The sequence below is a fragment of the Microtus oregoni genome, unplaced genomic scaffold (assembly GCF_018167655.1).
Source record: "Microtus oregoni isolate MIOR12 unplaced genomic scaffold, Mior012 000000F_ref0000247, whole genome shotgun sequence".
Classification (NCBI taxonomy): Eukaryota; Metazoa; Chordata; class Mammalia; order Rodentia; family Cricetidae; genus Microtus; species Microtus oregoni.
In genome coordinates, this window is record NW_024543059.1 from 87,307,263 (window position 1) to 87,595,620 (window position 288,358).

The following is a 288,358-nucleotide window of genomic DNA, read 5'->3' on the forward strand; positions in this document are numbered from 1 at the left end:
TCTCCCTTTAAAAAAGCGGCCACTTCCCTCTCCTCTCTCTCTTCACTTCCTGCTCCGCCTGGCGACTAGACTCCTTTCCTGGTTGCGTAGAGGGCTGTTGCCTGGGTCAGTGATCTGTAAGTTTTTTCCCCTTTAAATAAATACCACCCTAATAATCATAACCCCAAATTGGTGTGGCATTGTTTGTGACTTACGCCTTCAGAAGAAGAGAGAAAAATATTTTTAGCAACCAGGACCTCATCTTGAATTGACTCTCTCAGTTAAGGAGTAGCATTGTTTAATACACCTGGTAAAGACCTGGGAATTTGGCTTTGTTGTTGTTGTTATTTCTTGTGCTTACAAAAACCTGCATCTCATTCAGGTGGACTCATAGATTTTGACAACTGAGGGACTTGGTGTCAGTCAGTTTATAAATTATATTCTGTAAGAGTGAACCCATCTCAACACAGCCTGCTGTGAAGGGCCCGAAAGGGGAAATCATCACTCTCTCTCCTTGCGTGGATTTCAACTCACCGAGGCTTTCCCAAGGGTTCCATTTTGTGGTCTGGCCACTTGACTGTCTCTAAGTGGTGGGTAAAATGAGATTGTACAACTTCTACGGTTCTGAGATTCAAGTAGTACAAAAAAAGAACTCACCTCATAATGTCAACATGCATTGAAGGCTTGATATATCTTAGGAATTTAGGAAGTCAATAAGGAAACACAGTATTTAGGATAGACGATAACCTGCAGGACTTCACTTCTTCTATAAAGCCATGGCACTTCCGTGGCATTTAGGGAAAACAGCCCTGAAATGGAATAGGACTGTGGGCAAATGGCCCAATACATCTCACTTAATCAGACTCAGTGCCAACGTTGTTTACAGCACTGAAGACTTGATGCACTTTCTCGCCAACTCTCCTCTCTTACTTTACATCATTTCGTCTCTCCTGCAAGGCATTTGTTTTATTTTCCTGGCTGAAGCATTGGGGGTTGACGCTGCTTTGCAGACTGCCTGGGGGATGCTTTAAAGGGGAGTTACTTATTACCGCAACAGATGTGGATGATTTTTAGGGAAATGCTGACTCTATATTGTGAATCTTTATCTCTCTCAGGGAAAAATAAGGAATTTCCCATTGCCTGCTAGCCATCAGAACAGAAGGGCTAAACAGCCTGGCGATAAAAGTAGAGCACTAAAATCCTGACAAGGGGGACAAAAGAAATGGCAGGAAATATTCGTGTTAGTTCTGATTAGAGAGGAGACAAATTTGTCTCTCAGTGGTTTATTCTCCTGTTATGGCTCCACAGACACAATTATGGGAAGGGAAGAAAAGTTCAGCCAGAATTTTGAAAACACTAATCTCTGCTATCGGAGTGAAGGAAATAATTATGATGACAACAGACGTGAAAGAAGACATTATGTGCTTTCCTCCCGTCATTAGCTTAGTTTTGCTGCTATTGCTATCAATAATAGCCAAGTGGTGGCGGTATTTGTGGGAAGCCTTACAATAAGCATAATGTCCCATTGTTATCCTTTCCCAGCAAAAAGACCTCAGCAATTTCACATGTGTCATTGGAGACGTAAGATTTGTCATTTATTTTACTATGCTATAGGACCACCTGTTTCAAGAAATATTCAAGCCTATTATGGACATAAACCTAGACTAGCCAAAGCCATATCAAATTTAAAAAAGAAAATAAACATTGGGCATTAAGTTCTCACTTTAAAATAATCATTAGCAGTGGGTTACCTCATACTTTTATCCCACAGATATTTGGCAAGGAAAAACACAACATTGTCTACACCTAAAATTGTAAGACAGCTGTGATCTATGTTAGGATGGTGTGTTCTGTGTTATTATTTGGCAGTATGAAAACTACCCAAATAATCAGGTTTAATGGTGTGGAACTTAGTCTCACTGACAAATCTAGTTGAATGGCTTTTGTCAAAGTGACCAGTAAAGGAAAAAAGAAAAAAAAAAGAAAGAAAGAAAGAAAGAAAGCCTGAATATTAGAAAGTAAGGAATGAGAAACAGAAGTTTCTCACAATTGGGCAGTGGCTACATCCTGTTCTACCAAAATTCACAACAGACTTAGTCACTTTCCAGCAATTGCAAAACTCAAAAGAGTTTCTTTGCCCCTCATTTTTCATAATAAACTAAAAGCTCAGATATTGGGTAATTATTGACATTTCCTGATTACACCTAAAAATATATTCTAATCAAAGGACTAGATTCTCTCAGCTAGCCACTGACTGTATGTAAACCTGGATTTTGTATTTTTAAATCCTTATTTGAAAGCTTTACTTTATAATTCTAGTTTTTTTTTAACTTCCTATTTAATCATTCTAATCTAGCATATTTTGCAAATCCCCCATGTTTTGGTGACACTGGGTTATTAAGGTTTCAGGATATTTTCACTGGGTGTATTTCAAAATCAGGCTCAAGAAAGTTGCAGAAAAGTTAGAAGCTCCAAGCAGAAATGTTAGCCTCAACTTATTGATATGGCAACAAAAACTCAGATTCCATTTGGGGATTCTGTAAAGGAGAGTTGCTTGTTGTTTCTTAAAACCCAAGGAAACTGTATTGTTCTTTCAGATCAACATATCCAGTATGAACCGCTATCCTGAAATATCAGTTCAAACATACAGCTTGTGTCATAAGATTTTATAGCATCATTAGACACCTCTGGCAGACTTTGGTCTAACAAAACAGCTCACGGAAATGTGGAGAGATAATAATTTGAACCATGCAGGGAAGGGGCAATGATTTTGTGTCTGTTTTATCATCTTGTGAGCGGGTCCTTTCCCTCAGTCATTTCACCAAAATCACTAAAGACTCCTGCAGAGAGAAAACCCATTATATCCTTGTACGTTTGTCTGACTCTGCTGTTGCTTACTTTTGAATGGTGATCTTTTGTGTAAAATATGGTTCGTCTGATCAAGGGCGCAACATAGAGAATCTTTAATTTACCAGGGAAAATATGCTAATGTGGGCGTTACTTTTGACAACAGGAAACTCAGTGTAGGGTGGGAGAGAGATAAGTAAACCAATGTTATTGTAACAATGCTATGGAAAAACCAAGTTACAAGGTGATGTGACAGCACCATTGCAAAGAGGGAGCAAACTGCATAGCTAAGGGGACAGTAAGGAAAGGTGCCTAAAAAGAGCAAAACCAAAGCATCCCTTTAGGGCACAAGCACAGGGTGGCAAAATATATAAATATATTATATATAGTATAATGTATATATAAATTATACATGTGTTTGATTATATAATTATATATGATCTTTTGTATGTATTATATTATATGTATATTATAATTATATTATATTTATAATTATAATTATATTATATGTATGTATTATGTATGTATTATATATTATATAAAATATAATATATTTTATATTATATTATAAAATATAATATATGTTTTAAAAATATATATGCCACAGGCAAAAAGTATCATTGCGGGACAATGAAACCTGATTGTATATGTGCTGAGGATGTTGGAGAGCTGCATAAACTCCCAAGATATTAGAGTTTCATCCCCTAGTGAATCTGTTAGAAAAGACATGAATTCATCTATAGGTGTGGTTCCTTGAATTCACCTGAGCATTTGTATAAGGCATCACTTAGGTAGATAGTAGCTCTAAAGCTGGTTATGTAATCTGATTTCTTCGACATTCAATATGATAAGAGAAACTGAGTTCATAAATGCAATGTTGGGTAGAAATTATTACTTGTTTTATTGTAGGTTAATTGATGTCTTGTGAATATGTGTAACATGTGTGTGCCTGGTGCTAATGGAGATCAGAGCTGTTTGATCCCCTGAACTAGAATTAGAGCCATGTGTTAACAATCTTGCGGGTGCTGGGAATCAAACCTTGGTGCTCTGGGAGAGTATCAGGTATTCTTAACCATGGAGCCTCAAAAGGAACCTTAAGTTTCTGAAGAAGAAGCACAGGTAGATTTTAGGTAAATAGTACAATAATTTGAAATGTTGGCCCTTGTTTTAACATAATACAGGTTACTCTTAAGCAATTGATTGGAAACTTTTGGAAACTGTGTAAGCGAACTTGTCTTTCATTTCTCTCTTCTCTCTGGTGTTTTCCCTTCAGGCTGAGCTACACAAGCATCTGAATCCCTGTTCATGCACAGCCTTTATTGATCTTTTAGAAATGCACAACACTTGAAAGTCAGAGCTGAAAGAAACCTTGGGGACCACATATTTAAGTGGTTTCCATACTTTGTTTTAAACAACAAAGTGCTTCTTGGGAATAATAGCGTAAAATAAAAACTGTTTAAAAGTATTTAAGAGTAACGTTGCTTTCCTTAGAGGTAGAAAGAGTGTTTGTGATTTGTTATCTCTGTCAAATGAAGTTCACCTGTGCTTTCATGCTGGATTCCCCAGGAATCACTTACAAACTCAAGCTTGAAAGACTACTGGTAACATTGAAAACTTGTATTTACAAAAACTAGAAATGCTATCAAAGGCATGCCAATTGGCATAATTTTTGAATAAGTCTTCTAATTTATGCAGTGCTTTCTTGTACTTTATAAAGGGATGTCCTGTCCTTCACTGATGCCACTTACAAGGTATTGGCAAATGCTGCATTTTAGAATGATTGACTGACTTGTGACCACTGGGTTTCTTAAGCAGCAGCCTTTGGAATGATAGCTAAGAAGCAGGCCATAAAATGTGACTCGCCAATGTGGCTTCTTCACCTCTTTTGACCGAGTAGTACAAGCCCTTTGTTAAGGTTCTGTCTGTTCTGCTGAAAACAGTGTGTTTGTTTTTTTTCTTTTTTATTATACTATTGTCTGTTTTATTTATTTGTTTGCTTCCTAAAAAGAGATAGAGAAAAAGGGCATGGAGTCGGGTTGGTGGGGAAGTAGGGAGGAGCTGAGAGGAGCTGAGAAAAAAATATCAGAATAAATGGTATGAAAAAACTAATAAGAATGGGTATTAATGTGACTCCCTTTAAACTCCTCCCCCTGTTTTTTGGATCCTGGAATGAAATTCACCATACCAGAACAGAGTTAACTAACTTCAAAAAGGAAATTAATCCCTGTTGACACAAACCAATCCTATGGATCGTGGAGATTTAGTTTTCTTCAGTGGTGTGACCCAGAGTCAGTTTTCCATGCTTCTTGGATGGAACCCTACACTCATGTGCATAGTGGTAGCTCTAATCTGTTTCAGTGGATTATAATAAAGGCAGAAAAAAAGCTAAGAAGTTGGGAGGGGTATGGCATGGGTGTCAGAGAGGAATTGGTTAGAGGGATTTCAAATATCAGTACTATAGGAACAAGAAATGACCTTTGTACATCTCTCAGAAATACTACAACAGTTTGAATGGGTGCTAAAATACGAACAGGAGCTGAGTCAGACGATAAAAGGTCAATCTTGATCATTATTTATGCAGAGACGCGTGTGCCCGATTCTTTCATATGGTTTGGCAGATAATGGCTTGTTTGGTCTGGCAACAATCCATAAAATCATTGTAGATGAAACTGATTTTTAGCCAAACAGATGTGTACAGCTGATAATAGAGGGAAAGAATAAAGGTCAACAGACAAAAGACATATTCCTCAAAGGGCATGACTGTGTGTAGATACATAGACCTAAGGTAGTAGACTCAGTGAGATTTCGAGGTAGTAGATAAACAAACAAACAAACAAAAATCTGGAAGGCAATCATTCAGAATAAATATCTAGGGCCAGCACTGATTGACACAATTACATTTTATCTTTTTTTATAAAAATTTCAATTTCAATATGAAATTCATATCGTAATAATAGCTTCTAAGAGAGTTAGTGGATATAAGAATCTCATTTTTCTGTAGTACTCAGAGGTATAAGACACCTTGAGTTATTTGGTGGAACCCTATCTCCAAAGTTAAAAAAAGCAAAAGTAAAGAAAGAAAAGAAATACTTATATTTTATTTATACTGGAATAAAAGCTAATGGATATATGTTCTCAAGTCCTTTGAGAGAGAAAACACAGAGCAAATATAACAAGCTTCAGTGATCTGCTTTGTTTGTATTGTAGTCTTACTTTTAATTTCTTTATTTTATTTTTTAATTTTTATTCAAATGCAGTGTTCATCACGCATGTTATTACTTTTTGAAGTTTTCTGAAAATTCTCTGTCAAAAAAAAGTGACATCTTGAATTTGCAGGGAAATGGATGGATCTAGAAAACATTTTGAATGAGGTAACCCAGACACAGAAAGGCAATTATCACATGTACTCACTCAAAGGTGGTTTTTAAACACAAAGCAAAGAAAACCACCCTACAAACCACAATCCCAGAGAACTTAGACAACAATGAGGACACTAAGACAAACTTATATATTTCTAATCTACAAGGGTAGTACAAAAACACAAGATCTCCCGATTAAATTGGGAGCATGGGGACCTTGGGAAAATAGTTTCTAATCCAAGGTGAAAGTTTTTTTTTTTTTTTTTTTTTTTTTTTATTGAGAAAAGGAGAAAAAAAAAACAAAACAAGTTTCCTCCTCCTCCCAGCCTCCCATTTCCCTCCCCCTCCTCCCACCCTTCTCCCTCTCCTCCCACCGTTCTCCCCCTCCCCCCCCACTCCTCTCCCCCTCCCTCTCCAGTCCAAAGAGCAGTCAGGGTTCCCAGCCCTGTGGTAAGTCCTAGGTCCTCTCCCCTCCGTCCATTTCTAGGAAAGTGAACATCCAAACTGGCTAGGCTCCCACAAAGCCAGCACATTATGTAGGTTCAAAACCCCGTGCCATTGTCCTTGGCTTCTCATCAGCCCTCATTGTTTGCCATGCTCAGAGTCCAGTTTTATCCCATGCTTTTTCAGTCACAGTCCAACTGGCCTTGGTGAGCTCCCAATAGATCAGCTCCACTGTCTCAGTGGGTGGGTGCACCCCTCGTGGTCCCGACTTCTTTGCTCATGTTCTCCCTCCTTCTGCTCCTCATTGGGACCTTGGGAGCTCAGTCCAGTACTCCCGTGTGGGTCTCTGTCTCTATCTCCATCCATCACCAGATGAAGGTTCTATGATGATATGCAAGATATTCGTCAGTATTGCTCTAGGATAGGGTCATTTCAGGTTCCCTATCCTCAGCTGCCCAAGGAACTAACTGGGGACCTCGGCTTGGGCATCTGGTGGCCACTCTAGGTTCAATTCTCTTGCCAACCCTAAGGTGGCTCCCTTAACTAAGAATTATGCTTCCATGCTCCCCTATCCAACCTTCCTTTATCCCAATCCTCCTTTTTCCCCAAGTTCCCCCTATTCTCCCCTTCTCCCTTTTCTCTCCCCATCTCCCCTTACCCCCATCCCACCCCACCCCCAAGATCTCAATTTTCTCCCCGGCAATTTGTCTACTTCCCATAGCCAAGAGGACAACTATATGTTTTTCCTTTGGTTCACCTTCTTACTTAATTTCTTTGGGATCACCAATTGTAGACTCCGTGACCCTTGTTTATGGCTAGAAACCAATTATGAGTGAGTACATCCCATATTCATCTTTTTGGGTCTGGGTTACCTCACTCAGGATAGTGTTTTCTATTTCCATCCATTTGCATGCAAAATTTGAGAAGTCATTGTTTTTTACCGCAGAGTAGTACTCTAATGTGTAGATATTCCACACTTTCTTCATCCATTCTTCCACTGAAGGGCATCTAGGTTGTTTCCAGGTTCTGGCTATTACAAATAATACTGCTATGAACATAGTTGAACAAATGCTCTTGTCATATGATAGGGCATCTCTTGGGTATATTCCCAGGAGTGGTATTGCTAGGTCCAGGGGTAGGTTGATCCCGAATTTCCTGAGAAACCGAAACACCGATTTCCAAAGTGGTTGCACAAGATTGCATTCCCACCAGCAATGGATGAGGGTACCCCTTCCTCCACAGCCTCTCCAGCAAAGGCTAACATTAGAGTTTTTTATTTTAGCCATTCTGACAACGTGAATGTTTAAATCTTTCCTTTTGCTGTTTCTATTGCTTCAGTAGCTAACTGAGAAAAAGACTTTATATCTGTTTCAAGGCCAGTCAGAGTTGAACCCAGCTGCCGAAAGAATGTATAGGAATTATAATATATATGGTCAAATCAATGTAGGACAGGCTTAATCATACAAATTCTTGGTTCAACAAATTTGGCAAGAATCTGTCCCAAAGACTGGATTACAGAAACATAGTTGGATTTAACTTAAATCTAACAAAATTGCTGTCTAGTTTTATATTGAGTTTTTAAGGAAAAAAAACTCAATGACAATATCACAATGTTGCTTTGTTTTTAAGAGAGCGATGATTAAAATTTTTACAGGCTGAAAGAATGATCACAGCTTAGTGATGAGCATTTAGTCAGTGGTTAATATACAGATACTTGATGAATTTGGGACGGAAGCAGATTGGACTAACACAGGAGTAACCTTTCTGACCAAGATTTCCCTTGAGAATCTGATGAAAATTCAATCCTACCAGAAGGACTCTGCAACCACAAAAGAAACTTAAGTTTGGTACATATTTGTCAGGGGATCCTGTGATCTCTGATGTTACATCTTTAACTCCAAATTGGAAACATCCAAACTAGAAGTATTGTAAATATTGTTTGGTAGAGCTTTAGAGACAGAAAGGCAGAAGTCATGTATTCGTCCATATCTCATGGTGACTCCATTCTTTGAATGACTTTACAATGGGAAGTATATATCTCTAAACATTTATTGCAGTCTTTCACTAGAAGACTCCAACCCATCTCTATCATCAAGATTTGATATATTTTCACTGTAGTTGACTCAATGAAAACATAGCTTTCTTATTTTTATTGCATGTTATTCCTACCAGAATTTAAACACATGAAGACCTATATCTCTGTTGATGACAGCCATGAGCCTTGGTTCCAGAGTATCTATTATTAGATTCTAGATATTTCATTTAGTAATTTTAATGCATGTCAACTACTCATTTCATATGTATGATACATTATGGATTTAGAGTTCTTGTAGAAAATTCAGGATTGTGTAACAAAAAATGTGAATGGCTATGCATTAGTACATTATAGAGGACTTCTATAACAATCTAAAATGGCTAGCATTTCATTTCGTTTTTTTCCCAAACTTTATGAATTTATTATGTATTTTCTGGAAAGTTCTGAAACCACTCAGTATTTATAGATCAGAATTATAATAGAGAATGATATATTGTGATATTGTCTTAGTTATTTTAAAAATAGATGTCAGCTCTTCTTGGTATGTTTGGCCACTAGGAAGAATGATATTTAATGTTGAACGGCATATGTATGCTTGGATTAACAGTGAACTATTTATAGTACTGAGATACCCTTGACAACTCTTCCATACGAAATGTGTTGCTTCTTTGTCTTTAATTGAGAACAGTGTTAGAAGCTGGCTATCACGCATGATATGCATTCTTGGTGAAGTACAATGCTATGTTTTTACATCATTTTAAGACAATGTTTAATAACTATATATATACATATATATATATACACATATATATGTGATACTTACCTAGAATAATGAGCCGATATCCAAAAATTACAAGGTTTATGTAACCTATTTGATCATTTTGAAGGCAGGGCTGAATCTAAATTGGATGAAAATGTCTCTAAGTTTGATACCCAGATCAAATCAAACTATGTAGCATAAATCCGGCATGTGTGATAGGTAAATCACCTGGGTAAGTTAAGTTTGGAAGAGAATTTTTTAGTTGGCTAAATTGCATAACCAGTAATATTCTATTCGTTATTTAAGAGATTTTCATGAATGAAATTTACAATTCCTTAGAAAAATAATGTAAAGGTTGTAATGAAGTAACTTTTTCTTCTAGAAACTGATTTGAAAAGTGGATGTGTATGTCTGTGTGTGGGTATGTGCATGAGGGCAGGTACCCATGGAGGCTAAAGGTAATAGATTCCTTAAAGACTGAGTTCTAGAATATTGTGAACTAGTAAACTTCAGCCCTTGTGAACAGAACTAGGTATTACAGAAATGAAGTAAGTGCTCTCAACTATGGAGCTGCTTTCCGGCCTCTAGACATTTATATTTTCATTCTACTTTTCTAGTATAACCATTAAAAGGTCAGATTTTATTTAATCCCAAATAGTCTCTTCAGACCATGTTAAGGAAAAATTATTAATGTTTATGATACATTAAGTTAATTTTAGAAAATGGAAACATTCTAGGATCTTGATTTTAGTAATGACCCAGTTTATTGAACTGTAGGACGTTGGATGAAATTGGGTGTTTTAGAACTTACCATTTCTGGCTGTAAGAGGTCAGTAATAGAAATTTCATAGCATCTTTGCTGAACCAAGTGACTCACTTATCATACTAGGTAGACTGCTTTGTTATATAGCCTTCTCTTATGGTCCATGTATGAGGTGATGGCGAAGTTGACCTTCACATTGAATGTTGTTTGATAATGTCACAGAAAATTTGTATGTGTAATAAAGAATTTGCGATTATACTTAAGTCAGCAAGATGCAATTTTTGATTGTTTTCTTTAAACTAACCTTTTTCTGTAAGGTGTGGCCTTTTGAAACTCTACAATGGCTACATTTTTGGTAACTGAACTAACTTGAAGGTATACTTTTTATTTTTCTCCCAAATGTATTCTTATATAACATTTCCAAAACAAACAGTCTGTGATCTGAAGGTTAAGAGGTAATGCTGCTTTTAATTCAGATGTTTTTCTTTTAGGAGATTCAAACTTCAGAACTAGTAGTTTTAATACTCTTCTTACTAGGGGAAATTTTTATTGTTTTGATGTTAAGACATTCACAGATTTGTAGGATCATATTTCAGGAATTATCACTCTGATTGTAAAAGTTCTACTCAGAAATTTGGCTGTGGCTTTCAAACTCGAAGACATGATTCTGTTTGTTTTTTCTTTAATTAAAAGTAAACATCAATAAGAAGTTAATATTTTCTAAAGTTTTCATCACCAAGAGTGCTTTCCATTATAAAGAAATGAGAGAACAATAGTGATAACAGCTGGAGCTACTGGATTTGTGATAAAGCATGACTAATTACTTATTTTCTCTGCATAGATTGCATCTGTTTTTTCTTTCTCTTTTATTCCTACACATTGTTAACACAACGGAAGTTCACCGTTATCCAAACTCCTAGATAAATTCAGATGCAAGTAAAGAGTCTTGTGATTCAAGGTCCACAAATACAAATAACACACCACCACAACCTGACCACAGATATATTATTTGAATGACACGGAGTACTTTAATGATAAGATTAATTTAGAAAATACCACTTACATAGTTCACTTTCAGACATAGAATTTCTGGGTTTAGATACCCATTATTTTCCTCATAAAATTACTTTATTTGCTGAAGATTAAAAAGGAAACAGTGATTAAGTTCTTATTTATTTCAGGCACAAAACTGAACATAATTTATTAAGGAAATGCTCATAAACTGCAAATGTTTAATGCAAGTCATATTTTAAGCGCATGTTACCTCACTTCTAGTGACAATAAAATCTTAGCTTGCTCTAGCAGCACATACACTAAGTATTGGATAGGTAATGAAACCATACATAGAAAACAAGGGGGCTCTGTACAAGTTGCACACTTCACAAATAAGCCATGATCATCCATATTTTAAATGTATGTGATACCACATAACATAATAAGAATGGTTCCTATTAGAGATTGTCTGCCTAAAAATTGATTCATTTCTAAAACTGACATGAAGTTTTATCTTATACAAATTGCTATATGAAGTAGGAACTGCTTACATTATGATATGTGTAGCATGACAAATGAATCTTCTATATTTCCCGACTCTTATTTGTGGATGGGGACTTTGGTAGATGTTTGTGAAGAGAAGTCACCATTATTAACAAACACAGAGTGCCCATGAGATCATGCTAATGCTTCATGAACAAAAATTAGCTACTCCTTCAATCTTGAATTTCAAGATTAAGTAATTATATTCTCCAATTTTGATGGGATATTTGAGAACAACTCTGCAATTGCAGATTTAAAACGAATTACTCTGAACATCATCATCTGTTTATGGAGTGCTTTGTCTGAATTACCATATGCTTTTTTTAAAAATGTGATATTCTATAGGTCAAAAATTTTACATTAGGTTATATGATATTTATTTTAGTATATATTTTTAAAAAATTAAAATACACCCTTATTAGTTCACATAAAAGTGCCTTAGAGGAATTCTTTGGAACATAGGGAAAGAACTTCTAAATTGATTGGCATGTTCAATATTTATTGATTTTATGTTCTGTGGAATTAGTAACATAAATGTTAAAAAGTTTTGCTTTTTAGATTCTTTAATTTTGAGCATAGTGAGAGGCAAGGTATTTAGGGATTGCATTTTAAATTTTCTGACTTGGTTATACATGTGAAACCAAAGAAAACTCCCAATTCTTTTTATCATTTTTTTTTGTACAAGCTTGCCATTAACTCTCCATGGTTTATAATTTTAATATAGAAAAAAATATTCAAATTTTCTTTCCTTAATAATCTTCATGTGCTTAATATTATATAAGAAATGGAATTATTGAAAGTTGTATGCAAAATATGTTAAAATACTAATATATATATGTACTATAACAACACTAATATGATAAATGAATAGAATCAAATGCAGTCTTTATAACACAGCTGCATACTTTTCAAACAATTATGTGGGATACTTCCTGGAAAAAGAGTATCACTACATTGGATTGGTGTTCACATTGAGAGCCAATAGCAGAATAAACTTGGTACTAAACAAAGAGTCTGTATAGGATACCTGGTTTAATTTTTTTTTAAAGTTTATAATACTTATGTGAAGGGGTAAGCCAAGATGATCTTTCTTGACCACACTTGGAAACTGACTTGAATAATTACTGAGACTAAATTTTAGTGCACTTAATAAAAAAAATGTTACTTTCATAGAAGTGAAGAAATACAATTGTACGATGGTGGTAACACTGATAGAAATACATACTGCCAAAAAATGTCAGCAAGGGATTCAGAAATGATTACACAGCACCGCATCAGAGAATGTGGTAACAGCAACATGATTGAAAGTATTTTCCATATAAATAAACTCTTCAAATCTTTTTTGTAGAAATAAATGCGGGGAAAGTGCTTTTCTTTTACCTTAATTCCTATGAAAATATTTCTGAATGTAGATAGAGCAAGAGACAGTACAAAAATTACAGTTCAGAAAAGAAGACATTCATGCATTTAAGCCACCATTAGTCTGATTCTAATACAAGGCAGACCATTAATCTTTTGCAAAACTATGACTCTAGCCACTTAAACTCTTTTTAGTGCTTTGCATGACAAGGGCATGATAGGCCCTGTAAGTTTAGGAGTTAAGATGTGTTTCTAACACATTGACTTAGACAAACACTTTTTGAAACTCCAAATATACAATAAAATACTTTGCTTTGGAGAAATGATGACAAGTCATTCAAGGAAAAAAATATAAACACAGAAAGATTCCTATAGAGTTTATCATGAATGACAGTGTAGATAGATAAAAATAAATGACATTTGCCTATGTGTCATCTTCAGTCTTAATGATGTGGAACAGAGTAACATTGAACAGGACCTGGTGGCCATTGTTCCAGGCATAAAGAGCTCTATCTCTAGCATTGTAGTCAAGCATGGATATGTGAAAGTATTGGTTGTGGAAGGGGATGTCTGTGTACTCATATGTGGAAGTTTTTGTGGAATAGGAATAATACACTTTGGCTCCAGTTAAGTGAGAATTTGTGACATACAGAGTTCCACAGATCATGAAGGATTCCCCTGCACTTCTCTTAGGATAGCCGGTGCTCCAGCTCTTCATCACCTCCAAGGTGTCTTGATTAAGCTGGCTGATGACAATATTGCCTGCATTTTGGTTAGTTGCATACACAGCCCACAGCCCAATTTCATCAGCCATGAGGTCAATGTCTGAGAATCCACCCCACGTGTAGGGGTATACATTGTGAAAGCCAGCATACTCCAGGCTTCTCTGGGCTAACACTCTCCCTAAATCAAAGCTGTATTTGATGATGATATTACTCTGATACTTGTTAAAATAGAGTGAGCCGTTGTAGACAACATGGTTAGTTCCTGCCCACTTGAAAGGAAGGTTGTATGTCCTTGATTCAGCTCCGCTGACAAAGTCTGCAATGGACTTGTATTCACGGACTATTTTATTGTTAGTGTAACTGTCCATATACCAGACCTGAAAATAAGGGGGAAAAAAAAAACAAGAGAATCAAATGGAGTGATTAAATTCTGGATTTTCACAAAAAATTTTAAAATAAAGATAGTTACAAAGTTTCAAATTTTGGATGCCAAATGCTCTTACTTATAACCCATTCAAATGTGATAACATTACAAGACCTTGTAAAGATATTGTAAGGAGGGTCAGCAAAACAACTCAGGAGGTAAAGATGCTGTCAAGACTAACAAGCTGAAAAAAAAAAAAAAGACTAACAAGCTGAATTCCATCCCCCGATCCAGATAGTAGAAATCAAGAATCACGGTGTTCCTCTGACTTCTCTATATATGTGACATGTAAACACACATAGATATATTAATTTTTAAGAAAAGAATATTTGTATAAAAACAGCTGATTTTGCTGCCATCAAATTAACTTGTTTTCTCTTTATTTTATTTCTGGCTAGCAAGTGCCTATTGCTGGCCAAACCCATCACATGTTATTACAAAGAATATCTCCTGATGTAACAACTGTAAGGCTTTATCTTTGTCCTGCACATGCTCTAAAAACATATCTCTTTTATTTTACATGCCAAACCTATGTGGTTACCTTGTGGTTACCACAGAATCTTCTAGTGACCATTATTTATTGGATTTTCTTGGAGATTTTAGTGAGACCATTGCATTAATTTAATAAAAACCCTCCTTTAAATATGACTATTAAGAACCTTAATTCATAATTAATTCATTACTTAGTAGGACTATAGTAAGTTATTACTATATTTAATTGCATAATACAGATATTGTAAACCTATAAAAACACCCTCACTTGTTTCCGTTGTATTTCTTTTACAATTATCTCCAGTAATATAATGATTTACATAATAAATTGGTTCATTACTCAGTGCTCAGGGTTTTTTAATATAAAGATCATATTTCTTATGGAATATTAAGGAAATTGTATATGAACATGATTCATACATTTCAAGCATAAGCAAAGACTAAATTCAATAACAACTAGCCTACAGTACACTGAAGAATTGTAAAAACAAATCACTAAAATAGGTTTGTTCCACAAGTTAGATGTATCAACTGTTTTAAGTGAAAAATACCAAGAAATCAAGCTCTTTACATCATAACCTATATCATGAACAAAAGGAATAGCCTGGGAGGAATAGTATAGGAGAAACATATAAGCAAAAGCACTGATAGAAGCAACATACTCTGTTATGTTTTTCAGATGCTAAGGGGTCTGTCATCCAAGCACCAAATCGTGTTCCAGATGTCTTGACTGTGATGGGGCCTGTGATTTTCATCAGTTTGCCACATGCTGAAATTAGAGGAACATAAACATGTTGGTTGAAAGCGGTCAATGAGTCCAATACACAAACTCAGAAGAAAGCAAAGGGAGGGATATAAGGCCTAGTAAGTCCATGAAATGAATGTCACATGTTCTGAATGAATGAGCATCATGCTGACTATAATGTATTTAACTGCTCAAAGGAGCCATGATGTGTTATTTCAATGCTCTTTATGTAAAGTATAATACTATAGGAAAAATGGTTCATATGACCTGAGAAGAACTAAAGAAGAAAAGTCATTATCATTATAGCAATTAGTCCTTATTTATTCTAAGTAAAATTGTTGTAAGCGTTGGTTACTTTGTTTTTGTTTTTCATTTTAAGACTTAATTTTCATTGAAAGACACTCCTTTTTAATTGGAAATTGGTTCTTCTCTCACACACTACATCGCGATCACAATTCCCGCCCTCCACCCTTCCCAGTTCCCTCCAGCTCCCGTCTTCCCCAGATCCATTCTCTCTCCACTTTCAGAAAACTAGGCCTCCAAGCTGAACAGGAAAAAGACAAGACACAATAAGACAAACTGAAAGTCCTCTTTGGGAGGTTGGTCAAGGTAACCTAATAGGAGGAAAGGAGTCCCAAGTGTAGGCAAAAGCTTCAAACACATGCTTGCTCCTACTGGTACCAGTCATGTTTGTTTGATTATCAGCAACCTACATCTCTCACCTTTTCTTATGTTTTATGGTCATTGAAAGCATATAAACTTAGATAGAACACTGAAGACAATTTTAATGTATAATGAACAATATTAATTTCATGAAAATATATGTATATATTTAATACCTATACTAATATTTATATTTATATATGTAGTCATGTTGGCTGTGCATATGTCTTAAGCAGCTGAGGTTTTATAAATGCCAGAACCAGAAGAAGAACCAAAGGGCAAATATTTTTATGGATTTTTAAATGGAAGAATTTAGAAGTAATTTAGCATACACATTTATTTTTCCATTAAAATGTTGTATTTTATCACACAAGAGTGTGAATTCAATCATAGACTCCCTGAAAGTTGTAGAATTTTGACGGGTCCAATATACAGATAAAAGGGCTTGATAGAGCATGCATGGACATGCAAAGACCAAAATCTGATTATCTCAGGTTTTCAGACTTCCAGAGAAACTATAATGAAAGTGTCAGGAACCCAAAGTACAGTGAACAATATTAATTTCATGAAAAATATATGTATATATATACATATTAAATATCCATACTAATATTTATATATGTAGTCATGTTGGCTGTGGATATGTCTTAAGGAGCTGAGGTTTCATAAATGCCAGAACCAAAGGGCAAACATTTTTTATGAATTTTTAAATAGAATTTAGAAATAATTTATCATACACATTTTCAAAAACAATTTGCCTATAAATATTTAACTTTGGTCAAACAAAGAAATAGCCTTCCTATCTGTTTATTAAATGTTTTTTTTCTATTTTTTGTCATCTTATTGCATATTTTTCTATCATCATCTGGCTAATGTAAAAGTTGATAAATGTCTAGTTCATTGCCGTTTGCACCTATGTCTTTGGATGAAAAGAAGAAATGCTCAAGGCAAATCATGGTCAAAAGCAATCTAGCTTGGAGCTTATTTTGACTCTCTGTATGTGCCTCATAAGAATAATTTGTAATTGGCAGGGTAACAAGATGCCTAGTTGGGAAGATGAAGCATATGAACGTGTTTTGTTTTGTTATTGCTTCAGTAAGTACACATTCTATAATCTCTAACATTTTAGGATACCTGAATTGCAATCCTGTCCTACTTTCTTTGAAAGGAATTATATGTGCTATCACCTCTGTTAAGTTTATCATTTTTAAGATTTCTAAGGCTCAGTTTATCAAGACAGTACTAGTGATTCATGAGATAGATATCCCTATCTATCTATATCTATCTATCTATCTATCTATCTATCTATCTATCTATCTATCTATCACACAGTGTGAGCTATTGGTCAGGGGTGTCCAAGAGCCTCTCCACACAATGCAGCATATTGCTATTTTACATGGTGCCTCTTAGAGGTAGAAGATAAGTTCCTGTTGCTGAAGATACCATGTAGTTTGATTATAGGATTAGAAATATATTGACTAAATGCGACCTGAAAGCCTCTTCCCTCAGGACTACTTTTCATAGAATCAGAAGTGCTATGCAAAGTGCCAATGGAGAGAAGCAGTCAATTGTCCTACCTAGCTGATACCCAGGAATCACAGCAATGACCAGCATGGTAAGATGTTCCTGAATGTTCATATCTTCTTGGTAACGAACAGCTCTATAATTTTTTCAAGGCCTCAACAGGAAGGAAATCATGCCTGATCCTAGAAACCTAGTCAGTCTCTGGGGGTAATGAGGTTATAGATTTTAGAGTAGAACTTACTACTACCAATTTACAAGACCGGCTTAATTACTAGTTGCTTTCAAAACACTTTTCCATATACCGGTAGATAAATGCCCCTATCACCTCTCATCAAAGCAGCATCATGTGCCAACATAAAAAGACAATCGAGGAAAACTACAAATGATTAAAATGCAAAGAACAACAGATTGTACAGTCCCCAGTCCCAATATATCTATATATCTATAAAAACATTCCTATACTTAGGGTTCCGAGAACATCATGAGACTGATATGGAAAGATTATAAGAGCCAGAGGACCAGGAGTTTTTCTGTAATATTGTGTTTCCTAGAAAGAGTAAAGATAAGGAAACTACACCCATGTTAACATCATCAATAGGATTGCATAAGCAAGACCAAAACTAGAAAAACACTAACAAACATGGAAGGGGAAATCTCATCAGACTCCATAAATAACTACAGATAACTAATGGCTGCTGAAAGAGGGAGAATTAGTCTTCCCCAAGATGAGTGCCTAATTGGATATGCATTGTCAAATGATCTGTCCTGAAATCACACACATACAAACAACACTAAATGGACTCAACTGGTTATATATATATATATATATATATATATATATATATATACATACATATATATATGTATATATATATGTATATATATGTATATATATGTCAGTATAGTAAGCAAGGCTAACATGAGAGGGACAGGTGGAATGAGACGTTAGAAGGTTTAGAGGGAGGAAAGAGAAAGGTAGCAAGGATCTAGTCATATTGTAATTAACATTTTAAAATCATAAAGAAGATAAGTTGATTAGAGTTATATTTCTAATGAGTTATCACACTGTATTCCTGCACATGGCCTTTTAGAAATGTATTTCTCATGAGTTCTCATTCTATTCCTGACCATATCTTTTAAGAGATATAATAATGTCTGTTTGATCACTTCTTAGCCTTTAGCTAAAAGCAAGTGTATAATCTGCTCTTATTATTTTAACAAATTGTCTGAAGAAAATTCATTCGCCATTACATAGGAAAATCAAGTTAATTTTGAAAATTTTTAAAATATTAGTTTTCTTAGACATTTTAGTTATATGAAAATTATTTTCAATATGTATAGGTGATAGTGTGTGAGCTGTGCCTTCAAAGAAAGATCTATTCTTTGACCATGGAAGATCCCATGAACACTGATGAAGCTTGTCCTTTGCCTTCCAGTTCCTCTCTGGGTTATGGTTTTTCCATCATCGACTTGCATGTTCAGCATCTACTCACTGTTTCCTGTCTTTCCAATGACACACAATGGACAATATTTGGCTCTGTCTTCCTTTGTTTGACCTCAATCCACCAGAATTTCTCATCTGGGGACATGTATCTTGAGTAAACTAATTTTGTATTATTAATCTATGAGGCACACTTGAAATAAGGTATAGCTGAATTTTTACATGCCTTTAAGTCTGCTAATCTCAAATAAGTGCATGTATTCAAAAATTCAGACTCCACCTAGGTAGAGAGGAAAGACTTCTAGCTTAAAATCTGAGATGTAATTGACAAGGAATCACCTTTTGGCTCATGTTTTGATGTGAAGATTACTTAAGGTTTTAGTTTAGTTAGCACATTAGCCATTTAGTGGTTTAAAGATGTGAAAGGCCAGCTTGGGAAATGTAGGATTTTAAAATGGTGTGTAACAAGCTGTAGGTTAAGGATACCATCTGGATTTTGATTTTGATTATATCCTTACTCTTTTAGGGCCCTGAGAAATTTCTTAACCTCTTGTTGTCTCATAGGTAACAGTAGTAATCAAATATCTTTCACAGCTCAGTTGAAAAGATTAAATAAGAAACACATGCAAAGTATTTAGAAAAGTATTCAGTACACAGATACATTAGACATATTAACTGTTTCATGTGTTCCTGCCATGGATCTAAGACTGATAGAAGAACAGCCAATATCATTAAAGTTGTAAAAACCAATGTGAACATTTTATTTTATTTTTGTAGTTATGATATAAAATCACAGAAGTTTAAAAGGGAACATTTGGAATTCAAAACAGATGTGAACTACAATTTTTAAAGAAAAATCTTTTTTATGGAAAATAGATTACAGAAGGATTGAAGAGAAGGGAGAAGCATTCCCTACAAGCTATCACATTGAGTGAGGAATATAAAGCAGGGGTAGAGACAGGAAATTGGTTCTATTTGGGTGTCTGATTTTAAAGGTGAAGTTGATTGGAACAGACTTTGGTTTAGATGGGAAGATGGAAAATAAAAATAAATGAAGAATGATCTAATGCAGCATGGAAATTTATGGCTTTCTCACTTGGGCAGTCTTTAGGGCCATCTACGCAGATAAAGAGTCAAGGCAGGAAGAGGAAGAAGAGGGTAAGAGCGTCAGGATTTAGGCAAAGGTGATTTTAAGCTGTGCGTGGTCTGACGTAGTATCTGGGGAGAAAGCACATCCATGAAGAGAGCAGATCCCCCAGTGAGAAACAGTTTTGACTTTTGTGAGTATGGTGATAATAGTGAACATCCTAGGATGTATTAGCATCGTGATGGGCACACACAAAGAAAGGCCTGCTCAACAGAACTCTACAAATAAGCATCTAGAGGACCATGCAGTGGAGTTCTAGAAGGAGCTATCAGTATTGTGGGAAAATATATAATATTATGAACTCCCAGTTGTGGGAGTAGTTTTTTTTGACTGTAATAAACAAGGTTTAATCAGCATAATACAAACATGTTTGGAACTCATCTTCATCCCCATTACAACAAGGTAGAGAGAAGTTTTATCTCTTCTGTGGGGTAAGCTTTTAAAGGCATAACTACAAAGAGAATCTTTGAAGATGCTTTGGCACGGGTACAAGGACTTTTGCTCCCTTCCATTTTGTTAAGTTAGCGTTTTCCTTGTTTTTAGAGCAAGGCCACTGTTCTTGAGTTAAGCCATTTTTATCAGCCTGTACCAGGGGGCTGACTGGGCTGAGCTAAGTGACCTTGTGCTTGGAATATCCTGGGTGGGAGAGGGGAAGGCCACTATCTTCCTGGGAAAACATTATGCTAGGAAATTTCTTCTTGCCCCTTTGAGAATAAGGGGTGAGGGTCCCACATTCCCCACTCCTCTTGGTCCTAAGAATCAGCTCAATCATGAGCTGGTTTTGCTAACTTTGGCCAAATTGTCTCTTAAAATTTACTCTTTTTATGTTTCTTTTGGCTTAGCATTTTAACCAGTGATTATTGGACGATGTATTCTTTTAACTGCTTTATATGGGAGTTAGTTTTTTCTGAAAATAATTCTTGCCTTCAGAAGCTGAACTTTGGTCCAGTCATGTATTTGAGTTACTAATATGCCTTGAGACCTTTAAAACTTGTCCTCAATCTGTTTTCCTAGTATGTTTGGCCTACTTAAAGACTCTTTAATAAATCCATGTAAAGAAGCTAAGATAAATATATAGTTTCAGTCTTATATTGTATATTCCTATACTCCTCCATGCCCCTGGCCCAGAATTTTGTGTGTGTGCGAGTGTGTGTGTGTGTGTGTTTTGTGCTATTTGTTTGTTAAAAGTATCCTTGAGATTGAAAGGAACCTAGAAAAGAATTACCAACTATAAATGTTGAAAAAAAAAAAACATGTGACAATGATTTGGTAACACCTACTTGCATTTTTGAGTGTTTTATTTTAAGGTCAGTAAAGATTTTCCCTATATACTACTTTAAAAATATAAACAAGAGATTTCTCATTCCATTCTTATATAATACTTTTTCTGCTGTCGATTCAATATAGGGCAAAGCCCCTTGTTAGGGACAGAAGGAAGAGAAATGGAAATAAGATGAGAATTGGGTTCACAGTTGGTCTAAATTATTCCAAGAGAATGTGTTGTTTTCTTTAGCAAGGCACCGCTAGACCAAGCAAAGAGTTCTTCAGAATACTGGTCCTGTCCTATGGAGAATACCATCTTTATGGCTAACAGGACATTTTCAAAGACGTATCTATAGTATTTAGTGGAAAGAAATCATTAATGATCACAAAGCTTATGTAGAAAGTGATGAACCATAATTTGGATCGGAGTTAATTTGAAAATCACTATTAAACCAAATGACAGCAACAGATGTTCCTTTTAAGGAAAAGGAGGGAGGAAAGGAGAGACAGGGAAACATGAGGTCACAAGAATTATATTTCTGCTGTCATTTAGTAAAGTCAGGTGTATATATAGGGACCATCTGGTAGACAGGGAGTAATGAATGTTATAAAACATGATTATGAAATAAATGGAGTCCACAAGTAGATAATAATCATTCGTTTAGTCTCTATGAGTAATCATGCTTTCATTTACCCTTTTGTGAATATGTGCATTAATTAAAAGCAAATAAAGAAACAAAGACTCTCCCTATATACTTAGAACAGAAAAGCAGACATTATCAAGTCTTGTCTTTCATACAGGTCACATGCTTAAATCATTGTATAATGACAGATAATGCACTTGCTTGCTGAAGAGGACTTTCTTTGTTTATAAAATCCAAGTTCTAATGTCTAACTGTTATATTCTAGGGTCAGGCGGCTTTGAATTTATTAGAGATCAAAAATCTTTGATATTGATGAGGAGAAAGTGGTATCTGTGGTCATGGTCCATCCAACAAACAAAAAATAAATAAAATACAAGTCACCCCTGTGCCCATGTGATGGTTATTACCATGCTGTTAGCATCGGATAGACATCCCCAGCAGGCAAACAGCAATGAAAGACCTCTTGGTGTTGATTACTTTCTAGGAGAAATTTCCTTTAAATTGGTCATTGATTTCCCAAGCTAAAGTTTATCTTGTGAAATGAAATCAGTGGAATTTAATCGGCACATATTTATGAAATTGGCTGCTTTCCCAGTTACAATTTCGTGGGCTTTGGTGTCAAGAAAACACAGGCATCTCCACATTCTAAAGAAACGGAAGCACTGAGAAAACAAACAAACAGTAACACTCATTTTTGTTTCATGCCTTCCCCGAACTAGATTTTGTCGAAGTGAATCATCGTCTTTCTCATTTTACTCTCACTTTCTAGAGGACAAAGGAAGTAATTCAGGAAAAATAATTTCCCCAAATGCCTGTGAGACAAATATCCCCACAAAGGTGCATGGCAACAAAAGGGGGTGGAGTCTTGCATCATTGATGTTGCCTGCTACTCTCCTCTGCTTTCAGACCCATGCAAGTATCAGCATTGATAACATCTGCATATTCAGAAAATATACTGAGTAGGTTATTGAGGAAAGTGGCCATTTTATTTCTCTGATGACATTTACTCATTTCTTTCTGACCGACAGTTACCACCCATCATTATCAACCACTAGTTGATAGAATTTAGGATGCAGCTTGAGGAAGTTGTTTGGATTATTGACACATAAAACATATCTGTCCTTTTATTTCCTTAGCATATGAAAGTGCTTTATTATACCTTATTTTAATAGCTTCTGGCTTTGGATCCTTGGCTCAAACCCATTTATATAATTTAGATAGAGCAGGAAATATATCTATGGACATACAATTATGTCTGTCTTAAGGCCAATAGAGAACTCATGTAATAAGAAACACGTATGATTTGATTGTACAATCTATTAAAACTCCTATAAAAAGTTTATCTCCCCCAAACTTTGGGATCCCTGTAAAGTCAACTTAAATTATTTAAATTTTATCTTTCTATCAAGCCTTATCATTTATACTGCTCTGGACAGGATTAGGATAGTAACACTGTGCTTCTGGTGCAATAACAGCAATTACATGTGTATCTAAGAAATCATCTTTTTTACAAAACACAATTTTACTTTCTTCACCATTAGAGAAATTACTTTGATTCTTCTTTTGTGTTTCCTAATAAAAATTTGACGTTTTTTATTTTAGCCATTCTGACAGGTGTAAGATGGTATCTTAAAGTTGTCTTGATTTGCATTTCCCTGATCGCTAAGGAAGTTGAGCATGACCTTAAGTGTCTTTTGGCCATTTGAAGTTCTTCTGTTGAGAATTCTCTGTTCAGCTCAATGCCCCATTTTATAATTGGGTTGATTAGCCTTTTACGGTCTAGTTTCTTGAGATCTTTATATATTTTGGAAATCAAACCTTTGTCATTTGCGGGGTTGGTGAAGATCTTCTCCCAGTCAGTGGGTTGCCTTTATGTCCTAGCGACAGTGTCCTTTGCTTTACAGAAGCTTCTCAGTCTCAGGAGGTCCCATTTATTCAATGAAGTCCTTAATGTCTGTACTGCTGGGGTTATACGTAGGAAGTGGTCTCCCATGCCCATGTGTTGTAGAGTACTTCCCACTTTCTCTTCTATCAGGTTCAGTGTGTTCGGACTGATATTGAGGTCTTTAATCCATTTGGACTTGAGTTTTGTGCCTGGTGATAGATATGGATCTATCTTCATTCTTCTACAGGTTGACATCCAGTTTTGCCAGCACAATTTGTTGAAGATGCTCTCTTTTTTCCATTGTATACTTTTAGCTCCTTTATCGAAAATCAGGCGTTCATAGGTTTGTGGGTTAGGAGTATATCTTAAAGGAGAAGCCAGTTTAAACTTAAAACTAAATGAACACTAATGTAATAAAATCCCAGATAACTTAGAAATTTGTACTGTCGTCTGGGAATATAGTTGTGTCCTTAAGAGATTTAAATTTAGTTACAATTTAAGAGCATATAAGTATACGGAAGATTAATGATAATGGTTTATGTTTCAATCTTCAGATTTACGTGCTGTGCTCTATGACATTTTACTTAAAACTAACTCCACTGGGGAAGAAAATTGAGGGAAATGCATTCACAATTGTTGAAATTTGATTCTCAGTCCCCAGTTCATTTCTAGCCTCTGCTAATCAGCTGTGTGTTGAGAGACTTCTGTGAAGAATGAAGAACGCTAATGATGAATGAGCCTTCTTGCTCATTTACTATATTTATAGTGAAGTAGTAAAGGTGATTAATTACTGAAAACCATGGCCAAAAAAATGCAGTCTAAAATTATAGAAGAAATAGCCTCAAGTGTATGGGGTGGAAATCAGAGACATTTTATGATACAACTTAAAACTTTGGGTGTGCGTGTGTGACATAGTCTAGCAAATGACTTTAAGTAACCTATTAGGGATTGTTTCCATTTAATCTGGAGATATATCCTCCAAAATTGTCCATGGATTTCTGATTAAATCTCACTTTTCCACACCAGGGAGCCAGAGTTGAACTTTTCTTTAATTATCACAGCTTCTGAGATGTTTGGTGTCTATAGAGTAAACTATTCCATATTTTCCAATGAAGTATTGAAATTGCTATTGTGGAAAGAACAAAAGTCAATAACAACACAATACAAAAACCCATGCTGTATTTTGTAATCTTCTTTTCCTCAAACGTTTTCTGAAAAATACATGTATACCATACACATCCACACACAAACCAGACACATGTACATACGTACACAACACATACACTCAAGTACACACACTACACACATACATGACATGTATACTCACGTACACACACTACACACAAATGACACATACACTCATATACACCCAATACACACACACTCACAAATGCACTCACCATATTTTTTATATGAGTTAAAAGAAAATTATTTTAAAAATAAAATCCTTCAAGCATTTGTAGAAATTGGCTTTCCATACTGTGTTTGAGATTTTTCATGCATGTCTCCAAGTCTTAAAAAAGCAAGGCAAGGGCAGTCCTTTCAGTGCAGGAACAACACCCTTATAATGTACAAACACACACATACACCACGAAAGCAATGCATTTTCCATGTAAAATGGAGGAATAAGCTTAGTGTTGTAGGAAGTGAAGAAAAAGTTGGTGGAACAATCCCAAAAGAATGCAAATCCTTGCAGGGCCAATCAGGTACGGCTGCTCAAGAGAGATGGTGTCTTGTGTGCACAGTGAAAAGTGTTAGGGTTTCAGCAGTTAAGTAAGAAGAGTGCTTCAGGGAAAAGTAAAGAAATGAAATGTCATAGAGGGTTGAAATAGGCAAAATGGGAAGTGAAAGATAGAATGGTCAGACATTGGGGCAGAAGGTGGTGCTTGCTGAGGACTATGAAGGAGAGGGAAATAATGTAGTACACATATCACCAGCTTACATTGTGCAGAAGTGTTTGGATTAGTTTTAAAGGTAGATGCTTGAAACACAACTGTAAGATGCCCCAACTGGTGCTTGGGAAAGATTAGAATGAATACTTAAAGCCACAGAGAAGGTCTGTGTTCAGTTAAAACTGAACAGGTAGTAAGGGGCGGGGGGTACCCATTGCAGATTCCCACTGAAACACGGTGAATAATGCTCTGGATTAGGCTGGTGGAAATGAGGATGCAGAAAGAGGCAGTTTGGAGAAATGTGTAAAGAAGGAGTAAGAAAATGTGGTGTTCATGTGGAGAAGTGAGGTTCAGAGGATAAGTCTCTCATGCTTCTTTCTGGGACACAACAATTGATGGATGAATGGATGGATGGATGCATGGTAGTTTTAATCAATAAATTATATTTCCTGAGCTACCTAAACAATCTGCTATTAAAAATAGTTTTGCAAAAGTAATAAATATAAATAAATGCCTCCCTTGGGCATATATTTAAATACATGCACATAGTTGATAAATTTATACTCTCAACGAAGGTTTCATTACATGGTATGTGGAAAATGCCATTGACTCCTTCAGTGTTTTTTCTTCTGTAATTTGTTTATGCTTAACATAAATGGTAAAGTTGTTTTGGGGTAAAGAAGATATCATGTATAGGAAAGAAATCTGATTTTAATTTAAGAACGACGTGGGCTTAAAGTTGTTATAACCTTTAAAATCTATGGAAGTTTAATAATTGTTGTGTGTTTCTTAAATCGCCAGTAATAATGCCAAGCACAGAGTTCTTTGAGGGATTAAAACAAATATGTGAACCAGCTGGTATACTGCGTTTCAAGCAGTAGGCACCCAGTTTTGCTGCAATTACCTATTTATGTGCTTGCGAGTCTTCCTTAAAGATGGGCTTGTTTTCCTCAGAGAGATGTTCTTTTGCACTTCTTGTCTCTTCAAATACCCAACAAAGGGCCAGCACATATCACAGAGTCAAAAATATTTGTTTGGTATTCATATTTGTCTACTGACACATAGAAAGTTTGATTTCCATTGTAAGAAAGAAATTCACCATAACATATAGTTAGACAGATCTCATCACCTTGACCTCAAATGGTTGATTTAGTAAAAAATATGCATCCCTTGTTTCACTAGAGGGCACCAAATCATTGCCCTAAAATAGCAAGAGGGAATGGGGTGGGGTAGGGATAGGGAAGGGGGCAAGCCTGGTTATAATCTCTATCAAATATCTGTTGGTGATCTCAGGGGGTGTGTAAGAGTTTTAGACACGCTTTATCAGGCAAATTTTCACAAGCATATAATTATATTCTGCATGTCGTGAAATCTGATATGATTTAATTAGGCGCAGGGGACTTTATTCTATTCAGTCTCGCAGAGGAGAAAGTGAAATACTTTGGAAAAAACATCATTGTATTTCAGTCAGGCCACAAGGGTGCATTGCTGTGGAAGCTTTGTCTAGTTTCTACTCTCTGCAAACCTTTAATTCTTCCATAGAAATAAACTGAATATTGCCTTTATAGTCTGCAGGACTTGTGATTCCCTTGTTTACTGTTTGGGAAGGTCCTCGAAGGCAGGGAAGCTGGTTTAATTTTCAATCTTCAGATTTATGTGCTGTGCCCTGTGACATTTTACTTAAAACTAACTCCACTGGGGAAGAAAATTGAGGGAAATGCATTCACAATTGTTGAAATTTGATTCTCAGTCCCCAGGTCATTTCTAGCCTCTGCTAATCAGCTGTGTGTTGAGAGGCTTTTGTGAAGACTGAAGATGCTAGTGATGAATGAGCCTTCTTGCTCCTTATACTAGATTGAAATCCTCTCTGTCTCTCTCTCTGTGTTTCTTTCTCTTTCTCTTTCTCTTTCTCTGTCTCTGTCTCTCTGTGTGTGTGTGTGTGTGTGTGTGTGTGTCTTTCTGAAAGTTATAGCAAGTTGATATTAGATTCTTTGGAATATTGAACTCATGAAGTGTCCCCCTCTATCCTTTGTGCTAATGGTCCTGTTGTTAATTAATTCTGTTTTTCATCCATCCCAAGAGTTTATGGTTTGACACTTTAATATTCTGGTTTGGAAGATAATGATGATTATGAAATTAAATGATTCTCAGAGATGAATTCAACCAACTTATACCAATACCAAGAAATGTAGATATTAAAGTCAAACTTATTTTAATCAAACCCTAACACAGTGATATTATTTACTTTAGTTCCTGTTTCTCTGTACATACACACACGTGATATGATATCTATTTATCTATCATCTACCATCTACACATGTATGCTTCTACCATATATCTATATCTCTTTTTCTCTGCCTGCCTGCCTTATCTATCTATCTATCTATCTATCTATCTATCTATCTTTCTATCTATCTATCTATCTATCTATCTATCTTCTATCTTCTATCTATCACATATCTATACATTTATCATCTATTGTGTATCTCTCTATCTTCTATCTACAATTTAGATTCTTTGTTTAAAACTTCTCTGTTCGGTGATGCTAAATGGTTAATTGTTCTAAATAGTGGGAAGAACAAAAATTCCATTACTTCTGAGACAAACCCCATCAGTTTGGACACTGGTCGTTATGCTAGTGACTAGGAGACAATGACTCCAGACAACTGGAAAGAATTCATGAAATAGTAGAACTACAGCCTGCTCTTTATTTTCACGGGTTTCATATTTTCAAGTTCAACCAACCAGGAATAAAAACATTTGGAAAATAATATGATCTGCAATAAACAGTGCAGACAAATTTTCTTGCCATTTTCACCCAAATCCTATCTACATTGCATTTGGACTGCATTGGGTTTTATAAAGAATAAAGGAGTTACATGAAATATATGTGATAGAATTTATAAACTATAGTTAAGTACCATATTGCTTTATACAAAGGGATTTAACAATTGTAAACTTGGTATTTGTGAGGGACGACTCTGAACCAGTTCCTCACAGCTACTAAGGCACTGCTGTGCTTTTTGTGTTTTATAGATACATCTCAGTTAAGTCAAATATCTTATTAAGTAAGAGAGATAAATACAGATGGTACTGTATGATTCTTTTAGTCTATATGGACTGTCAGCGTACACGTATCAGAGGAGTTAAATTCAACACATAAATTGTTCTGGGTTTGATTTCCAAGGCTGAAAAGTAAATAAATGAACACAAAGAAAAGAAAAGAAACATTTGTAGCTAACACAGTTGCTTATTTTCAGCAGACTAGTTATCTGAAATCCAGAACCTTGACATCACAGAAACTTAAACAACAGTTCTTAGCCATGCTTAAATGACTACGGGACACTTGATCCTGTAACTCCGGCCTGACCCCCTATTACTAGGCCCTTCACTATAAATTCCTTCAATTTTATGACAAAGTCTTTAAGGAAACTGAAGCTCATGACTTGAGCAACTGAACAAACTCTACTCACTTAGCTTTTTCATGCAGTCACGCAGCCTGGTTTCCAAGCTGAGGACCCGTTGGTGGAGTTCTTCATAGTCATAGGCACCGATTTCCTCCTGAATCCCGGTGAGGACAGAGGACAGATTCCGAATTTCCTCTTTAAACTGTGTGATGAGCTTTGCGTCTGTTTTGTACTGTTCCAACACAGGGATCAGAGGCAGTAGCTCATCCATTTTCTCTTTCAGTTCCTGTGGAAAGCAGCAGAATGTTTTCAAGAGTCATTTATAAAAGAAAAAAACATCTGTGTTTGTTGCATATGACATGTAATTGAGCTCATTGAAAGACCTTCAGAGTTCTTCATTGATTATTTTTTGGTTGATGTCAGGTAGGTTTTGATAATGTAAGCGGCCATGTGAAATAAATTGATTCTTATCATAGTTAGAAAAACCTTCTTATCATAGCAACCACGGTCTTTGTATTGTCTTACTTTCTGTTAGTTTTTATAAAGTAACCAATGTATCATCTAGTTAGGAAACAGAGACATGATTCTTTTCTCCAATGATGTATTGAATGGTGGTAATGGAAAGAGAACAAACATCCTATGAGAAGACAGTGAAAATGATTTATCCAACTATTGACTATCCATACAATAGAAGTACATAAAGGAAAAATTTACATTCTAGATCAGCTTTCTCCTTGAACTTACGACCGTTTCTGGCCATGGACTTGTACTCCTTTGTCTTTTATTTGTGCTCAGGTGTTCTGTATCCTTTGAAATATCCATCTTAAGACAACTTCATTAGACAGCACGCTCAGCCATATGATAAATCATATAAAACTTCAGAACGATTGAGGAGATATATGCTGCTGTTTCCATTTTGAATCATTAGCCACACTCTGTCTCTATTTGTCTTATAGCATAGTTAATTTAGGAGACATTGCAGAAGGCAGAATTGCTTACCCACCCATCTAGTGAATTAACTCCTTAAGGGAACAAGGTGCATATCTTGGAGCAGCTACCCAGAACTGTTCAATATTTATACACTGATTTTTGTCATGCAAACAAGCAGTATATGTTATCAGTCAATGTCCTCCATTCCTAGTCGTCACAGGACTGGACCACAACTGCAGCATCACCGGCGACTTCTGCCCTTGTCCCCCATACTTCTGTCCCTTTACTTGGGAGTTGTGGACAACAAAAGTATTGCCGGAGTTTGATTCAACTGTGAATTTACTGCAGATGATATAATCTACTGAAGGAGCTCCAAATTTAGGACCATTTGAGAATAACCCCTAGGTGCTGTCAGAAGCCATAATTTGTAATTATTTAAGGAGCTAAGAATCACATTTTAAAATTACATTTAGAAAATGTTATTACTGTGAATACATTCGAGTAGCAGAAACTCCTGTTGTTGCCCTAATTAATGCGTTAATGTTTCTTGTAGAGGGATTTTTATATTCTCTATAAATCTAGAAATCTTTGACTCTGTCTACATATACACATTGAACGGGAAGATAAAGAATTTTAGTAATGAGAAAGATTCATAACTATTGCAGTCAAAAGGCAGAACTGCAGATTGTTGCTCATTTCAGGGCTCATCTTGAAAGAAGCCTATTAGTTTAAGCATCTTTCAGTATCCCTACAGGGAGACACAATTGTTTCATTAGAATTTTAATGATAACCGTTTTGCTCATACCATTTGCTGCAAATTATAATAACAGCCACAATGAAAGGTTTTCATTCTATCAGTGGGTGTATTCAGAAGAACAATCTGATGTCAAAGTTTTGAAAGTTTCTTCTCTTTGACGAAGTACAAAGTTTTTTTTTTTAACCTTTTCAAAATTACTAGACTTTTTACAATCAGTTTTGAAACTTTGGACTTTTATTAGAAGGCTCTGACAAATATATAAAAATATACCAATCATCACATTCTAGTTTACTTTCTAGTATGTAGATCTGGTAAGAACCAGAATATCTTGCCAAAAGAAATTCACCTCACTATGATGGTTAACATAGCTTCCCTCCTGAAAGACCATATAAGGAAAAAATGACAGTGTTTATCATCAGATGAAAAATTTACAGCAAAAGAGAGTTTTTTTATAGAGTAATTTTCAACTTAAACTTGGTTTTAGAATGTTTAACTTCTAGTATATGTTTTCTCAGTACCTAGAGGAAAATGTGATGTATGATGTCACTCCATAAAGAAATGACTTCCACAAGCATGTGCTGAAACTCTTAATTATTGCTCTGATTTGGGTGCAGAGAGGGTGAGCTCATGAGGTTGGGGCTGTGGGTATGTGTATTGGTGTGCATATTGGCATATTGTATGTTTCCATGTGTATGTGTGTGTAAGTATGTGGACATGTGAGGGTGTACATGTTTGTGACTCTGTGTGTGTGTGTGTGTGTGTGTGTGTGTGTGTATACATATCTTTGTGAGGGCCAGACATTGATGTCAAACGTCTTCCTCAACCATCCTATGCTTATGTTTTTATTTCCTAAAATAGAATCTCTCTATGGATCCGGGAGCTCACCTACTATGTTAAACCAGCAAACAAGCTTCAAGAGATGTCTGCTGTTGCTTCCCAATGCTGGGGAAACAGGTGCGCATCCCCCAACCCTTTTCATGTATGCCGGGGATCTGAAATCAAGTCCTTATTCTCATACTGTAAGTAATTAACTAACTACTCCAACTCTGCAGTCCCTTTACTCTAATTTTAATTTGGAGAATTAGTTCATCAGTTCAAAAAACTAAAGTTTATTGATCTAAAGCTTCAATGAGATGCTAGAAAATCTGCTCATAGTTTGTGTATCAATTCATTTGCTAGGGATTAAAAACATCAAAACAATGCTTGTCTCACAGGATTGGTGTGATGATTGAATCAATAAATATATTAAAGTGCTTCAAACTTTGCTGTGGATATGTATGTTCAGAAAAAATGATTATTGTTATGATTACTGGTATTTAGATTTTGGCATTTCCAACATATTCTTTGATTATGTGAACTGTGACAAATCAAAATCACAATCAGGTGATTGACATTATGGATTTTGTTAAGCAAAAAAAAATCTTTACACTAGGACATTTTTTTTTTTTTTTTTGGTTCGGGGCTTGTTCTCTTAAATTTATTTCTTTGTTTTCTGCATCTTCATCCCCAGTTCTGCTAACCAAGGGAAGTTTTTATGGTTCCTTGGTTCACCATGTCTTCAGTTCTTTGTATCCTGACATGCAGCATGTCCTCTTGTTGCTATCCTTTCTGGAATGATTTCTCTCTTCCACTTAGCATTTACAGCCTTGTTCTTCGATAACAACACAACTTGAGGTTCACATTGTTGCTCAACCTTCTACCCTCCAATCCTGAGCATTGAAAATGGACACTGGAACTCTGTGAATTTTAGATCCTTTCTGCAATTTAATATCTGAGAGAGGAAGTCATAGCAGCATGTTTTTTTAAACACTGTAGTGGCATTTCATTTGTATTTTAATAAACATAGCTTGCCTGAGGATCAGAAAAGTAATAGAGCCGGTCACAGGCTCTTACCTCTACCTCAGTCTGAAATGCCGATCCTGGCTCTAAGAATGAGACTGAGAGCTGTCTCCTCCTGTTTTATAATGCTCTTTTATAGTTTTATAGTTCAGGGATTAAGGGCATGCACCACTACTGCCTGGTTTCTATGGCAAACTACTTTGACTAGTGGAAGTAAAGGTGTCTGTCATTGTGTTACAAGGATTAAAGGTGTTTGTCATTGCTGCTTGGTCTGTAAGGCTGGCCAGTGTGGCTGTTTTACTTTTCTGATCTTCAGGCAAGCTTTATTTGTTAAAATACAAATGAAGTACCACTATAGAACACTGTAAAGTTTCCTAATTCTTCAGCAGATCTTTGTGGACAAATGAATAGCTCTTCTCTCTGTCCTCTTAAATGGTGCTGATGCCTTGTTTGAGTACAGTCTGTTTCCTCTTACTTTTTTTTTTTTTTTTTTTTTTTTTTTTTTTTTTTTTTTTGCATGGGAACAACTGGAGTTTCATTCCTCTAAGGGCCTGGCCCTGCCTCACAGAGTATATGTGCTCAATGAATTCTGGTTGACATGGATTTTTTACTCTCAATCCCTTTCTTTCTTTCTCTCTGTTTATCATTTCCCCATAGTTTTCTGTTCATCCAACTCAACGTTTTATTTCCTATAATATTCAATTGCATTGTGTCTCCAGGGACTCGCTCTAACTTGTTTTTCCTACTTCTGGCTTTAAGTCTCTCTTCAGTTCAAATTCCATAAATCAATCACATTAACTTTTGCTCTCGTAAATTTTGTCAACTTTTGAATCCTTGTTTTCTTCTTCTGAAACTGATTATGTATTGTTGTCTGTCACCTGTACCTCCGTTCTTAGGTTCCAGAGGCTACAGAGAATGTTCCAAAGCATGATGATTTCTATCACATTAAAATGTACCAGGTAAGGATGCTGTTTGTCTCTGACTAATTCTCTGTGTCTCCAAAATGCTCAAAACCCTTGACCGCAAGCTTAAATTCGAGTCGTTCCTTTTTTACTAGGATTGAACTTTAATGTCTAGTTGACAGCAGGGAAAAAGATGCTACATATAAAGAACCTTAATGGTTTTTTAAGACAGAAAAATTATTTCAATAGCAGCTCAAGTGTCATTATCAGACCAAGAAACTTTTGAAATAAGTGACTTTTAGTGTATCTTTAATAAAGACTTCACAGCATGCTCAGCACATTTTTTCCATTTCTAGTTCCTAGGCAATTGGCATTAAACCACTTGCAATCTTGAAAAAGGAACTTGTTTATATAAATTTTAAAACTATTCTTTTAAAAATCCCTTTATCAGGGGCTCAAGAGATGGCTCAGAGATTAAGAACGCTAGCTGCTCTTCTCGAGGTCCTGAGTTCAATTTCCAGCAACCACATGATGGCTCACACCATCTGTAATGAGATCTGGTGTCCTCTTCTACCTAGGTGCAGGCAAAACACTGTATACATAATAAATTAAATAAATAAATATTTTTTTTTTAAAAAAATTTATCGGGCTGGAGATACACCTCAGAGGTTAAAAGCACTGGCTGCTCTTCTAGAGGTCCTGAGTTCAATTCCTAGCAACCACATGGTGGCTCACAAACATGTATAATGAGATCTGGTGCCCTCTTTTGGTGTGTAGGCAGAATACTTTATACATAACAAATAAATGGTTTTTTTTAAAAGATCCTTTTATTATTGCTTCCTTTAATAATTTACACCCTTCACGGTTTTCATTTCAACAGAGCATAGACTCATTTGAAAGAACTTTGGTGATTTAATTATTGATTTTCCTGGAGATATCCCTTTGTCCTAGATTGTAAAGCACATGTAAATATACCCAGAAACTCCACATACCTCAGAGTGGGGGCACCTTTTTAAAAAAAATAGCAGTTTTCTATTTGTTTCTGGCTGCTAATGGCCATTTTTTACTGACAAGACAGTTCACTCCCCAGTGACACCTTAACACATGGGCCAAGGCATAGTTATTTTCTGCTGAATGGCATGCCAGCTGCACCACGCACTGAACTGACAAGGTTCCAGGACTCACACCTACCTGAAAATGCTTGGTCATTAGTGTCTTGCGATCATCTTCAATTTGCCGAAACTTGGCCTTCAGCCCTTTCATTTGGGTTTCCATTTTTAAGACATACTGAAAATCTCTCTGAGTTCTCAAGTTTAAGACTTCTATAGATTGGGACATATTCTGCACCTGTCAAACAAAGCCATTGGTTGTATATTAGTCTCTGTCTACGGATACATGAAATCTCTACTAACATATCAAAAATGTTATTAGCATGAAGAACAGAAGTGCCAAATCTATAAATGCATGTCTGCCTGTCACGAGATTACTTACATTCAAATTATTCAGCCAAAGAAAATTACTTATACATTTTATTAGAAATGGACATGTATCATTAGAAATGACCAAAAATGCAAGAAGATAGTAGATTTAGAAAAAAAATAAAAATTGGTTTTATTCCAAGGCTTCAGAAGGTTATAATATCCCAAGGTGATGCATGTTAAGATAAAATGTGTCTGAAAATGCTGTTTCTTACCTCTGAAATGTCAGGAGTAGTTAGCAACAGTGTATGGTAGTGATGGGTTCAACAAAGTTAGAGTTCAATCATTGTTAGGCAAAAGAACAAGGTAGAGAGTGAAAAGGAGACTTCATAAAAAAAATGAACAAAGTTTATAGAAGAAACCACTTGGCAGAGAGAAAGACTGGGTGTGCTCATTCTCCACCTCTGAATTCCACCATCCCAGCAGGTGCAGAACGTCCTCAAACTGTCTAAAGCAGGTCTATTGTTTGTGATAATACTAGCACACATCCCAGGATGGAGCTTTAAAATGCTAAGGACACACACACTATGCATGAACTATTTTGCAGAGCTAAGCATCACAGAATATGTGTAAGAAATCCTATACAAGTGCAAATGAGCCCAAAATCCAAATGCCTCCAAAAAGCCCAGGGTGTGTAGCATAAAAGCCTGTATCCTTTGTTCGGTAAGACACATAGCTACTGAATTCCCACTCTTCATGCTAACCCAACTCACTTCCTTTCTTGAAAATATTTCTCTTCCTAACAAACTATCTCCGTGTCTCTTCTCAGTTCTTTATTCCAAAACACGGGAGTCTCGATTCCCTCCAGATGAGCTCATTGAGCCTGATATCAACTCATGCTGATTTCACTGCAGTACCATTGTGATGATTGTTTTAAAGTACTCTGAGTTGACCAGGACAAGTGCTGGCGGTGTTGGAACACCTTCTAAGTTGCATAGCTTATGTTTGAGGGACTTGGGAAATGGCAACAGCACAAAGTGCCTTACAGATAGGCAGAAACACATGTTAAGCTGGTGGCACTGGCCCAGGTTCATTGAGCCCCAGGCAGTTTAGAAGTAGAAAAAAGGTGACCTAGAAAGAGTGCAGAAATGAAAGAATAACTGCTTTAGTTTTTGTCTTAACAAAAACCTGAAAACTAAAGGAAGCCTCTAAGAGAGGGAAGCATTTGAATGAAGAATAGTCTAATTATAACTTATTCTAAAGATTAAGATGGATCTCTATCCGTCTGGTACTTCAGAACTGTCTTCAGAGCACAGCTTTGTCTTCACGCAGGAGCTTGTCAGAAATCAGTACTCCAGAACTACCCGGAAGACTCTTAATTAGTATGAGTATTTATCAAGATTCCCAAGTGATTTCTACAGCTGACTTTAAATCATGAGCATGCACTGGTCATCGAGGGTTTTCCTAAGAGATAAACGCAATATGGGTACAGAATTCAATCTTTATCATAAATCAAATACAGTCACACATGCAAAAGATAATAAAATATATTAAGAAAAAAATCACAAAGAAATGTAATGGAAAAATTAGGTGTTCACATTAAATTTCTGAAAGAGGAAAGACATCCAGGCAAACATGAATGTATATGGTATATCAATAAATCTATTTTGATTAAATGGTATTTTTGTTTTCATAAGTCATTGCCCCGAAGAATGAGCACAAAAAAGGTGATAGAGTTGCAATTATTGCTTTGTTTTAACATTTGAATGTCTTTTCCTTTATTTTTAAGTAAATATGTATCAGTTGGAAATTAGCAAAAAGCTAGTTTCATTGAAAAAATAGTGAACTACAATGGATGATTGTTCAGAGGTAGAGTTTTCCATCAGGTAAAGTTACAAAGCCTATTGCACACACCAGTTAGCTGCAAAGAGACCCTAACTGATGCATACCTCACAACTGTCATCCTAAAAATGCCAGTGGGCTCTGCTGCCCTGACTTGCCTCAGGTCTTACCTCTTTTCAGACAAGTCAATTTTCTTTCCTCCTTCTCCTCTTTTGTCTTGATCCTTAGTTCTCCCCATGTCCATCCTGTCTGTTTTAGGCATGTCACAGTCTGGCTTACATTAAAAATCATTTTGCAATGTGTGCTTGGACAATGTCAGCAAAGGGCCCTTGGTCTGTGATCCTCATCAGAGGCTCTCTTACGTCTTTTACTTTCAAGATGTTACACAGAACCAGATACAGAAGAAGTGCCCAATAAACATTTCCTGAATAAAATCATCTTGGGTTTCTAATAGTATAATGGTAATTAGGATCTTACTACTTCAGGAAGAGTTTTTCTCTCCCTATAACTGCCAGACACAGCAGTATACGGCTACAAATATTTCTTAATTTAAAATTATTATCATATTCAGAAAGCTTCATTTAAAAATTTTTAGTGCAGTACAAAATTAGAGATGACACTGAACTCATGGAAACTTCATCATGGATAAAAGCATTGCTTTCAAAGTAATTTTCTAACCTCATTTAGAGTTCAACATGAATAAAGAAAAGCATTTGCATTAAAGAAACTGGCTACCTATTGAAATATGTAACAGTCTGTGAAGGTACCCGTCATTAGCATGGCTGATATTCTCCTATGGGTTTGCTACACCTGACCATATTCCACACGGTTAGAAGATTATGTGCAAGAGGAAATATTCTGAATAGAATTAGAATAGTGCCCCTTATTTTACATTTTACTCAAACTTCACATTTAAATTTTTAACTTAATTTGTGTTATGGGAAAATGAAATGAGAAAATTTCTGTTGAAACTTGGTTGGCATCATCTATATTCTACAACCTTGAATAATTGCAGGACTATATCTGGTGTATGGTGTAGCATTACAGGTGTCTAAATGGACAGGATTTGATTCTGTGTTGCCTTTAGCATTTCCTAGGAAGAACTTCCTCGTATTGATGGAGCATCATTTCAGCAAGCCTCCTGATGAAACAGACATGGACTCTCCATTGAGTGACTCATAGGAAGCAGACCTGTCAACTGTACATCTTTTTATACTCTGCTTCTCTGAGAAGCCATTCTGCAGTTCAACATTTTATATTTGCTTGGAATTCAGTTATGTTTTGAACACCAGATGGCACCTACAGGGTTTGGTTTTTAGATGACAGCATTATTTTGATATAGTCTGGAAACATAAGAGGTAGGGCCTAGCTGGAGGAAGTTAAGTTTCTAGATGTATATCATCAAGAGCTGTCTCATGTCTATATTGTTTCAATGTCCCCTCTCCCTGCTTTCTGTCTGTTAATTCACTCAACTGCATTGTTCTGTTCATGACGTTTTGCCTTATAATAGCCAGGGAAAAAGAGACCTAAGTAACAGTGAAACAAACCCTTTAAAACCGTGAGTCAAAATAAATTCTTCCTCTTATAAGTTGTTTTTTTTTTTCTAGATATTTGCAACAACTATGAATTTCTACCTAACAGACTTTTATAGTTTTCGGCAAAGTCATTCTCTCCCATCTCGGAAAATCCTTTTTAAAACTATTTGTACAGATTGTTTTTGTGAATAAAATGTATGAGATCAATATGAATGAACATAACTAAATGAATTTTACTCCCAGTTACTCAGATGGCTTTGTAAGCAAACAAACAAATCCTCATGACTCAATATGCTTGTCTAGCTTTGGTTTAATGAAAAGAACAGGAGTTTATTCACTGTGGGACTTTACAGGAAGTATGGTGTTACACTGCTTCTGAAATCTTCAAGGTGAAGTACTATGTATAGTGTCCTTGAATTGATTTAATTGGTGAAAATGTTGTCCATATCCCAGTATGAAACCATATGCTAGAAGATACTGACCTAGAAATGTAGAACACCTGTAGTAATACCCCAAAACTATGCAGCTAACAGTAAGATTTTAGGCCAACATATTTGTTTCTGGTCCATTCAGACCTAGGCTATTAAATCTGTTGTATTTTTCAAATATTCAGTAACATTTATTTATTTGTGTATCAGACAGTGATAGCATCTCTTAATAAATATTGAGACCACTAGTGATGTGCTGGATGACATGAAAACCATGTGGAAGCAACCTGATACATTTCTACAGGTTATTGGGTAAGGCACATTGAAAGACCCAGAGAGGAAAAGATTATTTTTATATTAGTTTAGAAAATGAACCATGTCTTGTGTAAGGATTGAATGGACATAAAGAACTTAAACAACTATACATGTAAACAAAAGCCCCCCCCCCAAAAAAAAACAAATAATCCAATTTAAAATGGGATAAATATTTGAACAGAGAATTCTAAACAGAATAATCCCAAATGACCAAGATACACTTAAAGAAATGTTCAACTTTCTTAGCCATCAGGGAACTGCAAGTCAAAACAACTCTGAGATTCCATCGTACACCTATCAGAATAGCTAAGATCAAAAACACAAATGATAGCCTATGCTATAAAGAACGTGGAGTAAAAGGAGCCCTCCCCTACTGCTAGGTAGAGTGAAGCTTATATAGCCACTCTGAAAATCAATCTGGTTGTTTCACAGAAAATTGGGAATTGACTTACCTCAAGACCCAGCTATACCACAGTTGAGCATGTACCCAAATGGTGCTCAATCATTTCACAAGGACACTTGCTCAACTATGTTCACAGAAGCATTATTCATAATAGCCAGAACCTGGAAACAGCCTAAATGCCACTCAAATGAAGAATGGATAAAGAAAATGCGGTACATTTGAACAATAGATTATTATTCAGCTATTAAAAATGACATCATGACATTTGCAGGTAGATGGATAAAACTAGAAAAAAAATGATCCCGATTGAGATAATACAGACCCTGAAAGAGAAGCATGGTATTTACTCATATATATAAGTGGATATTAGCTGTTAAGTAAGGGATTACCATGCTATAATCCTCAGACCCAGAGAGGCTAAGAACAAGGAAGGCACAAAGTGGATCTCTTGGAGATAGAGAAATAATACAGATTTCATGGGTGGACTGGGATAATGTGGAAATGAAAACTTGTGGGGTTGTGTTGGGGGTGGATGATGGAGGACCTACTGAAAGAGATGACTGGAAAGGGGGGTCATTTGGGATTCCGGTGAAAATGTGGTGCAAAGGTGCTGTAGAAAGTCCTCCAGCCAGTAGTTACCCACCCACTGGGGCGTGGCCTCTTATGCTATTTATGCCGATGTAGAGCATGCACCAGCTCTCTTTTCTGGCTGCAGGTTTCGGTTTCTGATCTCCATTCCAGCAGAGGATTCTGATTTGTGAGTCTACCCCTAAAGAAATAACTGTCTATTTCTCAGTTCTGGGCTAGTGTGGGATTTCTTTTAAGCGTCCTTCTTCACAAAGGAAACTCCCCGGTAGCTACAAGAATCACCACAGCTAAGACTTCTAACAGTGGTGGGTGCTTATTCTGAAATGACCATTTCCTCTGACCTGCCTGGACTTTCAGTAGAGGAATTGGGAGGCTGAACCAGCCACACAACCTTTGACCTACAGTTTGTCCTGCCTGTGGGTGTACCAGAGTGTAAGGTTGGCATGGAGATTGTGGGAGTGGTCAAAGACTAGTCCAACCTCAGACTCATACCATCTCAGATAAGCCCACCCTGGACACTGCTTGGAGGGGTAGGAACCAGAGGCTGGGTGTCCCAGAGACCTAGGATAGAGCCAAATGCTATTGGAGAAAGAATGTCAACATGTTGATGTCTAATGATATTCTGTTATACTCACAGAATGTCCAAAAACCTAATTGTCATGAAAGAACCCTCTGACGGAAACGGATGCAGAGATCCACAGCTCAGCATTGGCTTAGCTTGGGTAATATGGCTGAAGGGAGGGAGGGAGGATTGGACAACGCTGTGGGTCAAGGACATTACACGGGAACACATAGAAACAACCAATAGGAGCTTAGAGAGACCAAATTCACAGCCAGGGAGCCTGAGTGGGAATGACTTAACCCCCCAACATATGTGTGACAGTTGTGTAGCCTGGTTTACTTGTGGGACTCCCAGTAGTGGGAGTTAGGGGCTATCCCTAAAGCTTTGGCTGGCTTTTGGGACCCTTTTCCTCATACTGGGTTGCCTTTTCCTGCCTTAATAAAAGGGGAGGAGCTTATCCCTTAGGCAACTTGATTTGGAATGCTTTGTTGACACCAATGGGAGGCCTGCCCCTTTCTGAATACAAACAAAGGAGGAGTGGGTGGGGGATAGGTTAGGCAAGGGAATGGGGGGGGGAGGGGGAGGGGAAACTCCTGTTGGAATGTAAAATAAATGGGTACATTAATTAATAAAAATAATCCTAAAGCAAAAACAGTAAAAATGGAAACAATAATTTCATTCTATCTCTTACAGGCATTTGTGTTCCAACATATAGAATGATCTACTTCCCAACAGTCACATTTTATTGAATTTTTAAGTGGCTCTTGAAGCAAATAATGTGTGTGGTTTTGTTGTACTGATTGATACTAACACAATATGAAGTTATACTATCTAACGAAATCTTGTGCATTTTATGTGGAAGTAAAATGGCTGGGCAGAATGTCGGTAATCTGAGTAGAAATACAATTTTATAGAAGAGGAAAAAAAATATATTTAAAAGGTTAAACCATCTTCTACCAAAATTAATTTCCCTGGTAACTAAGCAGTATATTTGAATTCTTAAAAAAGATAATCAAGACTAGAAATCAATACCACTAAAATAATCATAATATGCTTATAATAATTTTTTTCTTTTTTTTTTTTTTTTGGTTTTTCTAGACTGGGTTTCTCTGTGGTTTTGGAGCCTGTCCTTGAACTAGCTCTTGTAGACCAAGCTGGTCTCGAACTCACAGAGATCCGCCTGCCTCTGCCTCCCGAGTGCTGGGATTAAAGGCGTGCGCCATCACCGCCCGGCTTGCTTATAATAATTTCTAACAGTCAGAGATTTTAATGAAAATGGCACCTACTCTTGTTGGGGGCAGGGAGAATGGAATCTCACCATAAAAGGAGGCTTGACCAAAGAGACATGATAATGATAGCTCCAAGAAGAGGGAAAAGAGAAACAGACTAAGTTTTATATAAAAGCAGGAAAGCCAGCTTTTTAAAATCTTGTTTATCAAAGAATTTCTAAATGAAGCTCACAGAGGAAACTTTATGACAGATAAAAGAAAGTTGGGGTAGCTTGGCTTGAGATCGTGAATGTTTGTTTATATTATGAAGCTAAGTGCTTACATTTTCCCCAGCTATCTCAATCTCATGTGAAAACTTCCAATTTAGTGTCTGGGGTGTGCGTGTAATCATGAAAATGATACGACACAGAGTGAAGTGGAGAACAAGGTGTCCTCTATAACACACACTTTTTAATTCATCTCTTTCTTTCCGTGATACTTAACATTCAAACATGTTGTCATCCTTGCCTCGCTCTGACCACCCCAGCTGTCCTCCTGTATTCAAGAACCCTGCACAGCGCAAGTCTGAATGGGGATGGTTGAATGAACCATTCATTGGCTTTCCCCCTCCTACGTACACATAAACAACCTTTTATGAGCTGACTCTCATCTGTAAAAGGGAACAAATCAAGGGCATTCTGCATTTGATTGTTATGGATCCAGTTTAAGTAAATTATGGAGAGAATCCCATTGAACGGAACTGAAGAGCTTAATGTTCAAAGGAATGGTTTAGAAAATGAAGATAAACACTTGGAATTATTCATTATCTGTCCTGATAGCTTGCATTTTTCATGCCATTATTTTAACTTCCTAGCAAGATGGTTAATAACAGTCTAATGTATGAGCTCAAAGAGATTTGTGTGAGTCTTAGAGCCAAGGCTGAATTCTGAGCGTCGGAAGAACACTCCCTGCTTCCTGAGCCCTGGAAGAGAGAAACTGACTGGATATTAAGATGTCTTGTAGAGAGAAAAAAAAAAAAACGATTATGAAAGGTAAGGAAACCACAGATATGGGATGATTCAGCCAGAAACTTGAGACTCCCCTTTGAAAGGTTCATGTTAAAAGATAGCTAAAACCAGTACAAATACATGATATTCATCAACCAGAGTTGCTTCCTAAGAAAGAAAGATTTTAACGAAAAGGGGACACAAGTCACGTACCTTCTCCAGCAGCTGGCGGAGCTGCCTGCTTTTGGCATCTCGGGAACAGAGATTTTGTTCTGGAGCCACCACTGTGCAAATGCATCGCCCATCAGGGTCCTGCGCTGAGCTGTACACTTGCCACCCTTCTTTGGGGCTAATCTGAGTCTAGGGAAGACCAATAGCAAACACAAAACAGACTTTCACTATAGGTAAAGAGAAGGCAGATTTGAAGTATCATAAGGAAAACTTTTATTATTATTTTTAAGAGGTTTTCTATTTTTCTGGTTCAATTTTGTTGTTGTTGTTGCTGCTGTTTTGTGAGTGTATGTGTATGTTTATATGTAGTTCTAACAGCCTCTGGCCTCCTCAGGATCTCTACACCTTGTGTTTGAGACAGGTTCTCTCACTGGTCTGGAATGCCTCAAAGCTGGCTGGCCAGCCCACCTCAGTGATCTGTTAATCTCTGCTTCTCTGATAGTTGTTTTCTATGTTAGTGCTGAAGATCAAATTCTGGTCATCATGACTGTATAGCAATCGGTGTACCTGCTCAGGTACTTCCCTAGCCTTTGTTTCTTTGAAGTTGGAAGAGAAAAGAAGATAAGCAATTTGTATTGGTAGCAACTTCATTCTGTTTCACCTTCTTACAGGCATCACTAACGAGTTTTGTGGTCTCGGATTCTTCACTATTTACTGTCTGTAGATCTCATGTTACATTTCATGCCTTGTGCAGTTTGTGATTTGAACTCCCATGTTTAGGCACTGCTACCTTCCACTTCCTCACACCTGACTGGTCTTTCTACATTAGACATGCTACTTTTTCTTCACAGGAGGAATGTAATTGACAGTAATACTTTCCTGATCATTATCCATGTCTGATATTCTGAAATAAAGCCCCCGATTATCTTCTGAAAAACCTACATTTTACACTCTTAATCCCTGGACTCCTGGCTTAAAAAGTAGCAACTCATTTCTGTTACAATCTGCTTCCTGTTTACACTGGCAGTTTTACCTCTTGGACTCTCCAAACTATAGCAAAGTTGGTTTCTGTGTGCCTGATATATTCATCTATTCATCAGACATTGAACTGCTCATATAGTACTGCCATTCATACTACAATTGGCTTATTCTGTATAAAAATGTGAAATTTCCCTATCTTTCATACACACACACACACACACACACACAAACACACATAATCAAGGGCAAAGATTGCCGTCCTTCGATTTTCCTCACTATTGTCTTCTTTTTCAAGACAAACCTCTGTTGATTTTCAAATAATATACACAGAAGACACATTTCTTCATTCTATGCTAGTGGAAGACTCTTTCCATGACTAGACTTGAAGCTGCATAACCTGGAGATGTCTCTGTTAACAATATTGGGTGTTTCAATTTTCTACCGTAATTCTTACTCTATTGTAGAAGAGAAGTTTTGAGAATGGCTCGGTGCACCTTCCAGGCATTCACTGTCCTGTTGCTCAGAGCATTTATGTTTCTTTTCTCATTGAGCTTTTCTTTGAGTATTTCCTTATCTGAAGAACGATGATGCCTTCATGGATTCCAGCAGTTTGCCTCCACTGACTTAATGACACAACCATTAAACGAATCAACAAAGGGGCAGGAAGTGCTACCACTGTTATTGTTTTTCAAAGAATGGGGTTTAGATGCCACGTCTAATGCCCTAACAATTCCTGCCATAGACCATGTCATCTCATACAAAAAGCCAATCCACAGGGTGCCTTGTTAACCTATATTGGGAGAAGCGTAAACTATAAACTTAGAAAGCCCATAATGATATCATGAGCCTTGTCTTCACTTTTTAATGAAAAGAATATGCCAACAGACCTGTCTTTTAGTCTCTTCATAGTTAACTGATTTTTTAAAGATAATTCCTACACTATTTTTTATTCCTGAGTAGATTGACTTCTTAATACAACCTCTCTTTTATATCTTACTAATCTTTTCTAGCTCTTGTTCCTGAAATCCAGTTAAAGAAAAAAAAGATGCTCTTAGAAAAATATATTGCTAAAATTAAGTAATATGTTGACTAGAAGTAGGTTATCGGTTTTAGTTATAAAAGAAACATTCAAAGATGGTCCATAGGATGAAAATAGAAATGACCTAGTGAAGTAGTTTTATCATTTAACTGAAGGCTTAAGCTGAGCAATGGCTTGGGGTTAATTTCTCTGGACAAAGGCCCTTTGGGCTTCTTGTAACATTGATCACAAATCTGAAATAAGCAAGAAAATTAAAGCATGGCACCAGAATAAACTCAGCTTTTAGACAAAGGAGCAGGACCATCCAATTATCATATTAAAATATTTTAACAGCAGTGCAAAAAGTGATTATTAAGGCTGTCAGCATTTATATCGATGTCATTGGCCGGGTCTCTGCCTACAGTGCAGCTTGTCACACAGGGTCATGTGGTGGTCATTCTCTGTTATTGACATAAATGGGAAGGGTGAGCAGAGTTTGGTTCTCATTTAGTGTTTCTTGGAACCTCCTGCTTAACAGCAGTAAAGACACAAGTCATATTAATACCTTGTCTTCTTCTAAGAATCACTGAAGAGCCGTGCCCTTCTGGACTGCAGTACTTTGAATGATCTGAAGTATAAAAATTTCACCTTTGTGTTAAGAAAACCAAAGTGCCTAGGACTTCTATAGATTTTGATGCAAACCCCTGTATTTGGGACAGTGACAAACAGAGACACTTTGTAAGTATTTCTAGCCCTCTCTTTTAGGGTTCCCAACAAGCATTGAATAGACAACCAAAATAAAACCAACTGTGATCTCAGGGGGAAGGACATATTTAGGTATTTTTGGATACCCAGGACAAAAGGCCTGCTCCAATTCTGACTTATAATAACAATTATTCAAATGTCAGTAAAACTCGTGAACCAGGAAAATCAAGCATTTGTGGATCTCTTGCTGCTCTGGGAGAATTATGTAACTTATTGTCCCTTAATATCTTGATATTTTTGAGGTCTCGCTGATACCATTCTGAGCAACCTCAGAATAAATAGGAGTTTTCCCATAGACACACTGGAAATAATCAATAAAATTAGGGCATGAGCATGCACAGTCTGATCATGGAACATGAAGCTTAAGCACCGTCTTGAACTCTCAATTATTTCAGTTTCCCTTAATACAAGATGCTGCTACCCCAAAGCAGCATCTGTCTGTACTATGGTGGAGCACAGTGGTTGGACCTGGAAAGTGAATACAGTTGATCATGAATGGCCCACAGCACCCACACAGAGCAACCTTTACTGATGTAGCTCTCTTTGAACTCATTGTGCTAATTAGAAGAACTAAATGAACTATTTAGCAGTTTTTAATATTACAACACTCATGAATATTTAAGGATGCACTAAATAAGAGAATTAAAACAATCATTTAACAGTTGGATGTGGTCTGAGTTCTTTGATTGTAGTTTAATTGCAGATCTATGCTTTAGAAACATAAAGAAACCACCTGAGAATTCTCCTGAACCATGGAGATTTGTGTCAGGAAAGATGTATCCTGAGAAGCAGGAAAAGAAGATCAAAATACATTGCATTTCAGTAAGGTTTCTTTATAGAATCCCTTCTCTTGTAATTACATTCATTTCTTTGAAACTAATTGCCCATAGAGCAGTGTTTTAGTTTACAAGGAAGCCACAAAGTAAAGAACATAGAGCATTTTTTTCCAAGTCACCATTTACTACGAAAGTGTATGTTTTTGGCAACTTCCAACCCAGAGTTCTCTACGTTCATACTCTACAAAGAGACCATCTATTTTCCTGTACTGACAGTCCAATGCAGGACTGTAGAGGAAACATATCCCCCAGCAGCTAATTCTCAGCAGGCAAGGGCATTACCTTTTGTCTAAATGTGACCACCGTGACCCCAGAGAAGCAGCAAGGTAAGAGCAAATACACTACTCCCACAAAAGGGACTGCAGTCATTCCCAGGGCCCAGGCAACATAGAAGACCAATAAAAGAATCCTACACCTTTGAATAAAAGTAAGTTGGCTGGTTGAATATTGATAGATTTTGCTTCTCATGCTCAGTTTGTAGGTGTTTCACACAAAAAAAAGACCAAGGAAGAAAGAAATGAGGGATCAAAATACAAAAAGTGGGGTCTGACATGGGAGATGTGTGGGAGCCCATGTGTGACTCAGTTTCCATCTGGAGTAATTTCTGATTTAAAGAAGTCACTTGAGTACAATCATGCCTGCTCTGCTTTTTCCTTTAACCTTGAGGGTTATGAGAGACTTCTGATTTAGCCAGTGAGAAAAGAACACTGTATATAGCAGACAGTATACTTCTTACGACAAACCTTAGGAACATCAGGGCAGAAAGGAAGGGTGCTTCCGGGCAGCAAGTACATGTTGGAAAGGAGGCTGCTCAGTCAAGGACAGGAATGTTCTTGGGGTTAGATACTGACTGATCGTCTGTGCTGTACTTTGTTCTGCTTTTGTATAAGAAAACTCTAAAGTAAACTCGGGGCTGATTGGCTGCTTCAGCATGACCAGACAGACCTCCTGATTCTATCCTGTCTTCTGTTTCTTCTGACTTTTCTTTGACCTCGAAAATCCCCTGTCCAGGAACCCTAGCTGACCTAGTAGGCATGAACTCCTATAGAGATGTAAAGTAGAAAAACATCCCTCCATCAAAACCTAGATTTCAAAATGATGCTATCTGAATGATGAAAACTCCCACAAAAGTCCTATCTAAGGATGCGTCTGGTTCCAGATAGTAAAGTGAGGAGGAGCATATTAATCGTTTTGGTTGAAAAGAAAGGGAAAATGTGAGGGCAAGAATTAAAAAGAGGTTGAGAGATCACGCTGGAAGCTACGCTGTGGAAAATGTGTTAATAAAAATGTCACTCAGTGGCAGATTTCTTGCTATTATAAGAATCTTGGGGACTGAAATAAGTAAGTATTCTTCATTCAAGGAAACCTCCAGGCTTTAAGGTGGGAAACAAAACCTTTATCCATGAAAATAAAACCAACAATAGAAACAGCAAAAACATCAGTTTTAGGGTGGTCGACTCTGTCTATGTTGCTTGTAAATCCCGATGAGTTGAGAGTTGGGAAGGTCCATAGAAGTTTTATTTCATTACTTCCTTTCTATCCAGTGAAATGTCCTCTGCATGATAAGAACTCAAGTTTTTGAAGTGCAGCCCTCCCACTGTGGGAAACTGGAGCTTAGGACTTGAAATTTTCTCTCTTTGGAAATGTTCCCATTTGTCTCTACTTGCTTCAGACAGTCAAATAAGAATAACTCTACTCCCATTCTTTGGATGATGCTTCTATGGAAGACAATGACCATATTTTCTGTTACTCTCATGATCTGCTGTTTTGAGCTTTCAATCATCTTTCATTAATTTGTTTTATTTGTCCCATCACGTAACAGATGTTAGGTTTTGGAAGCTTGAAAAGTCAGATAAAAAATAAAAAAGGTAGTGTGACGAATAGTAGCATGTACATGGCTCTGGGCTCCTACCTTACCAACCCAAAATGAACAGACCCCAAACACCCCCTTATCAACAATAGTTGATAAAACTACACATTATCATTCTAAATATAAAACCACATTTGTTATTTTAGGGTAAGCTCCTTGGAGGATTACCGGCGCTGTGTTTCATAGTATTCTAGAACTTTAAGCTGACAATGTATCAGAGTAGTTGCCTATGAAGAGAAGCCAGATAGATGTATGTCTGAAACTGTAGCATAACAAACAAACGGCTTATGCCCATAGGTCCCTTCAAGGCCCCTTCCTCCCACAGCAGTAGGGCTGGCTGTTTGAGAACAGTATCTGCTGAACACTCTCTGCTTTTTTAATTGCTCTTTCCCAGGTTATTCTTGGTAAAGTTTCCACAAGGAGAGGGATTCTTTATTCAGAAGCTCAGCATCCAGGGGAAGTGACTTTTCATCAGAGAGACGTGCCAGAGGGGGCCTGAGCCTTCACAGACCTGAGGCAGACTCGCCCAGCTTCTCCAAAGGCCATGGATCCACTCCAGTGTGAAGAAAAATATCTCAAGCAAAAAAATTAAGAATGGTATCACTATTGAAAGAAAAACAAGAGGGACTTCATGACTTAAAGAGCTGTATTTAATTGGTTATATTTAATTAGTTCCTGGTAGGCAAAATCCTCTGAACTGGAAACCTCCCTGAACTCTTGAAACAATCACACACTTCCGAATCTGTAGGAACCTGCTCAAGCCCACTTAATTGGCTCCTAACATTTCAAACTCATACTTTCTTGCTTCATTTTCAGGTCATTTGAAACCATTGTCTTTTTTTTTTTAAGAGAAACTGTGATAATATTTACAAAGCTCTGCACTTTGTTTTGTTTCTCCTGTTACAATGACGTGCAATCATGAACCACAGTTGAGACTTATGTATGTGTGGGTGTGTGCAGGTGTATGTGTGTGATTTCTACAAAGTTGCAGGTTAATCTCATTCATGTTGATTAACATAGAGATAGAACACAAAAGGGTAAGACTGATAAGACAGCTGACCCATAACATTTAGCTGTGAGTACTGTACCGAAGAAGTGTATCTCCTTCATCTAATGAATCATCTTGAGAGAAAGCTATGTGAAAACAGAAGTAGTTATCTCTTCTGGAGTTATTTGAAAGTGATAGGGGGGAACCTCCTGGTCAGAAAATCCCTTTACTTCTCCCTCGATGTCTATAATGCCATTTAGGAGTTTCTTTTCTTCTTTATTGCAATAACTTTAAGAATGGTAGATATAAAATTGTTCTACTTAGCCTTTTTTCTTACTCTGTGAGGTCAAGGAAATGAGTAAACATATTTTAAATTGTGAGGATGTAGGTGTGCAGGAAGGAGATAAACAGAGAAAAGTCCAGGAATATGAGAAACAGTTTGAGCAAGGCAGTGTGAACTCTATAGACACTTGAAGCCATGGAGGCTAAGGACTAGCAGGTGAGATCCCGGAGACACGTTACGCTGGGCAGAAGTGTGGTCTTATGGTTTGGTTCTATATAGTTACTATAGAAATCCCATTGGGTTTGTGCATACTTTGAGTCAGCTGTCCCATTGTAGAATGTGGATGGTTGATTATCTCATTCAGAACTCAGATTAAATTCCAGAGCTCTAGGTTTCTGTACAGTGTCTTCACTGGGGCAAGGGTTTGATTGTGTGGGAAGCAAGCAGATGGTAGAAGCCCAGCAAGTGTTTTCTCCTGCCAGAGATTTGAACTATAACCTCTTTCACACATCGCATTTCCTTTCCAGTTTTAATTGAAAAAATATTCTGCACATATTGTCTAAGAATTGATTTACAGTGTAAAGAAGTGAGTGAATAAATAAATAAACAATATTGTGAACACAGCCAGGCCAGGCAGGTACAAAGTTCTGATATAACCTCCCCGCATCAACATTTTTTATTTCTCTAAAGATGTACTGATTCCCTCCATTCTCTATCATGGAGATTCTAAGGTACGAACAATCAGTTTGAATAATTAAGCAATAGACATTAGCTCTCACTAAAGAATCAAATAAGATGAAATAGGTTTATAATCTAATATTTCTTCATTTCAGAAAATATTAGAATACCATTTACTGATGTGTAAAGATGAGCCATATGAGACATTTAGAATTCTATACACTTTTCTGTTTGCTTTTGTTTGCCATGGAGGAACAGACAAGAACTGATATACTTGGATGTACCCACATTTACAACAATAATTCATATTTGATAGACAAATTCTCAACCAGTCATCATTCACTTTAAACTTAAGAGCATGTTTAAAATTCTTAAAGAGAAAAGTATGACTCTTGGAAATTTGGTTCTCTTCATTTAATAACAGTAGAAAACATATAAGTTGGTGCCTATACATGCAAAAGAGTCTATACCCCATAGTTAATATGTCAAATTTGATATATAACTCACTATTTGTTAGCAATCATCTTTCTAAGAGTGCTAATTAGACAACTGTGCTTTTTTTAAAATAGAAAACCTTGAACTTTGGAAACATTTGGCTCAGTAATTATTAAATAACTAAAAATTTTGTTGTATAAATGTGCATTAATTACATATTCTGTCTGTATGGCTGTACATCTTGACAACTCTGCTGCTAGGCCTTGCTAGGCAGGTTATGGAGAGACTCCACCCAAAAGGAGCTAAAGTGCCATGAAGGACTCTCGAGAAGTAAGATGGGGAAGGTAGGTCATTTCTGAATCTCATGGACTTTGCTGGTGTTTGCCATACTGGGATAAACTGGCAAATTATGTAATTCAGTCAGAGTATACAGTTAATTGTTCATTGATTGATAAGTTATTATTAGAAGCTACAAACAATACTTATAATGGAGGGCTTCTCTCTTTGGCATGTTCCACTACAATGATGTACAAGATAGAAACTTCAAATATTACATTTTTCTGAATACTTTATTTGATAGCAGGACAATTTTTAGAATATGTCTTTTATTTGAAAATTTACATTTTCATCTGTAAAACTACTAATTTATATTTTTCTTAAAATATTTAAGACTATGGTTAAACACACCTAATTTCAAAATACTAGAGAAAGCTTTACTAAAATATGTTAAGGATTAAGACTTATTAATTTTATATAGGTGAAGACTATATAAGATGGATTTATGCCAGGAAATTTCTGTATGGAATACTAAATAATACAGAAAGAAGAAGTTTTTTATTGGGTTTGTTTTCTGTGGTTCACGGTCTTTAGTTGTTTAAAATATCTTTTTGGCCAGCGTTAATTTGCTGAGGTCGTTTTATAATTCATTTATGCTTAAAAGGTGTTGCCTTCTCTGCCTGAATTAATTAGAAATTGTCATAGGCATTGCATTCCAAAAGAAGAGCCTGTTGTGGTAAAAACATATTAAGAAGAATATTCTCTATAGTTTATTCTGTAGGAAAAATTACAAAGGTTTCAGACAGCACACGAAATAAAATAGTGAGAACCAAAGCATAGTAAGGAATCCTTCCAGATCTCGTTAATTTGGTTAAAACATAAAATTCCTAAGAATTTAATAAGACCAGCCTTCTTTTTATATATATATATATATATAGCTAATTCCGTAGCAATCCCCTCTCCCTCGTTTCTTGGTGTAACTTTAAAGTCTTCATAAATATCCATAGTGTAGAGTTATCACACAGATATTCTACCTTTGAAGTCCACCAATGAAGAGAGCAGCAGACTCCCAGTCTTTGAAATTCACAACGCCCACTATTTTAATACACCCCACGTCCCAAGACGGCCAAACCCAAGAGAGTGACTTACTAAGGTATCTGGAGCCGATAGCCTTGTGGTGTTCAGTCCTACCAGGGATGGGAGGGTTTGGGACATCCAGTTTGAGATCATTGCCATGGTGCTGAGCACAGCGCCAAGCTTCAGCAGTGGAGCACTCATTGCTGTGGAGCTAATGAGTTTTCATAGTGACTGATTAGGAGCCCGGAGCCCGGCTGGCAGCGGGAGGCGTGACTGCAGCCAGCCACATCTACAGCATGAAAGGAGATCAACAGCCCAACTCTAATCACCAGGCTGATCTGGAAACCTCCTTCCCCCACCCTCATGGCAAGTGCCTTGCCTTCCTTTTCCACCTTTCTAGGACACTTTGCCAGACAAACAAAATATTCTTGCTAGGGTTTGGTTCCTCCTAATGCTCAGAGCAGAGAGAGGTTGGAGGACAGGAGAAAGCGAGCTTTTCCAGCCCCACTGCACTGATTCTGTGAACAAAGTCGTCTCCTCTGGGTTTTGTGTATAATCAGTTTTTCTTTATCATTCATAGCAAAGTTGAAAGCCTCTAAATGGGGTTCTGCCAAAGTGCACATTTCAAACGCCAAACTTAATTTATACAGATTTCTCTGGGCAAGACCAGAGTGCCTTCAGAGGGGCATGAAAAAAGTCTGAGTAATTTCCAAGATGATCATGCAGAGCGAACAGGAGATCACTTGTTCAAACAGCAGCCCAAAATGAATGTCCTCACTTTAAAACCACAGGCAAAGATTAGCAGCTACTGAGGGTGTGAATGTCGCCCCTAGGCACCTTACACCCTCACACCCCAACAGACAGAAGAGCCAGCCTTCAAGGGTAACTTGTGTTGCTGGCATTCTTTATTTCTAGTTTAGCCATTGAGAGCCCACGCTTTCCACTCTCCTTTGGAGCTTCTCAGTCCTACTTCAGACCTCATTAGCTTTATTTTCACTTTGTGAAGTCGCACAGAACAGTACTGAAAACCGTGACCCGCAAGAATGTGTGATCTATTAAAAATGGGTGCAGGAATTGTGAGAATCTGTTTGTTGTTCCCTACTTGTCAGCAGCGAGTCAGACTGGTGACATAAACTTCTTTAGTTTTAGTGTTTCCTATAAAATGCATCCTTTCAGGCTGAGTCCCTCTCCAGCTCTGAAATTCAAATATTATGTGGAGTTTTGTGATATTCTTTCTGTAGATATGATAAACAGGTTACATCTCAATCTCAGGTTCTGGGTGGGACAAATTAGAGACCACTGCATTCTTTTGATCCGTTTATGCATTTTAAAATAAAAATGAAAAAGTACATTAGAGGAAATAGGGAGGAATTAAGATAAAATGGAAAGAGTTGAGTCAGAGAAAAGAAAAACATCATTGTTATTCCTTAGGCTAATTCTCTTTGTTGTATGTAATATTTTTAGCTAAATGTGTGTGTGTGTGTGTGTGTGTGTGTGTGTGTGTGTGTGTGTGTGTACGTATTTCAACAGTATTATCAGGACAAACACAATGTTTAATAAAGTTGAAATAGATGCTTATTTAAAGCCTGTGTCTGCTTTACCCCCAAGAAACTTTAAAGTGGGGTAGATGCTAAGAGTCTTGAAATGTTCCTTGAATCTATTAGCTTGGAGTCTAGTTAATATTCCTTTCTCTTTAAAATTTATCCAAATGATTTCCTTTTGTCTTTATGTTTTAAAAATCACACCCAGAAAACCAAGCACTATTTCTTTTTGTCCTTCAAAAACCGTGCCATCTGAGAGATCAATAAGGATTAAGCAATCTGTCTATGTACAAAGTAGCAAGAAATAGCAGTCAAGGGAAGCAGTGTGACATTTTACATTAGTGCTACTGTCTTACAATGTAAGACTACAAAGTAGCTCTAGAAATCTAAATGTTTTGAAAATACACCTGGAACTCAACCAGCTTTAATAAAGGAGAGGGTAATTTTAGCAAAGCTTAATATCCACAATTGAAAATTAATACACATGCAATTATGGGATAATTTAAGAAGCAATGTGGCAGATGGTAATTGTACTCATTAATGAACTATCAGTCAACAAAATAATAACATCTTTAGAAGAATATAGGATTGAATATCACAGAAGAATGGGCTCTTATTTGCACATTACAAAGAAAGGGGAAAATAACAAAAGGAACACAAATGGAATGCTACTTTCTATTTCCCAGAGATGCAAATAAGTGAACCTGCATACTGAGAAACAACAATAGTCCAAGTGTATGATTCAGTCATGTTTATGAACAGCATAAAAGCTGAAATATGTTGTTATTACAAGAGGTTTAATTGCCCACAGTGAAGTAGAAAAGCTCAAATTATAATGATTATTAATTGTAAGAAATTAAAATAACTTCAATTTACAAAGACCTAAATAGTTTGTAGTACTCTCATTACCTATTAAAGTTATTTCCATTTTAAAAGTTAGTTCTAGTTTTTAAATGAAGGCTAGTTTTTTTTTTTTCTGTGTAGAAGTTAGCAACTTGTGTTTAAGAGAAGAAACCCCCTGGTTTTAGAATTTCCACAGGACAGTGTGAGTGATAATGAATATATAGGCAGAACTGCATCAAGAAACAGGAACTGTAGTCAGATCCAAGACTTCAGGACCACCCAAATATATTTAAATTTTATCTTGTATGCAATGCTATGGTTTAAGGCAAAGCCGTGATGCCATTACTTCCATGTGGTGAAATACAACTGGCATGTTTAGGATTCAGGGTAGATATGCAGAAGCTGCACAGAGAACAATCAGAATGGGAGACAAGGAAAAGTCACTTAGAGTGATAGTCCCATTGCTTAGGAGAGAGATGGTGAGATACCAGAAGAAGAAACTCTCAGTGGCATTGATAAGGATTTTACTGGATTTGTGGCAGCCCTTAGTTGATGCAACAGATGAGAGATGTGAAGGAAAATTGTCCACCAGCAATCCTAGGTTTGAATGGGAAGATGGGCATGGTTCATCAGGATGAGAAATAGAGACAGGATCAAGGCTTTTGGAACAAGACTGAATTTCTTGTCCCACACCCAATGTGAGTCACCTGTGTTACAGAGAATTACAGGACGGCGATGAGTCCACATCTGAATTTCAGGAAAGAGTTAATTATTAAGGTCGCACAACCTGTATATTGTGTGAAGATTGCAGACTTAAAAAAATGTAATAGTTAGTGAATCACAGTCTTAAAACTACTTGGGGTTTTATTTTGACTTTAATTAAAGATAACCATTAAATTTATTACTTATGCATGTCATTAAAAGTTAACAAACACAATGTTCTCTAGTTCATATAAATAGGAAGTATAATTTCCAGCGCAACCATCTCACAGAAAATACAACCTAACTACAGATTTATTTTCTTTTTATCATCTCATAACAAATCAATAAGTATAAAATCTAGAACCAAAAATTATGGTGCATGGAATGCTGAAATCTATTGACTAATATGTTTATTCATTAGTTTTTCAAATGGTAGCCTGTCTTATTATTTCAGAGAGTGTTTAATGAAAGAACTATATAATAAATAATTAATAAGTAAATCTATTTTAAGGGAAAGACTTATAGCCAATCTCATATAACACTGGCATGCTTTATCACTGGAAGTTTTTCCTTTGATTTGTAGTGTAAACATTTAGTATTGCTTTAATTCTCAAAATATGTTTCCTAATTTGGGGACCATTGGGTGCTATTGTGTGTGTGTGTGTGTGTAAGCATGTGCATGCATGCATACATGCTTGCATGAGTCTATGTGTGTGTTTCTGGGAACTATAGCCTAAGCAGATACTAAAAGTACATGTTGATTGGCTAAAAAATAAGAACCAAACTAGAATGGACTTAATAAATGACAAGGGATAAGCAAGTTAAATTGGAATATGAAAAGCATCAAATAGAAGACTTAAGATGCAAAGGGCTATGGCATCAGGCCTAGAAGCAGCCCTTTCTTTACTGCAGTACTAAAAGGCACTTTTAGTGCTAGTGAGATGACATTAATGCTCTGAATCTACATATTATACTCTGTAAAATGGAGAAGGGCTGTGTGGAATGGGAATTCAAAGGACTGAAATAAAGAAGACATTTGCCAGTGTTTGTAACATGTCACGCATTCAATACATATGCCTGTGGTTTGTATGGAATGATTACATTGGGACTGGCTGAAAAGAGCAGTTGAATGGACAATGCTGTTTAAAGAATCACGGTAATATAACTTCACAGACTGAGTTGAGCTTTTCAGACACACAGTCATATATTTCAGTCACCGTTGTTGAAGAAAACAAAGGGCTGGAGAGATGGCTCAGCCGTTAAAGGCTGGGCTCACAACCATAAATATAAAGAACAATACAACTTTACCGAGCGCCATCAAGTTCCTAATATCTGAGCACCATGTAGAAGAGAAGGACTGAATGTGATTCATCAAATGCTGAAAATACCAGTTACAAAATAATTCTGTGGAGTTGCATGAGCATCTCCTGTGTCAAAGATACATTCCTGTGCTCCTACATTAAACTGACCTTCCCAATTTCATGAAGTCATTCAATACCTTTCAGTTTACGGTCATAATCTCTCAGCCACTTGCTAAGGTCCAGATTCCTAGGTACCAACAGCAGGTTCTGACTTAGCTGTAGCAAGAGCAAATTAATTTTTATTTCTCACAAGTTCCTGGACAGTGTTGATAGTCCAGTCTTGGACCAGTGTTTGGACCAAGATCTTAAAGGAAACTATTTTAATTCCTCTTTTTCCAAAATCAGTACTTTTTTTGTTCTTAATGGCTCATTCCTAGATAAAGACAAGAATTATTTTACATCTCTTAATTTATATATGAACTTCTTCAGTGAAGGGTAAGCAAATCGACAGCCTATTCAAACTAGACAAGTGCTCTATCACTGAGCTTCTTCATGAACATTTAAAAAAAAAATCTAGAGCCTAGTTTTTCTCCGGTAATTTCTTTCTCTCTTATCTTTACTAGTGTATCTTCTGAAGATAACTAATTCCATTCATCATCTTCAATTTCTGTCTTCCTAATCAGATATATTGTTAACATTTTTCTCTTGTTGCATTAACACAATATAGCATGAATTCGACCCATTTCAAGGCTCTGATCCCACATTGCTAATTCTAGCCGTCAATTTTCAGACTTCAACTTCCTTGACTTTCATCAATATTACTTTTCTCTCCTTGAAATGATTTCTTCACTTGACTTACAGAATACAGCTCACCTAGTTTTCCTCCAACTTCCTGACCTCTCTTTTTATTGCCTTTGTTGATTCTTCCTCATCTATATGCTAATGACTCCCAAATTCATTTCTTCCTCAAAGACCTCTCCTATCAATTCAGACTTGCATTTCCAATTATCTACTTGACATCTCCACTTTCAGTGTTTAATAGGCATCTTTAATTGAGCATGTTATAAACAAGCCCTTCATATGGCTCCCCAAACCTGAGCAAACAAAACTAAAGGAACAACAATAACAACAAAAACACTTTCCCAAATAAACAACAATGCTATGCTTATGCATCCATTTCTGTAACCTTTACCATTTTAGTTAGCTGGCATGTCTGTGAACTCATTGTTCACAGTTGTGTAACCAGTGATGAACTACTCATCTTTCAATAGATAGTTCCCCACTCTCGCTCCTGCACACAGCCCTGGTTAAACCTAGTGAGTCTCAAAGCAACAACACATGAAAAGGAAAATGAGGACATGATGGGGGAGGAAAGGTGGTTGGTGAATGTGGAATGATGAAAATAGAGGCTGAGGAAAGGAGAATGACCAGAATATGTTAGAAATATGCATGAGATTGCAGAAGACATCAATTAAATATTCCATTTTCAACTGTAACTATTTCTCCATATATTTCTTGACAGTTTTATTGACAACCTAGTTTCTACCTTCCAAGCATACCTAGAACTGGACCTTTTACACAGCTACCATTCTCCTTAAAATCACATGGTCTCTCATTGGGGTTATTACAAGATCAACTTTGATCTAAAGCTACTCCATTCACTTATTATAATTTATTAATCAAAATAATCCTGTTAAGTTATAATTTGGATGGTATTATTCTGCTAAAACCCAATTGGATTTCTGTTGGAGTTACAGTAAATAGTTTGAACTGGAAAGTTTTATATAAAATATTCTCTTACATCTATTAATTGACATTTTGTTTCTTGCAAGGTCATCTTCTATCTCGTGGTCTTTTCCTTTCTTTTCCTCTGCTGAGATGCATTCTTCCTATTACTGCCTCACCTGCTTTTTGTTTTCTGTACAAAAATTAGCTCTTTATGGCCATACTATCCTCTTATTCCTCCTGATTGCTTGCTTGCTTCACTCTCTTCCTATTTTCTCTCTCTCTGTAGACGCTAGTTAAGTACTATGTATTTCTTCTGATTAATTATTTTCTGTTTTCTCCTCTGTAAACCAGTCTCCTTGAGGGCAGAGACACCATCACATTTCTCACATTTTTGGGGAATTCTCAGTGTACAGGAAAGTGTCAGGCATATAGTTTATTCTGAATAAAATATTACTAAATGTGAAAATAGGTTAGTACCTTAGCATTTTGTTTTAAAATGAGATCATTTTAGAATTAATTGACAGTAAAGTCTATCATTACAAAACCAAACCAATATAAAATATTTAAGTATTGTACTTTGCATGTGTTTTGTAATGAATAATGTGTGTTTTGTGTGTTTATGTTGGTTAAAGAATCAAACATTAGTTGCAAGTGCTATTTTTTCTTCTTCCAGTTTACAGATTAAGAAAGCAAGCAATTTTGTTTCAATTTAAAAAGTACTAGTCCCAACTCTTGTTCTATTTTCTGTTGATAAGCCTCAAGTTTTTCAAATTTTGGAGGCAGCCTATGTGTTTGTCTTTGGATTCGCCTTATTTAGCTTCTCTAGGAACATGAATTATAAGCTCAATGTCCTTTATTTATGGCTAGAAACCAAATATGAGTGAGTACATCCCATGTTCCTCTTTTTGGGTCTGGCTTACCTCACTCAGGATAGTGTTTTCTATTTCCATCCATTTGTATGCAAAATTCAAGAAGTCCTTGTTTTTTACTGCTGAGTAATACTCTAATATGTATATATTCCATACTTTCTTCATCCATTCTTCCGTTGAAGGGCATCTAGGTTGTTTCCAGGTTCTGGCTATTACAAACAATGCTGCCATGAACATAGTTGAGCATATCAGGTGTGAGTCTTTTCCACCTTGACTAAAGGTCAGAGAGTTTGAACTTATTTTCAATCATTCAAAGTTGTTGGCAATAGTTGAGGCTACAAACAAGAAATCTTGACTTAAGACCATAGAGGTGGTTCCACTCCAACCTGACCAAAGGTCAGAACATTCAAGCCTATTCCTGCTCCTTCATTTTAAAATAGGAGGTTTGACATAGGAAGTGGCTGCTTACAGGATACTCAGTTGGGGTATATTTGCTGCATATCCTGACCAAAATATCAAAATACTTTACTCAGGAAATAATGGCTTGATGTCTCTAGTAACTGTTCTGGTTGTTCTTTGTGTCATGTTAAAACAGGTTTTTTTTCTTTTGCCTTCTTCCACCCCTTTTATATTGGCATATAAAAGTGTATGAAAAATAAATGTGGGTAGATTCAATATTCAGTTTTCACTGAGTTTCTTTCTGTACTAACTTATGTTTCTTTATTTCTTTTGTAACTCTGTGTATTCTGTTGAACATTTCTCCCATCCAAGTGCTAACCAGGCCTGACCCTGCTTTGCTTCTGAGATCAGATGAGATGGGGTGCGTTCAGGGTGGTATGGCGGTAGATTGTTGAACATTTCAAATCCTCATGTCCCTACCCTAGAACTTATGAACTTGTCGAGGATGGACTCTGAAACCAAAGCCATAACTAAGTGTAAGGACAATTTACTCTAAGGCCTTTGACCTTTCAAGTTTCCTCTACCATAGTGAAAATGGAAAAAACTGTGGGTTATTGAAATGGTCAATTATTTAAAAACAAGCAAGCAAGCAAATAAAATAAATTTATCATCTATATATCTTCCACAATATCATGTATATCTTAAATATGCAAGCTATAATAGTGAAGAGAAATAGAAAAATGAATTGAAAATAGAACTGTGTTTAATCATCTCAGTCTAATTCATATTTGCCATTGAAAACCAGAGGCCACGCTTTGTTACTAAAAGCCATCCTTAACAACCAACCAGAGGCCACACTTTGCTCCCAGAAAGCCATACCCTGATACCAGTCAAAGGAAATATTTTGCAGCTAGAAGGTCACCCATTGCTCTTCCTTCCTTAAAATTTCAATATTGTTTCAATACCACTTTGTAAGGAAAGAATGAATTTAGATGGAAACCATTAGTGTGGATCTTTAGGGAAGGGAATTTCTGTCTTTGCCTCTTTGCCTTCATCTGTGGAACTGACTGCCGCTCTATAAGCCCAGGGGATCCTCCTCTGGCAGCTGCGGTTGCTACTTCAAAGAAGAACATGGGTGTGTGAGGGAGAAACATATTCTGGTGCTTAAAAATATTATTATGACTTTGTATACAGAATTGAAAAGTGAGGAAAATATAAATCCAAATTAAGGTAGAAGGAAATGGAAGGCAGAATGATGTAACAGAGAGACCCTTGGTTGCCACTTTCTTGCTCTGGGTCTTAGGTTCTTCATTTGGGAGATGAGGACATTTATGTGAATTAAGTCCTTTCCCTAACAGAGTGGCACACTCAAATCTATTTCCAATCTGTGTTCCTATTGTTAAACCTCTCCAGGCACAGTTTCCTCATGTGTAGCTTGAGCTGTCAGGGAGCCTCCAACCCTTTGGAACTTGTGAGAGTAAAATATTCTGTTGAATTAACACACTTACCACAGGATGATAAGCTATAAATCAAGTTTTTTTCATAGGCATGCCAAGGAAAACTTTAAGCTGTTTTTTTTAGTACAACTTGGAGAAAGAAAGGACATAGGTATCTTTTTTATTTTATTTTTTTATGTGAGATAAAGTATCAAGGGCCATAACATTTATAGAAAATTGTCTATATAAAGATTTATCGTCTAGGTGGGCAGTGCTGGCACATGTCTTTGATCCGAGCACTTGGTAGAAAAAGGCAGGCAAATCTCTGTGAGTTGGAGCCCAGCATGGTCTACAAGAGTTAGTTATAGGACAGGCTCCAAAGCTAAAGAGTACCCGTGTCTTGAAGAAACAAACAAACAAACAAACAAACAAAAAAACCACAACCAAAAAAAAACCAAACAAACAAACAAAAAGATTTATCTTCTTAAAGTGTTTGAAATTTTAACTTTGGACATGCATGCAAAATATTCATCTTTTTTAGGATGCTCTGTATCTAAGGATATTATTCCAGAAGCTACAGGGAACAAACTCATTGCAAAAGGTTTCCCTTAGAGCCTTCCAATTTAATCCTGCTGGTCATTGTTCTATGTAATCTGCACATGCAACCCCTGTGGAATGTGACTACTAAGGTAACTAAATTATCAATAAGAAACAGAGCACCAAGGGACAGTCAGTCACCTTAACTTCACAAAGCGAAGAAATGAAAGGCCAGGATTAGAATGTGTAATTGCAATCTCGGTAGAGAATGTGCTCAGAGAAGTGTATCTTCTTGACAGGACCGAAGTTGAAACAACAATAGGATAACTCATGCGAGATTTAAAATTTTTTGTTTTGAAAATAATTAAAATTATTCGGGAAAAGCACTGTGGTTCAGCTATCCCCATTCTCTCAGGTGAGCCCAGAAGATATTAAAAGCAGCAACTCTTCTCTTAGTGGATTTATCTTTGAATAACAGGACAGAGCAAAGCTCTCACCAGGGAGACCCTGGCTCTCAGGTAAGGATTTAATCTCTGCCTCATTTTCATTGGATTCTAATTTCAAATTTTTCTAATTCACCTAACTCACCAGGGCAGACTCCAGTGTTAAACTATTGCCAAAAGCATATCTGAAAAAAAAAATTGCTTGGGAAGAGAAATCTCAAAGAGCGTGAGAAATTGCCTGGTGATCAGAAAGGGGACTGTTTCAGGGCAAGCGTGAAAGAACAAAATTGAATCTTCGAGTGTGCAGTTTTCTGAAAAGTTGTTACAAGTTGTTCCATAAAGCTTATCTCCCTCATGGAGATTTGAAATGCGTGTTTAATAGGAACCAAAAGTGGATGGTCATAAACAATCCCAAACATCAAAATGAAAAAAGGAATTACATTTGTAACTGCATTTATCAAATTCGCATAAATAGCAGGAGCTCTGCTGAGCTGGTTTTGTGTATTGGCTCCAGTTGTAGTGCCTGTCATTATTGGCCCTTTATCAATATGTGTAGTCAAGGTGGCTTTGTGATTTGAAAGCTCTGGGTAGGTAAACACAGTTAAATAAGAATTTCTACAAATCTGAGCTTGGAGTGAGTCAGACATGTCGTCTTTGGAAGTATAATGAGACTTGTATAGTTTTGCAAAAGTTCATCAAACTTGTTAAGACCAGGCAGCTACCACAATGCCATACAGATGCAACTGGGTGAGCTTACATTGGAGTGTCTCTTTGGATTTCCAAGTAACCTGACTCAAAAACAAGTCCCTTTTGTGAATACTCATCTCACAGCATGATGGTGACATAGAGAAGTTAATTGACCAATAACTAATAAGGGGTAACCTTTTTGACAATGGTTGCCTATCTTTATAAAAGTTGTTTTAATTTTTTAATGTCTTATTCTTACTACTTTGTAATCTTCAAGTTTTACAGCTTAACTGTGCATTGCTTCCTATTGCCAGAAAACCATTTGTAGAACTATGTTTCAGTTTCTGTTAAGGGCACCAATGAATTAAACATGTTAAGCCTTATTTTGGGTCATCAACTTACTATGAGGAAAATTATAATATTAACAATATTTATTTTTGTTTTTTCTTTGTGTGTATGTGTGAGCATATGTGAAGGCATGTACTAAAGCACTAGTGAATGGATCAGAAAACAAGTTCAGTTATCTATCTTCCCCTGACACCTTGTTGAGACAATGCATCTTGTTTGTCAACACCTACAACTAGAGTTAGCTAGCTTATGATCTTCCAGGATTCTCCTTTTCTTTTTCTGTTACTGCAGCAATGCTGCACTTGCCGAGATACACTGTTACTTCTGCCACCCTTTAGATAGATTGCGGTGATGCAAACTCTATAGGTTTGCATCCTGGAAGAGGACCCTGTGAGGACCTGGTCCATCCTGTCTCTTTGATGCTTCCTCAATCATCATGAGAAAGAATCTGTTCCATCAAGACCTTCCTGCCATTGTTGTCTTGTACCATTACTAGAGGTCTAAGGCTGGGCACTCATTGTTGTTGGGCTGGATTCTCTGAAACTATGAATTGTAATTGCCTTGTATATATCACTACAACACAAAACCAACTAATTCAAGGAATGATACCTGATAGATTTGCTAGACAAAGATCACTTAGAAGCAACAAAGTAAATATAGATGGATAATCAAAGCGGGAGAACGACAGTCGAACAGTTGGGCAGCGGTGTCAGTGCTTGGATAGGAATTAAGAAAAAAACAGATGAGCTGTAAGACATGATCTAAGTGGAGTGTTATGAACTTCTTACATCAGACATTACAGCACTGCAGAGGTACCAGAAAGTCTGCTCCCAACTAAAGAAGAAACGAAGCTGAAAACATGGCTGTGGGGAAAATGTGTCTTGACAGTGTTTAAAACAGACTCTTGATAGTGCTCACAATGAGCAATGCTCTATGCGAAGCATTTAACGTCAGGTCTGAGTTGCAAAGTGGACGCTGGTTTCTGTTTCCTTGGCAACTACAAAGTTAAGATAAATGTTGAATATTGTGTCTGAAACACCCTTATCTGAAGCTTTGCACCTGGGTTGAAAATTGAGGCTGCTTCTTGGTGTCAAAGTGACTCAAATCCTCCAGGCAAAAGTGGGCTATTCCATTTTTACTGATCCGGTTTCAAAAGGCAAAGTTTCTAATAGTCTGTGATTTTAGAGAACAAAGTACCTTGGTTCTCCATCCTCTGATAAAGCGACAATAGCAGTTATGTAGAGGTTAACCTCATAGGCTGCTTGTACAAATGAGGTGGGGTGAGGCATACGATGTGCTGGGCGCTATACCTATCTCACAGGCAAGCGTTGTTATCGTTCTTATTATCTAGCTGTCCTTTCACTTAAATAAAAGCCCATGAGAAAATTGTTTTATAAGGGGGCACTGCTGAGTCATTGCATAGTTCAAAGCACAATTTCTAATACCTAACCAGCTAGTAAAGGGTTGGACCTTAGGAATCCCATGCTTTGCACGGTGGTTTAGCTAAAGCTCAACCACTTCTGCTTTTGGTAATAAAGATTCCCTGACCACATTTCACCAGGAATATTATCGAGTTAGTAGGCTTGGAGTGCAACCTATAATTGTGCCTTTTATGAGCTCCTGGTTTTCACCTGCAACTGAATTTAAGGACACTCCCATACCCAAAGGGGCATGTAGAAACATTATAGGACCCAGCTGCTGTTCCCAAAAGATGAGGAGAAATTTCTATCAGATTGGGGCTTAAAGGCTGGCTGTCCAGTAAAGATTTTATGTTATACTGAATGCTCTTTGTGACATCTCTGATACTTTAATTTTCAACTTGAATCCTTTTCATGTTAACAAAGCTCAATACTATGCAATTTAATGCTTGGCTATTGGACATTTCCACTCATAAGCATGCCCTTATTGCATTCATCTGCCACTCTTTGCCCCAACCATTCTTCCTGGTGGACCACCCAGGAGTTATATTTCTCTCTCCCCTGTAATCACCCTTTAGGTGTCAAGATATTTAAATGTATCTGTTTCTGTGAAGGAATTCATGATTTTGACTATTTTTCTGAAGAGATACTTTAAAGTTTTACACATCCTGGTTATTCTCGTCATACCCATTACCATTAGACATGATTGCAATTCTCAGAACACACACCTGAGATTCATCTGACCAATCTGATTCTGGTAAGTATACAAGTTCATTAAGATGGCGATGCGCATTCACTTCTGTAGGGTTAATAGCCATCACTACGATTCCAATACATCACTCTCACCTAGGTAATTACAGTTCTAATTGACACCGAGGAAACATGCCTCTTCTTTCGGGACAAAGGCTGTCTGTGAGTGAAAAGTCCAGCTGCTTTCCGTTATGATAACATATATTTCTTTTTTTTTATTGAGAAAAGGAGAAAAAAAAAACAAGTTTCCACCTCCTCCCAGCCTCCCATTTCCCTCCCCCTCCTCCCACTCTACGCCCCCTCCTCCCACCCTTCTCCCCCTCCCCCCACTCCTTTCCCCCTCCCTCTCCAGGCCGAAGAGCAGTCAGGGTTTTCTGCCCTATGGTAAGACCTAGGATCTCCCCCCTCCGTCCATATCTAGGAAGGTGAACATCCAAACTGGCTAGGCTCCCACAAAGCCATCACATTACGTAGGATCAAACCCCCGTGCCATTGTCCTTTGCGTCTCATCAGCCCTCATTGTTCGCCATGTTCAGAGAGTCCAGTTTTATCCCATGCTTTTTCAGTGGGTTGGCAAGAGACCTGACCCTAGAGGGGCTCCCAGGTGCCCAAGCCGAGGTCCCCAGTTAGTTCCTTGAGAAGTTGAGGATAGGGAACCTGAAATGACCCTATCCTAGAGCAATACTGACGAATATCTTGCATATCATCATAGAACCTTCATCTGGTGATGGATGGAGATAGAGACAGAGACCCACACTGGAGCACTGGACTGAGCTCCCAAGGTCCCAATGAGGAGCAGAAGGAGGGAGAACATGAGCAAGGAAGTCAGGACCGCGAGAAGTGCACCCACCCACTGAGACAGTGGGGCTGATCTATTGAGAGCTCACCAAGACCAGCTGGACTGTGAATGATAACATATATTTCATGCTTTAGTTGATTAAAATAGTCTTGTCGCCATGCACAATGACTGAAGATTCTTGATAGTTTTACATCTCATTAAATATTCACTCCACCAGGATTCCCCAAGCAGCAGTTGATGCTCGCAAAGGTCAATGTCTCAGAGAACGGATGTCTGAGCAACTGTTTTAGAAGTGATTGAGACTCTGAAAAGCACAGTTAAGAGATCACCAGCATTGTGTCTGTTATGCTCTCGGGCTGTGGACTCAGTTTCAGATTCAGCATTCTCTTTTTTTTTATGCCTGCTCTGCTGACAGTGTCAAGTGTGCTCAGCCGGTTCATATACAATTGACTGACTGGAAAGTGATGCTTGTGTACATAAGTTTATGTTGTTCAATGCATAGTTTCCAAATCATTAAAATTTTACACCTATGTCAACATAAGCAGAGTGTACTATGAGAGCTTATTGTAACCAGCCTAGTTCTTGCACAGGGTTAATGCATCTGACCTTATTTTGGGCTCAATGTACTCATGCACATGGCTGGTTTGTTTATGTAATACAGTCCCCTCACTTCCTCCACTCTTGTTTCTAAAGCCCAACTATCTCCATATGAGATTCTACCTAGTAAGCCTCAACCTTTCTTCATATTTAGAATTATATACTAAAATTCTTTACTTGTGATCCGTGAGTGATTTAATTGTAGCATCACATCGTATTGATTAGATTATATCCTTGAGTGGATATAGTTATTATAATTAGATTATATCCACACCTCATATTCCTATGGTTTTTCTTGACTGTGATGCTTGGTTTACGAAAGCACAAGGTTCTCTTATGGATATGCATTTGCTATAGTAGAGAGAGTTTAGTGAAGATGAGGTCCTCTTAACCTTCTAACTTTACTTCAAGATTTGTGGCCATCTTTGTTAGAGATGTCAATATTCCTGATTAAAGATGACAATTTAGTGACTGACAAGATGGCATCCTTGTCTCACATTCCTGGGTCTTTAAAGCCGACAAACTTCAGAAGGTGAATAATAAAAATAATTCCCCCTATGCCCTTCATTTCTGTTCCCAGATATCTGAGCTCTAACGCATCCCATTTGGTATTATCCCATGAGTTTGCTTTATCTGAACTGTAGGTTTCTGACTTTTTGTCTATGAGTGGGCTAGTCCAAGGATAGTGAGCAGGAATGATGCAACCTGGGATTATTATTTTTTTTAAATATTTATTTATTTACTTATTATGTATACAATATTCTGTCTGCGTGTATTCCTACAGGCCAGAAGAGGGCACCAGACCTCATTACAGATGGTTGTGAGCCACTATGTGGTTGCTGGGAATTGAACTCAGGACCTTTGGAAGAGCAGGCAATGTTCTTTACTGCTGAGCCATCTCTCCAGCCCCCGCAACCTGAGATTAGACACTATTTATCTGTATTTGATTTAATTTAAAAGGAAAAGAAAGAGATTTTCATTAATACATTTAAGATGAATGTAACACTTCAATTTGATCAAATGCTTAATTTCTCAAAGAACTTAGTCTAATAGATTTGGTAAGACAGTCATTGCAATAAAGCTGCTTGCCTTCCAAAACACAGGGAGTGAAAACCTTGTGTTTCACTGATGGAGAGATTTTATCAGCATGCTCAGTTCCAAGGACCATTCATTTTGTATTTTAAAAATACAGATGAAATTAAATGTCTTTGATATCTAGAAAGTTGTTTCTTCAACTAAAAGTATTTGTGAAAACATGATTTTTGGTTAATATAAGATACATTGTACCTATTTATAACTCCAAAATGTTATAGATTTCCTGTAATTAAATCATTAAATTTGAAAAAAAATCTTTTTTGTATTTTTGACACCATATACCTATATATGCCATGTGCTTGTCTTGTGCATATGGAGAAATGGGAGGGCACTGGCATTGGGTGCCCTAGAACTGGAGTTATGAACAGTCATGAGCTTTCATGAGGTTACTGGGAACCAAACCCAGGTCTTCTTCCAAAGCATCAGGTGCTCTTAGCTGCTATGCCAACTCTTCAGCACCAAGATCATGGCTCCATCTCAGCCAACAGAATCATTTTAGAATAAATACAACTTTATGATGTTTTGGAATTGAATGAAATTTCTCTAAATGTATCCATTCTGTATTTTAAGAAAATAAGTTATTCCCAATAATATTGTTTAAATACTATAATTATGTTGAATAAATAGGTACTAAAAAGTGTAAAATACATTATGCACACAGTTTATAGTTACTAATATCTTAATTTAAAACTTGCTTTCATAAAATGATAGTTTGTTAATTTGTAGAGCATATTGAGAATGTAATTTGCAATGTAAGATCTGACTAGTGCTAATTAAAAGTAGTTATAAATGAAGATGGAAAATTAAAGGATATTTAATAGTACTTAATAAATTTATCTAAATATGCAAATAAACATACATATTTTCATATTGTTTTAATTCAAGCATTTGGGATAATTTCTGCAAGATATATGATAATTGAAATGCAACATGTAATGATCACTCAATTATCCATATAAATAAAATTATTTTTTCTTTTATTATTGCCAAGGCTTGCTAAAGAAATTTGGCTTAATTAACTTCAAGCTTTTTGCATGTGCTTGAAAATATATGTATTTGAGTTTTTATTAAACATTGTGTCAGCAGAAAATTAAGGCGAAATAACATACATAATATATTAAATTTATCTAATATAATTTTCTATAAAATACAAATAATAGATAAATAATAAAATGAATGTTGATATGAATTTTTAGCTCATTGCAGACATAGACAATGCAGAGCTGGTAGTCTGTACTACTATCATCAGGCGGAGACAACATTAAGATGGAACACTTAGACAAAATTTCATTTCGTATGCTGTTATGAGTTTTGCATTGCAGTATAACAAACAGACTTTTATGATCAATTCATATCATGAAACTTATCTTAATGATGAATAACTAGCACTGATTAAATTTAAGAAAATATGGACCACAGTCGTACAAAATATAAAAATGTTGACTCTCTGATTTATTTAATAGAGAGGTTTTTTTCTAACTAATCATATTAAATTAGAACTGAAGGCTTTACAATATTAAAATCTTATGACTAATCTAAATTCGACAGCTACTTGAACATTCCAAGGGTGCCATTCTCTTACTGCCACAGTTATTCTCCTAGGGAGAACATTCCTGAAGGATTGTTACCTTCCTTAACAGACACTGCATGTCGCTAGAGTAAATCCACACTAGAACATGATTCCTAACTGTGATGCTTTCATGCTCTGTTGACAGAAACACATGAGGGCCATGGTTATGGATTCCTAAATGACACTGTGATTCATGGCTGAAGAGTTTGCAAATATCTCAACTACTTTATGTTTCCTGGAGGAATGAAGAACATGCCTCATAGTTACTCTGTGAGTTACTAAGGGGTAACAGGCCAGATGAAATAAATGTTTAGTGCAATGTCTGAAATAGATTAACATTTAAAACCATGACCTGATATTTAACATTCCCATCTCATTTGGGGAGTAAATATTCTGAATAAGTAGAGTGTAGTTCAATAATAATTATGGAAATATTTTTTGTTAATTATAAAACAATTGCCTCACCGTGTAGATATTATTTCGTTGCACCTGGAAATTTGCGAAGCCTTAGAGATACCAGTAGCCCCAAGGATGTTGTTTATTACCTGTACAATGTTCTATATTTCATCAACATCATATTCATGCTTGTCTCTTATGATTATCCCCAAGCAAGTTTGCAGTTAGAATGCTAGGCAGTGATTGCTGGTGTCATGTTCTCCTGTTGGCATCATCGAGAGTGTATGTGGAAAATTACCCAGTTTCAGATTAGCTACCCAAAACATATTTGCCTCATGATGCCAGGATGAGAACTTTCCGGTAAATCACTGAACTCTTTGCCTGGCGCTCAGCTTCTTATTCATTTCTTTCTATCTCAAATTAACTCAAACCGGATCATATACATCTGATGTCTATGCCCTTAAAAATTACTTGTTTCTCACAAATATTAGTAGACTGCTTCTGCAAGAAAATTCAGCTATGGATTTCTACAACTTTTAGCCTTTTTCCTAATAAGGGAAGAATAAGAGAGTTTTTTTCCTTTCTTTTATTTGAGTTCATTTGGAGATTTAAGTAAAAATGATCATATTCATTCAAAGTAGTTTGAGCCACATGTGCTGAGTCAAAATATTTACAATACAAAAATTTTCCAGGTTACTTTAATGGCACACCCAGTATTTCTTTTTTTTCTGATCCTATAAAGAAATACTGATCTTGATCTATTATTTCTTATATCTACCTGGTTAATGTAAGTCACATTACTTTGTAATTATTTTTGTGTTTGTCAACTGTTATATATCCTTTTAATTTGTGTCCTTTTAATTAAAATAAAATTACAGTACCAAACACCTGATGGAAATCAGTGTTTTTAAATGGATTCACAAATGAATGAATATGCTTTATGAATGAATGAATCATGTTCCTTAATTTATTGCAACTTATCTATAAACCTCAGATAGAAAAATAAAATGCATGCACTATTTTGCCATTGTTGTTAAGTCAGAAGAAACAACCATAAAAAATAAAATTCAAATATTTTGCTTCATAACAAAGCTCCTGATTATCAGTCACTTTCACTGTGTATGGAAATATATACAAAATAAAAGATAATAAGGTTGTTTTTCTTGTGTTCTCACAGTAACATGTGTTTAAAATGTGCGGGTTTGGTTGACATCTTCTGAAGAAGGATTTGCCATCATCCTAAGAGTTGACAACCGATCAGTTGACAAAAACACTAAAATAGACACAGATCCTAAAATAGTTAAACATCCCCATAGATATGTCACTCAAGAACAATAGAGCATAACAAAACACATAAAACCTGTATCATACTAAGGAAATTGCATCTAAATGGCAACTTATTTTTAAAGATCACTGGTTTAAGCTTGGCATATAGCTGACACCTCTAGTTCCCACACTCAGGATTTAAAGACACAAAGTTTACAGTGAACTTTGAGCATCTTCAGCTAAATAGCAAATTTTTGGCCATGTTGAAGTGCAGAATCTGACTTTCCCTCAAAAATCCTCAAAAAGGGGCAGGAAGATGGCTTTGGAGAAAAAGGAGTTTGCTGCCAACAGGAAAAGAGTACAAATCTCCAGAAGCTGTGTGGTAGAAGGAAAGAATAGACTCCTTCAAGTTGTCTTGCTATATCCATAACTGCAACATGGCATAAGTATCCCACCAAAGCCTAGAGAAACATTGAAGACAATGCATATAAAGCATAGGTGCACATGCATTGCTAAATACTAAGCATATGTAAAAAACATAATCTACATTACAATCATTTTATAGCTGTAGTTAGAGCTCAGTAGAGCATGCTGTGATTCTTAGCAGCAATGAAAAAAAAAAAAAAAAGAAAAAAGAAAAAAGAAAAGAAAACCCAGAATATTTCTGCCAGTTTTGAGAAGAGCTTGAGCAGCACACTGAACACTGGAATTCTTCATGGACAAAATAGTAAGGAAAGTTTTATGCTTAGAAGAAGAAATTCTTCTTCAGGATTCTCAAAAGGAAGAACTTGCTTTATGCAGAGTAGTTTTAAAATGTATAAGAGAAATGAAATTTCACCTCTCATTTTTGATATCTGAAAATGATGGGATGGTTCTAGAGATGGAAACATCAGCTTCAAGAGCACAGAGACAGAAAGTGAGAAACTCAATGTTCTCAGAGTGTTCGTAAATGAGATTTTCAGATTCATTGGAAGGAAGGTAGAGATTTGAAATGATATGTAAAGAATCTTGAGTATATGCAAATTGAAGTGACTGACATTAAGTGTGCCTCAAAGATTTTTATGATAGTGGCATAATCCTCTTCATTCCTTTGTTTATTCAGTAGTTGAGTTGAGAGTGGATATGTAATCAGTAATATGTACATGACAATAAGTGAGCAGAAGTATTTTCAAAAGCTAGAAAATTATTGTAAAGGACGTGAAGAAATCAATAGCCAAGTGTAACTGTTTCCTCTGAGAAATGTGGGCTAGAGACTTGAAAGGGTGGTGGAGTGGGAGGTAGAGATTTAAACACTATCACTCATGAGAATGTGCACACACACCTAAGAACTAAAGAAGGAAAATGGGAGTTGCCACAGATAGAACTTGAGAGATGGTGTGAATTTGAGCTCATAGGAGCAGAAGCACACAAAGGTACAGATAGAGGAGGCTAGAAGAGGATCCCTAGTTTTAGGGATTTAGTAGCTCATGAATGCATCCTCAGGTGATGGCATTGTTAAATTCCATTTCTGCAAGAGACCCCGGTCAAACTCATATGAATTCAACTATATATGAGACAGGCTCTGGTCAATTTTGTCTGTCTCTGGGTTATTTTCACTGTTAGAAGTTTTCCAACAAATTTCACTATTTTGCTGATGTACGTCAGCTTAAGTAAGTATGTCTGCCAGAAGTTAGGTGTTAAGCACTTTTTCTTAGAGGAAATTTGTTGGCAATAACAGTTTACTTTTCACTTTTGAAAAATACTGTCTGTAGCACGTACTTGTTTATCTCTCCTCAAGATCTCAACTGTTCTCATTTCTTGGGAGGTGAGATTTTTCCAAGCTAATGATGAATAATTACTTTGTTAAGAAACTTTAACTTGGTATCAACAAACCAGACAAAATAAGATGAGTATGATTTTTTTTATCATATTACTATATCTTAATGCTTAAAATGAACATTCTGATATTAATACAAATTAATACAAAGAAAATCCTTTCTCTATCATTTTTACTAGAGTAGTTACTCTATTATTTTTCAGTAGGATAATAAATTGATGCAAAACAAATCCTAGGAAAACATGAAGGAAAAAAGTATTGATTTTCAGAATCTTTTATAAAGAGAAACTTTATTTACCACAAGGTGATGGGTGCTTTTGGGAGACATGTTGCTTAAACACTTTGAGATTAAGAGGTGTATCGCCATAAAATACAACCACTTTAGTATAAATGAATGCAGCACAGTTCTAAATGGCATTCATTTATACTAAAGTGGTTGTACTTTATGGCGATACATTGAACAGATATAATACAATTTTAGCAGTTCCATTTGTGAAATTCTGAACTGTATCATCTAAATACTCTAAACACTCAATCACCTGACAAGATTGGGAGCATGGGAATGGAGGGAAAAAGGAGGGAAAAAGGGGGAAGAGGGAGGGAATAGGGTAGTCGAGATGGAAAAAGGACAGAGATGAAAGCAAGGAAAGAGATATTTTGATCGAGGAAGCCATTATGAGGCTAGAAGACACTTGGTACTATAGAAATTCTCAGAAATCCACAAAGATGAACCCAGCAAAGACTCTAAGCAATAAAGGAGAGGATGACTGAACTGGCCTTGCCATGTAGTCAGATTGATGAATATCTTAATTGTCACCATAGAACCTCATCCAGCAACTGTTGGAAACAGAGACAGAGACACACAGTGGAGCACTGGGCTGAAATCCCAAAGTCCAGTAAGAGGAACAATGTTGATGATTTTGAGATATGCTACATAAAAATAATTTGACCAAACTGGCTAGGCTCCCACAAAGCCAGAACATGAAGTAGGGTCAAAACCCCGTGCCAATGTCCTTGGCTTCTCATCAGCCCTCATTGTTCGCCATGTTCAGAGAGTCCGGTTTTATCCCATGCTTTTTCAGTCACAGTCCAGCTGGTCTTGGTGAGCTCCCACTAGATCAGCCACACTGTCTCAGTGGGTGGGTGCACCCCTCGTGGTCCTGACTTCCTTGCTCATCTTCTCCCTCCTTCTGCTCCTCATTGGGACCTTGGGAGCTCAGACCAGTGCTCAAGTGTGGGTCTCTGTCTCTATCTCCATCCATCACCAGATGAAGGTTCATAGCCAAGAGGATAACTATATGTTTTTCCTTGGGTTCACCACCTTATTTAGTTTCTTTAGGTTCACCAATTGTAGACTCCATGACCCTTATTTATGGCTAGAAACCAATTATGAGTGAGTACATCCCATGTTCATCTTTTTGGGCCTGGGATACCTCATTCAGGATAGTGTTTTCTATTTCCATCCATTTGCATGCAAAATTCAAGAAGTTTTTGTTTTTTACGGCAGCGTAGTACTCTAATGTGTATATATTTCACACTTTCTTCATCCATTCTCCCATTGAAGGACATCTAGGTTGTTTCCAGGTTCTGGCTATTACAAATAGTACTGCTATGAACATAGTTGAACAAATGCTTTTGTCATATGATAGGACATCTCTTGGGTATATTCCCAAGAGTGGTATTGCTGGGTCCAGGGGTAGGTTGATCCCGAATTTCCTGAGAAACCGAAACACTGATTTCCAAAGTGGTTGCACAAGATTGAATTCCCACCAGCAATGGATGAGTGTACCCCTTCCTCCACAGCCTCTCCAGCAAAGGCTATCCTTGGTGTTTTTGACTTTAGCCATTCTGACAGGTGTAAGATAATATCTCAAAGTTGTTTTGATTTTCATTTCCCTGATTGCTAAGGAAGTTGAGCATAACCTTAAGTGTCTTTTGGCCATTTGAACTTCTTCTGTTGAGAATTCTCTGTTCAGTTCAGTGCTCCATTTTTTAATTGGGTTAATTAGCATTTTAAAGTCTAGTTTCTTGAGTTCTCTATATATTTTGGAGATCAAACCTTTGTCAGTTGCGGGGTTGGTGAAGATCTTCTCCCAGTCAGTAGGTTGCCTTCGTGTCTTAGTGACCATGTCCTTTGCTTTACAGAAGCTTCTCAGTTTTTGTAGGTCCCATTTATTCAATGTTACCCTTAATGTCTGTGCTTCTGGGGTTATACATAGGAAGCGATCTCCTGTGCCCATCTCTTGTAGGGTATTTCCCACTTTCTCTTCTATCTGGTTCAGTGTGTTCGGGCTGATATTGAGGTCTTTAATCCATTTGGACTTGAGTTTTGTGCATGGTGATAGATATGGGTCTATTTTCATTCTTCTACAGGTTGACATCCAGTTGTGCCAGCACCATTTGTTGAAGGTGCTTTCTTTCTTCCATTGTATACTTTTAGCTCCTTTATCGAAAATGAGGTGTTCATAGGTTTGTGGGTTAAAATCCAGGTCTCTATATGATTCCATTGGTCGACTTCTCTGTTTTTATGCCAGTACCACACTGTTTTCATTACTGTAGCTCTGTAATAGAGTTTGAAGTCAGGGATGGTAATGCCTCCAGAAGATCCTTTATTGTATAGGATTGTTTTGGCTATCCTGGGTTTTTTGTTTTTCCATATAAAGTTGATTATTGTCCTCTCCAGATCAGTGAAGAATTTTGATGGGATCTTGATGGGGATTGCATTGAATCTATAAATTGCCTTTGGTAGAATTGCCATTTTTACTGTTGATCCTCCCAATTCAAGAGCAAGGGAGGTCCATCCATTTTTTGGTATCCTCTTCAATTTCTTTCTTCAATGCCTTAAAGTTCTTGTCAAATAGATCTTTCACTTTCTTGGTTAGATTTACCCCAAGATATTTTATGCTGTTTGTGACTATGGTGAATGGTGAAGCTTCTCTGATTTCCCTCTCTGCTTCCATATCCTTTGTGTATAAGAGGGCGACTGATTTTTTGGAGTTGATCTTGTATCCTGCCACATTACTAAAGCTGTTTATCAGCTGTAAAAGTTTTTCGGTGGAGTTTTGGGGGGTCGCTTATGTACACTATCATATCCTAGACATGGACGGAGGGGGGCAGACCTTGGACTTTCCACAGGGCAGGGATCCCTGACTGCTCTATGGACTGGAGAGGGAGGGGGAGACGAGTTTCGGGGAGGAGGAGAAGGTTGGGAGGAGGGGGAGGGAAATGGGAGGCTGGGAGGAAGCAGATACTTTTTTTTTCCTTTTCTCAATAAAAAAAAATTTCCAATGTTTAAGTGAAAAAAAAATAATTTGACCATTGTGGAATTTAAATGAGACAAATAATTCTTTAATATGTTCAAATGGGAAGTTCAGTCACATGAACTACCTCATCCAGGATACCACAGTATGTGCTACAAATATAAGTATTCTTCCATGTTTTGACAGCATGTGAGGTTGAATGGAAAGGGGAACAGTCTAACATCAATAAATAGGAATGCAGATCTTATGTTTCCTTCCTATGTAGCTACCAATTGATGTGGGATTCAGCTCTGTATTCTGTGACTACAATTGGTGAATAAAGAAACCACCTTGGCCTGTTAATATGGCAGAACTTAGGTAGGTGGGGAAAACTAAACGGCATGCTGGGAGAAAGGAGGCAGAGTCAGGGAGAAGCCATGTAGCCCCTCCAGAGTCAGATACCAGAGGGAACATTACCCAGTAAGCCAAAGTCATGTGGAGATACACAGATTAATAGAAATGGGTTAAATTAGATATAAAGGTTAGCCAATAAGAAGCTAGAAATAATTATTTAAATAATATAGTTTCTGTGTGATTATTTGCAGAGTCTGTACAGCCAGGAAACGAACAAGCAGCCTCCTTACTACAGCCAATTGTCCTGTTTGAAACTTTCCATAGTGACTTAAATAAAGATAAACATTATACTCACAGTCATTATAGAACTGTCAATTCCAGTTCCTCTTATTTAGAAAATAGACCCTCTGAGTTAGGGACACCTCCATGACTAACAATTTCATTTAGCTCAATTATTTCTGACCCTGTAGTTCTGAGTAAAATTCATTTAAAGAAGTTAGTTTATGAAATTCATTAAATTCACAGTAAATGAAGAAAAATGGGATGCCTCTGTGTATACCACAATTTTTAAGCAATCTCTCCTAGCCTAGCAGGCAGGGGACTTAGATGATTATAAATTATCTGAAAAAGCAATTAAATGCATCTCTATTAAGTCTCTCAAACTATTCTCTATTTTGCTGTAATGGTGTTTATACACATTATATTTTATTCAGACTGGATGGAATACACCACACTGAACTACATTGTCAACTGTAGGTTTTAGTTAATGCTACATCAGTATTTGTTCATTAATTGCAAAAAGTGTACCACATCAATATATAATTTCATCAAGAATAGTAGGACAAATACATGTAAACCAGAAGGAGAAAATGAGAACAGTCACATTTCAGAGTGCTGAATGCTACTCTTACCATGATTTTTTTTAATTAAGAAAACATATTTAAGACATACAATGGGTTAAATGAATGGATATAAAGTGTATGGAAGAGGTAACATTCCATATTATTAACAAATTATTTTAAATAGTTTTGGTTTGTCACCAGAGTACTCTCCCCATGTGAAAGCCAGAGAAAAAGCTCCGTAAATGTATGTAAACAAACAAAACTGAAAATGTCATAGTTTTTCATGCTTATGTCTCAGGCATCTACTTAGAATGGCTGTGGGAAATATGAAACAATTTCCAGGAAAGATTTCAATACCTTCATGAAAATCAGTAATCAAAAACTAGGTTTCAGTTAAATAATAACACAATTTAGCTTTGTTAGAAGGAGATATGGTAAAAGGTGGGCGAGCTGCTTTCATAGCTGACTGGTTTGTTCCGCTAAGAGAGAATTGATTAGAATTCTTTGGCAGATTCAGGTTTGCTCTCTTAATTTATTTACCTTATTTCAGATGAAAAGGATTTGAGAAGTAACACAGCACAATAGTAAATAGTTAAGAGATGATGCCTCAGATCAGTAATTCCTAAGGTTCGCTCTTTCATATTTAATTTCCTCTTGTACTTAAAATGAAGATTGGGACCATTCATAAATATTTATTTCATGAATATTTTTCTGCAACTGTCTCCTTACAATGGAAACCACATGCTCGGGGCCACTTTGGGCGCCTAGGGAAGTGGAGGGAGTTGGCAAATGGTAGAAGACAGTGATGCCAAGTGATAGCTGCCTTTTCAAGTTCCCTCTTCCATAATGTAAATTTCAAAGCATCAGGCAAAGAGTGCTCTCTTGGAAATGATGACTTCTGGCCACTCCACAGCCCTCACCCTCCCATCTGGCCACTCCACAGCCCTCACCCTCCCAAATACTTTTTTTTTTTTTGGTTTTTCAAGACAGGGTTTCTCTGTGGCTTTGGAGCCTGTCCTGGAACTAGCTCTGAAGACCAGAGATCCGCCTGCCTCTGCCTCCCGAGTGCTGGGATTAAAGGCGTGCGCCACCATCGCCCGGCCCCCAAATACTTTTAAAGTTGTCATTATCTCTAAGTCTGAAGAAAGACTCATTTCATAATTGTTATACACAGACGTTTTCTGTGTCTGTTAAACAGATTTCGCTCTGTTCTCAACCCAGTACATCTTTGTTTTTAGACAGAAGTGAGTTTTACACTTGACTAAAGTTAGAAGTAATTTTTTGCAATTGAACTTTAAGTTAGATTATCATTCACTTAGCATGCTGTACTTTTTCATATTTCCTGTGCTCAGATTATCTTGTCACCTTACTTGAAATTTGTAGGGCTAAAATTGTAGAGAACCATGGTGTAGAAGGTTCTTTTGTTTATGTGTTGCTTTCATTGGTTAATGAATAAAGAAACTGCCTTGGACTTTTGACAGGGCAGGACTTGGGTAGGTGGAAAGACAGAACTGAATGCTGGGAGGAAGAAAGGCAGAGTAGGAGAGACACCATGGATCCTCTGCCTTAGACAAATGATGGTTAGAATTTTTCCCAGTAAGCCACTGCATGTGGCGATATACAGATTAATAGAAATGGGTTGAATCAAGATGTGAGAGTTAGCCAATAAGAGCCTAGAGTAAAAGGGCCAAGCAGTGATTTAATTAATACAATTTTGGTGTGATTATTTCGGGTGTAAGTTAGTGTGGGTGGCCAAGAACAAACAAGCAGCCACTTACAACAAAACCATTTATCCTGGATTTTAGTTTCAGCTGTAAGGAATACTGAATCATGTGCCTGCCTTCGTATTGTATTGTAGTAGTGTTGGTTTTTTGTGAGATGAATGCCAGATGTATAATTTTCTAGATTCTTATAGAAGTCCACCCGTTTCTTAGATGTGTTAACTTGTGTAAAATTTTAAGATTATCAACTAAAAAAAGACAACACAACCTTCTTATGCAATATTTGTAATATACTTGTTGGTGAGTGAATCCTTCATAGAATTAATCTGAGTGAAAAGAAAGTTTACATAAGGAAATTTTGTGAAGAAAGCAGTAACATACATAAAATTAATTATTCCTTGTGTAGGTGGTTACAAAATTGAAAGTAATATTACAACACCTTGATATTTTGTATTTGTTGATGATCTGAAACCTACTGGAGCTGGACCAAAACATTATAGTCTCTAGCTTGTCATTAATTTTAAATAGTTGTCGAATACTATCACCATCAGTGTTTTGTGCTGTGTAGAAAACCAGATGTCTCTCCATCTACTTTCTTCCCACTCCCAAAGATCACCTGAATCTGGTTAGAATTCATTCATCTTTTGTTGTTGCTATCTTTTTTGAGACAGGGTTTCTCTGTGTAGCTTTGTCTGTCCTGGAACTAGCTCTGAAGCCCATGCTAGCCTCAAACTCATAGAAATCTACCTGCCTCTGCCTCCTGAGTGCTGAAATTGAAAGTGTGTGCTATCTTGGCCAAGTTTAACCCATTCAACTTTAATTTCCAAGTCTGAGACCAAAAGATGAAAGTACAGAAGATACATTTTGTTCTGATCAAATATTATCTGGTTTTATTTGAATTATGTATCAAAAAATAATTTTTCAAGGAATTGTATATCAAAACATTATATAGGACACAGTAGCAGCATAATGATGACCTTTGTATATTTTAATGAGTGTGAGAAAATGATTTCTAAATATTTTTAATATTCAGAATGAATAGTCAAAATCTGTTTTATTCAAAATATACTATTTTTATTAAGTGATAATGATAACTTTTATATATACAGGCTTACTAGCATGTCATTTTGTTTAGCATTTGAATGTAAATTAGTTGATTACATGACATTTAGCACTGAACTTTAGTGAAATACTTTTTAGATTTTATTTATACATTTTTCTTTAAGCTAAGTTGATGTTTAATATCATTGCAATAAAAATTTTGTTTTGTTTTCAGAATCCCTCAGAGTGTACTGGATAAGGATTTGCAATTTGATAACGGTGGCATAAAATATTCATAGAAGGTAGTCTTGATTTTGATATAGTGCTATCCAAATAGAGCACAGAGGACTTCATGGGCATAGTGGGATTGAATTAAGTGCTCTCCCTCATGCAAGCCTTAGATTAACTCAAGTGGGACACCATGGTTTTCATTCTAGTGCAGTTTACAGAAAATGGGGAGAAATGTAGGAGTCTTTGGGAAGACTCAAACTTAGATTTTATGCCTTAGAAGAGGCACCATGAGAGAAATTTTTGTAATGTTTCTGAAAAAAAAAGGTATTGTAGAGGATTTCATATACCACGTTATTATGTTAATAGGCATGGGCTACATTTTGCAGAATTAGGTGTTACGCATTGATGCTATGGTTGGTACACTTGCGTTACCTTTAGCAGGGTATTGTCTATGGAGTTTCTTCAGTGCCATAGGAAGACAATGCTAATTTTTCATTCTGGGCACAAAAGTACATGGATATTTATGTATGTTCAGTCAAAATACTAAACCACCTCATCAATGTGAAACTGTATCCCAATAGCTCCTAAACGTGCATCCTACATTTACTTCAACAATGAGCAATAGTGTCACATGAGATGCTTCTTCCAGATCAGTGACTTTTGGCATTATGAGGGTTGATATAAGGAAGACAAGAACTCACCTGTACAGGTGCTGGTGGCCATTGTTTGTAAGCTTGCCTTAGAGCAGCAATGCATCCTCTGGGTCAATGTTTTGGTAAAAATGTCGCAATGTACCTTTAGAACACAAAACAATCCCTGTCCTGAAAAGGCGATGCAGAATTTGCTTAAGTATGATTCCGTATGCTTTAGGATGATCAGCTGTAGTTCAATTAATATATCTCAGTTATAGAAATAATTTTTGGGTATGTCTTCTCCAACTTTAATCAGTAACTGTTGCCTCTCAGAGGAGCCAAATAAAATGAAAAATATGTGTCTGAAATATCTGGGTTGAAATATTGATCATCAATGGTTATTAGTGTAATAAAGAATCTACCAATAAGATCAAACTGGATATGGGATAGCATTGTATAAAATATATATATTTAGCATTGAGATTCTAATGAAGTCACAGAGAACTGTGACATTTCTCCAGAGAGTAGCATCAAATCCCATTGGATTCTTTTGTCAAAGACTAATGAGAAACTTGTTTTGTGTAAAAGCCAGAAAAAAATGTGACTTGGAGCTTATGAATTAATCACGTTAGCTTCCTGTCAGCAGCAGTTTTGTGGTGTATCCTGGGCATGCTCCTGACTCACAGCATAGTTTGATTGATGGATTTCCTATTTAATCCACAGTTCTTCCTGTCTTTGATCACATCTGCCCTTCACACAAATGGGGACCTATTCTTTAAATTCACAATATTTCAGTTCCAGATTTTAGCTGCTTTGATGTATGCTAAATTATACAATGCTATGCTCTTACTATTTTATCTTTTCTTCTGAAATGCTATGACTTTTGATATGAAGCTATTTTATAAGTCCAACTTGTATTTAATGAGTTATTTTGCCTTTTGATATAGTATATTGAGTCTTGGTTCCAAATCTTTTTCATTTATCTTTTATCATGTCTGCAGCATTGCTAACTTACATAACAAAAGTGTATTTGTATAAAATCTGGATTTAAGTATGGGCTGATAGAAATTTCTTTCAATAGAAAGCCTTCTGAATAGCCATGTTTTATAGTGTATTTGGGAAACTTTTCAGAAAGCTGAGAAAAGATTACTTGGTAAATGTATTTGATAAGTTTCCTAAATATTTCCAGACTAAGAAGGCACTTCATGCATCTGTAACGAGCCTTTAAAAGCCCTAAAACCAAAGTTTCCAATACATTGTTTTTTATCTAAAAGAAATATATGTTATTGTAGCCTTTTTCTGAAAATCTGACAAAATTCTTTCTGCCATCTTTTAAAATATGGCACTTTACAAAGAGCAGCTGATACAATAAGCCCTCAGACCATCCATTGTCAAAAATCTCCTCTGTGTTTATGAATTTCATCTAAAGGTTATATTCACATTCTCTTGCTTATGTGGAAAGCCTACTAAATGGGTCTCACTGATTGCAAGTTTCCTTAAATATCAGGAAAATTCACACTAGACAAAACAATTTCATTAGTTTCATATGCTAAGCATGAAAGATAGTTAAGTGATATGTGACATATGAATATATATAATATGTGAATCATACATGTATATATGTGAGAACATTAACTATTTATGCCCATGTATACAAAAATGTTAGTAGAAATTGCAATATTAAGATAAATGCTTTTAGGGAGGCCACTGTAATATATATATTAACATATATATATATATATTTGTTGTTAATCTAATTTTCAGAAATATCGTATCTAAATTATGCTTGTTAGTATCAGCAAAATAGCATTATATTGTTTTAAACCTTATTGTTGTTACAATAAACATATATGTTGTTACATATGCATATATATGTATACATATGTACATATTATAGCTATAAATACTTTGTTTACACATATATACATATATAAAATCTATTTTATACTGAAATGACTGAAGATGCCATGAAAAAAGTTGTATGTCTGTGCAAATGCAATCAGTACAGTGGCTTTATCCTGGAGCTGTGTCTGTCTAAGGGATAGCATTGCTTGCCTCTGTGAGACCCCATGAAAACTAGAAGGCTACCCTATCTGCATTGTCACCAGTTGCATACAGCTGGCAGGGCTTGTAGAAACACAGTGAGAGGGCTGGCTATGTGTTTGACATGTACTTCATGTTTTCAGCAGAAGATAGCATCCAAACCCCTAGAACAGGGCTGGATGACACTGACCACAGTTGCCAGGAGACAGCACTATTAATGGCTGACAAGGGCAGCAAAGCAGGGATCTCTGCCAGGGATGGTGCAGCTGTGAAGTGCCTCTGATGATTCACTGCTTCTGCATAAACTAGAGTGAGCAACAGCTCTTCACAAACGAAACTGAAGGCCATATATCTTTCTGTTAATGTTTTAACAGTGCTCACATCTGTCCTGGTCCTTTAAGAAATAAGAAATAGAATGTAAAGGGGGGAAATGGGCACTGGTTTTAGACTAACACAACAGTCTTCATAAAATATTAATTATCTGGAGCATGTTTCTATAGAAACTATCACAGGGCCAAAATTACCTGCTAATCATTTATAAGTTGTGGAGGAACTTAAAATTCACCTAATAGATGGTTCCTTTGTTGTAGTTGTTTTTTGTTTTCTTCTTCTAAGATGACAAGATACAGTATAAAACATAGACACTAGTTACTCAGGACAAAGGAGAAAGGTGAAGGAACCCACCACCACAGATAGTATTTCCCTGACACTAACCTACGCCTTGCACTTTATGTGACACACTAACCATCACTGATGGTTCAGAATCTTAAATTGTGTTTGCAGACGGGAAAATGAAGCTTCTGTTGTCAAATTTCTCCATTTTGATATTATGTTTTTAATGCAGATCTCTTCCAAAGAAAATGTCTAGAACTTTCTGGATAGGCTTCTTGTGTCTGGAATTTAGTAATTGTTTCTTTATCTAGGGTCTTGAAGGAAGTTACCAAAGACAGAAGCAGTGAGGGCCAAATGAGCCTGCGGTTCTTTGCTGTTGCATGTTCTCCTCCACAGCGAGCCTTGGGGGCTGTAATCAGTGTACTAGGATAGAGAATGCATGAAATCTTTGCAATTAAACAATAAAGCTGTGGTTATTGTTTGCGCCTTGATTACAGAGAACCTATCTGGAATGAACACTGAATGTTGACAACATTTACTAGCTTTATTTATTGCAAAGGTAAGAGTAGATTTTTTTGTTTTGACTTTTAATAAAAACTACAATAATGTAGTCACAAAAATAAGTTGAGGCATTCAGCACTGTGCTATGAGCTACCTGACTTCTATGTGGTCAGAAGAGTATACTCTATCATGTATTCAGTAACCCATCTTCTTTAACAAGTGTCAGATAAACGCTTCTAATAATCTTAACAATGCTCAATTACAAATTTTGGGATGTTGACTTACAAAGACATGCATATTTCCATCTCTGTTAAGTGAAACGTTATTTTAACTGTCTGTTATCACTTTATATTGGCTAGAGCAGCAAATTAATAAGAAGAGAAATGTAATTATATAATTACATTTTTGCATCTCAAGTATCTGTAGAGTTAGTTATAGGTTGCATGCAGAAAGAGCAACAATATTCATACATTTATTACATTCAGTATATATGTTTTATTTATTTATCCATATGTCATAAATATCTTTCTCATATATATGTAGACAGAAGTTTCTGTTTCATCCAGTCCCATAGCAGTTCAGTCCCAAAGAAATACACAGAGGCTTATATTAATCATAAACTGGCCTACTGTTCAGACTTATTACTAACTACCTCTTAAACTTAAATTAACCCATAATTCTTATCTAGGATTAGCCACATGACTTGGTATCTTTTGCTCAGTAGGGCATTCTCATTTTGCTTCCTCTGTGTATGGCTGTTGATGGACTGTCTTTCATCTTCCCATAATTCTCTTAGTAAGGTTGCCCCACCTATACTTCTTGCCTCGCTACTGGCCAATCAAAATTTTAATAAACTATATGAGTGGCAAATCTTTGCAGTGTACAAAAGTATTATTCCACAGCATATGTATATGGCAAGGGACTAGCAAAAAGGGAAAGGACATTTAACCTTCCAAAGGGTGGTAAAAAAGCCTATTATTTTTCTTCTTTTCTCTTCATTATATTGTCTGTTTTGATTGTTGGGATATCTAATTATCACCAGAATTACTAAACAAGTAGGTAGCCTACATTTATTGATACTTTTTTTTACAGTATAAGTGATTGTCTAGAAGACTATTTTTCTTGACTTCTTAGATATCTTTCCTATATCTATCCAAGCTTTTCCTGGAGCCTAAAATTTTCCATGTTTTAATTTTTTTTTGCCTTCTTCCTTTTACAATTTTTTTATTTTCTTTTTTATTTTATTTATTTATTTTTTTACAATTTTCTTTTTTATGTTCACAGTTTCCATATTTCAGTACTCGTACCTTAATAACATAGCTTCTGATTTTTGGTTCTAGAGTAATTAGAATGATCACAGCATTTCCCCTCTATTTATATACAGATACCAAAGACAAAAGCAAAGGCTATTTAAAAACTAGAGTCTTGCAAAAAGTAATCATCAAAGCACTTCAGTTGATAACATTTGAGCTGAAGCTAAACTTGAGAAATGAGCAAATGATTCCTCAATTGTACTAAGTGGGACATGCTAGTTTTCCTTCAAAAGTGTATTCAAAATAAGAAGAATTCTTTCTAGGCTGACGTTTGGAACTGAACTTAAAGAGAGGTGATGGAGAGGAAAGACAAAAAGCCTGTGACAGAAATATGAAAGTGAAGCGGAAAAACTTAAGGACTTGAGTTTTCAGTTTTAAGTTGCTTGTTCTATACGACCAAAGCACTTTTTAGCTTAAATATGTGATGATCATAGAAGTCTTGGAAAGACAGGAAGCTGGCATGAAGGTAGGTAGTGAAGATGGTCCATATATCAAATAAAGACTTGACATTTCACACCTGGCTGAATCCCAGAACTAGAAATAAATTCAACTAAATTGGAAACAGAAGTGAGCACAAGAACACAGACGTTTGGCTTGTGGAAACCAGTTGCTGAGGCTTGCAAGTACTCCAGCTAGGAGTCAGATGCTTAAGGAAGTCATATAGGTTGATCCCAGGTACCCTCTGAGTGTAACTAATTAAACTTTGTGCATATACCTTCACATAAAACCCGATAACACGGCCGGGCCGTGGTGGCGCACGCCTTTAATCCCAGCACTCGGGAGGCAGAGGCAGGCGGATCTCTGTGAGTTCGAGACCAGCCTGGTCTACAAGAGCTAGTTCCAGGACAGGCTCCAAAACCACAGAGAAACCCTGTCTCGAAAAACCAAAAAAAAAAAAAAAAAACCGATAACACTTAGACCTATGAGATAAAATAAATTTATGAAAGCACAAAATTTAGGTGTGGCTTGTTTGTTATAATGCAATAAAAAAGACTCAGGGCAAATATCTTTACTAGTTAATAAAGGGACTGCATTTTTTAATCAGTTTCAATTGATTCAGCAAAACTGTATTAAATGTCACAGCAGCCTCTAAGTATCATAAGATAAATATCATATGTATATTTTCTCTTTGGTAAATCTCTTGATTGTAGAATTTTACTCTCAATTGCAAAATTTCTTGCAGAGGAGTATGGATTAAAAATTTTATGATTTATTCTTAGCAAAGTTAATGTAGTGAAATAGATTAATTTACATCTATTGTAAACTGCCTGCAGAAAATCTTGAGTTATATAAAATAAATTATAATGCTTTAGATTGAATATTTTTATGACCTACTAGGTGATGTAATAAGATAAAAAAAACATGGAGTGGCCGGGCGGTGATGACGCACGCCTTTAATCCCAGCACACGGGAGGCAGAGTCAGGAGGATCTCTGTGAGTTCGAGACCAGCCTGGTCTACAAGAGCTAGTTCCAGGACAGGCTCCAAAGCCAAGAGAAACCCTGTCTCGAAAAACCAAAAAAAAAAAAAAAAAAAAAAACATGGAGTGAAAAAGTAGTAATTTAAGTCCCATTAAAACTTACTATGACAACAAAATGCAATCAATAGAGGAAATTTACAAACAATACATTGGGGAAACGAAATTGGGCCCATCTTTGACAAAAAAATATTTTAAGTTCTTCATATTTAAAAATTTTAGATTTTTATATTAATATCTTGAATAATCTAATGGAATAATAAATAAGAAATATGGATATTTAATGTCTATACCCACTAGTGTAAACCCTCTCAATGAAAGTAAATTTGAAACGCTTTCATATATTTATCTTGAGAGTCACAGGTTAGACAAAAGAAAATGGTTTTGTCTATCTGTATCTAGTATTTAAATAACTAGATTTGTAATCTCAAATAGCTTGTCTTTTTACATGATTTGAAGGTTTAACTCCATGATTCAGAAATCATATTATGATAGTTTGGAAAGCTGACATGTAGAGTAAACATGAAAACCCATGACACACCATAACTAAATCAGACATATAAATATTAAAGAAAATTTTCCAGGCAAGTTACTATTGCAGTCTTAAGGATTATGTATGTGGATACTAAAAAAAAAAAAAATAATGAAAAGAAGTAGGGAGGTAATCAAGAAAGGCAAGAGTAGTCACTGCTTCCTTCCAATAAGGCTTAAGATTCAGTCAGCTTCCAATAAGGCTTAAGGCTCAGTCAGCCATGTAGAGCTAAGCTCTTATACACATTCTCACACTCGTACATACATGGAAGGAAGCATTTTGCAGGAAGTATCAAGATCAAATTTTGCTAGTGTTGAGTTTTTTTAAATAAACTTTTCTATAGCTTCCGCCTTTTAAAATATTAATATTCATTTTATTTATGTATCTTCTATAGAATATATGAAAATCCAAAGAAAATACCATAATACAGTATTTTGGGCTCATTCTTTAGGAATCTTACCTATTTCACACATTTATCCTATGAGCCTATTTAATTGAATTTAAACAACTTAATATTCCACCAGTATTGTTTTGTTTGTGACAAAGTACAGAAACTCTTGAATTATGGAAAATAAAAAAAAAACTCTTTGATTCGCTCTGTAAGTTGTTGTAAAAGCACTGTTCAAAAAGTTGGAGATCCTGATTTTCTTTACTCAAGAAAATAAAGGCTGGTTAAACAAACAAGATAACACTACAGATCAACACAGGTAGAACCAATTAAAAACAAAAATTTCCACTTTCTACTTGGTAGCTTTAATCTTTCCATCTTTATATAAAGTAAAATAATTTTAGGCTTACTACATATTTGAATAATCTGTGAATCAGATTTAATAAGAATGACCTTTGTTCAAGTAAACTATTCCTTACATATTATTTTCAGAGTAATTTAACTAATTTATCTTCATAATTCCTCTGGCTGAGCTAATGTCAGCACCCTGCACAGTTCTCAGTATGAAAGAGCATTTTTTTTCAGCTCTCCTTCAGGGGTTAGGGGGATTTCTCTAGAGACTTTAAATGTGTATTAGTTAATCCACTTCATGAATAATTAATTTAGCATGCAAAATTTACAGTGTCTACTTGGTTGTGTTAAAAAAAAGCAATTTAAATCCTTTGCAGAGATTCAAAGGGGAATTTTCAAAGTGGTCAATAATTTTATAAGAAATAATAATGTATTTTACCAATTGTTCCTGCAAACAGAAAAAGATAATATATAAATAACATAATAGTTATTTCTTTTTTTTAATTTTTTTTTGGTTTTTTCGATACAGGGTTTCTCTGTGGTTTTGGAGCCTGTCCTGGAACTAGCTCTTGTAGACCAGGCTGGTCTCGAACTCACAGAGATCCGCCTGCCTCTGCCTCCCGAGTGCTGGGATTAAAGGCGTGCGCCACCACCGCCCGGCTAATAGTTATTTCTTGATGAATAATAACTTAAAAAAAAGAACACAAATATTCATGAACTACTAACTATTGTTTCTTATAACAAGTGTATATTTTAAAGACATATTTATAATAAATACATATTTTAGGTGAATTTGTATTTTCTCCACCTAGATTCACAAATCCACTCCATGATTTTATGATGTGATAAATAATAGAAACCAATATTCATATACATCAGATAATCTATATTAGTGTCAGTTGTTTTTAACAGAACAAGGATGATGTTTATTTGTGGGATGTATATGTTCTTACATGTTTATATGTGTGATACACATACATGTGACTGTGTGCAAATATTTATACATATGCCTTCAAAGGGCAGAAATCAACCTTGGGCACTATCACTTAGGTCTATACATTTTGGTTTTGCAATGGAGTCCCTCTCGGAGTTGGCGATCAACAAATAGGCTTGGTTCCTGCTCAACAAATTCTAGAGATGTTCTAGTCTCCAGCTTCACAGTACCAACTTCCCTAGAGCAGGCCATCATAACCACCTTTATGCATGGATTCTGCACCTTGAACTCAGGTCCTCACAGGTGTACAACAAGCTCGTTACTTATTTTTGGCTATAACCCAGCCAAAAATAATTCTTTACTACAAATGGTGGTGAATGACTCTGAAGAGGATATGCAGAACTACCTAATTTAATATTCCTTACCAGTATTTAAAATTTTATATGTATTAGGAAAATTAATTCCTTAAAAGTTATAACATGCAGTTTTATTTTACTGTGTTCAGACTAAATGAAATTATCTACATTTAAAGATATAAATGCTGAATATGACCAAATTGGTATGAATACATATTTCTCCCTGAATCTCAAATTTGCCTTTATTTATACTATGGAGTGTAAAATTAAGTGTGGATTTTTAAATTTGAAATAATGGTTTAATCAATACAATAAAGCATTTTAATATTATTTAGACTTTCAATTTCACTAACATTCATGTTTCATATTTTCTATGACTCTGCTGAGGAAGAATGGGACCTTCTCTACAATGAGTCTCTACTATTCTGTGGCTACTGTTTGTATATGCATGTGTGAGCTACCCCTCATGGAGACCATGTGGCAGAGAGCTTTGAGTCGTGTGTGAGCATGGGTTCCCAAGTGTGGGTGCTGGAAACTGAACTCAGCTCTTTCGCGAGAGCAGTGAGGACTTAAAATTTATTAGCAAAAAATAAAACAAAAGAGGATATGACATTGTGAATGACATGTGTTTGAGGGGTCATGGGGGAGGGTTAGAAGGTGGGTGGTGTGGATATATGAAGGCATACTATAGCAACACAGTTAGTCAAAGAAATGGTCTATTTTTTAAAAACCTAAAATACTTGTTGTAATATTGTTGCTTTGATTGATTATTACTTTTGTATAGAAATAAACCCGTGCCAGTATTGGCAATACAATATTATAGTTTAGCAACAAGCTCTGTGAAGTACGGAATACTAAAATTGTGCCAATGATTCCTTTTACAATGATAGTACACACTTCCAAACACAAAGATTTTGTATCTACCTAACTATAATTTGATCACTTTATATATTTGTTAATTAAAATTCCATACTAATAATATTGGGCATAGCCAATATATCTAAATGTGTCCTTACCATACTTGAAAAAAAATTTGTTTTAAATGTAGATGAAAAATTACATATAATGTACAAACACCCAAAATGGGCCTTTGGTTCAAAAATGAGGATATAGAAAGCAAAACTACACCCAACTGTCCCTCTTCCAAAAAGAGAACAGCCAAGCATGGAAGTGATTGGAGAGTGAACAGTTCTTTCTTGTTTTTTTTTGGGGGGGGGCATTAATACTGAAGATCAGAGAAACAGAACAGTAAGCCACTGGAGAAACCTTTTACCTCTACCAATGCTCATACCGAAGTAGTGATCCTCAGCCTGTCTTGTATCTCTATCAAACCTCAGACTGGACACTCTCCAGTGAGTTTCTGTCTCTTCCCTTTTCTATTCATCTCTCTGTCCAGTGGTAATTGCTCCTATATCCACCTCCCTAGTGCTGGGATTAAAGGTGTGCCTCAGCTCAGCTCGGGCAAAAGTGATTAAAGGAGACAAATGTACTCGAATTCATTTGGGTCCTTTTCTGAGAATTATCATATGCCTGTACGAGTTATAGAGCAGTTATTTATATCCTCAATTAATGGAGTTATTACTTGTTCCATTTTATCCCTGTACTTAAATAAATTTCTCTATCTGAGTTAGGAATCTATTGTCATGTTCCTTCTGAATTCTACTAGAAACCTGAACTTTGATTTTAGTTGCTGAGACATTTTGCATAGCAACCCACTCTGATGAAATTTCTATTTAAATTATATATGCATTTTTTACCATAAGCTAATGTATTATTCCATGTTGACTTCCATTAAAATAAGCTTTTCATTCACATTTTAAAGGATTATATGTAAATCTAATACATTAACAATAGCTTTAAAATGATTTTACATTTTATTGTAAACTATCTCCATCAGAACTGAGTTAGATTTTTGATTATTGTCAAGACACTTCCCAGGGTAGTGCCAGAGCTGTGCTTTACAAATTCTGTCAGTTCACAACTGTGAGGTTATGAAATGAATTTAATAGGCTGTGAGAAGCTGCAGGTACTACAGTGGAATAGAATACAAAATAATATATAAGATAATAAATATATAGCATATATATATACACACATGTACATGTATATTATACATGTATATGCAAGTATATACATGTACACACACACACACACACATATATACATTCACCGCTAACATTTGTCTATAAGTAATAATGTCCTTAGATTAAAAAGGCTAGTGATGTTAGCCAGGAGGTGGTGAATCACACCTTGATCTCAGCACTCGGGAAGCAGACACAGGGGGATTTCTGAGAGTTTGAGGCCAGGCTGATCTACGGAGCTAGTTCCAGGACAGACTCCAAAGCTACAGAGAAACACTGTCTCAAAAAAAAAAAATGGATTAGAGATGGAGATGTTAGCTCATACTTTCAGTTTTAGACTTTTTTTTCTTAAACAGCAAATATAGGAAACAAGCATTATATATAACAACGAATTCAATGTGTTGTCCCACTTCCTTCGCTGGAAGGAGCTTTAAAGTTGAGAAACATTGCACTAGTTCCTTTGTGTGATTCTACTTGTAGAACGGTATCCTCAGACATTGGACGTTCTACCTTCTGTTTATAGGTTAAAAAGAAAGGACCTCATACAAAGAGAAAAGGCAGAAACAGATGGAGGATAAAAAAAAATAGTTGCTTGAAGTTTTCCCAATATAATACAAGTTTTAAATGATAATTTCAGGAAAATAGAGGATTAGGTAATTTAAATCTAAAAAAGTTAGTAACAATTTTATGTGCATTGGCCTTGCTGTATTCTGGAGAAAACCTTTTGAGTTTTTCCTACAACTTGACCAACCTCTAATGAGTAAACAAAACCTTAAAAAAATGAATCTTTTCAAATGTTTTGTGACAATTCTAAACTTTATATTTCTTCCTGACTTATAAAGGTCAGGGTCCTATATAATTGTATTAAGGAACTGGCTGTGACCTACGTCAGCTAGCGAGCAGAGCACAGGCAAAGCGGAACATCGCGTCTGATCTTCAAGGTTTATGAATATGAATCGTCTTTTTCAGAATGTCTTTCAGGAGCCTTAATCAAGACAGCTGCCTTTTGCTTACTATTGGTAGAACATTTTGCCAGTTGCTTTGAAATATAAATGCACTTAATCTTTAAAAAGCCTCTTGAGGTGAATAATATAAATTCATTCTAGTTGATTAGGAAACCGAGATTTATAAGGTTAAGAACTCACCCAAGGTCATATTCTACTAACTGGCAGATGCAGGATTTGATGTTGGGCTGATTCATAATACACACAGAAAATAGCAGTTTTATTTGTGAAATCATTCAAAATTTTTTCTGGTTACTGTGAGGGACTATGATTCTAAATGGCAGACTGACTTCATTTTTCCCCATTTAGATGAATATTCTCAGTAATTTGACAAATTATTTTGGAGCCTGTCCCGGAACTAGCTCTTGTAGACTAGGCTGGACTTGAACTCACAGAGACCTGCCTGCCTCTGCCTCCAAAGAGCTGGGATTAAAGGCATGTGTCACCACTGCCCAGCTAATTTAAGGAAGTTTTTTATCACTCAGTATTTGTTTCTCAGAAAGGCTGAAGTTAGAAGGCAGCAAATATTTACACAGGTTCCATAAAATATTAGAAGAGAAAAAGGATTGCTAGTGATACAGATTTAACTTGAAGCTACTATGATCTCCATTTCTTTTTTTTTAATTTATTTATTTATTAAGGATTTCTGCCTCCTCCCCGCAACCGCTTCCCATTTCCCTCCCCCTCCCCCCATCAAGTCCCCCTCCCTCATCTGCTAGAAGAGCAATCAGGGTTCCCTGACCTGTGGGAAGCCCAAGGACTGCCCGCCTCTATCCAGGTCTCCTAAGGTGAGCATCCAAACTGCCTAGGCTCCCACAAAGCCAGTACGTACAGTAGGATCAAAAACCCACTGCGATTGTTCTTGAGTTCTCAGCAGTCCTCATTGTCCGCTATGTTCAGCTAGTCCGGATTTATCCCATGCTTTTTCAGACCTAGGCCTGCTGGCCTTGGTGAGTTCCCGAGAGAACAACCCCATTGTCTCAGTGTGTGGGTGCACCCCTCGTGGTCCTGAGTTCCTTGCTCGTGCTCCGTCTCCTTCTGCTCCTGATTTGGACCTTGAGATTTCTGTCCGGTGCTCCCATGTGGGTCTCTGTCTCCTTTCATCGCCTGATGAAGGTTAATATTCATGAGGATGCCTATGTGTTTGTCTTTGGATTCACCTTCTTATTTAGCTTCTCTAGGAACATGAATTATAAGCTCAATGTCCTTTATTTGACCACAGCAAACAAAGAGACTATTGCAATAAAGAAAGTCTCCTGACGTTTTTCATTTCACCAAATTCATTAAATGGTTTCCAATTCACTGTAGTGTATTCAGTATGGTATTACATCTTGCACTGAAGCCTATCATATAATTCACTAAAAATATTCTATTGCTAAAGCTACTAATGATCAATGAGTCTTCAGTGAGCTGCGATCTCTTTGCTGTGAGAGGATCTTGCCTTGGTCCTAGAATCTGCTGACTGATTAGGGTGGTAGTCAGAGAAAAATGAAAGTGTCTATGTGATTTCATAAAATAACAAAACAAACGAACAATATTTAAATCATTGACAGCTTCTTTATAGAAAAGACATCTGTGTAACATATATTTCCATGTGATTGAGTTTCACACACTATAGATTGTCTTTTCTAAGTTAGAGTCTGGTCTCCCAGATTATCTTGTTGCTTCAACAACTTACTTTACCTCAGGATTCTGAATCCTGTTTTCTTATTTCAATGCTGTGCAGAGAACTTTCCATAGGAATAGACTCTATCTCAAGGAACTATTTGTTCATTTATTTATGTACATCCACAAGATATGACTCCTTGTGTTCAATTTTATTATCACTCTGACAAAATCATTGACAAAAGAAAAACCAGAAAGAAGGAAAGGTTAATTTCAACTCACAATCTGTGGCTCCAGTTCATCACATCAGAGAGAGCATGGTGTCAGGACCATGAAGGAGTGGGTTGCATTGTACTCGCAGAGGATACTGTGCTTGCCACATTTTCTCCTTTTGATTTGTTCCCATACCCAGACCTATGGAGAAGTGCTGCCCACATAGGAAGCGTTTTATAACTTCAACCAATCTAATCTAAAAACTCTCCTATAAATATGCTTAAATGTTTGCTTTCTTAGTGAGTGTCGATATCAACAAGTTGACAGTCAAAATTATTTCTCATATTCTTCATTCCATAAAATTATATCATGACGTTGAATTAAGTTTATCACATATTTAGGCTACATGTTTAATTCTAGTTCTCTCTCTCTCCACATTTGCAGTCACTGCTTTTCCTGAATTCTAAATGTCTCAAAGTCACATGTAAGAATGAGAATTGGTTTCTTTCATTCCTATTAGTGCTGATATCCTGACTCCCTCTATTAAATCATGAATATTCTTAGCATTTAGGCCAGTGAATTCTCTCCAGACATTTTTGTTAACTTATAACACTGACACCCTTATGAATATGTTTTTTACATAGTAAGATCTGAAGGTCTAAATTACATTAGGATTCCTGTCCTGAACATGGGTGTTGTTTTAATAAGCATAAAAATAATATCAACATCTATGATGGCTGATCTCTCAGGCAGACTGAACACTTAACTTTTAGCTGAAGTACACAGTTCTCTGCTTTTGTTGGATAATTTGTCACGGTAACAGAAAAAAAATAACTAACACAATTGTATCATCTATCTTCATCAGGTATGCTGATAACTACTTGCATTGTCAATAAGTAACATTATTTTGAAAGATATGTTTTGGCTTTATTAAATAGTTCTGATTTTTTTTGTTGCTTTTAAGTTTATTTATTCTTAAATTCATATATATATATATATATATATATATATATATATGGATGTGTGTGTATACCAATGACCATATCTTCATTTGAATAAATAATGGTAATCTCAACTTGTCCAAATTGATCTTGATACTCTATCCCACCCCCACATACTCCTAACTGTTCTTTCATATTCTTGAAATTCTTTTTTTTTTAAATTTATTTATTTATTAAAGATTTCTGTCTCTTCCCTGCCACCGCCTCCCATTTCCCTCCCCCTCTTTTTGGATGCTCAACTTACTAGACCTGGATGGAGGTGGGGGTTCCTTGGACTTCCCACAGGACAGGGAACCCTGATTGCTTTTCGGGCTGAGGGGAAGGGACTTAATAGTTCTGATTTTTAAGTCTCAAAGCAGGCTTAAAATGTTCAGAAAACCACATTTTATATTCTCATATAAGATGTGGCATTTGTTTATTGTAACGTAAGAGATTTTTTATAATTCTGAAGGATCCCCTGATTCCTAGACAGGGACTGTCACTCCAACCTAAAATTAGCAACTGCATTCAACTGCCACAGTGTGCTTTGCCTGTCCTTTGAAGCTTAAAATCAGTCACTGTATCCTTCTAGACATGACAGTCTTACATGGAATCTTACATGAAAATCTGCTCTTTTGTGTAGCCATTTACCTCAATCACACTTACTAGGTATTCTGGATAACTCTTTGTAGCTTTGAAATCAACACTTGTTACCTCACTCTAGATATTTTACATTTTAAAGACAATTTTCCCCACTGGACGTGTCGGAAGTCAACCTCCGTTAGCCCAAACACTCTGCCTGAAGCTTTCCACCTGTTCCAATCTTCACAGAATTGAAAAGACATTTTTTTTTCTTTCTGGATTTGGCTGTGGCTTAAGGGAATGGTTCGCTTGATTTTATTTCCAGACCACTAAAACTTTCTTCAAAGCATGTTGCTCAGTGCCTTCCTTCCATCTTCCCTCCATCTCTCCCTCCCACTCTTTATTTCTTCCTTTATTTCTTTCTTAATCACTCATGCATTGACTAAAGTCAAAAATTTAATTTCCTTCAAGAGCTTTTCATTTGCATTCCGATTAAATGCTAGCAAGAATTCAGATCTTGACTGTTTGCTATAAAAGGCCTTTGGTTTGCAGATTGTTTTGTCTTTATTTTTCACCAGTCTCAATTTGTTTTTTGCATTTAAACAAAATGGGAGCCATAAGACAATTCCTTTCATTTGTATACTTAGAGAGCACTGTTTCAACACTGATTTGCTTGGGAATAGGAAAGTTGAAGGCAAAGGACGAAAAAGTGAGCAGATAGTCAGTGAGAAGATACTCTAGGCAAGACAGTCTCATCTGCCATCTTGAACCAGTCAGAACATAGCCAACATTTATTATGGTTTCTGTCTACACAGCCACGGTTCATGAAACTGCCTCCCCCAATTATAAAACATCAAATTATCACTGATCATTATTATAATAGTTATGATAATTATAAGTTATAATATGTTGAGATTTTTCAATGTAAGTTGGAGAGAGAACACATACTAATTGGAAATGGACACCTATGAACTGTCTCTATCATGATTGCCACAAAACTTCAGTTTGTAAGAGAACAATGTCTTCGGTGCTCAAAATGTAGGAAATCATGCCTGTATCAAAAACATTTTGGTTTCAAAAGCAAATATTTCTTGTATCAGTTTCTGTATCAAAGAATTTGGGCTCAGTTCAGGTGAGTGCTTCTGTCTCAATGTCTCTAAAATTTTATGCTAAGGAATGGGGTTTTGATCACATAATGCACGCCTGAGGACAGACCTTCTTTGGCAGTGTCCAGAGGCCCTGCGGTTGTTAGACTGAAGGTGCTGTTTCTCAGCTAATAATTGGACAAAGGAAGTTTAGTCCTTGACTGGTAGATGTTTCCTAGCACAACCTACACCGTGCTAGGTACAATCACTCCTCAAATTAGAAGGGTAGTAAGAGTAGGTAAAAGGGAAGGAAGAGAAAAAAGACCGTATTCAGTTTTTAATTATGTCACTTTCAAATATCCTGGTTAATAAGATGATAAATGTAGCATTGGCAATCAGTATTAGAGGCAAAATTTTTTGGAGATGAAAGTTGAAATAAATCTATTTGAAAGTCATTCTAGAATGTGAACTAAATAGAGTTAGTAAATGTTAGAAGTTTGCTACATAAGCTGATGCCTAAGTTTAAACAGTTTGTTAATCATATTTTAAAAATGTCTTGAAATGCAAAGGTTGGTTATGACTCTTATTGGTGTTTCTAAGACCTTAATTCTATTTAAATTTGATTGCATTATTATGTATAAGTTCATTTCCACAGCTCAATTTGTTGTTTTTACTAAATCTTAATAAATAGTATAAAAAATACAAAGAAAAACAAGATAAAATATCTTCACTTCATACAAATGTTTAGATGAATATTGGGCAAGACAAGTATTGCCATTAGAGGCTTGCATTGTTTAGAACATGCTAATTAAATAGTTGTTATAGCAACTGTAAAAACTTGGAGAACTCTTTGGAAATTTACATTTGAGTGGGCTCTTGAACAATGCACAAAGTTTTATTGTAAGACAAAGTAGTAAATATAACAGGAAAACAAAAAAAAAAAGAAAAACATCAACAAAAAGCTTGTAGAAAATGTGGCAAACATTTGGCAAAGAAAGAGCAGTCTGAATGGAGCTGGGGAAGCTGATATAAAATATGTGCTGATACTCCCAAATGAAGACATAAGAATGACTGTACAGGAATAAAGATGTGGAGGAAGTGAGCCTATAGACATCTTAGAGACAGCCAACTATATGATCAGCAACATCAAAGGCCAACAACTGAGCAGATTTAGAAGGAAGAAACTGAACTAAGAGGCTATTGTAACATTTCCATTCTGAGTTATAATGATGCAAGAGTGGATGACAGGATTTGGATGTGTAAAGAACGCTATGATTAGAAGCCATGATATGCATGCAGTTGTGGCACACATGGACAGAGAGATGTTAAAGCTGAGTTGCACATCTCAAATGTGAAGAGAGTGACACCTAACAAATATGGAAAGTCAATTGGAAAGTACTATGCTTGTTAAATTTTCTGGTTTCTTAGTTATTTGAAAGTATTAAAGATAAAAAACGAAGGTGCCATACCTTAACTGATTTTAAAATTAGAAGTTCTAGAGTGAGATAATAATTATTGCTTGAGATTCATGAAAGAAGACTCAAAATCTTCAGAATGAATAAAATAATCAGCTACTAGAGGGGAGATAAAGTAAAACTAGAAGCCATTTTGACAAGAAACATTTCTATTGAAAGACTGACAAGAGAAAGAGAATCCAGTACCGTAAATGGTCAAAACATGTTTATAAAGAAGAGTGGTGGATGAATTGGGTCCTATGGAAGGAAGGGGAGAGACTGTGCGGAGGGTGTTGCCTGTTAACTAGGATGTCAGCAGCAGGTTTGAGACAAAAGCTTCAAGGTTATATTGGAGACTGTTTTCAATATAATAACCAACACATCCATTTTATATAATAAGCCCAGACTGAGCTTTGACAGTAGGCTTAAATTTGAGAAGTAAGAAATTCTGAGAAAGTGGAGGCATCATAAGATGATCTATTTCTATAACTTTGGCAGCAAAGTAGGGGACAGATGGCGTAGAAGCTTGAAATAGTAGATGCAAAGAGAGGAAATGAATAAATTGGGAATTTTTCACCTCAAAGTAAAGGGACTATGAGAGAGAGGGGTGTTGGTGCTGAATATAAATAAAACTAAGAAGAATATGAAAATTTAGGATAGGCAAGGCCAAAACCACTATTAAAAGAGGAATGTTTGCAAGAAATCATCCGTCATCATATATACAACAAGAGAAAGGGAAGTTCCAGGAATAAGCAGTGTGTTAAAGAAACACCAGTTGGTTGGTTTTAATTGTAGTAATCAATGAAAAAAAAAAAGACTAGTGTTTGTTTAAGGGCTATTACTTGCCAGGACCCAGCTTAGTGATTTACATGTATGAACTCATTAAAACTTTTGAAGAGCTCTATGGAGTGAGCATAGTAAAAGATCCTAATTTAAAAATTCAATGTAAGAAATTGAATTTTTAGGGAATGGAACTGTTCAAGTTTCCAGTGAGAGACAGTTTTCAGAATGCAACCTATTTCTGCCTCCATGGCTCATGCTGTAGGTTACCATGGTCAGTGTATGAGATCGCGATGTGACCATGTTGGGACCAAGGACTTATCACAGTCTAGGAGGTAAAACGAGTCTCGTAGAAGCAGTAATGATTTGCTTGAAATTTTACTTGGGAAGGCATCACATTTAGTAAGGTCTTGTAACTTCCAGCAGAATCCAATCAAGAAGCTCCTAGAGAAATCTAGAAGTTATAAGGCCAATATTTTTGAAGCACAAAGTCGAGAAAAATCTAATGTGAACGTAGATATCAATTTGAAATGACTGACAATAGAATTCAATCTAGAGAGGAAAAGAAGGGACACTTGTAGGGAATGGCTAACTGGCTGTAGAGGGGACAAGTACATTCACAGCCTCACTAACACAAAGAAAGTTATTATGTATGGGAATATAGGAAAATACACTGTGAGGTTTTCACGGCTTCAAAAGCAGGTGTCACTGTGGTAATCATAGCACATTCAAAGGTTAATTAATCCTGGTACAGCCTGACATAAAAGGTTGAATGTGACGAAGATATAATTGAGGTGGGGTCACTGCCATCAGGAAACGAAGGAACGTGAGGCCAAAGACACAAAGGTGTAAGCCAGTGTATCAGGTTAACTTCTGAGTTGATAAGCAGATGATGTTGTCTTCAGATTTTATGCAATGAAGTTTGCTCTTGCTACTTCATAATCTCGTTTGTTATTCCTAATGCCTAATCACTTAATGTTTTCAACTTCTATTTTAGAATCTCTGACTTTTGGCATGCTTAAGGAAGAACACATTTTAAAACCACTCTGTGAACATGTATATATAAGTGTGTCTCTGTGTGTGGTTCTGAAGGAAATTCGATTCCCAAACAGCCTCAAACAAAATATATTTAAGCATACTATTTCATAATATTAATACTTATGCTTGTATAAATTGTTTTCATTAGTAATGAAATGCAATAGGAGCATAGTTACCATCTAGAAATAAAGGTCTAATTACAATTAAGAATAGTGTTTCATATGCTAGTATGATGATAAACACTTCACTCCCTTTCTAAATTAGGATTGCATTGGCTTTGAGAACAATGTGAACACAGGAACAGGCTATGTCTTAATTTCAACAAAGCTTAATGTTTTTTCTAAATATTTAAAAGATGATTATGTATATAAAGACTATTGTGGATGCAGGTGCACAGTGTGGAAGCCAGAGGCCAGTGTGTGGTTGCCAGCTATCATCAACACATAATGTGGCCCTGGTGATCAAACTCACGTTTTAAGTCTTGTTAGCAAATGCTTTTACCTCCTGGACTATTTTACCAGTCCCCAAACCTTAACTTTTCCAAAGTATTCTTTACTTCAATTGTATTCAGATTGCAGTGGTCATTATCGATCCTCAAGTGACAAACTATTATCATTTACTAGAAAATGTGGGCAGTTGTATTTTTTTGCTTGTCTGTCCAGTCATAGTTCTTTATATAATAAATCTACCCTCACACACTTAACTTAAAGAAACTTTTTAAGATGATCAAAATAAAGTGAAAGAAGCTAGAAGGAAATTTTCTTGAGTGGTTGGAGATGAGGGAAGTTATGATTAGAGCAGATTGGAACAGAACTTCAAAACTAATCATGTCAGACAGGAAGGAAACAAAAATCTTGACTTTATTTTAAGAACTAGCAAGAAGTAATGTGTAACGTTTTTCGGTGTGTAAGAACAGAGGGAAACGGATTTGTTATTTCTGAAGATACAGCTGCTGTCTACCCTGGGTTGGAGATGGTCTACAATGTTTTGGGAAGAATGAGTGAAAATGAGTTTGCTAATCTTTAAGTAATTCAGAATATACTGATTTTTTATGGGAGGAGGAAAGTTGAAATATTTTGACATTTGGATTAATAGTAAATAATTACATAAAATCTGCAGCATACCAAAATGTGGCCAGAAATGCAAAACCTAGTGGCCAGCAACATAATTCAGTGATTGCAACACATCTCATTTTCTTATTGGAATTACTTCTTAGAAAGTGAAAATTAATGAAAATAAAACCAAGGCCGGCCACTTATCTACTTTCCATTAAAACTGATCATCACATTTTTGGAAATCAGTGACCTGGAAACCGTGAAGTTGTTATAACATCTTCTCTTTCTCCTTGTTTGTTTATCCAGGGCCAGCACCAATGCTTAGGTAATGTCTCAAATAGGCTCTTTTCAGTACATAGTAGGACACAAATGAAACTCAGCGTCTGAACAGAAGAGAAGATAGAATATAGGAAAGCCTAAGGAAGTGCTTGTCAATTTATCTTCCTCTTGGGTAAGATAAAAGCTATCTAGAATTTGTGACAACGAGAAATTTGATTGTCATGCACTCATCAGTACCATCTTGTTTGCCACAAGTAAGTGCCCAATCCTTGCCTCATTCTTTAACTTTACATCTCCATGTATCCTTCCGTACTGCACAATGAATGCAACAGTGGAAGAGAACACCTTCCTTCTGTTGGAGCAGTGAGTGATTTGTAGCCAATGAAGCTTTCATTGGATTGCAATCGACTCAACTAAACTTCCTGGAATATCAAAATCTCATTAAAAGCTGCCACTGAGTAAGAATGTAACTTAAGATTCTCTCCGTTATGGAAGTGGGCCAACTGTGATTTAATACTCTGCATCCAGACTGGGTGAGGGAAACTGTTAACTCACACATGCCTATGCTATATTGCTCAAAGAGTTTTTTTCATTTATTTACTGTATGAAAGGACCCTGCTGTTTGCTCTGTAAGGGTTCCCCTGTCGATTTAAGAACAATTATAAGTGAATTTCTTAGTGTGGCACTATTGTCAAGCTGCCAGCTGGTTTTCAAGATGTAAACAGAATCTAAACCCGACATTTCTACATTCCAAATGAGAGAGGGCTTTTAAAACTATGACCACGGTGGCTTTCAGAATGGTGATTGTCAATTGACGCTAGAATAGTGCAGTAGAGACTTTCAAGGCACTTAACGTCCATAGCGAGGATTTATGCAAAACTTAACAGTTGGTCCAAAGTTATGTTTAGGTTTGATGAGTAATTCAGATCTGAAAATAATTTGCACCTGACTTGAATCAGTGGCTTCTGGTGTGGCGAGGTTGCTTCTGTTCTCCTAAAGTTAATTCTTTGTGAGCTTCATTTTCTTTTACTACCTGGTCCAATGACTAACAGCCAGTGAAGGACAGTAGAAACTCACCCAATTGTGTCTCTATTTAGTGAGAAGATCAGAAAACATACTGTATGCTGTATTTCCCTTCTTGAGCAACCAGGTAAGAAAAAGCTACCCTTTGGCCTAGAAGTTGGAGGTAAACACACAGATCATGTTATAAGCCAGCCTCAGACTCTGATGGAAAGGACGTTAGAGCCCTGCTGCCTCATTTTAATTATCTGTTGTTACGACACACATGACTTCTACATATTTGCTGAACTCCCGAGCTGCAATACCCACGTATTTACAAATAATAGGAACCTTTGTTTAATCCAAGGATTAGAAATAGTGAAACATTTCAAATATTTGAAGACAAATGACACGTCATAGTATTTCCAACTGTACCTGCATAGGAAGCTTTAAGTTAAAATGGAGATCCTAGAGGCAATTTATCTTTACTGCCTTTTGTAGATGTGTAAGAAACCCTAGGTACATGCGATTACTCACATATCCAGGAAAGATAAGAAACCAAAAGCTGGGTCTAGAACTAGCATCCTTTAATTCTAGCATAATAATGTTATCTCCTTTAAAGGTAGGCCTGCAATGGTTTAAAACCAAACAGGGAAACTGTAGAAGAATATCACGCCTCTGAGTGCCCAGGATGCTGGAGTAAAACGAGCCTCCTGAAGCAAGATATAATGGATCGCAGATGGATACGGCATAGCCCTCTTGATAAAAGCTAAGATTTTGGCAGATGAGGGGGAAAATTGCCATAATCATTGGTATATGTGACTGATAGATACAGCCACTGGCTTTTAAATGTCTTCATTCTTCCTGGTGACCAGATTTAAATATGACATATCTTTATAATATTTTAATAATATTTTGTCAACAATTAGCCACATATGTAATAATAGCCTCCTAATTTTAGAGTACAAATGGAAATTCCCTTGGCCTAATGGTAGCACAGCTGCCATCAGATCAGAGTGAAACACATTGCCTGCCTGTGGCAGTGTTGGAGTAAAAAGCTTACTGCTTTCCCAGTCATATGAAAATAAACATGTATAGTTATGTATGCTACATAATACCTGATTATTATGTGATTGACTATTTCTTTTTGCTTTATGGAGGTATTACTACAGCTTCCTAAACTTGGCCTGTGACCCTATGCAGGTCTGCATAACTAAATGAGGGGACTGGTCAAACTGTGGCAACAGTAAATTGTGAATCAACGGACAATGGCCAGAAAGTAACTCAAAAACTCTGCTTTAAAAATTAATACATAATGAGCCTGAACTGTTTCAGGATGTGCTCACTCTGTTTTTGTGGCCTGACTGCAGCCTTGGGTCTAGGCACATGGCATGCACACTGCACTGGGCATGCTCTTATGTCTTACCCAGCTGCCAGATGCTGCAGGAAGCATCCTGACTTAGATTAGAGATTACTATGTGTCAGGAATTGAAGTCGTTTGCTGGACATCCAAAGCTTCATGTTTTTATAAGAATATGATGGCTTATTCGTGAAATGTAGACTTTAATATTTTCCCACTTAACATACAGGAAATGAACATATCTGTATTGTCTTGGAATGTTTGTTCACCAGAAACTGCTCTTTAAATTTCAGACTGGAGAGTTTCATTGAAACTGTCTTAAATAAATTTTGGCTTGGAATTAGGAAAGGGTTTCCAACCATTTCTGAAATAGCTTTGAGCGCACTTCTGCTGTTTTGTGCGATTTATGTGAAGCAGCATTTCAGCATCAAAAATTACAAAATCAAAATATCAATCAACTCTGAAAATGGCGTTACATCCCACAGTACCAAATATTGAACCAAGATTTAATTCTTTACATGAAAATAAAAAAAACATGCCCCTCTCATGAGTATGAAAACTTGCCTTTGCCTTTAATAAATGGCAAAATTATATGTAGAGTGAATAATGGTATGTGTGGACATCAAAGGCAACTTGAAGAAGTTGGTTTACTAGTTTTTCCAGGTGACTGTCAAACCTGGAGATCAAGTTCAGTCTGCCAGACTTTGGAGTAAGTACCTTTACCTGATTAGCCAACCCAAATAACTGCTTTAAAATATTTTTTCTTTTGGTATATGGGGTAACTATTGGAAGAAGTTTAACAAGGCCTGTCATATAATATACTTTTTATTATTTTAAAATGTAAATCTTAATTTTAAAAAATGTCAGGGTTTGTCAAGAAAAATAGGCTCATCTTTCATTTATATATTTGTGCATATTTCATATATCTCTGTTACACCAAAAATAAAAAAACTAGGCTATTAATATGAAAGCAAACATATGAGGGATTACAGGGAAGGTACCTGAAATAGGCAGATGAAGGAAAGGGAGGTAGTGTAGGAGGTCCTTCTGTTTGTGTGTTGCTGTCATTGGTTAATGAACAAAGAAACTGCCTTGGCCTAGTTGATAGGGTGTTACTTAGATAGGTGGAGAAAATAGAACTGAATGCTGGAAGGACGAAAGGCAGAGACAGAGAAGCCATGGATATTCTGCCTGAGGTGGATGTCAGTTAGAATCTCCAGTAAGCAAGCCACTGCCATGTGGCGATACACAGATTAATGGCAATGGGTTAAACTAATATGTAAGAGTTAGCCATAATAAAAATAATAAGTTAGAGCTAATGGCCAAGCAGTGTTTTAATTAATACAGTTTCTGTGTGTCTATTTAGGGTATAAGTTAGCTGGGTGGCCAGGACAAACAAGGGACCCTCTCCTTGCAACAAGGGGGGAAAGGGGAAAGCAATCCCATTTCAATTAAAATATATTTTTAAAAAGATTTTAAAAGGAGGCATTAGAATTGGGGACATGGCTAATTTGACTAAGAGCTTGCTTGCAAGCTTGAGGATTTTAGTTTAGTTTTCCAGCATTCATTGAAATTACTACCTATGGAGACATACCTTTGTAATTCTAGAACTGGAAAAGTTGAAACAAGACCCCCAAGGCATTTTATTTAGCCAATCTGAATGAATTGACAAGTTTTAGGCTCAATGAGAGACTTGTCTTAAAAAATAAGTTGGGAACCGGGTGGTGGTGGCACATGCCTATAATCCCAGCATTTGGGAGTCAGAGGCAAGCGGATCTCTTCGAGTTCGAGGCCAGCCTGGGCGACAAAAGCTAGTTCCAGGACAGGCTCCAAAGCTACAGAGAAACCCTGTCTCGAAAAAAACCAATAAATAAATAAATAAATAAGTTGGAGTTAGGTTCCCCAACATTGATCTCAGGCCTCCACGCATAACCACATACACACATATTCATATTCACATGAATATATAAATATACCTATTTAAAAGTATCTTTACTCTATAACAATGAGTTGTATTATGTTGACAGCATTCTTATAAATTCATGTTTCTGTATCATTGGTGGTATTCTTTTTACCTCTGCTTGATTTAATCTCATTTGATTTTGTTGACCATGGCCTTAAAAATCAATGGATCAGGTATAAATATAGATAGACAGCTATATCTCACATAATTGAGATTTATAGTAGGCTCTTAACTGTGTTTGTGTAAGTATACTGTATGATGTTGTCACAGTTAAGACATTAACCCAGCAATGTTCTACCTAGATCATTTTTCTATCCTTATTCCACATATAACCATATGCAGTCATTTATATCTGATAATTACAATCCATATAAGTGCACATACATAAACACAGATGCTTATACACATGTTGTTTGCAATTAAAGTAAGGTTGTAATTATTTTCATATTCACGTTCCTACTCTTTATATTTTAAACTCACAATTTTGAAGGAAAAGTTTTCTTTAGCAAAGTAAATTGTAGAAATTGAGCTAAAAGGCAGTTTTAGCTATTTGGCACAAGATCTTACTGTAGCAACTGAAAATTTGAGAACCTCTTTTGGTTTTAATTTTACATTGAATTTCAATCAAAAGCTGAGGCTTGTAAGATTGTTCAGTGATAAGTGTGTTTCCAACCAAGTGTGTTGACCTGAGTTAAAACCTAGTTCCTACATGGTGGAGGGAGAAAGCCCACTCTTACAAGTTTCTCTGTGATTTCCACATGTGCTCCCACACCCATACATACACAGAATAGATAATAGATAGATAGATAAATGAAATAAAGTCATTTTAAAAATAATAAGCTGATTGAGATAATTACATAGTCAATGTGAGGAAGGAAGGAAATACAAAGCGATTTTCAGTTTTTTTACCTCTACACTGAATATATCTAACACACACACACACACACACACACACACGCACAGACACTCCCGTCAACATTCATTGTTAAGATTCTTTATACATGCCAAAGTGAGAAATAATCTCAATAGCAATGATATATTTAAAGTTATTAAATTGCATTAGATCATATTAAAGACTGACTATGGGACACTGGGTTTCAAACTACACATCATTCTGTTAACTGCTTGTCCTTACTTGATGTTGCCTGCACAGACTACAGGGAAAAGTAATTCATGTCATTTTGGTCTTCATATTTATTGCTATGGATTAACAAGCAGAACTGTAGAAGCAACCTATGCTACCAGGTGAGCACACATGTGTATCAGAGACAGATTACATCTTTCTAATCATTGCTTTTAAGGTTTCTCTTTCCCTTCCTTCCCTGCCTCCCCTCTCTTACTTTTTGTTTCCATTCCTTCCCTTCTCTGAATTCTTTTACACCCTCTACCTCTTCTGTTCTCTTCCTTGCTTCATATCTCCCTCTCTTCTTCCTTCCTTCTCCTGGTATGTGTTTTCCTCCTCCTCCTCTGTCTTTCTATGTGTGCCTGTCTCTGTGTCTGTGTCTTTCTCTGTGTGTCCCTATTTATGTCTCTTCCTCTGTCTCTGTCTTTCTCTTTAATCCTCATGCAGGGTCTTGTTTTCTAGAAAAGCTGATCTAAAATTCTAGAACTCACTATGTAGCTCAGGTCAGCCTCAAAGTAACAGCCAACTTCCTGCTTCAAACTCATAAACACTACATTGGAAGTTTCTATTCTAGTTCACATCATTGGCATTAGTACAGGATAGAAGCTGCTTTAGGTACTCTTTGTTATAACACTAACTTCTATGGACAAGAGGAAAAGTGTCTGGTCATCCTGGAGAGTCTTCTAGTTAACTGTTATGAGTTCAAATGATATGATACTGGAAGCAGGAAGAGTTAAGAATGAGACATGTCCCTTCTGAAACACAGCAGATACCTAGATTGCTAACATTGAATTCTCTGAACTGTCAGAGCATAAATAGTACGACTTTTAAGGACTAAGTTTGTGGCAATCTGTTATAACAACCACAGGAAGCTTGTCTAGGTCCACTAGATATTCTTGTGTCTTCTTTTTCCTTTTTCTGTGTCTTGAGACCTTGCTGTGGATCCATTGCTGACATCAGCACAATAATCCATCTCGTGCCTTCTCATTCTTCCTGGGGTTTCCCTGCTGTAGCTCTGAATGGCTAACCAGCAGAGAGGCCACAAGTAGGTCAAATCTAAAGAAAATCCCAGACATTAACAATTTTAAATATCTCCTGGGCTGTGCAATGAATCCCAGTGCATCATAGGCAGCCAAGTAGGACAAAACGTGGTCAGTACAATGTATTATATATAACAATTTTTGTATAAATTAAGCATTTGTCATTTTTTAAATATACACTCAATTTTACAGAAAAACAATCAACAGATACATTGATGGAAGATTGTATTTTGTCTGATTCTATACTTTATAAAGACTAGTTAATGATTTTTTGAAATTGGTTGCTGACTAACAGATTTTGACTTGCTGTCAACAATGGGTGAAGGATAATCCCCAAACACATATTACTTGTATATACAACCATTCTTATCTAGGTACAATATCCTGAATACTTAATTATATCTTTCTAGTTTTGAAACATATTCCTGTTTCACATATCTGCAATATAGATTTCAATTACTTTACAGCTAGCTTGAGTTATGTTGAGTTTTAAAGTTCTGATGTTAATTGGTTACGTTGTGTGCAAACTGGTGAGTGAGTTTGTTCAAAGCATTAGAGTGTAGTAGGGGTCATTTTAATGTAACCATGGCTACTGACTGGTATTGAAATCTGTCTTTAGTTACAGACTTGATAATCCAGATGATCTGTAGGGACAGCCAAGAATGTTTACCATATCCTATAACCACTGACAAACTACATCTGATACTGATGTGTAAGTGAAGCTCTCTAACTGCCCTTCTTCACTGTGCTTTTAAACTCCCCTCCTTTCTTCTGTCAAAAGAGAACCAATTCAAAATGAAAACGATCCACTTTATTTTCACTGAAAGTTTCTGGAATATATAGTAGGTAAAATGAGTCGTCTGTAGAGCAAGATAATTCTTAGCTACGGAGAAAGCTAGAAAGTTCTGTGCTAGCCCAAGATAATTACAGTGGGGAAAATAAATAAATAAATAAATAAATAAATGAGAGAGGGGGCAATAAAGAAGGAAGAAGGAAAAGAGAGGGAAAAAGCCAATGTAAAAAAAATAAAAATGACATTCTGAAGGGATATTGTAAATGGGATAACCACAACTTTATGTCCTCAAATGACATAAACAACAAAATATAAAAACTAAACTTAAAACCATGCTTTGCTGTGTCATTTTCCCTGCCTTTTGCTCCAGTTAGTATTTTAAAAGTCTTTTTATACAATTTTGCTTGCTAGTGTTTTCTTTGATGGTGAAGTCCTTAGGGATTAGGTTCATGTTTAAATAATTCTCTTTGTACAGACCTTAATATAGCACAATTTCAGAATTAGTACTTTAAAATTCTTTTTGAAGAGTGAATGTAGTTATGCCCAAATCCCTGATAAAAATCACCACATTTCTAAACTACATAAAGGCTATGTTTAAACATTCCAAAATGGGACAATTAGTAAAAACTAAGATTCAGAAAGGCCTTTAGGGAGTTTACAACTCTAGTGAGTATTTTTCACCATCAAAAATGCATGTTGATTTTGCAGAGCTATTGGCTTTATAGTGTTAAGGTATTTGAAAGAAAAACAGAACAATGGCACAGACATTTGCAATGGTAATATTTTATGAACCTCATTATTTTTTCATGCAGAGCTTCCTTGTGAATAGAGATAATATAAAACATGCCAGTGATTTACTGGGGGCCATAGCGGGTATCCTTTGAATAAAACTGAAGCAAATATCTCAACAGTAAAGTCATGATCTCCAGCAACTTAGAAGAAATATATTTGGAGAGATAACAATAAAAGATAGGAGCTATAAGTGGTAGAAAGTTAGAATGAAATATTTATTCAGACAAAGAATGATAATAGTATTTTTGAAAGAAAATTCATCCAGAAAAACAGCACTCAAGTCTAGACAGAGTTGAGGATGAAAATATTGTTTGGTGGTAAGAGAATTGAGTGGAACATTAGGGTTTTAGACCTGTTGTTAGTCATGGAAAAGGGTTTTACTTTAGGGATGCTGACGGTGTGTGCCCCTCTGTAACATTAACACCTGAAAGAAGAGAAGTAAAGTTAGAAAGCTCTGAGATTATACTTTCAAGAGGTACCTTGTTTTAACCAGATTTGTGGTTTTTAGGACAACAACTGCTATTTGAACTTAAGAAGTTGGCACAAGAAAACATCATTTTGTCTTGAAGAGGAGATATATTTATGTGAGTCAGGGCACTTCTTTGGAGTAGCCACATGCATATTATAACACTTAAATTACTCCTTTGAGCTGCTTTATATCCTCAATCTCTGATATCACTTCACTGAATAATAAGAAAATGCTGTGCCGGACTTAATGTCCAAATTGTTTTTTTCACATTAAGTATGTAAGTTGTTAATCTTAAAGGTGCCATAGGTACTGAGGTCTATGCAATAAGGCATGGTAGATCCTCAGCCAGGAAATCTGTTTTCTGAACAGTATTTGCTATGCCTAACAGTCTTTGTACATCACATTTATTCTAGTTATTGCTTTGGAATTGATCTATATAGTTATGCATGTATATTATTTTCTTGGCTGCACCACCTGACCTTTAGGGTATAGGAATCTGCAAGGCTATTTGGCCTCACACATGTCGACCTGGAAGGAGTTTACAAATATTAATCAATGGGAAACATGAGTCAAAGCATGACTTGTCAGAAGATTGATGGAATATGAATTCCCTTGTGCTACTCACTGAATCTTTACAACGGTCTCGTGTGATGAACTGAATTTATTTCTACTTTAAACGTGATGAGACCAATATTTAATGATGGGAAACAAGATGCTGAACACCTCTTAATCAGAAATTTAGGGTATACATTTCATACACAGCAGAAGCAGCAGGGCTTCATGTGTTGGCTGGAGGGAGATAAGCAGAGGTTGAGAAGACATATACAAGTATATACAAGGGACCACACTACACACATGAAGTATGTAGCATGTGGTATCTTTTAACTTGGTGTGATTTAAAGAACATCTAGGTGGTACCTTCTACCCACAGGCTTTCTGACAGTCTACAATAGCTCTTTGTTTACAATTAGGTATTTTTATGAGACCTTCATGATCTTTCCAATACAAATTTGGAAATTATTATGTTAATCTATTAAAAAGTGTGCAAGGTGTCCACCACGTGAGAGAAATAGTTTTAAAATAACAAAACTAGGTATATAAACACACACATACCACACACACAAATAAATAAATAAAAACACACACACCGAAAGGAAACTCAACCAAAAGAGATAAATGAGCTACAATATTAAATTTCACTTTCAACTATTTTCTTTAAAGTTGTCCCTACTGGTAACTATAAACGGTGTGAAATTTCAAGGAAATAACTTTAATTAGCAGGAAAGCCTTCTCATGTGAATAGTCTTGAGAGTATTTAAAAAGCAAACAACTTCTACAGCAGCACTCTAAGTTTAGCTTTCTAACTTTAGCCAGGATATAAAGAAATAATTACATATCTGGCTTAGTCATAATTGCACCATCTTCTCTTTTATGAAAGGCTACAGATTGTATAACTACAGTTATTGATTTTCTGCATCAGACATTTTAATTGAAATGTTAAGAGTAAGCTATATCAGCATAGTTTGAGGTTACTAATTCTATATTAAATAATTTGAGCCATAAAGTATCACAGTAGACAAAAGGCTAAGAATTTTTATAAGAAAGATTTCACTTCTTGGAAATGGGACGTTGCTTCCATGAATCAAGGATATAAAATTTAAAACATGTACCAAAATAAATGATCTGAACTCCTCAAATTCTCAGCTTATAAATAAGACTATTTTGAGGTCCTGGCTATGATGTGGGAGTCCCCTCTGTGTGCTGTGATTACCATTAATAAATAAAGAAACTGCCTTGGCCTGTTAATAGGGCAGAAATTAGGTAGGTGGAAAGGACTGGACGGAATGCTGGAAGGAAAAAGGCAGAGTCAGAGAGACACTATGGAGCTGCCGGAGTCAGACATGCCGAATCTTTGATAGTAAGACACTGCCACGTGGTGATATACAGATTAATAGAAATGGGTAATATTGATGTAAGAGTTAGCCAATAAGAAGCTAGAGCTAATGGGCTAAACAGTGTTTTAATTAATATAGTTTCTGTGTGATTATTTCAGGGCTAACTAGCCAAACGGCTGGGAACTGGGCAGCAGGAACCAACAAGCAGCTCTCTCCTCCAACACTGGGGAACCAAACAAGCAGCCCTCCCTGCAACATGGCTATGAAAAACAATGCTCCTATGAACATAGTTGAGCAAAAGTCTTTGTGGGACCATTGAGCATCCTTGGGGTATTGCTGGGTCTTGAGGAAGATTGTTTCCTAATTTTCTGAGAAATCGCCATACTGATATTCACAGAAGTTGTACCAGCTTGCACTCCGACCAGCAATGCAGGATTGTTTCCTTTATTCCACAACCACTTCAGCATAAGATGTCATCAGTGTTTTTGATCTTGGCCATTCTTACAGGTATAAGATGTAATCTCAGAGTTGTTTTGATTTGCATTTCTCTGCTGACTAAGGATGTTGAGCATTTCCTTAAGTGTCTTTCAGCCATTATAGATTCCTCTTTTGAAAGTTTTCTGTTTAGGTCTGTAATCCATCTTTTTTATTGGATTATATGTTCTTTTGATAACCAATTTCTTGACCTCTTTATATATTTTGGAGACCAGACCTCTGTCTGATGTGGGGTTAGTGAAGATCTTTTCCCATTCTGTATGCTGTTGTTTTGTCTTGTTGACCATGTCCTTTGATTTACAGAAGCTTTTCAGTTTTAGGAGGTCCCATTTATTAATTGTTTTTCTCAGTGTTTCTGTTGTTGGGGTTATATTTAGGAAGTGGTCTCCTGTGCCAATGCATTCAAGTGTACTTTCCATTTTCTCTTCTATTAGGTTCAGTGTGGCTGGCTTTATGTTGAGGTCTTTGATCCTATTGGACTTCAGTATTGTGCATGATGATAGATACGGGTCTGTTTTCGTTCTTCTACACGTTGATATCCAGTTATGCTAGCACCATTTGTTAAATATGCTTTCTATTTTCCATTTAAAATTTTTTTGCTTCTTTGTTAAAAATCAGGTATTCAAACTTGTGTCGATTAACATTCGGGTCTTTGATTTTGTTTCATTGGGCCTCCTGTCTGTTCTTATGCCAATACCAGGCTGTTTTCACTACTGTAGCTCTGTAGTAGAGTTTGAAGTCAGGGATTGTGAGGCTTCCAGAATTTCTTTTATTGTACAGGATTGTTTTGGCTATCCTGGGTTTTTTGCTTTTCTTTATGGAGTTGAGTACTGTTCTTTCGAGGCCTGTGAAAAATTTGCTGGGACTTTGCCCTTCTTTCTCCCAGCATTCAGTTTTGTTTTCCCTGCCTAACTCTGTTTCCTTATAGCTCTGCTATAGGCTCAAAGCAGTTTCTTTATTAACCAACAGTATTCACAGCATAAAGAGGGGAATTCCCACATCATATGACTAATGTATTGGAAAAATTATCCAAAGTGAGAAAAAGGAGCACTTTATTAATATATATATAATTAATATATACATACACACATATATAATATTAATTAATACAAACACACACACACACACATATATATATATATATATATATATATATATATATATATTTGTAAATATAAAGCAGGGGTGCCCACTGTCTTGACTCTCATTCAATATCATGTTTAAAGTATTATATAGAAGAATAAAGCAAGATGAAAAAATAAAATTATATAAATATATAGTAAACTCAAATTATTGCTATTTGCATTTGTAATCAATGGTCATTCTTAAACCTCTAAAGACTTCACAAGAAAATAGATCTTTCAGCAAATTATGAGAACACACATCAACATATAAACATTATTTGCATTTCTATGTTTAAACTCGCTAAGAAACTCAAAAAACTATGGAAAAATATCCCAATTTAATGTAGATTAAGCAAATACAGCAGTAACAACAATAAATCAAAAATAGGTCCTACAAATATGCTTAACCAAGGAGGGAAAAGACACTAACAATGAAAATTAAAAAAAAAACTGAAGAAAAAAGTTGAAGAAGGTAATAGAAGATAGAAATACCTGCATATTCATTGTTTGGAAAAACTATACTGCTAGAATAGCTATATTGTTGAATGAAGTCTACAGTCTCAGCACAATAGCCATAAAAATTCCAATTCCCAGACATAGAAACAAAGCTAAAAATTCACATAGAATCATAATAAGCAGTGAATAGCAAAAACAATACCAACAAGAAATAACAATGTTGGAGTTATCACAATACTTGTCCACAAATAATATGATAGAATCACAAGGAAAGAGACAGCGTGGTACTGGCGCATTGAAAGACAAGGATCAAAGGCGTAGAGCACAGGACTCAGAAATAAACTTGCATGGTTACAGCCATCTAATTCCGACAAGGTATAATTAGAGAAAAAAAGCAGCCTCTTCAATAAATGGTTCTGGGGAAAAGGCATATCCACATACGTGAGAATGAAATTAAACCCATATCTTCCATCCTGTGGGGAAAATCAGTTCAAAATAGATCAGAGATCTTAACATGAGAAGTGCAAAGCTGAAACTGAAAGAGAAAAACAAGGCACAATTTTCAAGACTGAGACATAGGCTTGGGCTCTCTGAGAAGGACTCAATAGCTCTAAAATCGACAACTAGGACCAAGTTAAATGAGAAGACTGATCCAAAGCAAAGAAAACAATCATGAGAATAATTAAACATTCTGCAAAACCAGAAGGAATCCTTTCCAACTATGATGGAGATCAGTATAGAGAGAGTATAAAGAACTGTAAATACTAAACACCAAATAACTAAATCATCTAATAAATAAGCGGACCAAAAACCTGAGTATTCTCTTCTCAAAAGCAGAAACAGAAAATTTCCATAAGTATTTTAAAAATATTTAATTCTATATCTGTCTCAGAAATGTGTATTAAGTTGTTTCAGGCCTCATCCCACCCCAACAGGAGTGACTACCATCAAGAGAAACGAACAATACATACATGCATGCAGTGATATGAGAAAGAAGAATGCAGCTATTTGGGGTGTAAACTGCAACAGCTATCATAAAATCATGGGTATTTCTAAAAAAAATAAAATGTCAAGTAGAACTATCATATGACCCAGCTATAAAAATCTAGAATATATACAGAAATAGTTGTATCCTACCATAGAGATACTTGAACATCTGTGTGGATGGTGACATTTCTCATTAGCTAAAGTGTGGAGCATGTGTGTGTGTGTTTGTGTGTGAGTGTGTGTGCACACGTGAGTGCATGTGGTGAACCTAGAATACATATGATGGTAGTGAAGGAAGAGGTATTAAAGGGATAACAATGAATAGTAGTAAAAATGTGACATGAAAGGAGAACTGGGCTAAAGAGGAAATGAAGGTGAGCTGCAAGAAGGAGAATAATCAATAAGAAGAAAATAAATGACTAAAAATTCTATAATGCAACTCATCGCATTATTTTCTATGTTTGAAAAATAAAAAGTGAAATAAAATAAACACTAGTGTAGTAATTGGAGCGGCGGGGCTGCGTTCCCAGCACCCCGGCTGCCTGCTCGGCTAGCTTATGCCCCGAAATAACAACACACAAACTGTATTCATTTAAACACTGCTTGGCCCTTTAGCTCTAGCACTTACAGGCTAATTCTCACATCCCGATCAACCCATCTCTAATAATCTGTGAGAACCGGTCTTACTGGGAAGATTCTAGCCTAGTCCATCCTGGGTCGGAGCTTCATGCCGGAAGCGGGGCATGGCATCTCTCTCAGGCTTCTGCTCCCCAGAGGAGAGCTGTCGAGACTCTGACCTCACTTCCTCTTCCTCCCAGCGTTCTGTTCTGTTTACTCCTCCCACCTAACTTCTAACCAATAAAATGGGCCAAGGCAGTTCCTTTATTAGCCAATGACCTTCCTCCATCACACTAGTCTTTCAAAATAGAACCAGAGTATAACTGACCTTATTATATACAGCTTGGCACACTGATGTCACAAGTTGCACACTGACGTCACGGATGGTAATGACTCATCTAACATGGTTAAGCTCGGTGGTGTGATTCAGCCTCAAACTCAGAATTTAGTGGGACTTATTCTCTGCCTTTGATTAGTCAGCTGTTGTTTAATAAGATTTTATCCCCCAAGTATCTAAGAAAACATCAGTATTTTATGTACATTAGCAGCATTATACTCTCAAGATAAAAATCATTTGATTTTTTTCGTGTGTTCTTTATTTAAGCTTGTGTTATTACATATAAAATAATATGAAAATCTTAGTTTTTAAAATTATTGTAGGTCATTTCTACTTTGCAATGTCCATAGCATTTGATCTGTAATTAAAAAAAAAACAATAGAAACCACATGACAGTTCTGTTATTTCATAATAAAGAGGAGTACATGAAATAATGAAGAACATTATCCTAAAATTCATAATTATTTTAAAAACTGGTACTTGCCACCTTAAAGGCAATGTTAATTATTTAATGGAGCTAGAGCACAATAAATAATCCCTCTGTTGGATCTGAGGGAGTTAAAATCACCTCCAAGAAATAAGCTGGCAAAGGTTCAAAACATGGAGAAATAGATGAATGTTAAAATAAAGAAATGATTCTCCTCACAAGGTAGAACAGAGCTGGAAAGCACATTGTGTTGAGGACATTCCAGAATTGGCTTCCTTTCAGAAGTTCGTATCAAGATACTTGCCAAATCATTGGGAACTTTCTATCCCCCAAAATAGATCACTATAATGTCCTCAGTAGGAAGAGTCACCATTGAATTAATGCCAGATTTTTCTTTAGTTTTAAAAATTATTATGAGTGTTAGCACAGCTATTAATAACCCACTTTGTAGATTTCAAAGAGCTTGCATTTGGATTGTCTCATTTAATTCTTTCAGCAACTCAGAGACAGCCTTGTACTATGGTCTTTATGTCCGCTCAGAAACTGACTCATATAGACAGAAGTGACTGAGTCAGTAAAAGAGCAGAGGACTCTAGTTTTCACAGCAGGATCCTTTCCAAGTAAAAAGGTACTAAAGCATATACAAAACATTTCTTTAAGATTTCTGACATTTTTAATTCTCATTCCTAACACATTTCTGTGCTCTCTGCATGTACATTGTGTTATTTAATTTGTCTAGCTTACCTTTAAGGAGTCCAAAATTTGGGAGTGGGTGATGTGGTGGTTTGTACAGAAGATAAGAGAAAGAGTGCATGATGAATGTGATCAAAAACGAAGCCTTCGGGAGGCACTCCGGAGGCAAAGGAAGGCGGATCTCTGGGAGTTCAAGGCCAGCCTGGTCTACGAGAGCTAGTTCCGGGACAGGCACCAAAGCTACAGAGAAACCCTGTCTCGAAAAAACAAAACAAAACAAAACAAAAAAAAAAAAAACCAAAAAAAACCCAAAAAACAAAAACAAAAACAAAAAAACGAAGCCTTAAAGACTTCTTTTTGTCCTCTACATTTTCCAGGTGAAGACACAAAAGTCCGCAACAGTGAAGAAATTCACTTTTACCTTAGATCTGTTTTGTTCCCAAGACCAAACTCTTCTCTTTAAATACCACTTCATTTAATCTTCATACCTTCTCCACAAAGTAAGCACAATTCTACTCATTTTTATAGCTTTGAATATGACCACAGATAACTAATATTGCCAGGAGAGATGGGTTGCATGCTTAGCATTCTGGTTGGATGAACATTTAATTTTGTTGCCATTAACAGTACTTTTCAGAAACACAAGTAAACTTCCTGTCTTAGAAGAATGAGTGGATGAAATAAAATTGAAGGCTTGATTGAAAGTTCTTTCAGTTTCAAAGTACCATTATTCTGTTTTTATTTTGTGGGATTTTGGGGGGGGGGCGTTATATGGAAAAGAAAAAATGCTGGTTTTTGTATTAATTGACTGTCATAACTAAACATATATCTTTTTATAACCAAACACTTAACATTGAATAATTTCTATAATTATTTGAGATTCTGAGTAATTGGCTTATTATTATGTTCTTATTATAATCCAGTTACTAAGCAACATATTGAGCTTATTTAAGTAAAAAAGAGAAAGGCTTAAGGTAAAACAGTTCATAAATTATATTGCTATAATCATGGATCCATTAAGCTATTCTGTAAATCATCGAGGTAGGCCTTTCATTCTTAATATTGCTATGACACAAATCCCCACTGAACTAAAAACAAATTTATATTGAAGTTTAGGGCTTCAGAAACCACAAACCAGAACATATTTAAAAAATGCACATTGAAGCTTAGAAAATAAACAACTCAAGGCTTCAAGAAGTCCCTGAAATTGATAAGATTCACTAGACATTTCCTCCTAAAGCATGTGTGAGCAGTAAGAACTGCTGAAAGACACTCTCAGACAAACAGGGATACCTAGAACACCCTGCAATCAGCTGCACTACCTAAAAGAGGTATACCACCCAAGCTGCCTGCAAGAATCAGAGAAATCAAACTACCCGTAAGAATCATAACAACTGAGCTACCTGGTATGGATACTCTCCAAACTGTTTACCTGCCTGCAGAGTGTGCAGTGCACCCTCGGTTTTCAGCTTTCATGGGCTGTCATCAATGCTGGGTGGGCATTTCATGATAAAGTTGACGTTGAGTTATTTCTGTGCCTGTAAGTAGCTCCTCCCCATTCTCCGATAATCAACCCCAATAACTCACTGATTTGCTAAGCTCAACAAAAAGATTCATATTCCTTGTAAAATACAAAAATGGGGTCAGGTGTAGCGGTGCACGTATTTAATCCCAGCACTCTGGAGGCAGAGGCAGGTGGATTTCTGGAAGGTTGAGACAAGTCCAGTCTACAGAGTGAGTTCCTAAACAACCAGCGCTACCAAGTGAGTTCCTTTCTCAAAAACAAAACAAAAGTTGGATATTTTCCTTTTAAGCTATTTTTGACAATTATGATTTCCATTATAGGTTATAATTTCTTGTTATATGCCAGGAGTGTGCTTAATGAGAATATAGTCACAAATGTGGTTTATAATAAGGGAAGCTATTAAAATGTATTTTAATAGATAAACTATCATTTTCCCTTTTCTTTGATACTTCATCAAAAAATAAAATAATAAGCAATACCATAGTTTACAAATAGTAGTCACCATTTATGAAATTTTAAAGAAACATTAAATTACTGAATTACTGCTCTTGTTACTGAAAGCATACAATTTTATAGCTCACGTATAAAACTTGCAGAAATCAAATAATAAAATTCTTCTGATGTTGAGACAGTATAAGGAACATTGTTTTGAGTAAGAATGATGGCATAATTTATAATTACCCACAATGATTTTGTTTTTGTTCATAAACTCATTTATTCTGGGAAGAATGTTGATGGCAAATCTCACATTTTACTGTTCTTCCCTTTAAGGATTCCTTCTGCACAGACTTTTAAAATAAGTAGTATTCTGATTTTGGTACCCTGTTTAAATATTAATTATTTTTCTAAAGAAATTCAACAATTGTTCATTGAGCAACTACAACCGATATGGTTACTCTAGGGATCTGCAAGAAATAGAGAGACAAGGCTGAAAAGAACTGTAGCTTCAATAACCAAGCCCACCTTTTTTTTCTTTTTATTGAAGGCTGACTCCATGATGTGGAACCCATACATGACAGTGATAAATTGGCTAAGAACCTGAGGTTCTAGGTCACAGGCAAAGAGGAAAGTCGGTTACTATTATTCTGTTAAATGAACAAAGCAATAAAATTCTACTTCACTGTGAATAATATCGAGATAAAATTCACATTGGCCAGATATTTCTACAGACCAGATTCATAGTCACCATCTAATTTACTACTAATTTCTATTTGTTTGTTTGGTTTGGTTTTACATACAGGGCTTCTCTGTGTAGCCCTGGCTGTCCTGGAACTCACTTTTTAGACCAGCCTGAATTTAAACTAACAGAAATCCACCTGCCCCTGCCTTTGAGAGCTGGAAATTAAAGGTGTGTGAGACTGCCTCCTGGCTTTATTTATTACTATTTTTAAAGATATTTGTATCCTAATTTCTATTCTCTATATTAATTTTTATTTTATATGCATGAGTGTTTGCCTGCACGTATTTATGTGTACTGCATCTGTGTATGATATGTCTGTGGAGGCCAAAGGGGTAACAAGTAACCACTGAGTCATCTCTACAGCCCTCATAATGACAATCTTAATCTATTAATATTAAAAATAGTTTAAATGTTTGCTGGAAAATTATGAAGTTCAAAGTTTAACATATTAAGTAATATAAGCAAGAAGAATATTTCCATGTTAAGTTTCAAAACAAGGAAGCAAATTCATTGATAATGGACTGAGTGTGTTAACTCAAGCACATGCAAATATTAAGATTATTGACATGTCAATTATTTAAATTTACTTTTGTTTTATTTAAAAAGTCCTGCTTTCAGGAGGCCAAGTCAAGTGTGATAGAACTGTAACTAGATGTTATAGCAATGAGATACTAAATTTTAAAGAAATTTCAACCATTATGTCATTCAATAAACTTTAAGTTGTTCTATAACAATCATTTGGCTTCCTATATGCTTCTCAGGGTTTATGCAATGGTTGAGCATATCTAACCCGAAACTTAATATGAAGTAAATTCTAGCCACATCTTCCTCTTCCTCTCAGAGAACATAAGGATAACAAAAGAGTCAGTTTATTTTTCTATTCATCAGCAGGGTCCATGGAGATATACAGATTTCGTAATAGCAGGTAGCTAGCAGCTTGATGGAGTTTTCCAGAGAGGATTCTTGTGATGGGGGTTAGAGATATGAAATCAGGTGCATTTCTGTTCATTTCTCAGCTAACCTCAGGTACATTTTTATCCATGAATGAACTTTTGCAACAGCCAAAACAAAGTTGTTCCTGTGTTTCTGTAAACACCAGGGACCATTTACTAGACCCTTCCTTGTTGACAGTCCAACTTCTGCCAACATCTAATAGGTGGATTCTATTTGATACCAACCTATTGGTTTTATAAGGTAATTTAAATTTCTAAACACACTCAAACTTTTTTCTCAAAAGTTTGCTTTCTTGTATCTGTAGTATTTCTATTGCATAGTACTATGTGAAAATTAGTTATTCATACAACTTACCTTCTCTTTTGTTCATTGGATTTTTCCACATGTGTATTATCCATATGCAGATATTCTTACTGCTTTTCTTTTTGTTTTCAAAGATGCTTCAATTAGAGTGAAATATATAATAATTAAATGTCCGAATATATTTTATATTATGTGAATAAGTCATAAATTATTAATAACATGTTTTTGTAAGTCCAATTTTATCTTTATTATTATGTACATACATATATATATACATATTTTTATGTAACTTAAATGCCATTAGCCTCTCTTAAGAGAGGTAGCTATCACCCTTTTTTCTATAGAGAGACTTTTAGATGTGAAGGTGAAATATTTGATTTGGACAAATAAGATCAGTAGTCCAGATACCAAGGGAATTATTTGGAAGAACAAAGGATGTTGCAAGTATTTGCCTCTCCTTCATATATGAATTTTTATTGGGCAGTGAATAGAGAAATCATAGGAGGAAAGTGTAGTTAAAAGTAGCATCTTTTATAGTTTTTGTTTAAACCTAGCCTTCAGTGGCTGAGCCATATCTCCAACCCATTAATGAAAAGGCAAACATGGGACCTGCATGAGATTGCACTATGCCTTCTTCATATTTGTTATACCTGTTTGCTAGGTGTTTTGTGGGACTACTAACAGTGGGAGTGTGTATTTCTCTGACTTTTTTTGCCTGCTCTTGGGACTCGGTTTCTCCTATTGAGTTGCCTTTTCTAGCCCTGGTATGAGAGCTTTTTCCTTTTCTTATTATATTTTGTTTTGCTAATTTTCTTTGATTTTTTTTTCTTTTCTGAAGGGAAGCAGAGATTAGTAGATCTTGAATAAGGCGGGATAGGTTTAAAGTGAAAGGAGGAGAAATTGTGCTTGGGATGGGAGAGAAGAGTCTATTTTCAATAAAAACGTGGCATCTTTGAAGGAACCTTACTCTAGCCTGCTTTGAGAGATGCTTGGTGGGTAGTCAAAACCAATATGCATTTCCATTTGAGATCAGTAATGCAACAAACAGTCTTTAAAAATCTATCAGCCACAGTTAAATGAATTCTTGATGGAGAAGCATTTCAGATAGTACTTGTTGACCATGGTAAATACATAAAAGAAGTTATTGGATTTCATCTCTACAAAACTCTATGAGAATTGGCAATCCAATGAAAATTCTGAGTTATGGAGTATTCACTAAATTTCTAATACAAGGGAAGGACATGGTCTCTAAAGTCAGACTTCCTGGAGGGGAACACAGAATCCATTTACTGTCATTTGTGCTTCTTAGAAAAGATGCAATGATGCTTTGCCTCATTCCTTTATCTCTAAAGTCACTTGGTCCATGGAAACTGTTTGGTCTTTGCTGTACTTAATAAGTAAAACATAAGGATTTTTTTCAATATATATATATATATTCATCAAGAGCCAGTCTTTTCAGAGCATGTGTTCATTCATCAGGTGATTTCACTGTCAGTATAAAGCAACTGTGTCATAAGACTGACAATCAGGAACATCGTCTCATGGCTCTGCCTATCAAAGCTGGCTGAGATTGAAGCAGGCGGGTCATGTTTGTCCCCCATTATAGTTTTCCTCCATTGTCCTGACAAATGCATTTATTTGTTCTTTCTTTGTATGAATCTGCTTATAACCAACTATTCTTATGAATTCCATTCAGGATTTTCTTATTTTAAAAAAAGAACCTTCCATGGACTAAGGGTTATTAAAATGCCTGTAGTACCACATCACCCCCTGACAATGTATTATTTGCTGGAATATTCTTTACAGTGCTATATCACACATAATCATGGATCTAACAGCAGTGCTCTTAATCAATGCTGTAAAATTAAATAAGAACTATAGTTACTATATTTAAAGAGTAATATGAGAAGCTGCCTTAAGCAGATGTCACAGATAGAAAGTAGCTAAATTAGTAAAGTTCATGGAGCCCAAATTTAGTTAATATCTATGTCATCTGACTAGATGCTTTGTGGCTTAGGCAGGAAGTCTAGTGGATTCTGTATAAGCATATTCTGGAGAAAAGGAAATAGCAGATAATGCTTTTTATTTCGTAGGCATGTTTCTTTAAGATGACTGACTTGAACCTGCTTGCCCCAAAGAATGGTAATTTTAAAATTTACAAGAAGAATCTACTTCCAGTGAGAGTACTCTTTTGCTTTGGAATATTTGCTCCTGAATATCATATGTGGAGATCTGGTAGAATACATAAATATTTTAAGATTCTCCAGTGTCACATCTTTTTAAACATGTATATTTATAATCTCAATCCGGTTACTTATTTTTACCTTGCATTTTTGTACAATGGGGATTTGAAAACACTTTGCTTTGTTAAAATCTGTGCATGCTAGAAAAACTGATGTCGCAAGTGTATTCTTAGCCTTACTTTACTAGTGGGGCTAAGAATAATGAAAGTGAATAAAATCTGTTTAAAGTTTCATGTAATTAGTAAGCCAAGGCCGGGCGATGGTGGCGCACGCCTTTAATCCCAGCACTCGGGAGGCAGAGGTAGGCGGATCTCTGTGAGTTCGAGACCAGCCTGGTCTACAGAGCTAGTTCCAGGACAGGCTCCAAAGCCACAGGGAAACCCTGTCTCGAAAAACCAAAAAAAAAAAAAAAAAAAAAAAAAAAAAAAAAAAAAAAAAAATTAGTAAGCCAAGGAAAATGGTCTATTTAAATCTCAAAAATAAGATATATTTCTCACATATGCACAAAAATAAAGAGAAAAAATAATGAGTCAATTGTCCAAAAGATCAAAGTTCTGAAACATTTTACTGATCTGTATAACATCAGCTTGAACACATTTAGTTCCTGTGATTTCCTAATGGAATTTACAGAGATACCATATTTAAGCAGATACAATTACAGGTTTATTTTATTATTACTTTTATCTTTTGAGATATAATTGCATTTTTCCTGCCTTTTCTTTATTCTAAGCCTTCAATACCGCTTATTCCTCTCTTTCAAGTATATGCCCTGTTTTTAAATTAATTATTTTTACAGGAATATATGTGTATATACACATACAACACACACACACACACACACACACACACACACACACACACACACAAATGAATGCATTCCTAAATATAACCTGGTCTGGTCATTTGTTATTGCCATATCTCTGGGAAAGGTTATCTCTCCCACCCTCAAAATTTTTTATTTGCCTGTGGTTCTTTGTATAATATTGTGGCTTCATGGTCTTTGCCAAGCCTATTTATCATTTCTATTGTTGTCTTTGTTGAGCTCATATTTAGGTAGTCATTTTGGGGTGACTTAATAATAGCTGCTGATATTACTAGGATAGACAGTCTCACAGTGAACTCTATCAAAATTCTGAGTTGTAGAGCCCAGTGCCAATAAATGCATCCTCAAAGCAGCTCCTGCACCTAAAGCTCAGAGAACAAAGCAGGGAGAGGTAGTAGAGAGAGTGTAAAAGCAGAAACTCAGCGAGTTTGCTTTGAGATTGTGTATCCTCCATGATTCCATTATTACTTAGTTTATTTTGGGGATGGTGTTTTGATTATAACATTTTGCCCTTCTCTATCCTCTGTCCAAATCCCTGTCCCTGCTCTCTTTCACATGTAGCCCGCAGTTGTGTTATCCTGGTGGCTTTATTCTGAAATATTTTAGTTCAACGTATTTATGCATGTTTTAAAATTATCCTTTCCTTTAATTCACTCAAAAATACAAATGTAATAATACAAATACTGAAAAGGCAATGACTACTGAGTATAATTGCTGAGGATCACAGCTTTCCACATGGTTTTTGTAATGTTCACACTACCCTTAAGGCCTACATAGAACCAAATTATAGTAAACAGTAGAAGCAAAAACTATTTCTATTACCTACAAAAGAGAAATCATATACCTCCTATCAAGATTATTTGATGCATCATTAATTATCTTGAGCTTAGAAAGCTAATAAACCTTGCTGTACTTAAACTGAAAAGTACTTGATTTTTATTAATTTTGAAGCAATTACTAAAATGGTCTTTTGAAGTCTTTGCATAATACCATATACAACCTATAGAGGAATCAGTACTTCCTAAAGCTTTTATTTTTCTATTTTTTTGTCGTTTGATAACAAGCAAATCACTTGTTTTCATTATTAAAATAATATTAGCAAAGAAATATCAAGACAAGAGTGTCATAGAGGCTAATGTGTAGTTGCATTGTGTTACAATACTCAAAATACCATTACTGAAGTTTTCATTTAGGATAATAAACTGTATTTTATCAGATCTCCATTTGTGTGATAACTTTACATATCTTTGTGGGATAGAGTTGGTTTTATTAACAGTTTTCATTTGCTTTTTTTTTTTTTCAAGTTCAGGCAATATGCCTTTCAAAGTAAATTCAGAGATGTGGTTATACTTTTCCATACACATTCAAAAGTTTACTCCTTAGGCCTGTAAAACAAATTTACATGGTGGGTCATTTTTAAATTCCTGTCTATTTTATTTTGACATTTCCAATCACGTCAAAGTTCAAAACAAATAAGTCTTCCTCCAAATTCAAGAGGTATTTTTCTATTCCTAAGTGGATCAAATAATGTGATAAGAAAATATAAGATACCCAGGAACTCAGAAATCAATTTATATATGACAATAAAAGGAAAAGCATGATATAGATATGTGTGGAATGATGTAGACCATAGGAAAATGGATAGTATGTCTTACGGCTGTGAATGTTTGAGGCGCACAAAGTAGGACATGATGCCGTCTGTGCTGAGTACTTATTTTGGATGAAGAACGGAGGACGCAGGGAATCAGGCTGCATCACAGGATATTATAAAGAATGAACTGTTTGGGAAAAGGACAGAATAGTCCTGTGGTTGTGTGGCATAGGGTTTAAGTGGCGGTAGATAAACGTAGATCAATATTGGATAACCTAATTAACAAGCTCTTCCCTGGGGAAGACTATTTCTCTCACTGTTGCATGTTGGATACTCCTCTGTATGCTGTGAACATGTTTGATTACCATTGGTTAATAAAGAAGCTGACCTATGGCAGGTTAGAATATAGGGAAATAAATTCCTAGCTGTGACCTACACTATGGAAGATGCTTGGGGAAAGAATTCATGATTATGCTAATTACATCTCAGTATTGCAGAGGTGTGAGTCGGAGACTAGTCACAGAAAATAGCAGGGAATGGAGTGGAATCTAGGGGATGCTTCGAAGAATTTCATGAATATATTGTAGTGTGCTATTAAGGAGTAGCTTATTGATGAACGCCTTGTGACACTTTAATGTCTCTGAACTACTTGCCCATTTATTCTCTTTCTCTAGCAATAGAGATGGCACTGAATCAGTAATGATCTGTATCTAGTATCTAATGTGTATCTGATAGGGTAGTCTATCTCAGTGACGTTACCATGCTGATTATATCTTAAAGTTCTTAGCTTTTACAATATAGGTCATTAACCTAGGCCATTTCTATTTATTTAAGTCATCGCTGTATCTGTTGAGGTTCTTGACAGATTCACACCCACAGGTGTGATTGGTGTAGTAAGAAGATCCCTGCAGTAACATAAAAGTCTTCTGCAGATGTAAAATTAATCTGCCTTGTGAGTTTGGAAAAAATTATTGTAGCTCAGAATTAATGCTAAAGATTTCAGTTTGGTCAGTGGATCTGAATGAAGTATAGTAAACATCTCTCAGGTAACTGGCTTGTTTAAGTCTTGAGTTTCCTTCTAATCAGTTTTTGAGTTTCATTACTTATTAAAGCAGAAGTCTAAGTTGTGATGACATTTTACCGATGTATTCATGAGTACACAATGTTAAAATGGTGGATTATAAACATAGTTGTTTGCTTCATGTACGGGAGACAATTATATCTCAAATAATACAGAACATTAAAAAAACAAGAATGGAATGAATCTTTCTAAGATTTCAGAATGCATTTGGTATTCCTAGTTTATTTCTGGAAGGAAGTTCTTTGATAATAGTATCAAATTGCTAAAACTTGTACCAGTAATAAAGGAACTGAGGAAAAAGTCCAACCACTTTTGCCTGCCGAAAGCATTCAGTCTTGCCTAGGTTCGAAGAGCACCACAGAGAAACGTAGATTGAGATTCTTTTTTTTTTGAAATTATTTTTATTTCTAAGAAAGAGTGGAAATTATTTTTTCCAGATAGCCACTTTGCCCTCCTATGAAAGTAGAAGGGATTGTGAATGGCAATGTTCTATACCCAATGCTGTTAGACCTAGAAAGGGATTGCGAGACAAGAAGTAAAGGCTGCCTGAAATGGATTGCTATAAAGCGGCATTTTCCCCCTGAAATGATTTTCACTTGTCTTTCATATTTTTGAATGAGATAAAAAAGAAGCACCTTCCTATTAATCTATAACATTTCTTGATCCTTCTTTCAAAAATAATCCAGCCAAAGCCATCTTCCAGCATGGAGGAAGACTTTTCATGCCACTCAAAAGTTTCCCTGTGAAGCCACGACTGATGAAGTCAGCCCACCTTTTAAGATGTGAAGAATAGCGGGTATTTGGTAAGAGGATAATCAGGTTAAAGCTGGCAGTTCTGTGGAAATTTCTCTTTCATGAGTCTCTGAGGGCTGGCTACTTGGCTTTTCTAAAGCCTTAAGTTTGCACTTAATCCCCTTCATTTTATTTTTAATTTCCTCTTTTCAACTGACACATAAAACCTACATGTAGTTATAGGATGCAATTTGCAATTTTGTTGATGTATACATTGCATAATGCTAAAATTAAGATAAGCATATATATTCTTAAATATTTTTATTCTTTTTGAGAAAATAAATGACTGAGAGCATTCTTTTAGCACATGTCAAGTATGCAGTGCGTTATTGTTCAGTATTGTCACTCTACTAAGCAGAATTTGCTTTTCTTTTCTGACTATAACTTGGTACATGATGAGTAACCTTCATTTTAAATTCTACTTAATTCAGGACCTATATTATTATTAATCATTATGCTCAACACTAGAATATTTGCCATCACATTTTTCAAAAGAACATGCACATTTATTTATTTATAGATGCATAGTGAAAAATTATTGATATATATTGTAAAAATGGCTAATTTATGGTGGTAAATTGCAGAAAATATAAGAGATTATTTTCTTTCTATTTTATATTTTTGCATTTTATATAAAACCGTAAACATCTTTAGAGAAGCCATTTAAAATTAGGTGTAATAATTAGTGAGATAGCTTGACACCAAGTTTGACGACCTGAGTTGAACCTTGAGACACACATAGTAGAAGGAGAGAGAGAGAGAGAGACAAGTTCTGAAAAATGTCTGATTTCTATGTATGCTTCATGATCTACACACAATAAAAGATGCAAAAAGTAAACTAAATATTAGTAGTATGTCAACATAGACTAGGATAATGAAGTAGAATCTCCACTAACACAGGCTCTGTTTCTACATTGTTTGCAGTCATGTCTCCCAAAGCTTCCATCAGAGAAAACATTTGATAATTTTTATGACTACATAAGAGTAGTAAGGAATCGGTGACAACTAATTTAAAGACTATTTTTAGAGGGTATGTAAGGTCTTCACTCAGTGTGGGAATATCTGCAGTGCTAACCACTTTGGCCATTGTCACAGACAAAGGCATGTTTGCTACCACCACCAAGTGCCTTCCTTTGGAAATGTAGTGACTTGTTAGGGGATATCATGAAAAGAAGCATGTTGAGTTTACTATCCTAGTTCTTTTTACAGGATTCTAGGCATTTGTTGTTCATGAGAATATATTTTATCTGCGTTTTTAAAGTAAGAGGAAAAGAGCCTCACTCATCTGAGCCCTTGCCTTCCATTGGAAAAAAGTTTTACTGGAAAATCTATTCAGGAATGCTTCATAGGATATGCTTTCTTTTGCTTAAATTCATAATCACTTTTCCCTCCACAGCATAGATGATCTAGTGAAAGTCACTGAGACCTAGAATTTTAGGGTATCATTTATTATGGTGTCTATAGGCAGAAGAATTCTAAAAGTATGATGTGTTTTAAAGTCAGTAACAACTAATACATTATGGAGACCAATTATGTGGCTGGCAGTTATATATATAATTTAAAATTTATTTATGTGGTTTTCTCTGCGTGTGTGAATATACACGTGTGATGACTCATTGCTCTGTTCATGTACAGCAAAGGAAAAAGAGGGTGTTGGGTGTCATTCTCTATCACACTCCATATACCCCTCTGAGGCAGGATCTCTCCCTGAACGTGGTGCTCATATTTTCTCTAGAAGGCTGGAAAACTGCAAGTTCCAGCAACCTTCATTTGCATGCTACACCTGGAATGTAGGATTACAGGCCTGCATGAGGTGCTTGGTTTGTTACATGGCTGCTGGGACCCTAACTCTAGTCTTCATGATCTCATTTCCCAGCCCATATGTACGGTTTTTGAAATAATAGTTTCTATTTTATTGAGATTATAATAAAATGGCTTCACTCCTCCCCTTCCCTTTTGTCCCTCAAATCCCTCTCATGTACCCCCTTGCTCTTGATGAAATTTACAGCCTCCTTTAATGATCTCATATGTCCATACATGGGTATGTGTTCATAAAGATAAATACAACATGCTCGTTCTTTATGTTAATTGTAAATAAAGGTTATCAAGGAGAATGTGAGAAATAATCTTCTGCAGGGAGGAGCACAATTGGTTATCTAATACCAAATGATTAGCTCTACTATGTACATTTAAAATTTTAATTCATCTAAAAGAAAACTACACAGGGCAGGACACAGGGCAACTTCTTTTTTATTGAGATCTAGAGATCTTATAGTGTCTGTTACAAGGTTACGATGGATGACTGGCCTGAGACTCAGATTCTGGTTGGTTCAGATCTAAGCATATTGTCTACTGGGGATGTTTTATTTTATAAATTTATTGCACACAACCCATTGTTTCTGTGGCTTCATTTGCTGGTATTTCCTTCTATACAAGGAGGCTTCACACCCAGGGAAATTCTCTGGAAATTAGAATAAAATACTGAAATGCTAGGCCTCAGGTTGTACTCAAACTGTCGCATGCTCTCTTGCTATGATATATGGGCTTGAACTCATTAGTGATGGATTCCTAGTAGTAGCGACCGAGCAGGCAAAACTTCTTAACTAAGCAGGTATTCAATCATTGTGGCACTGTAAAATGTCATGAGCACTCCCAGCGTAACTATCTTTTCATTACTTTGCTGCATTTGGACAGGTGAAATCAGGAAGCATTAGAGCAATGGCAAACCCCACCAAACTACGCACTCTAGACAGAGACATTCTGAAAAACAAACAGACATATGAACAAACAAAAAACTCCTTTTGCGTTACTTGTTTTTCTTAATTCTGATTCTCTAGTGTTAGAGGATTAGGGACCCGCGGCTGGGTTCATCTGAATGCAGAGAGAATGATGGAGGAATGCTTTTCTCTTTTCTCTCCAGTCACTGACAGTCCCTCATCTGTCTGAACCCCTCAGGCTTTAGGAGTTTGGAAACCTGCCACCTAGCAGGCTCCCTAGACAGTGTAATGAAAGTTAATGGACCTCCTATCCAGGTAATTCACATGAATTAAAAATAACTTAGGAAACCATTTAGGGCTCTATAAAATCAAATTGGAAACACTATGTGTGGAGGTCAGAATGGTTCATTTCAAACATTCTGTCAAATGAAATAAATGAAATTTGCTTGAAACATCCCAAATTATCAGAAAGTAAGAGGAAGCAGAATTCTCCACATTATTTTTTACATAATTGTTTTTATAATATTTCCTTGCTTAGTTTATTCTAAAGATTTTAAGGTCTTATATTAAATGTATTTGTAAACCATAAAGAATATGTAAAGAATATCTTTTTGTATGATAAATTTATTGAAGCTGCTTTGTAATTTATAATAATTTGTGGAAACTTGTATACAAGAAAGAAAAATGAGATTCGTACAGAAGCTGTTTAAAAATAAGGGAATGAAGTAACATTGAATTTTCTATAGAAGGGACACAGTCTTCATGCTTGGACCATTTAATTTTGTTCTTTGTCAGAAATGGAGCTACACTTAAAATAACTCCAGGACGATTGCCACATCCTTAGAACAGTACAATTCTCACTTATACATTTGTTTATTCAACTAGAGAGTATGCATTCACACACAAAGGTCAGTAGTGTGTGAGTTTGTCTCCAGTGAATCTTTGTCAGAGTCCACGGATAAGGCAATTACTGACATCTCACACTAAAGGGAGGAATTACAGTCCTGGCCACAGGCAATGAATGAAATGTTCCAAGAGTTTTCTAATGGGAACTGACATCAAGAGGAAGTCTGCATGTCTGAGTGAAAAAAAAAAAACATATTCAGCTGAGGTTTTTAAATCCTGGCCTGCCACTTTCTAGTATTTGACCTTTCGGTGTTTAAGCCTTCACATCTACAGAGCAATAGTAAGAGAATCTTCTGCTGTGTTGTTTTGTGCATGAGCTCTTCACAGAGAAGCTCACCAATTCTGATCTGATAGTTATTTACTATCCGATGTTTACCCATCTGTCCATGTATCCAGCATGAGGAGTAGGGAGTGGGCAAGAAGCTTAGCATATATAAAGATCGAAAAACCTTGTAGGTTAGACCTGAGCCTTAGAGAGGAATCGATACACCTTAATGGGGCTCCAGATGATTTTCTTGGAGAAGATTGTCATTGCACGTCTTACTTTACAGTTGAGAAAATGAAAAAACTTAGTAACATTTGAATAATTGTCCCAGTGGTGTAAGTGGCTGAGCCAGGTTCCAGCATTTTTATATGAGGCTATCAATTCTGTGTTAGCTGTAAAAGGGATTATCAAAATAATAGGACCTAAAGGAATCATTTACACCAGTGGGAAGATGCATATTGTAGCATCTCAGGGGTTTGTATACACAGTGGTGTTTGCTTTGTAATTATGCTTTGTAATTAATTGTGAAATATACAAATGCAAAAAGCTGCATGCAAAGCATATTTTAGTTGCATTAAGAAGTATTTTGATTCCAGACCACTTTCATGAATTTCTTTCATCAAATTACCTCAACAAGAATAAAATATGCTATTTCTATTTCATTTTTAGAATGCTCAGGTTGAAAAGCTGGCTTTGTGGGGTAATAGCATGTACAACTCTTGCATGGGACTTCCATTCAGTACATGGCCGTATATTTGATAGCTCATAACCCCCTATAGGTCCAACTCATAGGAATCTGGCACTTTCTCCTAGACTATGGCAAAGCTACTGGGGAAGGTTTGTCTTCATTAAGTATGACCTAGTGCATCTCTCCCTTTCCTTTTTTCTCCATCACAAATGTAATAACAGTTCATGCATTTCTGCATTATTACCCAGAGACAGAATACACACGATAGCCACAGTGAGACTTCACAGAGAAAATGAAATAAAGGCACTGATAGCCACATTGAACACAGTTTAGGGAAAAATGGAAGATTGTGCCTGTTCTTCAAAATCCACCCAGTTTTTGATTTGTGCCCCAGTAGACCTTGTAGAAAAGGCTCTGCAAGACCTTCTAATAAAAATTTCCAATCTGCTTGAAGTGTCTAGGAAATAGGCTCAAGAATCCTTTAGAAGCTTAACGGATAGTAAAATAAATAGAACCAAAATACAGAAATGTCTCCTTCTCAAAAGTGTAAGTTATCAACTGGAGATAAGTTTATTTTTTTTTCTCACATGGCCCAATAAGATTACCCTCTACTCTGGAGAACAGAAAATAGACATGGCTCAAATTATTTTGCATGTAATATATGTGAAAGAAGAAAGAATGTTTTGTTGTTTGTTTGTTTTGATTGACTTCAAAGCTTCTATAATAAAAACTGATGCTAAATTTTTCCTTTGTGTACTTCCTATATTTTTTTTCTACTGTTCAGTTCTTGTGATTCCTCCTGGAATCCTCCCTATTTGGCGGTCACGGGAGCTGCTCTCACTGCCTTCAGGTAGTTTTCACTTAGTAAGACCACCATCAAACTCAAAAGTATCAGATGTTTTCCTTTTATAAACTTTTGTTTTGCTTTTCTAAACAGCTTCCTACTGTGAAGCCCGGAAGCCTCCTTAGTCAAGGACCTCAAGAGTGCAACCCCAGCCCTTCCAGTAGTATACATTTTAAACACAATCTTGAGACAAAAATTTTAAGTTTGACTCTCAGATAGCTAACCATTTCAGAGAACATCCAGTGAGATAGTAAGCATTTGCTGGGCATGCTGTGTGCTTAAGAGCTGTGCATAAACATACTTTATCTTTGTCATAACTACTCTCTGATTTTTGTGTATATTCCATTATACAGCTGAGGGAACAACCATATCAGGTTGTTATTACTTTTTTGAAAATCTTATACTTAGTAAATTGTGACCAGTTAATCAGTCTCTAAGCCTGGAACTCTTGTTTTGAATTTGATAAATCTTTTTAAACATTTATTACCATTTGCTTGGCTAGAGTTACCCTCAGATATGTTGTATTATTTGTGACTATTTCCAAGAGCGTTGTTTCCCTAATTCCTTTCTCAGCCCATTTATCATTTGTATATAGAAGGGCTACTGATTTTTTAAGTTAATCTTTCATCCATTAATTTCACTGAAAGTATTTATTAGCTGTAAGAGTTCCCTGGTAGACTTTTTAGGATTGTGTATTGTATCATAAGCAATATGATACCATATACCAATACCATATCTTTTGTGAATAGTGATACTTTGATTTCTTCCTTTTCAATTTGTATGCCCTTGATCTCCTTATTACTCTAGCTAGAACTTCAAGAACTATTCATATTGAATAGATATGGAGAGAGTGCACAGTCTTGTCTTTTTCCTGATTTTAGTGGAATTTCTTTTAAGTTTCTCTCCATTTAATTTAATATTGACTATAGGCTTTCTGTAAATTGCCTTTATTATATTTAAGTATGTTGTTTGTATCCCTGATCTCTACAAGACTTTTATCATGAAGGGGTGTTGGATTTTGACAGAAACTTTTTCAGCATCTAATGAGATGATCAAGTGGGGATTTTCTTTTAATTTGTTATATGGTGAATTACATTAAGAATTTTTATATTTGAACTATCTCTGCATTTCTGGAATGAAGCCTACTTGACCATGGTGGATGGTCTTTTTGATATGTTCTCTTATTTGGTTAGAAAGTATTTTATTGAGTATTTTTGCATCAATTTTCATGAAGGAAATTGGTCTAAAATTCTCTTTCTTTGTTGGATCTTTGTGTCGGTTGTACAACAGGGTGACTATGGCCTCATGAAATGAATTTGGCAATGTTCCTTTTGTTTCTGTTTTGTAGAATAATTTGAAGAGTAATATATTAGCTCTTCTTTGCAAGTCTAGTAGAACTTTGCATTAATACCATCTGGCCCTGGGCTTATTTTGGTTGGGAGGCTTCTAGTGGTAGAACTGGAACATAAATCCAGCCAGAAAACCTTTAGCCTACAATTTGTCCTCCCTGAAAGATGAGCTGGGATAACGGTGGCATAGAACTTTTGAGAGAGACCAATCAATGATTGATCCAACTTGAGACCCATGCCTCAAGAAATAGTTCATGACTGACACTGCCTGGCTGTCCAAAAACCAGGGGCTGGATAACCCAGAGATTCAGGATAGAACCAAACATAGTGGTCCCAAAACAAAACAAAATAAAAGTCAATTAAATGATTTCTATTGATATTCTGCTATACTCATAGACTGGAGCTTAGCCCAATAGTTATTAGAGAAACATCATCCAGAAACTATTGGGAGCAGATCAGATGCAGAGATCCACAGTCAACCATTAGCTTTGAGAATCCTGCCAAAGAGAGGGAGAAAGGATAGTAAGAGCAAGATTGGTAGAGCACACCTGAAGAACACAGCTTACAAAATCAACTAAGCAGTGCTTGTAGGGGCTCACAGAGACTGACACGACAATCACAGAGCCTGTGTGAATCGGAGCTAAGTTCTCTGCGTATACCTTATGGTTGTGCAGGTTGGTGGTCTCGTGGTAACCATAACAGTGGGAGTAGGAGAATCTCTGACTCTTTGTCTGCTCTTCAGACCCTTTTCCTTCCACTGGGTTGCCTCTTCCAGCCTTGATATAAGGCGAGGAGTCTAGTCTTATTATAATTTGTTGTTCTGGGTTAGATTGATTGTAATGGTCTGTGCTGTCCTATTAAGATACAAGCCCCATCCAAACCCTCCCCCATCAGGTGTCACAACATGGATGCTGTCACAATCAACCACTCTGAATTCACATATCACAAACAAAAACAGAAAGAAACAACTGTTGTTCCTCATGAAATCCCACTTAAGCTTGACTTGCTGTATTACCCATGCCTCTACAGCACAGGATTTACCCTGACTTTTATCTGAAGATTAACTTTATTAGCTTTTGACATTACAATGGAGTCAAACCATGGGCACCCTACCAGGTAGCCTTTGCATCAGGGAGCTTCAACAGTAAACCTGAAGAAGTTTGCTAAGTCTGATATCTCTATTGCTTTGCACTGTGCATGAGGACAAAAAACAACACTTATTAAATATTTGCTGAGCAAATTAAACAATTATCAAGCAAAAGATTAGTGCTCTGAACTGAGAGTTCTGTTTCCATAAGCAAAATTAAAAGTCCTCAGTGATGAGCAGTCAGTGAGCGGAGGTATTTAGAGTGATGAAGGTGACTAGCTGACTAGCAATTACTCTTTGCCCTTTACTTTGCTCTTTTTGTTCAATTTTGTTTTTATATTCCTTCCTTCCTTCCTTCCTTCCTTCCTTTTCCCCTGAGACAGGGTTTCACTGCGTAACTTTGGAGCCTGTCCTGGCATTCGCTCTTTATACCAGGCTGGCCTTGAAATCAGAGATCTACTTGCACCTGCCTCCCAAGTGCTGGGATTAAAGGCATGCACCACCACCACCTGGCATTTACTTTGCTATTAACTGAAGTTTTCTGTTGCTTTTTTATTTCATGATGAAGAATCAGAAATTACCTGAAAATTTTTCCTTATGAAATCTATATTTTTATATTACTCAGATATAAATGAGCTGCTTTATAATTGCTTTACACTCAAATCTAAGAAAATGTGATTATTAGTTAAGTGCAGGATCAGGGATTTCATATTTTAAATCTATTTCTTAATGGAAGCCACTGAGTATAGTAAAGGAGAAACTATGTAAAGTGTTTCAATTTACCAAGAATATAATATAGGAGTTATATAGTGTGTGTATATATACATATATATACAATTGTATATATAATATATAGTATATATATTGATCCTATATTTAATTTTATAACAAAACCTTATATCTCCAGAAAATGTGAGGCTTTATAATTTAAAAAAAATTCAATTTTAAACTTGTACTATAATTTTCAAAGAAGTATGATTTGTACAATTACAATGAACTGCATATATAAAATTTTTTATACTGTTAACAAATTTCTGAGTCTTTGTTCACTTTACTCCTAGGCCGTAAGTTTATCACCTTTTCTTGTTTTGTTTTGTTTATTTTGGTTTGTTTGAGTTTTTATTTCTATTTATATTAAAAAAGTATTTCATATGTCATCAATTACTTGAGAACATTTCCTAGATTTTTTTTCTTCATAGTTAAGCACATTAGAGCTAAGATTCTATTATTATTATTATTATTATTATTGACTTTCTCTAAATCATATTGGGAAATCAGAGTTGATTTAAGTGAGGGAATGTTATGGAACATGTTTGTGTATAGCATTATATAAGAAATGAAACAATATTGTGTAATCAGTTTTATCATTCAAAATTTAATTTCTTCCCTATTTTCTTCCTTTGGAGGATTTGTTGTTTTTCTTGTTATTTTTGTTTCATTTTGATGTCACCTTTTAAGAGCCTTTTTCCTGCTCATCCTCACTGTAATTTCTCAAACTCTTCTTTCTTCTGACGCCAGGAGTCAGGAGACGATATACAATTTTCCATCATCTTTTATGCTAAGTATTCTGTATTTACTTTAACCTTTAATTATATGTATAATCATGTGCTGTTCTAGAAGAATGTGAGGGTTGAAGAGAAAAAAAATCTTATTTATTAAATCTGAAGGAAACAGGATATTTTCACAGTGATGGGATTATAATAACTATTCAAATATAAAACTGAATGAGTAGATGAAAAAATGGATAAGAGGACACTTTATGTTGCATATAATATTAGTAAATTGCTTTAGAATTTTTATTCATCTTATTGGTCATGAAAAGATTTGGGTGGTTTAAAATTTGTATTATGATAATGACATTGATATTGAGTAGTGTCTGTGAAATATCCACTCAATACAAATTCTTTATTTGGAATTACATATCACTGTTAGTAAAATACTAGATTCTGTTATTATTCTGCATTAATCATAGGAACATGGAGAATATAAAGCACACAGAGGCAACTTTTATTCAGCATTAGCTAGTAAGTAGCATAAGATATTAAATGAGCATTCCTGACAATGGAATATTTATAATTTTACAACCTTTATTCACAAATACGTCCCATGTTTTTTCAGTATAAAAGTCGGCATAACTATTCATTAAATGTTAAACATTTGTGTGATAAAGGACATTTGAAAAGCTTAATTCCATAAACAAAAAATATATCATTGACAATTAGTAGCTTGCACATGGCTTCCCTTTTTCACATAGATGTGCCCTTATCATCTAATATAATGCATGGTATATAGGCGATATAATGAAAACATCTTCTGAACTGAAATATCAATGTCATGAAGCAGTGACCTTTTCAGAACAAGATCTTTCTTTGTCCTTTTATTTATAATCCCTGGAAGACATGAGAAGATTCCTAATGTGTTTTTAACTCAATTCATATTATTAATTCATGTTAGCTTATGTTACTCCTTTCTGCTGGGACTCTGTATATTTTCTTTTATTCTTAACTACTATAATCATAATATTTGAAAATTCATTAACAAAATTTGTTTTATTCTTTTTGAACTAAACATAACCGTTTTCTTGTATTTTATTTCAAGGCAGAGCAATAATATCAAATGCATGTTGAATTTGGAGAGATGGCCCAGGGGTCAAGAGCACCTTCTGCTCTTGCAGAAAACTTGGTTCAGTTCCCAGCATCCACATATCATGCCACAATTATCTGGAACTCAAATTTTCTTCAGTTTGAAATAGTCTAGCCTCTGTAAGCACCAAGTATGTAATATACATATATACATGCAGGTAAGATACTCATACATTCAAAAAATGTTTTCAAGAAATGCATATATAGCTTATTTTATAATTTCAAAGTTACCAATGTTATCATTTTTTCCTGAACTTTATAAACACTTCATAACACTTTCCACCAAACCATAGTTATAGTTTTAAATCCTTTCAAATATTTCCTATATTTTCATATATAAGAGGTACTTGTTATTTAGTTAGAAGGCTTCACCTCAGCCCCCTGGCATCCATTTTTGGAATGTTGGGTGGATAAACTCCATTGCAAGCTCCCTCCCCTGGGAATTGCCTAGGACCAAATCTACCTCTTAGAAAGCCTGCTAAATGGTGACCTCTCCTGAGGGAAGGTCAAGACCATTCCCACAGGCTATTTAACCTGCCCCCCAGAGAATGAACACATGGTCTCCTGCTGGTATCCTGTTGTCTTTTGGTTCTCTGTCTCCCTCTCCACATTTTCCTGAGGGGCCACCCAGGGGTGCTGGCAGCCATTAAATGTGGTCATTTTCTAATTTTGTCTGATTGAAATTATTGCAATGGTGGAGAGGTTGGTCGTTTAAGGAATAATACTTAACATTTGTCTCTATTCCTCTTCCCTGGTCACATCTCTATCATGAAATTTAAGTATTTGTTTGTTTTTAGTGGGGACTGTCCCACCCAGAGTAACCTCTAATCATACAGGGACTACATACTTTCATCCACCCACTGATATCCAGGAATCGTTTCTTACCTTTGTATCCCTAACCTAGCTATTATAGTTAACATGATTTTGCTGTTCCTAAAACAGAAAGAGAACCATTTGTCGTGACTTTTTCTTCCCTAAGCCCTACTAGGAAGATTGCATCTCAGATAAATGAAGACTTCACTTTTTCTTGTTCACATTTTAAATATTTCCTTATTATGGGTATATCTTGAATTCTCAACAACTAGACAATATCTGGTCTTTCTTGGTTATATTCTCTTTCTGCAAAGTGGGACTCATAGTACATATCATACACTTTGGTTGCTTACTTTTTGTTGTCTGTTTCTCCCTACTATTATGTAAAGTCTTGAAGGGGGAGCTTGATGGTCCCTGACCTTCTTGATCTTTATTTGGCACTTAGGAATTACTAACTAAATATTTCATAAATACATATAAATATTTTCTTTGATTTACCTCATGAGATGAAACAATAAATGCAGGCTTTCTTTCATTACTAGTATTTAACAAATCACTCCAACACTCCTCAGTGTATTGTGCTTCCTAATATTTAGTCTTCGTTATCACTGCTATAATTCCCAAGTAAAGTATACTGTTTGGCTTTTAATTTCACTGAATACATTTACATTGATTGCTATTTACATAAACCTTGCTAGTAAGATATTTCTGGCAAAATCTGTATCTAAATATAGCCAAAAAGGCAAAAGAACTCTAAATTTCTTTACATTTATATGTACTCATTGTATGTATTTGTATATGTGTGCATACACAGTGCATACATAAAGTTTGGAGGTCAACTTGCAGGCATCAATCTCTCCATCTCCCACGTAGATTCCAGGGATTGAATCCTGATGGTCAGACTTGGCTGCAAGTGCCTTTAACTATCAAGTCACCTCACAGCCTCTTAACCTTTCTTCACGTCTCTATTTCTAAGCAAGTTTTCACTGGGAACCCATTAGCCTTCATATTTCCCTGAAGCAAGTGAATCCTTGAATGACCACTAACATTCCTTCCCGTGAGCTGCTTTTGCTTGCCTTCAATATGTTTTCTGATGGCCTTGCTTGTCACTCAGACTTTTTGTGGACACTAGATGATGACTTGCCTGTTCCTGTTTCCATAATTATCCTCAACACAACAGTTCTTTAGGTTGTGCAACCAGGCTTTGTTGTTTGTGTTAAAGAATGGAGCTCTGGCCTTCTAGGCTAAAGATTATTGGGGTTCTTGCTGTCCCTCCTCTCTGCTTTGGAAGTTGCTCCCCAGTGCGTAATTGCTAGTCCCTCTTACTAGTCCCACCTTGTCAGATTTTGATGTTGCCTCTGCTTAGGCACTGGTAACAAGTTCCCCTGAGACTCAGAGGAATTGGAGTGTCTCTATCAAGTATTCACCCAAAGCATGCTCCCATGCTGAGAATCCACACATGGACCAGGAAAAACCCCAGATGGCTCATTTCTCTATCTGGGATGAATTTCCTGCCCACCTGGAGTCTTTGTGGAGAGATGGGTGGTGCGGGTGGTTCTGGTTTGTTCCACAGTCCTAATTTCACTGCCTCTTCTGATGCCAAAGTTGGCCTCATTTTATAAAATCCTAGCAATGCTTAAAATATTCTTAAGAAAACAAGGACTTTCAAATAGCATTTATAACTCAATCCTGGTCAAGAGAACTTCTTCAATTTAGATATTAAATCTTGAGTGACTTTTGTGACAAAGAAGTTAATTTCCTGTCACTTATTCTGTTTATTTTTTTTCTCATTCACTACAAATGAAAACTGCATGAAGAAATGATTTCATACAGGGAAGCAAATAACAGGCACAGTTTTTTTTCAGAGGTTGAAAATGCTTATTCATTCAAGTGTTCATCCAAAACATGTGTGCATTGCTCATTAATGATTAAGCATACTGCACTTTTTAAATCCAGATTACATATTTTGGAAGACTTCTTAACATACTTGAATGTTTTTTTATGAGCAGGATGACATTGCTGCAATTATCTGGGACAGTTGAGAGAGATGGAAAATTCAGTAGTCACAGAATATCTGTTGTCATGGTGAAAGGCTGCCACATAACAGGACAGGAGGCTCAGTACCAGTTATTGCAGAAGGAAAACTCAGAGAGAAGCAACCCTGAGATCATCAAATAGACTGTAGTTGGATTTTTCTTTGGTCTGACAGCTCACAAAAAACAACAAAGAGACGTATTAATTATGAAAGCCTGGCCTATAGCTTAGGCTTGTCCCTTTAGCTCTAATAATTTGTTAACCCATTCCTATTCACCTGCGTGTTGCCATGCGGCTCCTGGATTTTACTTCTCCACCTGAATGTCTTTCTCCCTCTGCGTTCATCTGGAGACTCCACTTTCCTTCTTCCTGGAGTTCTCTCTGTTCAGAAGTCCTGTCTATACCTCCTGCCTAGCTATTGGCCGGTTAGGTTTTTGCTGAACCAATCACAGTGACCCATCTTTACACAGTGTAAACGAATATTCCACAACAGTAGACTGATAAAAAATGAGTTTCCTTAAGCAGTAGAGAGCTCCCAGAGTTAGGTCTTCAGGTGAATTGAGACATAAATCTTGAAGTTACTGTTCTGTTCTTTAATGGTGCTAAGTTGTTTTATGTATTTGGATGGTCAAACTTCATGTTGACATAGTATGCCATTTCTTCTTTTTATACATCCTGCATTATTTCCAAAATATAATTTTATTTAGCTTATTAACAGTCACAAAAATAAATTCCTAACACACTATGAAGTAAATAATGGACTAAGTAAAAATTTGATTAACTCTCAATGCTTCTATTCACGATTCAGGATCTTAACTCGTCCAAAAGAAAAGAGTCAGAAAAAGTGAATGTATGTATATGAATGCTACTCTCCGAAGTTTTGAAATAACTTGTACAAAGTCGTTTCTATCTAGACAGAAATCACGAGACTTGGCAATAAATGAGTTCATGACATAGAATAAACAGAACTTTCATTTCTAGTGTGTTACTTATTTTTAAGAACGTTATAGAGCCATACCATTCTTGGGTTAGTGGTATATGGATTAGTTTTATAGTAGAAATCTATAGTTTATTCTATGTCATGAACGCATTTATTGCCAAGTCTCGTGATTTCTGTCTAGATAGAAACGACTTTGTACAAGTTATTTCAAAACTTCGGAGAATAGCATTCATAGTAGAAATCTCTCCTCTCCTCTCTCCTCTCCTCTCCTCTCCTCTCCTCTCCTCTCCTCTCCTCTCCTCTCCTCTCCTCTCCTCTCCTCGCCTCTCTTTTCTTCTCCTCTCCTCTCCTCTTTTCTCCTCTCCTCTCCTCTTTTCTCCTTTCCTCTCCTCTCTATACCTCTCCTCTCCTCTCCCCTGTGATTTGCTGCTCCACAAAAGTAGACAGGTAATGGACATGTAGTTAGATGGATGAACAGGAAGATACATAGAAGGAAATAAAAAGAATGAAATGGGTTGATATTTGGATACAGTTACATCTTTTTAAAAAACAAGTGATGACTCAGAAAGGTTTTCATACCACTAAATAAATGTGAGAAGGAACTGACTATGAAGCAGAGAGAGAGAGGAAAAAGGGAAAGTGATAGAGACAGAGAGGCAGAGAAAGGAAAAGACAGACAGAAAGAAGCAGACAGAGAGACAAAGAAAAAGACATAGAAAAAGAGAGGAAGAGGTGAAGGAGGAAAGCAAAGGAGAGAGAAGGGGAGAAAAGAAGAGGAGAGTGGAGGAGGGGAAATAGGGGAGAGTGGAGGAGGGAAGAGAGGTGCAAAGTAGTCTCTGGATGGGGTACATAGTAGGCATAGTAAAGATATTATTTTTCCAGATGAAATTAGTAAGTGTTAGCTTCTCACTGGGGTCTCCTGGTGATGTGCTACCACGAAAAGAATGTAAGAGTTAGAACTGGGAGAAAATTGTCTTATTTGAAGTTAGCAACTTCATAAAGGCCTCATTGATTTTTATGAAAGAGACATAGATGATCAATTCTAAGCAATTTGTTATTAGACTGATTTATACAAGAACCTATTGATGAAGTATTAAAAGAATGAAAGTTCAGAAATGATGAAAAAACAAAAATGTGGTAAAATTTCTTCCCTTATCAGAACATGTAACATGAGGTTAAGGGTTTTCTTCACTGGAATATTATGTAACAGATGCTAAGAAGCCCTAAGCCTCTGACATCAGCTACCCCAGATTTCCGGACTCCTGGAGACATTTCTCAGAGGACAGACCAATGATATTCTACTTCACTGTAAAGAATGTGGAGATAAAATTAACGTTGGTCAGATATTTCTAATCTACAGATCAGATTCATAGTCATCATATTATTTACTACTAATTTCTATTTGATTGTTCATTTTTGGTTTTACATACAGGGCTTCTCTGTGTAGTCCTGGCTGTCCTGAAACTCACTCTTTAGACCAGCCTAGGCTTAAACTCACAGAGATCCACCTGCAACTGCCTCCTGAGAGCTGGAATTAAAGGTGTGTGAGACAGTCACCCGGCTTTATTTATTACTATTTTAAAAGATCCTGTATCCTAATTTGGTTCAGAAGGACAGAGGGTTGAAAGAAATGAGAGCACAAGGACTATTAGTCAAATAGTTGGGCTCTGCTTAGCAATGACTGGATAGTTTATTTTATGTTAATAATGTTAAGGTGGTTCATATTTGAGAATCTAAAGCAAGTGGTAATCATTCTTTAGAAGACTATATAAATATGCACAAATATACAAATGCAGAATTTATTTAGAAACACACCTAGAATATTCAGGTATATTCTGCATGTCTCAAGTGTCACAGTTGGGAAGTAGTATACTGAGGTAATACAACAATTATGTACAGTTAGTACATTCATATTCAAATGAAACATCTTAAGGTTTTTAATTTTTTGATTATGCTATTACATCTAGAGTTCTTTGCTGTTATTAATAATTTCCTTTTACTGTAGAGCAATGTTTTCTATACAATTACTTGTTTGTATTTGTATTTTTTTGTTTTTTGTATTTTGTATTTGCCACTAAAATACATTTCCTGTTTTCTTATTCTTACTGATGTATCTATCTTGCTGCTATTTGAAACGTGCTTTATAGTTCTATTATTTTATGAACCTTTATAATATTTTCAATTATGACTAGAAAATTGGCTGTCGTGATTGGTAGTTCTAGGCTGCACTCTTCTTTGATGCATGCTATACAGTATGAGGACTTTCAAATTATTTTTCGCCCAGAGTTAATGAATAAATTACTGGAGAGTGATCTTTGAATAATAGAATTGCAATAGGAGAAGCTATACTGCTACCCTTGCTTTGTTCTTGTAAGAACAAAGAGAAAATGAAGAATGACCTTTTGGCCTTTCAGAAATTAGATTACAGCCTTCTCTTTGGTTAAAAACAGTAACTATTGCAGACAATTATTTACCACTCTCACTGTTTATATAGGACTTTTGAGTGAAATGATCTGTAAATGCCAGAGCTTTACATACAAAAGTGTTAAGTCCCTTCTGTGTCCTAGTGTCTTACACCTTAACTGTACAAGGTGGCATTGAAATGCCCTACTGGTCAACCAAACATGGTTGCTGTTTCGAAGGATTCACTTAATTGTAGATCTGGTGCTGGGATGATAGTCTGAAGATATGATAAAACTTCATAATCATTTGGTTTAAGTAAGAAAATTTTTTCAATAGTTTGGATGAGTTCATATTAATTGGTTGAGACTCTCTTGCGTCTAACATCTTCCTCCCTTCCTGGGTTTCAGTCTTTTCCCCTCCTGATTGTTTGCTTCAAAACAATTCTTTTAGAGAAGTCTATGATAGGCTTCTTGCTGTCTGTAATTAAAACTTCCTGACTCAAGAACATAAGTAAATATCAGTTGAGCAGAGAAATAAGTTCTTGTGTAACATCTTATTCCTCAGAGACCATTACATCATAAGGACTGTGCCTGAGTAAGAGAGTAGTGTGACAATTCTAAAATATTAAACTGTTCTGAGCTAAGAAAGATGTTATTCTAGATGTATTGTTGTCTACTATTATAACATACAAATGTGACATCTATACATTGTACCTGTAATAGTTTATTAACTGAAACAAGAATGTATGTATGTAGATATCTATGTATGCATCCCTATGAACATCACTTAATTTAAATCTATATCTTCGTCAAAGAACTTCCAAAATATATTTGTACTGGAGTGTTAAAAAGAGAATTATTATTATTATTATTATTAGTGGTAGTAGTAGTAGTAGTAGTATGTTTAGTAATATCATATCTGGTTATATTTACTAAAACTTCACGAATATAACATATTTATGTCAAATACTATTAGTTTTAGACTGAGATAAAAATCATTGTTTCTTTCATCATCTCTTAATAATGCTCACGAAAGCTCACGAAAGCGCTCGCTAAGAGTGGGGAAGGTACAGAGTGAGCAGTAGCAGATGAACTTATAAATTTCCAGCAAGGTCACATGACCAGTTACAGACACGAGAACTGTAACTGACATGAATGTTTTTGTCCTACCTGTCGGGAATTATTTGTAAATATGTTCGGTCAGTAAAAAAAAATAATGCATGGTTAAGTAATTTCAAAACAACATTATTTAATAGATATTACTCATATTAATAAGAAACAACTATATTTATCATATATAATATGAAATAAATTTATATATAACTTGTAATTTTTGTGAGCTTGTTGCTGCTGCCTATTGTGTGGTCCCCATTTACCATGGGGCAGGGAATGAAAAGACGCAGAAGCAATGGCATAGACTCAGGGAGTTTCTGATACAGAAAGACTTTATTGTAAATAGGTTGGGCATTTTTTATGGGGTTATGCCCTGTCTCAATAATGAAAATTAAAAATGTAAGTATATAATAACTTTAAAAAGTCATATATAATAATTTTAAATTATCCACAACTATTACCATCACAGATCTTATCACTGAATGAAAATTACATTCATTCCATAGATGATACTTAGCAAACTTTAAAATGTGAAGGTCAACTGTTGTCCTTGTTCTTTTGAAAACTCCAGTAACAAAAGAATGTAATTCTTATAAAACAATTTGAAACATTGCTAAAAAATACCGATAATAAAAGTTTATTGGTTTTATGTCTTTAAGTAAACCAAATTACAAATTAATAAGTTCTAAAGCCCTTTTTTAAAGAGAGAAAATTATTTGACAATGTTATTCAACCTGTGTTTTCAAGAGTTGACAAAATTTGAGTGGAAAAGTTACAAAGATTAAAAAGTGGTGTTCCTTCAATAGGCTGTACATTCCTAGTTATCCAGTCATTTGAATATTTATTTATTATTGTATTTAATATTTAATAATGCACAGTTTCAGTACTGTTATAAAAACCTCAAATTGCAGAGATGAAGTACACATCCCTATATGTCATAAAGTGTTCCAAACACATTCATGTGCTGAATTATGGTACCGTAAGATAGAATTTAAATAAAAGAGTGATATTGAGTGAAAGTAGAGATAGGCTAACTGACAGTGACAGAGGGTGCAGGATATGATATTAGATGATTGAAGATGACCAGTGTATATTATATACATGTCTGAAATGTCATGACGAAACCTATTATTTTGTACAACAAAAAAATAATGATAAAGCAGAAAAGATATTTATGAGGTTATACAAAAACAGGTGTATTGGCGATAGTTATATATAAAATCTTGCTATTCTGATATATTAATTAAAATGTACTTGTTCTATATTAATTATACAAGAGAACTTAACTTTTACACGCAGAAGTCATAGCTTAGTATCTATCTCAGAACCACACATTCCCAAGGCCTCATTTGTCCTCAACATACTAATATTTTGGTAGACTTTCTTAAAATATTAAAGTCTTATTTTTAAAAATATTCTCAAAGATGGAGACTTTTAGTTCTTATGAATTACCTTAAGAATGCCTATCATCCATATGAATGACTAGAAAGCTCTATCTGCTTAAAATATTTCTTTTATTATCTGATATGAAAGTCATCAGGAGAAATTAAACTTGATGATTTAAATAATTACATTGTTTTCAGTAGGTATTGTACTGGTGTATCTGGATCCGTGGAAACCAAGTGATAACTGATGTTTAAAAGTGACAAACAAGAGTACTAAAATATGGAGCATGCAAAATTTTAAAGTATTAAAACATTCAAAGGAAACACAAAATTGCAACAAAGACTAAGAACATATAATCTAACATAGATAGACTTTATCATTTCTGTTTTTTATTGTCATGTAACTGAAGATACTGAGTTTAAATTTTTTTAGAATTATTTCATTTACCTTCTTTTAGAATTATCCTTACTAGAATAATACTTTTAGAATCAATTCATTTACCTTCAATAGTATATGGTGTTGGTTAAATGGACTTACTAGATGATTTTTTAAATAAATTTATTTCTGTTATTTATTTATCCTTTAAAGAAATTAAAGACTAGCTAATACAATAAATAGGTCTGTTTTCTTTTATTCTCCTTTATACTTGAGTTAGGGTACTGGAGAGATGGTTCAGAGGTTAAGAGCAATTGATAGGACCCACATTGGATTCCCAGCACCCACATGAAGGCTCAATCCTATCTGAAGCCCTCTTCTGAAGTCTATTGGCACCAGGCATTCACATGGAACACATACATACAGGCATACATGTAAAATAAATGGAGTCTAGCCAGTTTGGATGTTCACCTTCCTAGATATGGACGGAGGGGGGAGGACCTAGGACTTACCACAGGGCAGGGAACCCGGACTGCTCTGTGGACTGGAGAGGGGAGAGGGAGGGGGAGAGGAGTGTGGGGAGGGGGAGAAGGGTGGGAGGAGGGGGAGAAGGGTGGGAGGAGGGGGAGGGAAATGGGAGGCTGGGAGGTGGTGGAAACTTGATTTTTGTTTATGTTTTTTTTTCTTCTTTTCTCAATAAAAAAAATTAATTTTCTAAGTATAAATGCCATATTAAGGGGTAATTAGAAAGGCCTGAGAGAAATTATCATTAGCATACATGCTGCTTCCATGGTTTTCTGGTGTTTAGGGAACTGTTCTACTTTCCTGGAACATCTTTTCAATACTACTAATAAAACGTATTTAAAAGTTGAAAAAAAAATATTTCAAGAAATATTAGGGACATTTGTGAAGGTTTGTTCTTTTAATTTTCATCCCCATCATTAGGACTTGAGTTATATAAAATTTGGAGATTTTGCCTTACAGAATCTTAGTTAGTGTTAAATAAATGTTTTTTCAAATAATTCATGACTTTTCCTAACTTTCAACGCTCACATTTCACTTTAGAGTTGTCTTTGTTTTCCTTAATTACACTGGTATGTGTCTGTGTGCATGTCTTCAGTCTGTTTCATCGTGGTGAGGTCTAAATAACTCAGTGCCAAAACACCTATTTTTCCTTCATTTGTATACACATTTCAAGTCCTTGGTTAGCATCAGTGTAAGGAAAATATGACTTTTATCTCAATAGTTATGCGACGATGTGTGTATGTATTTCAACAATAGTGAAACAAACAAAAATACTGCCGTTATAATATTGCATATGTAGGAAGTGAATGTAGAAAGGCATATAATCTAATTCTACTTCCTAATATAATATGTTTATAAAACTTTTTGTTATTCACTCCCTTATTTTTATTTTATTTTCATAACGTTTAACAACACTACTATTATAACACTATCTAAATCGTTGGTTCATTCTAAACACTCAGAATTTTGTCATTTTAATTTTTGCAATTCCATTGTGCTTTCTAGGACATCATTCATTTTGCTCCCTCGAATTCATCTACTCATTCTTTCTCAACCTTCTTTTCCACTTTTTCTCATCTTTTTGCCATCTGAATGGTGCAGTACTCAATCCTGAGGCCGTGAAAACATATTGTCAATTCTTACTCAGTGTTTCCAAGTAGAAACATGACTTTATTCAATCATATAAATCTAAACATATCATGCACATGTTGAGGTTTCCGCAAGTCATCTCAATTCCATAAAATCTATTTATACTCCTTGGAAATTACAAACTCTTACACACAGTGACTTATGCTGGTCCAGAAATTCCTGCATTAACATATATCTTTGCTTTTAAAAATATTTATTTATCTACATATGTATAAGTGTTTGCCTGCATAAATATCTGTACTCTACATATTAACCTGGTACCTTATAAAAGACAAAAGATGGTGTCTAATTTCTTGTATCTAGAATTACAGTTGGTTCTTAGCTACCATGTAGATTCTGGGAATGGAGCTCAGTTCCTCTTCAAAAATTGCAAACGTTGAGCCATTTCTTCAGCCCTTGCTTCTGATTGTTCAGTACCCACCCAAGTTTTATGTATTTTTTTATGGCTTACAAGGAAATCAGGGTATTGCTTGTATAACAATCACTTCTCTGTTGCAAACAACTGGATGCTTGTAATTTATACTGATTTAATCTCATGTCTTACAGTTTTCAAGGTCGTCTGGAGTTTTGCCCTAAAGAACCTCCTAGCCCAGAACATCCTCACAGCTTCTCCAAGCTTGTTGCCTTTTCTTGGCCTCAAAACACGAAAACAAATTCATCCAAAAGTTTTTGCCTTTCTTCCTCTTAGAACACTCGTCTTGATTCCTTCACATTTCCACTCAAATGCCATTTTCACAGAAACCAGTCACAACCTTAGGGGATAAAATCACACACCAACTACAATTTTCACCTTTAAAGATGACTTGTCCGCCCCATATCCATTTTGTTAGGTATATATATATATATATATATATATATATATATATATATATATATATATATTAAACTGCCTACTTGAATCTCCCAGAGGAATAAGAACATTGCCCATGTTGTTGACTGCTTAGAAAAGTGGAAAGGTCAGGAAATGAAGCCAATAAGTGTTTATTGATTGGAGAAAGAAATGAATTCTAGGTCCTCAACTTAGTGCACCCTTGAACAAGTTATTTAAGTCTCTGTATTCAAATTACAAAAGGAAATCTAACTTGCAGCATCTACTTAAAATGAGACAGTGGAACACGCTACACGGATAACTGTCACTACATTGCATCAGTTGAGTAAAAGAATAAATTCTGAAATAGTAAGTTTGGATGCTGTGTATTTATGGCTTTTTATAAGCTTTTAATGCAATACTATTCTATAAGGGAAAGGGAGGCTTTAACCTACACTTCAGCAAATATACATAAAGAAATACAATGCATGTTTCTTATTTTGATCCTCTGGCTGTATGCAATTTAGATCTCATAAGATACTAGACTGACTTATTGAATCATTCATGATTAGTTTAAAGTAATCATCATATTGATCTGACATTGCCAAGGGTTTCAAAAGTAAAAGAGAATGATTTACTGTCTGTAAGTGCTTCAGGATTCTAACGACTTCAATTCCTTTTTTTCCCCTCTTCAACACTTAGTCACTCTGTAGCCATTTATCTTGAGGAAGTAAAAAAAACCTGAAAGGTCAGCCATATTCAAGATTTCAAAGGTGTCATTTCCTCTGCAAACACATTCTATTCTTGATAAATCTTGAAATACTCTGCATCAATAAAAAGGTTTCTTTCCAAATCATAAATTACATCATCTTCTAGTTTTAAAATAAGGACACAGTCATAGACTGAGTCAGCAAATTATCAAAATTCAGCTTTAGTTTCTCCATACAGTCAAGAACTGCCTTACTGATAGTGTACCTAAGTTTGGTTGAGACGATAGTTTCTTATTCTGTCCTTAAGGAAGAGGCAGTTTGTAAACTGAAAAAAAGGATAGTAGATTGGGGTAACAATTTTTTTAAGTAAAACTAAAATGTGCAAACATTTAAAGTTTTCCAAAGAATCTGAAAAATAAAAAAAAAATCTTAAATAAAATTCTCATTCCTAGAAGTGTTTTTCCCTTCTCTTTGTGTTTTCCCTTTTTTACTTGATCTTTTTAATTTTCTACTAACACTTTTGATTAGTAGTTCCTATCTAAACAGCTCTTTTAATTTTCACAGAAACAGCAGCTTTGGGGACTAGGATTCAGAAAGATCACTTCTCTAAAGACAGCAAGAGGAGTGGCTTCCTCTTCTTTTCCATGACCAACTTATTTGTGTGTCATTTTTTTTCTTGACTAGTTTACACGGTCATTTCAAGTTTTAAGTTTCCTGATATTTTAAAGTTCTGTGTTCGAGTTAATGACTTATATTAGAGCCACACGAGGCATTTTGTGAATAGATGATAATATACTGACTATCACATTTTGAAGATTTATTTAAAAGGAACTCAAACATTTTCATGAATAGATGGTAAACATAATGACTATTTATCCATTGAGGGCTGATCAATAATATTTTTTGAGTATCTCTGTGGGAAGAATAAGAAAAAGTATGCAGGGAAACTGCAAAATGAACATATACAACCAATCAATTTTTCTTTCAAATCTTTATAGAAAATAATAAAAATATGAAGCTGAATAAAACAGATAGTGAGGGATGATCTATCCAATTACCAGTTAGCATTCATAGCTAGCAACACATTGATTTATTACCACACAGATTAAGTTAAAGCATTTTGTGAGAAGGGGTTTCCAGCATTATATTTGAGGATGTCTTTTGGAAAATTATGGAACTGAAGAACTCTAGGCCCTAGGAACATAGAAAATTGACTACTTTCATAATCTATTTCATAATCTAGCTTCAGAATTCAATGTGATAGTCTCCAGTTAATAGTGGATGTTAGCTCCTGGCTAGTGTATATTCAAAACTGAAGGGTACTATAAATGTTAAATATGAACAATTCCTTAAGACAGCTATTTGTTTATTTATTTAGTGTGCATAAGTGTTTTATCTGCATGTATGTCTGTATACCATGTGCATGCCTGGTGCCCTCAGAGATAAGAGAGTGTTCAGATTCCCTGGAATGGGAACTATAGAAGGGTATGGGCTGCCCTGTAGATAATGAATATCAAACCTGTGCCCGCTAGAAGAACAGTAAGGGTTTTTAACCACTGAGTCACCTCTTTAGCCTTCTGTTTTTTCTTTTTATTACATAATGTTTTATTGATTATTTGATAATTTCATATTATAAACCACAATCACATTCACTTCCCAGTACTCCCATGTCTGCCCCCTACCCTAATGACACCCCCATAAAAGAAAAACAAAGAGAGAGAGAGAGAGAGAGAGAGAGAGAGAGAGAGAGAGAGAAACAAGTTCAATTTGTGTTGTGCCCTTATACTCACTGGAGTATGGCCAAAGTCCCAGTGGACCTCAGCATGGTCTCCCTAGCAGTACAAACCACAGACAACAACACAACCCACTGTCACAGTAAGTGCCTCAAACACCATCATAACCATCAGTGGCAACATAGGCCAAGGACACCAATATTGTCTCTTGCATAGCCCGACCTATGGACATCAACATGGCTTTAGGCAGCAGCAAAGATCAAAGACATTCATGTCAACTTTCAGTTTTTAAAGCAAGTGTTATGCATTGTAATAATGTTTTCATAAATAGCACACCGAGATGATGGCCTGTAGGCCCCGTCCTGCAGCTGTTCCCTAAACAAACGTACAGAGGTCTACATTAATTATAAACGGATTGGCCTATTAGCTCAGGCTTCTTATTAACTAATTCTTAAATCTTACTTTTACCCATTATTCTTGTCTGTTTAGGCACGTGGCTTGGTACCTTTTCAGGTGAGGCAGTCATACTTGCTTCCTCTGTGTCCGGATGATGACTGCAGACTGCCCTTTCCTCTTCCCAGAATTCTCCTGTTCTCGTTGCTCCATTCTACTTCCTGCCTGGTCATCCAACCTATACTTCCTGCCTTGCTACTGACCAATAAGCATTTTATTAAACAAGTATAAGAAACAAATATTTGCGGGGTAAAGCCATTATCCCGCAGCATAATACAACACAATGCTAAAAATGTTTGTTTGAAGTTTTTCATGTGCTATTAGAAAATGGTATATCACATCTGATTCTTTTGCTATATAAATACTGGACATTAATTTTCTGGGACAGAAATTGACCAACTGTGGTTTGTGGCTCAGCCATCTTCCAGGTTTTGAAATGAAATATGTTAGAACAAAATCGTGCTTAGCTGTTACTTGTGTGTTTGTTCTGCTCTTCTGCTCCAGCAGTGGAAATCGGGAATAGTGAGAGATGCTCTATCGCTACAATCCTAAGGCCTTCAGTATCTGGTCCTTAGTGGAAAGTCTGCAGTCTGCTGCTCTAGACTTCTATAATATTTTGGCTCTCGTTGGACATCTGCACTACTAATTTACAATGAATTAGTTAAAGTTTAGAAGAAAACAGATCTTTGCGTTTTTCCAACCAACATGATTCATCCTATTTTCAGAACTTTTGGGAGGGCCAGGCCATTTGATCTGGTTTATAGAGCAGGTACTCAATTAAATCCAGCTGATGCTCCTTGGCAACAGATACTGACCTAGGATTTTATTTCTCTCCAATTTGTGAGCCACCAGAGTGGGTTACATCAGGGCCAGAATGTTCTAGGAACCGCACATGTAGTCCCATTTCAGTTCCATAGAACCAAACATGTCAGAGATTTTTGGAGACGAAAGACTATTCAATGGATAATAAGCTACAGTCGTATGAGGATTATAAATGCTGATGTATCATATTTCACCATAGAGTGACCGAAGATTGTAATAATGTTCTTTGTGCTTTAAAAATGGAAGCTAGGGTGTAATTATTTTCACCATAAATACTTGATATCCATTGAGGACATAGATATGTTTAACTTGATTTGAAAGTTATATGATGACCATAGTCCATTGTGCATGATATCTTGTCAGTATGTATAATGTTTACAGTTTAGTATCGCATAAAGAAGACTTAACTTAAATATAAAAAATAAATGAAAGTGTCACAAATATGGTACATGTGACAAAACAACCTGCTCAGATGCTGAGCTACAGAAAGAGGCTTTAGAGAAAGCCTCGAGGGAGAAGAAGGAGAGTTTCTTAGACAAGAAATAAATGCAATGGTTCAGTTATTTGGATTTTTCTGGTTTTATCTGCATCAATTACAGTGTTAATATTTTACATCCAATTGAGAGTTTATTCCTAGGATACCTGTTCATATTTAATTGCAAGTATTAAAATATATATTTCAATATAAATTTTAAATGATCTTTAGGTTATTCAATTAAAATTTGTTTTGAAGACATTACTATTTCTTTTATAATTAAGAACTGACCAAATTGTTCATTCATTTAAGTAGAATTATTTCCAAAAGAAGGCTCCTTTACTAGTATGTGTTATAGAGTTAAATGTATTACGCTGTCAATTTTTATTGTAAGATTTACATCAAATTTAGTATAGCAAGGTATAATTTCTCCTATAGGAAATGTTTATTTTAGGAAAAAATAGAAATAAAAAGTGTGAAATTTCATAGTACAGAAGATAAATGTATTTATAAAGAATTTCAAAATAATAAGTATTTTGTTGAATCAAAATATTTTGTTTTATTTCTGGTTATAGGATACATTGTCTCTTATTTGCAATGAACATGTACCATAATTCTTTAATTTAAACTTATAGTATTTCTTGAGAATTTTATAGATTTCCTTAAAAGATCTCACCCTCACTATCGATAATAGTGCTGAATAAAAACAACTGTACTTTAAACTTCATGTATGGGGCATATGTGAGGATTGCCTAAAAGAAAAGAGAAACAGGAGTGTCTCTAAAGACTGATTCTGTGTCGTTTTCTCAATGAGCACACTTATCTGCCCGTTTTGTTCTAAGCACAGAGGTATGGTGGCGGAGGTCATTACAAACTGAAAGCTTTTTATCGTCTGTGAGTTAATGAGTAGCGCTTGGAGCACTTTCAGGAAGCTGTGTATGTCTATTATGAAAACTGACCCCTTATGGGGATTTCCTTTCTACCAGACATGCTTGGGGTCAGAATACTGTGATATGGGTAATATGGTGTTCTTTTAAAAAATATAAACCTATATTTTAATGCTGGAGATGACTGAGATCGAACCAGTTCTATGATTTTAGAGACCATTTCGAAAGATTAGGACTTTATAAAATCTTTATCCGATTAATTTTGACCTGCAAAATTTATGTTTAAACCTCAGGTTGCAAAATAAAAATATCAGATTGTTTTCCTGTGGTGACACCTAATCTCTACTGAGTTCACAAAAGAGAAAAATAATGGTTAAATTGCGATAGGAGTCAGAGATCTCTTGTTGCTGAACAATAAATAAAAGGACAAGATTAACCTATTCAAAACATATAATGTATCTTAAAGAAAGTACTATTAATCTGGTCATTTGTAACTCAAATAATAATAATATATTTATAGTTCTTCGTACAAGCAAGATTTTGCCAGGTGTTGGTGGTCCACGCCTTTAATCCCAGCACTCAGGAGACAGAGGCAAGCAGATCTTTATGAATTTGAGGCCAGGCTGGTCTACAAGAGCTAAATTCCAGGACAGGTTCCAAAGTTACCGAGAAACCATGTCTAGGACAAACAAAAAAACAAGAGAACAAACAACAGCAATAACCCACACACACACAAAAAAAAAAAAAGAAAGAAAAAAAAAACAAGAAAGGTTTCAATGTTTTAGAAGACAGGTTTTTTTTTTTTTAACTTGTCATTGCTGTACAATAGGAACACTAAAGTTTCTAATAACTGTGATCACAGTGTTTAATAGCTGGTTTTGTTTTTCAAACATTATCTGACTGTTACACATACTTCATGAGACCATTATAAAGGCTCTGAATCTATTTGTTGCTTTCTTCACTATTACTGTTGAAGAGTGGATTCTGACTGTCCTTTATCTTTGTGATCCCTGCTGCTCAGTCGTGTTTGCTGAAATTTTCTGCTCATCTGTCCATCAGTAGTAACAGGGTTGGGTTTTTATTTTTCGTTTTTCATTTCTACAGTTATGCATGTACATTTCCTCATTTATTAAACATTTTCAACCACCTTCAATATGTTGATATCTGTCAGGTCATCATTTTAAGTTTCAAACTCAATATAATACATTTAATTGCTTCTCGAACATGCCCCAAGTTCTTAAAACACTTAGGTGGCTCAAAAATTAAAATCATGCACTATCCCTAAAGAATCTTGGAATACAGTTCACAGGACATATATCATGTGGCTCACATAAATGGAGGTACCAAATTAAACCTTACAATATCTCTTCACCAGCACATTTCTAATCTATTTTTTCTTCTATTCTTTATTTCACAGATACTTGTCTTATGTTTTCAGTTCACACATTACTAGGCACCAAACTGGTAATTTTGCTTTTTGATTCTTTTTACTTTCTGCCGTCTCTCCTGTCAACATAATTACACTTGTTAAAAAGTACCATTTTTATAATTTTTTTCTTTTCTGTTACTAGTCTTCTGCTTCATGGTGTTGCCATAGTGATCTTACTTAAAATGAAATATATTGAAACTTTCCATTAGCTCATAAAATGGAATTTAAATTCTAATGTACTATATCCAACCTTTTTGCATTTGCATCTGCATTCTATGCTGGTCAGTTTCCTAATTCACCTTCATTCTAATGCTTGGAGGCATCAGATTTTTGGGGTCAACTATATTACTTTTTTCTCTTGACCTTCAAAACTTTAGCTGTTTTACATTATATTTTTGGGCTTGAAATACTAATCTCAAATTTTCTTCTTATGGAACGTATATTTTCTCTTTACTATGTAATCATTGTGTTTTTTTTCTCAGTACTTTTTCCAGGAAAGTACATTCCCTGTGTTAATATATATGTACACACACACACACACACACACACACACACACAACTGCCTTTGAAATATTGGAGTCTTTAGGCACACAGGTTAACTAATATCAATATGGACACTCAGGTGCTTCACGTGGACCTTCATGGTTCATCAAATGCATAGTTTGGTCATTTAGCAAAGCTAATAATGCAATTGCTCTTGAAAATACTTCCCCAAACACAACCTACAGGAACTAATATCAAGAGGAGAGAGAACATTTTCCTCCTCTCTTTGGTTAGCACAATGCTGTGCTCTTATATCTGATCCTTACAACCAGTACAGCCTTTCATGCTTTATCTCTCTCCCTTCCCCATTGGAGAAGATGATCCTCATCAGAGATTATACATGTTTAGACTGCTGATGGGCAAAGAGAAATCTTCATTTCACATTGCTGATGAGAGGGCTTGTCAATATTGAAGACAAATCCTTACAAGAAAGCTCAGTTGAGAAAGTACCCAGCAATATTTTTTGTTGTTGTTCTCACAACACACAAGAGTCTCTCTCCATCTCTCAACAGCAGTTTGTCTCACAATGGTGTTCAGAGTTCACAGACAGACTAAACAAGGAAAAGCACTTCCAGTTTTCAATTGAATGGTGTATTTGGGATGTCTGTGATGGATGTAATTTTAGATTCCAAGTTTATCTCTCATTCTATCTCCTCCTCTTTCATCCATGTATGAGGAATTGAGCCTAGAGCCACAAATATTTTATGCAAGCATATAGTCACTGAGGGTATCAAAACTGTTTACTTTATTTATTTTCTTGACATTGGATCTTACTAGATTTCCTAGGCTGGCCTGGATACTTCCTTCTTGACTGGACTCTTGAATACATGCAAGTCTAGGCATGGACCACAATGTCCAGTCCACTCTCAAAATTTCATATCTTGTCCTAATTGAATGGAGATCCTGTGACTGTTTAACATCTTGCCCTATTTTATTATACCTTATTAATTAAAACCTTATAATGCCACTCATTTTTCCCTTGCTTTCTACTTTTCTTCTTTAACTTGTATCTGTAAGATCACCAATTAGTCTGGTATTTCATACTAAGATGGTGAGGTAGAGGGACAGGGGATAAAAAGATTGAGAATATTCAGGAAGTAAAATAAAATACTTAAATAAAATTTTATGGGAGACAGTAAATGACCTGAAATCAGCTGATTTTAATGTTTCCGTTTTGAACAAATGAAAGAATGCAAATATTCACTAGAAAATAAAATATCAAAAAAGTTTATGTTAATGATACAAACTAGATATCCATGAATTTTTATTTGAGCATATTAAATTTAAGTTATTCAGGGGAGATGCAAAGTAATTTTTATGAATGTTGGCTTATAGCTCAAATTACAACCAATAAACACAGCTAATTAATTAATCAGCTAGTTAGCTACTTAAAAAGAATATTACTATATTTGCATTAAGTATTTGTTAATGGTTACTGTTGTCAATTGATAATACTGGGCTTAGAGCTAACAACAGAGATGGCTAAAACCATGCCAACTTTCCAATCATTGTTCAGACAGACAGACAGACTAGAAGTAGGAATAAATGCCATGAGATCATGTGGAAGAAAACAGTTCACTGAATGGGTGATTCTAAAGTTCCTGAAGAGAAAACTGTAACAGATATCATAAAGCTCCTTCTTTCAAGTATATCGAGCAATATTGTTCCTATAATTGAACAGCATGCGTAAATAATCAGAGGTATTAAACTTCACGGAGCACTGAAGGTTAGCTAATGGTCCCGTATGAGCGGAATAAAGCCAAGAGTGTAAAGTTTCCCTGTGTTTCACAGATCTGAGAAGAAAATTCTACCCCTTCCTTCAGTTTCCGATAATCTTCCAGGTCATGATTTGACCTACTCTCTCATGATAACAAAATTATGTTGACAAACAACTAGATTCAATTATGTGATCTATTGTTGATGCAGTCTGTGAAAATGTCCTGTGGCTTTGGATGCCCAAACGTATCTTATAAACAAACTAGCATTTTGGGGATCTTCTTAGAATGGTTCATTATTCTCAGTAGGCAATCTCAGAAATACTAATGATATATTTATGCACGCAGGCATTTAAAGGATGGCCCTGGTACTAATTGCTGTCTGATGCCAACAATCAGGTATGTTACCTGATAATAATAGTTTCCCAGTTCCATACTTGGGGATTATCTCTGATTTAGTAAAGTGTCTTTTATTGACAGGTTTGCCTGTTGAAAAAGAGAAGATATTTAAAGACAAACAAAAGTATATGCTCTACTATGTTCATAGCAGAATTGTTTGTAATAGCCAGAACCTGGAAACAACCTAGATGCCCTTCAATGGAAGAATGGATGAAGAAAGTATGGAATATGTAAAAAACAAGGACTTCTTGAATTTTGTATGCAAATGGATGGAAATAGAAAACACTATCTTGAGTGAGGTAAGCCAGACCCAAAAAGAGGAACATGGGATGTCCTCACTCATATTTGGTTTCTAGCCATAAATAAAGGACATTGAGCCTATAATTAGTGATCCTAGAGAAGCTAAATAAGAAGGAGAACCCAAAGAAAAACATATAGGCATCCTCCTGAATATTAACCTTCATCAGGTGTCGAAAGAAGACAGAGACCCACATTGGAGCACCGGACAGAAATCTCAAGGTCCAAATCAGGACAGAAGGAGAGAGAGCACGAGCAAGGAACTTAGGACAGCAAGGGGTGCACCCACACACTGAGACAATGGGGATGTTCTATCGGGAACTCACCAAGGCCAGCTGGCCTGGGTCTGAAAAAGCCTGGGATAAAACCGGACTTGCTGAACATAGAGGACAATGAGGACTACTGAGAGCCCAAGAACAATGGCAATGGGTTTCTGATCCTACTGCACATACTGGCTTTGGGGGAGCCTAGGCAGTTTGGATGCTCACCTTACTAGACCTGGATGGAGGTGGGTGGTCCTTGTACTTTCCATAGGGCAGGGAACCCTGATTGATCTTTGGGCTGATGAGGGAGGGGGACTTGATTTGGGGAGGGGGAGGAAATGGGAGGCGGTGGCAGGGAAGAGACAGAAATCTTTAAGAAAGAAAGAAAGAAAGAAAGAAAGAAAGGAAGGAAGAAAGGAAGAAAGAAAGAAAAAAGAAAAAAAAGAAAGTGGCCCATACAATTAAACACGACACATATTCTATCTCAAGTCTTGACTGTGTATGTGTAAATAAATATAATTATTATTAATTATTAAAAAAAAGAACACATAGCATGAATGTTCATTTAATGTACTTTACCAGAGTATCAAAGGAAGCAAAAAGTCAAAGGTGTGTGGGTGGGTGGGGAAGAGTAAATTAAACAACAAGGGGCCTGGTGGTGGTGGCAAACACCTTTAATCTCAGCACTTGGGAAGCAGAGGTGAGTAGATCTCTGTGAGTTCAAAGCCAGCCTGGTCTACAGAGGGAGTTTCAGGACAGGTTCCCTGCTACACAGCGAAATGTTGTCTTCAAAAATCTAAAAGGAAAACAAAGCTAAATTACATAAAACAAAGGGACAATACACAGGCTACACGGCAATGAATACACAATGAAAAGTGCCTTTACCTTCCAAATAAATGGAAAATCAGATTAAATTAAAACTGGAGGAAGTGGTTTAAAAACAAAAAAAAAATGGTAACATGATCTTATGAAAATATATTCGAGAAATTTTTAAGTTGTGTAGATTTTGGGTTTGGTCTGGATAGTTTGAGTATGTAATGTTTTTATTTATTTGGAAGTTTTTATGAATTTTATAAAATTTTGTAAATCTAGCTTTTAATAATTGTATTGTTATTATGCTTAAAATCATAATACATGCAGTTGGTTAAGGTGCCATGCAGTGGCCACTGAAATAAAAGATAAGCTAATGAGTCACACGTACGTTCTCTTTCTTTCTTGAGAGTTAAGAGAATTAAAAAGATGAAATGTTACATGAATTGGTCTCCATGGGATGAGACTGAATAATTAGGGAGTGATGGGATTGCACTGTGGCTCTTAAAAGGTTAGAGACTATTAAAATTGACAAATCACCAGCTCTGAGTATCATATATCAGGGAATGTTAAGGAAGCAAGAATGGGAATTAGAGAAACCATAGACATTCCTTTTTCCCTCAGTGTATTTAATTCAGGAAATACCCCCAGGAGAAAGTGTAGGTGGCAGCATAATGAACGCATTTAAATGACAACCAGAGGAAAATGCCAGCACACAGCAGGAAGGGAAGCAGTGACTATGGAATGATTTATGTGTCTAAATGAATGAACTATTGGAGTAACATTCAGAGAAAGGCACTGGTGAGAACTTTAGAAGTCAATTTCTTCCTCAGATTTTCAGATGGTAGTATATTACCCTATTTTCAGGAACTCTTCTAGAAGTTTGCTGGAATATTAAAAACAAAACAAAACAAAACCGATTTACTTTACTTTGTAAAAATAGATCTCACTACATGTTGATTATGTATGCTAATTTTTTAGCATGGGAATTTTAATTTGATTTAGAAAATAATTGACACTTTACAGTGATGTGGGATTTCCCTCTGTATGCTGTGATTACCATGAATCAATAAAGAAACTGCTCAGACCTGTAGCAGGGAAGAACTTAGGTAGGTAGGGAAAATGAAACTGAATGCTGGGAGAAAGGAGGCAGAGTCAGAGAGAAGCCAGGGAGCCCCTGCTGGAGACAGATGTAGTAAATCTTTGCTGATAGGCCACGACCTCATGGTGATCATAGATTATTGGAGATGGGTTAAATTAAGATATAAGAGTTAGCCAATAAGAAGCTAGAGCTAATGGGCCAAGCAGTAATACAGTTTTTGTGTGATTATTTCGGGCCTTACATTACAGTGATATGGGGAATTTTTGGAGTGTAATATACCTGTTTTTTCAACTATGTTTGTGGTTATTTCTGTCACAGTCAAGTGGTAGAGATAGCTGATGTCATTGGTCTTGTTTCACTTGAGAAACAAGTTAACAATGTCTGATGTTTTGTCCTATTCACACAGTTATTATAAAGTCTGTGCTGTTTCATGCAGTCTGTAACACTGCACTGTATAGTTGAGGCTAAGTTAATCACAAGATTGGCTTTCTTGTAAATTTTCTTCATGATATAGTAGCTTTATATCATCATATTTTAGATAACTGTGTGCAGTCATGCTAGTGATGAAGAGCACATCTGTAGAACTAGAACAATTTGCTAGCTGTAATATATTTTGTATTAAAGTGCTCTGTTGAGGAAAAGTAATAATTTGTTTCACTCTTTAATAGTATAAGAATAATCACTTAAATGCTCTTATTTTTAAATTATTTTTATTTAATTATTTACTTAATTAATTACAATTAATTATCCCTGAAACAATAGATGTACCACCAACAAAGACAGTCTCAGCAGGTTGTATATATGTGCGTGTGTGCACGCATATACAAACACATACATACACACGTATGTTTTTTTTAAATAATAATCAAATATAAGAATTTGTCAGCTTGAGAAGGGTTGTGGGAGGATTTGGAGGGAGGGTAGTTAAGAGTGGTTGTATGGGAAAAAGTGAGAAAGTGAGTGAGAGGAAGTAATGTAATTCTATTTCAATTGAAAAATATTTAAAAACAATACACTTTAGAAATGCTAAGACTGTATATTTCAAATAGAGCCACTAGGGACAAATGTGAATGCAGGGTGATGGGTATGTCAACTACATTGGTCATAAGACTCACAGTATACATTCAAGAAAATATATATTGTACACTGTGTTGCTCAGTAAATCTTGTATTTGGAGCCATGGCTCTCCATTTCTCCACTTCCTTAGTCTTAGATTTGCTATTGGAATGCAATTTCCAGAGGTGCTCTGAATTCTCTAATGGTAGCATCGAAGACTACAGTACATAGAATTTCACAGCTGATGTTCATTTTCTGATTTTCTCTTCAACAATACCATAGAATGAGTTTTTAAAATTTTTTACTAATCTTACTTTCCAACCACAGTTCCTCATCCCCTCTCTACCTCCTAAGTATACTATAACTTTGAGATTTAAATCTAAATTAGATAAACCAGATTCCCTGAAAGCAGAACTTCCTAAAAATTCAAATCCCCCTTTCATTCTCTCCCATCATGCTTTATAAAGCCATCAAAAAAAATAAAAGCATACTTTCTTGATAGGTTGCAAAATAACCAAGATTTTTTTTTTGACTGAAATCTATAACTTAGGAAATGATCCAAGATACTGGGCATGAAGTTCACCAGAAAGTCAATAGTAAGAGATAATATATTTTTAAAAAGAAAAATAATATATACCTAACCAAAAAAAAAAAACCCAAAAACAAAAATGCTAGAGTATACAATTCCAGAGGTGTTATATTTGAAATGCTGAGGTTACTTTCTTGTCTGCATAGCCTTATTTCATTTTTTTTCCTTTTTAAAGATATTTAAATTTGGCATTTACGTATGTGCATGTATATTTATCTATGTGTGGGTATGTCATAAGACTCGGTTACCTGTGGAAGTCAGATAAGGCATATGGGCATCCTCTAGAATTACAAGTTGCAGTGAACTACCTGACAGGGGTGTTTTACAATAGCAGGAAGCATGCCTAACCATTGGGCAATTTCTCTAACCTTCACAGTTTTTTGTTTTTTTTTTTTTAACAAAAACCTAGAATGGCTACAAATTTTCCCATTGACTTTTCTGTTCATTTTTAGAAATAATATTTCCTAAATATTATTAAAACCCAAATAACTAACAATGTACAGCTACGAAACTCATTGTAAATTGATGTGGAAATGTGTCCATCCCACCCAGGATGCTGTGTTCTAGAAAACACAGAATTGTCTTGCTTCTCCTACGTTGCCAATTAGTAGGGCAGTGGCTAGACCATGAGAATGCAATAATAACTGACTGTTTAATAATACTCAAGGCAGATAAACAAATTGTGTCCATAGTAGCGTTTTAACTGTCACAACCTAAAGTTCGGCCTTTGATTCATTTTTATTTTCCATTCAGCTGGCAGTTGCCAAGTATTTAGGAAAGAGCCTACCTGATTCTTGAATCAGATCAAAGACGTTCATGGTGGTTATATATGTGCATGAGAAAATTTTGTGGCAAGAATTTTCAAGGGATAAGCTAGTACCAAAACATGAAGCTGTAAAAAATGGAATGTTAAAAAACCTTGAAACCTTGAGAGTTTTGGTGCCTTATGGGGGATGGGAAAGGCAAGAATCAAAACATTATCATAGGATGTTTATATGCCGTGTTGAGAATCTGTAATTGATGGTTAGCATAATACTTGTTTGATGACTTCTAAGGAGAAAAACAGGTTGAAAATAGGGTACATTTTCATGAATTTATAAGTGAAAATAAAAGAGAAAATTCATTCATTATAAGTGCAATATGTTTTAAATATTAATCAAGAAATCCTCACATTTCATAGGTAAGATATCAACTATTGAATGTACATTTACCAATATTGCAACCTTCCATTTTTCACTTTTACAAGAAAAAATTGAAATGGTTGCTTAAGCTTGCTTCTAACTAAGATGCTGTCCCTCTGTCTGAGGAAGGGAAGACCCTGAAAACGTTGCCTATTGTGTGATAGTCCTGCTCTTCCCTGTGAATCCATCCGTGTTTCTCTTTGGTTGATAATAAAGCTCTTTTGGCCTATGACAAGGCAGGATACAATTAGGAGGGACAATCAAACTGAGGACTCAGAGGAAGAGGAGTGGATACAAGGAGATGCCCAGTACCTCCCAGGCAGCAAGATGTACTAGACCACAGGTAAAGCCATAAATCATGTGGTAACACATAGATCAACAGAAATGGGTTAATGTAAAAGTAGGAGCTAGTTAGCAATAAGTTTGATCAATAGGTCAAACAATTTGTAATTAATATTAAGATTCTGTATGATTATTTGGGATCGTGTGATCTGTACACAAAGCTCCACCTCCATTTATATTTGTCCTCCACTGGAGGTGAATCTTTTTTCTTTAGGTACTGGTTTAACTCTGAATGAAATCAAGTAAAAGCCAGTACAGAAGCATCAGTGTGCCAGCATACTGAGATAAAATGCGTCTCAGTTTTACAGAAGTTAGTAGCAACCAAGGGCAGAAAGTAGAAACTGAATCAGATGAAAGGCAAACCTGACAAGAGGTAGAATTTTAAAACCCATTTTCGTTTGCATGAGGGTGTGGCTATCAAGTGGGTAACGTACAAATAAAGGTTTCTACAACAACAAATTAATAAAAGAAACTCAAATCTGTGTCTGGCTAAAAGGGGGGAAATACTGAAATACCTCTATGAATCATGATAAAGTTTAAAAGCAGAGAAAACTGACTGGGGAGGCAAGCTTTCAGGAAACTGAGGCGTGGTTTCTGGGCTAGAACAGCAATGAGAATTTCCTTGAGATTTGGTAAAGAGTGTTTTTTGGGAAAAAATCTTCAAATTTCTTGAATGAACACTATGATATTTAAATACCTAGGTTAATCAGAATTACTTCTAGGGGAGAGCTATGTTTCAAAAGAGTGAAGACTGTACAATAAAGAGTGAATTGCTGCAGAATAAAGCAAGTATTTTGAAGGATGATATTCAAAACATAAATTTCTGGAGAATTAGCTATTAAGTCAAGCATTTATTATAAGCAGAATTACCAATACAACTGCTTTGCAAAGAATGTCAGAGGTTTCAATATAAAACTCCTATTAGATGTAGTTACTCTATAAAATTAGCTATCCAGATCTTTGAGCATCCCACACCATCTGGTACACACGTGGAAGCCCAGATGTCCTGAGTCTTTATGTGGAGTTTAGAGTCATTGGGTATCAAACCGAGCACCACAGACATCTAATTCTGGAGAGAAGTTACAACATTGTCCATTGAATCAATTTAATTTATATTATCATTAGTTCAAATGACATATTTTTATTGATAACATCTACTCCGCTATAATCAAGCAATGTGATTGGGAGGAAGGAGGATGGCCATCAACTTTGCATTGGATTTGTCCACTGGGAGGTAGTGGTAGGACAGCAGTGACTAAAGAACAGCAAAGTATATATATTACATATTTCACTTTTGGTCTTTACCAAGAGTCTCAATGATGAGCCTATCTCAGTGGGACCTCTCTTTCTAGGTAGGTAGTGTTAATTTCTTTCTGCAACCTTGGGGTTTAGCTGCTTCCTTATGCCACAAGCAATTATTCCCTTTCTTGATGATCTTTCATGACAATTTTATATTTGAGTGAATACTTTGTCCATTAAATTTCTTTGAATTTTTTATTTTTGTTTTTCCAAGATAGTGATTATTAGGTTTGATCTAACTAAATCTATATGATCCACTTATTAAAAAGCTTATGTGGAAAGAGATTATCTACTTAAAATTCTAGCAATGTTACTTTTAATTTTGACATTCTCCTCAAATGACGGCTTCCATAAACTGATCATATATTTTACCTCCTTTCTTTTAATAGATTGCAATTTTAGCTGTTGAATACAAAAGAGAATATATAAGTAAAATAAAGATAATGGTTTAAGGAAGGTAGAGTTTATTTTTCCATTATGTAATAGTAAAAAATAAAAATCAGTCATCTACAGCTCCTAACAGAGAGGTCTGTCTCTGTTTGTCACATACAGTTTCCACCTTTGGATCCACCTGCTCCCAACACAGTGCTTCAACACTTCTGTTCTGGCCAGAGAAGAAAAGGAAATGAGAAATATGCATCCCCATCTCAAGGACATGCCATGGAAATAAAATAACATGTCCACAGGAAGCAGAAGTAGACCGAGGGCTGGTATGTAATTGTGAGACTGGTATTGGATCAAGCTCCTTCCCAGCCAGTTTAGTGTTTCTTCATTCTGGCATCTATGAAGATATAGGATCAATAAGTCTGATCACCTTTCCCTCCAAGAATCTGGGAGGATAGTTCATGGGTCATTCTTTGGAGCAGGATTCTTTTTTTAATATTTTAAATATTTGATGTATTTCCACATTTTCCCCCTTTTCGATTACTTAAAAAATTACCAGTCCAAATTCTCCCTCCCTTCCCTCCTCCCAATCCCCTCCCTCTCCCTCAGCAGACTCTCTTTCCACCCCTCCAACCCTAAGGGAGTGCCATGCACCACGCCCTGTGGAAAGTCCAAGGACCTCCCTAGTATGTCTATGTTGAGCAAGATTTACACCCAAGAAAATAGAATCCCATGAAGCTGGTATATGCAGGAGAGACACATCCCAGTGTCACTATCAGTGGCCCCTCAGTCTGCCCCAGCTTTCAGCCCCCTTCAGAGGGGCTTGGTTGGAGCAACATTCTTTCGCTTTGTGCAGCTGCTTTCATTCTTTCCTTTTGAAAATATATTCTCTCATATCACACATACCAATCACAGTTGGCCCCCTCCACTCCTCCCAGCTCATACCCCACATCTCCTCTCCCCCAGATCCTCTTCAGCTCTATTTCCTCTTCAGAAAACAACAGACCTCCAAGAAATGAGAGCCAGACAGGACAGAACAAGATCCAATAAGACAAAGTGAAATTGTTGCTAGATAAGGCAATCCAATGGGAGAAAAAGTCTCAAGAGCAGGTAAAAGACATTGTTCTTCCCCCACTTTAAACAAGTAATTCTTTGTTTTAAAGATTGGCTGCTGCTGATTTGGATGGAGCATATTGAGTGCTCCTTATCTTTCTTTTCATGTGCCTCAGGTATGAGGAAACCAAAAAAACACCTTGTTATTTTTTTGTGTTTGTGTGTGGTTGTTGGTGATGGGTGAATGAATTCAAAAATGAATTCATTACTTCCCTCCTGATAAGAATCTGTTCTCCTGTTGAGCTAAATTCTGATCCTCAATTTGTTCATTTAGCAGTTGTTCTGTGATATCTTGGTTTCAGTAAGGCAAAGAAAAAAAAACAACATGGTATCTGTTTTAGTTATCATGAGCCCTGGTATTGGAAGTAACAGAATATAATAATTTCAAGCAATTTTGAAGCCTCTATTACTATGAGCTAATAGTTCCACTACACATTTGGCAAAGAAAGGATCTTTTATCCTTTCTTTCAATTACTCTAATCATATTGGGAAAAACTTCATATCATAAAGAATTATGTTAGGACATTTCCCCAACAGTTGCTTGGAACTCAAAGAACATAATTTCATAGAAATAATGTAATTAATCCAGAGAATTATAGTCAATCAATAGCAGATCTAATGTGTAGGTAATTTTAACTGTGGATCTCAGAAATAGAATGTCACTGAGTAAAGCAACTTTTACTGGAGAAAAGGAGATTTCCTTTCTTTTTATTGAGGAGAACAAACAAAAAAGAAATTGTTTTAGAACTTGGTATTACTATCCTTCTTTATTGATGTGGTTAACCAGTAACAACTCGGGGAAGAAAGGATTTTTTTTTTTTTATCTTGCACTTCTAGGTGACAATCCATCACTGAAAAAAGTCAGGGCAGGAACCTGGAGGCAGAAATTAAAGCAAAACCCTGCTTTCAGTATTGCTCTTCATGCCTTGCTCAGCTTGCTTTCTTGCAAGCCAGAACCACCTTCCCAGGAATGGCACCGCTCAAGGTGAATTGGACCCTTCCTGATGAATTCATCAAGAAAATGCTACACAGACTTGCTTATAGTCAAATCCGGTAGAGGCATTCTTTTTTTTTTTTTTTTTAATAGAGGTTCCCTCTCTCCAGATGACTCATGCTGATGCCAACTTGACAGAAAGCTAGCAGGCATAAACTCCCATATCATCATCTAAAGCACTTCCAACTCCTCCTAGTTTAAAATTGCTGAAAAGCCAAAAATAAAAGTAAAGTAAAAGTCATGCCTGCCCACATATTACACTCTTACATTCCCTTGTGATATCCTTTCTTTCAAAACCAAATTCAACTGTGAATCCTAGAAATTATTTCAGACTAAGTGATTTCACTTAAGTTTCCCAGTGATTATATACTAGTAAGAAAGATGTCACATGTTTGAACAAACTCCACCTTTGTGTGAACCAAAAAAAAAGGGGGGGGGGACAAAACAAAACCGTAGTTTCTTGATACTGTCAAAGACTAACTTGTTTTTTTTTTAAGGATAACAATTTCCTCACTGCTTTATTTTTCATTTAAGTCACCCATCTCTTTCCTTTCTTGTTCAGACTCAAATAATAGGCATCTAGGTCTAACATGATAGATTGTGTTTCTTACTTCTTTATACATATGTATATCAATCTGTGAGATGTTTTTATGACTGATCTTTTCTGCATATGCCTTACTGTTTTGGTTGGTTGGTTTTTCTCTTTCCACTTGGTACCATTTCTAAGAAATGTCTGTGTGTTCATTGGGAAAAGGAACCCTAAAGGGAGTATGATAGTCAGAATGAAAATCCGTTTCAGGGCAAAAGGTTCAGAAGAAGAAATTCCACATCATAGCAGTTATTTAAATGTGAACAAGGACTCATTACTTTTACCAGGAAGTCGCTTCCCTCTCTATCTTGTCTTACACTCTAAATCAATACATTGTCATTTTGTGGGGAGATTCCTTTTCTTATCAATGTCAAGACTGTACTTGGTGTTTTGAAGATAGTTATGAGAAATATTAGGTTTAGGAGAAGAGGAGGGAGAAAATTAAGACAAATGGCTTACATAACACTACTCTGATAGAATCACTTCTTTATTATTCCCTCTCTTCTATTTCTTCTTTGTCTCTGTTCCTTCTAGTCTCCCTCCTTTTCTAACACATAATGAATCTTTACTAAGTGCATGCTTATTTTTGGGATTTCTGCCAGATTATGGAGAGCTAAATAATGAAGTCAGAGGTCTGTTTCATATCTTAAAGATAGACACATTCTAATTGGAAAAGAATTATAAGCATAACTAAGAAAATAATTTAAAAAATAACATGACAGTGATTTCCTCCCCAAAAGAAAGAGATACCTCTGCTCCATTTACTACTGGATTAAATTTCATGCAAAACGAACAGGTAGAGCTGAAACACAGTGGGAGTTTTCAGGGAAGAAAAATAGAGCAGAGGTGTAGTCCCATTATCAAGAAGAGCAATGCAAGTAATATAAAGAGGCAGGATGGAAGCACCACATTTTGAATTTTAAGTCACTGTGCTGCTGAGTTTAAGGCATGAGGCAGCAGAGTGATGCATAGTGAGCAAAGAACAAACAGTTTATAAAAGGCTTTTTACACCCTATGTAGGAGTTTCCGTCTTGTGAGGCAGCAAAATATTCTGGAGCCTTTGATTCTAAGATAATTGCATTTTCAGTAATGGTTAGGAGGATTATGCCGACAGCGGTGGCGACAATGTAGAGGATGCTTGACTTAGTAATGGATGTTACTCACATTGTGTCAACCAATTGTAGCTTGTAAATATCATAAATAGTACATTTAGGACACCTAACCTGCCCCACACCAGAGCTTAGTCAAAATGTCTATTGCACAAGTTGTAAGAACTGTGGTCACATAGCTAACTGAGAACTCTTGCTTTGCAGCCCATCTTTGTCAGAGAGAATCCATTTTGTTACTTCTGGGATAAGACTAAATTCTAATTCCCAGCAGGGTTTTCACAGAATGCATAATGCTTTCTCACCATCATATAGTCTAAGGATCTGGAGGTGAACTACTGTAAATCAGAAACTATCACTCTATCAGAAACTGATGGTGCTCTGGAAATATAGCAGAGGCGTCAGGAGGCATCAATTGTTCTGGGCTGTGCACATGAGGTTCTGAGCCAAAGCAATAAAACAAGATTTCAGGGGAGAGACAGGATTATATCATATTAACAGTGCAAATGGGTAGACTAATGATTACTTGGATGTGGTTTTTAAGATAAGAGAGGGATTTAAGATAACTTTTGCATGAAGATTTAAGATGGCCATAAGGGTTTCACTGTATTGATTTCTCATTTGTATTTTAATAAATAAAGCTTGCCTGAAGATCAGAGAGTAAAACAGTCACATTGGTCATCCATGCAGATCAGGCAGTGGTGGCACACACCTTTAATCCTAGTAGTCACAGTAGTTAGTCACAGAGGCAGGGAGGTGGTGGTGCACACTTTTAATCCCAGCACTAGAGAGGAATATAGGACAGGAGGAAAATGAGGCTCAGAGCCCAGTCTGCAGTAACCCAGCTTTGGCAGGGATAAGACTCTTCTAGTAGCTTGGCTGTTTTACACTCTGATCTTCAGGCAAGTTTTATTTATTAAAATACAAACCAAATATCACTACATTTCATTTTGACTGTTTTTTTTTATTTTACCTAATGTGAAAGCGAATATTTGTGAAGATTTTAGAATGTTAGATCTTAATGTACAAATGTCTGGCAACAAAAAGAATCTTATCTTCAAAAGAGAGAGAGGCATTATTATTCACATATACTTTATAACTAGACTACATTTTTAATAACCAGGTGATGTTCAGAAAACCTAAACTGAAATGATAAATGATTCAACTGGAATGCATATGGTTCTGTCAGTACTAACGCTCTTTGGAAGTCTGATCAGATAAAAATTTAGCAAGACATGAAAGTGTTTAAGAAACTACAGCAGACAGAAAAATCTATTTGCTTGTATTACATTTAACTATTTTAACATTTATTGTAACTATCAGGCAAGCTGTTGTGCATGAGTGGAGGATTCCAAGTATAAATTCATAGATATCTTATTTTTAAATACTTGATTTGCCAACAGAGTCCTAATTTAATATACTTCTGCTTTAAGCAATTTAAAATTTACACATTTGGTTTACACACAAACACACTTTGCTTAATTAATATATTCATGCAAAAATATAAATAGAAAGTTAACTATGAAGAAATGTTTTAAACATTAACATTGGAGTCTATAGTGATAAGTTTATACTTGTAGTTATGTGCATCTATGTGAGTCTGTGTGTGGGCTGGCGCGTGTGAGTGCAGTGTCTGACTTAGACACTGCTAGACTTAGAGGTGACTGTTAGCTACCTGTCTTCTTCCTGGAGCTGGGACCTAAATCAGATAAGCTATAAGCAACAATATTAGTTCATAACTACTCAGCTCTCTCATCAGTCCCTAGTATTTGTGAGTGCTTATTTAAGTTTATTCTTCTCTTCTCAGATCTACACCTACATCATAATACTTTCAACAAATTTTTTTTTATTTTTTACTTTGTGTGTGTCTGTGCATGCATGTGCCATTGTATGCTTCTGGACATCACAGGGCAAACAGAGGGTTCTTTCCTTCTACCATGGGGTTGCAGGGATTAAACTCACATTGTAAAACCTAACAACAGCATTCCACTTTTCTCCCACAGACCCATAACGAGTACTTTTTAAATTTCAATGTGAAATTTGTTTCCAATCACCAACATTTCATTTTACAATTTTCTTATTCTGTTGAGAACATAATGACAATGTGGTACCTGCTGTTTCTTGGGCAGTTGTTTCCTTCCAATGGAAAACTGCCTTTTGTTATTTCTAAGGGTGACCTCATGTTGAATCCTATGCCTTTTGAAGACAAAATGTCCTGATGATAATGCTGCTAGCTTCATAGATTTCAGAGGCAATATCTTAAGTGCATTGATTACTCAGTCAAAGAGGCTCCTCTCCTGCTGTGTGATCAATAGCATTCTCTAGCGGATTAATTTTGTCTGGGTGAAATGCCTGCCATCTCCCTCTTGTAATTCTTCAGATTAGACATTAGGGTACTACTGTGTAAATGTTTTCAGAAGGGTGAGTCCAGCTCCTTAATTTTCAGATGAAATCCACATAGCGCAGGAAGGATTACTGTGTTAAGCAATGTGATGGATCATGGCTAGAATCCCAATGTTCTGAAGTCCTCCCTGGTATATTCCCAAGCTTGGATCTTAACATTGAAAATGTATAATTATAAAAATAATGCTGTGTTTAATTGTTATTGTAATATATACATTGTATTAGCTAAGCCTATTTTCTGAAACCATCTATCTCTGTGTTTAAAAGCTTATACCTTTTCATTTGTGTAGGAAGTTACATGCTGTATTGCCTTTAGACATGTTTGCTCTAAACTGAGAGTTTCTAAATCTATAGATCTCAAATCATTCAACAACCACCTCAGAAATACCAAATTCTTCTTGTCAGGAAGTTGAGAACAAACAAACAGGATACAATTTCTGGTTTTGAGAGTTTTGCAAGTGAATCACATACATGTAGATATAACTGAAAATAATGCTCTTTAAATATTTGAGCAAAAATAAAACTGAATTCATGTAAATATCACACAACTAGATCAAGGCAAGTATTCAAACACTTGCTTAGTTCCAAACCTTCTCTATTCCTACAAATTTCTATGAAATTAGAAAGGCCATTCTGAAGCCAGGAAGTTCACTAAGGGTTTTATATTTTAACTATCTTATTACTCTTTTATAATATTAAGTTATAATTACATTATTTCCCTCTTTCTCTTTCCACCTCTCATGTAATCCCTTTCTCTCGCTGCCCCTATAATCCATAACCACTTTTCCTTTCATTGTTTGTGTGTGTGTGTGTGTGTGTGTTATCTGAGTTGGAGAGAGAACATGCATTGTACTTTCTTGCTTTTCTTGTATGTGTGTTTGGATGGTGTTGCTTAGCATTATACATTCCTAATCTATGCATTTTCTTTAAAAATTGTGATTTCATTTTTAGAGCTGGATAATATTCCATTTAATAAATGTGCCATATTTATTATTACCTACTCTTATGTTGTTTCCACTTTCTTGCTATATGATATAGAGAAACAACAAACATAGACACACGAATATCTCTATGGTAGGCTATGTAGTTCCTCTGGGTGTATACCCAGGAGTGGAATAGTTTGGCCACATTCTAGTAAAGGGTTTTCCTTTTAAAAATAAAAACAAAATTGTGTGGGTCTGTATTAGTCATGATTCTCCAGAGAAATAAGAATACAGAATCAATTGATTACATTGTGTGTGTGTTTGTGTAAGAGAGAGAGAGAGAGACAGAGACAGAGAGAGACAGACACACACACAGATAAACAGAGAGAGAAACACACACAGAGAGAGAATTTATCATGCATTGGCTCATACAATTATAGAGGTCCAGATGATATTCATTGTGCCATCTTAAAAATAGAACCCTATGGAAGCTGGTGGCTTAATTTACTCTGATGTTGAAGGTTTAAAACTAAGTGGTTGATTTCTACTAGATCTTTGTATCTGACACTTAAGGACTGAGAAGATGAAGCAGCAACTCAGAGATTACTGGGGGCAATTGAGAGGGAGAGAAGATATATTTTCTTCATTGTTTCCTTCTTCTCAGGCTGAATGAGTTTGAAGTTAACATACACTGGTAAGACTAGATCTTCTTGCCTCAGTTTACAGCACAGATGACAATATCTTCTGGAGCACCCTCACAGACACACCCAGAAATGCTTCACCAGCAATTTGGGCATCCCTTTAGCTTAGTAAGATTGACATGGGAAGCTAGCCATCACAGGACCCTCAGAAGTTTAAAAGGTATTGTTCAAAAAGTAACAGAATGTTTGGCACTAGCATATCTTTTGATATCACTACAAGAACCACAAAGCAATTCTATGAAGAGAGAATTGTATTGTAAAGGATCTCATATGAATTTCTGGACAGAGTCTGAAGAAATTTTATTACTCAAGGTATAAATCATGAGCAGATGGGAAACAGTCTTGATTTACCTTTTATATTTTCTTAGGGATTTTGAAATCAGTCTCTATCCACCTTTACAAGATCACAGGTTTTCTTTGATTATTTGCTTAATTCTGTTCCAATCAGTTTCAAGTAATATATTTGCTATTTTTGACTCTTTAATAGTTGGATTTCTCATTGCTCATCTCAAAGGTATCTTATTAATTTAGTGACTAACACAGGATAGAAACACAGAACTATTTGTCAAAATAATCCATTATTGTTAAACATTTTAACCCACTGCTAAGATTCTATTTCATGTTTATTTGCCTACGATTAGCATTTCCACATGTTTAGGTAGCTCCCAAGTGCAGAGATTAATAAGTGGGTGGGAAGATTTGCTACAGTTTTGATTGTTTTGTACACAGCATATTGTCTAAAGTCAACCGGCTAAATAGCTAATTATTTCAAAAGTGATAACTAGACTGTACATATTTTGGCATCATCCTCCAGCTTGATAGAGCTTTGGTTACTAACACAATCACACCATCATACATTCACTTCTTATTAAAGGATGTTGGAATATTGTTTTACTTTAATAATTACATACCACTGTGAGCTGTTACCAAAGCTTTTTCAGTATAAAAGACACTAATTATGCCCTATTAATATATTCTGCTTTTATTAGGTTTCTTGATGGAAGGCATTACTTCAAACCAGTGGTTCTCAAACTTCCTAATGCTGTGACCATTTAATACAGTTACTCAAGTTGTGCTGACCCCAACCCTAAAATGATTTTTGTTGTTTCTTCATAACTGTAATTTTGCTGTTGTTAGGGATCATAATGTAAACATCTGTGTTTGTCAGTGGCTTTAGGCGACCCCTATGAAAGGGGATCCTGACCCATAGGTTGAGAACCTCTGCTTTAACCCAATTCTTACGGTTTACTGTATTTAATGCTGCACAACTGAATTCATCATATGCTCTGAAGTCTCTTGATAATTTTCAAATGCTATGCTGTTTTGCTATCTATCCGTGTCTATCATATTAATAGATTTCATCTATCTATTATCTATCTATCTTTAATTTGTTCCAATGTCAGAAGTATAATTGAATTCCCTTGAGACAGATCTGCTCATCATGTAACTTTGGATCAAAGTCTCTATAAGAAGAGAAAATTAAATTATAAAAAAAATGAGCATGAAAACACCTTCTGCTTTCCAGGTGTATCTTTTGTTACTATTTATGGTACTGATTTCCCTGTGGACAACGTCAGGAAGGTGGTTTCTCAATGGCAACATCAGGGCCCTTGTTTTCTTGTTGATTATGACTTTGACTCATCCAACAGGAAGCCAATATGGGGCCATCAACACCTACTCTGTGAAGAGACTTGCATTACAGATGGAAACAAGTCAAGTAATTCCCCCTGCTCAATGGGAAACAAAGCATTTCATTAACTGAAATTAACTCCCTATCCAGGTTTCTCCTGTGCAGGCAGTTGCTGTTTGGACACTGTGATGCGGAGATTGTCAGATAATATTTAGGTTAACATTGGAAGTGACAGAGTGCTACTCCTACATAGTCATGTGAATGGTACATAATTATCGAGATGACAACAAACATGATTTTGGGTTTCAAAAATACAGTTGGATGTAACTGTTCAACATTATAGAAATACAACATCCAGACATGAAAAATTATGTACAAACGTTAAAAAACAAAATAAAGAGTTCAAGAACATAAAATATATATGCTTTTCCCCCCCACTGTTGTTGTTGGTAAAGGAGGTTTCGGGATGTAGGAAATGATTTGCTTTGTGGTTAGTAAGCAGGTTTTTCGGTGACTCTCTGATTCATAGGCAGCCTTTTGTTCTACTCAAAATATCAATAGTTTGCTAAGGATAAAATTAGTCTAATTTTAACAAAGAAAATGCCTCTTAGAAATGCAAGTGACCACCACCATTAGATGTGAACATTTCATGGGTGTTGCCTGCAACACAGTAAGATGCTTGGAGATTTCCAAAGGAATTGGGATTGCCTTACAGATCTTAGCTTCCCGAAGGAGATGGCAAAGCTCGGAGCAGCAGCTCAGCTCTGTGAACGAGGATAATATATCTAGAAGAGTACATGAGAAAGGCAAGGAAAAGACACCTGCAATACACGGGCAGAGGGAGATTTAAAAAAAAAAGCATAAAAGCTAAGAAGCAAAGGGAAAGGATGGAAAGGGAAGATTTAAAAAGTCTGCTGTAAGCCAACCAAAGTACAGCTGCTGTTAAGTAGTCATTATTAAACCTCACTGAAAACTTTCAAGTGCTTTGAAAATGATTAACAGGGGTTGGTAAACAAACTTAAGACACAAAAACCTAAACAAAACTAAACCAAACCAAACAAACAAATGAACGATAAAAGCTCCCAGTGTTAAAATACAGGATTCAATTAGTATTAATAAATAACAGTTATTTGGGTTGGTTACAGTTTCATTGATATTTTAAGATAAATTTACGTAAGACATAATTAGATAATTATAAATGGTCCTCTTTTGTGTTTAAAGTCCACTTACGGAGCCCTGATCGGGCTCTGTCTGCCAAAGCACCCCATGTAAGCAGGTGGACTGCAGTGACCATCTGGCCACTGGATAGAAGCCCAGGACAAGACAGACGTTACTAATATTTAGCTGCACCCACGCTCTACTACCCAGTGGAGAGGACTTATGGAAATGCCAACCTAGGATTGAATGGATATGCTCAGGTACAAACCCTAATGATAATTGTAGAATTGCCATACCGGCTAATTTTGCTATTAGATCTTTTTGGTTATCTTTGTCATGCAGTGTTCCAGCAACTGCCAGGAAATTCTATCCCATATACCTTCCACAGATTTCCTACTTTCCTGATTTGTATATAAATATCAAAGTATCAAAGGGTCAGTAATTTCTGAAGATTCTAAAGCTAACTAAAAATAATTAAAGCTTCATATGATAGATTTTTAAGTGTGCGCTATATTTTACATATTCTATAGACTCTAAATTTGAAAACTGTGACCTTCACCGTGTGTCTTATTCCATAAAAGAAAAGCATTTTTACTTTTAATTACTTCCTGAGACACTTAAATTTCACTAATAGACTTACTTGTTATGAGACTAATAAATAAAGAAAGAATACTAAAAAAACACAACAAGTTGTGTCTATATATTTATTTTTACATGCATGTATATATATAATCATAACACTGTATCTCTAATAGAAAAATAAGGCCATGAATTTGAAAGGAAGCAAAGAGGGTGACAAGATTTGGGGAGACATAATTATGTTTTAATTTTTAAAACTTAAAGAACAAAAGTATATATTTTAAAGAAAATATAATAAATAACTTATAATGAAAAAAGAATATTGTATTAAGAATATAGAAGATGGAAGATAGAACATTGTAATTGAGATCCTTAGTTCATGTGCAAACATTTTTGACATACACTTTTAAAACTTTCTCTGAAAAGGAGGCATGGAAGAAGTTGGAGAGAGGGAAAATGGAAAAATGGAAAAAGGAAAAGAGATGAGTCAGTGAGATAATTACATTATAATTAAAATTTATAAAAATAATTATAAAAAGTAAATGCTAACAGCAAACTCAAAACAAACAGTAACTTGTCCTGAGTAATTCACTAATAGGAATGCTTTCAGTAAATGCAGCAAATAACAAAACTAACATTAGACCCTCTGAGAATTTGAACTGTAGTCTGTAACTATATGTCTTAGCGATGTACTAGAGGTAAAATCAACATTCTCTATTAAAATAGCCGAGTTAAAAAAAATTCTCATCAAAAAAATTCACTTGTGAGACACAATCAAACTATTTGCTGAAGCTGAAAATGTAAATGTAACAGGAAAATTCTCAGACATAGTAACTAACTGATCACACTATTCCAATCACTTAAAATTAACCTCTGCCTTCTTTGACCAAATGAACTGAAATTTAGATCTGTCCAGAAGTGTGTTTTCCCTAAATGTGCACTATGAGTCTGAACAAACACCAAGGGGCCATTAGTTCAGGAACAACACAGAGGATCTAAACAAATCAAAGTCACATATGTAAGAGAACTGAGCTCAATGTGCCCTCAGCAAAGCGGATACTGTACCGAAATACACTTTGTACCCAGAGACCTAGGGGGCCATTTGCTACCCATTTCTCTCATACTTTATCTATAAACCAGAAGTGGTATTCAAGAGATAGGAGATAATCCATGCCTAAAGACAAGATTTATAATTGCCTCCTTTTACTATTCTTTTTTTTTTTCAACACTTAAGGAAAACCGCTGGTTATCTTGTTGTCTTTTTAGTTATCGTTATACTGTGAAGTAAACCCCATATCCTGCTTCAAGCTATCATTTGTGTTTTCTCTTTTTATTCACACTGGAATCACTTTGAACAACAGCATTTTAAAAGATAGGCCAGGTACATTAAACATGAGAAGGGGTTCGATGCAGAGAGAAGGGACAAAAGGAAAGTGTCCTTTCTCACAACACATGTCAGGACTTAGGTAATGATGAATAAGATTAGTTGGATATGTCTTGCTTAGTAGGAGGGAATTAATGCCTGGTACTGCAAATCTAGCTCACACCTATGGTGAGGCCATAGGCCCTAGTAGAAAACCTATTATTGCTGATTAACTAAACCAGTGTAAGTTCTAGCTCCATTCTTAATATGCATCCATTCTTACAGATAAGAGCATCTCTCACCCTGCACCAAAGCAACTTCTTTTCTTCAGCAGATGGAAATCATCACACAAAGCCACAACTGGTCAAAATGTGGAGAACAACTGACTGGAGTACCCAGTCCACTGATATCTCTACAACACAATCCTTAAACCAAGACCCAGAGGACAGTGCAGAAGAGGAGGCCAAAAAGAATGTAAGAGCCAGAGGACCAGTATGGGACATCTCCTGTCAGACAGTCTTCTATGTATGGCAGGGAAAGTACACCCAGGAAATGGAAACAGCATCGTTGCCTATACAAGGCCTAAAGCTGATAGCACTGATTGACATGATAATGTAGACAGGGGGGTGTGCTCAAGGCTCTACTCCTTGAGGAAAAATTGGAGGCAATTAACAGTTAACCAATGAGGAAGAATTAGTCTTCCTCAGGGATGTGGCTCCTGATAGGCTAGTCAATCCTAAAAGGTCAGCTCTAAAGATATATGAGGAAAAATAAATGATCTCAGCAGGTTGTGATCATATGTGTGTGTGTGTGTGTGTGTGTGTGTGTGTGTGTACATATATAAAGATATATAACAATTACAAATAAGGAAAAATACGGCTTCAGTGTTGTATAAATATAAAACATCATGCGAAAAGATACGACTCTAATGAAAATAACTAAGTAGGAGTTACAGAAAACAACACAAATTTAAGAAACTTTTTCTCTATGAAACGTGAATGTCATGTATAGCAAAGTAACTTATTGAACATGAGTATGGATTAATATAATTTGTTCAATATTAGAAAAAAGGTGAATTATATATAGAAAAAAAAGCTTGAGATAATTCACTGTTTTTTTTTGTTTGTTTGTTTGTTAAAAGCAATGAAGAATTAAGAACGGTGTGGTAATTTTTTCAAAGAGCTACAAGAAAAAAAAAAGCCAAAACTAGAGAAAATACCCTCAGGTGTTTCGGTGAAATAATGACTCTTTTAGGTAAGTGTAATGAGAGGATTCACAATGTATATAATAAATATTAAATAATCCATGTAGGTGGAAAGAGATATTAACAGCAATAGAATCATATTAATCCCCGTATAACAGCCCCGGCCCCACAAGTTATATAAATGCACTATCTGGATACTGTAAAGTTTATGAAATATTTTAATATCCAGTTCTACAATGTTCAACATGGAATTCTCAGTTCTTTATTATTGATGGCTTTTGTCTTCTTCATATTGAATTCCTGTTTATTCTCAGACAATTCTGTCTGTCCTTTGAGGGCTGCAGTGCTGAATAGCATGTATCTTGTATACTATGGATTCTGTTTAGGATCTTGATTTAGTAGACAGTTCAACTTTTGACGTGAGCTTGTGTAGGGTTCATTTCATTGTTTCATAGGTCCGAGATGTGACTCAGCCCAACAACTCATCTTTCTTATGGATTTTGCACAGTTAAGTTTTAGAGTTTGCATGGAATATCAGGTGTAGAGGTTCCTCTGAGTCAGGGTTCCTAGTACAGGAGGTGTTAGCTATTTTGGAAGATGTTAATATGGGTCCAGTTTGGCAGGTCAGGAGCAAAGACTTTCCCAGTAGGCTTTTGCCTAGCTCACTTAACCTCTCTCTCTCTGGCTTCTCTAATTTGAGCTCAGTGCCCTCAAGTTGCTAGCGTCTGTTGCTTTCAGATTCTTATCTTGCCCACACACAGCTCATCGCTCAGCCACAGGCTTGTCTCTCCAGTGTGACTCTGAGCCCACAAATGTTCAATGGCCCAGAATGCCCTCCACAGCAGCTGCAGTTGCCTGAGCTATTATCTCCACAATCTCACTCCCAGGACTGACTTGTCTTGCTCTCCCTACTGTCAGGAAATGCTCCTTTGTCAGAGGTATGGACAAGGGTTAGATCCACCTCTGAGACTTCCCTGCATGGGAAAATACAGTCGTCACCTGCTTAATGTCAACTTCTCAAAATTACTTGCTTGTCTTTGATCACTATTAGTATTTTATAAAATACCAGTGTTTGCCTGGTGCTGTTTGCTCCACTGAGAATAATAATAATAATAATAATAATAATAATAATAATAGAACCAGTTCTTTGTTAACTCACTGGTGCTGATTTTGATTCAAACAAAAATATGTGGAAGATTCTAATCTGTGTGTTATTTTTATTTTTCCCTCATCTCTCAAACTCTGCTTACTTATTGCATATTATAAAGAACATCTACCAGGTTGGTCATTGGAAAACATTGGTGTTTAATATATGATTTGAGATCTATAATGTTTTTAAGTAAAATTATTTATGGAATTTGTGATTTCAAAAAAATTAAAAGTCATGAATTTGAAGAGTGGGAGGGATAGCATAAGAAAATCAGGGAATAAATAAGGAGAGAATGATGTAACTGCAGTACTCATATATGAAGTTCTCAAAAGTTAGATTAAACATTACTTGAAAAATTAGTATCAGTTATAAACTTAGTGTATCAATTAAACAGTAGAATATACGATATAAGCCACATATATAATATTAATTTACTGAAAAGCAAGTGGCTGCTTGCATAGGTAGACAGAACCTTTTAAAATGTTAGTTACCTCACTCAGGATTTTTTTTTCTAGTTGCATCTATTTGCCTGCAAATTTCAAGATGCCATTGTTTTTTACTGCAGAGTTGTACTCCATTGTGTAAATGAACTACATTTTCTTTTTCCATTTTTCAGTTGAGGGCCATTTAGGTTGTTTCCAGTTATAGCTATTATGAATAATGCAGTTATGAACATAACTGAATAAATGTCTTCCTTGTAGGAGTGTGCATACTTTGGGTATATACTCCAGAGTGGTATTGCTGTGTCTTGAAATAGGTTGATTCCCAATTCTCTGAGAAATTGCCATATTGGTTTCCAAAGTGGCTGTATGAGTTTGCACTCCCTCCAGCTCACAAGTGGATATAATATATAAAGAAAATGATAACCAGCCCACTACCACAGAGAAATCAGAAAATAAGGAGGATCCTCACCACCGCACAGAAACCAGGAAACAAGGAGGACCCTAGGAGAGACATACATGGATTCTCTCTGGAAAGGGGAAATAAAGAAGATCTCAAGAGTAAACTGGGAGCTTGGAGTAAGGTTTGAAGGTGAAAGGGGAGTGGAGAGAGAAGCAAGGGAGGAGGGCAGAGAACATGAAAGATCAGGAAAATCAAGCTGGAGAAAGGTCAGTGAGGGAGAGCAAGGAAAGAGATATCTTGGTAGAGGGAGTCATTATATGGTTAGTGAGAAACCTCACTAGGGACATTCCCAGGAATCCACAAGGATGACCCCAGCTAAGAATCTAAATACTAGTGGAGAGGGTGCCTTAATTGCCCTTCCCTTGTAGTCAGATAGATGAATACCTTAACTGTCATCATAGAATTTTCATCCAGTAATTGATGGAGTCAGATGCAGAGATCTGTAGCTAATCACTGAGCTGAGCACCTTGATCCCAGCCTCAGCCTCTCTGAGGAGTAGATGGTGGTAGGGTGGGGGAAGGTGGGGAGAGCTGGAGGAGGGGAGGAACAGGCACCTGGAATTGGTATGTCAAATAAAAAAAAAAAAAGATTGGTTAAAAAATAAATATAAATAAATAAAACATTAGTTAACTACCTCGTGACCCCATGAAGGCTGCATTCTTTTTCAGTTAAAATGTGTTATTTGGATAAAAGTAGGGGACTTCAAATGAGACATGTTATTTATTGCAGTTTCAAACAAGCAATTTTATTTATCGCAATTTCATATCTTGTGGGCCATATAATATCTGTGACAGAGGTTAAAGATTATATTTTCTTGTCATAAAATAGCAAGAAAAGAAGGGTGAGGACCTCACTGATGTTAACAAGATTGCCACAGGAAGTTAAATCACTTGGGAAAACTATTTTAAATTATCCATGCTTACTTCATTAGTTTGATGATTTGGTAATTACATATAGTTTATAAAATATCCTAACTATCCCTATTAATTCTAATAATTTTTTATTATATAAAAAAGATTTTTGAATTAGCAGACTAGGAGATAACCCAGCTGTGTCTATATATTTTCTGCAATTCATACTCTTTATTAACTTTACTCATTGTCATTTCGTCTGTTGAAAGTTTTATTAGTTATTGACTTCAAATTCTAAATTTTTTTTACTTATTTACAAATCTTGTTAATTCAATATATTTGGTGCATATTCACCCACCCAAGGTTTAATTTTCCTACCCATGCAACCTTATATCCTTTTTTCTTTTTTTAAACCTACCAACTCTAACTTGCTTGGCCCATATACTCTTTGATTTAGGGCCTTCCATAGCATTGTGATTTCCCTCCCAGGGATCATTCCATTGAAGAAAACTGATTCTCTCCATATGCCTATCTTTGTCAGTAACTCCTAAGCTAAAATTGAAACTTTTTACCAATCTTCCCTTCCTTTGCTGGCTTGAGCCTTTTGTCTTGCTTGAACATGCCTGAATCTTGTGCATACTTTAATCACTTCCATGAGTTCACATGCACAACTATTGTATTGTGTCTGGAAAGCATTGCTTTCATGTAATCATCCTCTGCCTCCGTTCTTACAACAGTCTTCTTACCCCCTCTTCACATTTCTTGAGAAGAATTTGCATGATGTAGATGTCCTATTTAGGGCCAAGCATTCCATAATCTTTTGTTATTTAACACTAAATATTTATTTGTGCTACTGAGAGTTAAAAAATTTAATTTTTCTGTTTTCTGATTCTTGACCAATTTTATTATCTTACATATTCCTCTTATTTCTTTGCAAAGCCATCCCCCAGTGAGCTACATTCTTTTAAAAACAAGCTTAACATTTTTCTTTTTTTTTTGTATTTGGTATTTAATTAGAAAGACATCATATAATAGATTAAGAACCATATGTAAGTCCCGTTTCCTTAGGCATATGCTAGAACAGAAATAACATTAATTATAACGAACCTCAAATTTATTTCCATTAATATAATAAGGTAAAATTAGATTTTAATTTTTGCCATGAGATTTATGAAAGAAGAAAAAGTGAACTCTTGTGCAGGCTTGGTGGTAGAGAGTTATCTTGGCTGTTGGATTGTTACAGTCCACAACAGATGACTGCAGTTTTCTTCTATTGGCTTAAAAATGTCCCTCATAAAATATTTTTTGCCTAATATTTTGACAAGATGTTTAAAATACATAACCTAGCCATTGTCAACAATGCCTTTCTTCTATACTAGTGTCTACTTCCAAGACCTCACAGAGGGGCCATCCTTTCAGTATGATGTCCCTGGCCTTCTAGGATATATTTGGCCCAAAGCAAAGGGCAGAAGAATGATTCACCTTCCGTTTCTTAAAAAAGGTGCTGGATTTTGTCCAGTTAGTGGTTCTGTTCATTTTTACACATCAAGAGAGAACTTGGCTACATGCGCCTCTGCATGATGTCAGTGAGAAAAACAGCTAGATATGGGAGAAAATCCAAGCTTGTCTTTCCATACACATGGATACTTCAGTGTGGATGCCATGCAGGTTCCAGTTTTCAGGTCGCTCTTTCATTTCTGTAATGATAACTCATTCACATTTGTGGCTACTCAACGAGCTGGTTATTTCTCTGAGAAAAAGGAAGAGTTACAGGATCATTTACTTCTGTTCACCTGCCCTCTACTAAGCTTTCAGCCTAATTTATACTTCATGCTTTCCCTACCTGTTCCCATGGAGGAAGCCTCTATGTCCCCACAGAAAAATAAACACTCATTTCTGCCATCGTTTTAGCATGATATTATCTGTTACGTTTAAGAGTTCAAACAAAATCAACTTTTCATTTGATAGAATAGTCTTTAGATATATTCTGTTTCTTTTTCTCTGCACAGAAGACCTACCAGGAAGGTTTATTTTTTATGTCTATTTTTCCACTTGTTCCTGTCCTCAGGAGAAATGTGTTAACTATTAATTATTGAGATAAGGGCTTCTACTGAGTTCTAAAGTCTTTTCAGATCAGACCTACATGTCCACAACCGGATCAATTAGCTCCTCTACCAACATTTCCAAACTCAAGAAAGATATTTCTTTCTTATTATCCAAGTCATAAAAGTTGGAGTTGATTGACAGATTTCATTGCTAGCTTCCATATTTATGTAGTCATTGCATTCCTCCCTCCTTGCTCGCTATGCAAATTAAATCATATTCACAGCAAGTAAGAAGCTTCTTTTGACATGTTCATTATACCATGCAACATTCAAGCTTAGACCCCTCTGGATATCCTCCAGTTTAGTTCAGAATCCTTAAAGTCCCCTTCAGGCATCCACCTTGCTGAGCAGTCAAATCTTTCTTCTCTGTTCTTGAAAGCCCTCTTTGCACATTCAGTTGATGTTTTCTAGATTTCTTGTCTCTCCTTAAAGATGCCACAGGCACTTGTGCTTCACTGAATTTGTACTTAAATATTTTTCTCTTCTGAAAAGTTGTTTCATACTCATCTTTGTACATCTTTCTCGTTTTTTGCTAAAGTATCAAACTCACTATTAAGTCCGTTCTGATCATTTGTTTTTTAACATAAAATGTATCTTTGTTTTTTATCCTTTTGTTTGTCCACCATACAAGGCACTAATATCTCATATACATTTGCTCTTTCTCAGATTTATTTTTAACTACTTTAATTGCTTTGGCAGAGACAAACATTTGTGTTTTGTTAATTAATGCTGTGTTCTTAAATATTAGTGCTACCAGACACATGTCAGACAACCTAAAATAACACCAAACCATTGACTCCTGGGACCTGGTTGTACAGTTGTGAAACTGGAGATAGGTGACAAAATTGTAGAGCAAGCTTGTTCCCCTCATTGTTATTTTCTCCTATGACACACCAGTTTATTTTGTGTGGCTTGAAGTACTGAAACTTAATTTTGATGTTACAATAGAATATTTTGTCATTTTTGAGATATAGAAGAACTTTTAGAGTTAATACATATGGGAATTGAGTAAAAGTCAAAATAAATAATTTTCTTTTAGTTTAAGATAAACCAACATTATTATTAAATTGTATATACAATTTAAAATCAACCTGCTGCCAGAATCAAACTTTAGGTGATAACAAACTTAAGGCTGATTTAATAGAACTATCTTGTAACTAGATAGGAGTAGAGTAAATCCTTTATTTGTCACAATGAGATATATGATGCCTTTAAGAATTTGATAATATTTTACATACACACATCTATCTATCTGACTGTCTATCTATATATGTATTGTATGTATATGTGTACATCACTGTGAGGAAAACTGAGGTCCTTTCCAAGAACAGTGCATGATCTTAATCATTGAACCATTTATTCTGCTCTGAGTAACACTTCAAACAGTTGTGTTACATTTTGTTTTGAAGACGCAGAACACGGCCCTACACTCCATCAGAGAATGTCATGAAAACCCAACTTTCAGGATTTGGATGGAGCAGACAGTAACAATCTCAAAGGGCTGACAGATATACTAAGTTAAGAGAAACAAATTTTTGATGGCCAAAAGAGGTAGGTGAATGCAAAACTAGCTAATTAGGAATGCAGCAAGTGGCTATTATAGGCACACTTGGTTGAATAAGTGTAGGGATAAAATTTCACATTACTAGTCTCATAGTTACTTTATGTACTATACTTAGAAGTAGATTGCAGATATTTTGTGAGACATTATCTTAAACGAGTCTGTGTGGCTGCTTCTAGATAAGAGTATCGTTTTGAGTAATAGATCTGATAGTAAACCTTGTCCTCCTAAATGTGGATTGATCACACTTGATGTGTTGAAGGTCTATTAGAAAAAGTGTGCCAAGTGATAATTGCAACTTCCAGACTACTTTGAGCTGATCTTCAGCTCTTTCTACCTTCAAACAAAACTAAAACCCTGTCTCTCCCTATATCTGGAATCTGAGGTTTTGCATGAGGAATACACTGGCACCTTGCCAGTGTCTTCATTTTTGCCAACAGAGAATGTTGGGCTTCCATAATCCCATAAGCAAATTCCTTAGAGTAAATTTGCCGCTGTCATTGTATCCTCTGTCTTACATTTTTGTCTCTCTCTCTGTCTCTTCCATGCATATATATGTCATTTATACATTAGTTTTGTTTTTTTCTGAGTACTCCAAATAACATAACTAAATTGTGTCCCATTCATTTGATTTCCAATTTTGCTTGAAGTTAAGATAATTAAACTTCTCAAAGATGTTTTTATATGATGTAGATCTTGTCTTGAATACTTTAGATAATCATTTCTCTGCCATTTATTGTCTCTGTAAGTTCTCTTCCTTTCCATCTGCATCAACGTCTGTCTCTGACATAGTTAGGAATAACAGAACTCTATTCACATAGAAAATGATTCATTCCTTCACATGGAATTTTAGTCTGCTTTGACTTCCTACATGCAATTTCCCTTTGATGCACTAGATATTCCTATCTTCATTTTCTAGGTTTTTTACTTTAGGTATCTCTTCCCATAGGAAATCATCCATGATCCTATACTCTCCTTGTGTCCTATACAATACTCTGTCATAAAATGCATTGTCCAGTTCAAGTACACATAAACTTATGATAATCCTACAGTAGAAAAGGGGATGGGATGTAAGATTTAGCAATTACAACATCTTTGAAAAAATTTCCTAATTCCTAAAACAGAGGTCTCCATGAGTATTTGTTTTAAAATTATTTCAGAGTAAAAATTGTCTATCCCTTGTTTTAAGTGAAATCATTTTGCATCACTGATTTATAGAATGATGGCTTTCTTTGCTTTATATTTTTAAAAGATATATTTATTTTAATTTTAGATACATGCATGTTTTGCCTGGATATATGTACATACATAACATACATACAATCTCATGGAAGTCATTAGAGTCCTGTGGAACTGGAGTTATAGTTAAAAATGTTTGAGAGTAACCAGGAGAGTCCTCTGAAGAGGAAGCAAGTCCTCTTTACAACTTAGCCATCTTTAGCAGCAACTTAAATACTTTTAAAATTAATATTTTAAAAAAAGGATTTAAGATTGCATAAGCTAAGCTGAAAATGTTTTCTTTGATGATAATAAAGATAGAAGCCTGTCCACACTTCTAGAATGTGACTAAGAAGTTTCCCCAAACTGCTTGTATATGGTCTATATAACACATACATTTCCCCCCAAACAAATGACTTTCAAAGCCTGCCATTACTTTTGTTCATCACATTTTGACTAACATGTGGAAGATGAAGAAGTCATAGTCATTCTAGTACTCAGTCATAAGTTTCCTCTTCACTTTCATATCCATTGAAAATAGGTGAGATAATTGAAATACAACACTTATCATCAAATGCTTTGAAAACTTCTTTATCAGCAAAAAATCAAATGCAAATCACTCAGTTCTTTTTTAAAATTGGTTTTTTTTGTTTGCTTTTTATATTTTTTAATTTTATGGGGTTTTTTTTGCTTTTTTATTTTTTTTCTTTCCCATATTTTCTTTTTTTTTCTTTTTTTTAAATTTATTTATTAAAGATTTCTGCCTCCTCCCCTCCACCACCTCCCATTTCCATCCCCCTCCCCCGATCAAGTTCCCCTCCCTCATCAGCCCGAAGAGCAATCAGGGTTCTCTGACCTGTGGGAAGTCCAAGGACCACCCACCTCCATCCAGGTCTAGTAAGGTGAGCATCCAAACGGCCTAGGCTCCCCCAAAGCCAGTACGTGAAGTAGGATCAAAAACCCAATGAGGATGTTCTATCGGGAACTCCCCAAGGCCAGCAGGCCTAGGTCTGAAAAAGCATGGGTTAAAACGGGACTCGCTGAACATACTGGACAATGAGGACTACTGAGAACCCAAGAACAATGGCAATGGGTTTTTGATACTAATTTTATGTTTTTAAGAAAGAAACGAAGGTATCTTTTTTATTTTACATACCAATCCCAGTTCCCACTCCCTTCCTTCCTCCCATTTGCTTCACTTTCCTCCCCATCCCATCCCCCATCCACTCCCCAGAGAGGATAAGGCACATTACTTTGGGGAAGGGCCAAGGCCTTTCTTACTATTTCTAGGCTGAGCAAGGTTTCTGTCCAAAGAGAATGGGTTCCTTAGCACTTGGGAAGTACCAGGTTAAAATGTGCTAAGGAGTTGATAGAGCTGCTGCCATGGTGAATACAAAGAATTTGTGATTGTCTGCATGAGGCAGATGAAGCCAGTCAATATTACACTATGGGGGGGGGGGGAAGATCTCCTTTAACTTCCCACTTCTGGCAGAGGATGGTTGATGGCTTTTTGGGAGAGAGAATTAGTTTTCTTTGAAGATGTGTTTCTTGGTAGATTGACCATGTTCCAGTGGATGACTATAATCATGCAAATATCAACAGCACAAATAATATGGACTTTCTAATTATATCTGACTAAAAGCAAATTGGGTATCCTGGATAAAGTCTCATTTCCTTATATGCGTAACATAGACAGAAAGAGGGTGAATATTTGACAGGAAAGGATTCTGGTTCTTATATTATTATTTATATTTTTGTGAGCCTCTGCCCGTGTGTGAGAGTGCACACCCATGTGGAAATCAGAGAAAGACTTTCAGGAGTTGGTTCTTCCTTTCTACTTTGAGTACTTGGGTTTCAAACTCAAGTATTGAGGATTATGTGCTAAGAGCCTTTATCAGAGCCCTTTTTGAATACTGTTCTCCCTGTTTCCTTATCGATGAATCATTTTGTTTTGACTTTGGTATGTGAAGACAGTAGAAACATTATGACACTTACTCATTCCTCTTCCAACTGAATTTTCAAGAGGTGATGAAAGCGAAAGACATTGAATTAGAGTCAAATATATAACATAGCTTGATGTCTCATTTGTTAATATTTTTGTGTCTATAATTATTCATATGTGGTAAATCTATAAAGATTTTGTAATAGACTAATTATGTTTTTTGCAAATATAAGTTTTTAGTTTTTATTTAAATAATCTGTAAGACTGACGCAAAAGGAGAGTAGAATAATGAACTGAATACTGAGAAGTAATACTTATTAGTGTATTAAGAATGGCATTTTGCTATTCATTGTGCACATTTAGTATTCTAGGAAACTGAACCAGTAACCATTCAGAGGTTTCCCAAAACAAGATTCTTAGAGTGTTCCAGAGATAGTTTCAGGCCCTAGCTTTCCATACTACTAATTTCACATTGTTCCATTCCACATAAACTTTCCTGTTTCCTGTCAATGTATGCAATTCTCTGATTTGATATGGTTGCTCTCTTCCATTGTCTCCATTTTATATGCTGAATTAATAATAATTTGATTGAACCTCTTGAGAGAGGAAAAATGTGTCTTTATCAATATGATTATGTACAAATGGACAGGATGTAATTCAGTGTTTAGAGCTTCATTCTTTGCAAATCAAGGTGCAAATAAGGAAGAGAAAATGTCCTGAATAATGAATATTTCTTCTGTCTTCTATTCTTCTTACTAGGAAGCATTATGAGTTAACTGAACTATGAAAACTTTACTACAAAGGTGAATATTGACAGGAAGTGAGAAGCAGTCATGTCTCAGATTAATGTCTATAATAATATGTGAATACCCAGTGTTGGTACAAGGAAGTAGATATTATTGGGGTGTTTGTACCTATATACACTTCTGAGGGTTTCAAGCTTCAAGCCATCACTAAATATAAACAAACACTTTCCCTAAAATCATCTTTCCCTCCCCCCTTTTAATTTCCTTTATCCTATTGCCACTGTTGACCTGGATGGAGGTCACTTGGTAACCCAGGCAGGCCTTATTCTCCTATCAGTCTTCCTGCTCCAATGCTCCAGGTGCAGGGATTATGGGCTTCAAATATTACCACAGGCACCACTTATTTCATTTGTATTTAATCCTGATTGCTTTTATTTCTTTGCTGTGCTGTTTTATAATTACATTATTTTATAAAGTTTTTGTTTTCACTTTAGGTCAGATACTTACACCTGTGGACTTGTCTTGCTTTGATTGACAAGAAATTTGTGATGGGTTTTCACTAAAAAAAAAGACACAATGAATAAAAACCTGGCTTCCTTTATTGACTCAATTTTTTTATCTTCAGCTATCTTCTCTCCAGTTTTGTCTCGGTATAGTAAGAGCTCTATATTTGGGATGAGCTTTTCAACTATGTATATTTCTTCAAACTTATCACTGAATGCTATAATATATTTGATAACCAAACTGAAGCCACTTTAGTCTACCCCTGTCTGTCTGTAGAATATTTCTGCAACATTGCCTGTATTATAATAATTAAAATTTTTAGTGAGTTTTGAGCCAGGTAAGGTTTCAGTTTGTTCTGAATGGCAGTCATATTGCTAAGATCTAGTCAGTGTGTCTTGAAACACATTAGGTGTGAAAATATTAACCTCTGCTGCTTGTTCCAGATATGCAATTCCCTACACATCAATAGAGGTAGATCATTCCCAGAAGTGATGGCATCTTCTGTAAGGTAATATTTCACCGGTGGCATTTTGTTACCAGTGCATCAACACTTTGAATACGGACTCTCTATTTGAAGAATTCCTGACATCTGGAATTGCTCCCTCTAGTACTGCTATTTAAATCATCCTGGGATAATGTTTCTTAATCATCTTCAACTTAGTTGGAAAAATTAAAAGGATTGCCTATTCAATTCATGCCCCTCCTTGGGTTATCAAGATAACTGGCGGTTTTTTGGGGGGATGTTTAAACAACTTTATTACTGGTATATCTTTTCAGGGCATTTTAACCTACAGAATTAATGAAAAAGCTTACTTTATCTGATATTAGTGAGTTATATACACATTACTGTACCTATTTCATTAATAATTAGCTATTATGCTATAGAGTCGTGCTAACCTCAAATAGTAAGATTAGAGAAGCCTTGTCTTGCATTACATAATGCCATGTAGGTCCTTACAATCATAGATCTTGAGAAACATTTCAAAAGACTAGATTTTTGAAGCAATAAGTAATGTGCTGGCTTATTAAACAAAGTTAAGACATTATTTAACCAAAAAAATAGCTATGAGAAACACACACACATACACACATGTGAACACACACATTTGTTTAGATATAAAATATTTCAATTTATAAACATAGATAAAGAAAATGGACATTTTAAAACAAGAAAACCAAATAAGGAAAAGTAGATATGTAAACCTTGACATTAAGGCATATGAAACAGGGGGGAAAAAGCCATGAGATCATGCAGTAAACCTCATCCCAGAGAGCCTGTGCTAAGATGTTCAGCTGGGAGTGAAGATTAATAAAAAAAAATTATGGAGATGCTTTTCAGCATTAGTCAAAATAAGCTGATACAAAATTTTAAAGGCTTTAAAATAAAAGTCCTACAATCAGTCTTGCCCCCATCCTTAGTAACTTATCTAGTGGGAGAATTTATTAAATACAGGACACAGCTACATTTCAAACAATTTTAAAGAATTGAACTGTTCCGTTGTTGACTACTCCAGAGGTGGTGGGGCCTGGAAGAATGAAGCCTGTAAATGTGGATTAAAGTCTCATTTAATAGCCAACTTTATTCAGAGAATCAGACACTTTATAGTCTGAGGGCTAAGAGGAGTCACATGAGTAATGTGTACTCTCACAAGGGCAAACTGCACATGGCAAAAACATGCTTTTCCATAAAGGCATATGAACAAATAACAATAGCCAGTTGTAACGAATAACTGAAGTATACTCACTTCTATCTACAACCCCTGGCAGTGGCGCAAAAACACATCCTGAGAACAATTCGTTTTTTTTGGAGAAACTGAGGTTACAAGACTCTTGTCTTCTTTTCTTACAGTTTTCGCATAAGGACTAAGAATTCTCACTCCGTTCTTGGATCATGTTCTGAATTTGTTATTTTATGTATTTATTTATTCATTCAATAAGTACTTAATATAAGGATAACGGGCTGAGATAGTTATTAGGTAGTACAGGACAAAAGAGTGGCGAAGACATAGAACGCAGAGGCTGCCCTAAGGGTTTGGACGGGAAGGATTCAGAGGATGGCTTTTGCTTAGTCCATAATGGATTTCCCATGGAAGTCGAAGGATATGAGTTACATCACCAGTCACCAGAACTCTAAAATGCAGGGAATGGAAGTTCAGGGGAGACAGAACCAGGAGGACCCCTCAAGTATGCCTGTCAACCAGTCTAGTTAAGTCAAATGAGTGAGATACAGTTACTGTGAGACATCTGTCTCAATAAAAATAAGATGGGTAGTGATTGAAGAAAACACCAAGAAGGTCTCTGGTTTGAGCACAAGCGCGCACGCGCACGCGCGCGCGCGCACACACACCACCCTTCACATACACACCACATCACACACACACACATCACCCCCCCATATACACACCACACCACACACACACCACACCACACACACCACCCTTCACATACACACATCACACACACACATCACCCCCCCATATACACACCACACCACACACACACATTGCCCCTCCTTACACACACACCACCCCCTATACCACACACACAGAGTAAAAGATACATAATATAATAAACATCTTATTACTTAACAAAAGAGATACAATTGTAACATAAAATAGCAATAAATGCTGTATAAATATTTTTAAAGACTCGGTTTGAAATTGTTATGTAAATATGGGAGAGAAAAAAGATCCATTCTAATTCCTATTCTCCTGTCGCTATTCTGTGATAGACATAGTGTCCATGGCTATAGATTTTGAGGGAGATAAAGCACTCTTTTTAATGTTATTTTATTGGGATTACTTCTTTTTCAAGTGGAAGAAATACCACACAAGAGTTTATAGAAAATGTTATATTTGAGCTGCATATTAAATTTATATAAAATCTTACATACGGGAAAAAAGGAAGTTCTTTTTGGAAGGGGCAAAGCATGAGACCCACAGCATTTGCAGTTTCTTCACTAAACTTATTTTTGTTCTCCTGGAGGTTTGCTTTGATAGTGACAAAAGGTCTGGCTTTAACACATTGCAGCACCTTGTTTTGGAAAAAAGAAGAGATAAACGTTCTTAGGAAACATTTTAATTTTATTGTTGTGCCAGGTGAATTGAGGTTGTTTGAGACAGGACCTGGCTACATAATACCAGGCTAGTGTAGAACTCGAGATGCTGTTTCCCATCACTCTGAGTGTTGGGGATTACATACATTTTCCACCATGCTTAACAACAAAATTTCTTAAAATTATTTCAACAGTGTTTGGAAGCTATTGTTAATGACATTAAAATTGCATGATGCTTTCTAGAGAGCTAAATTTATGCTAGTTCTATGCCTGTCACATTCTATCACAAGTAGTTGAGGTCATGTAAACATCATTATTGCACAATGTGCAAACAATTTAAACTAATATTATCTTTTTAATACTCCTTCTTTATGAACTATTGCAAGGAGAGACTGCTTGTTCATCCCAACTGCCTGGCTAGCTTAGCCCCGAAATAACCACATAGAAACTGTATTAATTAAATCACTGCTTGGTCCATTAGCTCTAGTTTCTTATTGGCTAATTCTTATATCTTAATTTAACCAATTTTTATTAAACTGTGTATTGCCACGTGGCAGTGGCTTACGGGGTAAAATTCCCAGCATCTGTCTCTGGAAGATCATGCCATCTCTCTAACTCTGCCTCCTTTCTCCCAGCATGCCATTTAGTTTCCCCCACCTACCTAAGTTCTGTCCTATCAACAGGACAAGGCAGTTTCTTTATTCATTAACCAATGAAAGCAACACATAAGTGGAAGGCCCTCCTACACCAATGAGCAAATTCTATCAGCAATATTATTCAGTTGCTTTTATGTATTTGTTGTTCTTCATATAATTTATGTAAGTTGGGTTAGAAGAAAGGAATGGAGTCATAAATTCCTCGGATGAATTTACTGTTTGATGAACAACACCCATATACATGCTATTACAAAAACCAAGAGGCAAGATGATGCCAAGAACTTTGTAGAAATCTTGTAAAAAGTAACTAAGAATACAAATAAATACGAAGGAAGACAGAAAAAAAGTCTACAAAGCAATTCTCCACATAAATGTGGTCCTTTTTCCATGGTCTTCTTGCCTTGAACATTTTGAGATTCAGTAAATGACAAAAATTCCTTTCCTCATCTCTTTTTTTTAAATGTTGCATTGGACTATCACAGAATTTTAATTACTTTATTGGTGCCACGCTGTGTATAGTCATGCAAACCTATAATTTGTATACTGGGTCACATATAGGTTAAATTTGAGTTTATATATCCAGTTTGTTTGTGATCTGCCCACTATTAGCCTAAGTACTTTGAATTATTTTTGAAATTAAGGAACCATTTGCATTTTGTTTGGAATAAGTATAAATGTAGATTTCTGCATGATGGGTTTCAATTGGAATTTTCACAAGAACTGTAGGCTGGCTTTGAGGAACTTTTCATAAATTTAACATTTCTGAAAGTTGAGAAAGGGTAACAGCAAGGGAAGAGGGGCATGAGAGGTACTCTGAATGATTCTGAGTTTTTAATGTATGAGGCAAAAGGGTTTTAAGTTTGATTAAATGTCCATTGGCAGAATTATAATATTTGCAGGTAATATTGCAGTTTAAATGTATCTTCATATATTTTAATGTTATTAGTTATTCTGGAAGTTCCATTGCCATGATATTAGTTACAGGTATGAGCTATAGATTAGTTAATTGACCATGGGCAAGTTTAATGATGAAGAATTAAAAGACAATTCCTGTGATTTCACGATACTTATCTGATTTCATACTAGACGAGAAATTTATTTTAAAACTACATATTTTGTGTCTTTGCAGTAAGTCTCTCTGTGTCTGTCTCTCTCTCTCTCTCTCTCTCTCTCTCTCTCTCTCTCTCTCTCTCTGTGTGTGTGTGTGTGTGTGTGTGTGTGTGTGTGTGTGTGTCCTTGGCTACATGTGCCCATGTAGCGTCCAGACTACTGCTTTCTGATTAATTACTTTGAGACATGTCAACAATGAACCCAAAAGTTTGCCCCTTCTTGGACAGGATGCTTGAGTTGGCATGGCCACATTGAGTCCAACTGTGTTCATGTAGAGCTGAGTTTCCAGGCATGTTTAGCTATGTTGAATTTGATATGGGTTCTGAACATTCAAATCAGGTCCTCATATTAGCACAGTAAGTATTCTTCGTCACTGAATCACCTCTCCACCTCCTAAAAATTGTATTTTAAAAGTTATTTTATAAATGTTTTAACTTCAATGTACTGTACAGCAAGCAGCAATTTTTTTGAGAAAGCAGCAAATAAAATTTTAAATAAATATTACAACCATAGTGTTACCTTTGTATCAAAAAACAATTTCTAAGGTTTTAACTGAGAAGTGTCATACACTGAGTTGACAAAATCCTACTTTTTGTTGTTTTAAAATGCTCAGGGACCATATCTCAACCATGTTTTTGAATTTAAACAAGGGTAGTGTTTAAAGACCCTTTGCTCTTACTGGAACACTTTAAGACCAACCGGGAATGATTATTCATATATTCCAATTAACAGATCATCTCAATGACCCAATGTAACATTACATCAACTATCAAGAGAGCAGTTTGATTTTGAATCTCTTCTCTTAGCTTCACTACTGCCAATTAAGTTTTGATTGCTTTTAGGTAAAATTTTGGTTAATTAACACTTAAGTAAGTCAGGTGGAATGTCTTATTATACTGTGTGCAATTTTATCCAGTTTTCTGACATTTTTTCTTATTATAAAAATTGAGTTTTTTTTCTAAAAATTTCCAGACTTTAGAAAATTCTTGGACATGTTTTAGCTTGGGAGAATCTGCTACAGACTATGAACTTTGGTGTGGACCCCTCACATACCTCCCACCTCTCTTCAGTGAGAAGAAATCTTTTTAGAGAGTAAATAAGTTTTCACTTTGCTTTTCAAAGACAATGTTTCAATAAATAACACATTTTTTCTTGAAGTAGGAAATGTTGGCCTTCGGCATCAGTAGACAGGTAAATGATCCTGTCAGGTTTGATGGATAGGTGATGACAAAGAAGTCATAAACCATATTTCACATATGAGGGGATAGGAGAACAGGACTGTGGTGTAGAGATCAACCAATTGGAGGCTCTGAATTCCAATTACAAGAGTAGGAATAGCATGCTATTATTTTAGAGGTTTGTCCTCAGGCCTTCTAATGTTGTGATCTCACTAAGTATAACCCATAAAGAAAATGATTAAATTTTGATGAAGTATCAAACATTATGGTACAATGAGAGAGTTATTGTATGGTGTAACAAAAAGGTTTTGAGAATATGAAGCTAGGAAGATATCTAAGTTCATAAAGAATTAACCATGTAAGAGTCGGATTCAGTGTCCTGATCATCATGTGTTGGGCCTCTTGGGTGCCAATAATCTCAGAACATTCTGAAGGTAGAGACAGGAAGTCTTTTGGGAAAAGTCATATCAGCAATCTTGGATTTCAGTAAGAAACCCCCCTTAAGTAAAAAAAAGTAAAACAAGGTCGAGGAAGACCTCTACATTAAGATCTCCACACATATGCCTGCATGCATATTTCATGTGTATCTGTCCGTATTTATATGAACATGAATGTACACATGCACGTGCAACTTACACATGCACACACATAAGATTGCCTAATGATTTCATATTAAGGGCCCTGGTATCATGCTTCTCACAGTGTCATGAAAAGTGATACATATCAAGAGAGAGGCAGAAACAGAAATAACGGACCCAAGAGTTTTCTTCTGTTAGTGAGTAGTAATCACACAAGAATCAGTTGCAAAGATTCAGGAAACACACTTTTTAAAGAAAAATGAAGGAAATCAGTGCCGCTGTAACCTTTTCAACTTTCCTGAAGGAAGAATGGGAAATAATATTCACTTTTCCAAAGTAAAAGTTCAATTAGGTTACAGACGACTTAGACAAAGTGAGAACAGAGAGATTTTTTTTCTTTTTCAAATATAGAAGGGCTACCCTGAACACTAGTTATTTATTATTGCAGGGGTACTGGTGTGAATCTATATAATCTTGCCAAATACCATTGATCTATGTACTGTTCTAATTTAGGGTGATCATTTGAATGGGTATTTTGAGACATTTACCAATATAACTATTGAAATTCCTTTCATTTCCATCACACTCATATTGCTTTCTTGCAATTCTCTTATTTAGGGCAGGAATTCTGTCTATGCTTTCTTGGCTGGAAAAAAATAGTTTGGTGCTGGGATTAGTGCTGAATCATAGTTATAGTTTGTGCCTGAGATGCTAACTAGCTTTACGGAGCTAAGTTCAGAGCATAATTTTTTAAGTTGAGAAGAGTGCACCCTTAGTTCAAGCAATGTTCTCTTAGCAAGACATTTTGCAAAAAATGTTCATACTATAATTATCATGTCCTTAAAGTACAGCAGTCTCAGCACTGTGGAGATATGTCCATTTCACCTTTTTTGAGATGTTCCTCAAGTGGGACTTGAGTATAAACACCCTGTTTGCAGCCTACCCTGAAATATTGACTTCGTCCCATCTTCATGGCTCAGCACTGCAGAGGAGAACACTCTGTGCTCTGATTCATGGGGATTGTGTTTTACTATAATGTTCAAATGATGATCTGTTGAAGTTTTTTTTTTTTTTAAAAGAAAAGAAGCCCACTCTCCTATCAAGGTTATTACTGAACTCAATGCCTTCACTTTAAAAGCACAGAGATGCCACCTAGCAGCCATTGTCAGGAATTTCCTACCCAGACATGCTGCTGTGTTGAAGAAACTGAAAATTAAGTCAATTTGTACACTGCTCTGTTTTAAGATTGTACTATTTTTTTGACAGTGTGGCATATTGCCTATGATTCCGATTTTTCATCACTAGGGAATTGATTGACATCTCTTAAAATAAGTAATCTCATATGCTTTTGAGTTTATATTTTTTTCTAAAATGATCTTGGAGCTTGTTAATTAGACTTTAATTAAGAACACATAATTCAAATGAATTTTCTGAGAAAAAAATCAATATTTCTATATGAAAATACAAATAATTAATTAGTGGTGAATTGCCTTCCTTTGGCAAGGAACTACTAATCTTTCCAATTTTGTAATGCATTAAATGAGAAGAAAGAAATTGAGTACATGCTGAAAGTGGAGTTTATTCTATGAATATAGATGTTTAAACATTTTAAATTGTAATAAAATTTGTTTCCAAGTAATTTACTATAATATGGGGATATCTAGGCAGTTTATAGACTATAATTAAGACAGATAAACCTCGATTGCAGCAGGGGAAGGGGAATCCATAGATGCAAACATTATATAGTCTTTCATAAGATGAAATTTGGTAGTAGCGATAGCAAGTTATTATCTTCTTAATAATTAAACCAGAAAACAGGCAGAGATTTAGAATGGTGATATCTGATGTGGATAGAATCATATACCTTAAAATACGTTTGAATTCTAGAGATCTTCTCCTTTGCCATTTCTCTGTACCCATACATGGTTATATTTATATTTACAATCAAAACATAATTTATAAGATGGTTGAGCATCAAAGAAAGGAAATTCATTCTTGAAATTTATGTTGCTCTAGTGTTCCACTCATATGAAAAGAAGCAGGTTAGATTTTCTATTTCCATTATATTTCTTAAGAAATGTCTGTATGTTCCCAAACATCAAAGGCAACTTTTCACAGTTCTGAACTTGAAAACTCTAAGCTTAACTGAACGGAGCCGAACCACTGTTGAGAAAATGTTTACTCTGTAGGCTGATTGACAGTTATTTTGAGGGCACAATGTTACTTTTTGAAATGTTCTGTTTGATAAAGCTTGGTAAGCAAATACACTTTATAAACATAAAATTAGGCTCTATTCACTCCCATAAAAGTGATATTTTGTCTATGAAGCCAAAACATTCATATATTGAATTACTTGGTACAGAATTTTTAATATTCTCTGTTATTTCATGTTAATATAGAGCAAAATATCATGAAGATGTCTTTGAATGCTGTCTGGAAACATCTGGATGCTGAGAACAGTTTGTAAAGTGAATGAGTTTCTCAACTCTACGGCATTCAGAGTTTGCCAGTGACCTAATCAGAAAGTTTTAAACACTGTATAATCAGAAATTTCATAAAAAATAACAAAGATGAAATTAACAAAAGAAGATGTTTATTTGAGGAAGTCATCTCTTTATTTAGCATAATATTAAGAACTAACTGCTGACAAAGATGGTATTTTTACGTTAAAGATTCTAGTCATATTCAGTCCATCAAATAAGCAGTCAATAAGAACTTGCCCTTCCAAATTCTTAAGAAAAGCCATAGCCCATGTTAAGTTCAGGAACTAATTCAGTACTAATTTATTAATTGTGTTCTTAAAAGTATACTTTTGCAAGGCATTCGCAATTAAATAGATGAGAACATGTAGTCGCAACTTTTAGCCAGTATCACGTGTAAGTCGGAATAGGATATGTCACTATAGGTGCAGGAGCATAAAGGGAAAGAATAAAAAATACATAAACAGAGTGGTGACGTCTTATTAGGTGTAAAATGTTTTACAGCTATACCTTAGTAAACGCAATGTGACATTAGGCTTATTAAGATGGCTCTTACATGTTGTTTGAAGCTTTCAGAATGTCAGCGTCAGGACCACTATAGGTTGAGAATGAAATTGTTTTATTTTCCTCAGATCTCTCCAAATATGAAAACCCTGCAGTATTATTATACCACTATAATTCTATAACATATATTAGGTTAGGCTTTGAAATGTCACAGTCACAATGATAGATTGTAGTTGGTTATATCTTAGTTATAGTCCATTGTCTTAATTAAACAGACAATGCCAGCCAATAAAATAACTTTACAAGACTCAAAACACAGCACTGAATGCATTTATAATACGGCATAATTTTCCCACTCCTATCACAGTGCTGTCCACCAGCTAAGTACGGAAAGAAAAATGCTTTTCATCCCTTTCTCTATCAGCTGCCTTTTCTCTGACTCTAGAGAACTATGCATTTCTTAGAATGCTTCCCTCTCAGAAATGACTAGCCTTTATCATTATGGTTTTCCTCACACATCGCTGAAAACATGCTTCCATCCGTCTCTGCTTTGTACCAGAGGAGCTGAGCGTTCACTTTCCTTGCTGGATAATTTACAGAGTTCCACAGCTATATCGTAACTCATCCTTTCTATTGCTCTCCTTAGTTTAAGAGGCTTCTCTCTTCCCGTCTCAGCAAGGATCACCAGAACTTCCTTGGGATTCCCTAATTTTCCTCAGTAAAAGGAAGGAAACACGAAGTCCCTCTCGCAGCAGCAATGTCTTTTAGCCATGCAGATAGTGTAGCTTTGCTGCTCTGCCTTGTGTTACAAGCAGCCTCCCCAATGTTTTGGACACAAACCGCAGCACGTCTGCGATGGGAGTATTATTGACCAGCATCAGCTGGAAACGCTTCCCTGCTTTCAACAAAGAGACCGCTCACCATCTAACACAGGCATATAAACTGCATGGTTTCTACTGCAAACTCCCTCTGATGGCCCGTCCTACTTCAGAAGAGAGCATTAAGCAGCTGGACAGCGAATAAGCTAAATTCCCCGGAGAACCGCATTGCTCGCTACACATATACATTATCGCCTCCGGTCCCTCCTCCCCCACTTCACAGCAGGACTCTACCTTAAGAAGCTAGCTAGCCCTCTGGTAGTTCACCTTGTTATCTTTAGAGCACTGTGGATGCACCAGGCACCACAGGGTAGCCAAAAGAAGTCCCCCATGCAGTATTGGACATTTTGCCCCCATCTTCATCAAGTCATTATATTTTGCACATTTATTTCAAACAAGTCAAAATATTGCCCCTACCTTGGAAGGGTCTAATCCGGCAAGTAAAGACAGAAGAAGGAGGTTGAGAAGGTTGGACCTCGCCTGCATTCTGATGTGGGTTTTTGCCTCTCTTTACTCTGTTTTATGTAGCCACTCCACTCACTGCGGAGACCTTTCCCACGTCAGCTGCACTTTCTGCCTGCCAGTCAGAGCAGAGTAGAGGCAGAGGCAGCGACGGCAGAAGCAGCAGAGGCAGCAGCAGCAGCCGCCCTGGGGGGCGATCATTCCGCAGGCATCGCAGAGTGGGGAGTCGGGAGTCGGGGAGCACAGAAGGCTGGGACCCGCTGCAGAGGGCGCTGGCCGAGGTGCTGAAGCGCCTCCACCTGGTGCGCCCCGGTCTACCCTCTCCCCTTTTGCTAGCTATCCAGCCCACCTCAAAAGTTTTGACCCAAGAAGATAAAAGGAGTAACTGCTGAGAGGTGTGGAGACCTGAGCAACGGATATGACATCACTACAGCTCCTGGGGTTTTGTAGGTGGGGGAGTATTTTGCGGGAATTTGTTAACCAAAGGACTCTCACGCTCCAGTTCAGGCTTTGCTGGCAACTTGAGCTGCAGAGAGTCAGCTGTACACAGTATTATGAAACAGGCACCACACTGGAACCTTCTGTCATTGACAGAGGACTCGATTTCAAATTGGTGCTTTAGATAAAGTTTGCAACTAGACTGACAATGTTCTTTTGGGTTTGGTTCGGTTTTGTTTTTCTATTCAAGGCACATGTTTTATAGACTCATTTGATTATTCAGAGATATGTATAGCCACTGATGGACACTTAATTGGAAAATGTTTTGGGTAGAGCAGTGTACACTTATTTAGGGGGAATTCTGTAAGTCTGAAAATACATTGCAGAAATAAATGACGTGCCTTTGTAGTTTCTTTTAGTACAGATACACTCCATTAGTCCCCTCAACTGATCTCTCCCTATTCATCCCTGAAATCTAGTCTCCTGGTCAACTTGATCTGTGCTTGTATCTGAAGAAAATTTCATGTGGGTACACAGTGGTATTACAGAGTAAGTGATTTCTAAGTTTTGAACTAATCAAACTGTTTTTTTTTTTCCAGAAAGGAGTCCTGGGTTGGGAGTAGGGAGACTAGTCAGCAACGAAGAGCAAAGAGTCTTCACTCACACTGAAACATGACCGCACTCAGACAACATTATTTGTCTGAAACTCAAACAATGCAAATGTCCTCAATGAGATAAACAGATGGAAAGAATTTGACATCCACTAGAAAAAAATGTTTTCATAAAATCAGCATACTGCAGCTTTTATTATTTTTATAAGAAGCAATGTTTCCTAAGAGCTATGGTATGCAAACCAGAGCTATGGCCTTGCTTATGTGTACTTTCTTTTTTTTTTTCTCATTTTTTTTATTGAGAAAAGGAGAAAAAAAAAAAACAAGTTTCCACCTCCTCCCAGCCTCCCTTTTCCCTCCCCCTCCTCCCACCCTTCTCCCCCTCCTCCAACCTTCTCCCCCTCCCCCCACTCCTCTCCCCCTCCCTCTCCAGTCCAAAGAGCAGTCAGGGTTCCCTGCCCTGTGGTAAGTCCTAGGTCCTCCCCTCTCCGTCCATTCCTAGGAAGGTGAACATCCAAACTGGCTAGGCTCCCACAAAGCCAGCACATTACATAGGTTCAAAACCCCGTGCCATTGTCCTTGGCTTCTCATCAGCCCTCATTGTTCGCCATGCTCAGAGAGTCCAGTTTTATCCCATGCTTTTTCAGTCACAGTCCAGCTGGCCTTGGTGAGCTCCCAATAGATCAGCTCCACTGTCTCTGTGGGTGGGTGCACCCCTCCTGGTCCCGACTTCTTTGCTCATGTTCTCCCTCCTTCTGCTCCTCATTGGGACCTTGGGAGCTCAGTCCAGTGCTCCAGTGTGGGTCTCTGTCTCTATCTCCATCCATCACCAGATGAAGGTTCTATGATGATATGCAAGATATTCGTCAGTATTGCTATAGGATAGGGTCATTTCAGGTTCCCATTGGTTGAGGTATCAGATGCATATTGTGTACAAAATTTGCCTCTAAATTTTCACTTAAACAACTCCATTATTTTCAATGTAAGCATAACCGTTAGGATTTAAATGTTTAGACAGGGGCCAGGCGGTGGTGGCGCCCGCCTTTAATCCCAGCACTCGGGAGGCAGAGGCAGGAGGATCTCTGTGAGTTCGAGGCCAGCCTAGTCTAGGAGAGCTAGTTCCAGGACAGGAACCAAAAAGCTACAGAGAAACCCTGTCTCAAAAAAAAAAGAAAAAAAAATGTTTAGACAGGTATAATTATGAAAGTTTCATATCATACTGTCTCTTTCATCAAGTTATTATTCATTCTGCACTTGTGTATTAACTATTTTGATTCTTTTTTTTTTACAGAATGTAGATAACAGAAAGCAAACTACATCTCAAAATTTCATTATAAAGGAATGGATTGTGCATTTGAAGTGACCACAGAATAATAGAAAAGGGGTAAAATTACTTAGTAATTATTTACTTAATTAATTACAACCCAACAATCAAAGTCACATTTATAATTTACAATTAATTTTTGCATGAAAAATTGAAAGTATTTATCTTGAAAATGCCGTTGTGCCCACACACTGTGCGATAACTTTCTAGAGAATCTTTATAGCTGTTTTTTAAATTTACATCTTTAAAAAACCTATTTCCATTCTATTATTAACATGGTATAATAAAAAGGTTTTTTTTTAGAAATTCATATATAAGAGTTAGAATTCTTATTCTCAGCAATGTAAAATCCTCTGTGAGACTGAAGATTCAAAATTTTTATCAAGATGTGATGGTTGGCAGAACGTTTATTGTTTTTTTATGTAGTCTGCAAGTACATGTAATAATGATTAGATAACAATAATTGTACTACTTGTATTTAGACAAATTTTCTCTTCCTAAATACCATAAAATATCTACTTCATATGATGAAAACATCATTATACATTGTAAATTTCAAGATCAACAGGTATTCTTGTAGCAACATTTCTTTTTGTAGAAATAAAATACTTTGAGTTTAGGTTCACTATATTAATAATTGGGACAAGAGTTCTGTGTGGAAATTTGCCCTTGTAGCTCTGTATTTTTTGCATTTTTCAGCATTGGGGTAGCATTTGTAACACAGGCTTTATAAAACTAAGTGCGGGAAAGCTTGCCAGATAGAACTGATAGGGAGGGATGATGATGTCTAGGGCTCTAAACTAAGTACTGTGTGGTAATTATATTACAAATGAAAACAGATGATCAGAGCATCCTTACAGCACACTTCTTCAAGAGAAACTCAGTCATTTGTAGAGAACAATCAAATTCAGTAATAAATCAAAGCTGTACTAAACCTGCCACGGTACAACAGAGCTCTAAACAAAGCAGCAGAAATCCACAAGCTCCCTACCTCCCTCTGGCTCCCTGCTAAAATAAAACAGCGCAATTGCTTTTTCCTCCAAGTAGACTTCTATGCCTTTTACGTAGTCATTTGTTTTGTGTCAAATACTTCTCACACTTCCATACAATTAGTTTAATGACACTGAGTACATACTGTGCAATGCATCTGTACATAGCCATCCATGGAGTATTTCTTGTGTAAGGGGAAAAGTCCATGAAGTGCTGTGAATTTTGTTTTACCTTAGTTCATCTAAAGGGTCATTCAATTATAGGAAAGAAGTGTCTACTTTATTTCAGAAGTGTCTTGTGATTTCAGATTAATAACTACTGTCACCTTAAAACATATTCCAAAATATTAACAAAATATGTAAATTTTAATGTTAATAAATCCTGAAATTTAAGTAGATGCATGAAAATATTATTGGTGTGGGAAGTCCTCCTGTATATATGTTGCTTTTATTGGTTAATAAATAAGCTACTTTCTTCAGCCAATGGCTTTACACAATTTAGCCAGGCTGGAGGAGATATATTAGAGAGAGAGTAGGCAGAGTCAAGGAGAAGCATTGCGCTGCCAGACAAGAAAGACATGAGCTGCCAGCCAGAAACTTGCAAGAAGAAAATAATAGAAATGGGTTAATTTAAGATATAAGATCTAGCTAGCAATACACTAAAGTGATTGACCAAGCAGTGATTTATATAATATAGTTTCTGTGTGTTTATTTTGGGAGTCTTGGTGACCAGAAAATGAAAAAACAACCTCCTCCAACATATTATATTCCTGTAAATACCTGAGAATATTAGCCTGTTATGCCAAAAATAGACATAATTTATTTTGAAATCTATACAGCATTACAATAACTTTATTTAGTAGCATTAAAAGTGTAAGTTTCAAAAATAAAGTTGTATGCATAGGAAATACTAAGAATAATTGAAAGTAATAAAATGTGTGTACTTGATATTATAAAGGAAATCCTTATTTGCATAATTCATTAAAAACCATTTTAAATATTTCAGTATTGTTTGAATGAGAGGCTATGGTATATCTCTTTCATATTTTTTATGATATCTTCAAATTTTAAATATGTCTTAGTGTACTAAAGAAAAATCCCATACTATTTTGGTTTCATTAGTTTACTAACATTGAGAGATTTCATTATGTTTAAATAAAAATGAGAATTATTGAAAGATAGGATAAACCTGTCAACATTTATTTTTACATTCATTATATAAGTGAAAATTGCTGTTGACTTAATTCCTAATGTCCCACCACGTTTTTTTCTTATTTTTTCTGCTCTTCTAGTCACTTCTTTAGATAATAGTTTTCATTGTTTATTTTTAAATTATTTCTATCTAATCCTCCACAGATTGTAACTGTTCTAAATTAAGAATCTGATAATTATCTATTAATTTATTGCTGCTATATCTACTATTTATTATATGGCTTATTTCTTTTCTTTCTTTCTTTTTTTTTTTTTTTTTTTTTTGGTTTTTCGAGACAGGGTTTCTCTGTAGCTTTGGTGTCTGTCCCGGAACTAGCTCATGTAGACCAGGCTGGCCTCGAACTCCCAGAGATCCGCCTCCCTCTGCCTCCTGAGTGCTGGGATTAAAGGTGTGCTCCACCACCGCCCGGCAGTTTATTTCTTTATTAGATTATATTCTGGGAAGCATCTTTTGAGTTCAAGCATCCAGAGCAGTGTCTTGCATTTGGGTGTCACTTAATCAACAATGTTTGGTGATTAAATAAATGAATGAGATAATTTTCCAATTACTTAATATACAGTATTTACATATGCAATGTTTGCTAGATGCCACTGATTAATTTCCTCTAGGCATCTTAAAATCAGTATTTCAAGCCAACATTGTACCTCTACTGTATGAGTTTGAGACACGATTTTCCTTATTGCAGAGAGGCCTGGAAGTCAAAGAAGATAGAAATGGCATATTTAGTTAGCAACATCAAATGAAAAAGTGATATTTAATCATTTTGTTGTTGAATTTTTGTTTTTATACAATCTATTAATTACTCTCTTCGTATATTTCCTTTTATAAAGTTGAAAAATTAAGATAGTGCCTTTAAAACACAAAGAAAAGATAACCTGTGGTAGAGGGTAGCAGTTAGTGAGGAAGTCAAGGTCCTAAGCTTGGCATATGGCCCAGTAACATAGCCTCCTCAGCATATTCAAGGCCCTAGGATTGGTTTTCAACACCTTTAGAGGTGAAAACAGATTATCCAAGAATGAAGTTATTAATGTATTTTTTTAAATACTCGATTAATGAAATAAAATCAGACTGATATCAGTATCCAAATTTCAGCCAGTCTCTTACTATAAGAATTAATTTTCTTTTTTTTTTACTTTATTTTAATCGTTATTTGTGTGTGTGTGTGTGTGTGTGTGTGTGTGTGTGTGTGTGTGTGTGTGTAGGGGCAGTTATACTCTGTTTGTGTGAGTGTGGGTCTATTTGTGGAGGTCAGAGCACAACTCTGTGAGGTAAATTTTCTCTTCTAATATGGGATCCTCTGCTTGAATTCAGGCAATAGGGTTTGTATGAGTAGAACTTTTACACTCTGAGCCATTTCACCAGGCACAAGGCATTTGTTCTTCATAATGTCCTCTTGTAAACAGCACAAACATTTTCACTAATGGAAATCCTAAATCATTTATGTTAAGGTCATTAAATTCCTTTCCCAAGAAATTGGCTTATTTCCACAGTGTATGGTAGAGAGTCATAAGCATGCTGTGGTTGCTAGAAAATATGGTTTGAACACATGCCCCCCAAATTTCCAATTTCCCCTTTCTTACCCTCCTCATCCTTTAGTTTCTTTTGTTTCTGACAGTTTCATGTATAGTTTCATATCATATTTTTACATGATTTTATCTGTACTAAGTGAAAGATCAACAAGTAAGAGAAAACATGCAAAATTTGTATTTCTGAGGCTGACTTTATTAGATTCTTATGATAATATCAAGCTATAACTATTTTCGATCAAAATGACATAATTTAATTCAGTTCATGGATGAAAAAATCCATTGTGTAAATGTATCAAGTCTTTATCTATTTCTCTGTTTATAGATACCTAGTTTGGGTCCTGACTCAGCTATTCTGAATTGTTGCAGTAAATGTTGTTATGCAAACATTTCTGGACTATGATGACCGAGTGCCCTTTGGGTAAATGCTCGGCAGGGGTTTAACTGGGCCATAGGGTGGGACTATTTTTAGCGTTTTGAATAACTTCCATTCTGTTTTCTCAGTAGCTAGATTAAGTTACATTTCCATAAGCAATATATATATATATATATATATATCTTCTTTTTCAAAATACTTTTGTAATTACAATTAAGTACTAATTGGAAATTATTAGAATTACCACCGGACAAGGAAAAGACAAAGCTGGTTGATGATTTATAGTTTGTACAATGGAGCTCAAAAAATATTTGGGGTTACACAATTGCCATTTTTAACAGAGCTCTTTTAACACTACTGGAACAAACCATCTGTCAGCTTAGACAAAACTTCATGACTATATGCAAAGCTGACATGGTAAACCTAATATTATTTTATTTTATATCAGGATGGCATACTAATTAAAGCAAATGAAATTTGACAATATTTTTTTAATTGGGCTATGAAAACAATGTCATTGATTTAACAAATTAGTGAAACAAGATTATACGAAATGAATTTATAGACCCACTACAAACTTACTATTTTTATCTACCACTCTGATCTTCCCAGCAATCGTGTTCCTTTCCACCCTACAATATTCCCTTGATAAAGATTATTTTGGAGAAATTCACAGCATGACATTGTAGAAGTACTAGCAAATGATGAAGTGTGTTGAACTTTGCTGTAGACCACAGGGCCTGACGGAGTGACAGCAGGAAATTGCAGTGACTTCTAATGGCTCATAGAGTTTAATGTCCAGTTCTTTATGATTTAGTCAGAAGGTAGAAATGTGACTGGTAAGTTCTTAAGCTAATGAGACTATGCTATGGGTCTTTTTCTAATTAACTTTAATCTTTGAAAATCCATGAATTCAGGTTCAGCAAAGAGATGATCATTTATATAATCGCAGTTGAGTGTTTAATAAGAATGCAGAGATTCTTTCCGAATGCAAATCTGATCCTTCTGAATCCTTTAGTGGCTCCCCATTGACTTAATGGCAAAAATGTAAGTCCTTTAGCACAAAACACAGGTTATGTGTGTGGACTCTGGTCTCCCTGGAATCAGCTCACTAATTGCTAGATGAAAATATTCCAGCTGTACTGATTTACTTATAACTCTTCCCAAACACCATGTATCTTCTCCACAGCATCTTTATAAACAACACTTTCTTCTTTCAGTTTCTTTTCTTTTTTTTGTTTTTTTTAATTTATTTATTTATTAAAGATTTCTGTCTCTTCCCAGCCACCGCCTCCCATTTCCCCCTCCCCTAATTAAGTCCCCCCCCCAGCCCGAAAAGCAATCAGGGTTCCCTGTCCTGTGGGAAGTCCAGGGAACCCCCCACCTCCATCCAGGTCTAGTAACTTGAGCATCCAAACTGCCTAGGCTCCCACAAAGCCAGTACGTGCAGTAGGATCAGAAACCCATTGCCATTGTTCTTGAGTTCTCAGTAGTCCTCATTGTCCGTTATGTTCAGAGAGTCCAGTTTTGTCCCAGGCTTTTCCAGACCCAGGCCAGCTGGTCTTGGTGAATTCCCAGTAGAACATCCCCATTGTCTCAGTGTGTGGGTGCACCCCTCATGGTCCTGAGTTCCTTCTTATTGTCTTTATTTGACTTCACATTTCAATTCATTGCCAATCTCTTTCCAGGATTTTAACACAGCCTTGTCTCTGACATATAATTCCTCCTTTTCCTGTGGCATTTACCACTGTTCATTGCAATCATGGCCCTTAATCCCTATTTTACTCACCAGCTCTGGAATACTTGAATATTAAGAAATGTATATTTTACATCTCTTCTTACAACCATCATCATGCTACCTAAAGATGTTACTAAGTAAAAGATTAATGGTTGAATGATAATTACATTTATATATCATAACAATTTGTGAGACAAGGGAACTTAAACCTTATATATTTGAAGAAAGATTAAAAACTCTCTCTCTCTCTCTCTCTCTCTCTCTCTCTCTCTTTTAATTTAGGTAGGCATGGCTAATGAGAGAGTTAGATTACAAATAGAGCCTCTACATTTCATGATGCCACTAAATAGATGAAAAGAAAGCTACAGTTTGAAGACCCAGAAAGTTAGGAGAAATGGCTTAGATAAAACGCTGCAGCGTGGTTCCTAGGAGGGCAGCAGCTGTCTACGAGGGGCAGCCAGATCCACCACTTGAGGTCTCTGTGGCTCCCAGGCTGGTGAGAGGCAGGCGGTGAGAGACCTCGGTGGGTCAGAGGGGCAATCAGCCCCACGAAGAGCCATATCCGGTGAGAGACTGAGATGGATAGGCACACCATGCAGAGTGAGTATTTATTTAGTGGGTTATGGAAATAAGGGAAGGGGGGGGGGGAGAGAGAGAGAGAGAGAGAGAGAGAGAGAGAGAGAGAAACAGAGGGAAGGGGGAGAGAAACACAGAGAGAAGAGAGATGTGGGACAGGAGAGAAGACCACAATCACCTCTTCTAAAGAGACAGGCAGAGAGATAGCAGGCTGGAAGCTGAGGAAAATATGCTAGTCTCTGCTGAAGGGGGGATGGGCGGGGCTTGTCTCTTAAAGAGACAGACAGACCATTATGTTAGGTATAGAGGAAGGGACTAGAGGGGTACACATAGATCTCCCTTAAAGGGGGAATAGAATTAATTTTATGAATGGATTGGAGAATGGGGAAACAGAAACAGGAGGATCAGGGAGAAAGGAGGAGGTGAGGTTGAGGGGGGAATGACAGAAGAAACAGATAGGAAAGGCATTTGATGGGTGGTATAGAAACATAAAGTAGTGGAAATTTACTAAAATATATGAAATTGATCCTAATGAATTCTCCAAATAATGACAGATATAGAGTCCCAGTTTGCCGTATTTTTTCACCAGGTGAAACGTAGAGTACTGGAACTGGCTAACATTCAATTGAGTTATTGGCCACCAAGGTCCTGAGAAAATCCCCAAACAATCTACGCTGTTTTCAAGAGAATGGGTTGCTCTCCACACACTTATAGCACTGCCCAATTGCAAAAGAAAACAAACGAATAACTCATTGAACATGGAGACGTCAAGCTGCTGCCTACATAGAACCTGCACCTCTACATTCTAGCAACTTTGGTATGGGGACACACTTTACATGCTACCAACAGAGGAACATAAACATCACCTCAGCCACAGAAGTCTTTGATCCTGCAAGAAATACATATGGGCAATTGTGACTCAATGCTTTTGAGGGTAACCCACCAGAATGTCCGATTAAACTTAAGCACCATTCTACAAGACAGAGCTCATATCTAACAGTGCTTGCATGGCCAAGAACCAGAGACTAGATAGCCTAGAGATAAAGCCAAATACTACTGCTATAAAAAAAAAGTAACAGTAGGTTGACTCCTAATGATATTCTTCTCTACTCCTAAATTAGTATATACTTTATTCAGCCATAGAAGTTTCTTCCTGCAGCATATTGGAACAAATACAGAGATTTCCCCAGCCAGACATTACATAGAGAAACTTTGGAACATCTTAATGGAATGTCTCCATTAAATTCCAACTCTCAGATATCAGGGACCTCTGAGTAATAGAGGTGGGTGTATGTAAGAGCCAGAGGGAATGGAGGACAAGAAGAGAACAAGGCCTCGTAAATGAACTGAGCAAATGTCACGTGGACTCACCGAGACTGACCCATCAAACCAGGGCTGACACAGACCTGCACCAGATCTTCTGCATATATGTTATAACTTTCAGGTTATTACTTTCACAGGTCTCCTTAGTGTGTGAACACAGGGGTCTCAGATTCTTGTGCCTTCTGTACGGGTTCTGTTCCTTTGGTTTATTTTCCTTGTGCAAATTCGATGTGATGGTGTTTGTGATAGCGTATTGTACTTTATTTCATCATGTGTTGTTGTTATTTCTTAGAATCCAGTTCTTTCCCAAGGAGAGACAGAAAGGTTGTGGAACTGGCTGAGATGGGAGCTGGGGAGACTTGGAGTGTAATCAGGATATAGTATATTAGAAAAGAACCTATTTCTATTAAGAGGGGAAATAACTATTTTATTCTGATATGGGAATTCAAAATCTCATAGGTAGCATACAACTCTATTTGGGCCTATTCGCTCATAGTGGGAGCCAGGGATGGGCTAGGTTAAAATTTGAGTCGAAGAAAGAGATCAGCAGAGGTTGGAAAACAAAATGAATTTCAGTAGAGTAGAAAACAGCTGATTTCCCATCTTAAGTATCTGAACAAATTCTGATTATCAACAATGTCGCAGGACAATCAGATAGACTGAATGGTCACAGAAAGAATTTTTTTTTTCCACACAGTCAAATGGGACTCAAGAGGCAAAGATATACTGGGTTTCAGATACCTACTGAAATTACCACTGAAAAGATAAGGGACTCCAAAGGACAAAAGAAAAGCAGTTCTGCTGCTCTTTGTAGGGAAGCTGCAGTCTAGATTCAACAAAGTTTATTCTCTCTACTAAAATGCAAACAGCTCAGTAATATATCTACTTAGATTACCTGGGGGATGATTATGTCATGTGAACTCCTGGGGAAATATGTACTGCATGTAGAAAAATGAATGAAATCTAAAAACAGATGATTTTGCTAAGATGTATGGGTTACCGTCAAGTACACAGTGTGTTTCTGTTTCTGATGTAGGTGGAGTCCTAAATGGGTAAGAAAGAAAGAAAAAAACACACAGAAATATATCTGAAGTGAATATTTTATCTGTGCTACTTCAAAAAGCTTTTATTTTTTTGTGTATGTGGTGTGTGTGTGAGTGAGAGAGTGTGTGTACACATGCTTATGGTGTGTGTGTGTGTGTGTGTGTGTGTGTGTGTGTGTGTGTATGTATGAGTGTTCATGTAGATGCCATCAGAAGAGTTTGTCTTATCACCTAGAGATCCAGTTTTATGTGGTTACAAGTCTTCCTATTGAGCGACGTGAACAGAGCTGTGGTAACTCCATTCCATTCAACATACTTTAGTCTGTTTGCATTTGCTAGTTTTCTCAAGGCAAGAGGTGCATTTTCCTACCTCCTTACATACATGGGATGTAAGCACTTTAAATGTGATATTTAGTGTAAACTTTATGGATTTTTGAAAGGGTGGTACTTTTTTTCAGGTAATAAACTGATGAATTTGCATACCAGTTTCTGTCTTCTAAGGAGGTTCAAATACTCTGTATTCTAAATAAGCAGTTTTCCCAAATGGCTAAGTTTCTTTTATTTTCAGGGTACCTGCTAACCTGCTATCTTCACCTGAGTGGAATGCAGATCTTTACTTTATGGTGTTTTCAGAATAAGAAAAGTCTTTTTTGAATGCGAGTTCTGTCTGGTCACAGTGCTTCACTCCCCTCCATGGCTCAGGCTTCCTTTGTTTGCTTTCTATGCTCTTATCTGCATGTCTCCTGTCCTCTTTTCATACTTCAGTTCTTCCAACTTTTGACTGTCTTACAAATAACCTGCTATTTTTATCTATGTTGTATTTATCCAGACAAATTTTTGATTCCTTATTTTTGTAATTTAATCCTTCTTTAGAGTTCTGTTGGGAGCCTCTGACTGATAAGGATTGTATTCTTACTCATTCTGAAATTTGGAGCAGCAATGCAAAAAATGCATTTTTTTAAAAAATAACTAATGCATCATATAAAACATATATTTGGGTATGCAAAATTATAATCATAATAACATATACATACATTTATGCTTTTATAATTTTAGGTTCAGTGGAATAACTATGAATTCTAGAATTCTTTCTAAAGGTAGAAAATGGGCCAAGAATATTCTCATAAAAAAAAACAGAAAAGTTTCAAAGAGTAATAATGCTGTCTCTAAATGATACTAGAGGCTTTATCAATACCATGTTATTGGACAAATTGAGAATATGTAAAAGGATTTAAATAATTACTATGGTTATGTAAAAATTCTGAGCAAGTAAATAATTTATTCAGGAAGCTACATGAATAAAAATGAATGGCAAACAGAAAATTAAAAATATATTTATCAAATAATGTTCCTAAAATTTTGGGAAGCATTAAAATATCCTTGATATTTTATTTTCCCATATAAAACCAGCGCATTTTTAAGAGTACAGGTATTTTTATTTTTTTCTATGTTAGAGAGTTTGAAATGAAATGTTTAATATTCATGTATTAATTAATCCCTCAAATGATAGTACACCTACATTATTGGTGTCAACTTCTATCTTCTGGCAAATTCGCCATATATCTAATTTATAAAATGTAATAAATATGAATATAAGATCATCAAGTGACTAACTGTGTTTACTAAAATGTGTCAATATTTTAATAGAATTATCAGTTTGACAGTAATAAATATTTCCTTGTATTTCTTTGAATATTTTCAATCAAGTAGATAGTTTAGTATTTTCTTTGATTTTAAAAGTGTTGATTTTTATGACTGATTAGCCTTTTTGGAAAGTAACATTTATCAAAATGTTTCCACGTAGCTCTATGAATGCTCTATGAATACAATGCGCACCTTTTAAATTTTTCAATTTATTTGCTGAATAATGGTTGTGATACACCTTAGGAGTAGAGAAACTTTTCAATTCTGTTGGTTAATCATGTTTTAAATTTTACACATGAATTTTAAAGATGCTTACAGGTTAATTTGGAGGAAACAACTGTACATATTTCAAGACAACAAGTGTCGCAGTCTGCCTATGTTCTCTACTGCTGTATCCTTGTGTGGCTTCAGGGATTGGCCAGAAAGGGCTGGTGAGGGTATAAGAAAAAGACAAACGCAGGGACACAGGACAGCTGAGATCTGTCAGTTGGGCTCTATGATAGGGAAGCTGCAGCACCTCAGGTTTGTTATATACAGTTGAACAAGGAGACGGGGTTATTGCATACAGCTGAGCAGAGGAGTTAGGTTTAGTTAAATCAGTGGAGCAGTCTTTACAGGGAAGTGGTGCTTGGGCTGTAAATATTCAGGATAAAAAAGCTGCAGAGTGCATTTTTGGCATACACCGTAGCCATCCCCACACAGACTAAAGGGAAGGCTTACTATCCCTCTGAGCCTCACCTGTGGAAGGAATGTCTTGGCAATTTTTCATGTTCCTAAGACTTTGGTCCTTGATAGACTGTCTCATGACAACACATACTCAGGACTTCACAAATTCAGGGATGACCCTACTCCTCAAATACTGCCATATAAAAACTCATTCATCTCATTTCTCTTGATTTTATTTTTCTGTCTCCTCATTAAACATCTTGTGGACCTTGACTTATCTCACTATGGATTCACATTACATACTCACTCATTGCTGTAAAAAGGACACACTTGTATTACTGAGTAATTACACTAAAATATTTTGCAAAAAGATATATTTAAATGACAAAATGTACTTGGATAGAATGAAGCAAAGCCATAAAATATGGGAGGCCTCCCCCTCTCTGAGGAATGAATGGGGAGTGAGATGGGGGAAAAGTCGGGGAAGGGGGAAGAGGGGAGGGAGGAGGAACTGGGATTAGTATGCAAACATTATTTAAAAATAATTGTCATAAGTAATATGTATGAGTATTGTATGTGAATTTTTCCTATTTTTAAATTTTTCTTTATTATTTCATGCAAGGTTAAATCATATTGATTCCCTCATCCACCTCCTCCCAGGTTATCCATTGCTTCTATCCAAATTTGTATATTTTTCCCTAACCAATCAAGTGTATTTAATGCTGTCTATACATGTAGCTACCCACTGGAGCAGTGGTTTTCAACTTTTCTAAATCTGTGATACTTTAATCACATGGTGTGGTGAGCTCCAACCATAAAATTATTTCATTGCTACTTTATAAATTTAATTTTGTTACTGTTATGAGTTGCAATGTAAATATTTAATATATAGGATATTTGAAATGTGTGACTCACAAGTTGAGAATCATTGTGGAGTATAGTGATCCCATCAGGGGCCACACCTTTAACTCAAACTAATTCTCCAGATCTCAGCAGCTATCAATTGCCAGTAGCTCCTCTGCTAGTGATGGAACCTCATACCCACCACTCCTTTTCATGCTTGGACATAGTCTGCCTTGAAATTCTACAGCTATTTTGCATGCTGGTTCAATTGCTGTGAAGTAATATGTGCAACTTCCCTGAAATGTCTAGGAAATACTATTTCTTTTAAACCATCTACAAGCTTGAACTCTTACAATATTCCCACTCCCTATCTGCAAATGAGCCTTGAGAAGGGAGGGTGTGATATAGATGTCCTGTTTAAGGATAGATTTTCTTAGTCCCATATTCTTTCTGTTTGCCTAGTAGTTCTCTATGTTAATCAACATATTTTCCAAATAGGAGCTTTTCTTAGAAGAACTGAGAAATGCAAAAATCTATACAGAAATGATGAACCATCAGAAGTCTATTGATACATTTATTTAGCAGACTAAAAATAATATTTTCTTTCCTAGGTCTACGACTCATTCAGTCACATATTCTTGGCTCATATTGATGCCAGATATCAATTACAAATAGTGGAACTGGCATTAAATCCAATATGAAAGTTGTTGATTACTCCCATAATGTTTCTGTCACTATTACATTATTGGGACCATCTTCTCAGGCAGGTAGCTGTGATAACTTGCAAGGTTCATCGCTGGGTAACACTGGTGACTATTTTTCCTCCTCTGGTAGCATAGCACCTTCCAGCACTATGAAAGTTAGCCATCAGGCACGACAGTCCTAAGTGCATACCAGCTTCATTTCTCTATATTCTTTGACTCAAGTATGTGATCACCTAAGCAATGGAGTCTTATTGTCAAGTTCTTTATAGAAACAAAGATCACTGGGAATAGTCTGTAATGTTTAGGGCTATCTATAGGACCTACTGACCAATAGCTCCCCCCCAAAAAAAAATATCTCACTACTATTAATGAATTTGTTATTTGTTGATCTGCGGTGTCTAGTAGGATCCTTGTTGAGTAACTCTATTAAAACTCTTTTAATGTAAGTGTATATGTATATTTAGGAAGCTTCTATTATATTAGAATTCTATACAACTTTTTCAAAATGCCTTTAGTGTTAGGTATCCATCTCTGTATTATCTACTCTACTCTGCCATCTTATCCATTACCCTATTTAACCCTTTCTTTTCTTCATTCATTCTTAACTCTGTCTATGATTATTTTCAATTTTCACTACCTTAAAATCCACCACTTATGAATTTCTTCACCTAGGTGGGTATTCCATATGGAATTCAGCTATCTGAAGACTCAATACATTACACACATGAGAGAAAACATGGTGTTTGTCTTTATGAGCTTGGGGTACTTCACTCAGAATTATTGTTTCCAGGTTGAAATACTTACCTGTGTGATTCATACTTTTATTTTTCTTGACATTTGGATAATATTTCAATGTGTGTAATTCTTATATGAGATGGATGACTAAGTGTTTATGTCATTGGGAGAAACAGGATTATCAGCATATGAGGAAGCACATATATGTCATATCAATATATTTGAGTAAAAAGCCTTTTCAAAATGCAAAATACTTCAGTTATTTCATTGTTCTGATGCTCAGTAAATTTAAAGGTTTTTATAATATTCCCAATATATTTCATAAAATACATTTTATCTTTCAGATGATTATTTTAAATTTCCACCATGTTGCTATATGTATAAGTTCCAGAGCATATCATGTATTCATTTATCCAAATTTTATAAATAATTGAGTATCATCTCCTTAGGGTGCCTTTGACATAATTACCCTGGACTGATGATTTTGTTTTGTAAAAAATCAAAGAACAATAGAGAACTCTCCATTTCCTATTACAATTTGATTCAATATGATCAAATTCAATATAACTGTAATTTCAATTAAATTATAATGGTTGTGTCCAATATGTAAGCCAACAATAATTTTATCTTTGAGTAGAGAATCTCACTGCATGTGAAAAGCTAAAAGGATGCTTCTGTAAAAGCCTCAGATGAACAAATGAAACATAATATGTATTTGTCAAGTGAGTGATTAGCATAAATGTTTTTAGCAACTCAAATGTGATAAAACCTGTGTTCTTGATAGAAAATGGGAATTTTATATAATTGTTTGGTTAAAAAGATTGAAGGCATATATTTCATGATGATGATGTAAGAAATAAAACCCCAAATATGTAGAAAAATTACCAAGCATTTTTAAAGGTATGCTTGACACAAAAAACAAACAACCTTTCTTTTTGGGGGGTGGGGGATGTGAAATTAGCATAGCATTGAGACAAGAAATAACAAGGTCACAGATTGGAAATTGAGGATGGCACGTAAAAATCTCTTAGTTAATATTAGATTAACTTATTATGACATTGTCTATTAATTCCCTGAAATTTTACCCACAAATTATAGAAATAGTAAGAGCATCTAAATAATCTATGAAAGACTAGTCTATATTTTTTAACAATTGCAAGCAATTAAACATTTTAGAATAGATATAAAAGCAACTTCTGACCAAAAAGGTATATGACTAAAATATAAAGCAAGAAACACTTTAATGCAAGAAGAGTGAATGGGGAGTTTTGGAACATGAATAATAAACAGACGAACTAAAATTATTAGAGCAGACAACTAAGAAATTGAGATGCTTTTTTTAAAAAAAGTAGATGCTTGCTTCACATGAATTTGCTTGTAATTATCTATCACTGCTGGGGATTTTGGCCTCTGTTGGTCATCTAGATCTTGGGAGACTTTAGCAAGGCTAGAGGGACCAGGTATAAAAAGACTTATGCCACTGTTATTTGCTTTGAAGTTAAAGTGGGGCATGGGAAGCACATAGTCACTGGAATATGACAATGACAACAACCTGAGGTGAGCAAGAAGGTGATTTAGGCTTTTAGAAAGTAAGGAATGTAAGTGTGCAAGCAACCTTAAAGACTTTGGAATAGTCTTCACTGTAGCATCCCGAAGGGAGCCCCGTTTACCATTCCTTTAGTATAAGGAGTGACACATTGAAACACTTGAGTTAAATGACATCAAAAAATCAAATGACGGTAATACATATTACAGAATATTACACGCAGATACTGAGGAATAAATACTCTTTTTATCAACACATGAAACAGTCTTCAAAATTGATCACATATTATGGCAAAAAGCAAATCACTATGCTTGTGAAAATGTATTCCATGTATCAGTTCCAATAAAAACTACAGAAAGTATATAATATCATAGAGAATAAACAATACACTGGTGAATAAAAACTGGGTCACTGAAGAAGTCAAGAAGAAAATAAAAACTTTCTAGAATTGAGTAAGAGTGAAAATATAACTTACTAAAATCTATGGAGCATATGAAGGATGTCATATTAGGAAGAATTATATCACTAAGACTTTGCCTCAAAAAGTTTGAGAGTTCTCAAAGTAATAGTGATATACCCAAAAGCCTCAGAAAAAGAATCCAAACCATAATTAGTAAATGGGAAGAAAAAAAACAATAAAAAACAATAAATAAATGAAAATAAATGAAACAAACAATTGGTTCTTTGAAAAGATGAGTAAGACTGATAAAGCCTAGATAAAGTAACACAAAGAAAAGGAGAGAATAGACAAATAAATTAAATTACAAATGCTTGGCTGTAAACAGAGACTGTTCTTTCATTTCCTGGCTACCCAGACTTGAATAATTACACAAAAACTATATCAATTACAACATGGATTGGCCAATAGCTCAGGTATATTTCTAGTTATCTCTTACATTTTAAATTAACCCATTTCTATTAATCTATGAATCATTATGAGGCTGTGGTTTACCAGTAATATTCTGGCATCTATCTCCTTTGGCAGTTACATAATGGCTGCCTGATTCTACCTTTTTTATTCCTGTATTCAGTTTAGTTTGTCCACTAGTATATTCTGCCCTGCCATAGGCCAAAGCAGCTGAACACTGGGTGCCATTTTGTAGATGGAGACGGTTCTTTTGCTTCCTGTCCATCTAGATCCGAATAATCACAAGGAAACTATATTAATTACAACACAGTTTGGCCAGTGGCTCAGACATATTTCTAGCTAGCTCTTATATCTTCAATCAACCCATTTCTATTCATCTGTGTTTTGCCACAAGGCTGTGGTGTGCCAGTAATGTTCTAGCATCTACCTCTTTCGGTAACTACATGTCATCTACCTGAATCTGCCTTCTTTCTCCCTGCTTTCAGTTTAGTTTTTCCACTTAGCTATATTCTGTCCTGCCATAGGCCAAAATAGCTTCTTTATTAACCAATGGTAATAAAACATATTCACACTATACACTGTGGAATCTCACATCACTTGGCAGTCATTGGGGTAGATATTAACATAACACAGTTTCAAAACAAGGACTCTGTGAAACTGAAATAATTTAAGAAAATGAAAATTTCATATATATATATATATATATATATGTGATATACCCAAATTAAACCAATATGAAATATAGAATTTAAACTGACCCATAGCCAGTGACAAGATTTAAGTAGCAATAAATAATCTCACAACTGATCAAACTCAGAACCAGATGGATTTATTGCAAAAGTATAGCATGGCACTAAAGAAGAATTAACAGCAATGCTACACAAATTGTTTCACGAATAGAAAAGAACAGGAGGTTAAAAATCTAACATTATATTTCTAGCAAAAAACAAAATAAAAATTGCATGCTATTCTCCTTGATGAAGATAGATGTAAAAATTTACAACTAAACACTAGAAAACTGAATTCAAGCTCTTATTTAAAAGATCATTCATCAGCCGGGCAGTGGTGGTGCACGCCTTTAATCCCAGCACTCCGGAGGCAGAGGCAGGCGGATCTCTGGGAGTTCGAGGCCAGCCTGGTCTACAAGAGCTAGTTCCGGGATGGGCATCAAAGCTACAGAGAAACCCTGTCTCGAGAAACAAACAAACAAACAAACAAAAAAAAAAGATCATTCATCATGAGCAGGTCAGTTGTATTACCAAAATGCAAACATGATAAAATGTATGCAAAACAGTAAATGTTATTCATCACAAAATACAAATGATCATTTTACTAGACACAGAAAAATGCTTTTGACAAAATCCAGTGTATTTTTATGAAAAAAGCCATGGAGATGATAGGTATGAAAGGAACATACCTCAATATAATAGAAGTTATTTGTGATAAACATATTAAACATCATGTTACATGAAGGAAACCTCAAAGAGCTCTGATTGCTGTCTGTACAAGGCAATGATGTCTATACTATTCACACATTTTCAATAGTGTGTGTGAAGTCTTAGCTAGAGAAATATCACAAAAGTTGAAAACAAAAGGAATGTAAATAAGAAAAGAAGTAAAAGTATTTATTTGAAGATGATCGAATTCTATACGTAGGAAAAGCTAAAACTTTTGGAACAGTTAAATAATTAGAGCAAAGTGGCTTGATAGAAAAAAAATAACACACAAAAACCAGTAGACTTCCTATGCCAATGGCTATCAGATGGAAAAAGAAATCAGTAAAATGCTACCATTCACAATAAATATAACAAAGTAAAATTACTAGAAATCAAGCTAAATAAGGAATCAGGAAACATAAGACATTAGAAGATAGAAAGCTCCAATGCTCATAAATTAGAAGAATTAATATTGAAGAAAATGACTATCCCACCAAAAGCTATTTCCATAGTCCATGTAATCGCAATGAGAATCCTAAAGACTGACAGAAAAATACAAACAAAAATACATATGGAGGCATCAAAAAGAAAGGAGAGCCAAAGCAATCTGAATATAAGGAGTACTGCAGAAGCAATCAGTGTGTATTATTTCAAATTATACACCAGTCACAATATTAAAACAAGACTTGCACAAAATCAGACATATAAATAAATAGAACATTATTAAAGGTAGAATATAATAATTTCATGCAACTACTGTTCTCCATCTCTATATCTATCTATCTATCTATCTATCTATCTATCTATCTATCTATCATCTTTATATCTTTAACCAGTATACATATATTGAAAAAAATAGAGCATTTTCACCAAATGGTTCTGAGAAAACTGGATTTCAACATGAAGAAAAATGAAACTGGAACCAGCTCTTACTTTGCAGAAAACTCCAAAAGAATCAATGACCTCACCAAAGAAGCAAATACCCTGAAAGTACTTAATGGGGAAAAGGGAGTACGCTTCAATTTTTATGCACATAGAATAATTTTTCTGAATAAGATTCCAATTGCACAGTAAAGAATGCCATCAATACACAAGTGATACATCAGGAAACTTAAAAACAATTGGTATAGCGGGAGAAACTTTGAAGCAGGCAAATAGACAATGCATATAATTGACTAAAATCTTTTCTAGATAAAAATCTGATAAAGAATTAGTGTCCAGAATACACAAAGAACAAGGTAAACTAAACAACACAATTTTAAGAATGGATTATTGAAGCAAACAAAAAATTCCCAAATGAAGAAATGTAGATGGCCAAAAAACACTTTGCAAAGTGTTCAGCATCTTTAACCATCAGGGAAATGCGAATTAAAGCTATTATAAGATTCCAACTCACCTGGCTCAGAATATTCATCATCAATGCAAATGACAACAAATTCTTTTGTAAAAGTGGTAAAAAGGGAACTTGGATACACTATTGGTGAGAGTGTATATTAGTTCAACCAATTTAGAAACAAGTATGAAGGTTTCCTAAATAAACTAGAAATAAAATTCCCATATGTTCCAAGTATACCTCTCCTGAGTATACAGTCTAAGGATTTTTTTATTCTACTACAGAGAAAACTTGTGTATCCATGTTCATTGCTACACTCACATTAGCTTGAGAAAAAAATCAACTTAGATGTCCATAAACAGGTGAATGCATGAGAAAAAGTACAAATACCGAATGTAATAAAACTCAGCTATAAAAGGAAGTGATTTAGGAATTTGTAGAAAAAACATTGTGCTCAGAAGATATGATTTACTAAATGAAACATCCCAGTATAAAATATTGGATAGCTTTCTCTAAATTACTATTCATTGAGGCCACAGAGATTTCCAGCCAACACAGTCTATTGGCACTTCCTTGCTTATACACTATAACTACCTGGTAGACTCTATTTCTGAAAACAAACATGGTATGTACTCACTTAAAAGTGTATATTAGCTGTAAAATAAAGAATAACTATGCTAAAAATCCACAGGCCCAGAGAGTACAGGTAACAAGGAGGCCCTAAAGGAGAATGCGTGATTCCCTTTGGGTGGAGAAATAGAATAGGTTTTGTAGGTGGATAGGGTTGGGTCAGGATGGATACATGAGGGATCAGGTTGAAGGGTGGAAGGAAGGGGAGAGTGCTGAAAGAAATGATTGGAAATGGAGATCATTTTGCCATCTGTGGGGATCAAACTGGTACAAGGGAAACTCCAGGAGTCTATAAGGATGATTCCAGCTAAGGGTGCCGTAGATATTGTGGAAGTGGTCCACCAATGACTGGTCCAGTCTTAGATCCATGCCAGGAGAGTTGGTTCACCTCTGACATTGCCTGAAGTACCAGGACCCAGAGACTGGATGATCCAGAGACCTAAGATAGAACCAGACATTACCGGGGATAAAGAAAGTCAGTGTAATGATATCTAATGGTATTTTGCTATACTCATAAACTGGTGTTCACCCCAGTTGTCATCAGAGAGACTTTATCCAGTAATTGATGAAAACAGATTCAGAGATCTACAGCTGAAGAAAGGGAGGAATGATTATAGGAACCATACAGGTCAAGGACATTGCAAGAAGAAAATTCACAGAATCAACTAACATAGGCTCATAGGAGCTTACAAAGTCTAAACTGACCACCAGGAAGTATGCATGAGACCAACAATCAGGGAACATGCATGAGACTGACCTAAGCCCTTTGAATATGTAGCTTGGTCTATTTTGTGAGATTCATAACAGCAAGAGCAGGTGCTATCTCTAACTCTGGCTGGCTTTTGAGAACCTAGTCTTTATACTGGGTGGCCTTCCTGGCCCTAATACAAGGGGAAATACTTTTTCCTACCTCAAAATGATATGCCATACTTTGTTGATACACATGAAAAGCCTCCCTTTTTCTGAACAGAAAAAAAGGAAGAGTAGATTGGGGAGGGCAGCAGAGGGGCAATGGGATGGAGACAATAGGGCAGGATGACAGTCATCAGGATGTAAAATAAATACATAAATAAATTTAATTAATTATAAAAGAAGAGTTTTCAATTAATTTAGAAGATAAACATAAAAATATCCGATATCAATGCCATTTCATTCTCTGACATTTTATGTTTTTATGGTCATGAATCTCATCCAATTATCACTTTGTGTAGTTTATCTGTGAGATATCCTGATGCTCAGATGCAAAGCAATTTATCTGAAATAGAACTACTTCCTTGAAAATTAATCCCAATTTAACCTATCAGTTGTAACCCGTTCTGCTCATTCAGTGATCTCAGGTCTTGGGTAAACTTGGTTTGGACCTTTTCCCATTCTCTGGCATTTATGAATGCTCGGGTTTTCATTATATGTTGTCTTTATAATGATACTCTTTAAATAAAACCAAGAAATATGCCATTTGAGTGACTGATTTAAGAAATTAGAACAAACATTTCTCAATATCTCTCTTTTTAGCTATTTTATTATTTTTGCTTGAGCAGTGGCAGTGGCCGTGATGGCAGTGCTCATGATGCTCGTGGTCCTGTCTCTGTGTGGGTTTGTCCCTGTTTGTCCCTGTGAGTGCAGTGGCCATGGAAACCAGGAAACCAGGAAAGAGAGTGGGAATTCCTGAAGCTGCAGCTATAGGAAATAGGCGATGAAAAGAAACAAAACCCAAAATTTTGTATCCTTTGAAAAATCGGTGAATGCTTTTGACCTCAAAGTCATCCCCCAATGGCATTATTTTCCTCTAATCGTGAGCAAATTGCTATTGTACATGATCAGTTCTCCAGTACTTGAACGAGACAAAAAGCAGTTTAACAAAGAGTAAAATGAAATTCAATTAGATTCGACTCTTTCTCTATCTGCTGTCTGTCTGTATGTATTTATGTATGCATGCTTTTATATTTTTATGTCTCTTTCTCTCTCTACCACAGAGTATGTCTCCCTGCCCGTGTGTGTGTGTGTGTGTGTGTGTGAGAGAGAGAGAGAGAGAGAGAGAGAGAGAGAGAGAGAGAGAGAGAGTTTTATTTGTATATATGTTTTTTTTTTTTTACTGAAAAATGATTATGGCACCTGGTTCAAGATAGCAGAATGAACATGTTTATTTACTGTTTGTCTCCTCTATTGCTCCTTTAAACATGCAGACTTTGGTGACCTTTTTAATATAATGTATAATGTAAGGGACACAGGTTCCAAAGAAAAGGAGTCAGTAGAAAAATGCAAGAAAAGAGGTGCAAAAATGTTTGAAGGGATGAAGACTCGAGAGAATGGAGAATGACCCACAGGCTGGAAGAGGAAACCAAATTTTCTCATTTTTGCTGAGGGAGTTCTTCTTCTTCTTAATCCTGTAGTGGGTAAAGACAAGGGGATTAATTCATGATCTGTGTAGAACAGCCTGCTTCCTATTCCTCTTATACAGCCTTGCTGACTGAGCAAAGGGGCTGGATAATTACTCCCAGGATAAAAAATACACACATATAATAGGGGTGTTCTTCTAAACACAAAAGAAGTTTCTTGGGAGAAAGAAAGAAGCTAACCTGAAGGCTGGTAGAAAAATTAAGTCTCCTAATATATACTATAGCTTCAGAGTCACCACACACACACACACACACACACACACACACACACACACACACACGGCAATCCAGGCTCTCATATTATCACTCTAATTGTCGCTAATTGTGTAGCAAAATTTTGCTTTTCCTACTTATTTTTGTTTTTTTTAAATGTATTTAGTGTCATTAGAATATTTAACACAAACTAATAAATAAAATACACATAAATAAAAATCAACAAATCCCACCACAGGCACATTAAGTTAGAACACTGTGCTCAGTGCTTCTTTTATTACATCTTGCTCTTCTCTATTTCAATATTACCAGAATTCTAAATTTTGGGTTCATGTTTTATTTTTCTCAAGTGCTTTGCTATTTTTTGACTAACAACAATGTGTTAGGAATCTCTCATTGTGTGTATCATTTGACACATTATTGTGTTACTGTCTTCCTACTCAAAGTGATTACAATTTATGAAGTTCAGTTATGCTAATGTACCATTTGTAGTTAGCGTATTTATCTTACATGGAGATGTAGGTATAATTTGTGTGTCTTAATTTTCAATTTTTTTCGTAAAATATGATTTGATTATATTTAATCTCCTCTCCAATTTTATGTTCTTCCCTTTCTCTTAAAACAAAGCAATCAAGAAGAAGCAAACAAGCAGAAAGAACACACACAGACAAAGAAAAAAAAAAACAAAACACGAAGTACATTTTGTTTTTGCCAACTACTCCCACATACAACCTACCTTAATAGATAGTTGGTATTCTTAGTGAAACTCAGTAGGAGAAAACTGATTTTCCATTTCCCAGCAGGTATCAATTGCAAGTAGCTTCTTAGTTAGGGATGGGACTTTGTGTCCATTCAGGTAAGGGTTCTACCTAGAGGAGTGTGACTAGAATCCAACCAAGTGGTGGTTACTTGCAAAACATTTGTGCTACTACTGTTTCCAATGTATCTTATAAACGGGTCACTGTTGAAGGTGGGAGGGTTTGTATCTAGAGGATTTTGATAATGAATGCTAGTCAGTAACGCTAAAATATGCAGCAGGGCACCAGCAGGATTTTTCTACATTTGGTGACATAAAAAAATTTCATTTTAAGCAATAGGACTAATAATTACAAATGAAAAGTCATAGGATTATTTGTTGACTATGTTTCTGACACACTGTGGAAATGGAGACTAGATTTTTCCCCTTTATTTTCTAGACAATAAATCTAAGATACAGAGAAACCAAACAATGTATCCATTCAATATCACCAGGCTAAGTATTGATAATTGAGATTAACGTTCTGATCCAGAGACTGTGACATACTTTCTAAATAACATTACATTATCTACCATTCAAATAAATTTTAAAATATGATGCATTATATATTTTGCATGATATGTGCTAATGCCTTTACAATATGTTTTGCTTAGTCACACATTTATTATTCACTATTAAACCATTTTTCATTTGCTACAGTTTTAAATAATATGCCAAACTAACACTATGCAAAATGGATATTAGCATTTTCCATTATATTTTAGAATAAATAAAAGTGGATTGGGTGCACTGAAATTTATTCACATATTTTCAAGTTTTTCAGACATGTTGTTTGCCAGTGGTACTGAATTTTGTCCTCGGCAGCAAGAAGCCCTTTTCCCCTGTGTCATTAGTTTTCATTTGCCTTTAGAAAAGAAAGGGCAAGCAAAGCACTGGGGAGGAATATTTTCTCTGTGATGAATATAAACTAAATGATAAAGTATTTTGGAAAATAAACTGATTTGTAGAAAATACAGAGTCATGTTCATTCTTTCTGATCTCAAAATACTCATTACTTTTTGATGTGCACTGTGAGATGAACAAAGGCTAATATGCACCAATGAAGCGTTATTGTCTTTGTATTTGACTGCCTCTGACATACTATGGAAACTCATACCAGATTATTCTCAAAGTAGTGATGGTGTAAAGTTATAATCAGGCACATCACCATGGTAACTCAGGTTTCATCAGTAGTAAAGAACTACTTGAGCTGAAACAAACCAACCTGGATATTTGGTGGCCCTTGAATGATGAGATTTAAAAGCAAGTTGACAACTTTGTCTCCCCCAGTACTGTTCACCCTGATCCCTACTTTCTTAAGGTGATCGAAGAGTTATAGAAAATAAAATCTATTCTATTTTATCAAGAAAACCCAGTCTGCCTTAATCACTATGGTTTCAGTTAGACACATGCCACAAAAATTCAGCACACACTTTACAGTTACAAAAATTAAATTTCAGTTTATATGGAAATATTTTCTTTATTATAAAATCCTTTATTTAATATTTAATGTTGGATAAAGATTGAACGTTCACTCTTCTATTGCTCAGTACTAGAGATGAAACTCAGGACCATGTATATTCTGCATTTGTATCCTACCATTGAGATATACTCTCAGCCTCATATGGACATTAAGAGAGTTTTAAAAAACAAACTTGTACTGAGAATATATTGTAATCTATTTTGAGATATTTGTTGTAATTAAAGAAACATGGAATAGCTGCTACAGGTTTTGACTGAGAATGCCACAGTTGTCATTCCATCACACTGCTCAAAGCAGTTCTTTATTCATTAACCAATAAAAGCAACACATAGACAGAAATACCTCCCACATCAGGAATGGAATCCTTAAATGAAAACACACACACACACACACACACACACACACAATTCTCATCTAGATTTAATCTTGTTTGTGCCTAACATATATACAGTACATGTAGAGGCCTTATAGGGGCCATTGAATCACCAGGAACTTGAGTTACAGAGGATTGTTAGCTTCCAGATTTGTGCTAGGAATATACCAAGCTCCTCTGGAAATACAGACAGCACCCTTAATCATTTAACCATTTCTCCAGTCCCCAAATTTAATTGTTAGGAGTTTGCAAAGTAATAATATTTTTACAAAGACACATAGCTGTTAAATGGTGGGTTGAATGGTAGCAGAAGATAACCAGAAAAATACAATAATGAAGCTAATCAGTGCTTAAAAAAGAAAGAAAACCAATAATCTTTTCTAGCATATATCTTCTTTCTTGAAATCAATTATTTATTTTTTTGTTACATGTAAATTTTTATAACTTCAAGCATTTGCTTCTAACTTGGTTTTTGAAACGCTTTGTCAATTTAAGGAAACTCTCACTTGCTCGTCATTTGCTTTATACAAGTGAGAAGTGTGCTTCTACTCAATGTATTGTCTACCATTGTGTCTGTGTTACCACTACTCGATTACACATGCTTTTCCTTCCCCATTGTCCCTGCTGTTTATGCCGTTTGTCTTTGTAAAACCAAAGCTGGGTGTATTTCTAGTAGTAGGGAGGCTGAGATAAGAGAAGTGCTAAAGTTCAAGACCAGTATTAATTACAGGAGATCTTATCTCAAAATATAGTAAGTAAAACATATGTGAATATGAAAGGTTAGCATTTTAAATTTCCTTATGGACTCTGCCGGTAGTTCTCTCGGTACTATTTAGCTTCATAGCTACATCCACATGATTATGCAGGAAATAATTATTTTGAATACTTTTAACTATGTGTATTATTTAAACTAGCTGGTATATAGAATCAATCAGTAATTAATTTTAATTGATATTGATGCCCAATAAAAGTTGGATATTGGACATATCATTACCATAATGCATAGAAAATATTTTTTTCAGGAAGAGAAGTGTCTTATTTCTTTTTCATTTTGCTTTCTTTCTTTTCCTTTTTTCTATACTTTTCTTAAAAAAAAAAGAAAACAAACTTTCGTTTTTCACACACCATCCAAGTTCCCACATCCTCCCTACCTCCTATTCCCTCCACTTATCCTCCCACCCCAACCCGATCCAATCCTTAGAGAGGGTAAGGAACATTGCTTTGGGGATGGTTCAAAGCCCTCCTATTGTATCTAGGCTGAGCAAGGTATCATCAAAAGAGAATAGGTTCCCATAAAGCCAGAACATGCAGTAGAAATAAATTCTGGTGCCACTGCGTGGGGCCCCTCAGTCTGCCTCAGCCATGCAACTGTCAACCACATTCAGAGGCACTAGTGTGGTCTATACTTGTTCCTTCCCAAACTGGCTGGAGTTAATGAACTCCCATTAGCTCAGGTAGACTATTCAGTGGGTGTACCCATCATGGTCTTGAATTCTTTGCTCATATTTTCATTCCTCCCACTCTTCAACTGTACTTTGGGAGCTCAGCCCAGCGCTCCACTGCGGGTCTCTGCCTCTGTTTCCATCAGTTGCTGGATGAAGGTTCTATGGTGACCATCAGTCTGACTACAGAGCAAGTTAAGATCGGGCTCCCTCTCTTCTATTGCTTAGGATCTTAGCTGGAATCACCCATCAGGATTCCTGGGAATTTCTCTAGAGTCAGGTTTCTTGCTAACCCTATAATGGTTCCCTCAATCAAGCTATCTCTTTCTTGCTCTCATCTCCGTCCTTCCTCCTTCTCGACTGTCCCATTTTCTCAAATTCTCCTCATCCCCCCCTTCTCATCTCCTCTTCTCCTTCCACCCTCACTTCTTTCCCCCACCCCTATGCTCCCAATTTTATCAGGCAATCGTGTCTGTTTCCACTTGGATCTACACATGATTTCTTAGGGTTCATTTTATTACTAAGCTTCTCTAGGATCATGCACTATAGGCTCAATATTCTTTGTTTATAGCTAGAATCCACTTATGAGTAAGTACATAACATATTCTTCTTTTTGGGTCTGGGGTTATGCACTCAAAATAGTGTTTTCTAATTACATCTATTTGCAGGCAAAATTTAAGATGTCGTTTTTTCTTAAACCACTGAGTAGTACTCTAATGTGTAAATGTGCCCCCTTTTCTTTATCCATTCTCGGGTTGATGGGCTTCTGGGTTGTTTCCAGGTTCTGGCTATTACCAATTATACTGCTATGAACATAGTTGAACAAATGCCTTTGCTGTATGATTGAGCATCTTTTGGGTATATGTGCAAGAGCGGTAATGCTGGATCCTGAGGTAGGTTGATTTCCAGTTTTCTGAGAAATGACTATACTGATTTCCAAAGTGGCTGTGTCTTCTTTATTTTTAAATTATGTCCTTAACTTTAGGTATGGTATTCCTAAGAAAATATATTAAAGCAGCTGGTAAGTGCTAAATTAAAATCTGTATTGAACTGAATTGAATGCAGTCAGTAGATAAAGTAGTACCCATAATTCTTTTTTTCCCATATAGATTTAAAGGAATACCTCAAGGAGTTTGCTTTAAATAAAAGCTGCAAATTTACAGACAAGGCTGAAAATCAACACTCAGTAGTGTGAAGAGACTCTGAAGAAATTCTTTTGAAATTTAAATTGTGAATGGCTAAAAAGACTTGACATATAAACATAAAGCTTTTTACCAAAATACTTTACATTGTCTCTCTGTGCAGATGTCAACTTCATTCTTTCTCTACTCCATGCATCTTATTAAGGAAAGAATATTGAATAATCAAAAAATTGTGATGGTTGGGCTAATATGTGGGCTGTGTGTGATTTAGTAATTCTTTATAAAAGGTTCTGCGATCGCTTGAAATTTATATAAAGTAATAAATTCAATATTCTGGTAGAATAATTAATATAACAATTTGTATATACAGGTGTATAGTTTAAGTTATTTCTGCACAATTTGTGTGATATGTTTTTATCATTTTTATAATTACCATTATTGAAATAATATTAAAATTACTAAATACAAAAATCTTTTAATTGTGTAGCTGTTTTAAAACATGTAAATTCATTGTCTTATTGTTCTAATATATTTCAGAATTGAACTATATTCAATAAAGATACATGTCATTTTGTAAATTTAGTATGGCAGTTTGTGGTCTTCTGGATCCATTTCTAAATCTCTTTTATTCACTATGATTTACTTCTGCCTTTGATGTTTGAGGTTTGGAAAGAAAATAGAATTGTGTTCAGGACTTGACAAGTTAGAAACTGTCATCCAGAGGAAAGAATAGCTCATAAATTATGAACTAGAAGGGGAGCATGGTCAATAGTGCCACTGTATTTACTCTGTGTACCACACATTTGACAGGCTAAAACCTTTTGCATATTAAGGTTTGAAATTCTGGAAACATAACACACATTTTTTATACCATTCTCTGACAAATGAAACAAAACTGACTTCAAATGTTCTTCCTTCTTACCCCTGGTATGCCACGATTCTTCTTTCTGTTCATTTTTTTCTCTCCTGAAGCATGTTTTGAGAGTGTGGAGAACATGTTGGCTTTTAAAAAATAGGTAAGTGAATGCTAATGGTTATCTTTAATCTGTTTATTTCCCCCCTCATACACATCTTTCCTCTCTCTTTCTGCCTGTTTTCTCTTCCAGTTTTCCTTTCATGTATTCTTACAATAATTCCCCATGAGAAATCTAAGCCAGAACATGGAGGATCATAGCATATAGACACAGGCTTTTCAAAAATTTAATCAGTGTAACATCACTAGTGTTTCACAGTATTGTTTTGTATAAAAGACTATGAGTAGAATTCCTGCTTTATGTCATGGTGAGAAACGAATGCCTATTGACCCACTCATGTTTTTTTTTTTGTATTTTAATAAATAATTCTTTCCTGAAGCTCAGAACATAAAAGAGCCCCACTGGCCAGCCTTACAGACCAGGCAGTAGTGACACACATCTTTAATCCCAGCAGCTGCACTAGTTTGTCATAGAAACTGGGTAGTAGTGGTGCACACCTTTAATCTCAGCCCTAGAGAGAAATATAAGACAAAAAGAGACAACTCTGAGTCTCATTCTGAGATTCCTGGAGGCAGGATCTCCATTTCAGACTTAGAGTCGGTGGCTGGTTGTTTTGCTCTTCTGATCTTCAAGTAGAAACCCCAATATTTGTCTCTGAGTTTTTAATAATCGTGCTACACACCTGTTTTCGGAAATTATGCTTCCTGGAGATTGAGTATGTGTCAAATTAGACTGTTCTAGCAAAGATTGACAAATAAATACAAGGTTCAACTTCCTTCTTAAAAGCAGTGTACATTCAATATCGTAGGGATGGAGGACACAAGCCTTGCAGGCTCTAATGAAGCAGGCAGTATCAGGATGGAAGGGGATAAATTAGTTGAGCTGAGAACCAAACAGAAAGAAGTTGTAGCAGGTCTGTAGCAGGGTTTTCTGGGAGTCTGGTATAACACATCTCTCCGATATTTATGAAACCAGTGGAGCTTTTTCTAATAGCTACACTATGAGCACCTCATGATACAGCTCCTTACACATTCAGATTATCTGTAAATTTAGAGGCCGATACACATGCCCTATGTGGAGAGCAAGCCTGAAATTGCTTTGCTGAAGTTGGGGAAAAAAAGCCTAAAATGGACTCAAGTTGATTAAGAGCAATCTGTGATACATTGGAAAACCCAGAAATATTCAAAGAAATGCACTATTAAGAATTGCTAAATTCATAGTTGTGACAATTCCCAAGAGGGGAAGAATCACATGTAGGGTTAATTGGAATCAGTAGAAACAGATACAGAAATGTGTATGATGAAGGAAAACTACACCCATAACAGTGGAGCAGTAGAACAGATATCGTGAGTTTCATATGCTTAGAAATTAAACAACTGAATAAAAGGAGAAATTTTCAGAAAAATAAAGATGGAAATTAAGTTTCTGGAAATGAACAAGAACAGTACTTGAAATAAAAAAATATGATGGTTCCCTGCCCTGTGGGAAGTCCAAGGACCACCCACCTTCATCCAGGTCTAGTGAGTGAGGTGAGCATCCAAACTGCCTAGGCTCCCACAAAGCCAGTACGTGCAGTAGGATCAAAAACCATTGTCATTGTTCTTGAGTTCTCAGTAGTCCTCATTGTCCGCTATGTTCAGCGAGTCCGGTTTTATCCCAGGTTTTTTCTGTGGGCTGACGAAGGAGGACTTGATTGGGGGAGGGGGAGGGAAATGGGAGGCGGTGGCGGGGAAGAGACAGAAATCTCTAATAAATAAATAAATAAATAAATAAATAAATAAAATATGATGGGTGTAGCATGATAGCAACAACCCAGAGACAGATATTGGAGTTCAATCTGAAGATCAGAAAAGCAAAACAGCCATGCCACTAGAGAATTCTTTCTTCTAGGAAATCCTCAGACTGAAAGAAAACTTGTTCCTGTCTCATCCCACCTTATATTCCTTTCTAGTCCTGGGATTAAAAGTATGTAACGAGTCACCACCACCTGAATCCTTTTCTAAATTGATTTTGTGTAGTCCAGGATGGCCTTGAACTCACAGAGATCCAATCGCCCCTGTCTCGGTCTCCAATATCCTGGGATTAAAGGTGTGTGCCACCACTGCCTTGCTTTAATGGCTTGACTGTATCTTCTGGTTTTCAGGCAGGCCTTATTTATAAAGTAAAAATAAACCACCGTTACAGGTGGGGTTGAAACACAATAGATACAGCAGAAAAATAAGCAAATTCCTGATACAGCAATTATAATATTTTCAAATCAAGCATAGAGATGAACAAAGTAAAAATGGCAAAACAAATGTCTACTACTGGATGCAGAAAAATAAATGTCTGAAAATGAATAGAATAGTCCTGTTTCGACACGTCTCTCAACACCTGATTCCGTGCTCAAAACATATCTATCTGTCTATGTATCTATCTATGTATGTATCTATGTTTCTATCTATCTATATCTATCTAAATCTATCAATCATCTATCTATCTTTCTATCTATCTATCTATATCTATCTATCCTTTCATCTCTTTGAGGTAGGGCTACAGTAAGTATCTGAATTTTTGTGGGTAAAGGGCATAAATCTTCCATTTTCTAACATGAAAGAATGTCTTATCTCGGAATACAGCAAGCAGAGTCAGGAGGATCACCATATTTAAGGCCTGTCTTGCCTAGTTAGTGTGACTGTATCTTTAAAATGAAAGACAGACAGCAAGTCTTTAGAAACCAAAGATAGAACTGGACATTAAGGGAAAAAGTATTAATTAATCCGAGTTTACTGACATAGGAATTAAATGTCTTTATTCTCATCCTATTTTGAAGGGTCATTTCTATGGCTCATACCATTCCCTGTGGGTCAGAATGGAGAGGTAGTCTGCTTCTGATCAGGGAAGCCTCACAAATGGAATGTCCCAGGGACCTCATTTTGGAACACTAATCTGAATAGCACCGACAGAAAGGGTTGCAAAGCACCTCAGAGAGAAAATCTGGTTAAAAAGGCCCTGGGGAAGGCTATTCTCCACACCCTCCTAACACATACCAGGTGACCCACATTGAAGCAGGAATTTCACACAGGGATGTAGCTAAGGGAAGCCTAAGAAAGAAGTGAGTTAACAAAAGTACTGTGAAATTTTACTATCGCAAATGTAATGTGAATCATATAGATTTAAATCTCAGCAATCAAAATTAATCTTGAAAGAATTTTAGACCCCAAGGGAACCTCTAAAGAATAGACAAGCATCAATCATGCTAGAGAAACTTACGCGCAATGGATCTGGTGGCCACATAAAAGGAACAATGAAGCCTTGCAATAGTGTGTGAAAACCTCTATCCATTATATTCACAGACCAGAATGATTGGGGAGAACACATTGGCAGCATGATTTACAGAGCACGAAATTCATAGGACCAATTGCAGCCATTGTGGGAGCTCCATTAGCATCCCCATTTTAAAGAAACCATGAGCCAGCATTGTGCTAACAGGAAAATAGAGAGTATATGTAAGGACAGCCAGTAAAAGAAACAGCCATCCGTTAATAGTGCCATGCATATGGCATTCATTTCAGAGTCCTTCTGTGTTAAATATGGAGTGAGAAGTGTCATGGAATCCTAGGTTTCTTTGCTTTCACAAAACGTGCCTGAAACTGGCTTGTACACAGTTTATATCCACATGCCACCTGAAGGCAGGTGGTACTTAGAAAACATTTCTTACACACAGAGAGTTTAATATGCAGGTTTTCGTTCACCCGTTTGGCTCCCTGCACTGTAAGTGGCACTGTAGTCTTTTGGAATTACTTTAGAATTGTTTCTAGAGGCTACATCAGCTCGTGGACACTTATTTTCCTGTCCCCATACATTGTTCAAAAATTCTTCCCATAGCATTCAGCATCGAAGCAATAATTTTTGCTTTTTGTTTGTGTTTTCTCAAGACAAGAGTTTTTCTGTGTAACAGCTCAAAGATCCAAAGAGATCTACCTGCCTCTGTCCCTCAATTGAGGAGCAATTTTAGTCAGTTTTCTCTACATTTTTCTCAAGCCTCCCCATAGAAGTAATTATCAGATTCATCTGCTGGATAAAGTCCATATTTTTTGTTACTTTGGGAAGGGTATGAAAGGGCCATGTTCTTAAGCAAGGTTCATTCTTTTCTCCTTCAAAGAAGACTATAGTTCTACGTCTTTTTTAAAAAAAATTCAAATGTTAAACTCAAAAGCAGGCAGTGCTCACGAAGGTAATGTCTGAAATTGTGTGAATACTCTGAAGTGTCTAAGTAAGAAAATCATTCTGAATCAGAAGATCACTCAAGACATCGAATTCTATCTGAACATTTTATCCTCTTTAATTGCTCCTATATATAACGCACCACATCATTAGCTATAAAATTATGGATGGAACTGTTCATCCTATCAATCAACCAGAAATGTCCGATATAAATTGGTTTAAAATCTGAGAAAGTACGACCTTTCTTGTGGACAGCTTCACTGTGTTTTACAAATGCACCAGGATAATAATTTTGATCCATTTGTCACTTCCACAAAATAAAGAACCTGCCATTAAACCCCACAATATTCCTGTGGACAGGACTTTAGTTAGTAGTGTAGTAAACATTCTCCTTCCCAACACTTCTGCTTGTACTTTTCTATTCCATGGTTTTCCTGCTTCTGATTTGGTTGCAACTTTGACAGTGACACCAATGTGGTCCAAGTCACATTGCTCTTAATGAGACATCCATGGTGCCAGGGGTTGTTCTGATTGTTGAGGAATCAGTTAGATTCTGGAGTTCAGACAGCATTAGGTGACATTGTCCTTCCACTTAAGTCACATGAGGATGTACATTCCTTCTCTCTACAGCAGTGATTCTCAATGTTTCTAATACTGTAACGTTTAATATGCTTCTTCATGTGTGGTGACACTCCCTACACACAATGAAATAATTTTGTTGCTACTTCAGAACTGTAAATTTGACACTGTTAGAAATCATAATGTATCAGAAATGTAGGATATCTGAACATACAACCCCTGTGATAGGAATATTTGACTACCAAAGTGGTCGCAACCCACAGGCTAAGAACCACTGCTCTAGAAGTGTCAGTGTCAAAGCAAACCAGCCCCTCATAAGACAACTCAACTTACCAACACTTTGCTCTTGGAATTTCCAACCTCTAATCAAATACATTCAAGTTTCAAGCTTTTATAAATTAGCCAGTCTAGTGTACTTTTTTATTATCACAGTGGACAACATACTAAGAAAGCTAGTATCACATCTATAGAGATGTTCCTTTCTGATAGGACTGAAATTTTGGATCATATTGCTCCTAAAAAAAATTACCACAATTTCTCAAAAAAAATGAAGATAATCACTTCTTTATTCTCACAGCTAAGAATGTTTCAAGTGACCAATGATGACAAGTGCAGACTGATTAGAAGGAGTTATTTTTTCTGTGGTGGGGTGTGTAAATTTGATGGAATGTGAAAAAAAGAATATTTGGAGAGGGTTTCTTCAGCTTTTGTTTGTAACATTAAGCACATGCATGGGGAAATAGACACATGTTATGGTAAAATAACTCTAAAATTCCTATAGAATGTATGTCATTCTACAGATTTCTGTTAATACTATCAAAAAATATGTGATAAAAATGGTTGTACAGTTTTTTTTTTTAAAAAAAGCATTAGTTATTAAGTTAATGAACAAACGTCAAGTCCGTGTGGATCCTATTCAAACTAAATATTATATATGTTCCATTAGAAGACACAAGAATAAATGACTAATTATGGAAGAAACTGAATCATAATATAAAAGCTATTTCGTGTTATCTGCACTCACTTTTAGAGACATTCATTTAGACTTCCTTTCAGTAAGGAAATGTACAATGGGCTTTACCATGATTTTACCCCCCAGAGTCTCGGGTGAGTCTTTAAAGAAGGATTTTGCACTGCCAAGATCTTACTTTATATTTTACTTAATCACTTAATTCACTTTCAGTCACCGGATATCAACTCATTATCTTTGAGGAATGCTGCCTGTCCTCTGAATAGTTGGAAAAAGGACCCACTCCTAAATTCCTTTATTGTTTTAGCTACATTTCTTTAATGGCACATTGCAATTAACTCAAGAATTTTCATTATTCTTGGTCATGTTTAAATTCATTAAACTATCACATATTAATGAAAAGATACCATTTGCACATATCTGTTCATGCAATAGTTTGTTGATGCATGCCATATTTTCTATGACAGAACAGATGCTTGTCAAATGTATTTCATAGTAATTTATATATTCAGCTTTCTTCTGTGAATTCTTATCTCAACTTTTCCCAAAATTAGTCTGTGGAATCTCTAAAGTCAGAAGATCATCAGCCCCAAAATGAAGACATTTGTGGTCATGTATCTCTCCAGATAGTGTAGAGCTAGACTGGTTTTCCTTTCTAGGATTTCTATTCTGTTCTATGTAGTGTTGCCTTGGAAATAATAGGGAACCCAGAATGTAAATGAATTTAGAAAAGAAAGCAAACTGTATACCTCCAATGTCCTATTTACAAACAAGTGGATTGAGTTCTTGCTATTCTCCTCATATCAATAAATTGAATGATGCAAATCCCATGGAGATTCTCCTCTTTATGAAATGATCAATAGCTCATTAAAGTATTGTCTTTCATTAAAATGTAGAGTCTATAGACTAATGTAGAAAGTGTGAGGTATTCTTTTTCCTGTCGAATCAGTGTGGTTACCTGACTGAAAACCTGGCAAGCATTAAGTTCATATGGTGATTCAGTCTCCACTGGGCTATTCATTCATCAGGATAATGTACCTTTTGAAGATGCTAATTTATATTTGTTAGTCTTTCAGATTGAACTTGACTAGTTTTGGAAATAATTATAAATGACTTTTATATCCAAAACAAAGGAGGTCACTAACTCCATATTTCTCAGTTCCATTTTTTATTAGTCTGTGTCTACAGAATATAATGTAAGAAGCTGTGGTTCATTCTGAGCTTTGGACTGACATTCACCTCGGTTTCCCAAGCTTGTTTTCTTTAATCATAGGGTCATCATTTCAGAAAGTAAAACATCTATCTGACGTAGGTATGTGTTTTTAAAAACCAGTTCTTTCCCTCATAATTTGCCTTGAATTCTTCACTTAACTTGTTTCAACTTTATTTTCTTCACTGGAGAATGGTGAATAATATTATATATATTATATATTTCTACAACAATATTATTGTAGGAATGGTTTTAAAAGTGTAATCATTTTCCTTTTCTCCTCCAAATTATTTATTTCTTTATGTCCATTATTTTGAAGTTTACATTAACTTTATGAGCTAACTATATCAAGACTATATTCAAACATATCAATTATGCCCATTATTTGAGTGCTGCCTAAGACCTCTGTCTCTACCATATTGTATATCTTTTATGATAGTGAGACAGACTCAGATATTTTTTTTATTTTAGCTCTTTAATTGCATATAGTCAATTTTGCTAATGAAGGAAATCATATCAGGAGACATTTCTCCACATCTCCTTTCTAAATCCTCCATTCCTTTTTCTCAGAGTTTCATTGTGTTTCCCAGTTTGGTCTTTTAACTTCTGAATTACACAATCATTCTGCTTTGGTATCCCCAGTAGCTAGTATTTTGAGTAACTTTCACCACATTTGGCAAAGGATTACATTTTATTTCCTTAGTATTGTCTTCAAAGTTCTGCATAATTTGATAGCTCTTTAATCAGTGACCTCCTCTAATCATGTTGCTTAAAATTTGCTTTTACTTATCTGGTCTAAGCATGCCTGCCTCTTTTTTGCTGCATATTTTTGCATTCATCCATCCATCCCTACCATATTGCACCTTTTACATATTTGTTGTTTATCTTTCCACAGTACCCGCAGCTTCTTACGTATCACTTTAGATTTGCTCAATACTTTTGTTTCTTTGTTTTGTTTCATTTTTATCATTAATAAATCTATCTATCTATCTATCTATCTATCTATCTATCTTATATCCAGGCCACAGCTTCCTGTCTCTCCTCTTCTCCCAGCCCTACAACCCCCCCCCCATCCTATCCCTCAAACCACATCTCTACCACTTCTGTTTAACAAAAGGCAGGTCTATCAACAAAACATGGCTTATCAAGTTGCAGTAAGACTAAACATTTCCACATGTATTAAGGCTGGGCAAGGTTACCCACTATAAGAAGTAGAATCCCAAAGACTGTGTGAAACTTTTCCTTTTTAACTTTCAATGCTTCCATACCTTTGCTGGCCTACAAAGTTTGTCTTTTTTTCCCCTGTAGGTCAATTTCTCATTTGTAGTCATAAATATAGTTTGCTGAATGGAGGCTGATAGTTAGTTCCAGGCTGCTTAGCTCTTAAATAATCACAAAGAAACTGTATTAATTAAATCACTGCTTGGCTCACTAGCTCTAGCTTCTTATTGGCTAACTCTTACATCTTAATTCATCCTATCCCCATTAATGTGTGCATCACCACGAGGTCATGGCCTACCAGCAAAGTTTCAGCACGTTTGTCTCCAGTGGCTCCATGGCTTCTTTCTGACTCTGCCTCCTTTCTCCCAGCATTCAGTTTTTCCCACCTAGCTCTGTTTCCCTATAGCTCTGCTATAGGCCCAAAGCAGTTCCCTTAGTTATCAATGGTAATCACAGCATACAGAGGAAAATCCCACATCAATAGTTAATATATTTACATGATTTCTTTAAAAATGTGTCAATAGAAGTATTTATATGATCAGAAAAGTCTAGCATAATATGGTTTTGTCCATAATAAGTTTGTCAGGTTAAAACCAGTTTTTGCTCTTGGATGTCATTTATCCTTTCTTATGAGAACAACTTAACATACCTAAATTATAAAAGATGTCCATTATCATCATCAACTTGACTCTGCAATGAACATTTTCTACAATTTTATTGCATATCTACCCATCTTTTCATTATCTGGCTATGAGCCCATTTTTCTTTTCTTTTTTTTTTTTATTGAGAAAAGGAGAAGAAAAAAAAAAACAAGTTTCCACCTCCTCCCAGCCTCCCATTTCCCTCCCCCTCCTCCCACCCTTCTCCCCCTCCTCCCACACTTCTCCCCCTCCCCCCACTCATTTCCCCCTCCCTCTCCAGTCCAAAGAGCAGTCAGGATTTCTGCCCTGTATTAAGTCCTAGGTCCTCCCCCCTCCGACCATATCTAGGAAGGTGAACATCCAAACTGGCTTTGCTCCCACAAAGCCAGCACATTAAGCAGGATCAAAACCCCGTGCCATTGTCCTTTGCGTCTCATCAGCCCTCATTGTTCGCTATGTTCAGAGAGTCCAGTTTTATCCCATGCTTTTTCAGTCACAGTCCAGCTGGCCTTGGTGAGCTCCCATTAGATCAGCTCCACTGCCTCAGCGGGTGGGTGCACCCCTCGTGGTCCCGACTTCTTTGCTCATGTTCTCCCTCCTTCTGCTCCTCATTGGGACCTTGGGAGCTCAGTCCAGTGCTCCAGAGCCCATTTTTCTTAAACAGATAAAAATTGTGCTGGAATTCTTTTCTCCATAATCTCCTATTTGGCCCTGTTTGTCCTACAGGCTGCTCTGCTGGATTATTTCCCCCCTCTTCATTATATGTTTACTTTAATATTAGAATCAAGGGGAAGAAAATGGAATCAAGGTAAATGAAGTTGTTAGGGATAGTGAAGGACAAAATTATATAATCAATTTCTCCTCTCTAGATAGATCCATTGTTCAGTCCTGTACTCTAAAACTAACATCTGAAGTTATATAGACTACAGACTACTTAAAAAACACTTGATACACACATAAGTAAATACATACTATTTGTCTTTTTGACTTGGGATTACATCACTGAAAATGATTTTTTTCCTAGATCAATCTATTTACCTGAAAATATCATTGTTTCACTTTTTAACAGTAGAATATTCAATTGTGTAAATGTACCACATTATCTGATTTATTGTTATTTGTTTTATTGGTCTTGACTATTGTGACTAGTGTAAGAAAAGCTCTCAAAATCGTTTTAATTTGCATTTTCCTATGACAAAAAATATTGAACATTTCCTTAAGTGCTATTTAGCCACTTGTATTTCATCTTTTGAGAACTTTCTCCTTAGATATACTCCAATTGTTTGGTTTTTGATGTCTGTTTTTTGCGTGCGTGATTCATATTTTTTAGATATTGTATTTGATTATATGTGTAGTTAGCAAAAATCTTTTACTCTTCTGTAGCCTGTTACCTTTTTAGAGTGCTGGTGTCCTTTGCCTTTTCGATAGTTTTTATAGTAGCTTTTTAACCTATGATGTATTAGAGATATTAGATCACTTTTAATTAATATTATATATGATAATAGATATTAAATAACTTTTTTAAATGTAGCTTATTGTAAGAGAATTGTAATTGGTTCTTTTCTTACTTAAACTGGACATCCACAAATGAAACAGATCTGGGTGAACCTTAAAATAGGCAAATGTGAATTCAATGATATATTAATATTTTATCTAAAGGTTACAAGAAATGCCAAGCAACATGTTCTTGGGAGAGAAGAAGGAAAGGAAAGCTGTTAGAATTTATAGCTAAAGCAGACATTGACCATGGGCTGAATGTGTGAGAACTTCAAAGATCGTGTTGGTAGAACTTGAATCATAATGTCAAAGAAGAGAAACTTGCAATGTTAACTTGATTTTTTTTAAACCTCTGTCACATTCTTTCATGGTGTAATAAAAATATCAACATTCCGGAATCTGGGAATATTTAATAAGGGTAATACTTTATAACACTACATACATTGTAAAATATGAGTATTTATTCACTTTATAAAGAGAATGGTATTAAATTGCCATAAAAGATCCATTTATAGACAAGTAACAACTATACAATGTACCAACAGCTTGCCCCAAGATACTCTTCCCCTACAGCTTTGCAGCCTGCTCTACTTCTGATGGAGTAGCCTAAAGAGCTATTTACTGGTTTGTTGACGTTTTCTTTAACTATTCCAATCTAGACAAGATCTGGTTAAAATGTCTTTATTGACTCTCTTTTATTTTTCATCCAGAATCAGTAAATGTCTGTCTAGAGTTTAGAAATGAGCAATCTACTCATGAAATTCAGTGAAGAAGTTTTACTTCTTTACTTCACTATTATTTACCATCCTTCTGTTGTTTTACTACATAATAAGAGTCCAATATTTAGTACAAAATATTCACAAACTTTAGCAAACATGAGAATGCTCTCTGCTGACATAAGAAGTGGAAACAGAAACACACACTTTGCTGGGAACAGCAATAAACTTTGCCACAGAGCATTTCAGAAATGTGTCTTCATGGCTGTTGAGAATTCAGTTCACAGATGTGTTTCCTGATGATCACAAATCTTAGTCACAGGTTAGCACAAGCCTATTCCAAATGACAATATTATACTGCAGGAAACAATTTCTGTGCTGTCAAAAGTTCACTAATCAAATGTCAGTCTCTTTTCAATATTTCCTGTCTGATCAACTATGACCTAAATGCATTGCAAAAGCTAATTACTGTTGTAGTGAACATCTATTTATCTCAGTCCTATGAGCTGCTATCAGCTTGTTACTCATATCTCACACTCCTGAATTCTTCCTTATACACCCTATTTTCAGCTGGGAAACAATGTGGGTCCTGTGACAAAATTATTTTCCCATTAAGAATGTTTTTCCTTCAGCCTTAGCAGTAGTAGTAACTGTCAGCTTCAAGTGTTGCTCAGTGGTAGAGCTTACTCCTAGAAGCATGTCAAACCCTAAGCATAATTCTAACACTGACAAATAGATGTACCAATTGCTTTTTATGTTCTATACCTCCATAAACTTAAGCTTTGACTTCACTGAAAATTGATCATTTTACAATACAAAATGAAACATTTGTCTGAAAATGTTCAAACACTATGGAAATTGGAGGGGCATTTTTCATTATAAATATTTTATGTGATGTTTAAAGTATACACAATGAGGACATACATTCTTATCTACATCAAGAGAGCTGCTGGGTGAAGTCAGTGGAATAATGATTTTTGAAATATATTCTTCTTTATATCAAAAGAAGGATTATGTTTTTTCCACCAATTGCTTAAAATTGAAATTAGCCTTTATTAATGTATAGAACATTCTGTTACATAAAACATCTTATTGCATATAAATTTTATTTTAAATTATGAGTACAATACAACAAAATCACACCTGAGTCCATTACTAATTTCCTTCAAAAGTAAAATAAATACTTGGAGACTCATATCCATTTATCTCTGAGGTTCATCCTCACTAACATCTAAGAAAAGATGACAAACTAAAATTTTGATTTTGGTGAAGTCAAATAGAGGCAAGGGACTTAGGAGGTTGGTCATGCAGTGTTGATGTCAATCCAAATCTATTGTTTGGACTAATACAAGTTCTATTTGGAAACAATATAGAAATCACAGACCAAAATAACAGAAATCTCTGCTATTATATTTCACAGCTGATGTGGAATTTTCTAAAAACCATAACAATTCTTCTGAGATCTAATCTACATGGGAAGTAGAAAAAGACAAGATCTCCTGAGTAAATTGGGAGCATGGGGACATTGGGGGAGGGTTGAAGGTGGGAGTGGAGAGGCAGGGAGGGAAGCAGAGAAAAATGTAGAGCTCAAAATATCAATAATGAATAAAAAATTAAATCATATAAAATTTTCAATCCAGGTCTTATTTAATACTTCTTTTACTCTCAAAACACTATTAGCTTAAGAGAAAGAAAGCCTTTTGCACATTTCGGCCACTGTCAAGACTGAACTTGGTATCTACTGAGATCTGCAATTGTGTCATTTCCAAAATAATCCATTTTGTAACTCCCTTTGAAAGAAGTGAAATACACAAAAATTAACTTTAAAAGAAGCATATTCTAGAACTGCAATTAGCTAGATTGGCTGTGTAGCATACCTTTCAGGTAATCAAAATTAAAGTCAGTATAGCATAGAGGAAAAACAGAAGATCCTAATCCTTCCAATCAAAAAGCTAAAAGCCCTGGACTGTGTTGCTCTGATAATAACCCTGTGTTTTTTCCCAGTTTTATCTTGGTATATTATAAGACAACAGAGAATAACTAAGGAACAAGTAGTTGAAAATACATCCTGTACTTAAAGACTATGACTTGGTTGACTTTCTTACATAGAGTGCCTACAGAGAGACTGGTTTTTCTTTGCTCCAGAAGCTTTTGCTTTTAATTCATTCTGTTTACTGGATGCTAAAACTACATTAAAATGAAGATAAGAACAAAAGAAGATGGTTCTTTTCAATACATTTTGGAAATAGTTCCCTTGTTGAAAATTTCAATAGTTTTCTTCCAAAAAAGTTGGAGGTAAATGTGATCAGAATACAAAGTATGGAGTACGCTCTTAATAAAGGTATTTATTTAAAATACATACCATTATAGATTAATTTTCTATTCCAGTTTTATTATTTTGATTGCTACAAACACAAAATCATCTTAATGAAAATATTTTTTCTTTTATAAATTTTCCAAAAATGGCCAACCTTAGAAGTAGTTGGCAACTGTAAATGTTCTACTAAAGTTTACTGAGACTACGGTTATAATTTATAATTTGTGTTTAAGTCCCATTTCCTTTTAATGTACTGTCTTGAATTCTGACAATGATATTAACTATATTCATTATTACAAGAAGTTATTTTGTAAAGAGAGATTGACAACTCCATCAAAAGTGATATTAATCAATATAAAATTGTTATATATCTACATAAAAAGTACCTATTATACTTTCTTACTCTGTCAAGAAGAGACATTTCAGGATCATTGAATTTTAGAATTGATTTATGAGTTTATGCTAACTGTTCCCCATATTGTAATGATGCAGAACTTCACTTTGCAGACTTAAGTCATGGTTATTGCTAGGACGACTGTCTTTGAAATCACATTTGGTGTCAGCTTCTTCATGCGATAATTGCAGATTTAAGCCTTATAAAAATGGAAATAAATGTCTCCATTTCTAATATCAAGCCTGTAAATTATATTTATTGGGTAAAAGTTATTTATGTATAAAAAGACATAATTTATTATTTCTTATTTTCAGGCCAGTAGCAGAAAAAATACCTAGTTCTATTGATCAAGGGCACTAATGGTCCTTAAAGTGTCCTTTTCAAGAGTGTTGGTTCTAAACACCTCCTGCTAAAGGGTGATTTTATCTTGTTCTTTCTGCGCAAAGTATTTCTGGTGTTTTTTCCATTCTAGTTCAAAGGAAAGATATTTCCCTAACATCAAAGGAGATTGGAGTATGGGAGAGCTGTAGGGTCATTCTTACAGGTCAAATTTTATATGCATATTACATTTATGATTTTACATTAACAGGATCCTTTATTATAGAAAAATGTTAAACATAAATCTAGTTATTGGGCATCTCCCCACTATCACAGAAATCATAGAAAAACATAGAAAGAAATCACTGCCTTAATTATAAATCAATTAATTTATATCCAAATGATGAAAAGTAGCCAATACAGAATTGTGCTATGTGTGTGTTTTGGTACTGATATATATTATATATTATTACTTAGAATTATATATGATTTTATATAAGTATATAAATTTTAGTATATGTATAATTATTTATATTAAATATACTTTAAATTTATATCATTATAAATGCATACACATTTGTATAAATGTGTGCATGTGGATATATGTGTATATAAATATATACACTAAAATCTTACTATTTCAAAATATGTAAAGATACTTTAGTCTTAAGTTTTGCTGTATATTGCTTGCCTCTCTACTAAAGTACTTTACTCATAATATGTTATAAAGACATTCCAGGGAGAGTCATTATTACTCTCTTTGTAGGCACTCACTGAAATGCCCATGTGACACACATTATAGCAGCTGTCCTAAGAGGAAGATATCAGTAATGGTGTGACTCCCTGTCATTAAAAACCACCTTCTCATTAATTCAATTTCCTTTTGTAAAAATCTTTTCACCACTGCTAATCGACCTTTCTGATTTATAAGCCATTTTTATGTGAGCATTGTCTTAAAAGATAAAACACTTTGACCAATTGCCAGGTAACTACTACTCAGTCTCTGTTCATCACCCTGTTAATCCAGCACATTGAGTTATTACTAATTATCTAATCATATTACCATGAATTGCTTTTTCAAGAAATAAAGAAAAAAATATGAGAGCTTCCAAAAGTAAAGACAAGAGGAAATTATAATGAGTTGCAAGGTCTGTGGGAACTGGCTCTGTTTGGCTAGGACAGCAACAATAAAAAGAAAAAGTTTGAAATAATATCTTAGATTAGAAATACAGTTTCCAAATGAAGAGGCCTCCCTGATGGCTGAAACAATTTCATTAGACTTATCCAGTCACAACTAAACAAGAAAGTTATATACGTACAATATAGAATGAAAGAAAAATTATATATGATTTTGAGGTGTATGGTAGTAAATTCATCCTTTGCAAAGTATTGATCAAAGAATATCTATCTGACACTTCCAGGCCATCCTACAGGGGCTATACTGCCCAAACCGCCTCTCTATTTCTATCCCATTCAGCTTACATCCAGATCCCCACACCCCCTGTCTCCCTCCCTCTCTCCCTCCTTTGGGGCATAGCGCCTCCCTGCCCAGCCTGCTAGGACGCTGGGACCGAACCGGGAGGACAAAGGGGTGGCCGGTAGCTCCTTTGTTCCCATAGCCTGCCCGCAGCGAGCAGGGTGGGCCCTTTGTTCGCGAGCTAACCAAGCAGCGTGGAGTTTCGATCTGGGCACCGAGTGAAACATCATTGTGGAGAAACATCTCTGGGGAGTGACATCACTGGGAAGGTACATCAGTGGGCAAGAAGACCTGATCCTGAAAAAGAAGATCCAAAAGGGAGTATTGGGAGGAAGAGATGGGCAGACGCCAATGCAGGAATTCTCCCAACAATCTGAAAAACAACACGAAACCACCAGAAGCCAGTGACCCCACAACAGGAGGACATGAACACCTTAATCAAGAAGAAGTAGAAAAAACTGACTTCATGAAAGTGATTGACACCCTTAAACAGCATATAAAAAACGCCCTTATGGAAATGGATGAGAAGTATAATAGAAAGTTCGAGGAATTGAGTAAATCAGTGAATGATACCCTAGGAAACCAAGGAAAAACAATCAAGCAGATAAAGGAAACAGTTCATGACTTGAAAACTGAAATGGAGGCAAAGAAGAAAACAAAAACAGAGGGCCGGCTGGACATGGAAAATCTAGGTAAACGAATAGAGACTACAGAATCAAGTATAAACAGCAGAATACAAGAGATAGAAGAAAGAATCTCAGATTCTGAGAATAACATAGAGAAAATAAACACTCTGATCAAAGAAAACAGCAAGTCCAACAAACTCTCATCACAAAACATTCAGGAAATATGGGACACAATAAAAAGACCAAACCTAAGAATAATTGGAGTAGAAGAAGGAGAAGAAGTGCAGCTCAACGGTACAGAAAATATACTTAATAAAATTATAGAAGAAAACTTTCCCAACCTGAAGACAGATGTACCTATGAAGGTTCAAGAAGCATACAGAACACCAAATAGGCTGGATCAAAAGAAAACATCCCCTCGCCATATAATAATCAAAACACAAAATATACAGAATAAAGAAAGAATATTAAGCGCCGCAAAGGAAAAAGGCCAAGTTACTTATAAAGGTAAACCTATCAGACTTACACCTGACTTCTCTATGGAAACCATGAAAGCCAGAAGGTCCTGGATAGATGTTCTACAAAAACTAAGAGACCACGGATGCAAGCCCAGACTACTATATCCAGCCAAACTTTCATTCACTATAAATGGAGAAAACAAAATTTTCCAGGATAAAAACAAATTTAAACAATACGTAGCCACAAATCCAGCCTTACAGAAAATAATAGAAGGAAAATCACTAATCAAGGAGTCCAACAATGACCACAATAACTCAGACATCTAGAGACTCTTCACCAGCGCAAATCAAAGAAGGAAAACACACAAACCCTACTACAAAAAAAGTGACCGGAGTTAACAACCACTGGTCATTAATATCACTTAATATCAATGGGCTCAACTCACCTATAAAAAGGCACAGGCTAAGAGATTGGATAAGAAAACAGGATCCAACATTCTGCTGTCTACAAGAAACACACCTCAACCACAAAGACAGGCACCTACTCAGAGTAAAGGGCTGGGAAAAGGCTTATCAAGCAAATGGACCTAAGAAACAAGCAGGTGTGGCCATACTAATTTCTAACAAAGTTGACTTCAAACTTAAATCAATCAGAAGAGATGGAGAGGGACATTTTATACTCATAACAGGAACAATTCATCAGGAAGAAGTCTCAATCCTGAATATCTATGCCCCTAATATAAAAGCACCCACGTACGTAAAAGAAACATTACTAAAACTCAAGGCAGACATCAAACCGCACACACTAATAGTAGGAGACTTCAACACTCCTCTCTCACCAATGGACAGGTCAATCAGACAGAAACCTTACAGAGAAATTAGAGAATTAATGGAGGTAATGAAGCAAATGGACTTAACAGACATCTATAGATTATTCCACCAAAAGAGGAAAGAATATACCTTCTTCTCTGCAGCTCATGGAACCTTCTCGAAAATTGACCATATACTTGGTAACAAAGCTAACTTACACAGTTACAAAAAAATATTAGTAACCACCTGTGTCTTACCAGATCACCATGGATTAAAGTTAGAATTCAACAACAATGCTACCCCCAGAAAGCCTACAAACTCATGGAAACTGAACAGTCAACTACTGAACCATACCTGGATTAAGGAAGTAATAAAGAAAGAAATTAAAGTCTTCCTTGAATTCAATGAAAATAAAGAAACAACATACTCGAACTTATGAGACACTATGAAAGCAGTCCTGAGAGGAAAGTTCATAGCACTAAGTGCCCACCTAAAGAAAACAGAGAAAGCACATACTGGAGACTTAACAGCCCACTTGAAAGCTCTAGAAAAAAAAGAAGCAGACTCACCTAGGAGGAGTAGAAGACTGGAAATAATCAAATTGAGGGCTGAAATCAACAAAATAGAAACACAGAAAACAATCCAAAGAATCAATGAAACAAAAAGCTGGTTCCTGGAGAAAATCAACAAGATTGATAAACCCCTATCCAAACTAATCAAACAACAGAGAGAGAATTTGCAAATTAATAAGATCAGAAATGAAAAGGGGGACATATCCACAGACACAGAGGAAATGCAGAGAGTCATTAGATCATACTACAAAAGCCTGTATGCCACAAAACTGGAAAATGTAAAAAAAATAGACGCTTTTTTAGACAAATACCATCTACCAAAACTAAACCAGGACCAGGTGAACAATCTAAACAGACATGTAAGTCGCGAAGAATTAGAAGCTGTTATCAAAAACCTCCCTACCAAAAAAAGCCCAGGACCAGATGGTTTCAATGCAGAATTCTACCAGAACTTCCAAGAAGACCTAATACCTATACTCCTTAATGTATTCCACAATATAGAAACAGAAGGGTCATTACCAAATTCCTTTTATGAAGCCACAATTACTCTGATACCAAAACCACTCAAAGACTCAACCAGGAAAGAGAACTACAGGCCAATCTCACTCATGAATATCGACGCAAAAATCCTCAACAAAATACTGGCAAATCGAATCCAAGAACACATCCGAAAAATTATCCATTATGATCAAGTAGGCTTCATTCCTCAGATGCAGGGCTGGTTCAACATACGAAAATCTATCAATGTATTCCAGCATATAAATAAACTGAAAGAAAAAAAACCTATGATCATTTCATTAGATGCTGAAAAAGCATTTGACAAAATTCAACATCCCTTTATGTTAAAAGTCTTGGAGAGATTAGGGATACAAGGGTCATACCTAAATATAATAAAAGCTATATACAGCAAGCCGACAGCTAACATCAAATTAAACGGAGAGAAACTCAAAGCCATCCCACTTAACTCAGGAACACGGCAAGGCTGTCCACTCTCGCCATACATCTTCAATATAGTGCTTGAAGTTCTAGCAATAGCAATAAGACAACATAATGGGATCAAGGGGATTCGAATTGGAAAGGAAGAAGTTAAACTTTCGTTATTTGCAGATGATATGATAGTGTACATAAGCGACCCCCAAAACTCCACCAAAGAACTTTTACAGCTGATAAACAGCTTTAGTAATGTGGCAGGATACAAGATCAACTCCAAAAAATCAGTCACCCTTTTATACACAAAGGATATGGAAGCAGAGAGGGAAATCAGAGAAGCTTCACCATTCACGATAGCCACAAACAGCATAAAATATCTTGGGGTAAATCTAACCAAGGAAGTGAAAGATTTATTTGACAAGAACTTTAAGGCATTGAAGAAAGAAATTGAAGAGGATACCAAAAAATGGATGGACCTCCCTTGCTCTTGGATTGGGAGGATCAACATAGTAAAAATGGCAATTCTACCTAAGGCAATTTATAGATTCAATGCAATCCCCATCAAGATCCCATCAAAACTCTTCACAGATCTGGAGAAGACAATAATCAACTTTATATGGAAAAACAAAAAACCCAGGATAGCCAAAACAATCCTATACAATAAAGGATCTTCTGGAGGCATTACCATCCCTGACTTCAAACTCTATTACAGAGCTACAGTAATGAAAACAGTGTGGTACTGGCATAAAAACAGAGAAGTCGACCAATGGAATCGTATAGAAGACCCGGATTTTATCCCACAAACCTATGAACACCTCATTTTCGATAAAGGAGCTAAAAGTATACAATGGAAGAAAGAAAGCATCTTCAACAAATGGTGCTGGCACAACTGGATGTCAACCTGTAGAAGAATGAAAATAGACCCATATCTCTCACCGTGCACAAAACTCAAGTCCAAATGGATTAAAGACCTCAATATCAGCCCCAACACACTGAACCTGATAGAAGAGAAAGTGGGAAATACCCTACAACAGATGGGCACAGGAGATCGCTTCCTATGTATAACCCCAGAAGCACAGACATTAAGGGCAACATTGAATAAATGGGACCTACTTAAACTGAGAAGCTTCTGTAAAGCAAAGGACATGGTCACTAAGACACAAAGGCAACCTACTGACTGGGAGAAGATTTTCACCAACCCCACAACAGACAAAGGTCTGATCTCCAAAATATATAGAGAACTCAAGAAACTAGACTTTAAAATGCTAATTAACCCAATTAAAAAATGGGGCACTGAACTGAACAGAGAATTCTCAACAGAAGAAGTTCAAATGGCCAAAAGACACTTAAGGTCGTGTTCAACTTCCTTAGCAATCAGGGAAATGCAAATCAAAACAACTTTGAGATATCATCTTACACCTGTCAGAATGGCTAAAGTCAAAAACACCAAGGATAACCTTTGCTGGAGAGGCTGTGGAGGAACGGGTACCATCATCCATTGCTGGTGGGAATGCAATCTTGTGCAACCACTGTGGAAGTCAGTGTTTCGGTTTCTCAGGAAATTCGGGATCAACTTACCCCTGGACCCAGCAATAACACTCTTGGGAATATACTCAAGAGATGCTTTATCAAATGACAAAAGCATTTGTTCAACTATGTTCATAGCAGTATTATTTGTAATAGCCAGAACCTGGAAACAACCTAGATGCCCTTCAATGGAAGAATGGATGAAGAAAGTATGGAATATATACACGCTAGAGTACTACGCTGCGGTAAAAAACAATGACTTCTCGAATTTTGCATGCAAATGGATGGAAATAGAAAACACTATCCTGAGTGAGGTGTCCCAGACCCAAAAAGATGAATATGGGATGTACTCGCTCATAATTGGTTTCTAGCCATAAATAAGGACCACGGAGTCTACAAGAGGTGAACCTAAAGAAGCTAAGTAAGAAGGTGAACCCAAGGAAAAACATATAGTTGTCCTCTTGGCTAAGGGAAGTAGACCAAATTTCCGGGGAGAAAATGGGATCTTGGGGATGGGGTGGGATGGGGGTAAAGGGAGATGGGGAGAGAAAAGGTAGAAGGGAAGGAGGGGGGACTTGGGAAACAGGAGAATTGGGATAAAGGAAAGGTGGATAGGGGAGCACGGAACGACAATTCTTAGTTAAGGGAGCCAGTTTAGGGTGGGCAAGAGACTTGACCCTAGAGGGGCTCCCTAGTGCCCAAGATGAGGTTCCCAGTTAGTTCCTTGGGCAGCTGAGGATTGGGAACCTGAAATGACCCTATCCTAGAGCAATACTGACGAATATCTTGCATATCATCATAGAATCTTCATCTGGTGATGGATAGAGATAGAGACAGAGACCCACACAGGAGCACTGGACTGAGCTCCCAAGGTCCCAAGGAGGAGCAGAGGAGGGAGAACATGAGCAAAGAATTCGGGACCACGAGGCGTGCATCCACCCACTGAGACAGTGGAGCTGATCTACGGGGAGCTCACCAAGGCCAGCTGGACTGTGACCGAAAAAGCATGGGATAAAACCGGACTCTCTGAACATGGCGAACAATGAGGGCTGATGAGACACCAAGGACAATGGCAGGGGGTTTTGATCCTACTTAATGTGCTGGCTTTGTGGGAGCCTAGCCAGTTTGGATGTTCACCTTCCTAGATATGGACGGAGGGGGTAGGACCTAGGATTTACCACAGGGCAGGGAACCCGGACTGTTCTGTGGACTGGAGAGGGAGGGGGGGGAGAGGAGTGGGGGGAGGGGGAGAAGGGTGGGAGGAGGGGGAGAAGGGTGGGAGGAGGGGAAGGGAAATGGGAGGCTGGGAGGAGGTGGAAACTTGTTTTATTGTTTATTTTTTTTTCTTCTTTTCGCAATAAAAAAAAAGAAATTGAGAAATAAAAAAAAAGAATATCTATCTGTACACAGTAGAGTTATCTGAAAACTTTAACATTTCTAAGAGAGATGCACATAATGTTTCTCTAATGTTTATATATATTATATAATTTTCCTAGATATTTACAACTTGTGGAACATTTACCATATTTACGTAGAACTCAGATATTATATTACAACATACTTTTCTATTACATATGAATAGCCTTGCTTCTTAAATTATTAGAACCTGTTAGAATATCTTAGTTACCTGATTATTTAATGTTTTGAATACATTATTTGAAGTTAATTTGACCGAATCACAATACCAAATTTTAATATGCATATTATTTTGAGTGATAAAGCAGAAATTTAATTCTGAAAGAACAAAGGAAAATAAGATAAAATCATAAAAGACTTTGTAAGAATATGAAACACAGATTATCAAGATAGAAATGACACATATAATGTCACATAAAGTTATTTTTCAAACAGACTTGATTCCATGCTGTTCTTTGGACAGATAAAGGAAAACATTAGGCAGAAGTGAGAAAATCACCATCTTCACACCAGCACTTTCAAAATAAGTTCTAGAAGTTATTTTGGTTTCTCATATTTTTCTTTGCAGCATTACATTTTAAGAATTTTTTCTATAATTTTTAAAAACGCATATGTTTCTTGTCAGTGTCAAACCTTCAGCCTTGGAAACACACATCCATGTAACACTAACCAGACTGAGAATATATGTATGTAATAACAATTAGTGAAAAAGACGATAAATTTGAAGGAGAGTGGGAATGGGAATATGAGCAGTTGAGGGAGGAAAGGGAAGGGAGAAATCTTGTATTTCGACTGTAACCTCAAAATTAAAAAATACATTAAAATAATATTTATAAATGGACACTCTGCCAGGCAAAGAATTTCTAGATCCCAAAACACTTTAAAATAGTCATTTGTTGTTCTTAAAAGTATTGGGCTAGGAGGCAAATCTCAGACAACATGGTTGATTTTTAATGTTTAACTGAAGAATAAAAATGACAAATATTTATAATTTGTTATATCACATGAAAAATTCAATCAATAGCATCAAAATTGAATATTAGCGGGTCATTATGGCAGACTTCTCTAATAAGGCACCCTCTACAGTCTCAGTAGTATGATTACATGCTTGAAGATAGCTTCAGATAAAACACAGCAAGGCTTTGTGTCAAGCAGGGAAATATGCAATTGGTTTTGTCTGATTTCTAACATTTTGTCAGACTTACTGGACTTCAGTATAGCACAATAAAGGAAAGCCTGATATATTCTAAAAAAGAGATGATTTGGAGTTACAAAACACTACTTAATGTTTCAGTCCAAATGGGTGATAGATCAATAATGCTCTCAAGAACAAAAGACTCAAGATCAATTTTGAAATGGGCATTTTCTCTTGTTAAGAGAAAACAGAAGTTTCTTTTACTGGTTTTCTCCAATATTCCAAAGAGCTGTTCTGAAAATTTCTACCTAACACTACTTTCAAGCAAACCTAAGGTGATAGAAACACTGAGTTTTGGAGCTTCCCATACCCATTTCATGAAAATTCAGTTTGCACGAAGCAGAACCAATACCATGCAGAAAACTTTTTTCCTTTTGTTTTTTCCACAAAATTCAATTAGAGGTGAATCGAGTAAGAAATATGGTCACTACACTTTTTGTCCTAGACATTTAAAAGGTTGAAGAATCATTATTTTAAAAATTACATTGTTTTCACTCTAAAAGATTAAAATTTTGTGTGTGTGAATGCGTGTCCTCTCTCTCTCTCTCTCTCTCTCTCTCTGTGTGTGTGTGTGTGTGTGTCTGTGCTTCTACAACCTTCTGTTTATACATCGCTTGTATGTATATTTTCAGCTCCGACCATTTGGTACTGGATAACAAATTAATATGTGTTCTTTCCTGGGTATTGAGTTTCTCCCACTTTCAGGATTGTGTAGTTGCTTGTAGTTCTTTTGGTAGGAAGCAAACAGATCTTTCCCCATGCACTTTGGTATGTCTGTTGCTGTAGTCATTGATAATCTCATATTTAAGCAGTCCTGTTGATGAAAACTCATGGGTATAGCTTCTGACATTCTTAGGAGACACAGTCTCACAACAAACTGTCTTCCTATAGACTTTTAATAGAATAAAATATTTTATTATTTTATTTTGTTATATTTTACAAAATTTAATAAATATATGCAAACATTAATTCCTTATCAATCTACTGATTGATACCATGACCATGTTGTTTCTTCACAGAATAAAACACTGACTAATGCAAAGGAAGAGGTAGGAACTATAGATAAAAAAGAAAATTCATTAAATGCATTGCATTTTGATTGTAAGGTAACAAATATAAATGAGAACGTTTCAAAAATACACAATGAATATATAAAAAATAATAAATTTAGTTATCGTTTTCAACTAGCTCTAAAGTTAAGAGTAAATAAAATAAAAAGTTTGCAAGCAAACAACACAACTTAAAAAGATGTACCACATTGTGTTCTGTTAAATCTGTCACACAATAATCCTAATTAAAAATAAAAGTATTTTTGTGCAGTAGATTGTTCTTTAGCTATAACTGATATGCTAAAGGCTAGGAAGTCTTAAAATAGCTCCTTCTTGAAATAAGAGAAAATTTACTGATCGATTTTATTTATATGAAATTTTAACAAATACAAAATTATGTAGAGATTATTATAAGCATAGAAGGAATAGGGAAACACATAAAAAAACCATAGAAGCTTTTGATATACAATTAAGATAATATACATATATTATTAAATATATTATATATTTATATCACGTTATATTGGTATAATTTTATATATACACATATATATTATTAAAACAGTAGGCTCAATACAGGTTTTTTTTCTTAATCTTTTCTTTTTAGTTTTCCAGATTTTTATTTTATGTGTTTGACTGCTTATCCTGCATCTATGTCTGTGAACCATATCTGTGCTTGGTGCCTATGGAGGCCAGGAAAAGGCACCAGATTCCCTGGAACTGAAGTTATAGGTGGTTGTCATCTGCTATCTTGCCTCTGGGAACTGAACCTGATTCCTCCTCTGAAAGAACAATCAATTCTCTTAATTGCTTAGCTATCACTCTAGTCCTTGCTACTTATTTACTTGAGGATTTCATGGTTTGGCAAACTTTATTTAAATCATTTACCCTCAATTTACCATTCAATTCCTTCCATGGACCTCTACCATCTTCTTTTGAATTCATTTCCTCTTAAAAGTTTGTTTTTTCTGTGTGGTTGTGGTACATTTCTTTAATCCCAGCACTCAGGAGGCAGAGGCAGGCAGATCTCTGTGAGTTCGTGGCCAGCCTGGTCTACAAAGCAAGTTCCAGGGCAGCCACGACTACACAGAGAACCCGTGTCTCAGAAAACCAAGAAAATTTTTAAAAAAATATTTGTATTAAATGATCTATCTATCTATCTATCTATCTATCTATCTATCTATCTATCTCTCTCTCTCTCTCCCCTTTTTCTCTCTCTCTTGTTTATGCATGACCTTGCTTGCATGTGTGCGCGTGCACACACACACACACACACATCTATCTACTGAATTCAATTAGCGCTACTCCTATTTGCAAATGTTTAGGCTTGACTACTTATTACTGGAATCTTATCTTTGGAAAACAAACAGATAATAAAAAATCAAGTCTTCTCCTTGTAGATTTTTACCCAGGTGGGAGCCTTTTGTAACTTTGCTTTTTCTAAGATGTCATGTCGGGTTTTGTGGTCATTTTAGGTCTTGTGCAGGTAGTCATAACTGTTGAGACATCACGGGAGAGACATCACCATATTTCCCAGAAGAAACCATCAAGTAGCAGTTGCTCTGGTCCTCAATCTCTTACAATCTTTATCACTTCTTTTGTGATATTCCATGAGCTGTTGTGTTACAAATGTTCTATTAGGGGATAGGCACTGTCATGCATTCTCCTCATTTTGAGCAGTTGTGAATATCTCTACTGGTATATAAAATGAAGCTTTTTTTTTAAAGGTGTTAGTGCTGAATTTTTCTAGTGAATATTGAAGGGAGGCATATTGAAGTTGTTAGAGAGACCACCTAAACAACAAAGAGTACTGTTACTGTTCTTGGTTGGCTCACAGGACATTGCATAAGACTCTATTTTTAAAGAATACATATGTGGGTCACAGAACTTGGAGAAATCAAGTTTATATTGACCTGAAAGTTTCCTCCCAAAGGACCAGCTTTCATAGAGCAAGGTGAAATGGGAGAAAAATATCAGCCATCCTCCACAGCTATATATCATGAGAATCACGACAATGACAGGAATGTCATGATCCCCACAAAGTTCAATAGTAGCCCTTGTATCTTGTGGGCAAACAACAACTGTCTACTTTGATCTAAAGCTCACTGAATTGGATGGAACTCATGCCTGGTACTATAAAGCTGATGAAGAACCCATGGATAAAAGGTCATAAGCCATGGAGGAGAACACGTAAATAAAGTAAACTAGTTTCTACGACCTTCTACATGGCTAATATAGGTTCATTTTCAAAGTAGACATCATATATGAATAAAATGTAAAATTCAGTAATAATCTAAATATTAAAGGAAATTATCATTAAATATAGAAGAAAAATGAGCCACATATAAATTTGTGTGTATAATATAAACTTTAAAATTTAATCTCTGTATAAAATAAATAATTTAATTACATGTGAAAAAATTATTTAGAGGTAAATTCTTTTATAGTTAAATTAAATTATGATAATGGTTATACAAAGTTTTCTGCAAATTCAAATTACTCTTCATCTGATTGTAGAAGGAAATATCTAGATCTTTAAGATACATTCTCAAAGGTGATAATTATTAAGAAGAAACAAAGAATATACTTTGGAAAAACAAGGTTTTAAATATTCTGCAAGACATTAAATAATAATTTCATCTACCTTGTTAATGATTTAGAACACAATGTACAATGTATGCTACTCAAGTTTTCTACCAGAAAGCAACACTCCCAACCTGAGACAAAAATTTTGAGAGGTATTCTGCTAAAAATTACTGCTGAAACTCTGAACAAAATTTAGGAAAGTACTTGCTTTCTCAGGTTCATATTCTAGGAACAATAAAAATAATCTAAAAGAAAATGAACTCAAAGAAAAGCATGATGCCTAGTACTGGCCATTAAGATGGCAATACATAGTTCTGAGCAATAGAGAAAGATGGCATGGCCCTGTAGATAGCCTGCTCACTGAAAGTCTTTTAAAGAAAATGTTTTGTTTCAGGTCCAAGTGTTGTATTGATGCCACCACTTAGTTCCCAGCTGTTTAGCTGTGGAATAATCACACAAAAACTATACTACATAAAACACTGTTTGGCCCATTAGCTCCAACCTCTTATTAGTTAATCCTTACATATTAATTTAACCCATTTCTATTAATCTGTGTATTGCCACATGTCTGTGGCTTATCAGCTAACGTTCTGTCTGGCTCTGGTGTGGGTACATGGCTTCACTCTGACTTTGCCTCCTTTCTCCCAGCATTCAGTTTAGTTTTCCCCACCTAGCTCTGTTCCCCTATAGCTCTGCTATAGGACCAAAGCAGTTTCTTTATTAACCAATGGTATTCACAGCATACAGATGGGAATACCACATCACCTAAGTGCAAAGAGGACCAGTTAATCTCTGGTTCACATAATTTGGAACTAGGCTAAGTGAGTTTGAAGAGAACCAAGGAGACCATTGATACTGAACCACAATGAATGAAGAAAAAGTGTGGGAAATGAGCTAAGAAACATAGGCGGGAGCTCAGATCTGTGGCTTCCTATACTTCACAAGTTAACTCTGAATTTCATGCCAAATTCAGCTGGAAAAGATGTAATCTAATTTACATTTTTCCAAAGATCAGCCTGACTGTTGTGCAGTATTAGCAACAAGCTAATTAGCAAAGCAAGAACTAGAAAGAAATTACAGAAACATAAACATGAGATTGTGATGAAATAGCATAGCACATAAATTAGTAGACAGTTTTTCAAATATGGTAGAAATTTTTTTTAATTGGTTGCAAGAGGACCATGGTGAAATAAAGGATTGAATGACCAATCATGATCCCAGTATTTTGCTTAGCAGTTGGTTTTAGACTTGGCACTGTTTACGAAAGCAAGTAAGTCATTCATGTAAGACTCAAATATACTGTTTGTGTTTTGCATGTTAGGAAATATGTGAATACCAATGAACTTTATATGACTGTTCTGTAGACTAGCATATTGTGCCCGAGCTCGGAGTTAAAAAATATGGTCACAGATAGATATAAATATATCTATTTTTTACATTTATTTTTCTCAATACTGGTAAGCACAGCTAGGGTTTTGTACATGCCAAGTTAATACACTATCACTAAGCTACAGTCTACGCCTCCCTTGTGTGACATTTAATATCTTGAAATGAATTAGCTCACCTACAAAATATAGATGAGAAAAAATAAATTAATTTAAAAAAATCAAAGGAAGAAGCAAGAGAAACAAGAGGAATAATATTCAAAGTAAATGAAAGGCCTGTTTTCCTGTAGAATTCAATGATTATGTTATGTTTAATTTATTCAAATGATGCTGAGAGAAAGAATAATTGCATATTATATCATAATATGTAGTTTATTAATGACAAGAAAAGCATAAGTACTGTCTTGACTAAAGTGGGTCTTAAAAAAGAGGAGACAGCTGTCAAAAATGAAGGATATCTTATAAATGATGTGAAAATATAAAAGTTCACTACCCATCAAGAAATACCAGCTAAAACTACATTAAGAACATAACAACCAGGCTGTGGTTGTGTATGCCTTTAATACTAACAGTCAGGAGGTAGAGGCAGGCGATTCTCTGAGTTTGTGGCCAGCCTGCTCAACAAAGTGAGTTCGAGGACAACCAAGGACAGCTAAAGTTACACAGAGAAATCCTGCATCAAAACAACAACAACAAAAACCAAGCAAAGAAAAAGAAACATAACAGAAAGGGTTGTAAAGGCTTAATGAGAATGTTGAGGCCTGACCTCTTTCAACTCAGCCCTGTTACTGTGGCCCCTAGGCTTTACCTCTACAATGATGAACTCTCCTTAGGGTCCTTGAACTTGACAGTGGCCAAGATGCACAGCAAAGAGTCCGTGAATGGAGAGAAGTAAGCTGATGAACTGTATATACCATCTCTTCCATAAATATTAGAGAAAAAATTTTAAGGGTCTGATTATGGCTCTGGATTTGAAATTGAGTTCAGTGGTATAAAAGAGCTAAGATATGAAAACAACAACTATGGCAAACTTAAATTAGTTTGTGCTTAAGAGTGGCAGGAAAGAAGAGCATAGGGTAACACCCGATGGAACTTTTAAACCTATCACTGAATTTGTACAACAGATTATAAAGAATGCTACTTAGAGAGTCTCTCAAGTTTGTGCGTTCAACAGATCTTATGGATACGGAGAAACTGAGCCAAAGAACAGACTGAAGTTCTTGAAAAACTTCTCTAGTTGGAGTTGAACTGCATAAAAAGAAAAATCATGGAGTTTCTATCTGTAGCGTGAAAATGAAAGCTGTGCAGTGCCTTCTGGTGTTTACCTGTGATTGTGGTTTCCTGGAGAATCGATGGGGGACTTATCAGGAGGCCTGATATGAAGTTTTACCACGAGGCTAACAGAAACTCTACGTGTTATAAAAACACACATCATAACAGAGCAAAGTTTTCGGTTTAAGGCGTACTCTATCATCCCTATTTACAGAAACTAATGAATTATCAGTGTTTACCATTCAAAGAAACAGTTTGTGCAAAGGTAGTATTTCCAGAAATAACTGATGTTAACCCTCTAAATTCACAAAAAAAATGGCATGATACAACAAATTCTCAATGTGGAACCTGGATAGAAATGTTGACTTATGAAGAAAAAAAATTAAATTTGTATTTATTTATTTATTTACTTTTGTTTTCAGTACCTCCTGCCTGCAGTTTCCCCTTCCTCCACTCCTCCCAGCAATCGTTCACTCCGCACTCCTCTTTCCCACAGATCCACTCCTCCTCCAGTTCCCTTCAGAAAAAAGCAGGCTTCCCAGGGTTCACAACTAAATTTGGCATAACAAAACACAATAAAACTAGGCACACATCCGCAACTCATGGCTGGGCAAGGCAACTCAGAAGGTGGAGTAGGACTTTGGGGTGTTTTTATTATGAGAACCGCTTTTCTTCCTTCGTGCAGATTTTCTGTATCTTTAAGCTAAAATGAGATTGTTGTAGGCAATTAAACTCGGTCTTCAAATTTCACTCGAGCTATAAACTCTGAAGATAAATTTGAATTTCTAAATTATCAGAAAGTGTGACCACAACAACAGTGAGATACATGTGTCTCATGAGAGAGAGAGAGAGAGAGAGAGAGAGAGAGAGAGAGAGAGAGAGACGCTTTTCATTCATCAGGACACACTGTTTTCTCCACGAAGAAACTGATTTGTAAATTCCATCTTGGAGTCCCAATGCCTCGTGACTTCGCATGTTGATGTCCTGTACTGGCACTTGGCTTTGGACTTTCTGGTGTTTATTTTCACTTCTTGAGAGTTGTTATGAGGCTGCTAGAAAATTGATCTTGCAGGATTATTATTTATTTGGAATTTCCAGGCAGCATCACATTGTGTGCTTATACATGTATGTGTTTAGCTTTAAAGATATTCCTTTAAATTTCTTGGTGTTCAATAACTGTTAAATTACTTATGTTGATAATTAAAAATTATAGGGCTTGTCATTTCTTTTTTATTTGTTTATTTAAGAAATAAATGAGTGTGAAAAGGCTGAGTGAGCTTCTAAAGATTTTAGTAGTTTATCCCAGCGAGGGATACCAAGAAAATGTGTCTTTTGTCATTGCTAAATATGCCATATAATATTTTATATTCAATTACTCTAGGTGTCTTTTATAAGAAGAATATAAATATTAAGAATTATGGATTCAAAAAGAAGGAAGAAAGAAAAATGACAACTAACATGGATGTATCCTAATGAAATCTTTATGTAGCATAAATGGAAAGTAAACAAGGCCATTCACAGTCAAATTAGCAGGGGAATTCATTGGAAAGCTAAACAATAGATCTATCACATGGCTCAAACATGCCATCCATATTTATATATATCATATATATACGATATATATGATAACTACTACTCTAGGCACATAAATCTTTATTGTATCATTTATTGTATCACAATGTTCAAAATAGATAAGACATAGAAGTAATCTTGGTGTCCATGAATAGAGGAATTAATAAAAAATGTGTACCATACATATGTACACAATGGATTTTTCTTCGCCATAAAAAATAATGGAATGATGTAGTTTGCAAAAAAGTAGAGGTGAGATAATCATTAAGCAAATTGTCAGCTTCAGAAAGATATGTATTGAATAATTCCTTTGATATTTGGTTCCTGGATTTTATATAAACATAAAATTACATATGATTTTATGTAATAGAATCAGAAATTACATTGCCTATAAAATAGGTAGAGAAACTGTCCAGATAAAACAAGGAATTATTTAAAGAGAGGGGGAAAGTGTAGTGGGTTGATGGGGAATATGAAGAACTGACTTCATTTTGTTCTTTGAAAATGACTTCACATAACCCCAGCAGCACCCATCATGAATATACACCAACAGAAAAATAATAGAAAAGAGAAACACAGGGAAGAGAAAGAAGAGGGAGGACAGAGGAATAAAGAGTGTAGGACTAGGAGGAAGAGCAGGAAAAAAAGAATGGGAGAGAGGATATAATTTCTACAAATTTCTTTTGAACTCAACCTAGGACTTCCTCTTGAGGGAGGGTGCTATTTTCATCCCTTAGCTCCTTATGTGCATCCATATTTGCAAGGCTTAGCTCCTCAGTCTCTAGAAAACTAGGACATTTCTTCCTCTAAAAAGCAAACAAATAAAAAGCAAAACAAAATTTAAAAATAAAAAGTCAGTCATAGTTTTTTACTAGGAAAAAAATTCAATTAGTCCCCTTTGATTTTATTTCCTCCATAGATGCTTGTAGATTTCCTGAAAAATTGTGTACTTTTTATTCTAACCCTGCTGCTTTATCTCGCTGCCGTCTATCTCCAAAGGCTCTTTCATTTTTCAAAATACCTTTTGTAAAATCAATAGTTAAAAAAAAATGATTCTCCTAAAAGATGTTGACTTATGTTTTTTGTTAAAAGGAGTTTATAAACTCAGAGTTCAATATATTATATCCTTGAAATAGTCAAATATTGCTTTAAGGCTTCTATTTAGTAACATGCCCACACATACAACTGTGTATAGTAATTCTTACTTTTCCTGTATGAACATTTTCTTAACTCCCTTTGTTCCTTGTGTCAATAATAGGTCTAGAGCTAGGATTATGTCTCAGATTCTTGTCTCATTTGATGTCATCTCCTATGTATATTTTTAGATGAAGTTTTTTTTCATTTGTCCTTCTGTCAACTACATCCATTGTTTTAGTTAATTTTATTAATGGTGTGCATCAAAAAACCATAAAACCAGTAAAAGGAGGGAAGTCTATTTAAACTCTTAATTCAGTTCACCTTGGCAGAATAGGCCTGAAGGCAGGATTTTATAGCAGGGATTTCTTCCCATGGTGGCAGAGAGCAAACAGAGACAGCTACAGTGAGGCTCTGGCCACTGTACTCTTAAAGTCTCATTCCTCCTGCCCTACTGGAGCCAGCTAGGCTCCATATCCTTAAAGGCTCTACATAAGCTCAAGAAAGAACGAGGAGCTGGTAACTTAGAATTCAAACCTGGAACCTATTCAAGATACAACAACTGTGCTTTCTGCATTCATACAATTCCATCAAACAAATTTAGTGAAATTACTATTCTCTGATAATATTACTACTTTAATTTTTTTTTATTATTGACTCATATCATATAGAAAGTTCCAAGATTTCCCTTCAAAATAAACATGTCCATTGCAAAAATCTTAGAATATTTTGTGTGTGTATGTGTTTTATAACATATGTATCCTTCTTTAAATGGTTATACTTGATTCTCTAATCTTTTTTTTTTTTTTGATTTTTCGAGACAGGGTTTCTCCTTAGCTGTTGGTTCCTGTCCTGGAACTATTCTCTAATCTTAATTAAAGGCAATGTAAAAAAATAAGTGCATTTAAACTGTAAAATAGTTTAAGGTTAATGCAGAGATCACATTTACATTGTTATTTGTATACATTTTTATTTATTATCAATGGTCTCTGAAATAATTTCACTGATTTTGAGAGAAAGTATTCAATGGCTAAGAGATCTTTCTGTGCAAGCATGAAGACCAGAGTTCAGTGAGACACTCCCATTTCAAGGGAATTAGGTTGAGAATTATGGAGCAGGACACGTGACACTCTCCTCTAGCCACATATCTTCACTCATATGTACATGTGGGTACATGCCATATACATATACACCATAATCAGAAACATACATACATATAGCCTCACACATATAAACAAATACTAAAGATATTTATTACATATATTGATGTGTTATGAGATATAAATCTAATTGATTGTCATTAATTACCAGCAATTCTGAATATTTTAAAACAATTTAAAATTACCATAAATTATAAATTTAAAGGCAAACTTTTGTTAACTCTCTTATAAGGTCGATACTAGAGCAAACATGTAAAACTACATATTTAAAACTGTTAGAAAATAAAACTATTTTAATTATTTGAATGTAGTGTCTTTTATTTGTGTGAGAAGTCAGTATATAAAGAGAGAGACTCACATACGTATATACGTGAGTGTATTCTACATATGTGAATGCAGTTAAAATTAAAATGAAATAAGATGGCTTACTTGGGCATTACATTATTTACTTCCATTAAGGAAAGAACTAAGACAGTTCTTTCTTAAAGCTACCATATTTAAAAAGCTTCTGGTGTGTGTGTTAATTTTGACTTGCTATAAAACAATGCCACATACATGGTAAATTATAAACAGCAGAAGCTTATTAGGTTTATTGTTATTGAGGCCAGGAAGGTGAAGAGAAGAATGACAACATCTTGTCTTTTGGTTGAGACATGAATGGTTGATGGGAAGCTAAGTGTAAGCCAAAGTTGAGTGGGAGATTTTAAAAATTTCAGTTTTGAGATATCTTATCCCTGCTATAAAGGTGTTAGTGTATTAATCAGAAACTACCTGTGGCAGCACTATTACAAGTGAAATTACATATATTTCTTCTTTCTCCTCCTCTCCCGCCTCTTTTTTCTAACGTCCTTCCTACTTTCCCTTCTTATCCTTTCCTCCCCCTCCGTTTTGGGATAATTATCACTTAAGGCCCAGGCTAACTTCGGACTTGTTAAATAGTCCAGCCTAGGACACTAAATCCTTCTGCTTCAGCCCTTCACTTCATATCATATTATTATAGATGTGATTGGTGATTTCTTTGGTAATCATTGGTATTCAATTTGTGATGGAGGATGGTCATTGGCTAATAAAGGAACTGCCTTGGCCCACTTTATTGGATAGAAGATAGGTGGGAGGAGAAAACAGGACAGAACGCTGGGAGGAAGAGGAAGTGAGGTCAGAGTCTCGACAGCTCTCCTCTCTGGAGCAGACGCCTGAGAGAGATGCCATGCCCTGCTCCCACGATGAAGCTCCGACCCAGGATGGACATAGGCTAGAAACTTCCCGGTAAGCGCACCTTGGGGTGCTACACACAGATGATTTGAAATGGGCTAAATTAATATGTGAGAATTAGCCTAGAAGAGAATGGGCCAAGCAGTGTTTAAATGAATACAGTTTGTGTGTTGTTATTTCGGGCATAAGCTAGCCGTGCGGGCGGCTGGGGTGCTGGGGACGCAGCCCCGCCGCCCATATTACTACAAATTTGCACCTACACAATAGAGTTAACATGCAAGCTACAGGAGTAAAGAGACAGAAAATAAAGTGTGGGCGTTTGTTTTATTAGGTCAGAGAATTAAAAAGATTCAAGTCCACTATTTCTATTATTTCATCATTTTAAATAACAAAATTTATCACCAAAAATAGAAAAAATATTTATTACATGTTACATTGTAGAAAACAGAATCATTTATAATTTGTTTGTGTGTCTAGATCTTAATGATTGACTTTCCTTGGTGATCAGAGAACCTTCTACTATGGCCATAGTAGAACTTGAGGAGGTTATGGAGAGAAAGAGAAAGAGAGAGAGACAGAGAGACAGAGAGAGAGAGAGAGAGAGAGAGAGAGAGAGAGAGAGAAGCATAAGCCTGAAGATTAGCCATTATCCTTCTACTTTCAAGGAAGAAATAATAATAGAGAACAAAACTAAATTGTGCGCATTAGAAAATTCCATCAGAACTTGGTCTAGAAGCACAATATTCATAGAAAAGAAAATAATTCATAAGGCATCACTAGAAATTCATATGTCAACTCTTTTAAAATAATTTATTGCCATTCAATGTTATTGCCACTGGAGAAAGTTGTCTTATTAGTCAGATGTTTTGAAATTTATTAAATACTCAGTGAAACTAGTGTGTTTGCTAGTGTGTGGTATGCATTATAAAAATGATGACCTGATTAAATTATGCTTAATATATTTGCATTTAGTTAAAAATAGCTACCCCAAATGATATTTTTATATTTTTATAGGGAGTCTCTATTTGATATTTTAATAACTTATGATGAGGTCCTACTTTTATTGAATTATTTGTTTTTCATTTGAAGCAATTTCTTGTTTATCTCTTCAAAAATGAGTAAACAATTAAACAAACAAATAGCCTTTCTCGAGAAAGTATGTGAGAAGGATCGGAGTGTATATTCTAATCCAGTTCATGGCACGATCTGGTCTGTGTCTCTCTATCAATGTCATGGATGATAGTGTTGTTAATCCCCATTGAGGGAGTCTGGGGGCGTCAGCAGGAGGTCAAATAATGAGACAGTGCTACCTTATCTCCCAAGCAATACACTCAGGTGGGAAGAACTTCCGACAAATAGGAAGAGGTGGCTTTCTTGTGATTAGGTAGAAATCACACTGGACACTGCAGATTCTGTTTGGTGGGTGGTGCTGTTACTAGAAGGAGAGATGAGGCAGCAGTAAACACTGCAGGTGTTCCTCATCCCCGCAGTCTGGCAGCAGGTAACAAATCAAGCCCCCCAAACAACTTTTTCATGCAAAGACAAGTTTCTTCCCCTTTCTAAAGAGAAAATTTAAACTATTGTTTTGTTTTGTTTTCCTGAGATAGAAAGGAACAAAAACATTTTTCCCTCCTGGGGATCTTTGTTCTCAACTATAACGTCCAATTTCCTTCCCTGTAGTTCTCTTTAGTAAGTTTGAAAATAAGAGTACAGACTAACCTTCCTGTTAAGCACGTCTCTTCTGATCGCTAATACCCTGATAGTTTAGACTCTATCAGCAAGTTTCGAGATAACACAGTTTACCTTGCTTTCCTGTTCTCTGAAGCAAATATTACAGTAACCAAACCTATCATTTTTATATTTTAAAAATTGTTTGGCTCATAGTAAATACCACGCTAAGCTAATCAAACCTTGATTTTTAACCTTGTCAAGAACTCTTTCTGTTTGTGTTCTACAGGACAAATCATTTCGAGTGTAGTAATTGATAATAGCAATGGTAGAAAATGTTGTATCTCTGCTCCCTACTGTTAGTTTGTAAAACAAAGATTTAGACAATGTGAAAATATTACAGGTCTTCTTTTTTCTTAATTTCACTTAATTGCCCCTTGACTATGCCACAGAAGTTCCTGCTGAAGAACGGGCATGGGATACTGTTGTTTGACTCTGGAAAGCTGAAGCTCCCAGCAAGACTAGAACTCACTCTCCCCCCTCTCTATAGTCACACACATCTCTCCCTAGCTACTGGAACATTTCAGTGCCAAATTTCAGAATATGAATCTGGGATTTTATATTCTTTTATTCATTTTACCCATTCTACTTTTTGCTACAAGGATGTCTCTAAGCATAAGTCCAGAATCCCAAACCAGAAATTAATATTCAAATCCTCCTTTAATGGAAATAAGACATCCCTAATTGAGAAAGGGGACTTTTAACTCTAGAGGCATTTGAATGTCAGAAAAATTACTGGATAATAAAAGCAATTTGTGGAAGTTCTTCTTGTGAGATGGAAATGTTTGAAAAGTTGAACAACTGTTAATTTACCACATTTAGATTAAAAATGTGGCTCAGCTATCTAATTCTAAGCTATTTCCCAGATTAGACTCCATTACGTCCTCTGAAAACAATCATCGACTCTAATCAAGAAGGTCAAAAAGCATCTTTCAAGGCAGCAATCAACACCAGCTGAAGAAGTATAAAAAGAAAACCTGATTTGTGAATTTTCTCATTGAGATTTGCTCCTGGGAACATTAGCTTCGCATCACGGACACTCAAGCCTTAAAGTGAGTGTATTTGACCTCGTGAGGACAGCAAAGGTCATATTTGATGTGAAAGATTGTTGAAATGTCACTTGAGAAATTGACATTCTAAAGATCTCAAGTAATTACGCTGTGCCCATTTTAAAAGAAACGAAAGTCATGTTTTTAAACAGCAGTCGCTTCAGTGTTTTAAAACACAGTTCTGTCAATAATGGGCTACTTTATAGTTATTGCTGCACTAGGCTTTGCCTGTGCCTTTCTATACTAACCTCGCTTGGCCATTGCATATTATTAGAATCTCCCAGGGAAATAGATATTAGAAAAAATATGTGTTATGAGGTGTGTTTTCATGATTACTCTTCCATTAAAATTAGAATCAAATATTCTCATTAGTGCAATCATTAGAGCATCTAAGAATATTATTTTAGCGGTATAGACAATTTTATATAATATCTCTAAAGGCTGGCCTCGAACTCGTGATCTTCTTGCCTCTGCCTCCTTCAGCAAATCCTACCGGCGTGTGCCACCACAACCGGTACACCCACACACTGAGACAATGGGGATGTTCTATCGGAAACTCACCAAGGCCAGCAGGCCTGGGTCTGAAAAAGCATGGGATAAAACCGGACTTGCTGAACATAGCGGACAATGAGAACTACTGAGAACTCAAGAACAATGGCAATGGGTTTTTGATCCTACTGCACGTACTGGCTTTGGGGGAGCCTAGGCGGTTTGGATGCTCACCTTACTAAACCTGGACGGAGGTGGGCGGTCCTTGGACTTCCCACAGGTCAGGGAACCCTGATTGCTCTTCGAGCTGATGAGGGAGAGGGACTTGATTGGGGGAGGGGGAGGGAAATGGGAGGCGGTGGCCAGGAGGAGGCAGAAATCCTTAATAAATAAATAAATTAAAAAAAAGAAAAAATATCTCTAAAGGGAACAAACTTTAAACACATTCTAGGTATTTTTATGCTTTCCTCTCAGAGAGTGGGTGATATTTGGAGGATATCAAATGTATGAATTTGTATTTTTAAATAAAAATATGGTTTGATATGTAGTGGGCAGAGTGCTTATCCTGAATGCATGGACCTTGGTTGCATCTCCTACACTGTATAAAAAGTGTGAGAGTATACACTCATGTGTTGGTTTGAAAGAAACTGTCCCCAAAGGGCGTATCCAATACTTTATTGGAAAGTATGGCTTTGTTGGTGTGGTCTTGCTGAAAGATTTGTGTCATTGTGGAGGTGGCTTTTGAAGTCTCATCTATGCTCAAACTATGCCTAGTGAGACAGTTCACTTTCTGTTACGTGTACAAGATATGGAACTCTCAGCTACCTCTCTAGTACCATGTTGCCCTGCACACTGGCATGTCCCACCACGATGATAAGAGACTTAACCTCTGAATTGTAAGCAAACCACCCAATTAAATGTTTCTACTTTTAAGAGTTGTCGTGGTCATGATGGTTATTCCCAGCAATAGAAACCCTGACTAAGACAACTCATAATGCCAGAATTCCGGGAGGAGGCCGGAGAACCAGAGTTCAAAGTTGTTCTCAGTTGCATATTGAACTCAAAGCCACTGTAAGCTACCAGTGTCCCTATGCCAATAAACAAACAAACAAATAAATAAAAAGTATATGATATAATAAATAAAACAAGACAAAGTTATTTTTATTAAAATCTTAACAAAATAATAATTATATAAATTAATCCGTACCAACTTGCTTTAGAAATGCTCACCTAGGGAATTCCACACTGAAGATATATTGAATAAATACTTTTAAATGTTTATAAAATTGTCCAATTTTAAAATCAAAAGAGTAGGGAGCAATGTAAAATGACAACAATTACAATGATAAGAAAAATAGTACAGGCTTTCTACTGGTTGCCAGTCACTTATATCTTCTGAGGATGAATTCTGGTAAACAGAAAGTGTCTCTTCTAACTCTGCTGTTTGTTATATTAAAGTCATCAGAAACCCGCTGTGCTGTGGCAAAACTGAGGTGTCCACAAATCAATGCCTCAGATTCCCCTGTGTTGTGAAAGATCTCTGTGAACTCAGTTTTGAGATGCCTCAAATCCAATCTTCAGTAAACAAAACAGAGTATTAAGAAGTTACTAAAAATCATATAGTCAAGACATACCTAATGGGACAGCAATTTTTAGAATATAATGGCAAATGAAAACAAGATTGTAAAATGACATGTGAATGAAAAATTTTCTTTCTTTAATTATTTTTTATACTAAAGAACAAAAGATTAGAGGCTGGCAAGGTGGGACTGAAGGTGAAGATGCCTGACGACATGTTGGATGACCTGAAAATCCCAGAATCCACAGGGTGGAAGAAAAGGAAGACCTGATTTGCTCAAGTTGTCCTAGGACCCCTACATGGTCAACCCCCCGCCAGACACATGCACAATGTAAATGTAAAAATATAACAAATGTCTGTCATGAAAATAGAGATATTCTTTTCTAAATTGGTAATATCTCTTTCACATAAAATATCAGGATTTCTCAATATCTACTGTTTCATGTCATTAGTCAATTAGTAGTAATGTAGATATGAGTACATATCTTTGGAGAAGAAATGGAGAATTCATAAAGAGAAGTTGAAATCAGAGTCTATTTTTATATATAAAGAAGGAATATTAGTATTGAACTTTTTATTTTAATTTTTACTTTTACTAATTTTTTTCTCATTTAATATACCATGATTATGGTTTCCCTTTCTTGAATCCTCCCAGTTCCTTTTCACCTCCTACTCCCAGTGGATAAACTCCCTTTCTGTCTCTCATTAGAACACTAAAATAATTCTAAGGGATTATAATAAAATATATTAGGCCAAACAATAACTAACACATTCGAATAGAAAAGAAGAAACAAACAAAAGAAAAATAGTCCAAGAAAAAAGTAGAAGAATTAGAGATAGACACAGAGACCTAATACAATAGTATAGATATTCCTTTTATTTCCATTTAATTTTTCAGAATGCATCTTTATTATATCTATTAAAATGCATTCATCATTTTAAAGATTTGTTTTGAATTGTGTGTGTATGTGTTTGTGTATCTGTGTGTTGAGACAGGGCCTGTGAAGATTTGCAGTGTCAGATCCCCCTGGAACTGGAATTGCAGTCATTCTGAGCACCTGGATGTGGGTTTATTAATCTAACCTCAGATCACATAGAATATGAAATACTTCAATTATTCTTTTAGTAATTTTCATACGCTTATATAATGTGTTGTGATTATGTTCACTCATTACCTTCTGGTAAACCCCTTCAGATCCTTCAAGACCCCCTTTTCTTCAAAGTAGGTTCCCCAATGTCTACTTCCTTGAAAAAAATGACCCTCCCCATAGTAGGGTGCAGAGGAAACTCCAAGTGAGTAATGCCATGAGTGAATATGTCTTTTCACATGGGCATTACCTGGCTAGGACTCCAAGCCCATGTGAAATGGTGAAGAAAAATGGCCAGAGTCTGTGCGCTGGTGTTTATGAAGGGCTCACCAGAATTTCAAAAGTCTAGAGACTGTTTTTTTCCCCCAAAATGTTGACATCCCAAAACTGCTTGTCTTCAGAGTCCTCTGACTGAAACTAGACCTGTGCTGTAGCTAACAAACATGTTCAGACAGTAGCTTTAGTTCACTGTACATGAGTGTGTCTGTCTTCACTTCATTCAATACATAGAGATACTGCAACTGCTCACCCCTAACCCGGCCGATAGCTGCCCAGGAAGGGGTAGAACCAGACCTTGTGAGTACTTTTCAGTTTCTGGCAGAATGGCAAAAGACCTAGTCTTTTGCAAATACCCACTGCTGCTGTATGTTCATGCAACCTCAGACAGTGGCTTGTTTGACTATCATGATTTTGTAATTTCTTTTGAAGCCAATAGATCCATCTGATTTCCACTTGAAAGCAACCTGGTATTGATGCTGCCAAGTGGCTGAATTCAATTAACTTCATTGTTTCTTTATCACATAGTCAACTACAGCATATATTTGCTTTGCTATTGCTATTTCTATATCTTATTGAAGAGTTTTGTATGTTTGCCTGTCTAAAAATGTCTGAAGTTCTTCAAAACAAATATTTTGCTTTTCTACTCTCTCTTTAAATGACATAGAAATTAGTAAATCATAGATTTAATAAAGTACTTGAAATTATTTGAAAAAATGCGATAAAAACTTCTTACAAAAAATTCTCCTTTGAGCTTACCAAAATATATGTATCAAAAAATTTTTACACCTAAAAATTATTAATTCTCTTGAGCATTGCTTATTTAATAGATGCTATATTGGCAACCCTATGAAAGTTTTATTTTTATACGGATTATTTTATATTTATGCTGAACTGTTTGATAGTGTTTCTTCCTAATCTGTGACCTATCTATTTTATTAAATATGTAACAAGTACAACCATTTACAAAGTGCCTGGGAAAATCTAAGGGCAATGTGACAAAAGGGATGTAAGTGTGTTCTTCAAACCTTCATAACAACAAATCTTTTAAGATTATTTTCCCTTTGAAAACAATTACTACTGGAAAGTTAAAAGGAAGTAAGGAAAGAAAAAGAAAGAAAGGCAATTAGACTAATCAAAACAGATAGGAGTCCCACCTGTACTGGGAACCTTCCCACACACTTGGTTCTGATCCCAAAGTCCCACTCCACAGGGATCTATTTCACTTCAAAGCAACCCCTGCCACCATGCCCTCACCCCCACCTCCAGGTCGATATCCCCTTCTCAGAGGTAGGCCCTGCCAGGCAGAAGAGGTACAGCCCTATCTGAACACTCCCACTCCCTGGGTTCAGAACCTATAGACCCACGTTAACATGGTCTGTCCCTGTTGCCATGACCCTACCTTTCCATGGCAGGATATCCTCTACTCAAGTTCAGGCCACACCAGTCAGAGGAACATAGATTCCCTGTGGTAACACAGGCTACACTTGATACCAAAAGTTCAGTCCCAACTCTGACTGAGACTAATGCTAGACCAGAAATACAGACCACAAAGATCAGAAGACCAAAAAGGAAATAGTAACCAAGGAAAAACACACCCATCCAACAAAAACAGACTCAGAATTTGGTTCCTAGACCTATATTCATAAGAAAACCAGATGGTAAGACACCTTTGTAAAAACACAGTCAACAATAGCTAGGGCAATATGGTACCATCAGAGCCCAGCTATCCTACTACAGCAAGCCCAGAATATTTTAACATGGCTGAAGTACAAGGAAATGACCTTAAAAACAGCTTTATGAAGATGACAGAGTAATTTCCTTAAGAATGAAATTAATAAAACCTTTATTTTTTATTACTGAAAAAATACCAATCCAAATTCCCACTCCCTTCCCTCCTCCTCCCAGTCCCCTCCCTCTCCCTCCACAGACCCTCCCCCTGCCCCTCCAACCCTAAGGGAGTGCCATGTACCCCGCCCTGTGGAAAGTCCAAGGCCCTCCCTACTACATCTAGGTTGAGCAAGGTTTATTTCCAAAGAGAATAGGATTCCATGAAGCCGGTATATGCAAGTAGAGACACATCCCAGTGTCATTATCAGGCTCTGCCCCAACTGTCAACCCCCTTCAGAGGGGCTAGGCTGTTACTATGCTCATTCACTCCCAGTCCAGTTGGAGTTGGTGAGCTCCCATTAGCTCAAGCAAACTGTCTCAGTGGATGACCCCCTCATGGTCTTTAATTCCTTGCTCATACTCTCACTCCTTCTACTCTTTAGAAAACATTATCCTGAGTGAGTTAACCCAGACCCAAAAGACGGAATATGGTATATACTTACTCATAAGTGGATACTAGGCATAAACAAAGGGCAATGAGCCTATATTTCAGGATCCTAGAGAAACTAAGTAATAAGGTGAACCCAAAGAATAACATATATAGCCTACCTGGAAATTGGAATCAGACAAAAATTTGGGAGCAGAGGGGAGGGAGGTAGAAGGGAGGGGAGAGGTGGGGTTGAGGAGAACTTGAGGGAATGGGATAGTCAAGAAGGAGGAAGGACAGATATGAGAGCACAGAGAGAGATATCTTGATTGAGGAAGCCATTATGTAGTTAGCAAGAAACCTGGCTCTTGAAAAATGCCCAAGAACCCACAGGGATGACACCAGCTAAGACCCTAAGCAATAGAGGAGAGGATGTCTGATCTGATCTTACCCTGTAGTCAGACTGATGATTATCTTAAATATCACCATAGAACCTTCCTCCAACAACAGATGGGAACAGAGGCAATGACCCACACCGGAGTACTGGAATAAAACCTTTAAATTTAGGAAAACAAAAACAAAACAATTAGAGGAAGTAAATAAATACCTATTTAAAAAATAGGAAAACACAAACAAATACTGGGAGAAAATAAATAAATACCTTAATGAAACCAAGGAAAACAAAAACAGATGAAGGAAATGAATAAAAGTGATCAAGACCCCAAAATGGAAAGAGAAGCAATAAACAAAAGACAAACTGAGGGAATCCTGGAGATGGAAAACCTGGGTAAGCATACAGGAACTCCCAACAGAACCAACATCAGCAGAATAGAGGAGCTGGATGAATGAATCTCAGATGAAGAAGATACAATAGAAGAAACTGGCACATTGGTCAAAGCAAATATTAAATCTAACATCCAGAAAATCTTGGACATTATGTCAAGACCACACCTAAAAATAATAGGAATAGAAGAATATATCCTGCTTAAAGGCACTGGAAATATTTTCAACAAAATCATAGAAAAAAAATGTCCTAACCTAAAGAAAGACATGCTTGTTAAAATACAAGAAACTATAGAACACCAGGTAGATTGGACTGGAAAAGAAAGTCCCCCACCGCATAATATTGAGACATTAAACATACAGAACAAAGAAAGATTATTAAAGGCTGACAGGGAAAAAGGCCAAGTAACATATAAAGACTTAAATATTAGAATTATACCTGACTTCTCAATTCAGACTCTAAAAACCAGAAGGGCCTGAATTGATGTCTTACAGACTGTAAGAAACCTCAGATGGCATCCCAGACTACTATGCCCAGCAAAACTTTTATTCACCACAGATGTAGAAAACAAGATATTCCACGACAAAGTCAAATTTAACCAGTATCTATCCACAAATTCTGTCCTACAGGAGAAATTATAAAGAAATTCCAACCCAACATAGCTAACTAAATCCATGAAAGCACAGGGAATAAATAATCTCACATTAGCAAAATCAAAATAACAGAATCACATACACACACACACACACACACAAATACATCCATATGTATCACCCTGCACAAAACTCAAGGCCAAGTGGATCAAAAAGCAGAATATATACCGGATACACTGAACATTACGGAAGGCAAAGTGAGGAATTGCTTTGAACACATTGGCACAGGAAATCACCTCCTGACCAGAACATCAATAGCACAGGCACTAAGATCAGCAATTAATAAATGGGACCTCATGAAACTGAAAGGCTTCTATAAGGCAAAGGACATCATCAATAGGACAAAAAGACAGTGTAGAGAATGGGAAAAGATTTTCACCAAGTCTATATCTACCAGGGGGCTAATGTCCAAAATAAATAAAAAACTTGAGAATGTAGACATGAACAAACCAAATAATACAATTAAAAATGGGATACAGATCTAAACATATAATACTCAACAGAAGAATCTCAAATAGCCAAGAGACACTTCAAAAAATTTCTGTCATTGTTTGTCATCAGGGAAATGCAAATTAAAATGATTCTGAGATTCTATCTTAAAGCTGTCAGAATTGTTATGATCAAAAACACAAGTGACATCTCATGCTTGTGAAAACGTGGAGCAAGGGGAACATTCCCCCATTGCTAGTGGGAGTGTGAATTTGTATAGCCCCTTTAGATATAAATATAATAGTTTCTCCAAAAATTGGAAATTGATCTACATCAAGACTCGGCTATACCAATCTCAGACATTTTCCCAAAGGATGCTCAATGTACCATAAGGACATTTGTCCAACTGTGTTCATTGTGGATTTATACATAATAGCCAGAAACTGTAAACAACCTAGATGTCCCTTGACCAAAGAATGGATAAAGAAAATATGGTACAATGGAGTGATACTCATCTGCTAAAAATAATCATGAAATTAAAGGCAAATGGATGCTACTAGTGTTAGTATTTGTATTCAAGCATATATACTGGCCTGCCCTTAGGGTGCAGAAAGAAAATGTCCTCAGTTATGGCCAGTAAAAATACCCCCTGTGGTAGTTCCCTTTCAAAATGTGGGCCTTTCCACCACCGCCCTTCTCTCTCTCTCTCTCTCTCTCTCTCTCTCTCTCTCTCTCTCCTCCTCCTCCTCCTTCTCCTTTTCTTCCTCCTCCTCCACTCTTATCCCTAGGGACCAGTCTCTGTCCTGTTCCACTTTCTCTGTGCCCCCTTCTCTCTCCTCTTCCAATAAACCTCCTATATGAGCCTTGTTGCATGGCATGACTTCTCTTTGTAATGCTTTTAAATAAACTACAACTTGAAAACACATCCTAACTGAGGTGACTTACCCCCTGAAAGACAAACTTGGTATTTAATCACTTATCAATGGGTATAAGCTGTAAAGGATAATAATTCTAAAATCCACAGACTCAGATAGACTAAGTAACAAGGAGGGCTCCATGGGAGATTCATGAACCTTTCTGGGAAGAGGAAATAGAAGAGATTTGGGGCATGGACTGGGGTAGGTAGGGATGTGAACAGGTGGGATTAGGTAGGGGAACATGGTGGGAGAGAGTGCTGGGTGTGACAACTGGTATTGGGTGGCATTTCTGGGGCAGGTAAAAACTTAGTGCAGTGGAAGTCCCTAGGACTGTACTGATGTGGGAGTGTCATATATCAATCTGTTGATTTCATTGGTTAAGGAATAAAGAAACTGCCTAGGCCCCTTGATAGGCCAACTCTTAGGTGGGTGGAGTAAACAGAACAGAATGCTGGGAGAAAGAAGCTGAGTCAGGCAGTCACATGATTCTCCCACTCCAGATAGACACAGGTTAAGATCTTCTCTGGTAAGCCACCTCATGGGCTACATACATTATTAAAAATGGGCTAGTCCAGGTGCGAGAGTTAGCCGAGTAAAGGCTAGATATAATGGGCCAAGTGGTGTTTAAAAGAATACAGTTTCCGTGTAATTATTTTGGGTAAAGCTAGCTGTGCGGGCGGCAGGGTGCCGGGGACGCAGCCCGCTGCTCCTATTTCAACACTGTACAAGGGTTGCCATAAGTAAGACTCATCGTAATGGGGATTAAAGATCCTGTAACCAGGCAAGACGTCCAGTGGAAGAATTGTGACACCAATCCAGCTACAAATCCTTTGACCTACATTTTGTCCTGTCTACAAGATGAACTGTGGTAAAGAAGGCACAGAAATTCTGGAAGTGTCCAGCCAAGAAGTGGTCCAGCTGGAGACCTATGTCATGAGAGGAAGTCGACCCATGACACTGCTTGGAGGGCCAGGGACAAGCAGCTGGATTGCCTGGAGACCTAAGTTAGGACCAAGCATGACTGGGGGAAAAGTCAATGAAATGATTCCTAATGATATTCGATATACTCATAGATTAATGCCTATGCTATTTGTCATCAGAAAGTTTTCATCCAGCAACTGGTAGAAAAAGATGCAGAGAACCCCTTCCAAACAGTAGGTGGACATCAGGGAATCCTGTGAAATAGGGGGGAAGAAAGAATTGTGGGAGTCAAAGTCAAGAATAACAAAAGAAAAATCGCAAATCACTCATGGTTCATGGAGGCTAAGTCAATAATTAGAGAGTCTACATTAGTGGGAACAGAGACTATCTCTAACTCTTTTGGTTGCTTTTGGGACCCTTTACCTCCTACTGGATTGCCTTGATCAGCCTTAATATGAAGGGAGTGTCTAGCCTAACTGTAATTTGATATGCCATATTTAGTTGATGTCCTCGGAAGGCCTGCCCTTTTCTGAAGGGAAATGAAGTTGCTTGGATCTGGGTGGAGAGTGGAGGTATGGGGAGAGGAGACTGCGAGGAGGAAATGAAGGGGATACTGTGCTAAAGATGTGTTGTATGAGAGAAAAATAAATAAATTTTAAAAAGACATGTGACTAAGGGATTCTTATTGAAGAAATTATGACTTCAGATCATATATATATATATTTTTTTTTCCCCAGACATAAACACATCAGTGATAAGCTGAAGCACCTCTTTCTCTTGTGTCTGTATCTTATCACTTGTCTCAAATATCCAACATGCAGGCAAAATAATAATACAAGTCTTGCCCTAGAAATCTACCCTTACAATGCAGGGAAACCCTGAGTTTTGAAGCACAATGTAAGAAAGAGTTTGTTATTTGATTTGACTTTAGTTTAAAGAAGTCTTTAAATACCAAGTTGTAAAAAAATAGACAAATTGTTAAGTGGATTATAAACACTTAAATATAATATCTCCCTGTTTCATAATGAATATTACAATGGAAATATCTAAAACATCCCTAAGTCTTGGATCCACTCAATAAATGACATAAAAATATGTTAGGTTAGGGAATGGAGTTTTTTTTCAGCACTGAAGAGCACTACTGATCATCCAGTGGCCTGGTATCAATTCCCAGTGCTCACAAGACTACTCACAGCCTTTGTAACTCCAGTTCCAAGGAATCTGATGTCCTCTGCTGTCCTCCTTACATACCAGGAATACAAATTCATAGACATACATGCAAGGGAAAACACCAAAACACAAATGAAATTTAAATGATGAGTATTATACAAGAAGTTTAGTTATGAATGGACATTCATGTTTCAGTAGGCCTTATATTTATCTGTCCATTTATTTTAAAGGCAAGTAAAATGTGTAGCAAATAAGGCACTTGTATTTGTTTTTTGAACCTTTGTGTTTTTAAAAATACATGTTCTTCCTTTGATGATGATTTAATGGAATATATGCTTTTTTTTACGATGGTGGTTGGAAAGGTTAGCTTAGGACAGGACTCCTGGTGTCCCACCAACTTACTTCACGAAACAACCATTCACTTTCTGTGGGCACCGCTGCTCTTTGAAGCCCTCTTGTCTGACCTCACAGGCTACACTTTGCTATTACTTGAAATAAGAAGCACTTTATCAATGTCTGTACTCTGCTTGACCTCTTTTTTTCCGAGCCACTGTTCCCTCCCAGAATTTTTCCAATGAGCTAATAGGGTCATGAACAGAAATGGATCTAAGGCACTTGAAAGCCTCTCGATTCCGCTGTTCAGTGGTCTCATTTTTTTTAAAGCAGCAAAACTCTTTATACCAAATGACAAAAAATAGTAAGAAGTTAAATGTATAAAAGTAGAGCATGTCTATTTGAAGCGCAGGCATTCTACCTTCATTTTTAGCAATTTTGTTCCTGTGGAATTTCTAAAATTAATTTTTAGCAACTTCTTGTCTTCATTATTTGTGTTAGAAAGGTAACATGAAATTTTGAAAATAATAGGAAATAGCCAGTGGGAGAGAAAGTGGATGTAGTTTCTCTCTTTTCCAATATTTAAATACAAAACATCGGTTATGAGACCCTTACTGTGTCTGCATGCTGCATACTGAAGGAGCTTGCACTGTCGATTCCTATCTGAATCCTCACCCTTTCTTCTGAGGTGGAATTTCTACCCTCACCTCTATCAATGTAATGAATGCAAGAGACAAACAATCAATAAAGAAAAGGGGGTTACTTATTTTGTATGTATGTGCATGTGTATTTGTGGGTGTGTATGCATGTGAATGTGGTGGTACATGTATTTGTGTGCAGCTCTGTGTGCAGGAGGGGGAATGCATATGCAAAAGCCAGATGAGGACATCAGATGTTCTGCTCAGTTTCTCTCTGCCACCTTCCCTTGAAATAGTGACCCTCATTAATCCTGAAGATAGGCATGCTGTCTGAAACCTCAGTGGTCCTCTGTCCCAACAGCATAGTGCTAGAATGTCACCCAAACCCCCTCAGCCTTACAGGAGTTCCAGGGCTTTGAACTCATGTCTTCATACTCAATCAGAAAGTGTCCCTCCCCACTATCTCTCCCTAGCCCCAGAGGTTTAGTTCTGAGTACAGTTTTAGATGTTTTAGAGACCATCTTTTTGCTTTGAATATAACAAGGCAATGAATGCATAGTCATGGAAGAGTATGGGAGAAGAAATAGCTCAGCTATGGCTAATAAGGAGCAGAGAGAGTGAAATAAGAAGGTGCTAAGTCTTATGTGTCCTTTAAAGTCATTCCTACAATGACTTTTTCTCCTAACAAGCCCCACCTTTTAAATATTCCACCATTTCCCAGTATCAGCTTGGACTGACTATACTTTTAAGGCATAGTCCCTAGTGTTAAACTCATGCATTATTAGAAATTCTGTGTAGTGGCCTAGTGGGAAAACCTTTTTAATTTCTAACCTAAGGATTTTATTTAAAAGCTGGTGATCAATGGAAGTGTAGTTTACATCTTTCATCCTCAGCTTTTCTATGGAGAAAACAGATAGCAGATAATCTCAAAACATAAAATATGCAAAATTTATCATGAATATATGATCTGGAGCACAATTTTCTCAATAATATTAATCTCAACAACTATTTTGGAAAAATAGAAATCAGTCCTCTCTGATGCAGTTGCCTATTAAGTTGTTACGAATGAACATGTAGGGCAAATTTTTATATGTTATATTTTTAGAAAAGTTTAATGATAGGAGTTCAAATATTATTACCTCTAAGAAAGTAAATATGCAAGCTTTCCTGTCCTATAAACTGTAAACACTAGTTGAAAAGCTAAACTCCTTAATGCGTGCAAATCGAATCCATGGCAAACTTTAGAATTGATAATTCAGGCCCAAAGAATTCTTCCTTGTCATTTTCCTATTTCGTAAAAATCATGATGCGTATAAGTTGTGATTATCAAATAAAATTGATACATTCATGTGCAGCTCTTATCAATTTTGAGTGCCATGTCATCTGTTCTATCTGTTCTCCATTTAAAAAATCTACAAATTTTGCTTAATAATTAATGATACAACTGCTCAAAGAATTTAAAAAGGAACATCATATGTTTAATATGAATAGAGGGAAACAGATTCTTTCAAAATATGAAATAAAGGGTAATGAGAAGGCTCTAAATGGATCCTCTGTATTATCCCCACATGATTTATGTTGCATTGGAAAAAAAGGAACAGGTAGAATACAATAGCTAGAGAGGAAGGGTGATGTGTAGCAAACACATGTCTCTTGAGCATGATAAAGCCTTTGTACTCATAAGTGTTTGCAGGTATGGTTATTTTCAAGAGACTCACACACAGCTGGACCCATCCTCATTCCATCATAGACGGGCACGTTCCCATGAGGCAAAACCACTCCTCCAATAAGGGCTATTGACAGTTAATGATTTATGGGGTGGATATTATATCCTTTAGTGCTGTACCCACTGGTTAAGTTGCCTATATTGGAGTAATTAATTTCCTACCCTCACTTGTACAAGCAAAACTAATGAAACTCAGAGAGGTACAAACAAAAAGAAGAGTTGGGAGTAGTAAAGGGGCTTATTCAGAAGAAGGGCTTCAGCAAGAGAATGAGGAAAGTAAAAGAATAGAATGGATTAAAGTCTTAGAATTCATTATATCCATGTATGATATCAGCAAAGAATAAAAAAAAGTAACACTTTGATCTCTGCAATGCATACAAATATTCACAGACATATGACCATGTTCATGGACACACAATCAGAAAATGAACACATTGCAAAATAGTACAATTATCTAATTCAGCTTTGCTATTTGAAAACAATTAGTGCATTGGAGAAAATAAAATAAAAATATCTCAGTAAATACAGAGTAATTATGTGTAGTCTTCTACCATTTGTTTGGGGATAAAGGTGTTCATTTCTTTACTTAAAACTAATATTTCAAACATATATAGGTCTATGTTTTACTTTTATTTTGTCCCACTGCTTTAGGAGGTCCTTCTGTTTATGATTTGCTTTCCTTGGTTACTCAATAAAGAAACTGCTTGGCCTGGTAGGCAGAACATAGGTAGGTGGAGAAGAAAGAACTGAATTCTGGGAGGAAGAAAGCAGAGAGAGTGAGAGAGCCACCATTGAGCTGCCAGGTCAGACAGGCTGAATCTTTCCCAGCAAGCCACGACCTTGTGGTGATATACAGATTATTAGAAATCGGTTAAATCAAGATGTGAGAGTTAGCCAGTAAGAGGCTAGATATAATGGGCCAGGCAGTGATTTAAATGAATACAATTTCTGTATTTCGGATGTAAGCTAACCAGGCAGCTGGAACAAGGGCCCGCACTCCCTGTAACATCCCACTGATCTATTTAGATCTCCTTGAGAGCATATAATTGAATATGATAACTTTAGAAGAAACAATATATGAGTCTATAGGTCAATACCAAAGCACTTGCTGAACATGTAGCTCTTGTAAGGGAATCATGAGGTCAGGTCATAAAGAATATTAAACTTTATATATTGTTAATGCATACATATATACATTAGTTTATACATGCTGATATCTAATGTATATACCAATATGTGTATATGGCATAGTTTTAAAATTTAAAAAACTCATGTAAATACCCACACATTTTATTCTATTTCCAGGTCCAATACTCTTTTTACTTTAAGATTCGCTTTTATTTAGCATAGCACCATAAAAATCACTCTTAGTGAAGCCAAATTGTCATTGCCTTGATTGCTTTTGCTAATCCCCTTTATCTAGCCTTTGAAATAATATTTATAGACTTAATAATGAGAAAGTAACAACTATGGAACAATGATTCTGTGCCAGGCAATGTGCTAAGTGTTAGTTTATATTAACTCAGTTTATTTTAGTGGGATTCTATCAACATCAAAGCAGCATTAAGAGTAAAGTGTGGAGTTACTGATGATATCACAAGTAATTGCAAACAAGTCCTAAATTATCAAGATGCCTATAGTATAATTAGAATGAGAGGTTCTTTATATAAAAATACAAATAGCACCAATTAGAATATGTAAGTTCTGAAGAACCATTCTCTGCAGAGATAATGAAAGTTCAAAATTGTACACATTTACCAGTGTTAGAGAATTACTCCAGGGTCCCCATTTGACTCAGTGAATAAGTCAATTATTAATTTTCAACGTTAGCACATTCTTCAATTCTTTTTCTGAAAATTCTTCCTTTTTTCCTATACAAAAATTTCTTTCCTTCTTTCAGACTTTATTTCACTGTCTAGTCTCCTGGTAAATATTCAATTCATTCTAGTCAATATCTAATTTACATCAAAGTCATCTTTGTGGCTGAGTCCCTGTGCCCTCCTCTGTGTGCAGCATGTAAAACATATTTTGAACATGAACATTTGACTTTATCTTGCCCTTGAGATATTAAGAAATATCATTCAAATTTTTTTCTTGAAGTGAACTTTTGTTTGGGCTTTCCTGTGTTCATGCCTGCCTTCTTTCATGAAGACCACAGTGCTGACTAGCTACTAACTCAAAAGTTCCCCCATCTTCTCCTCATAGTGGGTAAGTCATATTGCTTTGGGGAAGGTCCAAATCCCTCCCTACTATATCTAGGCTGATGGAGGTATCCATTACTGTAGGAACTCCTTCAACCAGTATCCTTTAAGATACCAGCCCACTTGGGCATGATCTCTTATGCTATAAATGTGAAAGTAAAGTGTGTGCTAGCTTTCTCTTCTGGCTGTTCCTTTTCCCTGTCCATGCAGAGGACTTTGATCTGTGAGTCTACCCATAAATAAATAACCCTTTATTATACTCAGTTCTGAGCTAGTGTGGGATTTCTTTTTAGTGTCCATCTACAATCCATTCAAAGAGAATAGGTTCCCAAAAAGCAAGTACAAGCAATAGGGACAAATCCTGATGTTACTACCAGTGTCCCCACAGTGTGCCCCAGCCATACAACTCTCATCCACATTCAGAGGGACAAATTAGAAAACTAGTCAGCTGTAAAAACAATGACATCTTGAAATTTTTTATGCAAATGGATAGAACTAGAAAAAACATCCTGAGTAATGTAACTCAGACCCAGAAAGTTGAGCATGGTATGTACTCATTCATAAGTGGATACTAGCTGAAGCAAAATATATTGAGTGTATAGTTCGTGATCATAGAGAAGCTAAATAACAAGGTGAACCTCAAGAAAAACATACCTGGAAAAGAGAAATAGACAAGATCACCTATCAAACTTAGGAGCATGGAGGTTTAGGGAGAAGGCCATGCAGAAGGGGAAGAGGAGGGGAAAAAAGGAAAGGGGAGAAGAACATGAGGGAACAGGATAGATGAGAAGGAAGAAGGACAGAGATGAGAGCAAGGAAAGAGATATTTTGATTGAGGGAGCCATTCTGGGACTAGCAAGAAACCTCAGCCTGGTGCTAACTTCCCACTTACGTGTCTATTAGTTTTGTTCAATATTATCTATACCTTTAAGCCATTTTCTAACTCATCATTAAAATTCAGAAGAAGCCTCAGTGTGAACCCCTCTCACTGTACTCTCTTATGAACAGAATAAAGATTCCTTTTTTTGTACTTTCCCAGCTTGATTGTCACCCTATTTCCTCTCTCATGAACATTATTAATGTTACAAATTTTGTTTTGTTCTAACATCATTACATCCTATGTTCTCTCTTACTCTGAACTCTCTGGGATCAATGACAACAATGGGCACATTGTAGGTTCCATGAATAAGCAGAGAAGTTTATAATATTTTATTTAAGTTTAATGATTTTTCCTAATTTAAGCTATAGTTAATCACATATGGCTCATTCTGGGTTTATCCATTATAATTTTTCAAAATATTTGATTAAATACTTTAACTTATGTTGATAGACTCTAACATTGTATCTACACGCAAAATATCTGATGCTTGTAAAAGAAATTTATATCCTGACATTCATGAAAATCATGTAATGATATTGAATACTTGGGGATAAAATATTTGATGTAAAGTACCTGATATACACTGAAAATTAAATAGTTTTTTACATGTTAAAGAGGCATAATACTAAAATGAGAGTTTTGTCTAGTTTAATATAAATAATCAAATCAAACAGTAAGACATTCACATTGAATAAAGCAAAGAAAACTATAAAAACATAGAGGCACATATAACGAGTAGGCCTTACTTTATGGTTTAACATAGAGTGCCCAGTGATGGCGTTTGCTTCCAGAGCTAAGGTTCAGAGCTTTGTTGAGAGTTGTATGAATGGCATAACTCTTATCGTGTCATGGTAATGGAAATTGATGTCTTTTAGATGCAAGGACAATTTATCCACAAGGAAGTGACCTACTTGGTCTCATCACCATGCCTTGGGAATCTCTTGCAGGTTATAAACCAGCCAGGACAGACCCTGGGTGCTAGGGAAGCTGCAGGCAACTTAAACTGGCACTGAAAGAATTGCTTGAGCATCAGGAACTTGCAAAGTGTAGCCACTAGTAAAATTCTTTTCTTCTGTCCCATCCAGCCTGCACTCTATTGAGGGCTGACACCAGGGATTTGTCAAACTCAGTTTCCAAGTTCCTTGTGAAGAATAAATGTGCAGGTAAATGCCACAGTTGGTATTGCCTTCTTTTTAAAAGCAACAGTGGTGTCTCTTCTAAATCTTGGTAAAATCTCCAAGATAACACATTTTTTGTAGATAAGTTCACTGTGAGAAGTTATGATTGTAAGCTCTATAGACAACCTATAGTGTATTAATTTTAATAATCTGAAAGCTGAACTGACTTCTTAGAAAGCTGCTTTTGGTGCATTATATTCTTGACACTTCAACTAACCTAAGAGATAAATATTTTCACCTTGTTCAATAAATACTGTTAAATTGTTCAAGACTAAATAATTAAGTTAAATTAAAATGACACAATTTATCCAATGGTGATTATGTGAAATATCATTAGTGTTTATGGCTTTATTTTTGATACAGTTTATCAAAAATAGAACTGAAAGGGTAAATATTGTGTTTTCAATGTGAGGTCCAACTTTAAAGCTTGGTCTACCTTCACATATTAAATATCATCATTGTTATCGTCTGAGAGACAAAAATTCATACTGGAAATGTATTAAGAAATCCTTAAATTTAATACAGTTCAGAACTATAAGAAAATTATTTCAGTCTGATTGGGATTTCACAATACTTGGTTGGTAATTTTATGTTTGGTTTTTCACAATATTTTACTATTAAGTCTCTGTAACAAGCAGTTTTTAATTTGAGATTTTAAGTGTATTCCACTATATGAAAAAGGCTTTACCCAGACTTTTTATTTCTGAGGTTAAAAGATATGATAAATTCTAAGTATATAAAAAGGTTTTCAAATTGGCTTAAATGTAAAAAAAAAATTATAGTATGTATATATTTCTTACTTTAATTAGAAAGATATTGAAAATCTAAATAACTTTTTCTTCCACATATTGTCTATATCTGCTTTATATATTATAATTTACTACAGGTTTGAGATAAATTATTTTTGACTTATTTAAAAAATAATAAATAATTTTTTAAAAACTAGATTGATTTTCTTCCTTAAAACATATTTGGATTCTTTTTAAATGGCACATTTCTTGCTCAAAGATAATTGCAATTGCTTGCATTTCCACAGGCAAAAATTAATGCAGCAACCGACACACTATGGCAGATTATCTTGTCAAACTGTAAGGCAAATCTAGTTCATTTGTTTATATTGATCATTTGATTATGTGATTTTCAAAACTAATGTTAAATCTTATTTTCCCTCACACCCACAAAATGAAGCTTTTCATTGCTTTGAAGATCCCTCCCTTCACCCCAGCCTGTAGTATTTCTGTGTAATGTATCATTTATACTACAGAATTTTATAAGCACATAAA

The 288,358-nt window shown here is 35.9% G+C and overlaps 1 protein-coding gene across 3 annotated transcripts; it reads right to left on the reverse strand.

The window, feature by feature from the left end:
- Positions 1 to 10,825: 10,825 nt before the first annotated feature.
- Olfm3 (olfactomedin 3) lies at positions 10,826 to 202,342 on the reverse strand. Of its 3 annotated transcripts, XM_041657290.1 has the most exons (7): positions 52,494 to 52,647; positions 49,507 to 49,513; positions 43,282 to 43,417; positions 34,954 to 35,109; positions 29,401 to 29,620; positions 15,386 to 15,492; positions 10,826 to 14,184 (listed from the first exon to the last, which is right to left on the reverse strand). In XM_041657290.1, exons 1-7 carry the CDS (start codon positions 52,645 to 52,647, stop codon positions 13,507 to 13,509), a joined length of 1,458 nt encoding a protein of 485 aa, XP_041513224.1. In that variant the 3' UTR covers positions 10,826 to 13,506. The 3 variants fall into 3 exon arrangements, with proteins under 3 accessions (XP_041513224.1, XP_041513234.1, XP_041513242.1); XM_041657300.1 differs by lacking the exons at positions 49,507 to 49,513; positions 52,494 to 52,647 and adding an exon at positions 201,904 to 202,341 and having other exon boundaries at positions 10,830 to 14,184; positions 43,282 to 43,428; XM_041657308.1 differs by lacking the exons at positions 43,282 to 43,417; positions 49,507 to 49,513; positions 52,494 to 52,647 and adding an exon at positions 201,904 to 202,342 and having other exon boundaries at positions 10,830 to 14,184.
- Positions 202,343 to 288,358: the final 86,016 nt, after the last annotated feature.

What these genes read in the sequence shown, in the direction of transcription:
- Olfm3 (XM_041657290.1), bottom strand. Translation starts at nt 52,647, where the DNA reads ATGAGTGCTCCACTGCTGAAGCTTGGCGCTGTGCTCAGCACCATGGCA. An exon ending in TCCGCCAGCTGCTGGAGAAG is followed by an intron (nt 35,110 to 43,281) that starts GTACGTGACTTG and finishes TTTGTTTGACAG; the next exon opens with GTGCAGAATATGTCCCAATC. An exon ending in TAATGACCAAGCATTTTCAG is followed by an intron (nt 29,621 to 34,953) that starts GTAGGTGTGAGT and finishes TGCTTTCCACAG; the next exon opens with GAACTGAAAGAGAAAATGGA.